This window comes from Neovison vison, chromosome 8, assembly GCF_020171115.1.
Source record: "Neovison vison isolate M4711 chromosome 8, ASM_NN_V1, whole genome shotgun sequence".
Lineage (NCBI taxonomy): Eukaryota > Metazoa > Chordata > Mammalia > Carnivora > Mustelidae > Neogale > Neogale vison.
In genome coordinates this window covers 128926157-129214514 of record NC_058098.1, presented here as the reverse complement: position 1 = coordinate 129214514, position 288358 = coordinate 128926157, and the positions used below count along the sequence as shown (strand labels likewise).

The following is a 288358-nucleotide window of genomic DNA, read 5'->3' as shown; positions in this document are numbered from 1 at the left end:
AACCTATACATGGATTTTCAACTGCAGGTGGTGGGGGTCAGTGCCCCTAACCCCGGTGTTGTTCAAAGTCAACTGTACGATTATTTTATTATCTTTTTCCCAGTTCTGGGGACAGGCTGGGCTCAGCCTGGTGGTTCTCACTCAGGGCCCTTCTGGAAATTGCAGTCAGATGCTGGTTGGGTCAGTCATCTGGACAGTCTCCTCACTCACATGGCTGGTCTGGCTGATGCTGGTGGCAGCCAGGACCTAGCGGGAGCTGCTGGTCAGATCTCTCACATGTGGCCTCTCCAGGTGACCTGGGCTTCCACCCAGCATGACTGCTGGAATCCGAGAGCAAGAGCTCCAAGAAAAAAGGGAGGACGTGTATGGCATTTCTCTGACCTAGCTTCGGAATCACATAGTGATTTCTGCGGTGACTTCCGCTTGTCAAGGCAGTCACAAAATCCCACCCAAGTTCAATGAAAGGGGACACAGACGGCTACCTGTGGGGAGGAATGTCAAGAAGAGCGTGCAAGACAGGAGACGCCACAGGGGCCATCTTTATAAAATATAAAAGTCTCACGGCAGGCTTTTCTGGAAGAATTTTCTGTTTGAAGGAAAAAGGTTACATGAATTACGGCTCTGACAGGGACGCCTCCCTGTAGTCACGTCTGACGGTAGCTCCTTCGGGGAACCGGCCGCAAGAGACAGGATTGGCAGCAAGATTTACGGCGCTGCCAAAGCTGTCATTGAAATAAATAGGATTAGAGCTGCAGTGACTTCATCATCCGGACTGTTCTAATAACATGTAATTTGCAGCCATGCTGTGACCAGCAAAGCTGCCAGGGCGTGTGAGTGGGAATGCCTGGCCACCTCTGGGCTGGGCTCATTTGCTGAGAATCTTGCGGGCCCTTGACTTTGTCCACCAGGAGACAGATCTTAAATCCTCCCCTTACCAGCTTTTTTCATGCCGACAAAAGCTCTGCTTTCCTCAGCCCCCCTCTCTGAGGTCCCAGTCCTAAGCCAGGGAGCTCTGGAAATCAAGTCAAACCAGTTGAGAGCTTTCCTGCTGGAGAGCACAATTGTGCTGGGGCCTGGCTCTCAGGGGACCGATGTCCAGCCTCCAGGCAGACTTGGTAACCAGCCATGATCCAGTCCGACAGCCCTGTTACACGGTGGCCCCTGAGAGGCAGAGCACAAGTTACAGGTTTGGGACCCCACCTGGCACCATCGGTTTCCCCACGGCTCCCTGACCCGACCAGCTGCTGGCTTCCTTCTGGGTTCTCTCACTTCAACTCCCAAACCCTGTTGCATAAAGCACAGCCTCTTCCTGACCCTAGCATCCGAGGCCCTCCTGGGCACCTCCTCTCTCCCAGACTTGGTGTTGCTCTGGGCCCTGCCCCCTCTGGTCTGAGCAATGAGAGGCAGGGATGGCCTTCCACAAAGACCACAGAGCAGAGAGTGCCTTCATCCCATCCTCGAAGCTCAGGATCCTGTGGGACCATCCTGCTTACTGGAACCGTGGAGTGAGGCTGCAGGTGAACAGAGGAACTGAGGAGGGGGCAGGGCTCAGGCCCCCGGAGGAGTTGGTCTGCTGCCCTTGACTTTGATCTCACTGCCTCTTTTAACCCCAGCAGAGGCTCGTCCCACCATGGGCTCTTCTGATCCCACAGGAGGTTCCCCTGTCTAGTGAATTGCCCTCCATCTCAGCTCGCCACCTGTGAACTCTCAGTAGAGAGCAGCAGGGAAATCCAGAAGTTTCCTAAAGTGCTGGGTGGCTTGACTTCACCCAGAATACCCAGATCCAGAGGAAGGTTAGTAATGACTATGGCCATTTATTGAGCATTTATTATATGACAAGCACAATGCCCAATGCCTTCTTCTTTCCTCACAATAACCCATCTTACAGGTGGGAAAACTGAGGCTCACAGAAGCAAAATACACTTCTCACTGTGTCATGCTGATAAGTGTGGGAGCTGCTCTATGAGTCCAGATCTGTCTGCAATTCTCCATGAAGTGTTTCTGACATATCCTGGGCCTTAGGAGGCAGCTCCTGAGCTCATAAAATGACCTGACGTGGGAGCTTCCCATCCCATCTTCAGTCCCCTTTGCACGGGGCAGAACCAGGCTGCTGGAGTGAGAGGGGACGGGCAGAGTGGCAGGCAGGCTGGCGGGATTTGGCGGGTGAGAGGAGGGGCTCCCCACCATGGGAAGTTGGAGAGAATTCTGCCTCAGACACTAAAGGCGCAAAGTTGAGGGGACCCCTGAAGATGAATCTCCAGAGGTACTGCTGTCAATTTTGGACAACTGAGCTAGACCCCAGGGGAAAAGCCCCACCCCATGACTGCCCCTGAGAAAGCTCCTCGCTCTTGCCTTCCCCTGCCAGGAAGCACTCCCTGCAGTGGGAAGTGCATGGACTTTAGGGTCAAGTCTGTGATTGGTCCTTCCTAGATGTGTGACCTCGGGAAAGTCACTTAACCTCTCTGAGCCCCAGTTTCCACCTCTGCAAATGAGGACAATATCACTCATCTGACTGTTGTTGGGAGGACTGGCGATCCCGAGCGTGAAGCCCCCAGAGTCCAGCAGGTGGGAGGCATGACCACGTCGGCATGATGGTCCCGGCCCCCTCAGAGGGCAGGATGCTGCAGCGGGGTTGATCAAAGCCAGTTCAGAGTGTGGAGGGCTCCTCCACGAAGACTCAGAGTGGTCAGCAAATTTTCCAGTGCAGGCGTGGATGGGGCTCTCTGATAAGTCTCAGGGGCTGGCTGGTGCACAGGACAGACATCCCGCAGCCAGCAGGGAGCAGTCGCTGTCTCAGGGGGTGCCCTGATGCCACTCATTCAGCCAGGGGCAGGAGGGGGCCTGCAGAAGCAAGAAGGAAGGGCCAGCGGAGGGGCAGGGGGCTGGGCAGCAGGGTCCACGCCTGCACGAAGCTGGCAGGTGGGACTTAGCCCATCGGATTCCGAGGATTTCTCAGGAGCCACTGGCTGGGAGCTCAAGGGGACAAGAGCAAGAGCTTCCAGAACATGGCCTGACTCTGGGGGCGCTGAGCAGCCAGCAGGGACCGGCCAGGGGCGCGGGCAAACTAAGGGATCAGGAGTCTGAGGGGAAGAACTACCAACCAGGAACAGCCCCCAGTGTGCCTGGCCTTTTTGTCTCTATCTTCTCAAATTATCCTCATGACCACCACTTGGTTTTTACAGGCGAAAACATCAGGCGCAGAGAAAGTTAATAGGCTTTGCGTCAGGTCCCAGTTGGGAAGAACCCGAGCCAGACTGTGAACCCAGGTCTGTCGATCACTTTCTTTTGAACCAGACGGAGAAGAAGGAAAAAGCAAGTGGGCCCCAGAGGGTGAGATCTTGTTTGTTGGGAACCCAACCCCAGAGAGCTTTGTGGGAGAGCTGGTGCGAGGGCCCTGCCCTCACCAGGGAGCCTGAAAGGGCCTGAGAGGGCTGGACAGGAAAGGCAGGTTTCCTGCGGCCTTGGCCTCGGGCTCTGGGGCAGCTGGGCCAGACCAAGAAGATCTGGCAGAACAGGCCCATTGGCGGCCACCACTGCCCACCAGGCCAGCCGCTCACAACCCCTAGACGCAAGCACCCCCTTACCCCAGCCCCGGTCCCCCGTGATAGCCTCTGGAGTGGCAAAACTTAGGAAACTACCTTTACGGATGGTATGGAGGAAAGGGAGCACAGGGTTGGCGCAGTGAGGGTCCCCTGGGCACCCTTACCCCTCCTCGCAGTGGGCCAGGTGCCATCCTTGTGAGGGGCAGCAGAAGGACATGATGGTCAACCCTGCGGCCACAGCCACGTCCTCTCATGGGGAGGGGGGAGCTCCTGTGAGCCCCTTCAGCCCAGGAAAGGCAGTCCTGGGAACCCACGCAGGACAGACGGCCTGGAGAAGCAGCTGCCGCGGGGCCCTTGGAAGCCTGGTTCGCACAGCAGCGCCCATCAGAGGTCGCCCTGCTACTGGGCCCTGGATGGATTCCACCCCCACGGCCAACTTCCCCTACAGGCAGCCCAGGGGGGGGCTGAAGGCCACGTTCCCACGCCGCTCCTGCTGGAGTCCGGCCAGGCCCCAGGCAGCGCCTCTCACCGCCCTGCCAGCTCACAGCCCTGAGCACCTCAGGGCTTGGTCTGAGGGGAATCAGGCAGTCTCAATTACCTGCCAAGAGGTCCCACACAATCAATGCCTCTTTATTTCCTGAACCGCCCCATGCTCCACCAACGGCTCTGGTCAGACCCGCAGTCTCTTCCCGCGTAGGCAACCCCCTGTGGGGTCCTGGTGAAAATGGAGACGTCCCTGGCACCTGCACCAATGGGCGAGCCGGATCTCGAGTCCTCGTCCATGCCCCCTGCTGGGAGGGGCCCGCAGAAGGGGACTTGAACTACATGGGGACCTGAATCCGCTTATTCCCTCAACAGCTACAAGGATGCTTGAATGTCCACCACCTTCCAGGCGCTGGGGTCATACAGCACGATTAAGGCAGAGCGAGTGGCAGCCCACGGACCTGACCCGAGCAAGTGGGTTCTCTGGCCCCTTGTCCGCGCTGTCACTGAGAGGGTCTTTAGGGGACCACCCAGCCGGCAGCGGTTGGTAACTGTGTGCAGGCCTTGGCGAGGCTATGCCTTAATGCTGGGGCAGATGAGAAGAAAAGATCCTAAGTGGCCCAAGCCAGCTAGGGGTTGTGGACGCCCTCACAGATCCCCGTGGTCAGGCAGGGAGGCCCCAGCAGCCACGGATAAACCCGAAGTTGCAGATGGGACCCTCTGGGTCCCTTCAGTGCTCGCTTGGCTAGAAGACACTGACAGTCTATGAGCAGATCTCCAGGTCACGGTGGTCCTCCCAGGGACCCCCTCACTGACCACAGCCAGGTCAGGGAAGGACCTGCCCTCTGGCTTTTCATCTGCCATGGCCACAGAGGAAGGCACCCGAGAGCTTGAGCTCCCTGGAAGTTTCTAGATGAAGCTTTCCAGTAGGAAACCAGAGTAGAGGCCTCAGCCTGTGAGCAAGACTTCCCTACTCGATGGGACCAGGCAGAACTAATTCAAAGAAATGCCTCTTATGGCTTCCATGACAAACTGGCTAGTGTCCTGGAGACCGGGCATTCTGGCATCCCGGCTGCCTTTTACACCCGACCTTGCCTGTCACAGCCCTCATCCTTCCACGGAAGACGACTGGTGAGCTGAGCCCCTTCACACCCACATGGAGAGACCAGGGTGAGACCTGGGGGTACAGGGTTCTCGGCTATGGGAAGGATAGACGCCCCCAAAGAGCAGGAGCAGAGGCTGTTGGGGAGCACTGTAGCAGGAGAGCCCACCCCAGAGGGATGCACGCAGGGGAGGTCTCCAGAAGCCAGCACAGGGCCTCGGGGGGCCTGGAAACAAGCCCTGCCCTCTGGGTGCCAGGACCTGTCTGACCCTGGGCAAATCATGAGCTTGTCAGAGCCTGAAAACGAAGTGAGTCAAGGAGATAAGGCAGTGCATCAGCCAGGAATCTTACGGGCCTCCCGAATCCCTTCACCTCCAGGAAGCATTCTGTCGCTGCCGTTCCTCCTACGTCGCACAGGTAGAGAACGTGCCGATGACAGCGGGGGGCTCCTCCAGCACGTGGCGTGAGACCTTCACAAGTGACCTCGCTGGGGAGTGTGAGGCAGTGGACCAGGAGCACCTGGGACACCAAGGCTGCCACTCGTCTGCCGTGTGACGCGGGCAACTTCCTTCAGCTCATCTATAAAATGGGCCAGTAATGGTGTCCTCCAATGCTCTGGGACCAATCGGTTGAGCCAAAGGAAGTGGGCCTGTTGGGTAAACAGCAGGCGCTGTGCCTGTGTGCGTACACACACTCACACAAGGAACTCCTGCTCTTGTCGGTGTTGGTGTTGTGTGGGCCCAGCAGTCAATTGTTCTATGACACGCACAGTCACAATGAGGATAAGCTTCCCATAGTCGCCATGTCCCCCAGAAAGTGACTGCATGTGGAGAGCGGGCCTTCAGGGAGGTGATCAAGGCTAAGCCGGGTCCTAATCCAATCTGGCTGGTGGTCTTATAGGAAGACAGAGACACCAGGAAAGGCCACGTGAGGACACAGGGAAAAGGTGACCATCTGCAAGCCCAGGAGAGAGGCCTCAGGAGAAAACCACCTGCCGACACCTTGACCTTGGACTTCCAGCCTACCTGTGAGGCTGGAAGCTGTGAGAAAATAAATTTCTGTTGTTTAAGCCCCCAACCTGTGGTGCCTCGCTCTGGAGGCCCCAGGACACGAATACAGTAACAGAAGGGATCCCCCTAGGGGCCTCCTTGCTTGTCCCGAAAGCTCCTCTAAGGCCTTCTCACAGGCCGTATTTCCCTGGACCTGGGCGCTGCTGGGCAGGACAGGCTCCTCTCTCAGCCGTCGCCGTTTCTCACCAGCCACGGCCAGACCATCAGGCTCTCAAGCGTCCCTGGCACTCAGGGCCTGTCTCCGGCTCGCAGCCTCGTGGCTGAGGTGAGGCCTGCTTCCACCCAATAGGGCACGGTTAGCCCCTCCACGGGCGTCTGGGGCTAGGTGTGGGCACCTCTCCCCTGTGCCACTTCTGGGCCTTCAACCCACTTATTCTCTCACCTGGCTCCCAGCCAGCTTGAGAACCCCTCCAGGAGGGCTCAGCAAGTATTTCCTGAGGCTGAGGGCTCAGAGCTCCTCCGGAATGCCAGCTGGGGTTTCCTGTTCTCCCCTAGCTGGCCAGGGTACTCAGGACAATCCTGGAGCCAAAGGAGAGGCGGGAACAGATATGACATGACAGCTGCTTCTTGCTGTGATCCCCGACTGGATGACCTCTTGGCCCTGCAGGCTCCGAGGCGGCCATTCTCTTCAAGGGCCCTCAGCCTGAGGTCAGGAGCCTCACCACAGCACGTGAGCAGCCGGGGCCTGTGGACCTGATGACCAGGAGGCCACGAGAGAAGACAGTCAAGCTGAGGCCCAGCACGGTGTCCGGAGCTGAACTGACACCCGGCCCTTTTGTACCGGCCTCAAGGCAGAGAAAGACTCTTTCTCTCCTCAGCCCTTAAGAACTGTCGCTGCCCTCCCCGTCTCCAGGGGAGCTTCCTCTGAACCTGGAGACCTTCCTGCTCTGCCTGAGCTGGTCTCCTTTATCCCGGCTGCACTGCAGGGACGAGATGAGGGAGGGTGACAGGCAAGGGTTTCCCCGCCTTGGGAGGATGGTTGCTTCGATGTGTCCACTCATTCATTTGTTCAATAAGAATTTATGAAGCATCTTTCTGTGGCAGCTACTGTGCTCGGCCCTGGCCCACGGTGGGTGAGAAAGCTGTGGAAAGGGCCCGTTGTTTGTGCAGGAGTGGATGACTAACCCCAGGGATGAAGGAGCCCTTTCTCCAGAGGCAAGTGGGTGCCTGACAGTGAAGGAGAGAGACACACACACGCACCCCAATAAAACTCCTCTGAGAAGCTCTTTGTGGCTGGGCTGGCTCCCGGGACAGCCTGTTTGTCAGGGGCCGGGACCCAGCCCCACACTGTGCTATCTTTGTGTGCCTGGGTCCACCATAGGGGAGAGATCGCTGTGCGTCGCGCTGGAGCGGGGGCGAGGAGGACTGGGCGAGCAGGAGCGGGCGTTCCACTCGGTGATCTCATCCTCCATCCCGCCCCCAGGTAGCTCCCCCCGCCGCTGAAAGGGCTGGTGTTGTTTTGACGTCGGAACATAGTGGGGGCTGGCAGGGGTGGGACAGGACTCTCCGCTGGTGCGGCCGAGGTCCGCAGGAATATTTGAGACGCTTCTCAAATGAGACCATCCTCTAGATCAGGCCCGAACTCTGGGCTGTCCAAAGGCCCATGTCGGGGAATGTGGCTGGAGAGAAACAGGTCGCACTTATCTGCCAGAATTCTCACATGGGCACCCAACGTGGCGTTCTCCCTACACATCGCTGGCATTTCCACTCTACCGTCTCTGTCCCCAAAGGCCACGTGTTCCTCACTTTTTCCTATAGACACTGGGAAAATAGAAATGCTTCATTCTCCCCCCACTACAACTCTAAGCTTACTCGGATCTGTAGCCGTCAACTCAACCCAATTCCTATCTAAAGCCTGCTGAGTCTTGAGCTCTGGATTCCATCTTTCTTGCTCTGCCAAGATGCTTGCTCATGACATTCTCTTATTATCTTCCCTTCTCCATCATGATTTTCCCTCTCCACGGGATCTTTCCCGCCAACATACATAAATGCTCTAGGAGCTCCCGTCTCTTTAAAAGCAAAAATCCAGGGCGCCCGGGTGGCTCAGTGGGTTAAAGCCTCTGCCTTCAGCTCAGGTCATGATCCCAGGGTCCTGGGATCGAGCCCCGCATCGGGCTCTCTGCTCTGCAAGATGCCTGCTTCTCCCTCTCTCTCTGCCTGCCTCTCTACCTACTTGGGATCTCTGTCTGTCAAATAAATAAATAATATCTTTTTAAAAAATAATAAAATAAAAGCAAAAATCCAAACAAAAACAAAAGAAATTTTAAAATCTCTGGATGCCCCATCTCCTCCAGCAGTGTCTGCCCTGATGGCTTGTTCTCCATCACAGTGAAACTCCTGTAGGAAGATCTCCGTCCCCGGAACTCTCACTTCTTCACCCCCATTCTCTCCATGGACCCACCCCCACTGGCCTCCATCACCAGCAGTCTGCTAACACTCCTGTGTCAAGGTCTCTAGCAACCTTCACATTGCTGAATGCCGTGTCGCTTCTCTGCCGGCATGGGGGATCCCTCAGCAGCGTCAGAACGGTTGCCTGGGTCTCCTCCTTGAAATTTCTCTTCTCTTGGTTTCAGGGAAAACTACCTCCCTACTTTTCTTCTCTCTCTGTCTCTCTCTCTCTCTCTGACCATCTCAGGCCCCTCTGTGGGTTTCAGTCAACCTCTAAATGTGGGCATGTGTCAGGGCCTGGTCACTGTTCTAGTAGTCTCTAAACGTGCGCTACCTAGATGATCTCATCAAGGCTTTCAAACCATCTGTAAGTTGATGCCTCCTACACTTGCATCTTCAACCCTGACCTCTCCGCTCTGCTACAGGCTTGTATCTCCTTGTCATCTCTTCTGGATATCTACCAGGCGTTTCAAAACTGACACAGGCAAAACAAAACTTTTGCTTTCTGTCCCCACCCCAAACTGATCTGCCCCGTCTTCATAATTGGTACCAGCACGCTCTCAGTGTCCCAAGACTAGCAGGCCTCCTGGGTCCCCCCTTTTCTCTTTCAAGCCATGTGAGATTCATCAATAAGTCGTGTAAATTCAACTCAGTGTATCCTGGTTTGTCCTTTCTTCTCCATGCCCGTGACGGCCTGTCTCCCCCATGGGACTGCTAGCCTCCTCTTGTTCCCTACAATCCATCCTACCACAACAGCCAGAATGATCTTGGAAGATTTCAGATAGGAGCATGGCCCTTCCCTATTGTAATTTGAATAAAACCCGGATTCCTTACCATGGCCTGCAATTATATAAAAATAGAGCCGCTGCCTGCCTCTCCGACCTCGACTCTTCCCCATCCTTCTCTGCCTCAGCCTTCATCCTGCTGTGCGAACTCGGGGGGCCGGGCCTCGTGTCCTTCTTGGGGAGTTCTTCCCTCTGCTTGGAATATTCTCCACCAGACTGCTGCCTGTCTCCACACCAACACTGGCTCCTTAAAAAGGCATCCTCTGACCCCTCCCGGCTCTCCAGGCTCTCAGCGGTGTAGCCACGATTTCTGTCCTCTACAGCACTTAGCCTCTTTGAAATGATCTGTTTGTTTCTGGTTCAACTATCAGTCTGCTTGTTGGTTGTCTCCCCCTGGCCCACCCGCACTGAGGGGGAAACTCCACGAGAGCAGGGAGCTTCTCCATCATGTTCATTTCCACATCGCCTGCGTCTAGAACGGTGCCTGGTACACTAGCAGGTGTTCAGTCAAGAACTGTCCCTCAAATGAACACACGGAGACCAGGCAGGGGAAGGGAGACAGGAGCAGAATGTGTCATGATCCCCGCCCCCAAGCACTCAAACGTGGAGGCCCAACGGAGACAACTGGCATTTATAATGCGATGTGATAAGGGCTTCCATAAATTCCAGGACCCGTGCTGGGGGGCCCCTCAAAAAAACACCTACCCAGAGTGTGTGGGAGTCTGTGCAGGGTGGCTTCCTGGGGAAGCTGTGTCCGAGCTGAGACCTACAGGATGGCAGGTTGTGCAGGGGAGAGGGAGGGAGAGGAGTGTTTCAGGCAGGGACTCCTGACCATGCAAAGCCAGAGGAGAGGAGAGTACAGTGAGGGGGTCAGAGGATTGCCCCCCGCAGACCATCTGACCTGCTCGACTGAAGAAGGGGTGCTACTTCCTCCCTGGGCTGCTTGAAGCGGGGGAGGCCATCATTTGACGCAGGGCACGCCTCCTTCATCGGTCCCTTCCACATGACCCACTGGGCTCTGACAACATGCCAGGACCTGCGCTAGCTGCTGGGGAGTCAGAAAGGAGAGGGCTGAGGCCTCTGTGGTTGGAGAACCTGAGCGGAGCTGTGAAGTCTCAGCCAAAGGCCACACCATGACCCCGCAGCCACTCTGCGGAGGGCACTTCTGGTTTCCTCTGCCACACATGTGCCTGGGCTTCAAGGCTGAACCAGGGACACTCCTGCCAGCCCTGCAGGGACTTGTCCCAGAACCAGCCTCACTGCCTCTCTTTCTGTTTCCATGATCACACATGCAGGTGTGCACATCACCTTTGCTCTGGTCACACGCACACACCCACACAGGTGCCTATGCCCTCACACACTCACCCACCCCGCCCCAAGCAGGGAACCCAGTGTGCAGAAATCCACAGCTCACATAACCCGCTTGAGCGAGCCCTCCAGAAACTCCCAGGCTTCTTAGAAGGACCACGTGGGTTCCAGAAACACTCACTTCCCAAAACATTTATAATATTATAGACAAAGTAGTACAAGGTATTGAAATCGGAACCACATGTATACTGCATGACGGGGTTACTGAAGCAGGCCTCTTGGAAAAAGAGAATTCGAGTCAGGTCTTGAAGTCAGTCATGGAAACACGAAAATGAACAGAAAAGAGGGTTTGGGGCTGATTTTGGTTTTAGACACACTGAATCAGGCTACAAAAAAGGATTATGTATTGATTGATGCGTGGAACTGAAAAGTCAGGGTTGTTCTGGCTTCGGGCAGTGTTGGATCCAGAGGCCAGAAGGATGTCTTTCTGTATTTCCCAACTGGATTCTCCCCTTATGGGATGCCAGGCTGATTTTAGCAACTTAAGTGACTAGAAACTATCTTTGCCAAGAACTCCCGCAGAAAAAGCGTGGAGGACTCTGACTGGTCTTGTCTGAGGCCCCATGCCCACTTGCGAACCAATCCTGAAGGCCAGCGATCTGGAGTTCTCTGACTGGCTCAGCCTGAGGCACAGATCGACTTCTCAAGCAGCCCTGCCTCATCCAAACCACGTGGAGTAGGTTTCTTAAGGGGAGGAGGGGCCCTGTTTTCAGAAGCAAGGAATGGCCACTAGACAGGTAAGCGGACAGAAATCCAATACCCCTTCCTTAAATATCAGTCCCTCCCTCTGCTATAGCATTTTACATTTTTAAACTTTTCCACATAACTTGTCCAGTGTGCGCATCAGGAGACAATTGTGAACCGGGCATGGGTATCCCCCCCACACACACTTTACCCTAGATCAAGAGCAGTTGCAGATTTGATTGAACCTGATTTTTCTTTTCTACTATGATAGAGAATCAACTTGGAGTCCCTTGAGTCATCTCCTCTGTAAGGACTAGTGACCTTGGAGTGCCTGGTAAGCTTCTCTCAGAAGCGGGGGGTGGGGGGTTAGCTCTTGACACTGAGCTTGAGGTGCCGTTGGAACTTCTGGATGGAACAGCCCAGGAGGCAGTTGAGTGTATGAACCTGGGACTTCCCCCATGATGGCCAGACGCTCACCGCCAAGCTCAAGGCTGCTTTCAGCCTGTGCATTAAAGTGGCCAGTCAGTGGGCGCCCAGTCAGAGGACAGCAAGGTCAAGGCCATGAGCATAGGCAGGATGTGTGGCTGGAGTGGGGAGGGGGTTGTATAAAGGAGATTGGGCTGGTGTCGGCTCTTCCGTGTCAGAGAGTGGAGATCGGTACGGGGTGGAGTGGACAGGATCATCACGAACCTCACAGGCCACCCCTCATGTCCTTCCTCAATGCCTCAGCTCTTACCTGTCACTTTGCAGGGCTGCGTAAGCTGGTTTCCAACAATGGTCCCCAGTGAGGCACACTCAGGCCATGAGAGAGTCCCCCTTCTGCACCGAATCCAGGTTGGCTGGGAACGCACACTGTTCAAGAGAAAGTGGCAGAGGTCTTCAGTGTCAATGCCAGCCTTAGCCTTTAGGAGAAACAGCAACGTCTACATCCTATCTCTTGGAAGGTTTGCTTTTGAGATCCTGGAGTCGCCACATAAGACATCTGGCTACCCTGTTGAAGGGACCATGTGGAGAGCCCAAACAGAGAGGAAGAGAGTTCCAGCTGTCCAGCCTGAGGATGACTCCAGCCCCAGCCTCGATTTGAGTGCCCCTGCTGGAGACACCCCGAAGTAAGGCCTGCAGAACCAGCCAGGTGAACCCAGGAATCCACAGAACCATGAGAGAGAATTAAATAGTGGTTGTTGTAAAGCACTGAGTTTTGGAGTGGCCTGTTAAACAGTGACAGATTAACAAGAACATTCTCCCTTTGAGGAGACTGACTGGTATTCCTGAATCTTGTGCCCCCTTCTTCCCTGCCCCCCAAAACCCAAGATGGTTAAGTCAGGTCTTGGTTAATAACCAAGTGAATTATCATATTGATAACCATTCCAAGCAAGCCGGCCAGTTTTTAGGACAAGTCTAGAAATGGACACATACGTGCTATCAGACTCTAGGCTGAACTTCTAAAAATCACAGTTCCCACAGGGCCAGAGACCAAGACGAGGGGACTTGATGGCCACCCAGCTCCATCTCTGGGCGGTGGCCCAGAGAAGCAGATGGCAGAGCTCAGGTACCCCTCAGATGCCCTTGCATGGCTTGAGGTGGAAGGCCCTAGGGGAGGGGTAGGATGGTTGAGCCACCTCCCAGCCTGGGTAACAGAGAAGTGGGCCACCTGAGCAGAGCCCCACACTGGCTTGCTCAGGACCAGGTCCCTCCACTCTTGTCCCCACCCCAGACCCCGTGCTTCTGCTGCAACCCCCATGCTTCATTGGCCCCGGACCGGCTCTTTGCTGACTCCCGTCTTTGCAGCCCTGAACACCACCCGCAACCTTGAACACTTCCCTGTGCTTGGGACACTTTCCTTCTCTTTCCTCCAGATCTCCAGGTTCACAGCGTCATTGTCATATGACCTTGAACGTGTCGTGTACGACTCTTATCCCACCGCTAGGCCTTGAGCTTCTAGAAGGCAGGGCCTGTGGCTCCATTTTGCCCTCTAATACATTCCTTCACTCAACAATCTACTATCTGCCAGTGTCTCTGTTTGGTACAGAAGGTGAAAAAGTATTGTGCTTGACCGGGAGGCGGGTTTGGTCCAGCTGGATGGACAAACATGAATATGCACAATTATTACACACCAATATAATCCTAGAACAAAGGTGTGTGCACAACACAGCGGGGACCCTGAGAAGTACCCAGGTCAGCCTTGGGGAAAGCGGGCTAACAGATAAAATTCCCTGTGGTTATTGCATGCCAGGCTCTGTTCAAAGCACGTCACTTGTTTTTATTTATGTTTTCATTATTTTGAAGTGCTTAAAAGAGTAAGCTCTTCTTATAGGCGGATGTAGATACAACAGGTAAATATAAACAAATTGTACAAAATTCAAAAGGCGCTAATGTCACCCAAAGAGGCTTCCCAGAGGAGCATACCCCTGCCCGTGTTTTGTGCCTTCCAGACATCCTGTACTTTATGAATCTAAGTCTGCATGTACACGTGTTCACATGCACACTCACCACACACACGCAGTCTTTGTGTAGATGATTGCACAATACTCTGCATTGGGTTTTTTTAAAAATGTATTTAGCATATCCTAGAGCTCCTTTCATACTGCCGTAGGGATACCTCATTCTTGGCTAAGGACAACACATTGCCGTACTCTTCCGGTATATGACTACACTGTAATCTGTTAAGCCAATCATCTAGTAATGGCACTGAATGCTTTTTTCAAACTGTTCACTATTTCAAATAATGCTACGCTGGATAACCCTGTGAATATGTTATTTTAAACAAGGGTCATGTATATACAGTAGACATTCAGAGAAGTAGAATTGTTGGGTCAAGGGTAAGTACCACTAAAATTCTAACAGCCCTCCATCTGACATTTTGTTCTTAGAGACACACCACTAAGCTTTACAAAGCTTTTCCTCTAATCTCCTACTACAACTCCCTTCTGCCATGGCCCAGAGACCCAGCAGAGGCCAGCAGAGGAGAAAGAGGGGGAAAGGGAACATCATTTCCTTTAAAATTCTCTCCTTTTTCCTCCTTTATCTTATAAATATAAATTTCATATACAAATGTTCTATATAAATTTCATATTGCATATGAAATTCATATTCAAGGTATAAATGAAAATCACATTTAATAATGCAAATAGTGGGGGTGCCTGGGTGGCTCAGTGGGTTAAAGCCTCTGCCTTCAGCTCACGTCATGATCCCAGGGTCCTGGGATCAAGCCCCGCATTGGGCTCTCTGCTCTGCGGGCAGCCTGCTTCCTCTGTCTCTCTGCCTGCCTCTCTGCCTACTTGTGATCTCTGTCAAGTAAATGAATAAAATCTTTAAAAAAAAATAATGCAAATAGTGTATTTATGTAATGTAAACATACAGAGACAATTTGACAGGGGAACGTGTGAACGTGTGCTCTGGAACAACTTGTCGCTGCCTTGGGACACAGACCTGGGCCATCTGAGAAGGGCGGGCAGTTCCCTGGGGGCGAGCCCCGGGCGAAGTCTTGCCTGCCGCAAGTCCAGCCGTGGGTTGTCGAGGCTCACAGGCCAGCATGCGGCATTTTTGCTCCCATCAGTTTGGGCTGAGTTTGCCCCGGTCCCCAGGAGAGACCGCGTGAGGCTGCAGGTGGAGGGGCCTCCTGGGGGTGTGGATGTTCAGGGGTGCCCGCCGGGAGCTCAGGAGGGGTGAAGCAGGCAGATCAGGAGTGGGGAAGGTGCTCAGACAGAGAGAGCCAGAGAGCAGAGGTGATGCAGGAGGCATTCCCAGCACTGACGCGGCTCCGAGCGGCTGGGGCATCCCGGGTGGGGTTTTTGTGATTAATCTGATTCATCCCAATCTTTCAGATGAAGCGACCAGACTTTCACCCAAGCAGTGATCACAGATGTCAACGAAAAATTGGTTTCAGTTTCCCCGCAACCCCTGAGCATCCCCGCCCAGGGTTCAGATCTGTGAGACACACCCCTGGCTCCGTGACCCAGTTGCCCCGAAGGGCAGTCACCTTTGGAGACCAGGCATCAGATAGGCCCCGCGGGGCTGCACCTAGGGCACCTGTCACCGCGGACGGCGCGCTGCCTCTCCCCGGCTCTGTGCAGGAGGCGGCTGCCAAGGAGACGGGCCGCGGGCGTGCCACAGCCCCTCCCCGAGTGTATGTGCGTACGGGTGTGCGCACGCTGGGCATACACAGGGGCCAACACCCGCTTCCCCGCTGGACCCTCAGGAACATTCTCCAGTATTTGCTTTTCCTCCAAAGTCAATACCTTATCTCAAGCGGCCTTTTGGAGCTTCGCCCCCACAGCTGGGCGAGGCAAGGAATGAGAGCCCAAGGCTGGCAGGAGAGGACTCTGCCCTGTGTGGTGTCTCTCTCTTCTGGGACTGAGGAGGCCCTTGGCAATCCCGGAGTACCTCCCCCGTCCCCCTTCTCGGCCTCCCTGGGCTCCAGACACAGTGCTCTCTGAAAGCACCATGGCTCAAGCCTGAGCTCCTCCGGCACAAACCCCTGCAGGCTCCGTGGCTCAAAACAGCAGGATGGATTACCTTCCAGTTCCAGAAGACGCAAGTCCAAAAATGGGCTTTAAGGGGCGAAAATCAGGATGTTGCTTCTGGAGGCTCTGGGAAGGAATCGATTTCTTTACTTTTTCCAGCTGCGGAATGCCACCTCCTCTCTTGGCTCCGAGCCCCTTCCTCCACCGGCAAGGCTAACAGGGTGCCCTCTTCCAGACTCTCCCTTCTCACACCTTCTCTCTCGGAGGCTGACACTCCTGCTTCCTTCTTGTAAGGACCTTTGTGATTGCCTTGAGGGCTGGCCCAGATCATTGAGGATCATCTCCTTAATTTAATTCCAAATATGCAGTCCCCTTTACCACAGGAAGCAGCTGATTCCCAGGCTGCGGGGATTGGGACAAGGAGGTGTTCGGGGGTCACTGTGCCCGCCGGAGATCGCCCTGAGCCGTGGTCCCTACAAGCTGCTCATTACAGTGATACGCAGAATTATGGCTGATGGCCAGCTCCCTCTGGGGCTCAGGTAGAGGCCACCCCATGCGCACAAGCGTGGGGCTGCATCCGCCTGGAGGGGACAGTTTTCTCTAATTCCCACAAAGTTACCGTATGGACCGGCAGAGGCCCTTCCTGAAACGCCCACCCTCTTCCATCCCTTCCTCCGCCTGACCAAGAACTACGCATTCTTCACAACTCAGCTCAGCCCCGAACATTTCCCTACCTTTACCCTGTGATGTCCCCACACTCTCAGCTGGGCTGGTCACACCTTCCCTGCGCTTCCACTCAGACTTTCCATATCCTGGCACTGACCACAGGGCACGGGGAGTGTCTCTCTGTAATTCTGCCTGGACAAGATCAACCTGGGGCCCAGAAGCTTCTCCTGGTGCCTCGCTATTCCCCAGGCCCTGTCATCCTTATTTCCAGGGCAGATGCCCTTTTCAGGGTCTTCCAGCTCCTGCCTTCTTCATCTTCCGTGGTACAGGCCTCCGATGGGACTATCGAGTCCCCATGAGGAAAGTGGAAAGAAAGCGGAGGCAGTCCTTGTCTCAGAAGTGATCCCAGCCCCAGGGGAGCCCACCTCCTATACTGAGGCCTCTACCTGGACTGTGAGCAGGCTGAGGTCCTGCTCCCCCAGGAGCCCAGGCTGTGGCTGAAGGGACATTAGCCAGAGAGGTGAGAAAAATCAGGGAGGCTGCATGGAGGAGGCAATCTCCAGGAAGAGGAGAGGAAGGAACAGAGAAGGACGGACAGGGATACAGACTAAATGAAAGAGGAGCTTTCCCAGCCCCTTCCTTCCACAGAGGCACAGAGAAGGGAGCCCAGTAAGCCTCCAGCAGAGCAGGGCTGGAGCCCTGATGTTCTAGCTCCCAGCCCCACACTGTGCCAGAGACCACCCTTGCTCCTTCCTCCTCTGACCCTCCTCAGCGCCTGCCAGCACAGCTTGACTCCCCCTCCTTGGGAACCCTCCTCCGCTTCCACACAGAGCATGGTACCTCACTCTTCTCCCAAGGGCTCCACTCGAGCCCTTTTCCCGGGCTCCAAACCTTCCCTGTTCCTCTCCCCTCCCCTTATCCCACTTCCCATGTCCCCCTGTCTTTCCATTTTTGTCTTTGCCTTGTCAGTCTGTTTCTCTTCTTGACCATCCATCACTGACCGTCCATCTTTGCTAGAGGCAAAGTTCCAGATGAATTTGAGTAGATTCACTGGACAGGTCTCAAAACCCACAAACCCCTCCTAGAGCTTGGATTTGTGCCAGAACCAGGGGGAGGGGTGCAGAGGGAGGGCAGCTGTCCCTGACAGAGATGGGGGTGGGGAGGGAACTGAGACCCCAGGACTAGAAACAGAAATAACTCCTTCTTCGTGGCCACGCCCCATCTCCTTGAAGCCCACACCCAAGAGCTGTTAGCACTCCAAGCCAAGCCCACTCCCTGCCTGGACCGTGGGAAGGGTTTGGAGGCAGAGAGACCTTTGCATTATAAAACTCCAGGGCTGTTTTCTACTGCCACGAACCTCCCCAAATCTGGAGAGTTTCACAGAGCCACTTGACCCATTTGGGGCAGAGATGCTGAAGGGGACCAGTCAGCAGGATGTGGCTGTCATTCTCAAGAGAGATGAGGAGGCAGGCCCAGCCTCAGGGGGCGGGGCTGGCAGGAGGGAGCTGGCTGAGCTTGGCCCCTGAAGGGACACCTGGTGAAGGCAAAGCATAAGGCAGGGGGGTAGGGGGGGCAGGATGCAGATTGGGGAGCTAGGGGAAGGTTCCCAGGAAGAACATGAACATAAAGGTCTACCCGCCATGTCCCCATTCACAGCTGTCTTAGTTTGGGATACCCCATTAGCAGAACCTAGGACAGGACTTGGGCTCGACTGCTTTATTGGGACTGGGACCCCAGGAAGAAGTAGGGGTGGCTCAGGAGGGCTGGTTCCTGCCACAGGCACCTGGGAATTGGCTCCAGGGGGAATGTATGGAGGAAAAAAGTCTGGGCATCTCTCCTAACCTCCTCAGCCCCCTGCCCCGTGTGGAGGGTGGCCCCTGGGCACATTAGCCACCCTTCACTTGTGGGGGATGCCCAGCTTTTGCAGCTACACAGGAAACCCTCCAGGAAAAAAGAGAGCAGAGAGCTGCTGAGGCCAATGCCGAGGTGGGACCCGAACACACGCCTGGCAGGGTCCACGGTGGCTGTGCCAGACTCAGGCTGACGGAGAGCCGCTGGCCCCGAACCCCAGAACTGTCAGCCCACAGCCACTGCTCCTCTGAAGGAGCCACCTGGCCAGGGGCTCCCCACTGCCTTCGCCATGGGCCTGCCTGGTGTGTGGGGGGCTCTGTGGTCTGGGACAGTGGAGCCCACGGATGGCCACTTTCAGCAGATGACAGCGATCCGGTCTGGATGAAGGGGGGTGGAAAGCAGGAGGGCTGGACGGCTTGGAGTAGGACATTGAGAAGAATCTGGGGTGTGGCCTGGACCTCATGGTGGGGTGAGGGCCTTGGAGGGGGGTGCGGGGAGGGCATCCAAGCAGCACTGGGGAAGCTGAGGAGTGGGAGGGAGAGGGCTGCGAGTTCTCGCTCTCAGGATGTGCCCGGGGCTCATGGAAGGCGAATACTTGAGGGTTTCAGGTTAAAGTATCAGCTTAAACATACCCATCTAGTGCCCCTTTTCCTCCAGATCTCACGAAAACAACAAGTGAGGGGAAGCATGAGGAAAACCAAAGAGGGAATAACCACAGCCCAACCTGGAAAGCTGGCAGATGAGCAGGAACCAACAGAGAAAGGCATCCCAAAGCCAGCAGGGGGCGAGGGGGGGGAGGGGTGGCACCAACCCCAAGGGCAAGCAGGATGCTCAAAAGGCTTAGAAACTGGGGTAGCAGGAATCTCTGCAGGGGGGAGAAGGAGCGGGGGAAGAGGGAGTTACAAGGGGGGATTGGTCGGAGGGTGTTCAAGGACCAGTCGGATGGCTGGACCGCTTTCCCCTTCCCCATCCTGCTGTGGGGGTGCTGAAGAGAAGGCAGGGATACTGGGGGACCCCATCCCCAGCACTCCCTCTGCCCCAAGAACCCAAAGCGCTGGTTGATACAGCTTCCCCCTCTGGGCAGGAGGTTGGAAGAGTCTTCTTGGAAAAGCCTGGTCTGCTCAAGAGAAAAACCTTAGTACTTGTGCCGTTGGGCTATCCTGACAGATGCCACACCCAGATGTCTCTCCTGCAAAGTCGGCCAGCCCCACCCTAGAGTGACTTAAAAAAATGAATACTCTGAGAACAAAAACAAAACACTGTTGGACATTGAGAACATGATAGCAGCAGTAGGAGGTTTGGAAGATAAAGTTGGAAGGAAAAGTAGAGGAATTCTAGAAATCAGAAGGAAAAAAAAAAAAAAGACACAGAAATGGAAAGTAGGAGAGAAAAGATCTCAGCAATTGGAGAATTGGCCCGGGAGATCTGATATTCACAGGGACAGAAATCACAGAGAGAAGAGCCTGGAGGAAGGGTGAAAACAGACCCATGCTAGGCACATCTGTGCAACGTTGCACACACCAAAGACCATAGACGGACTTCTCTGAGCATTAAGGGGTGACAGAAAACAAGTCACCTGCCAAGGAATCAGAATGGCAGCAGTACTGAGACACAAGAAGACAATGAAGGAATATCTGAGATGGTAGAGAAAATGCTCTCCAATCTAGAATCCTCCATCAGGCCAAATGACCAATCATGTATGAGGATGAAGATGACTCACAATCTCTCCTGGGCAATAATTTTCAGGAAACCGCTGGACAATGTGTTCCCCAAACTTAGAGTAAACCGAGGGAAAAAGAAAGGACACAGCAGGGCCCACCCAGAGAGGAAGCAGAGAGCCCGCCCCAGGAAGGCTGACCCACCACCAGCAAGCCCACTGGCACAGGGCTGTCTCGCCATCCTGAGGACAGAGGCCTGGGTGAGCCTGGCGCAGATCTGCTCTGCCCTGGGCTTGCCTTGACCATGTGCTGGCGAAGCGCATGTCTTCCTGTCCTGGCCTGTGGCCACCGGACAGGACTTTCTGGTTTACCTGCTCCCAAAACAGGACTAGGCTGTAGGGAGCTTATAATGAATGGAAAGTGTAAAGCAGCTCACTCTCCTACCAGGTGTCCTCCGTGTGGCCCATACCCCAGCCCTCCCAGATGCCCTTGGCTCACTCGTGGCCTTGTCTGGCAATGTCCCCAGACAGGGTTTTTTGGTAAATTCTTGGTGATTCAGAAGCCGCACAGTGGCCCAGGGAGTCATTCAGCTCATCTTCTCTATCTTCAACCAACACCAGCAGACTTTCCCTTAGATCCCAGGTTTGTGTTTGCCATTCTGGTTCTCAGTTCTGGCTCTCTCTGCCCCTCTCTCCCACACCTAATCGAGATCCATTCCTCACCCTTCTCCACCCCACTCCAAACCCAGGAGCTGACCTTTACAGTCACCTGGATGGGCTCCCTTATGGGCCAGGCTCACTGGTATCCAGTTGGGTCTGACCAGTGGAAGTAGTAGCAGGACATGGAAGAAATAGGAGAGCAAGGCCAAGCAAGTTTGCCCTGGCCCCTTCTGGTCCCATCGCAGAAGGTGGCTCTGCCATCTTTTTAAGGCTCCAGTGTGGGGTCCTGTCCCAGGACCGTGGCTCTCTCTCTGGGTTCTGGGAACTGCTTCCTCCTCTTGATTCCTCAGGTCTAAGAGTTGCAAAGGTTCCCCACTGTTACCAGCTCTGGCTTCCCTTAACTCTGCTCACACCTTGTAGACAGTCTCTTCATTGATCTTTTCCGAAGCTGCCCTGGTTGTGTGCTGTTTCCTGCCAGGGTGCTGATGGACACACCCACTGGACACTCCACTCTCTGGGACATAGACACACAGAAAGGATTGGGGTTGGGGGGTAATTCAATAGGGGTGTGGTGCACAAAAGTATTCTAAGGTACTAGCAACACTACATGTAACACGCACACGGGTGCTCGGCTTATGTCCTTCAGATCACATCTACCCATTCCACACACTCTTTGGGATGTGAGAAATACTTCACAGTATGGATTATTTACCAGGGGCACATGCGGGGCTTCCGGAGGCAATGTCTTATGTCTTGACTTGGGTGATGGTTATGTAAGTGTTCACTATAAAATAACTTGTTAAAATATATATTGATGTTTTATGTGCTTTTATTTGTGTGTGATAGAGTTCACGATAAAAAATTTTTAAGAAAGGGGCACCTGGGTGGCTCAGTGCGTTGGGCCTCTGTCTTCGGCTCGGGTCATAATCTCAGGGTCCTGGGATCCAGCCCCGCATCAGGCTCTCTGCTCAGCAGGGAGCCTGCTTCCTCCTCTCTCTCAGCCTGCCTCTCTGCCTACTTGTGATCTCTGTCAAATAAATAAATAAAATCTTTTTAAAAAAATTTTTTAAGAAAAAAAAAGATTGTCTACCATGCTGTTATGTGATATCATCTCCCCTTTATTATTCCTAAATTTCATTAAATTCTACTCCACAGCCCGTGTTGGTGATCACAGCCTTATTGTGGGGGTCCTCTGAGAAACAGAGGGAGCCTGGAGGGAATGGGGAGTCTAGGCAGGGGTGGCCCGATGCAGAAAAGGAGGAGAGGACTTCAAGCAGAAGCAGAACACTAGAGACCGACTGGAGTAAACCTCATTGTCCCCAAGACTTCCCCAAGATACTCGGGGTGGGGGGCTGTATCTTGGGGTCTTTGCCCTATCTGTGATAGAGACTCAAGCCAATGCATTTATATATTACAGAAAAGGGTAATCCCATAATCTTGGAGAATTTGGAGCTGCGCTAACCACTCAGAGATGGGTCACACAGGAGCAAGTAAGATGGCGGATGTAGACATGCTTTATGAACACCAGCTAGTTTAAAGGGCGAATAACTGTTAGTATTGGCTAGGATTCCTTCTCCGTCCCCTTCTGGGGTGAGTTTTCTAAGAGGAATAGGCTCTTCGGGGGAGAAAAGATAAGCCAGTCAAGGATCCGAGTTGCAAACAACACAATCTACTCTAGCTGGATTTTTTGCAAAAAGTAGGTCATCAAAAGATATTATAAGGCTCATGGAAACCCCAGGAGGTCAAAGAGCCAGACTTGGATGCCATGAAGCCAAGAACAATAGAGCAGAGCCTCACGGAGGGAACTGCCCAGAGAAGACAAAAGGTCGCCACCACCCACACGTAAACCCTGCTCTAGGTGTGGGTCCAGGAATTGCCACTGCTGCCCAGAAGGGCCAGATGCCCCCACCACCATGCTTGCCCACAGAGGACCCCTACAAGTCCCATGTAGGGATGTGGAAACAGCAGAGCCTCGTCGTAGTAACTGCCCCTCCGCAGGCAGAGGAACAAGTTCTGACTTCTGCCTTAACTGGGGAGACTCATAACATGGAAAATTCTCCAGACGTAGGACGTAAATTCAAAAGATATGGGAAAGCCACAGACACGACAAAGGCTACTGGACGGGTAGAGCCATGCTGCTGGGTGGAGGAGGTTATTTTCGAGCCCAAGGCAAAGCAGGAAAGCAAAAATGAAGGGAGCTGGACCGCCCACAGACTCTGGGCTCCCCATCCTCAGGTCCTGCCTGGATTCAAGCTCCTATCCTGGGACCACACCTCCGAGACCGCCCTCTCTGCTCCGTGTGCCTGCTGCCCTGTCGGCCCTCCATTCCACTGGCTCCCCTGTACCCCGGGAACCAGGACCACGGCCTTGGTCCCACCATCCCAACTCACCTTGCTGCCCACACCCCACTACCTATGTCCTTGGGCCCAGAAAGCCCCTGCTAACACTTGACCAAGGGACCAGAGGCTGAGGGCAGCCACGGAGCAGCTGACAGAGGTCATGGTGCAGATCAGGAGAATGGTTTTCTGTTGGTCACAGAGCATTTGGGGTCTGAGGGCAAGTCTCTGAGACATCTGGCAGAGCTGGTCCCCAAGAGGGAGCCTGGAGGCAAGGCAGCCAGAGCTTCGGGAACATCTGTAGCCTGATCAGGCAGGGGACTACCCTAAATGACAACCGAAGGGCCTTTTGCTGGGCCAGGACGTGCACAAAGCTTTCAGGAAGTGGACTCCTTCCCTAAAGTCTGCCTGTTCGGTGGCGTCACCGTCCTTCAGTCTGGGGCCTTTGGTGTAACCACAGGGAGTCGGGGCCGAGAGCAGAAGAGAGAGGCTCGGTAATGAGCGGGTGGGGGAGGGGAGGCTACCTTCCAGGATGCACAAGCATTCGAAGACTTCCAGAGAAACATCCCAGAATCTGGAGAGGTAAGAGTCATCTGGGCTGTGTCTAACTCCAGCGCCTCTGCATGTCGCTAGGTCTGAGACAGGTGCTGGGGGACATGGAAGGGGGGGAGCCAGGCTGTCCTGTGCGTCCCTACTGCCGCAGGCATCTGCAGCCCACTCTAGAACCCTAGGACGGGACGGGATGCTGGCAGCCTCCTCCCACATTCCACAGACGGGGCGCCTGGGGCCAGGCTGCGGAGGCCGAGGGCCCCGCGTGGGCCACACAGAGCCAGCCCTTCAGAGAGGCGGAGGCAGCGGGAATGAACTCATTTTTTCCAGGGCTCAGGCACCCTGATCATAAAACCGGGACGCTGAGCAAATGGCCCCAGGTGTGCGCTTTCCCAGTTTCGCTGGGATAATAGTCAGGAGCTTCGAGAGGCTGACCTGGTTTCGACGGAACGGCTCTTGCTCTGGTACAGCATTGTTCTGCGGCTGCTTCTCTCCGCCCCCTACCTCTCCCCCTCTCCACCTGCTTTCTGCAGCGGGTCTTCACTGCAGCCCCAGGGAGCCCTGGCAGGAGAGCAAAGGGGATGTTCTCCAAGGGGCCCTGGAAAAGCCCCTTCCTTAGAGAGGCTCCACCAGGAGAGGCCCAGAGTGTGCAGAGAGGGAGGGACAGCACCTTGCACCTCCCTCGAGGGGCCTCTTGCTTTCAGTCTCTCTGACTCACTGATGACTCCACAAAGATCTAGAATCAGATGCAGCAGGTCTCACTGCTTCCTTTTATAGTTGGGGAAACTGAGGCCCAAAAAGGGGGAAGGAACAGTCGCAGTAAGTAGTGGCCGAGCTGAGACTGTGCAGATTTCCGAACTTCCAGCCCCATTCCTGTCCCTCCCGCCCCCATGGAGCTGCACGAAAAGAATCACAAGCTGACAGGACACCTGGGTGGCTCAGCTGGTTGAGTGTCTGCCTTCAGCTAAGGTCATGAGTCCAGCGTCCTGAGATCGAGTCCCACATCAGGCTCCCTGCCCAGCGGGGAACCTGCTTCTCCCTCTACCTGCTGCTCCCCCAGCTTGTGCTCGCTCTCTGACAAATAAATACAGAAAGTCTTTTAAAAAAAATAAATAAATAACCTGAGCAGAGACTTTAGGAGGTGCTCCCAGGCCGCTGAGACTGAACAGAAGGGATTCTGCTTGTGGGAAGCCTTAGATGAGGCTCCCAGACCCCCATGAAAAGGCCTTGTTCCTAAGACTGCCCAGGAACGGCAGGAACCTGGTGGCAAAGCGGGAAGGCCCACGTCTCCCCTGGTCTGGGGTAACAGGGACCGTCCCTTCCCAGTCTTTGCTGCTCAGTTCCTCCAAAGCTGCCCCCCACCCCACTTCAGAGCTCACCTCAGACACCCCAGGGCAGTGGGAGAACATTCCCCTCGCCCTCGGGAGACAGGAGAGCTTCCTGTCCTCCTCTGCAGGCCCTGGAGGCAGACAGCCTACCTACCACCAGTTACGGGGGACTCTGAGAAGGGTCCTTACCAACCTCAGAAGACCTCTACCTGCCTCCCCGACCCGGCTGGTCTCATGGCCTTTTACCTCCCAAACTCCCAGGATAATCCCACATCCTTCGGGAAAACAGCGAGGGGTAGAAGGGGCTTTGGAGGCCCACAGACTGAGGAGGCCTGGATCTTAACCAGCCGCCGATAGCTCTACGACTCCAACCTGCCTGGCCTTTATCAGTGAGCGTGCTCAAGCCGTCAAGTGGGACATAGCCCCCCACCCCCAACTGGCCTGGCATGGCTTCACTGAGGACTGGAGAGGCTCACAGAGAGTGGGGTCTTCGACCACAGTGGTTGTTATCATTAGGAAGTCCCTTCAACACCTCGGCCCTCGAGTTCCCGGGCCCTGCCCTTCCCAGGGTTCCCGTGGTGCCATGGGGTCAGGCTCTGGCCTCCCTCCCGCCCACCCCGCTTGGGCAAAGTGACAGAGAGTGAAGAGGGCCCCTCGGTGCGACAGACAGTCACCCTGCCTTTCGGGCCGCCTCAGCCAGCATATCCAAAAACGGGAAAAGTAAACATTCATCAGCTGGGGAAGGGACAGTGCCTGTCAGTCACAACCAGGAACAAAGCAGTAACATACCCCCAAACCCACAGGTGCTTTGCCAGAGTTTTAGCCAAAAGTTTCGCAGCTAAATGGAAGGAGACGAACGCCAACGACTACACGTGTGGTTCCGTGTACGTGAAGTGTGGACGACGCAAAGCTGGATGGAAAGCTCTTTAGGGCAAGCCTGAGGTGGGAAGGGGAAGTTGGGGACTGGCTGGAACAGGGCATGAGGGGGCTTTCGGGGGGTGGGTAAAAATACTCAGTATCTTTTTCGGTGGTAGGTATGTGGTGATTTCCATCTGGGGGAACTTACCAAACTATATGCTTAGAAGGGGTGAGTTTTACTACATGTGAGCTACACTTCAGGGAGGCTGGTGGGGATGAGCTCTTCCAGCGTGGAAAACGCGGTCCAGGACGTATATATGAGGAATGGTTTCTCCGCCTAGACAACCCTGAGGAAGTATCTAGCACTTCCCAGAAATACGCAGCTGAGTGACCAGTACCAGAGCATCCCAGAACAATTGGCCTTGCAGAGGCCCTAGGGATAGAAGGATTCTGGCCTTGGTGCACGTAGGCCCTGCTTTTCTGCCTGAATCTGAACCTTGAGCCCGTATCTGATGCCCTCGTTCCTCCCTGTTCTGCCTGAGGGACCCTCATGCAACCTGCACGAGTGAGAAAAAGCCGTCTTTCAGGGAGTGAGGAACTCTTCTGTCTCCCCAAAGCCAGCGGGTCTCGCCTGGGTCACCATCCCGGGACGCAAGAGCCTCTCCCTCCTCAGCCTGCTCCCGAGGCGTCTCCAGGCCAACAGGGAAACGCGGGCTCTGGTCTCTTCTCTCTGCCTTTCTGGCCCAGAACGACAGCATCTTGCGGCAACTTTCACTTGGGAAGGGTTGGCTTCTCAAAACCAAGGTCGACTCGGGTGCGGGACCCTCCCCGTAGCGGCTGCCCTCCCGTGAGGGCCCAGCGTGGGACAGGAGTGGGACGCCCTACCCAGGCTTGAGAAAGAACGTCCACGTTCACCAACACTGTCGTTCCTTCCTTCATTCGCTACTCCCCTTGTTCAGGAGAGAAGACCAGCTCCGTCTAACTTACGCCCAAAGAGAATTCAGGGGGGCAAAGATGTGAAAAGATTTGGCCTTTCAAGCTAAGTTTCGGAATAGCTGGAGTCCCTCCCCACGCTTCCTTCTGCCCCTCCTCTCCCTAGAGTCTGTCTCCATACTTCCCTCCTCCTCCTTCAGCCGGAAAACAAACAGCACATCATAAAACCTTCATGCAAATGGACACCCTGGACTGAGGGAGTCTGGGACTTCAAAGCACGGCCTATTATTTCGTGCTAGTTCCAGCTGGACGTGCACCTCGCCTGTCTGCTGGACAGGCCTCGTAGCCGCCCGGTGCCCGGCCCTGGGCTAGGTGCAGGGTGACCCCTCGAGGACGGACCAACACTTTCCGGGTCAGGGTGGGCTCAGAGCGGGGAGGGAAAGAGGTCAGGGTCAGGATGGGTCAAGGCTGGGGCTGCTATAGGAAAAGGATCCTTTGGAGCTGTTAGTTCTCACTCTTGAGAACTAACTTTCTGCACTTGTGGCCCCAGGGCAGGACCGAACCCCTGTCATCCTCCCAGACCTCATCCGGGCCCATCAGCGTCCGCCATAGCAGCTGGGGCTGGAACGGAGTCCTGGTCAGCGTCAGCCGGGCTGATGCCAATTACGACCCAGGCGTCCCCTGCCCCTAACCCTGAGCTCAGATCAAAAGACCTCGGCCCTCAGATGAGGGGCTCCAGACCATAAATCTGAAGGAGCTAGGCCTCCAGCTAACAAGCTGCCCTGGCTCAGACCAGAGCAGGATCCCGGATCCTGTTTCATTCTGGGAGAAGCCAGCCTAGAGTGGGGGCGGGGAGGAGCACAGGAAGGGGGGACACAGAGGGCCCCTGACCCCCAGCCCAAGGCACCTATCCCGCCCCCAGCACCAGCTTGCTCCGTCAGACCTGGGGTGAGTGTCCTGGAGGGCTCTTGAGAACCGAATTCATCCCTGGGCAGCGTTGCCCCACGGGGCCTCAGGAGCCCGCTCAGCGCCCATTGTCTGCCCCCACAAGAATTTTAACTGCAAACATCTGGGTGCAGGAGACTCCGGAAGAGCAAATGTCTTTACCTCCTTTGATTCCCTTCATACAGAGGGCTTTTTAAATTTTAATTTGAGGTGACCTTTGACCTGAGTTCCCATTCCCATAGATTCCAGATTTTTCCTGTGCCCTCAGATAACCTCCCAAGCCAGCACCCACCTGACCAGAAGCCCTTCCTAAGGGGGCACTGTCTCCCCCCCCTCCCGCCCCCACCTTGGGTTCCCTCCCAGGACCTTTTTTCTCAAGGGCCCAAGATGCCTGCGCACCCCCAAACATCTCCGAGGGCTCTGGGCCCAGCACCGGAGCACTGGCGTAGCGCCCACCCTGCGACGGGAAACCCGGTCACTCAGGAGTAACGGCTCCGAACTTACAGAGGAGGAAACCGATGCCAGAAAGGAAAAGGGACCTCAGGAGCACACGTGTGTGGCAGAGCTGGAGCCACGAACAAGGTTGGGGAGGCCACAGGGCGGGAAGCACGAGCCACAGGCCCCGGGGCTGCCTGGTCTTGGAGCGGCGGGAGCCTGGGTGCGTCTCCACCCGGTCCGTGGGCCTGAGAGGCCAAGGTGCTTTCACCTGGGTGTGGTCCGCCCCCTCCACAAGGCGGCCAGCGCAGCAAAGCGCCAGGGGTCTCGCAAAAGCCACAAAGGGCAGAGAAGGGACAAGGGACAAGGGCAAGAGGGATGGAAGCGAGAAAGGCCCGTCAGAGCCTCGGGCTGCAGCCCTCTCCTGGTTGCCTTTGGACCGGAGAGCTGCTTTGCTGTCGGTCCCCAGAGTGTGTCCTGCGTTGTGCTAAGCTAAGCTGGCAGGACCCTGTAAAAGGGGGGGGGGGGGCCTCCTGGTTTCTGCCTTTGAGGCACTAAGGGACCGGCAGAGGGGCAGGAACCGGTGTGAGGTGACCCCAGGACTAGAGTTTCGAGAAAGAATGGGGCAGGCCCCTTGCCGGTGAGACTTGGCAGCAGGGCCTGGGTCCACAGAGGCCTCCCACACGTTGCCCACACAGTCCCAGGTCAGGGCTTCAGCAGCCATCACTGTCTTAAAGACCCAGCTCCTTGCGCCAGAGGCTAAATGGCCCAGATGCCCGGCCCTGATGCCCAGCCCCCGTGCCAGTCCCAGCCTTCTCACCAGTGGTTTGACCACATGATTCCTCCCAAAAGCCTTCCCTGGCTCCGCAGCCCCTCCTTGTCATGCCCAGTGACTCACGCTGCCTGCCCAGGCCCAGCTCACCACGGCTGACATCACCTTCACCCCACCCCTTGCCAGCAAACCCTCTCTTTCCTCTGATCCATCTTCTCCTCGGAGTCAAGAAATGCTAGAACCGGGATGGGTCTGCAGGAGTATCTGGGGCAGCTTCCCTTTAGAGCTGGGGCCCTGGGGCCCCGGCAGGGCCGGGAGCTTTTTCCAGCTCACAGGCTGTGAGGTGATTCGAACCTGGCTCTTCCACTGAATGGGACAGATTTAGGGCTGCATCAGGATGTCAGGGGAAAGAGTCACTGCTCGGCCAGTAACTAAGCTCTTAGCCCTTACACCTGCCAGGAGGGCTCAGAATTGGGGTCCAGACTCCCTGGAGTCTGTGGCTTTACCTTGGGCACAGAGGTGCCCGGAGCAGGAGGCAATCAAAGGATTCCCCCCAGCCCTGACCACTGCCTCAAGCAAGGAGAGGCCAATCCTTCCTCAGAGAGATCACCTGTTGCAGAGGAGAGAACAGGTGTTAAGATCCTCCCAGGCAGAAGAGACTAAGTAGGCCTCACAGAGGCCTGGAGGGATGGTGTAGAGGGGACCCTCCGGGGACCCAGAGCTGACAAGGAGAAGCAGACAGGAGCCAGGTGTCTGCCCCTTCCTAGGGAATGCCTGGTGCGTCAGGAGGTAAGAACAACTCACGGAGCAGGGCTCTTCAGAGTGTGGTCGCTGGTCCGACAACATCAGCAACATGTGGGAACTTGTTAGAAATACAAAATGCAAATCCTCTGGCTCTACCCCAAACCTAGGCATGGGCCCAGCAAGCCTTCCAGATGATTCGGGCACATGGTCAAGTGTGGTTCTTCTTCCTGCCATAAAGAATAATAAAAGGCATTAGTAGGTCTGGTTCCTGGTCCGTACCTGCCAGTCCTGGTCCCCGGTGGGGCTCACCGATACTCCCACAAGCCCACTTTGCTGGGCCTTGCTGGGATTCCCTCCCTCTAAATCAGGCAGGACTTCTGCAGGCGGGTCTCATGGTCAGAGAGATGCCCTGAAGACATGGATAGGCACCCTCCAGGCACACCCTCCAGGCATTTGCCTGCATCTTTGCCACTGTCCATACAAAAAGGATGCTGCCTCAGTTTCCCTGATTCAAACTCCGGCTCACGACTGGCTTTACAACTGGGCTCGCTACCATGCCGTACATGGGGTAGCTCTCCTTATGGGTACCATATCCTACTCCTGTTTCGCCAGTGCTGGCTGAGGTCATTTGTGGACAGGCAGCCACCCAGTACTGTCCTGTGACTGTCCAGGGCCTCCATATACAAATGCACAGGCTGTTTACTGAACAAGGGCAGCTGTCTGAAGGAGCCAACAGAGAGATAAAATCCATCCCACGTTCCACTCACCCATGTCCCCTAGTGTAAGGAGGTATCTGCCCAGTTGGGACACCATTTCCTCATTTGCACAAATGCACAATATGGGCTAGTGTTTGAGCTTCACACCTCCCTTCCCCAAGGTACCTTTGTTCTGAGCTGGACCTTCCCTTGCCTCTACCAGCTGGACCTGCACTGTCTCCATATGTCCACATCAGCGAGAACCCAGCCTTCCCAAGCTGGCCATGACTGTCCTACCTTTTCTTTCCTCAGTGCCCATCCTCACTGACTCTCCTGTCATGTTTAAGATGATGTAATCAGATCCAGACAAAACATCTTTGTAGTTGGGAGTTTGAAGTCATTTCATTACAGCATTTCCTAAGACATCCCATTCATAGTTGGACTGGAAAGGTTTCCGTATATGGCCTGCCTGACGTGTCATCCCTCATAAGTCCCACGAGGTAGGGCCCCTGGCTCCCAGTCTCCATAGCAGTCCTCAGTCCTCCGAGACTTGGAAATCATGCCCCACACCTGGCCCCATCTGCATCTTCTGTCTTCCATCCCTTTAACTAGCCCCCCTCCCCACTGTGGCTTGGTCTCCCTCATCGCTGTGGGTCAAGCTCTGCTCTGTTGAGTCTGGTAATTGATTTTCTCCAGACAACTGAACACACACAAATAGGCACCTAACTTCTCTATTTTAGCCATTTGTGATTAAGAAAAATATTTCCACTGTATATACATATACCATCTCTTCTTTTTTTTTTTAAGATTTTATTTATTTATTTGACAGAGAGAGATCACAAGTAGATGGAGAGGCAGGCAGAGAGAGAGAGAGAGAGAGGGAAGCAGGCCCCCTGCTGAGCAGAGAGCCCGATGCGGGACTCGATCCCAGGACCCTGAGATCATGACCTGAGCTGAAGGCAGCAGCTTAACCCACTGAGCCACTTTCCTCACTGCCCCTATACCATCTCTTCTTTATCCATTCTCTGTCGGTGGACATCCGGGCTCTTTCCATAGTTTGGCTATTGTGGACATTGCTGCTCTAAACATTGAGGAGCAGGTGCCCCTTTGGATCACTATATTTGTATCTTTGGGGTAAAATATGATTTCACTCATATGTGGAATTTGAGAAACAAAACAGAGAACCATGGGGAAGGGCGGGAAAAACAAAACAAGACGAAATCAAAGAGGGAGACAAACCGTAAGAAACTTTTTTTTTTTTTTTTCCGTAAGAAACTCTTAATCATAGTAAACAAAGGGAGGGTTGCTGGAGGGGAGGTGGAGGGGGGATGGGTCACTGGGTGAGGGCATTAAGGAGGGCGTGTGATGCAATGAGCACTGGGTGTTATAGAAGACTGATGAATCAATGAACTCTAGCTCTGAAACTAACAATACAGTACATCTTAATTAATTGCATTTAAATAAAATTTTTTTTAAAGATTTTATCTATTTATTTGACAGAAAAATCACAGGTAGGCAGAAAGGCAGGCAGAGAGAAAGGGGGAGGCCTCCTCGCTGAGCAGAGAGCCCGACGCGGGGCTCGATCCCAGGACCCTCGGGGCTCCATCCCAGGACCCTGGAATCATGACCTGAGCTGAAGGCAGAGGCTTTAACCCACTGAGCCACCCAGATGCCCCGCATTTAAACAAATTTTTAAAAAGAAAGAAAAATCTTTCCAGGAGCACTTGGGTGGCTCAATGGTTAAGCATCAGCTCAGGTCATGATCGCGGGGTCCTGAGATGAAGCCCCTCATCACTGGGCTCCCTGCTCAGTGCGAAGTCTGCTTCTCCCTCTCCCTCTGCCCCTTCCTGCTGCCCACCCCATGCACACACGCTCTCAAAAAAATAAATATTTTTTAAAAAAGGAAAAAGAAAAAATATCTTTCCAAAACAGAGTATTCTCCACCTCCTGGAGCAGGTAGATGAGAGCAGACATAATGTAGCCTTCCCAGTGGGGACGGCTAGATAATAATAATTCTTTTTGAGCCACTATAAAGATGTTTTTTAATAACTCAAGTAATTACATGAGTTTGTGCTGGAGGGAAAAAAGGTGGAAAATACAGATAAATGAAAAGAAAAAAAGACTAGTATCACCTGCTACCTGACCAGCGAGTGGCAATGACTAATGACTTTTTGTTGTATAACTTTCTGGACTTTTTCCTAAGCAAACACACTTCACTAGTTTGGGGCTTAAATTCAGTCACTTCTACTTATTCAACAATCACTTGAGCTCCCATATGAACAGGAAACCTCATCCCACACCCAGTCTTCCACACCCACTCCCCCACAGAAGCTGGGGGCCTACTCAGTCCTGAGAGTAATTCTGACTGCAAATGGTGATCAGAGAGGCGAGGGAAAATCAAGAGGTCCTGATTCCCGATGCTTCTGGAAGAGCACCGTGGCGTCTCTATGGAGAACAGTTTTGCAGTCTGCTGTGGCCTGGAAAACTACCCGGAACCCGCGAACTTGCAATATGCCCATTGTCCAGATAAGGACATGGAGACTATCCCACTTACTCAAGAATTAAGTATCCACTTACTTCTTGATCCTCCAACACTGAAGACTGGATCACAGAGCAGGGCCCTCACACTGACACATTGGGAATTGCTCTCCTGAGGGCAGGAGCCGAGCTGCCCTCTGGCCCCAGCCCCCAGGCCACAGAACCCAGGGCTGAACTACCAGCCAAGCTTCCTGGCTTCCAGGAGCAGGAAGGTCTGTGGTCACCCTTCCAGTCCAAGGGCAGGGAGAATTTGGTTTCCAGGCTAGAGGCAGCCACACTTTGTCCCCTGCTGTCTTGGCTGAGGAGGCATCTTGTTGTCAGCTCCCAGACATGCTAGAAGCCGGCCTGGGACTGTCCCCGCTGCTGGCACCGTCCTTGACCACCACAAGGACAAGAGCAAGGGAGGAACAGTTTGGTATGCATTTTATGTGCTGATGTTCTGAGATTATTTGAGATGATCCAACATATTTCCCCAAGAATGGAAAGGAGAAATGGAAGAGGTGGAGTGCTCGGGAGCCCATAGCTCTCCCTTTCCCAACATCAGACTCCCGCTGTGGACCATGTGTTCAGCATCCCTCTGTGCCCCACCGGATTCCGCTAGGGAGCACAGCCCTGTGGTGGGGAGGTACGGGGGTTCTGCGTCTTCCTTCCCCTACTCCAGCCCATGGGGTACCACAATCTACTTTGGGGATCAGGGGACATGGAGGGCAAAGGCCTGATTTGGTGCCATTCGATGGTGCACCAGCCTCTGAGAAGGGGAGCACTCAGGCATAGAGGCTGGCCCAAACTCTCAAGTTCACAAACACACCCAGATTTGGGGCCTCCAGCTGGGTGGGACAGGTGTATATCTCACCTAACAAGCTCTACAAGACAGGAGACAAAGGAAGAGAGATGGATTGATCCAGAAGCTGGAGAAAAGAGGGACTGGGGTCTACCCAAGGGGTAGAAACTCTCCAGGGAGTGGCCTGGACATAGCAGGCCTGGGCCAGGGCACCAAGGCAGGTTTCCTGGGCTTCTCACAGGTCACAAATGAGCAGGGCCACTGCGCAAACAGCCCTCAGAGGACCTCGCTACGAGAGGCTGCCTTGGGCACTGGGGGAGCCTGACTGGCCCCTCACTTCTTACCTTTGTGTAGAAGAAAGAGGCAATGACTCGGGGCATGGACCCGTGTTGAAGTGAAGACTGCAGCAAGTGCGCCATTTTTATTTGAATGGCAAGTGTATGTGGAGTGGTCTTGGGGTGCGCCTCTCATCCCAGCACGTCATCTCCCTTCTCGTGGTCCCAAGTCAATCCTGCCCAGATTCCTCTGCCTTCCTGCCTCCAGCTTCTCTCTTCCAATCTGCCCAAGCCTGCTGTTTCCTTAATCTTCTTAAAGCACCAGCTTCAGTAGGTATCGATATTCTGCTCCAGAACCTCCAATGGCTCCCACTTGGGATGAGGTGAAGCGCAAATCCCACAGCCCACGTTCAGGGTCTTCCACGGTTAAGGTGACCTTGAGGTCCAGTTGGTCTGGGGCGGTCTGGTTCATGCCGGCTGCCCTGACATGATGACTAACCGCACCTCCTCTCAGGGACAGGAGGTGCTGTGACCAACCTGTCTCCAGTCCACTCAACCTAGTGTTCCAGGTTAATGTCCAACAGTCTCTCCTCGGACCCTCCAAGTCAGCGGTTCCTGACTCTGGCTCCTCATTAGAATCACTTGGGGAGCTGCCTGGGGTCACCCTCAAGCAATCCCATTAAAACAAAATCTCGAGGGGCAGGACTTTGGGGGTTTTTTAGTCCCCAGGCAACTCTGATATGCAGCCAGCATTCACGACAACAGACCTAAGTAAGACAGGTGTCCCAGAACTCTGTCCCTGAGCTCATGTCAGACATTTCTGTGCCTGACTTCTTGGTAACTTGCTCTCACTGTCAGTCACCCATTTAAGTCCTACCCAAGCTGCCAAGCTCACGTCTAAGGCTGCTTCTCCCTTCATGTTTTCCAGTCCCTGAGCTGGAAGGGGTTTCCCCCTCTACCCCCTCTGCCCTACCCTCCATGGCTACCCTGTATTGTACTAATTTGGGCCCATGTTTTGCCTCCCTCGTAGTCTGTAAGCTCCATGGGGTAGATCCCATCTGATTCCTCTCTGAGACTTCAGGGACAAGACACAACCTCCAGTAAAAGCCACGTGGGTCCTGAATGGGTCCCCTTCACTGTGGGTCCTGAACATGGGCAGTGTCACCCACCGACCTGGCTTCGCACCATGTTGCCTCTCCAGCTAACTTCCTTTTCTGATGTGTGTGGCCTCTGGTTCGTTCATTCTTTGGTTCATTCATTCTTTCTTTCTTTCTGCTTCATGCCAGATGCTATTCCCTCCTCTTTTTGATTCCCTGCACTATTGGAGCAAATCCATTTCCATCCTCTGGGGAGCCCCGCAGACCATCTTGCATATAAATGGCACACGGCAAATAGTGATTAACAATCAACTGATGAATGAATAAAGAAAACGTAAATCATCCATGTGAGGGAATATTACTCAGCAACAGAAAGGAATAAATTCTAACATGCTACAATATGGATAAACCTTGAAAACATTATGCTCAGTGAAAGAAGCCAGACACAAAAGCCATAAGTTATATCATTTATATGAAATATCTAGGATTAAAAAAAAAAAAAGAAAAGAAATATCCAGGATAGGCAAATCCATAGAAACAGAAAAGAGATTAGTGGTTGCCAGAGGCTGGAGGAGGGGGAAATTGGGACTAGCTGCTAAAACTCACAAGGTTTCTTTGGGGGAAGGGAATGGTTAGAACTGCTTAGAAATCGGATAGTGATGGTCACACAATCTTGTGAATATACTAAAAACCACTGACTTGTACATTTTAAATTGATGAATTTTATGGCATTTGGATTATATCACAATTAAAAAGAAATATTGCTTAAAAAAGAGAGAGAAATACTGCTGATGGGTTTTTCTTCCTTCACTCTGTTCTCAAACATTAATGTGTGCTAGAATCACCTGGAATATTTGTAGAAGTGCAGTTTCCTGGGCCTCCCCTTGAAGCTTTAGATTCGGTGGATAGGGACAGAGCCCAGGAATCTGCATTTGATGGTGGTATTCTATGTGCCATCACTCTGTTCCCCAAAGGACTTGGGTCAGAGCATTTCTGAGCCAAACTCAGAACTTCAGAAGACAAAAAAAAAAAAATTCTTTAACCTATTATTTCAGAAAAAGAGCTGAAGATTTCAAACACAACCAAAACTTTGTTTTTAGTCTGCTTCTTATTAAAAACAGACTGGGACCCAAAGAAACCCCATCAGGGGTAGGTAATGAAGTAATCATGATCATAATAAAAGAACAGAATGGAAAAACTGCCTGGCCTCTAGCAAACCACAAAAAAATTGTCTTCTGCCTCCAGTGCTCAACTGAGCCACTCAAATGAAAATATCCCCCTAGCCACATGGAGAGCTTAATTTGGGGAAGGAGAACTAAGCATTAGTCAATCTCCGCTTGCTGCCCCTACACAAACACAGCCTTACAGACTCCCCCTCCCACCCTACCCCAATTCGCATTTCGGGTATGCGCTCCATGATTAGGGCTTTCTTTGGGGTTACGAGGAAGCAGAGTTGTAAATCGGTATTAGGATGTGATCAAAAGGAATGTCTGCATGCAATTACTCTGGAGACCAGCGTTCAGAGGCACTGGCTCCACGGCGCGGACGTGGTCACGTGGCTCGCTCTCACACGCGAACCCGTGCAACCCGCGAACCCCGGGACGCTGGTCCCCGCGGAAGAGGGAAGACAAAGGCCCGGGTTTGATCCTCGCTCCGGCTTTGTTAGGGGATGAAGTCTCACCCCGGGAGCGCCAGGGTCCCCTCCCCGGCGTCTCCGCCGGCAGGTCCTGCACCATCGCCAGAGGAAGCCGCGCTGATCACCGCTGGCCCGGAAGGTGGCAGTTAGCTGTAATCGGAGACCTGGCAGCGCTTGGCCGCGGAGCCGCGGAGCAAACCCGAGCGGCCTCGGGGCAATGAGCGGGACTCGTGCGTCTCCCGAGCGCCGCATTCGGGCACCGGGCCGCGCGGTTCCGCACGCGTGTTCGCATTTCCCCGCGTCACCCGAGGAGCCGTCGTGGCGCAACGCTGCCGTGGAGGTGCTAGAACCTTCCACAGGACCGCAGACAGTCTGAGGCCCGGAGGGGCCTGGGCAATCCTCTCGCGGTCACAGGTTAGTAAGTGACTCGTAAATGCAAGTAAAAGATCTCCTCAAAGGAACCGCCCCCCCGACACACACACACACACACACACACACACACACACACACTTCTAGGGGCTGTGAGTGTCCCGTGAGTCCACCCTGTCCTGGGGTGGCCGGCTTGCTGAGGCTGCTGTCATCTGCTCTACACAAACGTGGGGAAGCTGGTCAGGTAGCGTCTGAAGGTCCGGCGGGCCCCGTCATCAGTGGCTGTGAAGCCAGTGGGTCGAGCTTGGGAATGGAGCACATCTAGCGGCTGCGTTACTGGCACCCGAAGTCCCTACGCTCTGGTCTGGGCCCCTCTCTACCCGTCCAGCCTCTTTTGTAGCTACCTCTCCCTTTCTGGGGCCCAGCCAAACAGCACATGGCTGTCCCTTGAGAGCGTCATATTCCTGTCTGCCCCAGGCCCTTGGTTCCTGCTCTCCCTCTCACTGCCCTTCTCATGACCCCAAGGTCATTCGTGAACTGTGACCAGAGGCAAGCTCCGTGAAGACAGGGACTCCGGCTGGCTTATCACTACATCCCCATAGCTTAGAATGGTGCCTGGAACACAGTCAACATTCAATAAATATCTAGAGAGAGAATTAATTAAGTAAGTAAGTAATAATCTATCAGATCTCAGTTCACACCTTACTTCCTCAGTTTAATTTTCTCTGGGTTATAACCCTCTTATTAAGTGCTCTGATTTCTGACCTTTTTCTTCATTATATGTGCATATATGTACATATGTCTGTGTGTATACACACACACACACATATCTGTATATATATGTATATATTTTTTTGTCTAATGCCTGACTGTCCCACAAGGCTATAAGCTCTATGAGGACAAGAATACCATGATATTATTAGTGACAGTTGTATTAAGGTATTTAATAAATCTGGGATGGATGTGTAAATAGCCAAGCAAGGCTTAGAGAGGTCAAGTCTTTCTGAGCTGCTAATTTTTATAATATAGTACTCAGAGGAACTGACAAAAAATGTATCAGAAATCAACAGATAAAAAAGACAATAATCTGATTTTAAAATGGGCAAACATGGGACACCTGGGTGGCTCAGTTGGTTAAAGCTTCTGCTTTCAGCTCAGGTCATGATCCCAGGGTCCTGGGATCTAGCCCCACAACTGGCTCTCTGCTCAGCGGGGAGCCTTCTTCCCTTCCTCTCTCTCTGCCTGCCTCTCTGCCTACTTGTATCTCTGTCAAATAAATAAAATCTTTAAAAAAATAAAAATGGGCAAACAACTTGAATATATATTTTTTCAAGAAGATATGCAAATGGCCAATAGGTGTATGCAAAGGTGCCCAGCATCACTAATCATCGGGGAAATGCAAACCAAAACTACAAGGAGATCTCATTTCACATCTATTAGGATGGCTATTGTTTAAAAAAAAAAAAAATGAATGTTCGTAAAGATATGGGAAAAAGGAACCCTGGGGATGTAAACTGGTATAGCTATTACGGAAAACAGTACAGAAGTTCCTCAAAAAATTAAAAATAGAATGACCATATGATCCAGCAATTCCACTTCTGGTCTATACCCAAAGGAAATGAAATCAGTGTCTCAGAGAGGTATCTGTACCCCCAGCATTATACATGCAATCAACAAATGTACTTTTATTTTTATTATATGTATAATGGAATATTATTCAGCTCCTAAAAAGAAGAACTGTTCACTGAAGCAATGATCAGAAGAATGAAGCTACGGAAACAACCCTGGTGTCTGTTGACCGAGGAGTAAGTAAAGAAAATGTGATAAATAGGAAACCCTGTCATTTGCAACAACAGGGATAAACCCAGAATACATTTTGCTAAGTGAAATAAGTCAGACACAGAAAGACAAATACTATCTACTTTATATGTGGAATCTAAAGAAAAAGCCAAAAAAAAAAAAAAACCAGAACTCACAAACTCAGAGAATAGAGTAGTGGTAGTCAGGGCTGGGGGTGTCAGGGGGAAATGGAGACATTTGGGTCCAAGGCCACAACCTTTCAGTTATAAGATGAAGAAGTTCTGGGGACCTAGTGTACAGCTTGGGGAATATAGTTAATGATACTGTGGTATAGACTTAAAACTTGTTAAGAATAGATCTTAACACACACACACACACAAAAGTAACCATGAGATGATGAATGTGTTCATTAACTTGATTGTGGGAATCATTTCATAATGTATATTTATATCAAATCATCGTGTTGGACGCTTTAAATATATACAATTTCATGTGTTAATTATACCTCAATAAAGCTGAAAAACTAAATGACCAATTATTTTGCTCCAGAAGAGCATATTCCTGATTTCAGAATGAGAATCAGTGGGAAAATGAGGTTCACTTAAAAGTCCATCGCCTTGTGGCTACTTTGACGGAGTCCGTGTGCTCCATGAAGCAAGGGACCTTCCCGGGATTAATCTGATTTATTGCTCCTGCGTTTCCTGAAGCACATGGTGGCGGGCAGAAGCTGTGGGCTGTGGGAGTCTGGAAGGATGTATAAAATCTGAGGAGCCAAAGGCCATTTCGTTTGCCTGGTTTCGTTTGCAGGCTCTGCTTGGCAGATTCTGATGCAAACCTCAGCTGCACGGAGCAGGCTCAAAACCTGGACCTGTGGAGGCCAGAGACTGAGCTGGAACAAGCCATCAATTTATGAACAAGCTCCCCTCAGACCCTCCTATTTTTTTAATTATTTGCCACTTCCCATTTGCTGGCAAAAGTTTGGTCAGTGGTGCCCCCCCAGGGACTGTCTTGGTTGGCGGGTTGCAGACGGGCAGAGACCCCGGTCCTCCGTGACTCCCAAAACTTGCAGAGCTCCGGGGAATGGGCAGGACTCGTTAGAGCAGCGAGCAGCCGTACCCTGGGAGCAGGGGCTAGTGGCTGGTGCTGCCAGGACCCGGACGTCAGCTATCCAACCCAGATGCCTTCTTTTTCACCTCCGTATTGGTGCCCATGGGAGCTGGGAATAGCTTTGAAAACAAGATAGATTTTTTTTTAACCTTCTCTACTAGTCTGTAGTCTGGTGGGTCTGGCTGCCAGGAAGAAAAATGAATAATAAATCCCTTCCCTCTCTTTGCAGGTCTGAGGGGATAAAATATATACAAAATGTAGCATTTACCGTTTTAACCTTTTTTAGTTTTCCAGTTCAGTGGGATTAAATGCATGCATGGTGTTTGACGTCCTTGACCACCATCCATTTCCAGAACTTTTTAATCATTCCAAACAGAACCTCTGTCCCCATTAAACGAGAACTTCCCATTCTTCCCTCTCCTCAGTCCCCAGTAAGCTCTATTCTACTCTCTACGTTAAGTACCTCAGGTAAGTGAGATCACACACGATCGGCCCTTTTGTGTCTGGCTTATTTCACCTGGCAGCACGCTTTCAAATTTCCTTCAGCCACATTGGAGCATGTGTCATAATTTCCTTCCTTTTTAAGGCTGAATAGTATGTCATGATATGCATATGCCACTTTTCTCTTACACATTCATCTGCTGGTGCACAGTTAGGTTGTTCCCACCTTTGGGCTGCTGTCAGTCATGCTGCTCTGGGGGCGCCTGGGTGGCTCAGTGGGTTAAAGCCTCTGCCTTTGGCTCAGGTCATGATCTCAGGGTCCTGGGATCAAGCCCCCCGTCGGGCTCTCTGCTCTGCAGGGAGCCTGCTCCCGCCCCCCTGCCTGCCTCTCTGCCTACTTGTGATCTCTGTCTGTCAAATAAATAAATAAAATCTTTAAAAATAATAATAATAATGCCACTATGAACATGGACATGCTAATAACCTTTGAAGATCCTACTGTCTGTTCTTTTGGACATCTACCCAGAAGTGGGGTTTCTGAATCATATGGTAATTCTATTTTTAAATTTTTTTTCAGTTGAAGTGTTAACCAAGGTCACCAGCTGGATGTAAAGTGGGTAAGGGTTGTGGGAGAGGTGAGGAGGGAGAAGATACAAAATAATGATTTTAGAAAGAAAAAATAAACTCAGGAGGGAAACATTTTAGGATTACCAGGCTGTGTGGCATGATCATTTGAGGTTTGTGGTCATGAACTTAAAATGAAAATTACGTCCAGGAACCGTGTGTGTTTACGTGAATCGTTATCTCTCATTCTCTGTGATTCGGCAGCTTTGCTTTCACTACTTCTGATGGACTATGTGTACAGTATTTCATATTACTGAGGCGCCAGACCTTGTGTAATCATTCCCCCAGGGATGGACCCTGAGGCCATTTCCAGTTTCCACAGGAAAGCCCTTTACCTGCTGCCTTGGGTACACAGGACTGTTGCCCTAAGAATGTACCAGGAAGCAGATTTACTGGATTACAAGGTAAGTGCCTCTCAAAGTTTAACAGATTCTTTCAATTGCCCTCCAAAGTAATTCTCCTAATTTATATTCCCACCAACAGAATATGAGAACAGCCCACATCTTCGTCAGCCCTACACCAATAAAACTTTGTTTTGCTTATCTGTTAAATAAAAAGTGGTCTCTCATTCTTTTTCTTTCCGTTTCCTTCATTATTGAGATATTACACCCTTCCCTATGTTTCTTCACCGTTTGGATTTCTCCTTCTGTGACTTTGTCTTTTCGTATCCCTTGCACTGTTTCCTTGTGCACTTTGCTTTTTCATACTGATTTATGATATACGTATATTTTTGAATATTAATTGTGTACACATTGTAACGTTGCAACTATTTCCCCCCCCCACCCCCCACCCCCGTTGGTTGCTGGTTTTCAGTCTCGGTGATGGTGTTTTCCGATGTGGTTGAGTTTACGGATATCCCTTCCTCAATGGCTTCTGTGTGGAGTATCTTGTCTCACAAGCTTTCCCTGTCACAAATCCATAAAAATAATATCTTGTGTTTTTCTCTAATTCTTTTGTAACCGTTGTTGTTTTTAAATATTTTCTTTTTTTCTTAAGTAGTCTCTACACCCAGCACCGGGCTTGAACTCACAGCCCCGAAATCAAGAGTTGTACCCTCCGCTGACTGAGCCAGCCAAGCGTTCCTCTTTTGTAGTTGTTTTAATTCAACTTTTGGTCTTGAGGTAATTGTAGATTCACATGTAGTTGAAAGAAATAATACGGAAGGATCTTGTGCCTCCCTTACCCACTCTCCCGCAGTGGTAGCCGCTTGCGAAACTGTAGTGTAGTATCACAGCCTAGACATTGGCACTGGGGCAGTCAAGATCCAGAACAAGTCCCTCCATGCAAGGAGCCCCCTTGTTCTCCCTTTAGAGCCACATGGAATTCTCACTCTCCTACCCCCACCCCTTAACCCCCACCCCCGACCCCGCTGCCCTATTTTGAACTCTGGAAGCCACTAATCTGTTCTCCATTTCTCCAATTTTGTCATTTCAAGAATGTTCTAGAAAAGGAATCACCCAATATTCCAATTCCCCTCTGGGAATTGGCTTTCTTCACTCAGCATAATTCCCCGGAGAATCATTCCAGTTGTCTTGGGTAGCAATAGTCTGCTCCTTGTTATTGCTGAGACACAGTCATTCCAGGGTGGAAGGCACCTGCTTTGCTTACCCTTCATCTGTGGAAGAACATCTGGGTCATCTCCAGTTTGGGGCTATTCCACATAAAATTATTAGGGACGTTTGTGTACAGATCATTCAGAAATACAAAATTGTTCGGTTGAATGACAGTTCCATGTTTAGTTTTTTAAGAAACCACCAAACTGTCTCCCAGTGGCTGGACCATGTTACATCCCCACTGCAAAGTAGAGGCGATCCAAGTTCTTCTCATCCCTGTCGGAAGTTGAGGTCGTCACTGTATTTCCTTAAAGCTATTTTGATAGGTGTGTGATGCTATCTCCTGGGGTTTTAACTGGCATTTCGGTATGGCTCAGAATGTTGAAGATTTTCTTCATATGCTCATTTGCCACAAGAATATTCTCTTCAGTAAAATATCAGTTCATGTCTTATGCCCACGTACTAATTTAATGGGTTGGGTTTTTTTAGTGCTCAGTTTTGAAAGGGCTTTATGTATTCTAGGTGATAGTCCTTTTAAAAAAAAAAAAGATTTTGCTTATTTATTGGGCAGAGATCAGAAGCAGGCAGAGAGACAGGCAGGGGGGTGGGGGGAGCAGGCTCTCTGCTCAGCAGATATGGGTCTCAACCCCAGGACCCTGAGATCATAACCTGAGCTGAAGGCAGAGCTTTTAATCCACTGAGCCACCCCAGGTGATACTCCTTTATGAGATAAGTGTTTTGCAAATACTCTCCCCACCACCACAATCTGCAAGATTGGTCTTTTTTTTTTTCAAGATTTTATTTATTTATGGAGAGAGCATGAGCGACGGGGGAGGGGAAGAGGGAGAAGGAGATGCAGACTCCCTGCTGAGCAGGGAGCCTGACCCGGGGCTCAAATCCAGGACCCCCGAGATCATGACCTGAGATGAAGGCAGCTGGCTTAACCCACTGAGCTACCCGAGCCCCCCTACAGTTTATTTTTTTATCCTCTTTCCTAGGCCTTTCACAAAGCAAAAGTTTTAGATTTTGATGAAGTCCAATTTATCAATGTTTCCTCTTACGGAGAGTGCTTTTGGTGTCAAGGCCAAGAACTCTGCTGAGCCCCAAATTCCAAAGATTCTTCTCCCATGTTCGTTTGTTTTTCTAAAAGTTTTATAGTTTTATGTCTCACATTTAAGTTTATGATCCATTTTGAGTTAATTTTTATACAGGCTATGGGGTCTAGATCGAGGGTCACTTTTTTTTGCGTTTGGATTGTCTGAATGTTCCACACCTTTTGTTTCAAGGGTTGTCCTTCCTCTAGTGGGTTACTTTTGCTTCTTTATCGAAATGGAGTTGGGCATATTTGTGTGTCTTCTTCCGGGTTCTCTGTTCTGTCCCACCAATCTGTGTCCTTCACACCAACAACCCACAGTGTTCATTACTGTGGCTATAGAACACCTGCAAAGTTGGGTAGACTAATGCTTACTTCATCTTTTCTTTTGCAAAACTCTTTTAGCTCCAGTTCCTTTGCATTTCCGTATAAATTTTAGAATAATTCGTCTCCATCTACAAAAAAATCATAGTTGTTTCACAAGCTTTCCTGACCACAGAACCATAAAAAAATCTGTATTTTTTTCTGTTCTTTTGTAGTTCTCAAAAAATGTTTCATTCCTTAAGTACTCTAGAGTTGTTTTTGTTTTTGTTTTTTTTTAATGTTGAATGGTGTGGAGTAGGATACATACTTGATTTCCATTTTTTTTTACTCATTTCTCTCAACGTTTTTAATTGAGTATTTTTTCACTCATTTAAAATACCAACTTTATCATATACTAAGTTCCTATGTTCATGGGTCTGTTTCTGCATTCACTGTTCTATTCCACTGGTCTATTTGTCTATTTATTGTTATGCTGTTTTTAATTCTATAACTATAGGATGTTTTGATACCTGGCAGGATACATTTCCCTTCCCTATTCTTCCTTTTCTTCTGCATCTTTTCTTCCATGTGAATAAAAATAAAACTGTCCATTTTAACTAGAAATCCCAGTGAGATGGCTATTGGAATTGTACTGAATTTATAGATAGTTTCTACAGTGGATATTTTCATAAAATAGAGATTTCCGTTTATAGTATATATCTCCCTTTATTTGAATCTTCTTTTTGTCTGTTATTTTTATGGATTTCTCCACATAAGTCTCTCATTGTTTTTCTTTTCCTTTTTTTTTTTTTTAAGATTTATTTATTTAACAGATGGAAATCATAAGTAGACAGAGAGGCAGGCAGAGAGAGAGGGAAGCAGGCTCCCTGCAGAGCAGAGAGACAGATGCAGGGCTTGATCCCAGGACCCTAAGATCATGACCTGAGCTGAAGGCAGAGGCTTAATCCACTGAGCCACCCAGGCACCTATCCTCAGTTTTTTTAGGACTAATCCTAAATATGTCGTGAGTTTTCATTGTGTTGTGAAGAGGATCTTTTCTCAGGTAATATTTTCAAATTGGTCATAATCATATAGGCACAAAATCTTTCCATGTGAATGTTCCCATAGGATACATGTAGGAACATTTTTGTGAAGGACTAGAGTTCAGAGAGTGAAGCCCAGGGCCACATGCAGGTCCTCTGTCCCCTCAAGTGCCTGGAAAGCCTGGAAGGCTCTGGAATGGGGGGCAGGAAGGGCAGCAAAGCTGAGGGGTCTCTCACTTGATGAGTGGAGACCCAGCTGATGGCTTTATTTAACTTGGCCTCCCTCAGTGAGGCTCTAAGAAGACTTAACTACAGCACCCCATACCCTCCTTCCTTCCCTTCCTCTCCCCCGCCCCGCTGTGTTCCATTTGCTTTACAGCTTGTTTCTCCCAGGCCAGGCCTGCACGTCTACCCATCTCTGTGACCAAGACCTACTATCTGTAGGCCCTAGGGTCCAACCTGCTAAGTGGATGCCATGATCACTCAAAGGTTAAAGGATGATTACACCATGGCATTGATGGTGGGGACCGGACCACTGACTGACCACTCTGGAAGACGAGGTGAGAGGTGAGTGTGGGAAAGCCTGATTTGAATCAAATCCCTAGGTTAGGCAGCAAAAGGGTCCAGGGATGAAGGAGACCAGCCCTCAAGCCCGAGGATGTGGAGCGACACCCTCTCTGGGAAGGCAGGCCTACAGCAGGAATTGAGAGACCTGGCCAATGACTCCTAAAGCAGCCGCCATATAAGGCAGCATGTGGGGAGGGACAGCCCGGGAAGCAAGAATGCTGTGAGTCTACTTCTCGGAATCAGAAGTGTGCTGGAGGGGCTTGATGGTGTGTGCGACACTCACCTGCATTGTTCCTGTGTTTGTCTCATTCAGGATTCATCATGCTGTTGGGAAGAGCCCCAGCCCATCTTGGCTGAGTCAGGAGCCTGAGGGAAGGAGCATCTAAGAGAGTAGAGAATGACTATCCCGGAGGCCAGTGTGGAGGTGTCAGAGGGAAATAGGCAGAGAGCCCCTAGAGGGAACGAAGCCCTGGGCTAGAAACTGCCCGGCTCTTCCTCACCTGAAATACTAGTTTCAACTGTACCATACAAATTCAGGTTTCTTTAGTAAATGAAGGTTATTCAGCAATTTAACTTTGTGATCATTGTTATTTTTCTCATCCCAAAAATAGAGATAATAATTCTACAGAGTGCCCCAAGTTGTAGAATGCCTATTTTATGGGAGATATTGGGTGGTATAATAGGTTATTTTACATAGTATGTGGATATGCCCTTAAATAATGATGAATTACCTGCTGATAAATGTATTCCTTTTTCATTTTTTTCTCCTTCAGTTCTGATTACGTAAAAAGAAAGTCTCTAGTACTTGTTTAAGTTGGGATGCTTTTGTTGCAATAATCAAACAGTAAATAAACAATGAGGAAAATGCATTACCTCATGTAACCTTACAGGAAAACGCAATTCCAGAGAAGTTCAACAGCGCAGTGAAGTCATCGAAGGCCCACGTTCTTCTCATCTTTCCTCATCTTCTCATTGGCTTGGTTCTTTGGCATGTTCCTTTGCAGCTACAAAATGGCTGCCCCTGCGCCAGGATTAGTATGTATCTATAAAGATGTGTACGTTAGGTCTTTATACTTTAAGACATATAATTCAATGTTATTTAAAGACATTAAGAGTAGCTTAAGTTGCCATTTATTTGTTTTTGTTTTTTTAATTCAATTTCTTTTCAGTGTTTCAAAATTCATTGTTTATGCACCACACCCAGTGCTCCATGCCCTCCTTAATACGCACCACCAGGCTCACCCAACCCCCCACCCCCCTCCCCTGCAAAACCCTCAGTTTGTGTGATATATTTATTTTTAAAGATTTACTTATTTATTTGAGAGAGAGAAAGAGCAGGAGCAAGTGGAGGGCAGAGGGAGAGGAAGAGAGAGAAACTCAAGCAGACTCGGGCTGAGCACGGAGCCTGATGCAGGGCTTGATCCCGCAATCCTGGGAACATAACCTGAACCAAAACCAAGAGTCAGATACTTAAACAACGGCACCACCCAGGTGCCCTTTGTTTGTTTATTTTGAGGCATACACACACACACACACACACACACAATGTTTTATTGAAGTGAAATTCCCATAAAATAACCATTTCAAGACAAACTATTCAGTGGGTCACAAGGTCATACAACCATCACCACCATCTAATTCGAATTTTTTTTTATTATGGTAAAAAATATCTATAACAAAATTTATCATCTTAACCCTTCTTAGGTGTATAGTACACTAGTGAATGCATTGTTGTTCAACAACTCTCAGAGCTTTATCATCTTGCAGAACTGAAACACTATACTGAATTAATGACTCCCAGCCACCGTTCCATTTTCTGTTTCTAAGAATTTGACTACTTTAGCTATTTCATAAAAATATAACTGGAATCTCACAGTATTTGTCTTTTGGTGCCTGGCTTATCTCACTTATCATAATGCCCTAAAGGTTCAACCACGTTATAGCCAATGACAGGAGTCCCTTCCTTTTTTAAGGCTGTGTAATATTCCGTTGTAGATTGTACGTATAGACTGCATTTCTTTATCCATTCATTCTTCGATGGGCATTAAGCTTATTTCCAGGGTTTGTTTATTTTTTAAACAGAGAAATAAATCTCTCCAAGAAGCTCCCGGGAGATTTCACTCAGATTTCAGGGACCACAGCTGGGCCATAATTCCACACTGGCTGAAGGGAGGCTGGGAAAAGTATAGCATGTTTATCCCCCTCGGAGGAGGAGGGTTCTTCCAGCAAGAAAGAAGGTGTGAGAAGGCTGTAGATCACCAGGGTCAGTCACAGTGAGCCTGGAACCTCTCAGACAGTGGTTAAAATACATTGAAATACCCCTGCCTTCAGTCTCCCCTTACACGATGGTATCCAGCAGACAACATAACAGCAACATTGCACTTAATTGTGCAGCTATTTATAACAAGTGCTACTGGATATAATTTGCTTTAAAAGTAAGTGGATTTATGGCGATTCACAGACCTGTACCCCTAGGGATAAAAATATATGTATATAAAAAATTAAAAATTAAAACAAAGTAAGTGGATTTAAGTAAAAGTTTAAAAATTTAAAAGCAAGTGGCTTTTTTTTTTTTTTAAGGAAGTTGGAGATGCCTGGGTGTGTCAGTCAGGTAAGTATCTGCCTTCAGCTCAGGTCATGATCCCAGGGTCCTGGGATCGAGTCCCATGCTCAGGCACCCTGCTCAGTGGGGATCCTTCCTCTCTGCTGTTCCCATGCTTGTGCTCGCTCTCTATGTCAAGTAAATAAATAAAATTTTTAAAAATAAATAAAATTTTAAAAAGAAATTGATCTAAATAAAGAAGTAAAGAATAGTATAAGTACTATATATTGGCTAGCTGACATAATAAGATTTAAAAAAAAAGAATACAAGTGGTATGCAAAAGATACGGCAAACATCATCCAAATTTGGGTTGTGGGATAATGGAGAGGTTTAAAGGAAATAATGTATGCAAAGTCTCACCTGTTGCTGAGAAGGGGCGCTCTCAACAACTTGGGACAGAAACTGTGGTTCCCTTCAAGTTCAAGTTCAAGTTCCCAGATTCCACAAATAAAATCAGAGGACACTGAATTAAATTTGAATTCCTGATAAACAAAGAATTACTTTTTTAGTATAAGCACATCCCATGCAGTGTTTGGGACATACTTGTGCTAAAAAAAAAATTACCTGTTGTTCACCTAAAATTCAAATCTAACTGAGCCATCTTTGCTTTGTCTGGCAACCCCCTTTCACCTGCCTTCCCTGGAATGAGGAGGAGCTGGATGTCAGCAGCCTGCCCTCCACCAGGTAGTTGGGCAGAAGATGAGGGAACGTGGAGGCTCCTTGCAAGGCTGGAGAACCCTCACCGGCCAGAAGCAGCTTTCAGCCCGGACACTGCACCCCTGGCCTCCACTTCCCCCCAACCCTGGGATGGACTCTCCAGTCCCCTGCTTCCCCACCTCCCAGCGGCCGTGACGTGGGAGGGGACCAGGTGGCCTGGGTGGGAGGTGTTGCTGGAGCAGCATGTTATAGACCACGAGGATCTTATGAACACACAGGAGTCTCCTGTGCGACTTTAAAGGCTTACCGCGGGGACTTGGGCCCATAAACACTCAGACAAAGAGGTTTTATGAGTGTTGGGCTGGACGCATCCTTCCCTCACCTCCTCCCCCTCCCTGTCTACACCGAGCCAAGCCAGGGAAGCTCTTCTGTCCATAGAAGGGCATAAGCCTGGCCCGGGTGCTCCCAAAGCCCCAGGATCTCCGGATATGAAACTTGTATGTTCACCACCCTCCCTGGCCATGCAGAGCAAGATCTGATCCCCCCAGTACACGTGCGTGTGTGCGGGTGCACACACACACACACACACACACAGTGCCAACCACAGCAAAACATGCCTCATCACTTCCATTTGCTGCCTCAGCTCTTTGAGGGCATGGGGGACACGTCAAGCCAAGAGTTTCAGGCAGGCAGTCTCCGGGACGACAGGCCAGCTCGTTGGTCGTTCCCACAACTACCCCCAGCAGCCGGACCGGAGGACGGCGCTGTGAGTACCCGGGCCTGGACTCCCGGCTCCCCTCTCCTTCAGCACCTCTGTACTCTACGGCAGACCCCCCGACTTCAACCCTCCAGAGCTCCTGGGCACTGAGGCTGCCTGCCACTTAGACTGTAGGAAAGATGGATTTCCATGGGTTTCCCTCCAGCGACAGGAGAATCACAGTCTCTAGGGAGAATGACCTCGAAATTCTGTGCATCCTCTTATCTGGAAAATGGTGGCCGTGATTCATGCCAGGCCAAGAAGAGAGAGATTCCTGAGCCCAGAGTGCCTTCTGTGGGTCCCACGGCGTTGCTCGGCCCCATTACTCACACCACAGACGAGGGTGACACAGCTCCCGCCCGGGCTTACTCATGCACTGCTGCTCCCCTGGGTGTCTGGCCTGTGGGTGGGGGGGTGGGGGGGTGTCCTCCCCAGACTGAAGCCCCCCATGGCAGAAGCCTCCTCTTCTTCCTTGGTGGCTCCACGGAGACACAGTCAGTACGCAACGATGACTGCCCGCTCTGCTCAGGGCTTCTGCCTACAGCGTAGGTCACCCCAGCAGGGTGTGTGTGTGTGTGTGTGTGTGTGTGTGTGTGTGTGTGTGAGTGACGTGCACACCAACTCCCCAGTCCAGCCCCCCCATCAGCTGTTAATGATCTTAATCGTTATCGTGTCCATCGGGCCCTTCCAGGGAGCCCTCAAGCAAATGTAGACCCCTATGTCTGCGTGAGGTCTACCAGCCCCTAAGGAGGCCTGGTTGGAAAAGGGGATTCGCTGTGGCTCCTTTCCACTCACCCCTTTCTTCTCAAGCACCCCCTCTTGCAGATTGCAGCCCCCACCCCCTTGGACCTCTCTCTTCTGTTCCCTGGCGTGGCCCTCATGCTCTTTGCCCTTCTCCCTTCTGGCAGGACACTGGCCCCTTGTCCCCTGACCGCTGGCTTGTGTGGCCAGCTCTTGCACTCCATCTGGTCTCACTTTAAAGATGCCCCGAGGGCGGGAGTCTGGCTTCGGATCCCACCACTACGGTTCTCCCGGGTCAGTAGTTCCTGCGTGTTCCCACGACAGGCCACCTACCACAGGGAGTCGGTGTGAAATTACGCCCAGAGCCTCTGTCTTCACCGTGAGTTCAATGACCCATTTACTACCTCAGCCTTGGTGTATGCCAGGGATAAGGTGTTTGCTGAGCCCCAGCAAGGGGAGTGTGGTTAACGTGGGAAGAAAGAAAAAAATCCAGCCCACAACCTGGGGACACAGGAACACAGGGGGCCCCACCGGCCTGCCCAGCTCATGTTCCTGGTCTCCTGAGTCGGGGCATGAGTTCCCTTTCCAACTAAGGGCAGTAGGCTCTGAGAGCCTCTGTCCCCAGCACAGCAGAGCAAGCGTGCAGACAGGAGCCCTGGGACTTGTGACCAGCAAACCCTGCCCAGCTTATCAGGTACCCCCCAACTCTGCGCCCCCCCCCCCTGGAAACTGTGTGGTAGCTCCAGGCAGGAGGTGGGCCAGGAGTGGAAGAACCAGAGGACCCAGGAGAGCCCCCCACCCGCCCAGCAGCTGTTCTCCAGAGGCGAGGGACCTCGCCCACCGTCCCCACTGTCAAGTCTGTGCTCCTGAGAGCCAGGGCCTGGTCCTCACAATCTCTGGGCACACCACGGCCAGAGGAACGTTGTCCTCCTGCTCCTTGCTTCCCACTCATTTCAGACCATCAACTTGCACTCCTGCTGCTCCAGCTCCAGCCCGCACCGGCGCTCAGAAAGATGCCACCCCTGCCTCTGGAACGTGCGGCTTCCGGGCCCTCCTGGCCTGGGAGCAACGCTGAGGCACGGCAGGTCACACGGCACAAGGGTGGCCTGTTTCTCTGTCAGAGTAGCTCCGTGATCTCAGGCCAGGACATCTCGTGTCGGGGGCTCTGGGGGGATGGAGAGAGCTGTGCGCATGGGAGAGCCCCCGCCTCGGCTTGGAGACCTCCCCAGCCGCAGGGTGCTCGGCCAACAGCCCAGTCCTGGGCCAGAGGGGCTGCTTTTCTGTTGATGGTTAATGTTCACAGCTATTTCTCCGGCAGCAGGTTAAGTCACATCTGCTCGGGGCAGATATCCAGGCACAGGGCGGGCAGGCAGAGGGAGCAGCCAGGGCCCAGGGTCCAGAGGCCTGGTGGGCAGGCCTTCCTGCTGTAAAGCTTTGGGTCTACTAGGAAGTGCAGGCTGGCGGAGGGGCAGGGGGCAGCCAGGCCACTTCCTTTAAGGTTCAGTGCCCCCAGACGATTCCGCCTGTTCTTGGGGAGCTTTTGACCTGGATTCTGAGTTCTGGGTCTGGGAAAAACCCTTTCCGGGGAAACAGCAGTCAGAACTGATATCAGACTGTGGCGTGTGGGATGAGACGGGCGGGGAGACAGTTGTGACTGAGCGAGGGATCCAGAAGACCGGCCCATCAGTGCGTGAGGAGCCGGTGGGGAGCCCAGCCACGGGATCCCCATCCTACAGGACTCGTGGTGCTGGGCAGGTTACTGCCAACGGATCGGATCATGGAATGCAGGGCTCAGAGTGGTCAGAGACCTCAAAACTGGCCTGAGGTCAAATGCTGCCCTCAGGGTCTCCTCTCCCCACTGGGAAGGTGGGGGACGGGGACAGCTTGAGGATTCCCAGTCTGGACCTTCTGCCACCAGCCCGGTGAGCCTTCTTCGTGGGGCCTGCAGGTTGTGGTGATTAGAAGCAGCAAACAGATCTGCAGGGGGGCAAGGCTAACGGAATGCAGAGCCGGTCTAAGAGGCACAGAGGGGAGGCCCTGGCCTCAGGGGCTGGGGACAGACCCCAAAGGGCCAAAGGGCAGACTGTGGATTCTGAGGGGACGCCCATCACCCAACCCCGCCTCAGCCCACTGCTCCCAGGCCCACCTCGCGCTCCCCACCCTTTCCTGGGCAGCCTGTCGTGAGTCAGGCCAACAGGACAGAGAACACCCTCCCTCTCCACACTTATCCCACGGCCCTAATTCTGTCCTGGGGATGCATGCCCCCCCCCACCCTTCAACGAACCAGCTGACTGGCTGGGGCCGGGGCGATGGACACTTTGCGCCTCCAGAAAACCCAGCGCAATTTAGCTAAACAGAACTCCCAGCAGGAGGAAGCAGATCCTCCGGTCACGTGACCAACAACGGCTCACACCCACCCAGTTTCCAGATCACCCGTATTTAGCTTCATTGAGTGCCTACCACGTGGAAGGGATTGTGCTAAGCGGTGTTTACAACGTCCCTCGGAGATAGGCAGGGTGTTGGTTATCATCTAATTCTGCCTGCTTATCTGTGCTCCACTTGGCATCAGCTGGAAGACTGCGTCCACTCATCGCCTGAGGCCACTCACACGCCTGGTTCTGGCCTGGGAAGAGCCGGCAGCTGGGCGCGGGAACAGCTGGGACTCCTCACACACACCTCTCTCCACAGCAGCTGCTGGGCAGCCGGACTCCACACGGGCTCAGGGCTCCCGGGCAAGAGAAAGCTAGGCACACACCATATCCCCTTTTCTAAACTAGAATCTGGGGCTACACAGTATCATTTCTGCCTCTCTGCATTGCAAGCACGTCATCAAATCCCCCCCAGTAACGAAGGGAGGACAATTAGATTCCGCCTTCGGATGGGAAGCATGTCAAAAAAATGTGTGACCATGACTGTGAACATGTGTTTTAACTCACCACACAAGACAGGGGCTATGGTCCTGTTTTAGAGAGGGGCTTTGAGTAAAGTGGCTTTTCCAGTTCACAGAGTAATTTGGAATCAGGTGAGAACTCTCAGCCATGGCTCCCAAACCAAGCCTTCCTTCTATCCACCACCTGGCCTGATGACACAGGACTCAGAGTTATTGGCGCATCCGATGAAACCTACAGACAATTTTCTCAGGGGGGAAATGTACATATATGAAAATGTGTGTCTATAAACTTGTGAGGGCATTTCCTCTTTCCCGTCCAACATGTACAAAGCTACAAGTCGCCACTCCTAACAGCAAGTCAAAAACTGGGCAAACTGAGAACACAACACCTCTTCTTAGACCGTTCAGCAAGGTGGGGCACTGAGCAAACCGCTGCCCCCAGAGCCAGCGGAGTGATGGGTGAATGCGTTGCAGGTGGCAGGGGGCAGAGACCTCCACTGGAGCCAATGCTGGGCAAGGAAACCGGAATGGGGGTGGGCAGATGGCTGGAGGCTCAGTGAAGACAAGGTCAAGAGGGGAGAACAACAGGGGACCCAGTCCCCGGTGGGGGGGGGCACTTTTGTTTCATCTCCAAGGGCTCCTGGGTTCCCACAGTGAAAAGCAGAGAGAAATCCCCTTGCTTCCCACAGAGAGAGGGGAAAGGAACCATTTTGAAAGTTCTCCATAACAAGTCCTACCCTGGGGGAAACTAGTTAAGTAGAGCTTAACCTGCTGGGGTTTTGTCAGAGCCTAACTGACCTAGAGGAAGCGAAATACCCAGCTTAACCCAGTCTAGTCATCTTGTCCCACCTAAGCGGGGAGGAAAAATGGAGAAACACTTGTGAAGCTCACAGCCCAGAAGCACAGGCTCACCGAAAGACCGAGACTTAATCCCAGGACCATAGAACATTCCCGTCACTCCATACCTCACAACCACATCACTAGAGACCTACTTAAAGCCATTTCTTTTATCTAATACATCATGTACAGCTAGCAGGAAAAAGTTACAAGGCATACTAAAAGGCAACAAAACAAAACACACTTTGAAGAGACAGAGCAAACATCAGAACAGACGTGGCTAGAATGTTGGAATTCTCCGAGCAGCAATTTAAAACAACTATAATTAAGATGTTGATGACGCTAATGAATAAAGTAGACACCAGGCAAAAACAGATGGGCAATGTACAGAGATATGGAAATTCTAAGAACCAAAAGAAATGCTGAAGATCAAAAACACAAGCAGAAATGAGGAATGCCTTTGATGGGTTTGTTAGTAGACTAGACATCGCTGAGGAAACTCTCTGTGCAGCACAGGGACTGTAGCCGGTGGTATTACTGTAGCACGGCGTGGTGACGGACGGAAGCTACCCTAGTGGTGAGCACTGCTTACCACACAGACGTGTCAGATCACTATGTTGTACACCTGAAACTAATGTCACATTGTGCAAAACAACTCTATTTCAATTTAAAACATGAAAAAAGGGACACCTGGTTAGCTCAGTCGTTAGACATCTGCCTTCGGCTTGGGCCATGATCCCAGGGTCCTGGGATCGAGCCCTGCATTGGGCTCCCTGCTTGGTGGGATCCCAAATATACAGGATGGAATGGGAAGGGCCCCCCCTAAACAGACTCTCTGGGCAAGTCTGACAGTGAGTTTCTTTGGCAGTCCTATGGGTATCCTTTTCAGTGAGTAGGTTTGCCCAAAGGTCTTCTTTTCCCCTTTTATTTATTTGGGGAGGTGATATTGTGAAAAAAAGGGAAGCCTCCGGGGCCTGGGGGTTTTGGCTAAGGGGCGGGGAGAACACAGTGCCATGGGGGATGTGACCTCGTCGGTCCCTGGGGCTGTGTGACATTTAAAGCTGTGTGGACATAAGGGTTAGAGACACAAACTGAAAAGAGTTTTGTTTCATTTATTTTCCGGAAATAAAGAACTTTATGAGAGCCCAGTTATAGTTAGCCCAGCAGTTAACTACCTTAAGGCCCAGGTGACAAAGCATGAAGCAGACTGAAGGAGAGAGGACATACGTGGGCGGCCCAGCCCTGAGGTGATGCCACAAGGGTCCTGCTGCTTTGGGATGCATAGGTGCCTGTGTGGAAGGAGCAGGTGACAAAGGTGGCGGCAGGTGGGACAGATGCCCCTGGGCCTGCAGGGAGAGAAGTCAGCAGGGCCCAGCAGGGGCAGCTCATTCTTGAGCACACCTCACCCCGTGGGGGCAGGGTGACTGTGCTGCCCAGTAGTCCTGCCACGGTGTGCAGGGGTGGTGGAAGGCCTGGTCTGTGCCCCCACGGTGGCGGGAGCCGAGAAATTCCATCCCACCGGGGACACCGACAGAAGTTTTAAGAAAGGGATATGCAGCGGGTGAGTGAAGTTGCAAAGAGCAAGAGAGTAAAACCTCACAATCAGTTGAGAAAGTGACCTTGAACTTGGCCTTGAATGACCACTACAAGGGCTAAGACACACAGACAGAAGCCAGCTCGTTCCAGGTGGAGTATCCAGGGATACACGAAAATGCTCCATTCCGAGTGGGGTCCTTGCTAAGCTCCTACAGAAATGTTGCAGGTCTCTGACAGGGGATTTTACAGGGCTTCTGTGGGGTCCCTGTGGACTCACAGTGGGGTGGAGATGCTGGATTCCTGCTGGCCTTCTGCTGAGGGTAGGAAATCTCCCCAAAGGCTGGCATGGACTTTATTGCTGGTGTCAGAGATGGGGTAGTTGGTCCTCGGGCCCAACAGTAGCCCAGAGACGCTTAGGAGGGCAGAATGGGAGTCAGCCTTGGCCCTGTTGAGGGGCTATCACAGACCCATGGGGGACATTATGAGAAGGAGAACGTCAACGGACCCAAGAAGGCACGGCCCACTAGCTGCACTGTCTGTGTGGGGGGCTCCCGGGGGGCTCAGTTCACTGGGCGTGGGACTCTTGGTTTTGGCTCAGGTCATGATCTCACGAGTCATAGGATGGAGCCCCTCTGGGACTCTAGGATTGGCAGGGAGTCAAAGATCAAAAGGGATTCTGAGGATTCTCTCCTTCTGCCCCTCCCCCCACTGACGCACGCATAGGTGCTCTCTCTTGCTCAAATAAATAAATCTTTAAAAAAAAAGAGTCACACTGTCCATTCAATTGCCCACTAGCCACATTGGACAATTTCTATTTACACTAATTAAAATTAAGCAAAACATAAAATTCCATTCCATTCCATACTAGCCACATTGCCAGTCCTCAACAAGCCACCTTTGGCTGGGGCTGATGGGCTGGGTCGTGCGGGCTGAGAACACTTCCATCATCACAGAAAACCCTGCTCCAGCAGTGGCCCTGGAAGGAACAAAGTCAGATGAAAGGAAAAGCAGCGCTCAGCCCGCTGGAACTGAGCCACAGGCGGAGGAGTGGGTCTCGGAGGAGGCCTTGAAGGAAGAGCGAAGCAGAGCGGGGCCCACCCCCAGGCCCAGGCCCTTCCTCCTGCCCCTCCTGCCCAGCATCAGCCCCTGCCCCAGCACCGGGGCTGACCTGGCCTGAGGCCTGTCTGCAGCTGTCCCCATCCCCTGGGGTGAACAATGGGCCTTGCAGGAGACAGGGACCTGCAAGGAGCGGCCGCTGGGGACTGTGGCCCAGCTGGGGTGGGGCCAGCTAGAGGACCGCCCACCTTCTTTCCTCATCCTAGAGAGTTTTGAGGAAAGGGAGCCGGCAGGCGTTGCAGGCGATTGGGTTCTGTCTGCCATCCAGAAGCCGCTGGCCTTCGGTACCCCCCAGGAGGGAGGCGGTGGGTGGGGGTGGGGAGAGCACTGTGTGTTTGCTTCACAGCCTCTTCAATGGCCTCAGAGCCTTTGATGTCAGAAGATGTCCTTGGCTAAGCTCCCCATGTGCTGTTTGCTCTGGGGTTTTCCTTTTATTCGTTTTTAAATTCATCTCGTTAAATTGGTTATGTAAAGAGCAAAAGAAGGAACCCAGCGGAAAAGAAAAATGCTGCAGTTTATAGGGGAAGGGGAGGTGAAAGCCCATCTGTGTGTGGCAAGTGGGGCACAGCTGAGAGCAAAGGACGGCTCAGCAGCCTCACCCTGCAGGGCGAAGGCACTTGACACGTTAAAGTCTCTCAGAGTCTTTCTGGAAGCCGTGTCTACTTCTCGTGGATGAACATAAAATCCTTACGAGATCTTAATGAAATCCATGTTGAAGCTTCAGAGAACCCTTTCAGAAGCCATATAAAATCCTCATAGAATTCACCAGACTGCTCCTGGAAGCCTAAATCCCCACTGCCACACACACACACACACACACACACACAATCCCGTTCCCACCAATAGAAAGAGTGAGTCACCTTGAACGGGCCTCTTTTCCTCAGAGAAAAGCCATGGGGCAGGTTTCTCTCCTGTATCATCATAGGGGCTGGAGACACCCACCCTCCAGGGTAAGAGGATAACACAACTTTCTGTAGCTCGACTAGGGCAGACATCTATTTTCGGGTCCTTTGGTCTGTAAACCTGGTCCCTTGGGAAGAGAGGAATTGTGTTCATTAGAATCCCAGGGCTTTTGAGAAGAGAAGGAGTCCCAAAAACCTGTGTGAAAAGTCATCTCAGTGGCTGAATGTGAGCCCACGGGGCCAGGGGTGGGTTGGTGTACGCTGCTTACCCGTGTCCCAGCACCTGCTCCTGGGCCTGGCACATAGCGATTCCTCAATAAATCTTTGTGCAGTGAATAAATGAGCAAAGACATGTTTGCAGGAAAGGACTGCAGGAAAGGAAGGGCACCCACCAGGAGGACAAGGCAAACATGACCTGGGCCACAGGTCAACACAAGGCCTGGGCCAGGCACTAGGCTGGGGATTGAGACAGAGAGGTAGACAGAGAGAGACTCAACTAATTGGGGTAAAGCCAAGGAATGGGAAGCACCAGGGTCAGGCCAATCTTGAAGGCATCTTGGTGACGAGTGGCCGGGACCTGCAGGGTGGGCCTCTGGCCTCTCCTGGGCAGGTGGGGTGAGCCAGAACTGAGGATCAAGACTTTGCAGGATCTGGAATCTTTTCTGGTCATGCTTTCGTTTCCTCTCAAGGAGGATGGCTTGCTGTCATTCTTCGGAGTTGCATTCTTCCAGAAACCCCCAAATTCCACCTTCGGGAGATTGGTAGAGGCACACGGAGATGGGCAGGGGGGTCACACCCGGCCAGTCTGGCTCAGGAGCTCGGGTTGCCAGAGAGGAAAGAGATTCTGCTTCTTCTAGCCAGAGAGGGCAAGACTCCTTCCCTGGGAGCCCCTCCCAGAAAGCAGCAGGGCTGACTCCGGTCAAGCAAGCTGAACTCTGCTTTTCTGTCTGTCCGTCTGCACTGTGGGGGGGGGATGGCACCACGTGTCTCAGCAGCTCCCTCTGCCCGCCCGGCCGAGCCACAGCTCCTTCCCTGGGCATGGCTGAGCACAGACAGGGGCCCTGGCATCTGGAGGGAGTCATTTTGGTCCCACAAGAGCAAAAAGACCCTGGATATTGTGTTTTTAAAAAGAAAGAAGGGGGAAAGAGACAAAAAAAAAGCAATTTGGGCACCTCTAACCTCTAGCCCAGCACTTTTTTTTAACAGAAAACATCAAACATCCTACCTCCGCCAACATTCAAATCCAGGTGCCTGGAAGGGACAGCTAAGAACACACCCTGATCAGTCCCAGGCCCTCCCTGCATGCACAGCCCCCCGTCCCATGCGCCAGCAAGGCGTCTGGGCAGCAGGGAGCAGGGGTTGGCGTTCCCAGGAGCATTGGTCAGCAGACACAACCTCGGCAGCAGCCGCAGAAGGACTATGGGAGGATAAGGCAGAGCACGTGGGCACCTGTCACGGGGCCCTGGGGGTCTGCTTGAGTCAGCACTTTGTGCTTCAGCACCGGGGAGCCTTTGGAGGCTATCGAGCAGGAGAATGACTTTTTAGACATGTGCATTAGAAGTGCTCTATTTAGGGAAACCGAATGTTCTCGTGTGCCTGGCTCCGTCCTGGTTTTCTGGGACAGTCCCGATTTATGCCTGCTATCTCCATTAACTCCATTACCCTCTCAAAAGAATCTTGGTTTTGTTTACTGGATATTTTACGATTTTATGGAATTGTTTTTTCAATTGTTGAGGTATGATAGGAACACTGCAGGTAGGTTTAAAAAAGAGATCTTATCACGTAGAGATATATATTTCAATAGTCATAGCTGAATGTTGTCTGAGATTTGCTTCCACATGAGCTGAGGGGTGGGGCGGCAGCAGGGAGTAGGCAGGAGTGGAGAAGACACAAGACTGGCAGACTTCATAATTGTCGGGGTTTGCTGTGGATACCTGGGGCTTCATTATCCCACTGTATTATACCACTCTATTACAGCGGTTCGTTTGAAATCGTCTACTATAAAAAATCTAAAGGGGCACCTGCTTGGCTCAGTGGGTTAAAGTCTCTGCCCTCTGCTCAGGTCATGATCCCAGGGTCCTGGGATCGAGCCCCACATCTGGCTCTCTGCTCCGCAGGGAGCCTGCTTCCTCCTCTCTCTCTCTCTCTCTCTGCCTACCTGCGATCTCTCTCTGTCAAATAAATAAATAAAATCTTAAAAAAATATAAATATATATATATATATATAAATGGAGCACCTGGGTGGCTCAGTTGGTTAAGCATCTGCCTTTTTGCACAGGTTGTGGTCTCTGGGTCCTGAGTTCGAGCCCCACATCGGGCTCCCTGCTTAGCAGGGGATCTGCTTCTCCCTTTCCCTCTGCTGCTCCCACCCAACCCACTCATGCTGTTTCTCTCTCTCTCTCTCGAACAAATAAAACTCTAAAAAAAAAAAAAAGTTTAAAAAGAAAGCATCCCAGACTGGACAATAAATATGGTCACTCTAGTTCCATCACCAGAAGGGATTTTGCCCCAACAGTTGGCAGCATGTAGCAACATCTTGAGTTGCAACGTGGGGGTGCGTGTTCCTGCATCTCGTGGCGACAGGCCAAGGACTCTGTGCTACTCTGCACAGCACAGCTCTCCAACAAAGCATTATTCAGCCCGAAGTGTCAGTGGTCCTGACTGTGGCTGGGGGACCTGGGCTAGTGGCATTGTCTATAATTTACTTTAAAGCACCAATCCACGAACAGGAGGAATGGTATGTTTGTGTAGGAGTCGTTGTAATTTATGCTCTAGGGATGATTCGTTAACACTGAAAGGAATTCACACCATAGGAGCAGCTAGCAAGAGCTTCAAACACAGTTATCTGAATCTGATCCCCAAAATTCACTAGTTAGCATGAGCGGTGTTCTAGATAATGTGTCATAGGTGAAATGATATTCAAGAAACATGTTTGGCTAGAAAGATGGTGCAGGCACCCATGCCTTTACTTGAACAACACCCATGGACGGGAGCTCTAGGCCTGTTCCCATTTGGTTTTGGGTCTCTCTCTGAGCCCCAACCACCGCTCCCCCAACTCCAACAGAAGCTTCTGCCTCCTGATCCGACTGAAAGGTGGGCTGGTCCGGCCGACAGGACATAGGCTTATCTTTGCGGCACTGAACTTTTCATGCAATGCTTGCTGACACACATAAGGACAAAGAAGGGGGAAGCCCTAGGCTTAGTGGAGAGGCTCAAATGCTGGTTTTTATGCCTACTAGCTATTAAAAATAGGACATGGTAGCAGAGTCTGGTCTGAAATTTGCTTTCATTATAACATCGCATCACCTGAAATCTCAGAGCTCCCACTTAGTCCCTGGGGACACCAATGTTTACTTAAAAACCTGAGAATCGTGGAAGGGCCATGATGACTGAGGTCAGGAGGATAACGTTGGTGGGGGGGGTGGGCGGCAGGGGGTACAGATGGCAGAGGAGACAGGACCTTTTCCTTCCTTCTGCATCTTCTCGCTCTTTCTAGTATAGCTTCCCTTCCTGGCACCAGTGCTATGTCCCACACCTTTTCCCATCTGCCAGGGTCTCAGCCATGTCTCCCAACACCCACATCCGTGGCCTCAGCCATGGCCAGAAATGGTGTCTTTGTGCCCAGGGCCTCCAAGGCAGGGCAGTAAACACTCAGGACAGCTCTGGGGCCTGAGATTGGCCTCTGGGGCTGGACTTCGTCACGGTGGCCAAGATGGGCTTTCAGCTTCCTTTCATCTGCCTCCAGCAGCAGGAAGGCAGGAACAGGCTGCCTCCGTGTCCTAGAAAGCCAGGGGGGCCTGGGCGCTCAGCGCTGGGCTTCCTGCCCCCGACATAAGAGGGGACCATGCATCTAGGGGCAGGGCGATGGGCAGTGAAGAGTGAGACCGCTGGGAGGGCCACAGAGGAAACCTTTTCAGCCCTCAGCAGCTCAGAGCAAGTGCGCTTATCAGAGCACATTCTGAAAGCCTTTTTGTCTGGAGAGAAGTAGAGAGGGCAGGGAGTGTGGAGTGTTTGGGTGGGGAAGGGGGTGGGCATCTCAGGGAAAGTACACCGAGGGAGGCGGGACGATCCAGAGAACTTTCTAGAGCTGTCACGAGAAGAACTCCACTAAAGCCACCATTCTGAGGAGAAGCACGGCTGCCCTAGCCAGTCCCCAACACACGTGCACACACACACACACACACACACACACACACACACACACACACACACCCAGAGGTCCCTGGGCTGTGTTAGTTAGCCTCATGGCCATTTCTTTCCCAAGATCTCAGATTACATGTCTGACATGGAGTTTTTCTAGCCACTAATCCCATACTGTGCCAGCTCCCACAGGACCCCCAAATGTTCCTGCTGGCCCAAAGGCAAACTCCCTCAAGGGGCACCTCTGAAATAGACAGAAGAGTCCTTGCAGGAGGCCAAGAGCCTCCCTGGAGAGGTGTGTTCTTCTGTTTAGTGGGGATCTCTGGCACAAGGCCATTATGGCCAAGAGTTACACCATGGGGAAGCTTCCAGTGGGAGGGAGAAAGGGTTCTGGGCCTCCTGACATCCCCATAGCTCCCCTTCCCCAACCATGACAAATAAACATATACTGTAACAACAACAACAACAACAACAAACCCAAACCAGTATGCTGCTTCCAGGCCCTTTTCCCACCAGCTCCCACCCACGCCCTGGCTGTCCGGGGGTTCCAAGCTCCCCCAGATCCCAGCCAACAGCAGCACTGGGATTCTACAGGGATTGTGCATGGCGCTGGCTCTGGCCTCATCCATCGGAGGTTCTCTGAGCGCAGACAGAGGGCCGGGGCTGGCTGTTGTTGATCTCTATCTTTCCCACAAGACAACTCAGTCCTGAACCCCCTCGCCCCGTCCCCACCCCTGCCCCCACGCGCAGAGGATGTCAATGAGTGTGGGCAGAAGTTAATTGCCTGGCAAGTTTGGATTCGCATCTTTGATCTGCAAACCTGGCAGTGTGGGTAGGGGAGAGAACTCAGGATCTGGGGGCAGACGGACCTGGGCTTGCGTCCCGGCTTTGTCATTTACACCGTGTGACCTGGGGCGGTCGCTTCACTCCCCTAAGCCTGGCTGTCCTCCTCCGGGAAATGGGGACAGTTGTACCTAACTCACAAGGGCCCGCATTGAGGGACGATGACACAGTGTGCACAAACAGTCCAGCCCAGCGCCTGGTGACCTCTTGGCGGATTAGCCATGCCCAGTGATGAGTGTTTTAGTCTCGGTTTGGGGTCCTGGGCTTTCTGTGTTACTGGCATAGAAAGCACCTGATATAGATCCTAAGCCTCACAACAGTCCTTTGAGGAAAGCAGCATCATCAACACCACCACCAACTTTTCAGAGCCCAAGAGATGGTGATGCTTGGCCCAAGTCCCAGAGCTGGGAAGTGGCATCACTGTGGTTCGAACCTAGGCATTTGGTGTTGGTACCTGCCCTCCGCACTTGCCAACCGCACTGCTCTGAGGCCGCTCTGACGAAAAGAGGAGATCCACAAAGGGACGTTCTTTGCTGCGATCAGACACAACTGCTCAGGTCCTACTGGAGAATTAGGGAGGTGGTCTCAGGCCAGCCTTTGGCTTTCACCGTGGGGTCCTGGGGAACGGCTCCAGCCCAGGCCTGCGGGAGGAGCTTTGCTGAGACCTGGCAGGGGTGGCCCTGCCCATCACGTCTTCCTCCGCGGCCTGTTCGCCTGCCAGGACCTTTGAACAATGATTAACTGCAGCGAGCAGGCCGGCGCAGGCCGGGACGGGCTCCGCGGCTGAGCTCAGCCCTTGCACAACGGCTGCCGCACCCGCCTGCCGGGCTCAGGGGTGACCCAGGGAGGGCAGGGCCAGGCAGGCTCCAAGAAGCTGGGGAGACAACCCTGGAAGGACAAGGGACAGCCTGGCTGCCAGTGATCACCACCATATTCTGCGCCCCTGGTCCCCAGCTTGTGGGGCCACTTCTGGGGGCTCTCGTGGGTCCCAGGAGCAGACTCGGGCCTCAGGGCTCGGGGGGATTGGCCTTGCTGGAGGTGTTTGTCAAATCCTGAGCCTGTCCCTCTCATCCAGCCACAGACCAGCATACGCAGATCGGACTGGAGGAGGCAGGAGCTCACCACGAGGACCCCCGCGCCCCCGCTCCAGGCCCTCGGCTAGTGGAGTCACACAGATCCCGCCTCTGCACCTCCACCCCCGTCCCGGCTGCACCGGGACGCACAGGCACACGCATGTTCCCGGCCTGGTGCGCCCACCCACGCGCCACTCCTGGGGCCCCTTCCACAGGGGCACCCTGGTTCCTGGAGTGGTGGTGGCAGTGAACCTCCGTTTAGACGGGGCCAAATCTGCCTCCAGACGCGCTGCTGGGCCCACACCCTGGCGCCCGCCTCCCTGGAGGCTGGGCCTCTCCCTTAGCTGAATGAACTGCGCATGTCCTTTGTCCTGCGTAAGTCCTGCGCCCACTTCAGCTTTCAGAAGTTTCAGAAGTCCAGGGAGGGCTGAGCAGTGTGGGTAGGAGATGGGGTGAGGGAGGAAAAGATAATTTCTCTGAAGCTCGGAGCGGGAGCGGGTGCCGCAGACGGGGCTGACCCTCTTCCCAGCCCCTCTCCCCTTCTTCAATATTCCAGGAAGGCCGGGTCTGCTGGGCCAATGAGGTGTCTTGGCTGACCTGCGCGTGCCCCTCAGAGGACTGTCCCCCACCTCCCCACAGTCCCCAGTGGCGGGGGGCACTAAGGAAGGCCTGGGCCCACCGGGGCTGTCCGGTCTCTCCTCATAATCTGGGGAGACCGTGACCCTAGCCTTTCTGCAAACTTTTCAGCCATAAACAAAGGTGGGCTTCTCCTGACTCTTTGGGGCCCAGATTCACCTGCCCAGCCTCTGGGAACTCAAGTTCTGAGGCATCCTGTTTATTCTCCCACAGCGCCATCCCACGCCCGAGCCTGGGTCTCATCCTCTCCGGGCCCTGTGAGACCCCTGCCTGGACCCCTCCCGCCGGCCTCCTTACAGTAAATCTGTTTCTTTACTCGGCACCCACTCCTGTCATGAAGAGAACAGAAGCTGCTCACTGCCCCCAAGAGCACAGGACCTCGTGGGGGAGACAGGCACGTGAGCAGGTGGCAGAGAACGGGCCAGAATTTCCACGAAGGAGGCCATGCCTGCCTTCTACACAGCACCTTCTGGATACCAGGCCCTGTTCTGAGCGGGTCCCACGTAGGTACTGGGTTTTATCCCATGAGGTTCACAGCAAGGTATGGCCCCCACTGTAGCTCATGAGAGAAGAGCAGGGAAATTGAGTAAGTCGCCCAAGGAGGTAAGTGGCAGGGCCAGGATTCCAACCGGGCACCTGTGCTCTTCGCCGCCAGGTAGGCTGCCTCTGAAGCAACGTAGAAAAGAAAAGGATGGCCCGGTGGTTCCTAAACCAGGTGGCGGCCGAGCTGGGCCCGAGGTATGAATGGGAGTCTGTCAGAGAAGCCTGGGGCAACCAGGACGGAAGAAATAGTACCAGCAACCCCTGGCAGGGGATGGGGACAGGGCTCCACAGCCCCCTAACCCCCTGTCTGGTCTGAGTCTCCTATAATGAGCACCAATTTTCAAGTTGGAGGTAAAACTGAAACGCACTGGAGCACAATAGAGACTGAGAGCGTGTCAAAAAGCAGCCCCCTGAGGCAGACACTGGGAAACTTCTCTTGTAAAGGGCCAGAGGGCAAGTATTTGAGACTTCGTAGGCCCTATTTTTTCTGTCACAATGACTCCGTTCTGCCATGGGAGCCCCAAGGCAGCCACGGACGGGATGTGAACAAACGAGCACGGCCATGTGTCAATAAAACTTTATTTATGGACATGGAAATGTCGCATGATTTTCACGTCTCAAAATGGGATCCTTTTAAATGTTTTGATTGCTTACAAGGTAAAAAGTGTTTTTAGCTCCCAGGCTGTGCAAAGACAGGCCGGTGGGGAGCCATGAGCCCACCGTCGGCCAGCCTCTGCCCTAAACGCTCACAGAGGTGAGAGCAAATGGAGGCCTCAGAGAGCTAGTTACACAGATCAACTAGAGCCCAGGAGCCTCGGGAGTGGGGAAGGAGTCTGGGCCAAGACTGGGGAGAGCCGGAGCTACCCGGGGGGGCGCCTCCTGACAGGAGGGATTGTCACAGCAGTGTAGGCCCCAGCTCAGGTTCTCACGTCTCCAGGCCCTGGCTATGGAGACCCAAGTGTTTGCTTCTCTGAGCTTCAATCACTTCCACCGTGAAATGGAACATGCCATTGACCTTGAAAGTCCTATGAACGGGGCCAGCTGGTGGGGGCAGGGGGGCATTGGTGGACTAGCCCTTATTAATTCATACCATTACTTTGTTTATTCTCGAGATTTTAGGCAGGAACTTCATTCAGATACAGGTTTTGGACACATCTCCCTGGTGGCCACGTGAAGAATGGGTCAGCCTATGCGTGAACTCCTTCCATTTCCCCTCCAGATCCCTGCTCCACCTGCTGCCCTGGGCTGGGGAGACCAGCCTGTGAGGACAGCGTCAGCCCGCTCCTCCACGCTCCCACCGCTAGACAGACTCAGCCAACAGGGAGCCCCAGCAGGTGGTGGGGGAAAGACAGAGACCCAGCTCCTGGCATTAACTCTCTGCAGGGTGTCTGCAAGCAGGCGAGGGAAAGCCAAAACGCTAGGCGTGGCTGACCTCACTAGTTCTCAATGTCTTCCTGCCCCTTGCTCACTTGTTCGCAAATTTTTCTGTTTATCTGAACTTGAGGGCAACCGGGCTGATTGACTCAAAGAGACTGAGACTGGAAAGAGCTACCAGTTAGGAAACCACTGTCATTTTGATGAAGGAAGGTGAAGCAATGGAACGGTGAGGGAGAGGAAGAGTTGGGACTGGGAAGACGGAGATGCTCAGGACACCCAGGAGGTACCCAGGAGGCGAGGATACCCAGGGAGAGAGGCAGGTATTTGCAATGGAAATGATGAGTTTGAAGTAGTGCCTGCAGGACGCCCAGGTAGCTGGATGACAGGTGTACCCTGCCCTCCTACAGTCCCGATTTTCTACCCAACCATTAACCACCACCATGTAGGGAATAGCCTGGGAGCCTTGGAGAGGGATCCATGCGTAAATGGTTGCCGGCCCTTTAGATGTAGGGAGAAGGTCTTGGATCCATGAACTTAGCAGGGAGGAGTGACAGGGCATGCTGGGGTTCTCAGGAGAGGCCCAGGAGAACTGCATCCCCAAGGGGCCATGGGTGAATTAAAGCCGGAGCCACCCAGCCCGTGATATTGACAAGAGATGCTTCCGCCCATCAGCCAAGGATGCTGAACACGATGAGGCACCTCAATTTGAGATATATTGGGTTTGTTTGTTTGTTTTTTAAGATTTTATTTATTTATTTGACAGAGAGAGACACAGCAAGAGAAGGAACACAAGCAGGGGAAGTGGGAGAGGGAAAAATGGGCTTCCTGCTGAGCAGGGAGCCCAATGCAGGGCTCGTTCCCAGGACCCTGATCTGGCCGAAGGCAGACACTTAATGACTGAGCCACCTAGGCACCCCAGATATATTTGGTTTTAAATCTTCCTTTTAACCCCCATTCATTGTGACTTATTGGGGGCAGGAGGTCTGATCCAGGCTTTCCTCCAGAGGGGGTCCTGGTGTTGGTGCACGTGAGGAGCAAGGGGCAAGGCACTGCCTTCAGACCTCTCCATGGCTCCATGTCCTTCATCACCGCACTGCCTTCTGATTACGCTGTCCTTCCGCAAACACTTGATTGAATATTTCTCAGCTGAGTCACTGTTCAGTTTTCCTTCTCCCAGGAAATCAAACATACTCTGGCTTTGCCTCTTCATCATTCTGACCACAGCCATGCCTGACCTTCTCCTGGGATGGGGATTCAGGCTTCTCTGCTCTCTCTCACCCACAGAATGCTGGGCAGTTGGAGTCTAATCTCAGATTCCCTGCCTTTGAGAGCGCAGTAGTTTGCCCAATGCTTCTCTCCATGTGCCCATGACGAATTACCCCATCTCCTTCTCCTGCGAGGCTGGCCTGCCTCCAAGCTCCCCACCCCCACAACCTAAGCCCCAGTCCCCAGGTCTGGCATTCATTAGTGTCTAGTTGAGGTCTGATTCAGACCCATCGCTCCCCAGGCAGCCCTAGCAGGCAGACAGCTCATGCTTTAGGCAACCCAGATCTGGCCAAGGGGTTGGTCAAGTTGGATTGTCCTAGAGCGCACGGGAACAGCTCTGTGGACCTCAGCCGGAGGAGACTGAGACAGGGCCCGTAGAACAGCCCTTTCTTCTGACTTACCAGGTGATACTGAAACCTCGAAACACCTAGGAAGGCCTTTTTGCCCAGAGAGGCTTCCTGGCTCTGCCATCAGGCCCGGGACCCCTCCTTAGGATGGGCACCCAGCAGATGCTCCTGCCTGGTCTGCGCAGACCACAGGGTGTTAATTGGCTGAGCACTGTTTTCTGGATCGTTCTATGACATGCTAGAGACAGCAGAGGACTTGAGTTCCCCAGAAGCTCCACTAGGCTTAGCTCCATTTAGCTACTGAACCTACACCTTAGTGGGCATGAGGCAATTAACCTATAGTTCAGTCCAGCGGGTCAGGGGGGAGGACAGAATGAAAAGATGTTATGCAGGGGCACCTGGGTGGCTCAGTGGGTTAAGCCTTTGTCTTCAGCTCAGGCCATGATCTCAGGGTCCTGGGAGCCTGCTTCCTCCTCTCTCTGCCTGCCTCTCTGTCTACTTGTGATCTCTCTCTCTCTCTCTGTGTCAAATAAATTAAAAAAAAAAAAAAAAGACGTTATACAAGTTCGTGCATCTTTGTTTTGGCCAAACCATTTTTGGCTCAGACTTCATGCAAGAAGCAGGTTTCCCACCACAAAATTCCCCAGAAACACCAAGAGGTGCCCCACAGACTGCAGTCCCGGGGCTCAGATTAAAACGAGGGCCTCCAGATCCCATCGCAGAACAGCCCGAGCGTCACAGAATTGGAGGGACTAAAATCTCTGTAGAAATCAGTGGATAGAGACTTTTTCTTAACACACATCCCAGCTCGCACAAGACGGTGTTGAACAAGGACATTTCTGATGAGAATCAGCCACCTGGATTAAGGCTTCTCGAGGACTCCTCGGTATGAAGGTAAACATCCCTCCCAGTCCCTTCCGTGTAAGCAGTGGTGCCACAGGAGTCCCTGTGGAGTGAGGGCTTCATCAGGCATTCTCAGGAAACCCACGGGCAATCAGGAAATCCGAGGAGCCCCGAGGAGCAGCCTGGGTCGCTTTCACACTTGGGAGCCTTGAAGGCCCGGGGTTCGGTACCAACTCCCAAGGCTCAGTTCAGGATCCATTTTCCTAAGTGCTCTGGGGAGGGGGTGGGTGTGGGAAACACCTTCACATGGGAAGATCTGCTTCCTGTTGGGATTCCCCGGTTGGTTTCCTGAGCCTCAAGGTCACCAAGCAGCTTCTGTGGCAAAAAGTCAGATGAGCCTACAGAGCAGAGGACTCTGGATTCTGGGGCCCAGGGCAAGTGGGGCCTGCCAACAGCTCTGTTTAGGAAACTGTGACACCGCCCCCCCCCCCACCAGGCCTCATTCTGACTTTCTGACTGCACGGACACGTTCAGAGGTCAGGAGCCCCAGGGGTCACTTGAACAGGAAGTTCTCAGGTCACATCAAATGTTCCATGTCACAAATCCCCCATTGAACCCCTTTTCAGGAAGTCATCAGTCTGGGTGGCAGGGTGGGGGAGGGGCGGGGCAGCATAACTGTCACGGGTAGGTAGTATCTAGCTGTCCCTCCTGTCTGTGCACCTGGCTGCGGGGCCGGCTCTCCACACAGCATCCATGATAGCACAGCACAGCCCAGGGACAAGGCCCCTGAACTAAGACTGCCAGGGGCTGCAGCAAGAAGCTGAAAACAGGGAGTCTGGCAAAGACGCCCCAAGACACTGGTGTCAGAGCGTCGGACACTCCTGCGTTCAGGAGGGTGGAGACACTGAGGAGAGATGGTCTCACCCCCTTCTCTCTCTCTGTGCCCATTCCTGCTCTCTCCCTCCCTCTAGGTTCTAAATCCTCCCGTTCTGTCCCCAGTCAGCTGCCCCAGCTCTGCACATCCCACAAGGCAGAAAAAATTCTTTGTCCCATGGACTGAGAACGCCTCAAACCTGCACGCCACTGCCACTGGGCTTGAGGAGAATCTGTGGGTCAGTGTAAGGGTGGGTAATGGAAGACAGAGCTGCTTCGACTCACAGCCTCAGCCTTGTCCTGGAAGGCTCCTAGAAACTGCTGGAAGTTTCTAGAGTTACAGAAGGATCCTCCTAGCACTCCAGGATCCAGCTCAGTGACACCTCCTCCTGGAAGCCTGCCCTGTGAATGTGGGCAGTCTTAGAATCAGTGGGCAGCTGCTGAGAACGTAATGGAGGGAAGCAGAGACCAGAAAAGTATGTGGGACGAGGAGGAAGGAGAGGGAGGAGAAGCCACAAGGTCCATCCCGGGGCTCTTGGTCTCCAGGAGGCTGGCTCCAGGGGCGTGTGGCCCCAGCTCCTGAGGATCTTTCTCCCAGGTGGCTGCCCGTGGCACAGGTGGCACCGTGAGGACAGCATGTAAGAGGGAAGACTTTCCTGGACAGGGAAAAAAAAGCATCCAGAAGGCCACAGAGAGAAACTGCCTCCCCATAGGGGGTGGTGTTGAGTGGGTAGGGGTGACCCTAACGCTGGTGTCTGAGCTCCCCATCTGGGGGAACCCACAGAGCTGACCCCTTCATCCTGAACCCTACAGGAAGTCTTCCCCCAAACAAGGAGGGCATGCTGGCAATCAGGGGCCACTCCTGAACCCGGACTCACAGGAGCTCATGTCATCACCATCCCTGCACCGTCATGTCTGGGGGGCCAGGTGGGGGGTGGCCTGCTTTGGCCACTGTGGCGCCTGCTACAGGGAAACCATTCTTGGAGAACCAGCACCCACTTCAGCAACACCCGAAAGACTGGAGTGCCCCACTGCCCCTGCCGGACATGGTTTCTTAGCTCCTTATTTTTTCTTATCTCTAGACCTCTCCCAGTCAGAAATCCTGCCCATCCTTCTAGACCAGCCTGAGAGCCACCCCACCCCGCCCCTGGCACCCACAGCCCTCAGCAGGCTTCTCCCTCCTCCCCTTGCTCCTACCAGGCCTGGAGACAGCTCATGGTGCCAAGTGCTCAAGTCTGGTGGGTGTCTTCCCAGCAGGACCTTGGGGTCCCTAATGGCCTATTCCACTGGGGAGCCTAGGGCTGGGTTTCCTGTAGGTGCCCGTGGGAACTCAGCGATGGACTGAATTCTCAGCGGTAGCCCCTTGGCCCCCTCCCTCTCCCCGGTCCCCGCACCTGCCGGCCTCAGGAATTCCTGCCTGTGGGGGCAGCCCTGCCCCAGGCTCTGCAGGCAGGAGCCTGGCTCCTTCCAGGCTGCGCAAACTCGGGGCCTGGTCTTAGCAAACGACCTGCCCAGGGAACTCTCAGCAACTTCGCACTGGTCACCAGCCACGGCTCCTTTCTCTTCAAGGAACTGACTGCTATTCTGTGAGTCAGTAACTGGGGACAAAGGGAAAGGGTGGCCTCATGTGACAGCTACAGTCATGCGGGAAGGCGCATCTGCTTCTGCTTCTCCAGAGAGACTGTCTCCTCCGGCGGGAAGGAGGCCCCAGTCACAATCCAGGTGCCACATGCACGCAGTGTCCCCGGCCGGGGACCAAGACGACCACCTGAACAGTGGAGAGACACTGTACTGGGAGCAACTGGCTCCCCCTTTGATGAGCCAGTCTCTCTGAACCTCTGAGCCTCAGTTTCAAGACTATGGCCTCAATAACCCTAAGAATCCTCCATGTTGTGATTTCCAGAAATTCCTCTGTGTGGAGAAGCGCCGAGGGGTGGCCACTTCCTAAAGGGTCCACGAGGGGTGTCCCACTCAGCACGGCCTGTCCCTCTGGCCGCAAGGAAGCTTGCAGCTGTGGCTGTGGGGTTCCAACCCTAGCTCTGCCTGTCACTGGCCCACGACCCAACTCTCTTGACCATGTTTCACAGATGAGGAGACCTGAGGCCCCAGGAGGGAAGGAATGTCCCCAAGATCGTGAGCCTGTCCCTGAGCCTGCTGGCCCACAGCTCTGGGCTCCTTCCCCATCTTCCCCAGAGGACAGACTCACCCTGAAGGGTCAGCGTCCTAAAGAGGGCCAGGATGTGGAGGGGTGTTCGGCGTTCAAGGGCTGGGATGATAGCGCCTCTCACAGCCCGGCTGGCAAGGCAAAGCCAGTTCCTCTACCCAAGAGCGTTTATGGCTGCACTGCTGACTCCATGGGTCTGGACGTAGGGTGGGCGCTGGATGGGACCACATGGCTCCAGAGGGAAACCCTGCAGCCGGCCCTGTGCCTTTCATCTCCAAATGCCGGGGCCTCCTTCCCCACATGGTGCCCAGAAGGAGCGTGGAGCTTCCCCTCCTGGAGGCGGCCCAGCGGCAGGGCTGTCAGCAGGGGGTGGGCGGTTAGCCGTGGGGTATCGAGTGGGCTACACCTCCCCCAGCCCTTGAAGTGTGTGAGGACCTCTGCCTTCAAGGCCCTCCTCCCCGCCCTGCAGCTCCCTCCCCGCCTTTTCAGGGTCATTCTTAGGGAGGGCTGGGGTGGTCCACGGGTGGGGGAAGGGCAGAGAAGGCAGAGCTGCGTGTGTGTAAGGGAAGTCCACTCCTCTGGGACACTGGTCACGGCTTGAAGCGAGTGTCTTCCTTTCTAAGGACAATCAAGGCCATGTCCACTCACCAAAGCCCCCGTCCCACAGAGCTGGACCTGTCCAGAGGGGGCGCTGTTTCTAATGTGCGCAGAGATACTCTGTTTGCCCCTGAACCCGGGCTGGGAGTCACGGGTCCCTGGGTGGGAATTTGAGGGAGGAGCAGGGTGTGGAAGGCACATAACAGGTGGGAGCGCAGTTAACAAAGTGCCCTCCTCTCGGGGCCAGAACATCTTTCCCCGCATTTCAGTCTTTTCCTCCCTGCACTCTCTCCAGCGGAGCCCCCCCCCCGCCCCCGCCCCGCCCCGCCCCCCAGGCCTCTGTGGGGAAGCCAGGGGAGAGCCAGGACCTAGGCTGGTTGTGGCTCTGACACACAGAACCTTCGCTAGAAGCCTCCATAGAACAGACACCCACGCAACCAGCCCTTTGGCTCAAGGGATCACTAGGGGCCGTGCCCATGACCCCTGCCGCACCTCCTTCCGCACCTCACCAAGCTCGCCAGCCAGCGCAGGCCCAGGGGGTCCCGTCCAGCGCAAGCGAGGGCTGGAGCACAAGCGAAGGAAGGGGTGGGGAGCCAGTCCTCCAGGCTCAGCCTCCATCCCTCACCCCCCCACCCCCCACACACCCCCCCTCACCCCGTCCCCTGCTCTCAGCAGGGCAGGCAGAGCCCAGGTGTTTCCCATTAAGGCTTTTATTCCGGGTTCTCAGGCTCTGGCTGAAGAAGGCTGAAGGAGCTCCCCACTCCGCCGCGCCCCCCACCCCAGGCTGCGCGGACACAGCAGGGCCCGTCGTCTCCCGCCACCTAGCCCTTTGTGGGTGAGCCTCTCACCCTCCCCGGGTCACCCAGGGCCCAGCTCCAGGCTCCGAGCCCATTCCTCCCACCCATCCTTCACATCGCAGAGCTAAGTATCCCCTGCCTCCACCAAAGGCTGCCGTGTGTGTGTGTTTTAACAACTGGCTCTGGTCTGTAGCACTGACCAGGTCCCCTGGTGTAAATATTCCCACCCCAGCTGATTTGAAAGTAACAGCAGAAGGTCGCTGAGCTCGTGCCCCATCCGTGCCCCATCCGCGCTCACAAGCCAGGAGTTCCTTAACCTCCGTACACCGTCAGCTCTACCCCTTTCCCCTTGACCCAGGGTGCAAAGTCCTCCTCTCCCGGCCCCTGTTGTCCCTCCGGCTCATCTCTCACTGCTTTCCCGCCCCCCACGCAGACACTGAACTCGGGAGGGCACCTGTAGGTCCCTGAGTGCGCCCTGCACTCACCAGAAACACCATCTCCCGTGTGGCCTGGCCAGCTCCTTTGTTAATACCCAAAGCAGATGTTCCCTCCTCTGGGCTATCTTCTCTAACTCCCCAAGCCCGATTAGTGTCCTTCCTCTGGGACCCCAGAACAACTGCCCTTGGACATCTACAGTATTTAATAAAGCATGCCCGTCCTTGTCACAGAACTGACGGCTCTGCAGAGGCCAGTGCCATGTTCTGGGGTCTCTGGGTCTCAGCCCCTGATCCAGAGGAGGCCTCAAGACCGAGCTGAGACAGTGAGAGGCACGGAGTAGCAAGCTTGGGGCCCAGGGTTCCATGGGAGGTACCCGGGGACCCAAGGCCCTCCCTGGGATCCTTCCTAGCTGAGCCCATTGCCGCCTTCTTGGCCAGCTTTCTAGGAGATCCTCCGGAGAGGGACAGGGGACACGGCCCATATTGGAGGAAGGGGCGCCCTCCCCACTCCTGGGTCTGAGAGTCACCGGGTGCCAGCCCCAGCCTGCCCTCCTCCGGCACAGAGGGGCACAGAGCTGGCGGGTGCTGGGGCCCAAGTGACCTGCCGTCCCTCCCAGTTGTTTGTATCGTGGTGACCATGGTTTCCTGCAGGGCGGGCTATCATTATTGACTTTGGCACCAGCATCCAGGCATTTTGGGGAGGCCACCCTTTCCCGTGCCTGGGAATAGCCTCGGGGGTGGCTGGGGCAGCCTGGGGCCCGGAAGAGCCCCGCCTACCCAGTGCTGCCCAGGTGGTCCTTTGTGAGCAGAACGGGAGAGATTGGAAGCAGCCGTGGCACGGGGAGGGCTCTGGGCTTCCAAGGGAAAAAGACCTGAATTTGCAGGTCAGCGTGGATGCTCAGTAGCTCTACAAAGCCCCGGTGTGGAGCCTTGATTTCCTCATCTGTGAAATGTAGTTATGCCTGCCTTTCAGGGCTTTTGTGAACGTCAGAGTAACATCCACTGTGTATAGAGTCCTTGCAAAGTGTCCACAGCAAAACCCACTCACGTTACTCACATTCTCTGTGTGATCCCCCCGAGCCCTACAGCAGCAGACCTGCTAGCCCCATTTCACAGACGAGAAAACAGGTTCCGAGGAGTTTATAGTCCTATAGCAAGTGAGGTATAACACCAAAGCTTCTGCTCCCACCGCTATGCTAACCTGTGTCCCTAACACATTTGAGGGCCTGTGGGTGTGGGGCCTGGCACCTTCTAGGCCCATGATAGGTGGTAGCTCTTATTAAGAAGTACCCAAAATCCTACTGTCCAGAGATGGAATTTCTTAAAAATCTCAAAGTTTTACCTGAACCTGCAGGTAAGCACTTGTGCTCCTGGGCTTCAGATGAGGAAAACAGAGACCCAAGGCTGTGTGGGCTTCTCCGCAGTCCCATGGCTAGTTCTCAAAGACCTGGGCTGAGCACCAGGTCCAAGGCTCTGGGCCTGTGCTCTGCAGGGGGAGGGCTGGCGAGCGGCTCCTGGGAGAAGCTTGGTGTGTCTGCAGGTGCTGGCTGGGAGGAAGGCTGGAAAGACAGGGCTGTAGAGGGCTGGCTATTGGGCCGGGACGGAGAGCGGGCAGACAGGCCGGCTCCCCACCTCCTCCACCACCCTCTCTTCTGCCCCTAACTTGGGCCACATAACTGGGTTGGGATGGGGACAGGGAGGCATGGGGCACCTGAAACTCCAGCCCTGGGACCTTGTGCGTGTCTCTCTTTCCAGACCTGCGTCCCCACCTAGGTAATGGGAATGATGATAACACCAGCACCAGCGCCCAGTCCCAGGACATCAGGAGAACGTGAGAGGCTGATGGTCATGCCTGGCCTGGCCCCGTGGGTGGGAGCCCAGCTCGGGGAAGGGGCTGGGGCGAGGCTGAGAGCCAGCACTGAGCCGCAGGGGCAGGGCGCATCTCCGGGATGGCTCAGCCCACCTTGCCCACAGCAACACACCTGCTCTGGAGCCTGACGGCGGCTTGTCTGTCCCACCAGGAGAGACTTCCCTAATGGGTTCCAGCGGTAGCACATTGGGTACGTATGGCAAAACATCCTAATTTAAAAGGAGAAAAAGGGGGCACCTGTGTGGCTCAGTGTGTTTAAGTGTCTGCCTTCGGCTCAGGTCATGATCCTGGGGTCCTGTGATCGAGCCCCACATTGGGCTCCCTGCTCAGCAGGAAGCCTGCTTCTCCCTCCCCAGCTACCCCTGCTTGGGTTCCCTCTCTTGCTGTGGCTCTCTCTGTCAAATAAACAAATAAAATATTTTTTAAAAAGGAGAGAGAGAAAAGTATATAAACATTTCATATAGCCTTGAGGACCCATTGTACAGAGAAAAGCAGCGGATAAAATTCTTCCTCCTTCTGCAGACTATAGACAGCCGGCCAGTAGTGGGCCTGGAGCAAAGCCTCAGCTTCTGCTCTGGTTTGGCAATAGCCAGGCTGGACCCACCCCAGGGGCGCGGCAGCTTCTGCACTGGGGACCCCTGGGGCCTGGTGTAGACCTTCTGCCCCTGACCCTTAGGCCGCAGGGACACCCCCCTCCTAGGAAGGTAACTCCCAGGGTCTGCCTCATCAAAACCCCTGGGCCTGGTCAGCACCAGGTCTGGTCACCCTGCTCTGCAAGGGTTCTGGAAGGTGTGAGGGGTGATCTCACCCTGTCTGTGTCCTAGGAGATGGGGAGATGGTGTCCAGAGGGAGAGAACATTGGCTGGGGATGTCCACGCTGGGGCCCCGGATGCCCTGCTAGTCTGTGGTGCTGCCCGGGTTTAACCACAGCATCTGTTACTTACCACAAGGCAGCAGCAGACCAAATGCCGTTTACCTAGTACCTCATGGAGCCCTCAGGATGCCCCATAGAGGAGATCATGTGACTGGCAGACGGAACCACCAGGATTCTAAGGCCAAGCCTCTGGTTCCAGTCTTCCCCTCAACCACCAGCTCTTCTGCCTTCTCCCTGAGCTGTGGAGGGGTGACCACCTCTCCTGTGCCCCCACAGCACCTTCACTTCGGGGGTTAACAGGAGCCCTGGGAGTCCCCATCCTGAGAAGCCCTCACACCTGGGGCTGGTGCGGCAGGCGTGCCAGCCGGTGTGGGTCCTGGCCGGTCTGGCCTAGCAAGGGCTCTACAGACCCAGGATTGAAGATGTTCCCCTGCCAAGGACTCTGGGGTCCAGACCTCCCATTCCGGGTGAGGGGGAGGCTCTGAGGCAGCCCAAGGACACCATGCAGGCTTCCTCTTGAGGCTTACACAGGCCCTCATGCTTGCTTGCCTCCCGGATCTGCAGAATTTAGCATTTTGCTGTTTATAAGGGTGAGAGCCCCCAATCTGGCTTGCCCCTGTGGTTGTGCAGCATTAGCCTGGGTCAACGGACCAGCAGGGGCCAATATCCTGGTTTCCAGGTTCAAGGTTCATGAGCCTGCAGGAAAAGGTTCTTGCTCTTATAATCTGCTGAGCCAAGCCCCAAATGGGGAGTCTTTTTTAATTCACCAGAGGTGCTGCATGGGCTCAGCGTGGGCCTGCCTCAAAGGAGGGGGGACAGTCCCTCCAAGAGCCCTGGAGCAGGCCTCCTGTCTTGCCCTCTGGCCCGGGTCTTTCTCCTCCCCAGGGACCTGCAAGTTTCCGCAGGCTCTCACTGATCTCTCCTTCAGGCAACAGGGACCATGCCTTCTGGTCTGAAATCAGGATTTGAACTCGGACAAAGGCAGTATTGATGTATGAATCTAGAAATAAGGAAATCCTCACGGTTGGAGAGCATGTGGTTCATTCTAGTTTGGGGCGATTATGAGTAAAGTCACCATATCCGTACCATGGAATACAACTCAGCAATAAAAAGCAGCGCACTCCTGATACACCAGAAGCTTGGCTGGGGCTCAAAGGCAGTCTCCGAAATGAAAGAAGCTGGCTCAAAAAGCTTCCTCTATATGATTCCGTTCATAAGACATCTGAGAAAGGCAAAATTCCCAGGACAGAAAACAGATCAGTGGTCGCCAAGGGGCCAGGCGCCGAGGAGGGTCTGGGCGACAGAGGGGTACTGGGGATTTTTCAGGGTGCTGAAGCTGTTCTGTGCTGTACTGGGGAGGGCAGTACACGGCAGTCCGCGTTTGTCAAAGAATTGTAGGACAGTAAGAACAGGTTTTCCTGTATGTAAAATAGATCTCAATTTAAAAAACAAAACAAAACAGGAAGAAAATTACATTTCCTTTTCTGTCCCTTTCCATTCATTTTGACCTCCACATAAATTTGAGTAACAATGAATTTGAATTAGTGGATATTTCCAATGTGCCTCCTGCGGGTCAGGCCCTCTGCTCTGCCCACAGAAGGGAGCCGCACCCAGAAGCCTGCGCTCACTTGCGGACCTCCCCACCCCTGCTCCTCCTCAGCTCGCATCCTCAGCTCATGTCCTCAGCCCATGTCTCCTCCCACACCTCCCAACATGCGTGTTGAGGCCCAGTGCACCCCTATTTCCCTCTTAGGGGACTCTGGATGGCTTCAGCCTCATGCTGGCAGATGGGTCAGTCGGTAACTGTGCTGAAATACTGGAATTTCCGAGACGTTTCCATGGTTTATGGGACCATAATATTTGAAGCGGGAACCTGGGAACCATCCTTGACACGTCCCTCCTCCTTGTCACCCCACCCCTCCCATGGCCCACACAGTCAGGGAAGGAAGGGGCACAAACTAGTGGGCAGGGGGCTCAGGCCTACATGGTGGCTTATCGGTATGAACCTTTTCACAACTTTGGAGGAGGGCAGTTGGCAATGTTGGGGTTTTTTTTACTGACCCCAAAGTGCCCTGAATTGTTGTGCAAAAAAAAAAAAAAAAGAAAAAATCAATCCACTGGCTCGTCCTGTTGATCTTCCTGTCTGAATATCTTCACACCTCCCCTCCCCAAGAGCACCGCTCACTCCAGGCCGTGTACCTCTCACAGGGACCCCTGCGCCGGCCTCCCAGCTGACCACACCCTCATCCCCCTTTTCCTGCAGCCAGAGGGACCCCAGAACCTGACAGGCTGCTCCCTTGAAATCACCAGTACACCAGGAGCCCACATCAATCCACTAGGAAAAGACAAAAGGCCCATTAGAAAAACAGGCCAAAACACATGAAGAAGCAGTTGCCCTATGAAAAAAGAAAGGCGAACAGCAAAAACCTATTCAAAGAATTAAAGAAATGAAATCAAAACCACCTTGCGACACTGTCTACATCCCTCACCTCCTGGGGAAAGGAAGATGGAACCCATGGCTGGTATGCGTGGTGACCCGTGAGGGGGTGTCCGGCATCTCTCACATTCCGTATGGGTGTGGCGACAGCCATGGCCCAGTGGTGACATTTTGGAGGGTCACCGTGAGGGACACCTCCTTCCATCCAGAACCTAGTGCTCTAAAGGGGCCCATGGTGTGTACTTGAGACGGTGTCCTCTGTCCATGTCCCCTGCCGTGTGTGGGAGCGGCCTGCCGGGGCGGCCTCCCCCTCCGTCTGCCAGAGCAGAGCCGGCAAATAAGATGCCCACCAAGAGGGGAGAGTCGAGTCGGTCATGTTCTGTCGACAACAAAATGCTCCCCAGACGTTAACAAGAAAAAAGTAGGGCCCATCTCCCCAGTGAGAGCCTTTCCCTCGCGTGCAACTCTTGAAAGTGTGGGCTTATCCTCACAAGGCTATGCATGGAAAAACGTCTGGAGGCATGCACCAAAAACCCTCTGAAATGAAATTGCCTTTGGCGAGGGAGACAGGTGGGGAGAAAGAGGCTTTCCCTTTTCCTAGTGTGCTTTGCTGTTCTGCCTGGATTTCTAATCGTGGGCACAGAGCACTTTGATTTTTTAAAAATGTCATCGGGAAATATCTGGGATGTAAGGCCAATTGGTTTTCTTCTTTGTACTTTTCTATATCAAAAAGAATCAAAATCAATGTGTTTAAATGTTGCAAAACAAACAAAAACTTTTGCTGCCCTGGGGATAAAGTCCATGCTCCTGAGCTCGCCCTGGGAGGTCCTTCGGCGTCAGCGGCTGCTTCCTCTCCAGTCTCCCGACTCCTGGGTCCCTGCCACGGCCAACCCCAACTGCTCTCCACACCACAGAGCCCCTTGCTCTCTCTTAACTCCGGGCTTTGGCCATGCTGTTCCCTCTACCTGCAACGCCCGGCCCCTCTGATTGCCTCTTCCTCTCGCCTTCCTCCTCCTCCAGCCTGGCGCCAGGCGCCTGCCCACCCTCCCCCCACTGGTAGCGTGGCCCTGCCTGGCCTGGCCTGGCCCGCTCCCCAGCACCCTGGCCTCAGCGCTGTCAACCCAACGCTCCCATCAGGCGGGGAAGGCCTTTCTGCCGGCCGCATTTCCTCACCCTGACCTGGAAGGTGGGGACAGGACCCGTGTCACCAACAGCGACCAGGGCCCAGCACTGTGCCTCGCACCCAGGACACTTCAGGAACTGTTGCGGGCGGATCGGACAGGTGACCGCCGGAGGGGAAGGAACACACAACACTGACGGCCCCCAGGCTCATCCACCCCCACCCCCGGCCGGCCTGGCTGCGGGGTGGGGTCCCGGGGCCTCGGGGTCCCCTGATGCAGTCTGCAGGGGCAGACGGAGCCACCCGCCGCAGCGCCGCCCGCCCGCTCCACGCTGGCTTCTATTTCCTCTCCGGCGGGTGCCAAGGCCCTGAACAAATATTTTCCTGGAGTGGAGGAGCGGCTTAGCTCCCAGCCCTGAGTGCTGGAAACCCCGCTGGGTCGGGCAGCTTCCAGGAACCCAAGGAGGAGTGGGGTCTGGCCGCAGCTAGGGGAGGGGAGGGTCCTCGGGGCGGCCCTCTGTGCCCGGTGCCCGCCCTCCAGGCCGGCGTCAGACAGGTCACTCCACCAGCCCGTCGCGCCCCCCCCCCCGCTCCCCCCTCCGCGTCCCTCTTCACCCCCGGGTAGCAGCCTACTTGCTCTGTGCCGCTCAAGACGGGGGAAGGCTTTTGCCCTGGGCCTCTCTGCCCATAAATTAGAATCCTCTGGGATCCTGAAGAAAACGTAGGCCATGTGGGCCTCCCTCGTTTTTGCTGAAAAAGCTACAGTGGGGTTTAAAGGAACTAATTAGAATCTCAGAAGCCCTTTTAAAAAGCTGCCCCCTCCCCCCGCCACCCGCTTTAACTCTCTTATTGCAGAATAACATACAGAGTGCACTGGTCTGGTGTAGAGCCTGATGGTTTCCTCGCAGACGCAGACACCCTTGTAATCACCACCTACCTCAAGCCAAAGAAACTGCCAGAGAAGGTTCCTTCATGTCCCCGCCTTGCCAACCGCACAGCCCCAGCAGGGGCACCCCTGGCTTCTGTCAACATCAATCAGCTCTGGGGCGCCTGGGTGGCTCAGTGGGTAAAGCCTCTGCCCTCCACTGGGGTCATGGTCTCAGGGTCCTGGGATCCAGCCGGCATCAGGCTCTCTGCTCAGCAGGGAACCTGCTTCCCGCCACCGCACTCTCTGCCTACTTGTAATCTCTCTCTCAAATAAATAAATAAAATCTTTTTTTTTAAAAATCGATCAGCTTTGCCTGTTCCTGAGCTTTCTCCCAATGGAGTCATGTGGTAGGTGCTCTTTGATGTCTGGTTCCTGGAGCTTTATACGTTGCCTGGGATATTCATCTCTGTTGTATGTGAAACTGTAGTGTATCCTTTTTGAATGCTGAGTAGCACTCCGTGGTATGAATGAATCTGTTGCTTCCCCCGTTGTCCTGTCTGGGGGTTGTTTCCAGGCTTGGGCTGTGCTGAATGAAGCACACACACACTCTCATTCCGCTTGGATTGTATGGAAAGCATTATGTGTATCTTCAATAGATATGGCTCCAGCGTGCTCGCATCCACCGACACACGCCTCCCCACGCCCCCTGCAAACTATCGTCCATCTCTAATGCCAGCCTTTGTGGGGGGTGTGGTGGTGCCCAGCTTTCAGAGCAAGACAGCAGCACCAGGCGGCTACAGTGAGCATCCCAAAGGCCAAGACTCGCGATGTGCGCTGAGCCCATGCGTCACGCTGGGTCTTAGCAAAGCGCCTGCCCTCGAGAGCCACTGTGGAAGCAAACACCTCAGGGACAAGGGGAGAGGTGCCAGAAGTGAAGGGCCATAGAGGACACAGGGCCCCTCCCTTGAGCTGTGAGCCCAGCCTTGAAGTGAAGCGGGTGTGTGATAGCCCAGCCAAGGGCCCCGTTTGAGGGTGTGTTCACACTTATGCACACATTCTGCGAGTGGGTGTAGAGCTGGCAAGGCTCAAAGACAGCACTGGGTGACAGGACAGGGTGCAATGGTGTTCGGGAGTGGGAGGAAGCGAGAAAGCCAGGTAAGTGCTGTGCCCATGGGCAGGCAGAGCCAGCAGGATCCCAAGTCCCTTTAGGGTCCCTTGGCTCAGGGCCCTCTCCTCCAGCTCCTGCAACTCCAGGAACCAGCACTTGCCTCTTCCAGGGCAGCCCACCTGCCTTGCTCCTCTGTCTTGCTCTCCAGGCTGGAGAGATGGGGGATGGGGTAGGATTGATGGGGAGAGAGGACAGGGATCCCTCAGAGGTGGGAGCACAGCCCCACACTCCTCTCTGCATGGGAGCCCTCTGCAGACTCATTTAAAAGAAAGCTTTTCCCCCAGATGCTGCTTGGGGTCCCCCTACCAACAAGCCTAGCCTGGGAGGGGGCATGAGACCAGTGGGACTACTGTCCCTTCTGCTGCCCGTTACCCTGCCCCCATCCCATGATGGGCCAGCCCAGAGGACAACCTCAGGCTCCACTGGAGAAGTGCACCCGGGGCGGGGGGGAGGGCAAGGCGAGGCCCAGTGAAGTGGGGACAGGCCTCACAGGTTCTGCTAGTTCTACTCCAAACCAGGTTTCAAAGTCAGCCCCTCCTCCCCATCTCTCTACTGGCCCGGGGCCTCAGCCCCACATCCCTGTGCAATTCCCAGAGCTGCTCCTCAGAGATGCTCAGAGAAGCTGCAGGTGACTCTCCCCACACCGAGTCTCCCGAGTCCCTACTTCTGCCAAAGCCTTGCCTTCCGCCTGGAATGCCTCCCCTCATCCCACTGTCCTTCAAGACCCAGTTCCAGGGCACCTCCCCTGACCCTGACGCCATGCTGGGTTGAGTGACCCCCCCCCCCAGCAGCCCACACCGCGCCCCTGGACCGTGACACCCCTGAGAGCAATGGTGTGCATCTTTGTTCTGGAAATGAAAGCACAGGATGAGCCTGGGAGCCGGAACAAAACCTGAGAGGCAAACAAGGCAGAAAGTGCCATTTAAAGCAGAAACTGGCTTAAACGAAGAAGGCAACACCACCAATATAAGAGAAGACAGCTCATTAGTTTAGAAAAAGCTCGAAAGCGCTCTTGGCAAAAAACTCCACGAGTGCCCCACCCCCACACAATGCAGGGACACGTGACCAGGTGCACACGGGCACATGATGAAAAGGTGAGGAGAAAAGGAAATAGTGCTCCATTGCTCCATTCCCAGGAGTGGGGAGGGAGAGTCACGGGAAAGCAGAAGATAGGAGAGAAGCAGGTCAAGGTCGTGGGGCAGCAAGCTGAGGCCTGAGAAGGGAGAGGCAGAGAAATTCCTTGAAGTTTGGGTGCCTGAGGCACGTGGAGATGCTGTGTAACCCCTCACACTGCAGCTTTCTCCCTGCTAGGCTCCTCAGTGAAGCCAGTTTTATGGCCCCTTCCTGTAGGGGTAGTGTCCTCCGTTGGGGGGGGTGCCGAACTCCAGCGAGGGCTCAGATCTGGAGGGGCACTTAGCAGAGCAAGAGAAGCTGTGGGTAGTGGCACAGCTTCACCCTTTGGAGAGGAAGGGAGCCGGTGGCCTGGACACTGGGTCTTGGAACCTTGCAGGTCCCATGTGGAAGGGCCATCAACCCTCCTGGGTCCTAGTGCCGCCCTCTGGGGGTACACAGCCAGGGTGGGCTCTGGGGCCAAGTGGCCTGCTTCCAAAGCCCAGCTCCCCTGCCCATGGGCACACGACTGTGGGCAAGCGGCTTCCTCTCTGGGCCAGTTTTTGTCTGTGAAGTGGTTATAGCAACAGTGGCGCCGTCTCCGAGACGGGTTAGAAGTCCGTAGTGGAGGAAATAGGAGATAATGGTGGGGTGGGGGCGGTGTCCAGCAGCGTCTGGCCCACAGTGCGCTCAGTCAGAGTAGGAAGTTGCCTGATCTCAACCGAGTCCTCAACATCCAGATCAAAGGGCGTTCAGGGTTTCGATGCTGAACCAGTGAGTGAGCTAAGGGTTTTGTCTCCTTCAGGGAAAGTCCGATTCACTCTGCAAAGCAGCCGGGAGCCTGCTCTCCCCATCCCACCCACCGATGGCAGGGCCCTGGAGGGAATGCTCCTTCCTGCCCTGCGCTCCGAGAACACACGTGGGGTGCCCGCCAGCACCCAGGACCAGAGAGGCAGATGACAAGGGCCAAAGGCAGAGAGATCTGCCACAGAGGGACAGCTGGGGGGCATCAGCCTGGATGGGACCGAGTAAGGGGAGGGCAGCCAGATGTCCTTACAACACTAGGGCTCCCACAATGCACTGCACATTTTTAAACTTCAGGTCAGTAGAGAGCCCTCAGATCCACAAGGTAGGGAATGATCTAGAAGAAGAGCAAGAAGGCGGGTTGGGCAGGAGACAGTAAGACCAAGAGCCCTGGAAGGAGGTGAGATGACAAAGGCGAGATCCGGGGCAGCAGGGGACCCAGCCCTCCCTTACTGCAGAGGGCCCGGCACTGGTCCCGTGTTCCTCACCAACCAACAGCACGGCCCAGAGCCGGGATCCCTCCAAGAAGAGGACAGGTGAGGGCACGGCCAGGCCAAGAAGAGACTCAACCACCACCACAGCCCAAAATGACAAGTGCTGTTTATTATAGTTACACAAACGGGCCCAGCCACAGGCTCGGCCTCAACCCAAGGATGAGCAGAGATGAGCAGTAACAGACCCTTCCCCACCCTTCTCCCCACACCCCTCCCCCCCAGTCGTGTCCGGTCACACACTCCGGACAGAAAGTCCCAGTACGGAGCACAGGTTCCCTTCTCCTGGCGGCGCACCTCTCTGGGTCACAGACGGCCCCCCTCCTGGAACAGCCAACAGAGCAGCTGGAACGGTGTCAAATTAAATAGGCAAGCACAGGGGCTCCCAGGAGGGTTGCGCCGGGGACCTCGTGTCCTGGCGAAGGTGTGAGAGGAGGTCCGTCCAAGGTGTCTGAGAGGCAGGCCTCGGCTCCGGGGCGCTGTGGAGCCAGTGGCCTCCGCCGAAGGCTGGGCTGGAGGCGCCACAGCTTCTCCAGCCGCTGAAGTGACAATGCTTCGAGCTTGGCAACAGAAATTTACATCAGGCCTTCTATAACCTTGGCTGGACTTACTGACCTCCAGAAGAACTTGAGCAAAGACAAAAAAATGAGAAGCAAAGCAACCAGAGGGACTCTGGTCCCAGAATCCCTCCTCACGGGAAAGACAAAGGCACAGAGTTTTTGGCCAAGTTTCTCAGTATCATCTGTGTTTAGAGAAAAGGCTGGTCACGTCCACACGACCAACACAGAGAGAAGCAGCAAAGGTAGGAGAGTTCACGTGACTACTTTATATTAAAGTTTATTACATTTGGAAAATCTACTGTACAGGGAAAAAACCCATTGGATTAAGTAGAGTTTTGCCAAAAGCAAAAGACTATCACTCTTTGGAACATTCCTGATTCCAGCCCAGGGCAGGGCCACAGAAGCACATTGAAGGGGAACCTGGTCCTGCGTGGAACAGCTCTGTACCAGGTGTGCCCAGGCCCCTCACATCACCTTCCAGAAGCAGATGTCCCCCAGAGACATTTTCTGGGGCACCCAAGGCAGGGCTCAGTCTGCGGGAGACTCTCTGGGCCCCCTGCCCCGTCCCCCGGCCCACAGTCCTCTCTCCTCGGTCCCCAGCCAGAGGTGCCAGGATGCCACTCTCCCCTGGCTCCTCTGCTTCACAGCAGCCTGGCCACGGCAGCGGCCCCACGGCCTCGGGCACGGCTGCTCCAGTGGCGTCTGCCCATGGGCCACCGGGCAGACATTCCATACCCTGTTGCACACATGAGTGACAACTCAGAGATAACCCTCAAACTAGGCCTATTATGTTGTTTTCCCAATTTGGTTCTCCTAGTTAAAAAAAAAAAAAAAAAGTGACAAACAAAACAGAAAAGTCTGAACCCTGATGCTGTCTCCTTGCCATAGATGAGGGGAAGCAAGACGGGGGTAACCGAATGAACTTACTTAACTTACCTCAGGAGTAACAAAGTCTACTGGGCTATGAACAGAGAAACTAGAGGAAACGTGCAAAAACAAAGTTGTATCTAAAGGAGACCCCCCCTAACAAAACAATGGGAATCTGCCGGGGCTCCGAACTCCTCTCCCCACCCCTCGCCCCGTGGGGGAGGAAACGCCCCCAGATCGGGGGTCTCCGCCGGCAAGTGCTACAGATGTACCTGCCGCCGGCCAGCAGACCCATCCAGGGCCAAAGCGGCAGGGTCCCCTTTCCCTCCAGAGTTGGACCTGGGGAGGGGCTGCTCCAGGTTGGAGAAACTGAGTCAGGAGGAGGCGATGCCAGGTGCTGGCTGTGGTGGAAAGGTCATGTGCGAGAAAGCCCCAGCGCCCAAGTCTCCAGGCAGAAGTCAGAGAAGCAGAGTCGAGAGCCCCCAGCGGACCCCGGGAGTCCGCGGCCAGGGCGCTGGGAGGGGGGCGTGGTGGCGGGGCCTGTAGTTCTTCACGGAAGAGGCAAGTGGGGGCCTAGCGAGTGGTAGGGGGAGGAGGGGCACGGTCCCCGTCAGGCGTAGAACTCCTCCTGCTTGCTGGGCTTCTGGTAGGCTCCGCCGTTGGCTTGTTTGGGCTCCTCCAAGGAGTAGCTGCCCTCGTCCTTCTTCTTCATCCGGTAGAGCATGAAACCCACCAGGCACACGGCCAAGATGAGCCCCACGAGGCCTCCAGCGATGACCCCTGTGAGGGCATGGAGGCCGGCTCAGCGTGGGTTAAGCAGCAGTCCCCCCCACACCGGGAGGGGCCCCCAAGGTGGCCTTGGTCAGCCCCGCTCCAGGGACAAATACAGCCCACCCCCCACCTGAGAGAAACGCACCTCCCAGCACTTCCTTCCTGTCCAGGAGGCCCTGTGAGGCCTCACGGTCCACAGGGGGTTGATTCCGCTCTTCGGGCTCCACCGCCGTCCCAGCCACGTTCTCCCCAGACAGGTCAAAGGTGAAGTCCTACGGGAGGCAGGGACAGCCTCAGGCTGGGGTGGGCCCCCTCTGGCAGCAGCATCCAGTTTTCCTTCCCAACCCAGAAGCAGCTCAGGCCTCCCTGGTCACCACTGCCACCAGCTCAGATGCATCCAACCCAGACCTCCTGGACCCCCAAAGCCTCTCATCCTACCACACCAGAGCCGGCTGGACTGTGGCAGAGACATCACAGCAAGTGAGACAAGGCACATGTATTTATATGAAAATAGACAGGGCGACCCCTGGGTGGTTCAGTCAGTTAAGTGTCCGCCTTTGGCTCAGGTCACGACCTCGGGGTCCTTGGATGGAGCCCCGCATCGGGCTTTCTGCTCTGCGCTGGGTCTGCTTCTCCCTCTCTCTGCCCCTGCCCCCCACTTGTGTGCACATGCACGTGCGTGCCCTCTCTCTCTGTCCCTCTCTCTAATAAACAAATAAAAATCTTTAAAAAGAAAAGAAATACCGTCATTTTAATGTAAAGTGTAAAGTCACCATGACTGCAAGACAGACAGTCAGATCGAGTAGAATTTTTATACTCTCTTGCTTAAGTTTGGGAAGACTTCTCACATGCAATCTTTTTTTTTTTTTTTTTTTTAAGATTTTATTTATTTATTTGACAGAGAGAGATCACAAGTAGGCAGAGAGGCAGGCAGAGAGAGAGAGGAGGAAGCAGGCTCCCTGCCGAGCAGAGAGCCTGATGCGGGACTCGATCCCAGGACCCTGAGATCATGACCTGAGCCGAAGGCAGCGGTTTAACCCACTGAGCCACCCAGGCGCCCCTCTCACAGGCAATCTTGAAGGACTCCTTTGCTCTGGTCTCCTATTTAGTCTGCCCTGCCCTGGGCCTGGCCCTGGAGGCAAGGGCAAAGTAGGACCTTGTGACCCTCTCTCTGTTCATGGCGGGGGATGGGACATGCTTACAGGACACAGCGTGCTGGGGGTGCCCGATGACTGAGCCGGAGTCCGTCGGCACCATGCACCATGGAAACACAGAGGACGACAGCGGGGGGCACTCACCTGTTCCCCAGAGCCCTCGCCGACTGGGAGCTGAGTGGACACTCCATCCTCCGCGGCCCTCTCGGTGGCAGAAGGACCTCTGTCCTCCACATGGGGAGTGTGAGGGTCGAGCTGTCTGGGTCCCGCCGAGGGCTCATGGTGCTCAGGCTGCATGTCCCTGTGGGGATGGGAGGTGGCAGGCCCCGCGGCCGTGGTGGCTCTCACTGTCGAGGCCCGGTGAGTGGTTGGGTGCGGCGTGCTCTCCCCGGGTGGGTGCGGGGTCTCCTTCTCCCGGCCGGTGAAGCCAGGCTCCACCTTGGCCAGGAGCACGGCCTCCCTGTCCTCGGGCGCCTCTCCCGTAGGCAGGACAGAGGTGGAGACGGTGGGGTTATCTGCGCCAGTGGGCTCTGGAGCCGTGGGCATGGCTGTCAGGAGCCCCACGTCCTTCCACGTGGACGGGCTCTGCGGCGACAAGGTGGCATCTGGCAGAGCACCTGGAGGCCCAGAAGCAGCTTGTTGGAGCAGACCGGCCAAGCTTCTGCAGGGAGGAAGGCCCGCCCAAAGACTCCCCGGCCGCCAGAGCAAACCCCTCCGTGAGAAGCGGTTTCCCCAGGGGAGAAACTCTGCTTTGGAAAATGCAAGAGGAAAGCTGCCCTTTTCTGCTGCACGTGCCTGGGGACAGCGTGGTGTCTCGAGGCACGACACACCAGGCCATCTGGGAAGGAAGCTTTCCTGCAGCTGTGGAAGCCTGCTACCTGGGTGGGGGCATTCTCGGGAGCCTGACTGCCTTGTCCCCTGCACACACACCTCCCTGGCCCCCTCCCTGTTCACCTGCCCTCTCCCCAGAAAGGCCTAGCACATCCCCACCAAGAACAGAGGCCTGTGTCCCACTTCCAGCTCTTAGGCCCTTACTTCGGCCACTTTCCCCACAGATGGCCTCAACCCTCTTCCAAAATCCTGCTCAAGAGCACCTCCTCTAGGAGGCTTCCCTGGTCACCTCCCACTCAAGGACTTCACTCTCCCAGGGAAAGGGTAAATAGGAGAAGATAAGGGAACATTTCTGGAGGATCTATACCCTACCAGGCTCTGTGTTACCTTACAGCCCCCAATAATCTTATGAAGTCAAGATATATTGCCATTTTACAGATGAAGAAAGAGAGGCCTGGAGAAGTCCCCCATTCCAAAGGTTGCCCAGAGAGTTAGGACACTATGAGCCCAAGTCTGTCTGCAGCGGACAGGCCCCGGGGCTTTCTAGAACCCCAATACTCACTCCCCGCCAACCCACACATGCCTTCTCCTTGCAGCATGGACCTCATTCTCTTCCCTAACATCATCCCCCAGACCCTGCTGCCTAATGGCCATCCTGGGGGTCCCTTGTGTCAGCTCACCTGCACCAGAGCCAGAGAAGTTGTCAGAGTCATCCCCAGAGCCGTCCTGATCTTCAGGAGGCACGTTTATGGCCACAGTTTGCTGGAAAAGGATATAAAAGGGTATGAGTGGAAGCTTGGCCAAGGCCCTGCTGCTCTGAGGTCCCTGTCCTAGACAGCTGAACTCCTGTACCACACACACACACACACATATACACACACACAGCACAGGGAAGAAGCCTTCGTGTGTGGTACCAGGACCCTCAGCTCGGGGCAGTCCTCTTGTCCCCCACACACCCCCGAATGCTATGATGACCCAGCCCTGCACCAGGCGCTGGGGGTACAAAAACACACCAGAGGGGACAGGCCTTGCCCCAAGAAACTCAGCCTGGTAAGGGGGCCCTGGACCTCTTAGAAAAGCCGCAGAAGATATCATTGCTGGGAAGAGAGACTGTGGCCCCAATGGACCCCATCAGCTCAGCCTACACTGAAAACGGGGCCACTGGCCAGGGAGCTTCAGGGTCCAAGACTGGGGTTTTCTAGAGCCCCAGGAATAATCCCCCAGTAACCTGATTCCAGAGAGGCATGCTGGGCACCAGGGTATGCACATCAAGGGTCTCACAGGGGAAAAGATCAGGGATGGGTATGGGACATACCCACACAGGACAGCCCCAGGCCTGGCCGTGCTCCCTCCCACACAGCCTGTCTTTTCACCAACGGGAAGGACTGGGTCCACGCCCCCTTGGGGAAGCAAAGACAAGGTGCCCATTAGGCTAGGGACAGATGAGACTGATCTAGAAGAGGCCCGGCACTCAGGAGGCACCGACACACGGGCTATGGGCCTGGTAGGGACCCTGTATGCAAACAGCAGTCCTAGGACACTGCCTGCCCAGGGCACCTCCAAGCGGCTGCGGGGGCCAGAGGGTGACTCCCGAGGCAGGGGCTGCCGCGGCCAGAGGGTGACTCCCGAGGCAGGGGCTGCCGCTGCAGGACTAGTGAGCAGGCCAGGAGGAGGCAAGACACACCACAGACAGCCCAGCAGGCTGCAGAGAAGCCTGGAACCCGGCGATGTGGGGGTGTAGAGGGCTCCCCGACACTAGTTCCAGAACGTCAGTCGGAGAAGGGGAGACCCAACGGCCAGGTGGCAGGAAGGACAGCTATGAGTGTCCTGTTCAGCAACAAGCCTTTGACCCAGAGGAGTTCGGGACATCTCCGTCTCTAGAGGGCCCCGATGTCAGGGGCCCCACCGAAACGTGAATAAAGAGGCAAAGCAGTACAGTTCAGAGCACATGGGGTAGGATACTCCCTGACCTTAGTCACTTAGTAGATGAGTGGCCCTGGGGACATCCCTAAACCTCTTAGGGCCTCAGTTTCTCCATTTGTAAAATGGGGACAGTAGTAATATCTACATTCCCGGACTGCTACAGAAACTCACTGAGGTTATGCACCGACAGCAGCCGCTGCTCTAACTCGGGGAGTGGATAAGAGCATTCTGGTGCCTTCTGGGGGAGAGCTGGGATGGAGGTGGTGGGGTGTCAGAAGAGAGGCAGGACAGAGCCAGGTCACAGGAGCCCCAAGGCTGGGCTCCAGGGAATGAGGCCTCCTCAGCCCCAGAGGCCTCCCTGGGTCCCCGCCACAGGCCATGGGGTTTCGCTCTTGAGTGGAGCAGAGCAAGGAAGAGACAGAGAAGACCTCTGGCCTCCCTGAGGCCGCCTGGGGCACAGCTGGGCCAGGTGGAGGCTCCCCATCAGACCCTCGGGTCAGAGGGACACTTCAGACACGTGTAGAAACCACCAGGCTAGAAATATCACTGAGCTTCCTCTGAAAGTACAAAACCCAAATTCTACGTCTCCTCCCACCCCCCAGGAAAAGGTTCTGGCCCGAGAAGAGCCCGTCTGGGCCCTCGTGGCCCACCTACACCAACTGGCTTGGTCCCTGTCCTCTACCCGCCCCTCAGGCCACTTCCTGCCTAGGCTGTCCTCAGGTGGTGCTTCCGACACGGGGCCTGTCTCTTTGGAGCTCACCTCCGCCAGGCCTGGACCTGCACCCAAAGGGAGCGAAGAATACTGCTCCCCAGGCAGGCATCGAGCAGGTTCCCCTACCCCAGTGCGCCCCCACCCCAGGCCCACAGGAGACCGCCTCCCACAGGGCAGCTGGCGTGGGTGCAGGGGGGAGACACAGCGTTCGGGGGTGGGTCAGGGCGTCAGCCAGAGCAGCCGCGCGCCGCACTGAAACGAAGGCCAAATCTTCTAGCAGAAGCCGGAGTCTCGGGCCCAGGTGAGGGCAGGCAGACGCTGAGGAGGCCCAACCTCTCACCTACCCAGAGAAGCCCCAACAGGTTAGCCCGTTTCCCAAGCACAAGGCCTCTTTCACCACCAGATAAGACTGTGAATCTGCCCAGTCCCTAAAAACAATTTGTTCCCTCAACTCGGCTCAGCTTATCCCTGTGCGGATCTTGTTTACACAACAAGCTCTTAAGCAAACGCTTTCTCTGCTGAAACCAGCTCCCTGACCTCGGGGCAGCCCCTCCCCTCTCAGGGCCTGGTCTCCAGCAGGGGAAGGGCTGCAGTGACCTCCTGATCCCCTCCGGTGTGAACCTTAGTGAGGGCCTCCACTCCCTGGGGAGGAAATGAGCGGAAACTGTGCTGAGTTTGAACTTGGATCACTAGGTGCCAGATGACTGGCATTTTTGGGTGAGACTTCCAGTTTCACTTAGGCAGCTGTGCTAAGAGTCTGTGGCCAGCTGCCCCCAAGGCCTCCTGGGAGGCTCTCCGCAACCTTATCTCTGCTTAGGGCCCCTCAGAGACCACCACGTGGCCACAGGTCAGGGCTGCTGGGGGACAGGTGAGTAGCCCAGCTTGGAACCCACCTCAAGTAGCCTGGGAAGGTTAAAGGCAGGCCAGCTCACACCTTGAATGGGGCTCTTTAACCTCTGCAGAATCCTAAGAAGCTCAGCTTTTCCCTCTAACACACCAAAATCCTTGTAGGAAGATCTAAACATCTGCACATTCAGTTTGCCCAGAGGAAGGGCCAATCTGCTCCAGACCTTTAAGCCCACCGGCCCAAGAGACCAAAGCCACTTTTGGCTGCAGTGGAGGGCACAGGTCCTGGGGCAGACACACGGCGGCTGGGGGACAGGGAGCAGGAAAGGAGCTTAGCCCATCTCCATCTCAGAGCTGCTGGCCACACCGAGCTGCGTGGAAGGACTGACAGGCGACCCAGGGTCAGGGCTCCAGCAGAGCAGAAAAGAGATGGCATGAGAAACAGGCCTTCTCGCACACTAGAAACACTTTCTCTCCCTGTCCACCTTTACCTTCTATTGGAGGCAGGCAGGCCCGAGATTAGCATCTTGCACAGATAAGGAACTGAAACAGACAAGGGCAGGGACTTGCCCAAGGCCATGGGCTGCGGCTGCACGTGCTCCCCTCACCTACCCAGCTCTGTCCCTCCCCCCCCAGCCCCCAAAAGACCCCCCGGCAGGCCCATCCGGTTTAAGGGGCCCATCTACACTTCTGCAACACATACATGAAGATGTCAATCCCGTCAACACAGCCGCCGCCCCACCCCCGCTCCGGAGCTACAGGATGAGAGCGTCACAGAGTAAGAATGCCTGACCCCTACCCCAGCAGCCGAGGGGACCAAGGTGCCAGCCCACACGTCACAGCTGCCAAGGGCTGGGAGTCTGCATCGGGCTGCTGCCTGCCATTCCCGAGAACAGATCGAAGGGTCTGTGGGCGGAGGCCAGCAGAAGAGCCTCAAGCCAAGCCCAGCCCGCTCTCACCCCCGCACTGGCCATAGACGGCGCCACCCTCCTGTGCAACCTCCATCCTGGCAGGCCGAGAGGAGGGCGGCCGTGGGGCAGCAGCCCCCCAAGACATCTTGGGGCCCAGAGCTCCATGGTAGCTCACAAGTCAAGACAGCAAGTGGACATCTCAGAGAGGTTCGAGGGAGGATGGCGGACCCCAGTGCTTCCAAGTCCGGACTCATGGAAGAGGCTGCCTGTCCCCCTGCTCCCCGGACTCCCGCCGCCCCGTAAGCTACAGCCAACAGGTCCAAAGACTTGTGGTTTCCAAACTACAGGTTAGTGACCCTGAGTCACTAACCATGTGCCATCGGCTGCCTGACTTAGTGATGGAGAAAGCACGAAGCCTTTAGAAAGCATCACCGAGCTGCTGCTCTTCCACCAACACGTGGCTAAAAGTACAGTGTAAGGAGGTCACAGACGGATATTCAACAGGGCCCGTGACACCAACACTCAGGGGATCACCATCCAGGGGCTTTGGAGAGAAAAGACATGGTCTGGTCCTGGCAAGCTCCCAAGGTACACAGCCAGGAGCTCCACTTTGAGCTTCCAAACAGGTGGCTGGGGCACAGAGGGTGACCCTCCAGGGGACACTGAAGCTAGGCCTTGAAACCCCCCCAGGCAGACCTGGAGACAACACTCGGCCCAAGTCACTGAGCTCGGCGACACGGGAACCTCAGGAGTGTGGCAGGCATACACGGCCGCGGGGAAGGAGGCTCAGGTATCCGCTAACCGTTATTTGTCCCAGTGGGACAATGAAGCCCGGGCTGCTGTGGTAGGACCAAGTCACGGAGTCCACAGCCCTCCAGATCTCCTTCAGAGCTAAAGGGGCTCGCGGCAGCGCTTCCTAGGCAGCCAGCCTTGGTGCTGGCTCTGGGGTTATTGATCGGAGGGGCCCCCAACTTGCTCCAGGAGCCCAGCTGTGGGGCCAAACGCAACACGGGCCCCGCTGTGGGGCCAAACGCAACACGGGCCCCACAGACCTGCCAGGACAAACACCCACTGTTCCCACCCACTGAGATCCCATGGGGCAGCAGACACTCTTGGGAGGATTAAGAGATTCATATTTTCTTTTTTTTTTTTTTTTTTAAAGATTTTATTTATTTATTTGAGAGAGAGACAGTGAGAGAGAGCATGAGCGAGGAGGTCAGAGAGCGAAGCAGACTCCCCATGGAGCTGGGAGCCTGATGTGGGACTTGATCCCGGGACTCCGGGATCATGACCCGAGCTAAAGGCAGTCGTCCAGAGGAATTGTTACTCCCTCAGTTTCCTGGTCAGATCGCCCCCCCCAACACACACACCCCTACAGTTCCTAACTCTTGGGTCCTGAGATCTCAGAGCTAAAGAACCCCAGCCTTCAACCCCCACGTAGGCATCAAGATGCCGAACTGACCCAAGGGGACATCCAAACCATCGCCTTTGGCCGGGCCCGGGGCTCTCTTTCTCAGGATCCCGAGAATCACCAGATGAAGTCCTCTGAGCGCTATCCCTGAAGCTGACTCAGTGGGTCTAGGGCAAAGGCCCAGGACTCTGACCGCGAACAAAGTCCCCACTCCAGTAGGGATGCAGTCTATTCTTGGAGAACACTAATTTGAACAGGAAAACTTCTAGCCTGGAGTTGCCCAGGGCCTGGGTGCCAGGGAAGTCAAACCCCTAGAAGGTCCCAAGACCCTCGCTCTGGTCATGTTCAAGAAGGAGGTCCCAAACGGCAACAGGGCCCCATAAACAAGCCCTAGCGGCAAAGGTATCCAAGATGACTCTGGAACATTCTCTGTATTTCTGATGCAGCCACTCTCTACAAACAGCGCACCGTAGTGCCGGCCTGGTCTGTGAAAGAGCCTCACCGTGGAGCTGAGGAAACCCTGAGCTTCGGAGGCCTGGGCCCTCTGGCTGCTCACAGCAGGAGCTGCAGGGGACACAGCGGAGCCTCCCTCCAGCCCGCCCTGCCGGCCCGGGGCTGCCGGCTCTCCGTGGGATCTCAGGCCTCGGGCACTGACCTGGCAGGAGGAGCGGGGTCTCTCGGGGCGTGCCCACCGGGGCGGGGAGCAGGGGCCGCTGAGCCCCCCTGCAATCTTTCAGGGGCACCTGCTTTCCCGGGGTTCGGGGGGAGGATGGGGCGAGAGACGGGGAGCGGGGGGAGGGAAGAGAATGTTGTGGAACACGCAGCCCCACTCCTATGCCTCACCCAACACCCTGGGGCCTACTTTCCTCGTCCGGGACACCATCTGTACCCCTCCTTTAGCACCTGGGCAACATGGCCTGAGCACGGACCCAAAGGGCCAGGCAGGTCAAACCCAAAGCACCTTGGATCCGGGGTCGCAGGGAAATCACCAGAGCCAGGGTTGCGGGGAGTAGGGAGCCTGACCAGGGTGGCTGCCCGGTGGCTGCCCCGGGGCGCATCTAGTCCTACTGCTCCCCTGCTGGGTGACCTGGGCAGCTCTCTACCTCTCTCCAGACAACAGAAGGGGCCAGGCTAGAGTCCCCCAAGCTCCCTTAGTGCTCTGACAGGCGAGGCTGGGACATGGGAGCAGGAGCCCCAGCTCCTTGTCAGCGGGTGACACAGTGGCCCCAGATTGCCACACCAGGGTTTGTAGGAGGGGCAGGACAACAGGCCAGGGCCCAGGGAAGACACCGGGCTCCCTCCTACCCCTGGCTATCCCAGTGGTGGCACATAAATCACTTTCTCTCCAGAGGCTTCTTTCCTACCTCGGGAGCTGCCGGGGAGACGTGCTTAGGACAGTGAGAGGCACCAGTCTCCCAGCTTTAGCCTCAAGACCCTGAAACCTGCCGCCACTGAAGACACTCCCAGGAGGTGGGGGCCCCCCCCAGAGCCTCAGAGCCACCCCAGCATTTCCGGCCTGACAGGCACTGTGATTTATCAGCTCAGTGTCTCTCTACCAGAACCAGGTCAAGCCGGGGCTTGCAGAGGGCATGACGGGCTTGGCCTAGGGTGGCAGGGGCCCAGGCAGCAGCAGCTGGGTGACAGGGGACTCACTCTGCCCTCAGCCTGAGCAGCCACAAGGGCACCCAGGCCCCAGCCCCCATCGGCACTTCTACCAGGAGGAGCGCCTTTCAGGGGACCTCCCACGCGTGTACCCTTCCCCCCACTCACACACACAACCCACCTGACCTGTCCCCAGCCTGCCACTCAGACACAGGCCTCACCACGTGGGGGGTTCCGAGGCAGGGCATGTCCATACCGGCCTTGGAAACACCCCCCTCCTCCCTGGCCAGCCCTGTGGTAGCATTTCCCACAACACTAATGCTGGGCTTTCCAGATGGAAACCTGAGGTCAAGGTCGCAGAGCCCTTTGCCCTGGCGCATGCTGCCTATATCAGGTACCCAGAGAAAACAAGGCTGCATTGAGGGAGGGAGGATCCTGGCAGCCAGCCCCAGGCCGGATGCCCAAGCCAGGTGAGAGCTGCCACCGGCACCCCCAGACCCACCCCTCCCCAGAGCTGGAGCCCGCCTCACAGCCCACGTGCTGGGACTCGTCTCGGAACAGGCCCAGCTGAGGGCTGGGTGTGGGGCCGCAGAGCTGGAAGACCAGTTCCTCAGCTTCCTGCCCCCCCAACCCCGCCCGCGAGCGCCCCAGGCTGGGCGTTGAGCAAGGCTGCCCAGCCTGGCCCTGCCAGCCTTTGTGGCCAGGGCTGCCCTGGGAGCCAGACAAGGGACGGCCAGGGGAAAGTGACCAAACCCAACACCAGGAAAACCTGGTTAGAGCCTGGGCTCTGTTCCCAACTTACTGGATGACCTTGGAAAACACACTGTTTCCAGTTCCCCATCTGTCCAACGAGTGACGGCAAGGGGGCTCCGAGTTCCCAGTCTACGGCTGGGAGGTGGAGACCCGCCCTCAAGGGGCAGGCAGGTGCAGCAGCCGCAGCAGACTGCCCACCGAGGGGTGTACCGCAAACACGGTGCTTAGTGGGCAGAGGACCCACCGCGGCTAGTGGGGATAAGGGCGCTTGGTCACAGGGACTCGGGGTCATTGCTCTCAGCTTCCTGAGGAGGGTTATGGACCAGGCAGGATGTCCCAAATCAAGGGGACTCTGAGATGGCAACTGGCAATCCATGAGGACAGAGGGAACAGCTTAGGCCTCCAGAGCCTTGTCCCTCCCCAGCCCTGGCTATCCAAACAAGACAGCTAAAACCAAAAGCTCGGTGTAGAGTTCCCCACCAGCCCTCACAGGGGCCCCTTGCACTCCTCTCTAGCTGATTAACCCCCAGATTCCACCAGGCTTGGGGGCCTGACACCTCTGGCACACCGGCCTCTAGAGACACCCCCCCCCCACTGCTCTAAATAAAGTATCCTCAAGTTTCACAGAGGCAGAAACTTGTAGCTTTGGACACACCTGCAACCAGTCAGGGCTCCAGCTGTGTATGCAGGGAAGGGGAGCTCTTCTTCACCCATTTACCCCATTGGTGTCCCTGCTGTTGCAGAGTATCCCCATTAAAATGCCTCTGGGAAGGCTAGCCCGTGCTAGTCATTCACACTAGAGTATAAAGCAGCTCTATAAGAGGGATGTGCTCCTTCTGGAAGTGAGGCACTGTGGGTGGGTAGGAGCTATGGAGGATGGGAAAGGTTACAAAAGAGAGGCTGGGAGATGCCAAGAACAAATTTTTTAACCTGTGTCAGAATATGGTTGCCAGCCAACCCCACACCTAAGAAAGACTAAATTCTCTTTGTTCCCACTTTGAGCTACAGACATGGCTTCTCCTCCCACAAGCAGAAGAATGGGCTAGCCTGGAAACCTGCCTCTGGAATAAAGTACAATCCAGACTGATTAGGCACTGAGGCTGCTAGAAGCCCAGACAAAGACACAGGAAGGGCAGAGCGTCCTCAGAGGAGTCCCACGGGCGGGGATACCACAGCAGAGTGGAACTGGGAGTTTGGGGCATAAGCAAGATGTGGCGGAATCTTCCATGAAGACCAGGTCTGAATAGGTTGCGCTTGCTCCCCAGGTGACTGGTGGGCTCCCGCCTCCACAGAAGCAGAGTAGCCTGGGTCCCTTGACATCAGCATACCATCCGCCAGGGGCTTCTTGATGGCTGGAAGGCCCATCGAACCTCAAACGCCCAGCCCTGCCCTCCCAGGCACCAGCAGCACCGGCGCACAGTAGGTCCTAAGGCATCTGAAGGGAGACTGGACGCAGCCCCAGTCTTAGGAGCTCGGAGGCACCTAGGAGGCACCCAGGAGGCACCCAGGAGGGGGAGTAGCCCTAACACCATCCCCAGAGCTCAAGGACAGTCAGGGGTGGCAGTAAGAATCTTGGGCTTTAACCTGGGCTGGGGGTTACTCGACAAACAGAAATACCTGAATTAGGCCTTAGGGGGAAAGAACAGTTATAACAGCTAATATTTATTGTGTACCCTGTGCCTGGCACTGATCTAAGCACTTTAGCTGAATTAATTAATCTTATAATAACCTTAGATTCTAGTACCATAGTCACCCTCCAGATAAAGAAACGGAGGCAAAGGGGACAAGCCGTTTAGTCCCAGGGCACACAGCCAGCAAAGGGCCAGGGGGCGGGTTTGCGGGCAGGCGGGCCGGCACGCATGCTGTGAGCCACCCTTCGGTGAGGACCACGTGGCTCCCCCGCCCTCAGGAAGAAGGAGCCATCATTTCCATGGGAGCTGGCAAAGGGGAAAGTGCAGAAGGCAGGACCGTAGGACTGGGGCCCTCTTCCCCCCAAATCCTGTGGCCCAGCCTAGCCCAGCTCCCTCTCCTGGGCGACCTTAAGTCTGTAGATCTAGGGACAAGCCACTGTCCCCCCACAGTCTGGGGGTCCCTGCTCAGCTGGCCTGCGCCCCTACCCCGGTGCCCTGGTGTCCGGCCTCCTCACACTACCCACCGGCCCAGCCCACACCTCCTTGGGGTCAGGGGCCTGCCCTTGGCAGAGACTTGGGCACAGGTGAGCAGAGTCTGGCCTGCCAGGGAAGGATCCAGTTTCCAAGAAGGGGCAAAAGCCCTGTTTTCAGACCCTACAGTATCAGCACAGGGAGTAAAACCTCTAGACAGCCACTGACATGAAGGGACAGCACGCTGGGATAGGTCAGACAGCCAGCAGGGGGTCTCCACAGGGCACGGCACCCCCAAACCCTGCTAGACTTGCTCCTCTGAGCCCAGGCAAGGAAGGGGCTCTCACTCATGCCACATATATTACTTCCTGGGACCCTTCCCAAGCCCTCTGAGGCAGATGAAAACCCCCAATTTACAGAAGTGTTAACTGAGGCTTAAGGGCAGGTGAAGAAACAGGCCGGAGGTACCCAGGGAGCCTGGTAATGACGGAGCCTGGTAACTCCATGTCCAGTGCTCGTCCCAGCCTCCACAGGTCGCCTCTCCCTGGTCCAGTCCCCAGGGATGCTCACCTGTGCCCACTAGCCCACTAGACCCCACCTGGCCTGCCCAGCCTTCAGAGCATCAGGACTCCAGAACCCACCCCAAAGGCAGACAGACCCAAACAATCAGGCTCAGGCTGCTGCTGTCATACTGGGGGAAAGGTGGACCAGGATGTCCCTTGGACGCCCAGCCCCTAGGTCGAAGGATGGCCCTGTTCAGCAGGGGGTGGGTGTTAAGGTCACAGGTTCTCTGCTCCTCACACAATTCCCAGGATGAGGACCCAGACCTCAGGGCCTTCCCAGGACCTTACAACATCCAGGATGACCCCAGGAAAACACAGCAACTATGCTCCTCCCCCAGACCTCCCCCTGGAGGGGAGGCAGTGAGACCTCCAGGCTGGCCAGATGCCTGCCGGGGGTGGGGGGGGCAGAGTCTGAGGAGCTCCCCTTGCATAGGTGGCCCATTCTCCTAGCCCAGCCCACAGCCCGCAGGCCCTGGCCAGCCTGGAGGTCTCACTGCCCCCACGGTCCCCACAAGGCACTCTGGAGAGGTGCGGTCCCCACAGAACCGCACCCCTGCGGTTCTCTCTGGGAGAAGGTGGACTGACGTCAGCCTCTGCCAGTCTCAGAGGCCTCCCAAAACACCTGTAGCCTGGGGCCCTGCGAGCCCAAACCTGATCACACATCCGTCGAGGACACTCGCCAGAGATGGGACTCCAAGGCCCGGGACAGTCCCCTGGGCAGCAGGGATGCTGACAAGCCACGGAGAGAAGAGCCGGTGCTGCCGACCCAGTCCAGGCCCCAAGCAGGCTGGCGAGGCCCCGAACATCAGTGGCCACTGTAGGGCAAGGGGCACGGAAACAGCAGTCCTCGAGTCCCCCAGGACCGCCCACGGTCATTACTTGTGGGGTCTGGAGCGGATGAGCACACCTCGGCTTGCAGAAGGCCCCTCCTTACTTCCACACCTTGCACCCACCCAGGGCCAGAGGGCCACCGAGGAGGGCGGGTGTGGCCACAGAAAGTGCTGGGCAGCCCTAAGTGAGAAAGACGAATTCAACGTGGTTGCAATGGGACAGGACTCTTAACACCGCTGGAGATCACGGTGCCCGTGAATGGTCCCGGAGCAGGACTGGCAGCCTCGGCCACCCCAACTGCCCTCAGCAGGGCACGGCCTCCACTCTTACTTCGCATGGCCAGAAAATGACCTGCGAGCTGCCGTCTGAGCTCCTGACTAGGTACCGCTGAGAGCTTCTGGGAGGAACCCTGTCCCAGTGAAGGACCTTCACTCTGGCCCATCTGCACAGATCAAGCCTCCCGTCTGGTCCGTCATGGCCACCCTCTCTTGCGTGGGCCCCCCGATCGGCTGTAGAGTGCTCCCCACCTACATAGGGCTGTGTACACAGCAGGTGCCCAGACTCTGGGCTTTAGATCTGATCAAGCCAGGAAGGGCTCAGGACCCTCAGGGACCGAGGCAGCGGGAACAGAGGTAGGCCCCGCCCCCAGTCCCGTGACCCAGCAGGACATCAGAAACACCCCAATGCGTGATGGTCACCAGCTTCTTTGCCCCCTCCTTCCATTTCACAGATGGGCTCACTGAGGCCAAGACAGGCCCATGCACAAAGTCACTCCACAGCAAAGAGGAGGGCCAGGGTTGGAAGCCAGGCAAGCAGAGCCTTAGTCAGCCATGCTGGGCTGTTCCCCATCCCATCTGGCACATCGTGGGCTCATGGTCAAGACTGGTTGGGTGAGTGTCAGGGGAGGATCTGTGGGCCTGGCACCATGACTCAGCTGACAAGTGGAGTGATAAACACGCCTGCCTGCCCCACTGCCCCAACCTGCCCGACGGGGCTTCCGTTCTTGCCGATGAACGGACCTGGGGCACGGGGCCAGGATGCCTGGGTGTGTGCACAGAACATCACCAAGTCTGACCTTGCCCAGGGTGCCCCGTCCACCTCTGGTTCCCATCTGAGCTCTAAGGTAGACTTAGAGCAAGCAGCCTGCCCGGCCCTCCACAGAGGACCTCTCAGGCGTGAGTGTCCCTTCAAGGGCCCAAAAGAGTAAGAGCAGAGGACCTTAAACCCCTGCCATGTTCCCCACTGCGACCTTCACCGTCCCCAGGACAAGGTCTCTCTGCAACCACGTGACCAGCAGAGCTAAAGACGGGGAAGGAAACCCCTTGAGCAGATGGGAGAACTGAGGCACAGAGACAGAAAGACCTGCGCGGGCCAGTAGAGGCTAAACCAGGACTAGGAAGGACAAGTGCCCTGGCTGCACTTTTCTCTAGGAAGAACTTCCAAAGACTTCTAACGCCAGTGACAGAGGAGCGTCAAGAGCTGTAGCTAAAGAGGGAAAAGCTCACCAGAAAAGGGGAGAGAGAGGAAGACCACTTGCTAGCTTCTGGAGAGGAAGCTGTAGACAGGTGGGAACCAGGTTCCCCCCGAAACAGACTGCGGCCTACCCAGTACAAAGGCCCACTGGGGAAACAGAGTCAGGATGCCCCAAGCAAAGCTTGGGTTTGGCTTCAACCCACGCTGCGTGTCCAGTACCCCACCCCCGTGTGTACACGTACACACGCACGTGCGCGCGCAGCCTCTGGTGTGGGGGGGGGGGCGAGTCACGGAGTTTTCCCAGCACCGAAGGTCAGAGGAGAAGCAGCCTCCGTATAGGACCAAGCAGCCCTTAGAGCCATAAACAGAGGCCAGGAGGAGAGAGACCCCCAAAGAGACCAGAAGGGGGTGCATCGGGAAGCTTCCAACTTTACGAGTCAAGGAAACACCCATGGGCAGACGACTGCGTCGGGGAGCAGGTCCAGCCACCAGCCTTCCCTGGCCTGTGGTCCCAAGCCCCAAGGCTGCCCACTGCACTCCCCTCCCCCATAAGCCTGCCTCCCCGAGCTTGCACCCCTCCAGACACCCTGGGTCCCCAGACCTGCACAGCAGGTCAGGAAGCAGGACACTTTCCAGAGGAAGCTTAGCCCACCTTCCCTCAGGTCACCCCCCATCACCGGCTCACTCCTCTGGGCCCCAGAGCACTGAGCTGACCAGATGCCCCCGTCTCAGGCCCAGAAATACCGGAGACCTTCTAGAGCCTACTCCCCACCCAGCGCAAGCTTCGTGAGGACAGGACAAAGCCGTGCCGTCACGCAGACAGAACTCGCCGTCGCGGCGGCTGTGTGGGAGGCTGCCCGTGTCTTGAAGTCACAGTTGCTGAGGTGACCGTGGGGCACACGGTCTTGCCTTTGTGGCCTCAAATGGGCCTCCTTGTGTTGAGGGATACTGCCTGCCCTCCCTCGGCACTCCCCAGCCCGCTCAGAGGGAGGTTCCAGAAGGCACACTCCCATCTAAAGCCCCACGTCTGCTGGAACAGCTGAGAGGGAAATGACACCGCGCTGAGTCTGTTCCAGGGCGCAGGGACCTGGCGCCAAAAGCCTTCTTTCCACAGACTCCCTTAATCCCATTCCTTCTCTCTAGACACACTCAGGCAGGCCCTTAGGGTGGGGGGTGGGGGGTAGCTTTCAACCCGCGACTCCAAGACTGGTTGTTGAAAAGAAGGAAGAAATCAGGAAATCGTTTGTTCCCTAAAACTAGCAAGGTTCCAGGACTAGAAAGCACTGAATGACCATTTCTTCACAGGGCTGCTCCTGCAGCGAGAGCAGGAGCTGGAGGGGGCCAGCAGGGGAGCCCTGCCCAGGAGCCAGGAGTCCTGGGTATCTGGTCACCTGGCTGGTACCATGGTGCCTGCCTCCCAAGATTAAAAATGGGTCCACTAATTCCAAAAACATTTCCCCGGTGCCTAAGATAAAAGTCCGTGGAGACCGGCTGGTGCCCTGGGGACAAACACACGGGCGCCATCCAAACATGGGGACAGTCGCCCCATCCAGGCCACTCTGCACCAAGCCAAGGACATATGGTCCCTCCATGGGCATCAGACCTGGGAGCACGTCCTACCCTGCTCTCCCGGGTCCCACTGTTTCCTGACTGAGGCTCCTGGGAGCAACTCTTGCCTGTCCCTAAGCCGTGGGCTGAACCCAACCCAAGCCCAGGACATTGCCAATGGTCAGGGTTCACCTAAAGGCACTGTTCAGGCCAGTTCTGCCCAGCCCAATGCCCTCTCCATCCAAAGCATGTCCACGCACAGTTCTCTGGGACAGAAGAGCAATCACGCATAGGGCCTTGCAAGTGTCAGGCAGCCCCCTGTACTGGGCTTTACTGGGGAGACATCAGAGTCCAGCAACTCATTCGTGCCATACACATATGGCCCCACATCTGTACAAATCCTGCTTCTTCCACACCAGTCCCTTGGAGGGGCTCACTTCTAGAGGCCTCACCCACAAAACGAGGACAATGACATATCTCGTAAAGGTTTGGGGAAAAAATGAAATAAGAATATAAGGTGACAAACCATAAGTGATTCTTAATCTCACAAAACCAACTGAGGGTTGCTGGGGGGAGGGGGGTTGGGAGAAGGGGGGGTGGGGTTATGGACATTGGGGAGGGTATGTGCTATGGGGAGTGCTGTGAATTGTGTAAACCTGGCGATTCACAGACCTGTACCCCTGGGGATAAAAATATATTATATGGCTATAAAAAATGTTTAAAAAATTTAAAAATTAAAACAAACAAACACACACACACACACACACATACACAAGAATGTAAGGGAAGCAGTGAGCGCTTGACAGCAGGCATTCAATCAAAGGGCCCCGTAATTCTATCCACAGCTCCTTCTCCTCTGGCACTTTCACTTCCAAACACTTTCAAGTGCTCATTATGAAATGAACACGCAAATGACAGAAAGGGGACAGGGAGAACAGGTATGATGTCCGCTTTTCAGAAGACACCAAGACTTGGAAGTGAAGTGCCTCACCCAAGATTACACGGTGAATCAGTGGCAGGGTTGAGACTCGGTCCTGGGGCTCTACGTAATCCAAAGCTGTTTGTGGCCTGCCTGGCAGTACCGGCACTAAAAAAAATGTCCTTCGGTCCAATTAAAACATGGTGAAGAGACAGGACCCATGCTGAGAACAAGGGCCCTTCCGATTACGAGTTACAAGGAGTTAGCCTCGCCTGGTCCAGGCTACCTCTGCGACTAGAGAGTCGCTTACAAGTCAAGCCAGATGGGGGAACTCACAACATGGGGGTCACCAGGGGCCTCCTTCCAGTGGTCATCCACACCTGTTCACCCTTGACAGCCTTTGTTATTCTAGGTACCGTCAGGGGTACTGCAGAGGTCCCAGCTGGGCCCGTGAAGGCACAAAGTGCACGTGTCACGGATCACGAACGTGGCTCACAATCGAAACTCTCAGCACGGAAATCTGGTCTTCTGAGAAATGGTTCTCCCAACTCTGATTAGTGTCTTAGCACTGCTGGAGAAAAGTGCAAGTTAGAAGCCAACAGAAAAGCTGCTGGCCGCACTTACACGACCATGACTGTCATCTCGGGCTGCTATCAGAGATGGAGGAAGAGGAAGAACAAGCCAGAATTCAAAAGGCACCAACCGGGGGTACCCAGCACAGGAGGAAATGTAGTCTTGGGAGCTCAACAACCCAGGAGATTAAATGCCTCACATAACACGGTGACAAGTGAGGACCCCTGACTCCCTGGATTAGATTATGCTTTGTGTCCTTCTGTTACTAAAGGAAGGAAAATACACTGCAGACAGTCCTGCCCAAAGTAAGAATACTTCTGAGGCTAATGTGAATTCTTAGCTCACTAAGGAAACCTGGATACCAAGGATACCTCATTCCCAAGGGATTTCAGGATCCAAAATTTGGCAATAGGAAACAGTCCTCTATTAAAAATAAATAAATAAATAAAAATAAAAATAAAAATAAAAATACTACAAAATTCAAGCTTTTCACTTCTTTCTAATTCTTTCCAGGCCTCTCTCCTCTCTCATCCGTCTCCCACCAGCCTCGGTTAATGAGGTTTTATTGGAACCCACCATGAGCCACAGGTAGAGATGAAAACCAGCTCCACCCTCCTGGAAGAGCTGAAGCCAGGAGTGACATCACCTCTAGAAGGCTCCGAGCCCAGGAGGAGGCAGTTAAGGCCTCCCCCACCCCCCACCCACTCTGTCAGGCCTTTGGGAAATGTCTCTACTGGCCCCCATAATTAGGGCAAAAAGGGATTTTATGCCTTTCAAGAAAGAGAAAAGGGAAGGAGAGAAAAACAACAAGTAACTATTCCAGAACAAGCAACTTTCCTGGCATGGAAGAAACAAAAGACCACGGGAATCACACACTCAGAAGCCTTTTTAGGCAAACCTGTTCTTGTCTCTTGGGAGTGGTTTCAAGCAACCTTCTGCCCTAGCAGCCTTCCTTTGCCCATTCAAAGTCAGGTGCCCAGGATCATACCCTACCTCACTGGTCCCCAGGGGGGCTCTGACCTGCTTTCCCAGTGGGACCAAAGTGAACCCTGGGAGTAGACCAGATGTCTGCAACTGTTGACCCCGCCTCCTATTTTAGGCAAACCCCACTGCCTTACTTCTTTTAGGAAGGGGGTAGGGGTGGATACTTTATGCCACTTTATGTGCCCACTTTTAACTCATCACGGACATCCATTATAAAAGGAAAAAGCAGGGCTGGGCAAGAGAAAACACGCTACACTTTATAAAAGAAAAAAGAAAACCTAAACTCCAAGCCAAGGTCTGACTCCAAAGCTTAGTGCTTTCAGGCTCCACTCAGCCACCGGCTCCAGGACCACCGGCTCCAGGACCACCGGCTCCAGGAAGCCCTCCCACCACCACATTCTAGGGAGACTCCCTCCTTTCATCCTTTCCCCCTTGAGACACAACTGCCTCCCAGTCCTGTGTCTCCCTCTGTATTGGGTCAAAGTTTCTAGGCAAGACATAGTGCCTCCTACTGCAGCATCTGCCCTTACCCAATCCACAGGAGACTGGGAAACACGCTCCACAGGGAACCTCAGATCCCATGCCTTCCCCCATGTCAACAGACACCCTGGGATCCCAGCTCAGGAGAATGCCAGCCCCAATCAAGGGGGGCAAAAGAACCACCACCCACACTCCCCCCGATTCTGCTGGAAATAGGTGGAGAACCCCACCTCAGCAATCTTTGCTGAGGCCCCATCTTGGACCTGGAGAGAGTGCAGCAGCCAGGTAAGGCGAGAGGGGCCACGGGAATAAGCCACACACCTCCACTCTCTACTCCCAAATATTAACTATGATTCAAGGCACCAACTGAATCCCACAGAAACTGCAGCCCTGAAGAGAGAAGAAGCCAGATGCCAACTTCCTGGACCAGAATGCCAGGAATGCACCGGAGACGGAGTTCAGAAATCCCATGAGTCCCCCATGGCTCCCTCAGATTTGGCACCCTCGGCCCCCCACCTCCAACTCATCAGCAATTCAAGAAGCATCGGGGACCCTACTCTTCCAAAATACTTCCAGAAACAACAATCGCCTGGAAAGCAGATGAGCCTTCCCAGATGAGCCTGGGAAACACCTCACCTGAGCCAGACCCTGTAAAATACCCGCCAGCTCTCAGGAGCTGGTAGTTTCTATCATTGTAGAGGGACCCGCTTCCAGACGGTCGGCGTTGCCGAGACTTGCGCGGATGCCACATTACCAGGGGAAGACCCGGCACCTCCCCCCACCCGGCCGCGATCCTTCTCTGCCCACGTGCCTCCCTAACCAAGAGCTAGGGAAGTCGAGCGGTCCAGATGTGGCGAGAGACCGCCACTTCCGGAAGGGGAAGAGCCCCCCGCTCCGTCCGCACCTCCCCTCTCCATCCCGGGGGATGGCCGAGCCGGCCCGCGGGGAGGGCCCCGGGACCCCTGCAGCGGGCGTGGGGGCGGGGAGTGGACGTGGACACCCGGCGGCCAGCGCTGACACCTGGCGGCCGCCCGCGTCCTGGCCCACGGCAGGGCCGGCGCGGCGGGGCGGTTCCCAGGAAAGGGTTACAGGGGCCGAGAACAAAGCGCCCCCATTGGGGAAGGCGGGCTAGCGGACGGCGGCGGGGGCGGGAGATCACTTTCTGGGGGCCCTCGGGATGCTCTAGGTCGGCCAGGTCCCTCTTTAAAGGGGGACCCACCCCCTCGCCAAAGGTGGACGCTGGAGTCCTACCCGAAGGCCTCCTCCCTCAGCCACGGGCTCCACATTTGTCCCTCTTTCCCCTCGGCTCCACTGGGCGGGCCAAGGGACCCGCCTTCCCTCCGCGCGGCTCCAGCACAAAGCCAGGCCGGGGGAGGGGAAGAGCCATTCCGGGGTCCACTCGCGTGGAAGCCGCAGCCCGCGCCGGCCGTGCCCGGCCCCGCTCGCGCCCCTCCGCCGGCAGCACAACTTCAGCAGCCCCGAAGTTGGGTTCCTGCGGGGCTCTGGTGTTCGGGGGCCAACTTCCCGGAACCTTCCGGGGCCAGCTCGGCCCCGCTCCCTCAGGGCAGCCGACTGGAAGTCGAGGGCCCCACCTCCGCAGCCACCGAGACCCCCGCGCAGCCCTGGCCCCGGCTCCTCGGCCAGCGCGCCGGCCCCGCTGCGCCCAAACTCGTCTCCGCCGAAGGGGCTGGGCGCCCGGGCTCGGCGAGTCTGCTTTAAATTAGGCTCTGCGGGCGGGGCGTCGTGGCCGCGGTCACTGCATCTTCTCAGGTCTCGGGCGGAGCGGAGGGGAGCCTGCGACCCCGGCGCCGCCGCAGGCTGGCGGGCTCCGACGCATGTGGAGCGGGGTCGCATAATTGAGCGCGGGCCATCGGCGCAGGCTCCTCTCCGCGGGACGCCCGAGCCCCCGGCTCTTGGCGGCGGAACCCGCGCGGCGCCCACCGACGGCGGAGGCAATTGAGGCAGAAGCCCCGGTTTCGCGGTCACGGTCCCCGGCCCGCCGGGCTAGCGCGGGAAGGAAAGTCCCCGCTTCCCCTCCCCCTCCACGTGCCGCCGGCGGCATCGGCGGGTCTGCAAGCACCGGCTTCCCGCCGCTCCCCGCCCGGGCCCGGGCCGCACTCACCGGGAGAGCTGGCTGCAGGCGCAGCGCCAGCGCGCACAGCCAGAGCCAGAGCGCCGCGCGCCTCATGCTGCCCGGACCGGCGGCGGGAACGCGGCAGGCTGCGGGGATCGGGGCGGCGCCGCGCGGCACGGACTGCTCGGGGCTCCTGGCCGGCTCCGCCGGGTCGTTGCGCTCTGCACCCTCGGGCGCTGCCCCGCGCACAGCTGTCTACGGCGAGGGCTGCGGGACCCGCCGGCTACAGTCCGCTCTCTGCCGCTGGATTCCTCTTCGCACGACTCCGCTCGCCTCCCGCCCGCACCTCTCCCGCCGAGCTCCGCCTTATAATAAACCCACAGGCCCTTAGCCGTTGCAAAAACTAGCCCCCCACCCCCAGCTCGCCAGGTCTCCCGGCCAGCCCCAGTCCCCACCCCCTAGGACCCCGCCCCCTGAGCCACACGGCCCGGCCTCCTCGCAACGCCCCACCCCCGGCGCCCTGGCCCCGCCCCTGCCCCGCCCCATCTCGCTGCGCGAAACAGGAGAACCTCGCCTTCCTGCGGAGCTGTGGTCCCCCACAGGCTGTTGTGCCCGGCGTTTCAGCTGTGCTGCTCCTGGGTGGCGGGGCCCGGGGCGCACCCCTTTCCGCCCCAGCCCAGCGTAGTGGGGCGCTGTCCGGGAGATGGGCGGGAGAGGCGGGCGTCGGTCTCCGACCGTGAGCGCCAGTCTGCAGCGCCCTCTGGGCGTGGGCACCGAGCGTCCTACAGGTGCGTTAGACTCCCCAGATCCCGGCGGCGGGAACATTTTCGGGCAGTGCGGCGCCTCGGGGTGAAGGGGCCTTAAACCGATGGAGCCCTCCCCCATCCTCTGGTCCGGCTTCGGAAGGGGTCTCAGCGTCCCCAATTCCCCAAGGACAGGTTCCCACATGCCCTCGCCTTCTGCCAGCACTCCAGAAAGTGCTGAAAACTTGGGGCCTTACTTTGAACAGCAGGATATGCTCAGGACTGGCTGTAAAAGGGGGGGGGGAGGGAAGGGAAAGAAAAAAAAAAAACGTTTTCTGTGTCTTTCTGTAGAAGACTACCTTCTCTCTTTAGGCTCTGAGTCTAAATGGAAAACTGAAGGGCTTTCTTCCCAGGTCGGCCCTCCTCTGGCCTGCAGATCTGAGGAGAACCACTTGAGTTCTGATCCTTTGTGATTCCGGGAGAGGCCCTGCCCCTCAGTGTGTCCAACACCCTTCAGGAACCTCTGTGCAAAAAGGTTAGGGAAGGCCTGTGGGAGTAGTGCCAGGGGCCTTGAGAGAAAAGGGGAAGAACCTGCCGGCCCTGCATGGCACCTAGTAGGCGGTGGACATGGTGCCAAGTGACCTTCGTACCTGGACCAGGAGATCAAAGATGGCGTGTCCTCACCCATCTTCTCCCCGCCGCTGGCAGGGCTGGCCTCCGTTGGCCTGAACTGGGAACCAACAAGGTCTTCTGAAGTGTCTTGGCCTCTCAGCAGTCCCCCGCAGTTCCCTTTAAACCGTTGAAACATTCCTGAGTCTTGGTTATACAGGTAGGCTGGGACAATGTGCTGTGGGCCCCTGGGTTCTCCTCCTTCCCAGCAGGCCGGTCCAGACCCATGCAGCCGCACTTCCCAACCAGAGCACTAAAAGATGATGCCCTCCAAACAGCACTCAGCCCTATTTTTGTCCCTGCTCTGGAGGGACAGACCTTGGGTGATCCTGGCAACTCCCCATTTTGGGGTCTGATTCCCCAGGTCTGCCATGGGGATGATAGATGTTCATCAGGGTTTGGGGGACCTAATGTGTGGTCCCTGAGTGCCTTGGTATCATGGGTCACCCAATAGCATGACACCAGGCAGGGTCTCTGTAGGAGCTCCGGGAGTCCCAGTGGGTTAAAAAGTCCTTCCAGTAGAAAGACTGTGTGTCTCCTGGGAGCTGGCTCCATGGTCTGAAGTTACTTCTCTAGTCCTTTTAACCCAATGTAGAGGAAAAAATAGGTCAGTTTGGAATCTCCCTTTTCCCTACTGCATAAAATAGAGAAGGAGGGGTGGGAGGTTGATGAAGTCTTTTCAAAAACCACCAGTTTAGTGTTTCTTTCTGACAGTACATTTGCCCCAGATCAATGTGGATTTCTCTGGGCAGACTGAGGGACCCCAAAAGAGAAGCCACAAGGGGGCATGGACGGAAAGAAGGGAAGTAGAGGGTCAGGAGCAGGGTCATGATCTCAGGGTCCTGGGATCAAGCCCCACATTAGGCTCTCTGCTCAGCAGGGAGCCTGCTTCCTCCTCTCTCTCTGGCTGCCTCTGCCTACTTGTGATCTCTGCCTGTCAAATAAATAAATAAAATCTGAAAGAAAAGAAAGAAAGAAAGAAAGAAAGGTGATATAAATGTGAGTATTCCCACCCTGTGGAAAACTATACAACACTTTTTATTTTTTAAAAAAATATTTTATTTATTTATTTGAGAGAGAGAGAGAGAGAGAGCGCACACGCAGGAGGAGGGGCAGAGGGAGAAGCAGACTCCGGGATCAGGACCTGAGCCCAGTGCACAGGCTGATGGGACTGAGCCACCCAGGCATCCCTGTACAACAGTCTTGAAAATAAAGCAGGTGTTTAAGTCCTGACATGCAAATTTTTTCAAAGCTTATTTTTAGGTGAAAAATGTAAGTAAAGGAGTGATCTTTATATGGTAGGCCCACAATTTTTTTTTAAAACAAAAAACATGTGTAATGTACATTGACTATGTATGTATGGAAAAATGTTTCTTCTAGGGGAGGAAAATGGGATGGCGACAGGGTAGGAGAATTTTTAAGTCTATAGTATTATTCAGTTTTTAAATTTCAGATATATCAATCTATAGAGAGAGAGAGCTGGGTGGTTCAGTCCATTAAGTGTGTGCCTTCAGCTAGGGTCATGATCCCAGGGTCCTGGGGTGGAGTCCTGCGTCAGGCTCCCTGCTCAGCAAGAAGTTTGGACACCAGATTTCTGGAAACCAGATTTCTGGTTTTCTAGCAGAAAATCTCATATGTATATATATACACACACACACAAACACACACACACACACATTTGTGTGTGTATATATATATATATATACGTATCTCCTTCTGCCTGCCACTCCCCCAACTGTGCTGTTGCCCCTTGCCCCCGTCTCTGTCAAATAAATAAAATCTTTTTTTGAATGGTAAATTTTACATTACATATATTTTACAATAAAAAGAATGCAAAAAAACCACCTCGATTGCAATACCTACCTCCCAAAATAATAATATAATAAAAACTTATGCAATGACTACTCAGTTTATCAAATCTTAACATGGTCTTTTTTTCTTTTCTTTTTATTATTTTCGTGTGAAATGAAACATTATCGATTCCACTGAGTCATCCCAATTTACCTTTTGAGATTACCCGTGTTAATCCCTGCGCCTCTGGGTTGCTAGCCTTCCTTGCTGTGTTAGTGTTTATCGGATACATATATCACAGTTTGTTTACCCAAGGACATCTGGTTGTTTCCAGCTAGTCAGTATTATATACAATGTTGCCGTCAGTTCTTGTACCTTTCTCCAGAAGTGCATGGGAGACTTTCTCTAAAGGTAGATACAGCTGGGTTTTAGATACAACTGTATTCAGCTTTTTAGGAATTGCTCTAATTTGCCCAAATTGTTCTCCAAAAGGGTCCATAGCAATTTAAACTCAGCAGCAGTTATGAGAGCTCCCGTTTTTCCACATCCTCTATATAACTTGGCATTTATTGGACATTCTATATTTTGTCAGTCTGATGCAAGTAAAATATCTCATTGTCATTTGATTTTGACCGACCCTTATTATTATGAAATGTTTTACTGAAGCCTTTTATTGATGGCTGCTTGGGCAGACACTCCTGGTTGCTCCCCGTATTTGTTTTTTTCTCCCTTTTTTTCAGTAAAAGCACCCCTACATTTTAAAAAAATATTTTATTTATTTAACAGAGATCACAAGTTGGCAGAGAGGCAGGCAGGGGGCAGGGTCCCCGCTGAGCAAAGAACTGATGAGGGTCTCGATTCCAGGACCCTCAGATCATGACCTGAGCTGAAGGCAGAGGCTTAACCCACTGAGCCACGCAGGCGCCCCAGCACCCCTACATTTTAACAGGCCTCTTGGCCATTAGAAATAAAGACTATCTTTGGCACCATGAGGATTTTGCCAGTGGGACAGGAGCAGAGATGGTGTCCATACACTGAGGGAAGTGTCAAAGGGAGGAACAGGTTCTTCTCCTTCCCTGTGTTTCCTTCCTCCTGGCTGGGATGCAGGTATGATGGATGCAGCTGGAGCAGTCATCTTGGACATGAAGTAAACTTGAGAACAGAGACCGCGCATGGCGGAGGACCAGGTAAAAGGAGCATGGGTCCCCAGGCAACGAAGCAGCACACCAGCCTGGGACTGCCCGCGCAGCTGTGTGCATGACGGAGGGATCGACTTCTGCGTTTCTTCAGACATGGTTATCCGGATTTTCTACCCTGGCCAGGGAATGTAACCCTGACAATACGTGGGTCAACCTGGCCTTCTGCACCTGCCCCAGAAGAGTGTGGGGAGGACAGTTGCGCGTGGGGAGGTGGGAGATGGATGTTTCTGAAGGTGCTGCTGCTAAGTCCCCAGGGTGGTGGTGGGGTGACCCCACTAGCTCCCCAGTCCTGGATTTTATTAAATTCTGGATTTGATTCACATCCCCTAACAACCTCTGTCCCCAAAAGAAATCTTGACGAGAAGGAAGTTGGAGGGATGGGGTGTTTCCATGCAGTCCCTCTGCTCTGCTCCCGTGGCTGGGGCCACTCTCACAGGGTGGCACACATGCTACGGGGGCTCCACAGGAGGCCTTCATCCTGGTCTGCAGGCGGCTCTGCTGGAGTCCAGGGGGATCCATGAAGAATGAAAGGCGGGGGATGGGGGGGCATTTGTTGCAGGTTTGTTTTCGTGGAGAGCCAGAGCTGTGTAACTTACGTGGGTCCGTTTGCACTCCTGGGCTCAGGGATGTTGGAAGCCGCCACTGCAAGTGCACTGGACTGCACCGGCTGCTTCTCTGTTGCCATCCGCACATCCAAACCAGAGTTACTTCCCTGAAGCCTTCCCCTGGTGGGGGGATTGTGTTTATCCCCTGATGCTGCCTATCCCGCCACCCTAAGGAGACCTGAGGACTCTTTGAGCATTTTTTGGTTCTGTTTTTTGTTTTTGGAGGAAGATGAACTGTTGTTCTTTCATTTGATAAAACGTGTCCAGAGCTGCAGGGCTGCCCAGCTCCACCTCGGGAGCAGCCTTTGTGGGAGGCTTGGACAGGAAGCTCTCCGGCAGGCAGGCGAGCCAGCGCCAGCCTCGCCCTGCCAGGTGCCGTCAGACTGATTCATGGGAGCCACTTCCTGGGGTGGGGCTGCTTGTCGCTGGCCCATGGCAGCCTGTCCCTACTTCCCAGGGACCGGGCATCTGAGACGCCGCCGGGTTTTCCCTGACTCAGACCACTGTTGGCAAGAGGCTCAGGGGCTGATGTTCTCAGAGCGGGGAAGTGGCACACCGTGTCTGTCTCATGCACCCCTGCCCTCCCAGCTAGCAGCGAGATGCAGTTTCCTCCAGCACGTTCTTAGCTTGGGCCTCAGCTGTGTTACCTCGAGCCAGTAAGTTAGCCTCTCTGTGCTTTGATTTGCTCCTCTATGAACTGGGGAACTACCAGTACCTACGCAGAGGAGTAGGACTAAATGAGATCAGCACCGTGAAGGGCTTAGCCTGGGCACACCAGGCCTGCATGTCAGTGATGCTGAGGACAGGACGGGGGTCTGGGAGAGGTAGGTAGAGCCTCAGCTTCGCAGCCCTCTCCCCTGTGATCTGGACCAATGTGCTGAAGCCTCCCGAACTCGGACTGTTGTGACAATTACAGGAGAGATCGCGCACACAACACTTAGCCCTTGGCCGCAGGCCTGGTAAACCGAGCTAGCAGAGAAGTGAGGTATTCTAAGGCCCCCGGGGAGACTCTCAGGTGGGCTCTGAAGGGGAAGGAGCTCACAGCAGGCGGGCTGCGGAAGGCGTGCTGGCTTGTGGCTGGGGGTACAAGTGTGGAGCCCGGGCGTGTGGCGCACTCACCGCACAGACAGAAGGTGTCTCTGCCTCCCAGTACTGGGGCTGTATTAGGCAGAGGTGACCAACAGCCCCCAGAGCGGCATTTGGTTTGGAGAAATGTTTTGCCCTCACAGTGTTTTTTTTAAAAAGGAGAGATTTCCGAAAGGAAATTGTATATAGGAATCCAGATTTCTGGTTTTCTAGCAGAATCAGAATCAGAAGAGCTAGTAAGCCAGGACCCCCAACCCGTCAGGGCCGCAACCAGCTAAAGCCACGACTCATGGGGTGCATGTGTTTCCCCACATCAGCTGCCCCTGGGCCCTGCGGGAGGCTGCCTCTGCACAGCCTCCAAGTGGGTTGGCTCTGGCCCTGTCTCCCTGGACAAGTCATCCAAGCCCTCTAAGCCTCAGCTTTGCCATCTGTAAAAGGTGTATAAGACTAGTCCCTTCCTGGGGCACCTGCGGGGTTCAGTCTGCTGAGTGTCTGCCTTTGGCTCAGGTCATGATCCCAGAGACCTGGGATCAGGCTCCCGGCTCAGCAGGGAGTCTGGTTGTCTCTCTCCCTCTCCCCCACCACCCCCCCCCGCTGGTGCGCCCCAGCTCTCTTTCTCAAATAAAAAGAAGGAACGCTTGGATGGCTCAGTGGGTTAAGCGTCTGCCTTCAGTTCAGGTCATGATCCCAGAGTGCTGGCTTCTCCCTCTGCCTCCCTCCCCTCCAAGCTTGTGCTCTGTCTCTTGCTCACTCTCTTTCTCTCAAATAAATAAAATCTCATATGTATATATATACACACACACACAAACACACACACACACACATTTGTGTGTGTATATATATATATATACACACACACACACACATATATATATATATATAGAGAGAGAGAGAGAGAGAGAGACCAGTCCCATCCTAACATAGTTGTCCTGGGGGGAAATGGGAGAATATATGCAAATCACTTAACACCTGGCACTTAGTAAGTGTCCTGTACTTTCCAGCTATTGCTGTTACTGCTTCTGGTACCAGCTCATGATTTGAGGATCAAAACTGACCTCTGTGGAGACTGGAAAGGGCCTTCCTTGATTTGGACAGTTTGTTTTCTCCCCAGGTCACATAACCACAGTGTGGTAAAACTTTCAGAAATCCCGACTGCCCCTCTGATCCCTTCCTACCTCCTCCCAACTCTTGGCAACGCCTGATCTTTTCACGGTCTAGTTTTGCCTTTTCCAGAATGTCATGTAGTTGGAATCATATGGTATGTAGCCTTTTCAGATTGGTTTCTTTTGCTGAGCTAATATGCATTTAAGCTTCTTCCATGTCCTACGGTTTGATGGGTCATTTCATCTCTGAATAATATTCCGTCGTCTGGATGTGTCAGTTCGCTTAACCACTCACCTACTGAAGGACATCTTGTTTGCTTTGAAGTGGGCAATTATGATTAAAGCTGCTATAAAAGTCTGTGTGCAGTGTTTTGTGTAGACCTAAGCTTCCAGCTCATTTGGGTAAATATGTAGGAATGTAATGATTCGGTAATATGTTAAGACTGCCTTTTAATTTCATAATACAGGAATGCAATCGCATTGGACTGATTTACATATTAAAAGTCTTGCATCTATGATATATGAAATGCCCACTTTTATGGTTTGTGTGCACTTTAGTTCCGTTTTGTTTTCAAGGTTGTTAGAGTTTTGTAGAATAACCTGGGAAATTTTGTTTTCCATGCTCCGTAAAATCTACATAAACTAGGTAGGCACTGTATGTTCCTTAAAGATCTACAGACCTTGAGGTACCTGAGTGGGTCAGATGGTTACGCACTGGCCTCCAGCTCAGGCATGGTCTCCGGGTCCTGGAATTGAACCTGCATTGGGCTCCCAGCTCAGCAGGGAGTCTGCTTCTCCCTCTCCCTCTGCCCTTGCCCTGGTTCATGCTCTTTCTCTCTGTATCTGTCTCAAATGAATACATAAAAAATCCTAAAAAAAAAAAAAAAAAGATTTACACAACCTATCCCTTAAACAGTTTGGGCTCATGACCTTATACATCTTTGACTACCTTTTTTTTCTTTTCTTTCCTTCTTTTTCTTTTTATCCCTCCCTCCCTTCCTTTTCCTTTTTTACTATCTTAGCCATCTTTAGGTGTATGGTTCAGTAGTAATTCGCATTGTTACACAGCAGATATCCAGAACTTTTTCATCTTGCAAAACTAAAACTCTATACCCATTAAACACGAAACCACTCTTGTTTCTATAATTTTAACTACTTTAAATAACCTCATATAAAGGGACTCAGATAGTATGCCTTGTTGTGGTTTCACATATTATAATGTCAAGTTTATTCACATTACAGCATGTGTCAAAAAACTTCCTTTCTTTTTAAGGCTGAACAATATTCCAGTATATGTATGGATCACATTTTGTTTATTCATTCATCTATTGATGGGCACTTGGATTGTTTCTTTTAGCTATTGTGAACAATGCTGCTTCAAACATGTGCTAGTACCACACTTTTTTTTAAAATAAAAAAATGAGGTATAATTGAAATATAACACTGTATTAGTTTCAGATGTATAACATGCATGATTCAGTATTTGTATATATTGTAAAATGATCACAATGTGTCATTAACATCCAAATACTGTTTTGTTTTGTTTTTTTTTAAGATTTTATTTATTTATTTGACAGAGAGAGAGAGAGAGATCACAGGCAAAGGCAGGCAGAGAGAGAGCGGGAAGCAGGCTCAGCGCTGAGCAGAGAGCCCGATGCAGGACTCAATCCCAGGACCCTGAGATCATGACCTAAGCCGATGGCAGAGGCTTAACCCACTGAGCCACCCAGGCGCCCCCCAAACAGTTTTACTGTAGGTTACTACAGTATTATTACTATTAGTATTACTACAGTATTATTACTGTAGGTTTGTAGTAAGTTTTGACATCAAGCAATGCGAGACCTTCAGCTTGATTCTTTTGACTAGCTTTTTACTTTTATAGTTATTAGTCTATTTATGTTTTCTATTATTCCTTAATTCTGGAACTTGATATTTCCCTAGAAAACTTGATTTTTAATCTATAGTTAGACTTGTTTTTTAAAATATTTATTTGATGGGTGCCTGGGTGGCTCAGTGGGTCAAAGCCTCTGTCTTTGGCTTGGGTCATGATCCCGGGGTCCTGGGATTGAATCCTGCATCGGACTCTCTGCTCCGCAGGGAGCCTGCTTCCCCCTCTCTCTGCGCTTGCCTCTACTTGAGATCTGTGAAATAAATAAATCTTAAAAAAAAAAAAAGATTTATTTGAGAGGGAGATTGAGTAGGGGGAGGGGCGGAGCAAGGGACCCAATCTTAAGCAGGCTCCCTGCTGGACACAGAGCTCAGCGCGGGGCTCAGTCTCCCCACCCCGAGAACATGACTTGAGCCAAAATCGAGTGAGACACTTGACTGAGCCACCCAGGCGCCCTTATAGGGAGACTTTTTATATAATGTTCTATAATTTAAAAAACTTGTAATTTCATAAATCCCATTTGTGTCTTTCACCTATTTTTAAAAATTCTGATTTGCCAAGAGTATGTCTCATTTTTCTTTTTAACCAATCAAGCCTATTCCTTTTTTGTGGAGTTTATTATTAATCCTTTCTATTTTTTTTGTAATTTTGTTATTTTACTACCTTTTAAAAAAAGATTTGTATTAGGGAGGGGGAGGGGCAGAAGATGAGGGAGAGAATCTGAAGGGGACTCTGTGCTGAGCATGCGGGCCCGAGCCTCGTGTGTTGTTCGCTCTTCAAACCTTGAGATCGTGACCCAAGCAGAAACCAGGAGTCAGCCACTCATCTGACTGTGCCGTCCAGGCACCCCTTACTAGCTTCTTCATTTTTTTTTTTAAGATTTTGTTTATTTATTTGAGAGAGAGAGCATGAGCGAGGAGAAGGTCAGAGGGAGAAGCAGACTCCCCCGTGGAGCTGGGAGCCCGATGTGGGACTTGATCCGGGGGACTCCGGGATCATGACCTGAGCCGAAAGCAGTCGTCCAACCCACTGAGCCACCCAGGCGTCCCCCCCCTTACTAACTTCTTAAGTTATCTTCAGACTTTCTTGCAGAGATCTTTTTCTCTGAGTAGCCTTTGATACCCCAAGCTTTGATACACAGCACGGCTACTCATTTTGAAGTTGGCCCAAATGGTTTATTCCAGATGAGATTATCTCTAACCTAGGAGTTATCAGGAAATGTATTTCAAACATTTCTAAGATATATTTCTAGTAGTATTTCTACTACCAGAAAGGTGTATTTTTGGCCTTCTTTTCTAATTCTCTTCGGTGAAACCTACTGCATTCTACTCAATAGAATGTGTCCTGGGTGATGTCTGAACTTTCAAAGTGGGGGCAGGGAAGGCTCCCCAACATCCCTCCTCTCCTCCAGGGTGATCCCCCATGCTTCCCCCCTGACCCTTGGTGTAAGACGGACCCACCAGGAGCTGAAACCCAACTTCTCAGGGCTTCCTCCCATGAAAGACCTGGGATGGGACTGAGGGGAGACCAGCTTGGACGTCGCGATGCGGACGTCTGTGATCTGCAGGGCCAACCTCACCCTCCCTCCAGGTTCTTGCTACTTCTAGGCTTTGCCCATCACGCAGACAGGTCACTCCACTGTTCCCGGACATAGGGCAACTCCCTATTCACATCCTGGCAGCCATCAGGGCAAAGCTATTACTTGTATTAGTACCCCCCCCAAAGATTAAATGTACCAATAGCTAAAATGCTGTTAAATTCCTTAATCATATCTTTGTTTTCCTACTGACTTGAGATTTATCGGCTCATATGCAGAAACATGAATGAGCTCCCATCTCCCTGTTTTGAGGCTGCATGTAGGCAAATTAAAACCCCTCTCCCAACCTTTTAACTCACTGTAACAGAAGCCACTCACCACATATCTCATTTAATCCTTGCAATTTGCAATTCTAGTAGGTAGGTCTCATTTCCCTTGCCTACACACGGAGAGAGGAAGGCTTAAAAGTTGAAACCATTTACCTAATGACGCAAAGCTAAAGGTTCGGAATTTCGGCTGATCCCAGAGTCCTGATTCTGAACCGTAAGACTCTGATGTCCAAGAAAACTTGAATTAAGCTCAACCTAGCCATTTTTTCTTCAAACTACAGGCCTATTTCATTTGATTTAAATTCCTGGTGAATATTTAGAAAAAACAAAAAAAGTTCTGTGACTGAAACACTGAAGAAATGAGAAACTGTCTACAGGATATGCAGGTAATGAAGTTAAATAAAAATGTTACCTAACTGTGAGCCTCCTGTAGAAGGTCTGTAGGTCTCTTAGGTTCTTAGTACCAAACACTCAGATCCAAGGTTCTGTGTGCAGCTGAGTATTCCAACTTATTAATATATTTTGAGAGAGAGAAAGCATGAGTGAGCGAGCAGGGGGAGGGGCAGAGGAAGCAGACCCCCCCACTGAGCAGGGAGCCCAACATAGGACTTGATGTGGGACTCATCCAAGGGCTCTGGGATCATGACATGAGCCGAAGGCAGAGGCTTAATCGGCGGAGTCACTCCAGTAGCCGACAGTGTTCCAACTTTACAGATGGGTAACCCTGAGGCCTAGCAGGCCGGGATCACACAACGGAGCTGGGCGCTCTTGCGCACGGCAGCCTCCTGGAGGCGAGCACCCAGTGCCGTCACAACGCTCCCTGCTTCTCACCTGTGTTCAGTCGTTTCCTTTCTGGAACATGCAAATCCCATCAGATGTTAAATCAGACCTGGAAAGCCAGCCAGTAAGGTAGACAGTGAACACTGCTCCCCTGGGGTTCCTTCGCCCTCCCCCTGGCCCACCGCCAACCACAACCTTCCTGGGAAATCAGTCAGGAGGGCGCTTGAAACTACTACTATCCAGGTAACCTTAGGAAACTTGACTTTCTTAGGTTAGTAATCTAGGATGGGACGATGTAATATTTACTTTTTCTAGGGTCCCTTAATTTCATCTCTAAGATGTGGGATAGGTCAACAATTCCAGAAGGGCTGCTTTCAGCTTAGAACAGAAACAAAACAAGATGAAATTAAAACTGGCAGAAAATTAAAAATGTGTATGACGAAAATGCACGTACTGGTTTTTTTTTTAAGATTTTTATTTATTTATTTGATAGACAGCGAGAGATCACAAGTAGGCGGAGAGGCAGGTGGGGGGGGGAGGAGCAGGCTCCCCGCTGAGTAGAGAGCCCGATGCGGGGCTCGATCCCAGGACCCCGAGATCACGACCCGAGCCAAAGGCAGAGGCCTAAACCACTGAGCCACCCAGGCGCCCCAAATGCTCGTAGTTTTATGTCGATCTCTACTTTGGATTATATCAAATTATCTGTATGGTTTAAAACAAAACGAAGAGCAGGGCACCTGGGTGGCTCAGTGGGTTAAGCCTCTGCCTTTGGCTCAGGTCATGATCTCACTCACGGTCCTGGGATCGAGCCCCGCATGGGGGGGGGGGAGGGTGTCTCTGCTCAGCAGGGAGTCTGCTTCCCCTGCTCTCTCTGCCTACTTGATCTCTGTCAAATAAATGAAATCTTAAAAAAACCTAAAACTGAATAGCTATAGAAGGGAGAGGAAAACAGAAATAGTGTTAGCATTCTATATATTATGTATTAGCATTCTATGTTCTACGTATCTTTTTAAGATACTCTCAACTCTTAAAATCAATGACCTAAATAGTACTCATCCATGGTACCCGGGGTGACACCGAGGCTGAGTTAACACACCCAAGGTCACAAGGTTTGTAAGTCGCACAGTAAACTTCAAATCCAAGCCTGAACCCAAAATGTTTTCTCCTTTAGACAACAGTCTCTGGAAGTTCGTGTGGAAAGGAAACAAACACCTATAGGTAAAGGTAAGTGATTTAATTTAATCCTCAGAACAACCTTGAGTATCATTTTATCAAGGAAACAGGCTAAAAGTTTCATCCTGTGAAGTATGTAATCACTCTATGTAATCAGACAAGAGATCCTAAATACTAATCAAAGATAGAAATACCATCAGAGTAATCAGTAGCCCCAGATTTGCATCCATGTGATAAAAATACTTGCCTTTCCTTAAATCAGAGTAAACTTGAATGGGCAATCTGAATTATAACTGAGGTACAGAAGGATGTTTATCTAGAGAAAAACACAAGACCAGGTTTATTTCATACAATGTTATTCACACATTTTTCATTTTCTAATTTATACATAATATACAAAGTGAAGATAACATTATTTCATATGAACCAAGAAGAGCCAGGACTTAGACACACTGGTCCAGAAACAATCCATATCAAAAGGAGACACTCAAGAGTAAAGTCTAAGTGGTTCTGCCCAATTAAAGTTTCTTTATTCTGAAATGTGATGTTCTGATTTTAGCCAACTCCAAGCCAACTTACGATGGAATCAGAGAGGTGGGCACCAAAATGGCAGACCATAAAATTTCTACAGTAATAGACACTCTTCTAGAATAGGCCCCAAAGCATTGGGAAGTTTGGGGTGTCAACACTGGGATACATGGAAACATCAAAACCCTAAGAAGGTTCCATCTCCCAGCCATCCCCTAGGGCTTTCTAAATTTGCAGCGGTAACTGCCCGTGCCAATAGAGGGTAGGAAAAAGGAAAACCAGGAATTCAACTATGCAAATCCAGGAAAGTCACTTACCAACCTCCAGCAAGAACAACTTGGGTATCAGCTCACAATCATGAGTTGATACTGGGAACAAATTTCAACACGGGGCCAAGACACTCTGAGGCTAGCAAAACAAAGTAGGATGGGGTGGGAGAGAGCAGCTTTACACGTGGGGAGAAAGCATTGCCACTGTGACTGGGACACGCTATGAACCAGTATGACTAGGAGAGGGGACAGTGACAAGTGGCTGGATTTAATGGACTCAACATGGAATGTTGGGTTAGAAAATTAGAATAACTCAACATCAAACATGAAAAAGTATGCCTGGCATCCCAAACTTTATGCCATTAGTTTTAGGCTCATGATATGAACAGCTAAGTGATAAAACCTTTTTATTCAATATTGTGCTCAGAAGAATGCTTTTCTTCTGCAGACTTCTAATAAAAAAATCCCTTACATGTTCAATCGAAGGAGATAGCATGGTTCATTAGTTTTCAGCACTAAACAGAAGTGGGTCAACATAAATGGTTTTATACAAAATACTGACTTCAACAAAATACAAAGCACTTTCTTTTATCTTTCAGAAACTGAATATACAAAGCAAGTTTTTTTTTCCAAAATATTTTCATAGGCAAAGGATTAAAAACGATTTTAATTATACACATATGGTCACAATTTTGCCTTAAAAAGATTGTTGGGAAATGTACATAAGGCCGCTTGTAAATGTACATCATGTTACTGTTATGTCTTATGTCCAGAGAAAAAAATGTTATCATACAGATTTGCTCTTACTTGGGAATAGGCTATTCAAAAATACAGTACTCTTCTGTACAAAGAAAAAAAATCACATCACATTTAATAAGATGGAAAAAGCATTGGCCTCCATGGTAACCAAATATCTCAGTCCAATACTTTCTATTATGCACAATACCCTGACTTCTTGAAAGTGATCCAAATCCTAGTATGTCCATATTAACAGAGTCAACAACTATGTTATAAAAGAAAATGTTTCCCACAATAATAAAAAGAAAGCTGGTTCATATTTCTGAAACCATATAAAGATAAAAAATTTTTAAAAAATCACTCTCAATTTGGAGAAATAAATTTACATTATACAACACTATATGCCAGGTCAAAGAGGGCAGGGACATAAATGTACACTAAAATGCAAAGGTTTCCCAAAGAGATAAAACGAATTCCATTTACAGCATGAAGGTTTACAAATGTACACCTGTACAACCAAGGAAAGCATCACTACTAAATTAGCAAGGCTTTTATAATAAACATTGAAACAAGATTTGCTTTCAAAGTGTAAACTTACATCTATTACTGCACACACAATGCATATATTTATAGGAAGCAAAAAAAGCTATCTGAATATGTAGTCATGCTTAAATGTTGAGCTATCGAATTCACTTTTCAGTGGCCCCTTTCACCTCGATCTGGTTCCTACCTTCTCAAAATCTACTATGAAAAAGCAAAATAAAGCTCAACACTTCTTCAACATGTCCTTGTATTCTATAAGAAAAACAATATACAAATTTCCACTCTTTCTCAGATTGCAAACCAAACTGAAAAGTTAAAAAGGGACTTAACTTTTCAATTAGTGCATTTAACTGAATGGAAGTGTCACCATGATTTTGTTTTTTGCCTACCTCTTACAACAATTACATATGTGAGTATATACAATACATCTGTACATTGCCAGAGACGTTTTAGGGCAGTATTTGTATTAAAATCACATCCTGTAAATAATATAAGTTCTTTTCATCTCAAATCATTTAATTCTTATCTTACTTGCCGAGTTTTTATTTGCATGATAGTTTGTGAATTACCAAAATACAACTTAACTTTTTTTAAAATATTAATAATATTTATGCAGTTGATTGTTAATCGGTTATAAAAGGCTTCACACGAAGGACAAAAAAAAATTAAGGACTATATTTCTATATACATCTCTATAAACCTGTTGTGCTATGGGGTCCACAGACCTACCAGACTGCAAGCCAGTTTATTAAAAGAATACTGTACTTTTTCCTTTAAAAACTATTTTTGTGACTTTACAAGGTAAAAATTTACAAAATATGTGACAGCTTTTTTTTTGATAGTTACATCATATACAGGCATTCTGTGCTTTGCCAGCAATCCAATCTGATAGGTCTCCACTCAGGGCTGAATATAATTTATAATTCACCACCCCCACCCCCCAAATATACACAAGAACCTTAAAAAATTTACAAATGGATGAATAAAGTCAATAAATAGTTTTGCTTTAAAAAAAATTTTGAAGATTCATAGTTGAGTTGTGTTTTGATAATTCACAAAAGAAACGTTCTTTTCACATGGTTAAATCATCTTCTTTCTCTTCTCCCTTCACAGCATTCCATTTGGTGGTCCTCCAATAGGCCCTAGATCTGGGCTATTTTTCAAATAATATTTTTCCAACTTGGCCAGTATATGCTTCCCATATGTGTATTTGCGCAAAGTAGTAATGTGAGGTCGAATCTGAAAAACAAATAATCTCCTTAGTAAATCTTATTTTCTGGTACCTTAAAAAAGCACTAAATCTCAGTGATTTAGAAGAATAATCGGATTTTAATGTTCAAATCCTTTAAACAAAAGTTGTTTGCAAAGGCAGTTCATTCTAGTCAATCTCTCCAAACTTCTACTCTCACAATTGTTCAAAGAATAAATAAACCACTACTTCTACACTATTACAAATGCAAACAGCAGAGGGGCTCCAAACACAGCAGGAAAGCATCGCTAGTGAAGTATTAAGCTCTTAAAGTTGATGAAGACAGAATTTTCTAGCTCAAGTCTCTTGGATAAAAATTCAATAAAAATGGAGCAAAAGACATGAATAAGCAATCAGATATGTGATGGCTAATACATTTAAATTGTTCAAAATCTCACTAATAGTTTTTAAAATGCAAATGAAAAGAAATCATATCATTATCTTTCTACACAGACTGGCAAAAAAATTTTTTTTCTTAAGTATTTTACACATTTTATTTGAGAGAGAGAGAGAGGGAGAGAAAGAGCACAAGTCAGGGTAGGGACAGAGGGAAAGGAGAGACAAGTTTCCCGCTAAGTAGGGAGCCTGACATGGGGCTCGATCCCTGGACCCTGGGATCATGGCCTGAGCTGAAGACAGATGCTTAACCGACTGAGCCACCCAGGTGCCCAGACTGGCAAAAATTTTCTAAGGAACAGTAACCGGTACTGATGAGATCATGACAACACAAGCATTCTTATACACTGGTAGACGTGCAAACGTGTACAGATTCTTTGAGAGCAACCTGGCAGTATCTATCAACATGTAACATGCTCATATACTTTGCATCAGCAATTCCACACCTAAGAATTCATCCCACAAAAACAGATGGTTATGCAAAGACATTTATATACAGCACTGCTTATGATAGTTATAAAACTAGAAACAATCCAAATGTCATAAATATGGTATTGGTTAAATAATGTAGTTAGTTCTTAAAAATAAGACTGAACAAGTACATATTTTTAAGCAGAAGTATTACTTTTTTAAAAAGGTAAAAAACTTATGATCTTATATTTCTCTTTATATGACAAGAGGTCCTAAGAAGTTATATGTCCTGTTTTTTTTTTTTTTTTTTGAAGATGTTATTAATGTATCTGAAAGAGAGAGAGAAAGCCAGGGCATAAGCAGGGAGCCTGATGTGGGACTCATCCCAGATCATGACCTGGGCTGAAGGCAGACATTTATTTGAACCAAGCCAACAGGTACTTGTTTCTCTTCTTTTCTTTTTTTTAAAGATTTATTTATTTATTTGACAGAGAGAGAGATATCACATGTAGGCAGAGAGAAAGGGAGAGGGGGAAGCAGACTCCCTGCCGAACAGAGAGCCCGATGCGAGGCTCAATCCCAGGACCCCCAAGATCATGACCTGAGCCGAAGGCAGGGGCTTTAACCCACTGAGCCACCCAGGCGACCCTAGGCACCTGTTTCTTAAATGAATTGATTTAGAAAAAGATTTCAGTATGTAGCATTTCGTCCACATTCTTTTTAGCACTTTTCCCATGGAAATCAATGCATTATAAAAGAATCATTAAAAAAAAAAAAAAAAAGAATCATTAGATTCTAGGGAGAAAATAGCTTGTTTAAAAAAAAAAATCCAATCAAAATAAATTCTCTCTTTAGGAGAATGTATTAGGTTAGTGAGAAAACCTAATTAGATTTTAAAATTAATGTTCAATCCATGTATTATGGCAAACCAAATATATTTAAATAAAACAGGGATGGGCAATGCTAAAGACAGGTAAAAAGATAAGAATGAATGCAATTTTATTGAGACCCTTTTAGGAATTTAATGAAATGGTACACCATACCTACATTTTTCAAAGGTTATCCACTGATTTTTTTTTCCCCCCTCCAGTTATAACAGAAGAGGAAATAAGCTAAAATTGTAGTCTTGAGTCACACAAACGAATCATCTATTTTAAGTGCTATAAACTGCATTACCTTATGCATGATTATCTTTCTCTGAGCAGGTTCAGCCATATCAATCATCTTCTGAACCACATAATTGGCATACTGGTCCTTCATCATGGTGTATAAGGCACTGTGAGGACCATCATTCTGGCAGCAAACTTCGTCAATCAGTAAAGCTCTCTCGGCACGGGAGGCATGAGTAACACACTTTTCTACTACATTGCTAAAAATTAAGTAGATACACAGAAAGTTATTTAAAAGATTTATGTATTTGAGAGGAAGCGAGGGGCGGTGGAGCAGAGTGGGGAGGAGAGGCAGGAGGAGAGGGAGAAGCAGACTCCCCACTGAGCAGAGGGCCTGACACAGAGCTGGATCCCAGGACCCCAGGATCATGATCTGAGCTAAAGGAAGATGCCTAGACTGAGCCACCCGTCTTACTTCTTTCTTTGAAGAGTTATTTATTTGAGAGCCAGAAGGTGCATATGCCAGGAGGGGCAGAAAGAGAGGAAGAAAGAAGCCCAACTGGATTCCTGGCTAAACACAGAAACTAACTCCACGCTCAATCTTGACCCTGAGATCACAACCTTAGCCAAAACCAAGAGTTGGATGCTTAACTAACTGCACCACTTTTTGTTACTTTTTTCTTTACAGCTAAATATCCTTGCTTTTGAAAGAATTTGCTCAACACATCAGAAGACGTTAAGTCAAGATAGTATTCCCTTGTAATTCTCTTACCCTTTACTTTTAAAACAGAAATTAGTATCATAGAAGAACCCATTCTGGATACCCACAAGTTTAATTATATGCCTCTTAAAATAATGATTATAATTCAAAAAAGAGGAAACCAGGTCATCAGTTAAGGTCTGAGATTTTCATTAACATGCACTAAGCAATTTGCACTTATAGGATTGGGGAGACAAATCATTTTCTGAATACAGACTTTAAAAATGGAATTATTTGTGGGCAAACAAATTTGTCATGTGAGAATAAAAGCAACATTCGGTATGTGCTTTTCCCCCTCTCCTAAAATAAAGATTATGTTTTTTAAAGTTTTTAATTTTATTTTTATTTTTAAAATTTTATTTAAAGATTTATTTGTCAGACAGAGAGCACAAGCAGGGGGAGCAGCAGGCAGAGGGAGAAGCAGGCCTGCTGCTGAACAAGGAACCTGATTTAAGACTCCATCCCAGGACACCCAAGGCAAAGGCAGACGCTTAACCCAATGAGCCGCCCAGGTATCCCAAGAAAGATATGTTCTAAGGCTGGTCTACATGTATTACTTTGTTTAGTAATGAAAGCCAAAGAATTAGAAGAACTGACCCTTGGAATCAGAAAATATTGCAATACCTGGCAAATTTGTGTTGACTCAGGGCTAACACTTTTCCTCTGATTTCAGAAACAATTTTGCTTTTGTCTTCAGGTCGCCCGTGTTCGAGTACATGCTGAATAACATAATTGCCATATTGATCCTAAGTACAAATATTTAAAAATTACTTTCCTTAAGTCATTCCTTAAGAATAATGATTATTCTTTAAAAAGATGTTAATTTTTTCTAAAAATTCAGCAATATACATGCAGGAGAATATACCAGGTTTTTTGTCTCACTATGTGTTTCTACATTTAGCAATACATTATACTTGCCTATGTTTTGAACCATTTTCAAAAACACAAACATTTAAGACTATTAGGGAGCTGATACCTGCACCAACTGCTCTGTGTGTTGGTGGAGTTCTTCTAAGATAGGTAAGGTCTGCTCTGCAGTACAGTGCTCCAGGATGCGCTGGATCACTCTGCAGCCGTAAGGATGAGTTGAAAGTACAAACACCTTAAAACAATCAGAAGAAATGCATTTTCATTATCTGACATTGTTGGAAAGTTTTATGAGATAGACAGGTTCCTGAGGACATGCAGAATTCATTTAAACTAGAAGGGTGGGGAGTCTCCTTCAGTATGACCATCAACCTGTTAGTAAAGACTGGAAAGTGGGGTGCTCAGTTTAGGAGCTAACAGATACTCTCTTTTCTCTCTTTTTAAAAAGATTTTATTTATTTGTTGGAGAGACAGAAAGCGAGCACAAGCAGAGGAAGCAGCAGACAGAGGGAGGAGCAGGCTCCGTGCCGAGCAAGGTGCCTGATGCTGCTCGATCCCAAGATCCTGGGATCATGACCCCAGCTGAAGGCAGACCCTTAACCGACTGAGCCACCCAGCCCTCCCCTTTTTCTTAAAGATTTTATTTCTTTATTTGAGAGAGAGAGAGAGAGAGAGAGAATAAGAGGGACAGGGAAAAAAAATCTGAAGTAGACTCCACACTGAGCATAGGCCAACGTGGGGCTCAATCCCACAACAAGATCATGACCTGAGCTGAAACTAAGAGTAGGATGCTTAACTGACAGCCACCCAGGCACCTCAGGAGCTAACGGACATTTTGAACAAAAGGTACTAAACCAGAAGATGAAGGGCATGTAATAACGAAAATAGACTGCAAGGTGAGGGTAGTCATGATATAATAAGCTGCTATTTATTACTATGTATTAGTTACTTATTGGTATTTATTTTCTGTGTCTTACTAAAGGTTCTGAAGTCTTCCTTCCTTTCCTTCTCCCTAAAAATTTGGAAAACACTGTTGGGTTTATAATTTGAAGAGCTGGAATCCTAAAGTAATATTATTAAACTATTTCTATAGTTTAAAGCTTCAAGAAAAATGAAGCTAACTGATCCACTCTATGAAAGAGGCAGAAATCACTGTACATTTACTGTTTCGTCTTGTATGTTTGTAATCTTGTGACTTACGAGAAATATGTTAACATTCAAATTCTAAAAGAATGCCCTAATTAGTAAGCAAAAATCAATCTTACTTGTCCTTTGAAAGCATCGATGACGAACTGTAGTGACTGTGGCTGAACACATTCAATACATTTTTGCACAACATGGTTTCCATTCTGATCTTTCACACATTTGAGAACATGACCATCTAGCTCCTTTACCATTTCACTCTGCAAAAAGATGATGACATTTACAAAATTACCTCATCAGGAAAGATATCAGGATTAACTATTATAGAGTACAAAAGTATACTCAAAATTTCTTTGCAATTTCTTAGGTATCAAAGTTTAAAATCTGCCCCTGTCCAAGTCATTGATGGTGTGAGATCAAAACATTTTATAGGACTGTAATGTAAATGACACTTCCTGAAAAATAAGCTAGTGATGCTAAATCTGCCATATTTAAACAATTCTCTTCACTGTATATACCTTCTATATCATCCTTCTCAGCTAACAATATATATAATTCAGAATTCTATACTTTTTCTCTACTAAGCAACCCCCTTCTCTCAAAAATAATTTTTTAATTAAAAAAAATTACTTAGAATACATGCAAGCGGAGGGAGGGGCAGATAGCGAGGGAGCGGATGTGGAGCTTGATCTCACAACCCTGAGATCATGACCTCAGTGAAATCAAGAGTTGGACACATTTAACTGACTGAGCCACCTAGGTCTCTCTCTGGAAATTAATTCTAGGGAAATTTTAGATTTTTTAAATTTAACTGGCAAAAATAACTTCCTTCATTTGTTTCTTTGCTTACCAGTAAGGTTAAGATTATTTACAGTAAGGTTTATTTACTAACTGCATTTTCTTCCAGCTAGTGATCCTCATTTTTTAAGATAAAATTATAAGCGTTTATTAAATAAACATCTTAATCCTTAGAGAAAAACATAGGCAGCCACATGATAATCAGTATCCCTTACTAGTGCCAACAGGAAACAGTGCTATAAAGAAATGGAGTACAAACAGTGTATGAAGTTATCACTTTAAAGTCTCACCCAAAGAACTCTCAACTACATACTGATGTAACTCTACAGGAATTCTTTTTTTTTTTTTTTAAAGATTTCATTTATTTATTTGACAGAGAGAGATCACAAGTAGGCAGAGAGGCAGGCAGAGAGAGAGGAGGAAGCACGCTCCCTGCTGAGCAGAGAGCCTGATGTGGGACTCGATCCCAGGACCCTGAGATCATGACCTGAGCCGAAGGCAGCGGCTTAACTCACTGAGCCATCCAGGCACCCACTCTACAGGAATTCTGTTAAGCTATGACATAACACAGATGTTTAGCTATAAACTAAGTAACAAAATAAAATATTCTAAAGTCTCCAAAGAATACCATTATTAACAGGTGCACATAAGGCTTATTCTCACTGATTTATATTTTCAAATATTAAAGACATTAAAGATATCTTTATTACTGAAGTATAATCGACATACAATGTTATATTAGTTTCAGGTGTGCAACACCTGATTCAACAATTATACACCCTACACACTGCTTACCACAAAAGATACAGTCACCATGAAACACCATTACATTACTGATTATATTCCCTACACTGTACTTTTCATTTCCATGACTTTTTTTTATTTTTTAACTGAAAGTTTATACTTCTTACTCCCCCATTCACCTATTGCCTCCCCCCCCTTGCCACCTACCACCACTCTGGGAACCAAGAGTCTGTCCCCTGTATTTAAGAGTTTGTTGTTAGTTCTGTTTACCAGATTCCATATTGTAAGTGAAATCAAAGGTATCTGTCCTTCCTCTGACTTATTTCACTTAGTATGATGCCTTCTAGACCCATTCATGTTATTTCTAGTGGCAAGATCTCACTCTTTTTTAAGATTTGATTTATCCATTTGAAAGAGAGAAAGAGAGAGAGAGACACAGAGATCATGAGCATAGAGGATAAAGGGAAGGATAGAGGGAAAAGCAGATTTCCCAGAGTAGGGAGCCAGATTCAGGACTCAATCTCGGAACCCTGAGATCATGATCCAAGTCAAAGGCAGACGCTTAACCAACTGAGCCACGCAGATGCCCAAGATCTCATTCTTTAAAGTATCTAAATGAGCTTGAGACTTATGGTAGAGCAGTTATGTAAGCATCTACAATAATTAAAATTTGTTGATCTTTTCCATTGTGACGTATCTTCAATTACTCTAGAACTCAGGATTTCCTCCATGGAAGTAATACTATTTTCTCACAAATTTTTACACATACACACACATATCCATGTATGCGTTATTACTGTTTTTAATTCTGGAATTTATTATGTAATAATATATGTGGGTGGAGAATCAAATGTAATCTCTTCCCAAATTTACTAATTACCAATGCCCTTTAAGAAATAATTATTTCCTTTACTCTAAGTTTACTGTATTACACAAACTAGTTTTATACACACACACACATTTTATATAATGGCATCTATTTGGGGTTATGAATTCCATTTCTAAAGTTTGCCTAATCTCCTACAAGAACCACAGTAGTGATAATGCTTCACAATTTAAAAATCTAGCAGATCAGCATTTATCCTCATCCTATTAATATATTCCTGTCTGTTCTGATCAGTTATAATTCCCATGAGCACATGATGGGAATTAGCATTAATCTTTTTAAAATTTAAAATAAAATCTTAATAGACTTTTTTATCAAGAATACAGTATATTCCCATTTAATTTATATGTGTTCTCTTCCCTCTTTACCTTAAAAACTGTGACTCTTGTTAATAAAATTCTTAGGTTACTTTTCCTACTGAATTTTTAAAGAACTTTTTAAATGAAAATTTTAAGAACTTTATTAAATTTTTAAGAACTTAATTTATGTAATTTTTAAGTGGCATATAAGACTGCAATTGGTTTTAAATTTTTTTTTTTTTTTTTATTCTTGTGCTCATTTCCAAAGCATATATACTAAAACGGGAACAGTACAAAGATTAGCAGGTGCCTGCATACAGATGACAAACAATCTGGGAAGTGCTCCACAGTATACAGATGACACACAATCTGGGAAGTGCTCCACAGCTGTATGTTAACTGGAATTAAAAGAAAACTTAAGAAAACATTTTTTTATTCTTATGGTAGAACTAAGTACAATCCAAGTACACTTTGGAAATAGTGAACAGTATTCCTGGTACTACAGAAAATCAAATAAGCAAGTATAGCAAAAATACCCATCATGCAGTATTCTGCTTACCACACAGGAGGCACTGAAGTATCTTCACTTAAAGATGAAAAGATGAAGCAAATGAAGGACAGATCAAAGATCTACTGGCTAACAATAATGTACTGTTTGAGACAGATTTTTTTAAAGTATTTTATTCTAATTGTGGAAATATTTAATTTTCACTCCAAGATTATAAAGTAAGAATTTAAAAACTAAATAAAATACAAAAATTTTGTTTTAACTTACAATTACCTGCTGGTCAGATGAAATAGACTCTAATGCTTTCTGAATAACACGACAGCCATACATCTGCAAGGCTAAAGGCAGAACATGACCCCGGATACGAGTAGCGAGGGCTAATTTTTGATCCAAACTCCCAAACTGATGGAAAAGAAATTAATGTTAAAATAAACCATAATATCATTTCATTAAACCTGAAAAACCCACTGTTTGCAGCCTATTCATTCTATTTTAAAAATATCACATTTGGTAATCATGTAGGAAGGAGGATTTGAGTAAAAGAAATTAATGGCGCCTGGGTGGCTCAGTGGGTTAAGCCTCTGCCTTTCGCTCAGGTCGGGGTCCTGGGATCAAGTCCCACATTGGGCTTTCTGCTCAGCAGGGAGCCTCCTCCCCACCCACCCCCGGCCTGCCTCTGCCTACTTGTGATTTCTCTCTCTGAAATAAATAAAATCTTTAAAAAAAGAAAAGAAAAATTAAGGTAAATCCATAGCTGCCTGAAATAACTGTATTACTTTTTTGGGGGGTTAAGTCTCACTATCTATAATTTTCTTGTTACTACTACATTAACCACCCGTTATTCTTTTAAACATCTTCCGTCTTGACTTTAAACAAACAAAATCTCCTTTAATTTCTGAGTCATACATTCAAACCAGATAATTCTCAACTATATTCTGATGTTAACTGTGCAAGCTTCTTTTCATGTGCTGCTCACTGGCTATTTGTGTATCTTCTATAGAGAAATGTCTATTCAAGTCCTCTTAAAGATTTTTTAAGTAATCTCTACACCCAACATAGGACTGGAACCCACAACCCTGAGATGAAGAATTGCATGCTCTACTGACTGAGCCAGCCAGGCAGCCCCTCCTGTACATTTTTTTAAATTGGGTTGTCTTTCTGTTGAGTTTTAGGAGTTCTTTATATATTCTGGATATAAAATCTTTTATCAGATAGAGCATTTGCAAATACTTTCTACCAAGATCATATATGAATGAGTTTTATATACGTGTGTGTGTGTGTGTGTGTGTGTGTGTATGCACGCGTAATGAGCTTTATATATAAAGCTTTATATATATAAAATATGTTATTTTGGAAGATTTTATCTATTTCAGAAAGAGAGTGAGCGCATGAGCGGGCAGAGGGGCAGAGGGAGAAGCATACTTTCTACTGAACAGGGAGCCCAATGTGGGCTTGATTCCAGGACTCTGAGACCATGACCCAAGCCAAAAAAGGACCCTCAACCAAATGAGCCACCCAGGATGCCCCCCAAGTACACATATTTTTATATGACTCTTACCCAACTTCCTGGACCTTTCTAAGCATTAAAAACATATAGTTGGATAGATATACGAACACGTATGTGTGCTTACCTCAAAAAATTTCTGTATAACATAGTTTCCAAAAACATCTGTCATTAATTGATAGGCTGCTTGTAGAATTTCATTAAATACCATCTGTCGCTCAGCCGGAGTAGCTCTCTCTAGTTTTTGTTGAATGAATCTATGTAGAAAAAATTTTACAAGCCATGACAACACACTGGAAACAGCTTCTGTAAAAATCTGACTTGAGTATTATTACACACCCCCACATATATACACATAAATTTATTTCCAGAAATAGTACTAACGCATTTAGTACTGTGAACAGTCAATTTAAAGCAAGAAAAGACAAAAGTTATGAAACATTTCTTTATACCACCTTGATTATTTTTTTTCCCTTTGTAACAGCTTAATTTGAAATAACTACTAGTTAGGTAAAAAATCTGGACATAAAGAAGTTTAACACTTAAGTTAGTCCTGGCTACATTATAATCAATGAAGAAAAAAGATAGTTTATTGGATATTCACATATTTTCTCATAATATTTACTAAATAATATCTAGGCTTAGAGCATAATAAAAGCAGCTCTTTTTTCTTTTTTTAAAAGATTTTACTTATTTGATAAAGAGAGAGAGAGAGAAGGAGCACAAGCAGGGGGAGTGGGAGAGGGAGAAGCAGGCTTCCCACTGTGCAAGGAGCCCAGTGCAGGGCTGGATCCCATGACCCTGGGATTATGACGTGAGCCGAAGGCAGACACTCAATGACAGCCACCCAGGCGCCCCAATAAAAGAAGCTCTTACAAATAAAATCTACCCACTATGAATGATACAAGGTTGATGTGCTACTCTTAAGGAATTTTCAACCATAGGGAGGTAAAATAAAACTATAAAAGGAAAACACAATTCAAATTTAATAAATGTGTTACAAGTGAAATGTCTCAACCCACATCACATCAAATACAAATCTATAAAGGAGCACAAACACTTAACTTTCTTTTTAATTTTTTTTTTTAAGACAAAGTCTATATCAGGGACAAATACTTAAGTCCAGAGATGTACTTCAGAGCATTATTTTAAAAGGAAAATTAAAGTGAGTCAAAGTAATAAAAATAATCCAATAAAAAGGCACTGCTATATATTCACTATAAAAATATTCTCATTACAGAAAACTGGGAAACCATAAATAATTTTTAAAAACCTTGATATTTATCATTTGTATTAATACCAAAGAAAAAAAATTATCAGGTATTTATTTTTTTAAAAACTTCCAACTTTCATGCAGATGAAATGACCCCAGTCAAGAAAAATATGCTCTTACAAGGCAGTAATTTTCAAAGCAAAACTACAGAGCAGAGTATCATAAATGATCATCACCTACCTAGAACCATGCTGGTCTTGAGAAAACTCAACTATGTGTCCGATCAAGTCTCTAAGTTGAAGGTTTGGAAAACGGTTGTTCCTGAAATCTTCCAATAATCTACTTCGGCCAGAAGGCATAATATCAGACCTATTATACCGAAGTCGAGAAGGAGGAAAGAGCTGGCTGCTGGAGCTGAACAGACTGGAAGTGCTTGAAGCACTTCGGTATTTTGCTTCTGCTCCAGGTGCTGCAGAGATATATCGACCACTACCGTTTGTCAGGCCTCCTACAACAAAGCAGCTGGGGTCAGCAAATATTTTTGACAAGGCCATTCCTCAAGTTAAGAGTTACTTAACTAAAAATCCATTAAAAAAAAAAATTCATTCCACTAACAATTAATTCCTATATGTTATAACAGGAAATTAAAATGGAAAGAGAAATCTCACACATTTTAATTTAATGTTGTGTGTGGCTATAGGATCTGGGGGGAAAAGACTAGAAAACACAAGAAAAATAAACCTGTATTTGTTTTTGACAGTTTAATAATTTTAACATCTAATGTCATACAGAAAACTTTTATTTGTTCTTAGAAGCTTAGTTTAAAACACAATTATAATTATAGCACCTAATATCATACATTCTAGTATCAATACCAGAACACTGAAACCACCAATAAAATTTCCAGTATTAACAAGGTTACAATAGCTAGCAAACTCAGATTTTAAGTCACTAAGAGTTGGGCTGAAATTTATCTGCAGTGTTAATGAAACACTGAGGGCTAAACTCGTAATTTTTTTGGACTAGTATATAAAAAGATGCATTAAATCATATATACCTCTATGTGAAGAAAATCTTTCTTTCTTTCTTTCTTTCTTTCTTTTTTTTTAAAGTAAACTCTATGCATAAGGTGGGGCTTGAACTCACAACCCTGAGATCAAGAGCTGCATGCTCTACTGACTGAGCCAGCCAGGAGCCCCCGAAAAACCGTTTCTTAAAGAAGTTAACACACTGACTACTTTTTGAAGTTAAAAAAAAACACACACACACAAAAAAACCCCACAGTATTAAATAATAATAAATCCAAATTACATCTTATTCTAAAATACTTTTAAAATTTTAAAGGAATATTCTCCATAAAATACTATTATTTTACAATAAGAAATAGAAATAAACATTTATTTTTCCTAGAACTTTAATCTTGATCATTTGAGACAAATTAAAAAACCTCCTTAACTAATATTCCATTCCAAACAAGAAAATTAAAGGAAGGGCAGTCAATAGAAACAACAAAAAATACGAGAAGAAAATTGTTATTACAAATAACCATTTAAAAGTACTTGACAGTGTCCTTTTAAAAAAGAAAAATGTACAGAAAACCATGAAGTGCAGATTTAGTAGCTCAAACAAAATTTACCATTAGCTTTATGCTACTGTATACCATCTCAGTGCAGATTAGTGCTAAGTATACAATCCAGACAAGCCAGAGATGATACCAAGGACACACTGTCAGTGCAAAGTTGCAAAGGTAGAGAGGCATTTAAAGGCAAAAAGAGTTATAGGGACAAGGAGTAGTAAGAGAGTTACAATCCTGGAGAGTGAATTGTGTTAGCACATTTCCTGTTTTACTTTTTCTAGCTTTTTTTGGTTGAATTTCCCACCATCCAAATTATACATATTCTAATTTACATGACTTTCCAGTCCCCTTTCCGAAGTGCGTGCTACAAAGTTACATTCACCTACCTACATGCTAGATACCCGGCACCTAAAACAATGTCTGACACATTGAATCTTAAGAATCTTAAGTGGGGCTTCAGGTCCAGTGCAGAGACCAACAAAGGGCTTGATCCTACCACCCCGAGATTGTGACCTCAGCTGACTGATTTCCTCAGTACTCTTAACCCTCTAGCTCCTATTATTTCTATTTATAAAGTTCCATGAATATACAGTGCCATGAACTGTTCACTAGCCCATTCGAATTTCTAACAGTTCTTTTTGTAGGACAGGGGTCCTCTGCTTCTCATTCTAATCTGTTTTTACAAAGAACAACTACAATGTCTCAGCCAAAGCTACTTTGATGATGTCACTTTACATTAAAACATCCTGCTAGAGTACATTCTCTAAAATCTTCAGCTTAATTTTCAAGTCATTATTCTGAACCGATTTCCCACACACATTTCCTAGTAGAATCCTAATTTAATTGTTCACTTCTCCTCCTATTACCATTGCTTATCATTACCTCAAACATAAGGCCCAATCCTACATCTCTCTGACCTTAATGAACTGAAGATTTTCAACACCAAATTCAAAATACATACCTATCCTCTATGATAACCCCACGATACATTACCACAGGAATAATGACTGCCAATTTTATCTGGTATGTCTAATATCTAACAGAAATTTCTCCCATGTCTAGATATTCTTTGATTATATTCTCTCAGCTCCCTAACACCAAACACCTAATACACTCTTTGCCAACTTAAAGGTCTAACAATGCTAAATTGCCTTGAATTTTAAAAACCTCTGAATTTCAGTCCTGAAAGTCTTAATTAGTATTTCCTTTGCAAAATTGAAAAAAATTCTCTCAGGACAGGACACTTTTCTTTCTTTACAAATGGAATAAGCATTTACAACCCAATTGATAATATACATTAAACACATTAAATCTAGTTGTCTAAACAATGAAAGCGTGCCATCCAAAACCGATTATGGGATTGAAGGACATTTTACAAAACTGGCCTATATTCTTCAAAAATGCCTAAGTCATAAAAGACTAACAGTGCAAGACTGAAGAAGAATAAAGAGCCATAACAAGTGAGTGCTGCTGTATGTGAGCCCCCTAATCAATCTCCTTCCCAATCCTTACTCTTTCCCCTCCCCAGAGCAAAGTTTGAATAAGTTGGTTGATCTGATTGTGGTATTGTATCATTGTTAATTTCCTGACTTTGATAATTGTGGTTACATAAAAGAATGTCCTTATTTTTAGAAAACATATACTGAACTATTTATGGGTAAAGGACAATATATCTGCAACATTCTTTCCAAAGTATCAAGGAAAAAACTGGATGTGAGGGGAAAGGATTATGCAGAGAGAGAGGAAAAGAATGATAAAGTTAATGTGGTAAAATAACATTTGGAAAATCTGGGTGAAGGTTAGAATTGGAATGTTTTTGTATCAGTGTTAAACTTTCCTGAAGGTCTAAAATTATTCCAGAATTAAGACAAGCACACAAACAGGCTATCTCTATTCATACCATTGCTAGTGCCGGTCTATGAGCAGGTATGCTCCTGCATCAAATGTGTTAAAGGGATAACAGTCCTTCAATTCATCTCTGACATCCCCCCTTATTTACCACTTCTTAATCACTACTTGGATAAGAATGTTATTAGACATGGAGATTTGTACTAGAATCTTTATTATTATATTATTATAATAATCTTTATTATTTAAAGTCACTAGGGTGACATGCAGCTAGTCAGCCAGGACTCCTGGCTTGAGGTTATGAAACAACAGTGTGCTGCCCCTTACACGCTATTTACATAAGAATTTTTCAAGTTCATTCGTTACAACTAAGTAAGCCAAACACCATACAATTATCCTAGTAGAAATAATATGATTTTATAAATTTTCATTAACTTCCTTGAGAAGTCTGTTGTTTAAGAATCCTTCCTATTATTAATAAAAAATGTAAGATTATAAAATACTAAGAAAAACAAAGAAGAAAAACAGTGTTAACAACTGAAACCACCACAAAGTAAATAAACCTGACTACTCTTTTCATGATTTTCTACCTCCTGAGGACCTGGAATGGCAGTTCCTCACCCTATCAGCTCTGTGTATTCTTTTAAAAATACAGACTTATGAGCCTTACTCAAGACCTACTAAATTATTCTCCGTGGGTAATTTTTATTAAAAAAATCAAATCTGGGTGGCTCAGTGGGTTAAGCGTCTGCCTTCGGCTCAGGTCATGATCTCAGGGTCCTGAAATCGAGCCCTGCATCAGGCTCTCTGCTCAGCAGGGAGCCTGCTCCCCCCGCCCACCTGCCTTTCTGCCTACTTGTGATCTCTGTCAAATAAAAAAATAAAATCTTAGAAAATAGAACAAAATTTTGAAAAAATCAAATCTGAAGATTATTCTGATAGAACAGTTTGGAGGCTAATGAATTATAATTTGAGATAATCCAAGGTTTCATTTTATACCAGGTTGTCAACCCCTATTTCAAATAAAAATGGTAATTCTAGTAGATCTGGGGCCCTAAAAAGGGTACAACTATATATAAGCTACTAGACAGTGCCTGTTTCAGAACACAAGGCTCTAGAAAGCTCAAGAAATCATAAGCTGATAACCAAAGATGACCAATTAATTGGAGCAGGCAACAATCAATGATACAGAGTGGGAGTCTAAAATGAGGACAGTCTATTTTACTTTATGACATTAACTTTAGTTACTTCAACCCCATGAACAGGTCAGCTTAGTACTTTCAGTTCATCGCTTCTCGCCCTTCTGGCTAAGATCAAGTGTAGTACTTTCAGTTCAGTATGTTTTCTATGATCACTTTTTAAAAGAAGTACATGGAACATTTGGAGCAGATGAATAATTTGACTTGTTATGCTTATATGCATATACTATATTTTGGTAGGAAAAATGACTTCGGAGCAGTGCTTCTCAATATGCACATGAATTACTTTAGGATGTTGGTTACATATTCCTAACTTTAAATACTTCGTGAAGGACGCACTGGTCAGAACTCTGTCCTAAGCTGTGCCATCATTTTAAATAGGGTTTATTACGTGTTTAACATAATCAGTTTCTTTATCTACTTTAGAAAGTCCACTTAATAGCTTAATATTCCTAACTGATACTATGCGCTAGGCCCTGGCGGTCCATGAGGGTCCTTTTAAAAAGGCAGAAACCATTAATTGAGCACTCTTTCTTGGACAGAGAATGTGAACTTTGCATAAAATGCTACATGGTCTTGAAATTGTGCCTCCCTGAGTTTGTTGTTTCGTTTTAAGACACTCAGCTGGGGTCATCTGCCCTACCAGCCCTGGGAAACACAACCTGATTTTGGTACTCAGAGTAAAGTGCTACTACAAAAAGCGCTAAAAATGAAGTGATTCTGGGATTGGGAAGAATTTGGGGGTGCTTAACAAAAAGGCTAAGCTGCCTTGAAAGGTATGAGAGAAATGTGGATATTAAAGACAATTCTGGTGAGGACTCAAATAGATGTGATGAGTATCTATCAAAAGCTGCTACCGTCTTCGAGAACACGTATGTTTGTCATGAACGTTGGTAGAAGTATGAATGCTAAAGACGCTGCAAAGGAGGTCTCGCGAAAATGAAAAACATGTCACAGGAAACAGGGCAACACACTGAAACGTGTTGTTGGGTAGAAAACAGAACTGGCATGGATACTTAGCTAAGATTTCCAAGCAACATGTTAAAGGTGTGCTCTGGTTTCTCCTAATTGCCTATGGTAAAACAAGAGAAAGAGGTAATTCAAAGGAACCGTTAAGCAAAAGAAAACCAGCATTTGATGATACGGAAAAAACCTTAGGTTATTGAGATAGAATGCTGACAGCACAGAGCCAATGGGTGTGGCTGGACAATCTCTTGACATTAATGGCAAACTAGCAATGTTTTTAAGAATTTTCTAACAACAAAAATACTGCCAGCCTGGCCTGATAGGATCAGAGATTGGACAAAATGAAGAATGACTCTTGAGCACAGAGCCCCAGATGCAGAGGCTAGAGAGGTGGGGCAGCAGGAGATCTAGAGGACAGAGCATCTAAGCCACAGACTATTCTTCTCTGGCCTTGTAACAAATAGGATTTGTCCTGCTGGCATTCACACTTGCTTGCTTCACTCCTTCCAATTTCTCCCTTTTGCAACAGGACTGTCTATCCTATGCCTGAGCTACCATAGTATTTTATTTTATTTATTTATTTATAAAAAGATTTTTATTTATTTATTTGACAGAGAGAAATCACAAGTAGGCAGAGAGGCAGGCAGAGAGAGAGGAGGAAGGAGGCTCCCTGCCGAGCAGAGAGCCCGATGCGGGACTTGATCCCAGGACCCTGAGATCATGACCTGAGCCGAAGGCAGTGGCTTAACCCACTGAGCCACCCAGGCACCCCGCTACCATAGTATTTTAGAAGCAGGTAACTCGTTTTGTAGGTTTCATAGGTCCACAGATAGAGAAGAATTTTCTTCTCTATCCAGGATGGACTATATTCAGTGTCTCACCTGACAGAGAAGATGAAATTTGGATTTAGTTCTGAGTTATTTAGATGAGATTTTAGACTCTGAGTTGATGGGAGGATGGGTTCCGACTACTGGGGTTGCTGGTTTTGGGTGAATTATGTTCTGCACGTGGGCAAAACATGAACCGGGGAAGCCAGAGGACAGCCTATATAGGGTTGAACTGAGTCTCCCAAAAGTACGTTTAATTCTTAACTCCTGGTTTCTGTGAATTTGATTTTATTTGGAAATAGGGTCTTTATAACCAAGTTAAAGTGAGGTCATACTGCATTAGGCTGAGCCTCTACCCAATGACTAGTATCCTCTTAAGAGGAGGAACATTTAGGACAGAGACACACAGGGAGATGTCACACGATGAGGCAGGTGGAGAGGAGAGTGATGTAGCTAATAAGCCACAGGATGCCAAGGTTTGCCAGCAACTACACGAAGCTAGGAAAAGGCAAGGACTGCCCTCTCTGGTCTTCAAAAAGACATGGCCCTCCCTTGATTTGATTTCTACCCTTCAGCAGTATGAGACAATAAATTTGTGTTTTAAGCCACCCAGTTGCAGTTTGTTACAGCAGCCCTAGAAAACTAATACATATGCTATCTTCTTACCAACCCTATGGGACAAGAAAATAATCTCCATTTTACTTGTGACACAATAGGCTTTGGAGACACTAAATACCTTACTCAAGGATGCATAAATAGTAATTAGACTGAGGGTTTTTTTTTTTAACCATTATGTCTTAGCAATTCACTTAAAGCATTCTGCTATACCTCATGAAGAACACTAAATGCTGTATGATGTTCTTAAAATCTGGGATATGCTTCAAGTTCAAGTTACATGGGGAATAAATCACATAAAATTTCTCTAATCATTATTAATTACATATCTGCCATATAAAGACACAAAAATTTACTGGAGAAAGACTGAGGCTTCAGTGAGTTTAAAAACCAATGTAGTTTTTAAAAAGATTTTATTTACTTGTTTTTTTAGAGAGCAAGCAAGAAAGCAGGGAGGAGGGGCAGTGGGAGAGGGAGAGAATTTCCAGGAGACTCCTTGCTGAATGCAGAGCCTGACTCTAGGCTCGTTCCCTCAGCTGAGATCATGACCTGACACGAAAGAGTCAGATGCTCAACCAAATGATCCACCCAGGTGCCCCCAAAACCAATACAATTCTAGTTAAAAGCAGTTTTGGGTGCCTGGATGACTCAGTCAGGAAGCGTCTGCCTTTGGCTCAGGTCATGATCCTGGGGTCTTGGGATCAAGCCCATCCTGGGCTGGGCTCCCTGCTCAGCAGGAAGCGTGCTTCTCCCACTCCCCCAGCTTGCAGTCCCTCTCTCGCTGTCTGTCTCTGTCAAATAAATAAATAAGATCTTTAAAAAAAAGGCAGTCTTCCACATCATTTTTAATTGATTAATATATAAAGCAAAAAGCATGAACATGGCTGGTATGCAACATTAAAGTTGTACATCTTATGACAATATGTAAAGCAAACATTAGATGCAAACTACAAACCAAAATAACAATCTGTTGTTTCCATTTCTACTGCTTGTAATTGTTTTCTAGAAGCAATTAAAAGTAACCTTACCTTTTAGCCTCTAATTAGGTGTAAAATTTCTAAAAATATAAAGAGGGAGACCATCATGACAAGATATTTGATAACTTTCCCTCCTTTAAAAAAGAGCATTTAAACAGACTTGGCATTTTAACATATGAACTATAGTCTTCAGACTAGTATTACATAATTTCTATCACTAACTCACTCGCTGATACCCATTTTTCCAACAAAAAGGCTACTTTTTGTTTGGTTTCAAAAACTGCCTGCACCTTAATCTTTAGGAAAAGCTGCCTCTCTGTTGAAAATGAGGACACTTTAAAAACTGTCTATGAGGGGCGCCTGGGTGGCTCAGTGGGTCCTGGGATCAAGCCCCAAGTCGGGCTCTCTGCTCAGAGGGGAGCCTGCTTCCTCCTCTCTCTCTGCCTGCCTCTCTGCCTACTTGTGATCTCTGTCTGTCAAATAAATAAATAAATAAAGACATCTTTTAAAAATAAATTAATTAAATAAAATAAAAACTGCCTATGAGCCCCAAATCCTAAGTAGTGGGGTGAACTTCACTGACTGCCTGATCCAAACCACCCTTTCAGAACTGACTTCAATTCCTCTCTTTGGCTAATACTTTTGGTGACAGTTAACAAACCATCAGGCTGCATACAACATCTATACTTCTTTTAAAAGATTCCTGTTGTGATTTCATGGTCAGCTGCCCTGACTTACTGGGGAAAACAAAAACTTTTGATCCTAGACAAACACAGGCACACTAATTTTCTCTCATGATGGGGTTGTTACACTGGCGGGAAGAGGGCCGAACTGGGAAGGTAATGTGAAAGATACATTTAACCCAGAAAAACCTAGACCTAAACTCATTTCCAAAGAAACCAAAACCAAAACAACAAAAAACCCCACAGAACACACATACACACAAATAAAAATTCCTGTCAGGAAGCTTTTCAAAGAGCAGTATTCTGAAGAGATGATCCTAACACACTTATCAGAAAACGCACTGAATGAACAACCAAATGATGCTTTAGTGTAGAAATCCAAGTAGAATGTAAAATAATTTCTGAAACAAGAAAGCAGCCAATGTCCAAGAACAGTTTCATCAATAAAATAACAAAGAAACAAAATCCCTCAAATTCAGTTACCCAAATTTCTGTTAAGATCTTACTACTTTTAAAGCTGTGGAGAAAGGCCTGGGCTTTCTTGCTTCTTATTTAAAATAAACACAGAATTCTAATATAATTCTAATAGAAGTATAGTCTGTGGTAAATTTATATGAAGGAAAGATGGTAATTCTAATGGAGAGACTCATGTTTTTATAAAATGGAATTAAAGTGCAATAAGGAAAGAGCACTACAATCATGATATTTTCAGTGCTGGTATACACGTCTACTACATTCAACACAACACTATGACTACGAACACTACGAACTCCATGATGGTGGGTGAGGATGAGGTCTTTTTCCTTAAAGAAGCATCTCTAGTCAAGCAGAGTGTAGCACGTAGGTGTTCTTTATTGGTTGAATGAACTAATATGTAAAGTTTCTGATCAGACACAAAAATTCTAAAATGGAGGTCAATAAAACTACCCACGAAAGATTAACATAAAATGTGGATTAATCTCAGTATAAATTAAGCTAATTCCTGTTCTATATAAAATATCACATAAAGAAGACCCTATATCATCAGTTTTAATTTAAAAATTAGTTATAAATGTTTTTAAGAGACTGAGGTAAAAATTACTAATTCAGATTAAAGGTCAATTGTTAACAAGCGAAAAGCCATAAAGCTGCCAATATACTAATATTTAAACTCACTTTTCCCACCAACTCACCACTATTTTATTAAAAGTTCTGAACTTTTAAAAAAGTTCTGAACTTAGGGAATATTTATTTAGATAGATTCTAGACAGAAATAAAAGCATTCTTTGAGAAGCAGTGTGACATCCTGGAATAAACCAGATAGACTTGGGTTCAAGATTTCTGTTCTTTACTAAGTCTGTGACTGTAAGCAAGTTATTTAATTTCTCTGAGAATAAAGTGTGTCTGTCTGTGTGTAGTGTGTAAGAGGAGTCCAAGTTCATTTTTCTCTATTTGGATATTCAATTGCTCTAGTCCAATTTACTAAAAAGACCGTCCTTCCCATATATGCCACGGTGGCACAGTGGGCCCAAATCAGGTAACTAAATGAGGTTTATTTCTGGATCCGCTATTCTATTCCACTTATCCTTGTGCCAATGTCACAAGTTTAGTTACTGTAAATTTACAGTAATTATTTTGATATTAACTTGGTCCTTCAAGATTGTCTTGACTGTTCTTGGCTGTCTTTCCATTTACATTATTTAAATCAGCTTGTCAATTTCTTTAAAAAGCCTGAAAAATTCTTGAGACTGGGATAAATCTATACATCAACCTAAGAAAGGTGTTGTCTTTATAATAATGAATTCTTCAACCCCCAAACATTCTAAGTTCATCCATTTATTTGCCTTCTTTAACTTCTTTCCTTTTTAAAAAGATTTTAAAGATTTTATTTATTTATTTGAGACAGTAAACGCACAAGCCGTGGGGTAAAGGCAGAGGGAGAAAAAGACTCCTCGCTGAGCAAAGAGTCTGATGTGAGGCTTGATTCTAGGACCCTGAGATCATGACCCGAGCTGAAGGCAGATGCTTAACCAACTGAGAGAGCCAGGTGCCCCGTCTTCTTCACCCTTCCTCCCCTGGATCTATTCCTGGATACATTATAAGGAAACAAACACACATGGAAATATTCTCAATGTATGTGTCAATTTTCAATGTCACCCCATGAACATGCTGTTTTCATTTTCAAAGAGTATTTGGCTAAAGCTACAGATCTCTCCTGAAGTACATGCACATACATTTTAAGAGCTGTATTTCTGGGGCGCCTGGGTGGCTCAGTGGGTTAAGCCGCTGCCTTCGGCTCAGGTCATGATCCCAGGGTCCTGGGATCGAGTCCCACATCGGGCTCTCCGCTAGGCGGAGAGCCTGCTTTCCTCTCTCTCTCTGCCTACTTCTCTGCTTACTTGTGATCTCTCTCTGTCAAATAAATAAATAAAATCTTTAAAAAAAAAAAAAATTAAAAAAAAAAGAGCTGTATTTCTGATCCTGTTTGCTTAATGTACATTGGTTAGTGTATGAACAACAAAATGATGTAAATTCTAGGTGAAGTCTTGGTAGATTAAAAGAATTTTTAAGGCACTTGAGGACTTATTTGTTACATCAGTAAAAAGAAAAAGGTAAATAACTGAACTGGGAGCTGAAATGCAAATGTGAAGGGAGGGCCAACAAATAAAAAGGAAAATAGTAAGATGACAGCAAATAATGACATATAATCAGCAAAATTTTAAAGAAGCTCCAATTTGTAAAATTCCTATCAAGGGCAAGGGGAGAATTTAAAAACACAGAAACAAAAAAATTAAAAAAAAAATAAGAACACATACAAAAAGAAAAGACTTTTTAATTTTCTCTCATCTATAAACTTTTACCCCTCAAAACTATTTTTTTAAAGGTTTTTTTTTTGTTTGTTTGTTTTGACAGAGAGAGAGAGATCACAAGTAGGTAGAGGCGCAGGCAGAGAAAGAGAGGGGGAAGCCGGCTCCCCACGGAGCAGAGATGCGGGTCTCAATCCCTGGACCCTGAGATCATGACCTGAGTTGAAGGCAGAGGCTTAAACCACTGAGCCACCCAGGCTCCCCTAAAGGTTTTATTTTTTTAATCTGTCAGAGAGAGAGAAAGCACAGGCGGGGGGTGGGGACAACAATGACAAGGACAGCAGACAGCAAGGGAGAAGCAGGCTCCGGCTGAGCAGGGAGCCCAACATGGGGCTCAATCTCAGGACCCTGGGGTCATGACCTGAGCCAAAGGCAGATGCTTAATGACTGAGCCTCCCAGGTGCCCTGACCTGTATTTTTCTTATCTTTAATGGCCGTACTGCTCAGCCAGTCTACATTAAGAATTAGGATGAAAATGAAATAATAAATATGAAGGTGCTTTAGAAAACTATTCAAATGCTATTCAATTATAAGTAAACTATTACTTAAAGGGTAATAGTACCTTTTTTTTTTTTTAAGATTTTATTTATTTGACAGAAAGCACAAGCAGGCAGAGTGGTAGCAGAGGGAGAGGGAGAAACAGACTCCCCACTGAGCAAGGAGCCCAATGTGGGGCTCAGTTGACCCAAGCCTAAGGCAGACACTTAATCAACTGAGCCACCCAGGCATCCCAGGATAACAGTGCTTTTAATGAAAGCTTCAAACTAATTTATTATTTCCTGCTTTAAGGACCACATATGACGCTTAGAAAAACTGCACACTGCCATACAACCAACTTGGTCATACTTGTTTTAATTTTTAAACATTTCATTCTAAGGAGCTGACAAAATCCGTCAGTCTGGAATTTTAATAGTCATTAACTTCTACTTAATAGGAAAAATGATCCCAACAGTTAATTTTTTAATATGAAATTTTCTGTAATTGGAGGACAAAATAGGTGGGATGCCTGGTTGGCTCAGTTGTTTAAGCATCTGCCTTCGGCTCAGATCATGATCTCAGGGTCTGGGATCAAGCCCCACTTCAGGTTCCCTGCTCAGCTCTGCTTCTCCGTTTCTCTCTCCTCCTACCTCTCCCCGTACTTGCTCTCTCTCTCTCGAATAAAATCTTAAGAGAGAATAGGTTATAAAATCTCCTAATCCATAAAAGTGCTGAATTTAATTACTGACTCTAAGACAATGAATTGTCAGAACCGATTGCTACCTTTTAATAAACTAATTTCACTGACTGACCTCAAAGCTTCAATTACACTTTTTAGTACCTTTTTCTTAAGAAAAACAAGCCAGTTCAAAAATGAAGAGGTACTCAGGATGCCTGGGTGGCTCAGTTGGTTAAGCTGCTGCCTTTGGCTCAAGTCATGATCCCAGGGTCCTGGGAATGAGTCCCACATCGGGCTCCTTGCTCAGCAGGGATCCTGCTTCTCTCTCTGCCTCTGCCTGCTTGTGTTCTCCCTCTCTCTTTCTCTCTCTCTCTCTGACAAATAAATAAATATATAAAATCTTAAAAAAAAAAAAAAAGAAGAGGTACAAGGAATAAACCATCAGTTCGTTAAGTCCTAAGTTAAATAAAAATACAGAATGTTGTTTTATACCCAGGAAATTGCGTATCAATCTGATTACTATGAGCACAAAGGTAAGAATAAATCATAAATCACTAACGCATTTTAAAAGCTTATTAAAAAAAAAAAAAAAAAGGAACAGAGAAGCAAAGAATTTGTTAGCTAGCTCCAAGAAGAACAAAACAATACTGGGAATACTTAATGTTTTTTCCGAGATGAAGTACCTCAAAATAAGATACTGACTTCTAACAGAGAGAATGATTAAAGAAACAACTGCAGGTAGATTTTCGCCCCCCCCAGCTCTACAGATTAAGATAGCATGAAAAAATAATTCATTTAATGTTTAACACTTAACCTAAAACACAGAATATGACACTGCTCTTTGCATTTTAAGATAAAAGCCATTAATTTTAAATTTCTTCTCTTTCCTTGTTCCTTTCCCACTTGTTTTTGATTCCCAGTATATAAACGCTGCTTTTAAAAACCTGTAGTCAAATAGGGGTCCATCCTAAGAGCTCCAAACGGCCAAAGATGGTACATCTTTTAAAAAAGATCTTATTTGAGAAATATCTGGGTGGCTCAGTCAGTTAGGAGTCTGCCTTCAGCTCATGTCATGATCCCAGGGTCCTCGGATCGAGCCCCACATCGGGCTCCCTGCTCGGCAGGAAGCCTGCTTCTCCCTCTCCTGCTCCTGCTGCTTGTGCTCACCGGCTCTATCTCTGACAAATAAATAAGTAAAATCTTTAATTAAAAAAAAAATCTTATTTGAGAGAGAGACAGAACAGACAGGTGGGGGGAGGGTTGGGGGAGGGTTGGGGGAGAGGGGAAAACCAGACTCTCCACCGAACAGGGAGCCTGACAGAGGACCCAATCCCAGGACCCTGGGATCATGACCTGAGCTAAAGGCAGACGCTTAACCAACTGAGCCACGCAGGCACCCCAGATGTTAAAATTTCAAGATAAAAAAAAAAATGCTATGAAATTGGTACCTCTCAGACTGCAGTGGACTAAAAGCTATCCACTACCTTAAGTCATCAATTTACAGGTAACAATGATGATTAAAAGAACAGGGGTTACATTCAGAAAATGCTAGGGCATCAACTCATTCTCAAAAGTTATTCTCTTAAGTTAGAAAATAAGCATTATCCTAACGGTTTTTTTCATAAAGAACTTCCAGCTAATAAATGCTGAAGGTATGACAGAATTAGAGTATTACCACTTTGCAACCTCTGAAAAAACAGACAATGATCCAAGGCTGCTACGCCGTTAGGTGGATCAGGCTGACAAGCTCCCAAATGGAGACAACCAGAGATGGGTCTTCTGATACGGTGCCAGCCGAGAAAATACAGAACCCATTTTGCCAAAAACAGCAAACAACAAACAATAAAACCATGCCTCTAGATGTAATTTCATTTTACAAGAAATACAGGGAATAGAGGAACACATTAAATACTACTATGGGGGAGCAATCAACAAAGTTAGGAATGTGAGAAATTCAACAGGACAAAGTTTCTTCAACAAATAAATGGAAAGAAAAAACAGAGGAAGGGGAAATAGCTTCAGACTGAAGGGCACATCAAAAAGACATTTAAGTCAATTAGGGAAAACAGAATAATGAGATATTATTAATTTTAAAAAATGTGATAGGGGAACCAGGGTGGCTCATTAGGTTAAACGTCTGCCTTCAGCTTGGGGCATGATCCCAGGGTCTCCCTCTCCTCCTCTGCCTACTGCTCCCCCTACTTGTGCTCTGTCAAAAAATTTTTAAAAATCTTAAAAAAAAAAAAAAAAAAGGGATATGGTGATAGTATAGTTTTGTTTTTAAAAAAGGTATTTTGGGGAACCTGGGTGGCTCAGTGGGATAAGCCTCTACCTTCAGGTCAGGTCCTGATCTCAGGGTCCTGAGATCAAGCCCAGCATCAGGCTCTCTGCTCAGCAGGGAGCCTGCTTTCCCCACTGTCTCTGCCTACTGGCGATCTCTCTCTCTGCCAAATAAATAAGTAAAATCTTTAAAAAAGAAAAAAAAAAAGGAATTTTATCTTTTGTACTAGGAAATGGAAGAATAACATTTTTTCATGCTTCTGACTTCAGTATCTTAAAAAATAAGGTTGCAAATCAGAAGTATTTTAGTTCATAAAAAATGAACCCAAACCTTTCAAATGAAATATCTGTTCTTTTTTTTTTTTTTTAAAGATTTTATTTGTTGGACAGATCACAAGTAGGCAGGCAGAGAGAGAGGAAGGGAAGCAGGCTCCCTGCTGAGCAGAGAACCAGATGCAGGGCTCGATCCCAAGACCCCGAGATCATGACCCAAACTGAAAGCAGAGGCTTTAACCCACTGAGCCATCCAGGCGCCCCTGAAATATTTGTTCTTTAATGAAAAAGTGAATAGTAGTCATAAACTGAAAATACTTATGTGGATCAAATGACAACTACTTTAAAAAAGGAAACATCTTTTTTGGAAAGAAGCACACAACAATGTTGCTATTAGGCCCTTTCTGTGAATCAAATAACTAGCAAAGGGAGAGCTGGTTTGAAGAAAATTTAAAAAAAGGGTGTCATTCAAGACTTTTAGAATGTAGGTATCAGGAAGGCCTATCAGTAACTATAATGGTTACCTGTCTGAAAATCTCTCAAGACAATAACATGGACCCAATTAATTCCAACCAATTATAATGAAATTGAGAACTCCTACCCCATGATACTCTATTCTTAATATGTGATCTGAGGAAGATTATTTCTAAAAATAGATATGCAAATTCATTTCCATAGGTATTTTCTAAATTATCTGCTTTGATGACTTGATTCATGATGAAATCCACTAAAGGACATACAACTTAAAATTATGTTCTTAGACCAGAGAGCATGTAAGTCTTGTACTGTGATTCAATCAGATGAAAGCAAATAGATCATATGAACACTAAAGAGCAAATTTATGAAATCTATTAAATTATTCCACCCTGCCAGGGTCCATATGGTCCTTGTTAACACTGTCAGTCATACAACAACTAAAACTAAAGGAAACTGGGAGAATACAAAAGAAAATAATCTACAGATAATTCCAATCAGAGGTGTATTAAAATAACAGATTTCCAGCTAATGCGTTTAAACTAAGGCGTTTAACTTTGCGTACAGAAGTATCAGGCTATAATGTAGAAATGCTGGCCCAAGTGATGACTATTTCTCTTAAGTAACAAGAATTTCTTTCCTAAGCACCTACACAGCTGCATTCTTTAGTCTGAAGAAAAATACCTTGGTTGCTGTTTAATTATAGATACATCTAAAAAGTCATTTATATTTCTAATTTCTAAATAAGCTATGTAGAATAATTAATGCCATTTTTACAGGCCCTAAAGCACAACATAAGCTGTAACAATTGACAGGAATCTGATCTGGAACTTACCTATGTAAGGACAGGACATGACAAATATAATTTTTAACAAATAAAACACAAAACTATTATGAAAGACCTATCCTTAGGCTTGCTATGTTCCAAATTTTTGTGTACATTTCAAAGTTTCAAAAGCATGTCTTACATGGGAGTGGTGGGAATGAATAGGTCTGAGTAGAGTATTAATATAGATCAGGAACTAAGCAGCTCCCATGATCAAGAAAAGATGGTAAATGAACAAAGGTGTCAGGCTAAAAATTGATTAAGTTTACACAAATAGTGCTGTATAGGAGATCTTAGGGCCCCACCCAAATAAATAGTTGTATATATTTAATATCTACAAAAGAGCAAGGACCCAGAATTTGGGGCACAGGACCGGCCTTTAAAAATCTAGGCCACTTCACCCTGAGATGTATCTAAATGATGCAAAAGATCCCTTTGTTACATGGACACTTACGTTAACGAACTTTAGGAAAAAACCGCTATACCCTTATGACTGGGGACAAGGGTCAAATACAATCACTAACTTATCTTTGCTAACAACAGCAACATTTCTTTTTAAATCACAAGCTGATTTAATCTTTCCAAGCACAAATCTGTTTTAACTAAAATACTTTCTTTAAAGAGACACAGATTCATACATAGCCTCTGATATCCAAAATCTCTTAAAAATATTCTGTTAACTACATGAGTAAGTATTTCCTGGAGAGGGAAAAGGGTAACCACCATCTCAATAATCTTGGGGTAGGGGGCAATTTTAACATACAGAAAGAAAGTTCTAAATGCTCCAAATTCAAGGATATAACAAGCCTAAAACATTGTTTTTGTTAAAAGACATAGTCAAAAGTAAGAGCATATGGACCAAACCCTTAAGACTCTAACTCACAAACGTATTAAGTCATATACCCTGATACAACCTTTGGTAAAATCGCCAGGCATTCAAAGGCCAAAGCAGAAACCATTGTACTAAATTAAATTATTTGAATTTCAGTAACTATGTGACTAATGTTTTCCTTTAGGTGTGCAAAAACTTGCAACAGTGAAATTTCTTTTACTATCATGTTTAAACAGTTGACTTTTCAGATGATCTAAAACACACACAAATCAAAAGCACAGACAAGAAAAAACACACCACTGTATTTCATAAAAGAAACATAAGATACACAGGGGTCTTTACCTTACTGTACATTAGACCCTCACTTTGAATTTTCACAAAAGCAGAACTTTTTCAAAAGGCTAATATCTAAAAGCAAAAGCAATTTGGCATGTTTTATCCAACATTAAATATTTTACATATATTATAAACACACACACAAACACACTTACATGTATACATACAAATAAAAAGGGTTTTGGTTTTTTTTTTTTACCTAAATGCAAACTGGATGAGGATCCATGTGATGAAAGTGATGGCGGTGGCGTAAGTGAATGTCCTGGAGTTTGGCTTGGCAGAGGCATGCCTATTGGACTTGGAGAGGAGGAAAATCCCAGACTATTGTAAAATGGTTGCCCTATGGGTGCTAGGCTGCTACTAGATCTTTTGTACAAGTCAGAGCTAGTAGATAGAGACTCTCTCCTTGTGGCACTACTACTTGCAGAACTGCCAACTGAAGAAGAAATAAAAAAAACCCTAATTACATACATGTGTTAACTGAATAAAACCTATCCCCAACTCTTGCTGGGAAATAACAGAAGTGATCACAATAATTATTTTTAGAAACATTATGGAGAAGATAATTACTGTGATAACTATATAAACTAACTTATTAATCATAAAAGGGTATAAATGCACCCCAATAAAGTAACCAAATACTTAACAGAGCACTCATATGTTTATTATTTCACACATATTTACCATTGACACATATGATTACTGTGCTTTAATACCCTGGTATGATTTATAAACCCTGAAATTGTAAGGTGTCTGCTTTAGGAGATGCTGGAGATTAAATTCCAGTAAGGTTAAATTTTGGTAGTGTCCTAATCTCGGGAATCAAGTTCTTAGACTTCCAACTCAACGCCAAGAAAGGATTACACTGATAAACAGATTATTAATACATTTCCCTCACCATTCACATTTAATTTGGCTTCTAGCCTGTGTTCAAACCATAGTCCTGAAGTCCATATTGGCCCGAATATCAATCAAAATACAGATGACAACTAACTTTTCGGTACTTTTCACATTACACATAGTTCCTATCCTTCAACAAGTTACAAAATAGATATGAAAAACTAAACTTCCTTTTAGAAAACTAATAGCTCTCATTACTGTTATCACACCAAAGACATGCTTTCACTTACCCCTTGGGATCTTCCATTCCTAAATATCTACTACCAGTTTTATGAGCCCCTTACTCAAGTGAAGACTGATAAACCTTTTTTTCCCCTTAGCTAATATACAATTCTCTCATAATACATCTCTCACTGAACTACATACTAAATTCTTTTTACTTAATTCCAAATTCAACCTTCTAGTCCTTTTTTCCTTTTGTACTCCACAAAATCATAAAACGATGGTAGAATCTCATTACCATATAGTGATGAATGCTCAAAAAAATAACCCAAGATCTGTTAATCAACACATCTGGATAATCAAATTTCTTTACCAAGTGTTCAAAAGGGTTGTCCAAAACTCCCAATTCTGAAGTCTCACTTAGAGGCCACATTTTCAAGTGCTTTTTTCCTATTTCTGAACACTGGCCTTTTTTTTGGTTTGTTTTTTAACTAAATGCATTTTACAGCTGAGAGAATTTGAGATTACGTTTCTTGTCAAGTTTCTGAAGAATAAGCTCTATATTCGGACCAATATGGTTAACATTTTTCAAGAGAATTTTAAAGTTTCTATTAGGTCTTGGTTTCCTAATCACAAGTCAATTATAAGTAGGTCATTAGGGTATAAATGAAAAAATTAAGAGAAAAATTAAGCAGAGCACATGATGGGTAGACCAAGTTAAGCTAATAATACAGATAGAAAACAATTACATTGGTTTTGCCAAATTGAGGATTCTTATAAAAGAAAAATACCAGGCTCACAAAACTGTATGAGGCAAAATATTAAAACAAAAAGTCAACCTTTTATACCAGACAGTATGGTTTCTGAAAGACTTATCATGTTTTATTGAAAACTGTACATTTTAAGATACTGTACCAGGGATACTATTTAACTTTATGCATTCTAACAGCAAAACCAAATATAAACACTAATGGAATAAATACTTCTGCTTGAGTTGCTTTTGGCAAAATTGTCAAACATATGCTACATTAACTATGCTAATTTAAAAGGACACTGTCAAAGTGATTGTTCCAGAACATGCTAAATTTAAAATGCCTATTTATTTCAGAAAACAATTTAAATGACAAGGAAAAGACAACAGCTCTCTAATGAGAGCAGTAGCTCTGTCAGTCCCCTGGCAAAAAAACAAAAAACAAAAAACAAAAACAAAAAACCCCGCATAGTTTTGACACATGCAGTATTATTTTCCTCCAAAAAGGAAAAGCCAAGCCAAACATTTAAAAGTAATTCAGAAATAGCTTTATTTTAAACCTAAACAATCTGGCTCCTTAACTTTTACTATATGCCTAAATTTTCTGCAACACTTCGACTATGAAATACGAAACGAAGTATACCTAAAATATCTAAAAGGTTAGACCAACAGTGGAGTCACTAATCACTTGTCAACTGTGCATAAAATGTTAAATTACAAACTTCCAGTACTTTCTAAATAATGGGTCACAGAAAGGATGACTTAATTACTATATTATAATGGCTAAGCTTCCTAGGCGACTGTGTTATAAGCTAGGGTATTTAATACTGTAAGGATTGTTAATTTCCTCATATAGGTAGGAGAATGTGTGTCTGATTGTGTGTGTGTATGTGCACATAACCGTACTATCATTTTAGATTTCACAGAGATATGGAATTGCCATAAGGTGAAACCGCCGTGGGTAGACCTGTTTTAAGAGTACACATGTGCAGCACGTCAATGAACTCTCAGAAAATGTCCAAGAGAAAGGGGAAGATGACAGACTATGTACTGGCATCCAGGAGCGGCAGCTGCTCATGCTCTCTGAAGCAAGGTAAACAGAGGCACCCAGACTAGCAGTCAGAATTGTGTAAGCAATGATTATAAATAAGGGAGGCATGAAGAAGATCAGTTTTGGGACAGAGGCATCTGCAGGAGTATCTGTAGGGAACAAATGTTCATGCCAACTGTTCCTGAATGCTGGGGGCAACTAAGAGACAAATGGGAATTTAAAAGTACTGGATTAATGGGGTCTACAAATCTATCCCAGACCATCAGTGACATTATTTTATAAGAAAAGGGAACAGGAGATTTATCAAAGCTCTTCTCTGTTCTCTATAATCTCTAGAAACTAGTTATTTCTACAAAGTTAAGTTATACGTTCTTTCGGTTTTCTTTAGCATGTTGGATACTTGAGGAAAATGCTTGTCAAGTGTATTAGAAACAAAAAATGAGTCCTATGGGAGTGCTTGGGAAGAAGTACTATATTGAACTCCAAAAGGAATGAAAAATTCAAGTAGGAAAATTAAAAGATTAAAGAGTCTCCAAGTTCATTTGATTTTCCCTTAGATGTTCTTGTGCCCATTCTTTAGGTAACTTTTTGTTCTGCAACTGTAATTATTTCCCTATTATACTTTATTGTAACAAAAAAGCATCCTCCATCTAAAAGTTTCTACTTGTTTTAGATCATTCCTCTTGTAAGTATGAATGCTGAAAGTTCAGAAGATCCTTTCTTAGAAAATAGGCAAACATACTTAATAAAAACTGGCCCATGTTAGTTTTGCCATTTTCCTCACCAGAAAACCATACAGTTTAAGGTGGTGGGAAAACAGATGAGAAGCAGGTATTATAGATTCTAGAACTTAACAAAAATAGAAAATCTCCTGAGGTCTGAATAAACTGCCCTGTCCCTCATGAAGAAAAGGCTGTGAATTCACTGTACCAACAGACCTGGGGTACACTGTTTTTCCTCTAATATTTCCTGACTACTCTGGAAACCTCAGAGAATGCTAACACAAGGTATGTCACTGGGGAGTCAATGCAGGCCTCTTCTGACTTCAGGTAGTCATTCCTCAGTTACAAAATCACTTTGTTGTGGGTAAATTATTTTGTGATGATACTTCAAATTTAAATTTTTAAGTAGTATATATAAAACTAGGATATGGGAAGAAACATCCTTTTAGATGAAATTTTAGGGATAAAGGCCCAATTATTTAGTCTAAAAGATAAGCACATTGGTAGTTTCCTAGGGGCTTCTGTTTAGAATATTTCATTTTATTTTTATATATCATACCAACTAAAGAAAATCATAATGAACCACTAGCATTTAGTAAGAATAAACTACCTGATAAGCACACAAAGACAATTATTTTAAAATACCAGAAATTTAAGATGGCAAAATATTTACTTCCTCTATCATTATATAGAGAATAAGGAAGAGCTAGTCATTAGTATAATATATATTGCTCCAAACAAACCTTCCTAAAACAAAAGTTTCAGTAATACAATTCTTAAAGCCAGGGAAAAATGACTATAGCTTAGTAAAAGATGGGTTGCCTGAAATGAGCTAAACACTCATAAATACTTAAAAGATTTGCAGGAGGCAGTTTTTTTGCTACAAAATTAAACGAATAAACCAGTGTTATATTCCTGTCCTTTCTATGCTACAAGCTATTAATTAATATTTATTATTCAACACACATGTATACCTCATGTCCACTTAGCAGAGTACACTCATCTTAAAAGGCAACTTACCTGATGAACCAAATCCACTGAGGGCTGAGCCTATAGCAGCACCCAAAGAGTTACTGCTTCCAAAGCCAAGAGATGTACTTCCAGGCTGGCCAGGTCCGTGAGAAAACAAAGAACTGCTCTGGGAGCTGCTAGTCAAAGACGTGCTCCCGTAAAATGAATTCGACTGCAGATTCGTGCTTGGCGGCGGCTGCTGCTGCTGCTGCTGTGGTGGCTGAGTGCCAATGGGCCGGAAGAGACCGTTTGTGCTGCCTGTAAGACTATTTGCAGTCCCTCCAGCTGCTGCGGCCGCTGCTGGAAAATAAATTTCAGATACTTCTTGAAACTGCTCAAAAGACTATTCTCTATTTTTAAATGATTTCAAAAGAACACCAGAAAAAGATTATCCCTGAAAACATCAGTTACACTTACCAGCTTGTGCTGCTGCTGAACTAATTAAAACAGGTGTTGGAGCCATTAAACGAACTGGAGCTCCAAGGCCAGTTCTTGCTCCAGGGCCAACCACTAAGGCACCAGTCTGATCATAATAGGCAGTTGGAGCTAGTACTTGATAGCCTAGAGAATATTAAAATAAATGTTTACTAATGAAAACATTATAGAAACATGCATGTTTGTTTACCCCTGCTTTTGTGTTTATCAACCAGAAAATATAATTACATACCGTTAATATAAAATCATTGAGTAGTTATATGAAAAGCAAACACATCCGGGAAGACATTTAAAATATATGGAAACATGATACAGTGAAAGTAAAATTGTTTTCTCAAAATTTTAAGAGCTGCCTTCCATTTATGGACCACAGAATTTTGAGGTACCTTCGATACAGAAACTACCAGCTATCAAGCACGGATACTTGAAAAATATTACCTAATAGTTCTGAGAGGAGGAGGAAAAACTAAGGCATGCAAGGCAGAACACTGTAACAATTGTTTATTATGCAATTTTAATGAAGTTCTAAACCAAGTGCTTCATTACCAGCATTGAATTAGATTTTCATTTGTAAGCATCCATTTAAAAACTTAAGTCATGATATAACAGATACTTTAAAATTGTACGGTAACTCTTTTTGTAAAGGTTCTCAAGCTAATGTTGCTAAAAATCATGGAGGCATTAGTTCTAGGATAGCCTTAAGCACAAGGCAGATGACAGTTTGCGCTATTCAGAACTACAGAAGAGTGAGGTTCTACATCTTAGCAGCCTTTCTAAGTAGGGATTCCTTATCTTTACTACAGAGCAGAAAGGAACTATTGTGAACAGAAAAGTGACTACTCTGCCAATTCTCCCAAAAATAGTATATAATAAGTACCTCTCTAGAGGCACAGGAGAGAAGTTAACTACATACAGAAGATACTGTAAGCAGGAAAGCTTCTCCCCTCCCAGAAGTCAGGTTGAAAAAGGCTGTCTTATACTGCAACAAGGATTCAGGCTCAGCAGTCTGACAACCATTTGCAAAAAGGCACTGGCAACCTCTGATAGTTTTAAGTTCAAACAACCCTTTCACATGCAAAGGTTGTTTTTAATTAAGTAAGTAATTCTGACTGTTTTTGCAATGTTTCATTATAAATGAATAGACATATAGGGCAAATCTAGGAGGGAATGCAGAGCTTTCAAGTCCTCTCCTCACAGAATAAAGGTGATAATCTGAGAAATTATTCGATATCCAACGGGAGATGTCAAAGAGAAGTCATGACTTTAGGGGCGCCTAATGGCTCAGTTACTGGGTGTCTGCCTTCGGCTCAGGTCATGATCGTGGGTCTTGGGATCGAGTCCCCCATCAGGTTCCTTGCTCACTAAGGAATTTGCTTCTCCCTCTGCCTCCACCCCCCTCCACCCTGTCTCTCATGAATGAATCAGTAAAATCTTAAAAATAAATAAATAAAAGTCCCGACTTTAGAAGAGAAGACCAGGCTGGAGCTATAAACGATGAAATCACCAAGAAAATTAAAAAGGGATCTATGGACAGAGAACTTCACATTAGGAGGTTGGAGAGAGAAGGAATCAGGAAAGAAACCATGAAGTGATAGCCAGTAAGGATGAAAGAATTTGAGATGTGGCCTCTTGTAAGCCAAAGGATAAAGAGTTTCAGTGAAGGCTCAATTATCAAATATGTCAAATGCTGCTAAAAGCTATATTAAGAGTTCAGAACTGACCAATGGGATTAGCGACATGGATGTCATTACAGTAAGGGATGAAAGCCAAACTGTGGTAAATTGAGTCAAGAATGGAAGAACCACAAACAAGGAGAGACAATGCTTCTGAGGAGTTCTGCTGTAAAAAGAGCCATAGGGGAGAAAGCAGATGCTGAGTTAATTTTCTTTCAAGTACAGAAAATGTACTCTACTAACAAAGCACAATACTTCGTGTTTAAGAATTTACTGTTATTTTGAAATAAAACACATAAAGAGTACAAAACCGAAAAGTACAATGACAACAAAATAACTGTAACCACCATCCAAGTTAAGAAATAGAAAACTGCCCAGAACTCTTTCTCTCATGTCACTGCTCTACCATAATCTCTTCATGTTACACACTACTCTAATACCCATAAATGCCTCCCTCCTTAACCATCATTTGTTTTGGTTTATTTAAAAATTTGCATGTATGTATAGACACATACACTTCCATTATTGTATAGCACCTCACTGGATCGATACCACAATGCCTTCATCTGTTCTACATTTACACCATTCTCTATTTGGAGACACTGCCAATAGTACTGCTATAAACACTGTGGTACATGTATCCTGGTACATAAAGTATGCAGATTTTTTCCTACTCCAAGGTATGTCATCTAAGGAGTTGACACAATGATTGTGCAAATTTACACTCTTACTACTTTGGTATTTCAACTGCTCTGTGACATTAACACCACTTGATATTCTTAGACTTTCAAATGTGGCTAATCTGGAAGATAAACAGAAGTAATCTGTTGTGGTTTTGATTTCTTCCTAGAAGGAGGTTGAGCAACTTTTATTTTCTTTTTTTTTTCTTTTCTTTTTTTTTAATTTGACAGAGAGAGCACAAGCAGACGGAGAGGCAGGCAGAGAGAGAGGTAGAAGGAAGCAGGCTCCCTGCTGAGCAAAGAGCCCGACGCAGAACTCGATCCCAGGACCCTGAGATCACGACCCGAGCCGAAGGCAACGGCTTAACCCACTGAGCCACCCAGGCGCCCCTGAGCAACTTTTCAAATGCCAACTGGACATCTGTATTTTCTCTTGGAAGGGGCTAGTTCAAGTCTTTTACCCATTTTCCTATTGGGCTGCCTTATCTTAGTAGTTTAGAATTCTTTATGTTGTATCGAAGTCTTTCACTATTTTAATATGTAGCAAATATCTTTTTCCATTCCTAGCCTGACCTCCTATTCTCTTTACAGCGACGTCTGCGGTAATGGTGTCAAATTTATTATTTCCTTTATTTTTATAATAGTTCCCTATATTCTAATTGCTTTAAAATTCCACTTTTCATATATAGGTCTAAAAATCCAAATGGAGTTGGTTATTTAACACAAAGTAGGGCTGAGGTTCAGTTTCATCTTACTTCCCAATCAACTGTATTTCACCTTTCTTGTAAAACAAGTTATTCCCCTCCTTAAAGCTTTGTAGAGTTTCTTTGCTCTTAGGTGTCATTTCTCTGGGGAGCTCACCTTTGGGGTCTCTACTCTGTTCCACTGGTCTGTTTCTCTCTCCATGCAGTAATTTAACTGCAGCTTTAGAGTAAGTCAGAACAGAGCCAGTCCTTTTACTTATTTCTGTTAAACCTGTGTGGCTTTATCTTGATTGACCCCTTGCATTTTCATTAAATTTTCCTACCAGCTGTCAAAATACCACAGGAAGAACTGTTAGCAATTCTGTTTGGAAATGACTGAAACTACAAGTTATCAGGGGGAGACGTGACTTTTTTAAAGTATCGACCTATTCAGATGTATCTCTGTTTAGGCATCCTTTAATGTCTAAGCAAACCTGCTTCTCACAGAAATCACACTTCCATAAAATTTTTAAAAATTTTTTAAAATTTATGGGTGCCTGGGTGGCTCGGGTGGTTAAGCAACTGCCTTCGGCTCAGGTCATGATCCCGGAATCCTGGGATCCAGTCCCACATCTGGCTCCCAGCTCCACGGGGAGTCCGCTTCTCCCTCTTGATCTTCTCTCCTAAATAAGTAAAATCTTTAATTTTTTTTTTTTTTAATTTAGCCGGAAGTACTTGCTACTGCTCTAAGTAACCAGCTTTAAATTTTTTCATTTTCAGGGGCACCTGGGTGACTCAGATGATTAAGCATTTGCCTTTGGCTCAGGTCATAATCTCTGGATCCTGAAAATCCCATGGGGCTTCCTGCTCAGCAGGGAGTCAGCTTCAGCCTCTACCCCTGGTCCTCACCCCAACACCCCCACTCATGCTGTTACTCACTCCCCCCAAATTTTTTTTAAATTTTCAAACAATATACTAGTAAAAGATTTTTAAACTGATTTTCATATCCAAAAATCTTAACACTTTAATCCTTATACTTTATCTGTAAGATTCATTTAATAGACAATTGTATTTTCTCATAGTGAGTTTTAGTTCTTCCTTTACAGAATTTTCTCATTTCTCTCTCATATTATAGCAATTGCTAGGGTCTCTAACATGTTGAAACCGGTCTTGTTCCCAGCCTTAAAGAAAACTTTTTAAAATTATTTTTTAAATTTAATTTTATTTTTTCAGTGCTTCAAGACTGTTTATGTTAAAGAAAACTTTTCAAAATATTTCCCATAAAGTAGTAGTTAATCAGGGCGCCTGGGTGGCTCAGTGGGTTAGGCCTCTGCCTTCGGCTCAGGTCATGATCTCAGGGTCCTGGGATTGAGTCCCGCATCGGGCTCTCCGCTCGGCAGGGAGCCTGCTTTCCTCTCTCTCTCTGTCTCTCTCTCTCTCTCTGCCTGCCTCTCTGTCTGTCAAATAAACAAACAAACAAACAAAAAAGGAAGTAGTTAACCATGGAGGGGGGAGTCAATTCCCCCCTTAGCATATTAAGTAAGTTATCTTCTAATCCTAACTTGCCAGAGGCTTTTTGTTTTTAATCAATGTATGACTTTGTTATGCCTTTCCTGCATCTTTAGAGAATTCCTTGAGACTGCTTTCTTTTTCATCTTTTAATGTGGCAAATCCTAGGATGCCTGGGTGGCTCAGTTGGTTAAGCAGTTGCCTTCAGCACAGGTCATGATCCCAGCATCCTGGGATCGAGTCCCACATCGGGCTCCTTGCTCAGGGGTCCACCTGCTTCTCCCTCTGCCTCTGCCTGCCTCTCTGCCTGCCTGTGCTCAAGCTCTCTGACAAATAAATAAAATCTTAAAAAAAAAAAAAAAGATTTCTAAATCCTATTTCTAAGTGTGATTGGCCTGTAATTTTTTTCTATATGGTCCTTGACAGATTTTACTTTTTTTTTTTTGGAGATTTATTTGACAGAGAGATACAATGAGAGGGAACACAAGCAAGAGAAGTGGGAGAGGGAGAGGGAGAAGCAGGCTTCCCTCTGAGCAGGGAGCTTGACTTGGGGCGAGATCCCAGGACCCTGGCATCAAGACCTGAGCCGAAGGGAGACTCTTAACTGACTGAAACACCCAAGTGCCCCCCAAAATATTTGGCTATATTTAAGGATTTGTAATTTTAAAGCAGATTTTATGAAGAGACGAAGACTAAGAAGTATTAAGGTAGAATGATTTTTACTTTCCAATCAATATAAATTTACATGTTTTTATTTCTACTTAATACTGAACATACGTTTTATGTTTCAAGTTTTTATGTAAATTCTAATTAACGTATAGTGTAATATTGGTTTCAGTAGAATTTAGTGACTCACCACTTACATACAATACCCAGTACTCAGCCTGCCTTTTTTTTTTTTTTGAAGATTTATTTATTTATTTGACAGAAAGAGATCATTAAGTAGGCAGAGAGAGGGGAAAGCAGGCTCCCCACTGAACAGAGAGCCAGATGTGGGGCTCGATCCCAGGACCCCAGGATCATGACCTGAGCCAAAGGCAGAGGTTTTAACCCACTGAGCCACCCAGGCATCCCTACAAGTGCTGTCTTTAATACCCATCCCTCCACCCACCCTCAGTGTGCTCTCTATTAACAAGAGTCTGTCTTATTTATGGTTTGCTTCCCTTTTTTTTCCCCCTTACCTCACGTTCATCTGTTTTGTTTCTTAAATTCCACATATGACTGAATCATATGGTATTTATCTTTCTCTGGTTGACTTATTTCACTTAGTATAATACACTCTAGCTCCAACCACATCATTGCAAATGGCAAGATTTCATTCTTTCTAATGGCTGAGTAATACTGCATCGTGTGTGTGTATATACACACATCTTCTTTAATTCATCATTCAATGGACATCTGGGCTCTTTCCACAGTTTGGCTATTGTTGATAATGCCACTTTAAACATTGGGGTGCATGTACCCTTCGAATCAGTATTGTTGCATCCTTTGAGCAAATATCTAGTTAGTGCAATTGCTGCACCACAGGGTAGCTCTATTTTTTTTGTTTGTTTGTTTAGGGTAGCTCTATTTTTTAACTGTAAGGAACCTCCTTACTGTTTTCCACATTGGCTGCACCCGTCTACAGTCCCACCAGCAGTGTATTGGAGTTCCCCTTTCTCTACATCCTCACCAACATGTTTCTTGTATTGTTAAACTTAGCCATTCTGACAGGTATGAGGTGGTATCTCTTTGTAGTTCTGACTTGTATTTCCCTGATGCCAAGTGATGTTGAGTAGCTTTCCATGTGTCTAGTATAATCAACTGTGTGTCTATGGAAAAATGTCTATTCAAGTCTTCTCCCCATTTCTCGACTGGATTGTTTTTTGGGTGTTGAGTTTGATTAAGTTCTTCATAGATTTTTAGATACCAACCCCTTACCAGATGTCATTTGCATACATCTTCTCCCATTCTGAAGGTTGCCTTTTAGTTTTGCTGTTTCCTTTGCTGTGCAGAACTTTATCTTGATGGAAGTCCCAGTAGTTCATTTTTGCTTTTGTTTCCCCTTACCTCAGGAGCTTTGTCTGGTAAAAAGTTGCTATGGCTGATGTCAGAGGCTGCTGCTGTGTTCTTCTCCAGGATTTTGATGGTTTGTCTCACATACAGGTCTTTCATCCATTTTAAATTTATTAGTGTGTGTGGTATAAGAAATTGGTCCAGTTTCATTCTTCTGCATGTAGCTGTCCAATCTTCCCAAAACCATTTATTGAAGAGACTTTTTTCCACCAGATATTCTTACCTGCTTTGTTGAAAATGAGCTGATCATACAGTTGCGGGTCCACTTCTGCGTTGTTTTGTTCTATTTATGTATGCATCTATTTTTGCGCCAGTACCATACTGTCTTGACGATTACAACTTTGTAATATAGTCTGAGGTCCAGAACTATGATGCCTCCAGCTATGCTTTTCTTTTTCAAGATTCCTTTTTGCCATTTGGGGTCTTTTGTGGTTCTATACAAATTTTAGGACTGTTTGTTCTAGTTTTATGAAAAATGCCAGTAGTATTTTGACAGAGTATACACTTATTATTTATTTAGTGTTTAGATTATGCTAGTACCGTAAAATGACTTGGGAAGCAAACCCTCTTTTTCAATTCCCTAGAATTTTAAAAATTGAAATTAGGGGTGCCTAGGTGGCTCAGTCGTTAAGTGTCTGCCTTGGGCTCAGGTCGTGAACCCAGGATCCTGGGATCGAGCCCTGCACCAGGCTCCCTGCTCAGTGGAAGCCTGCTTCTCCCTCTCCCATTTCACTGCTTGTGTTCCCTCTATCGCTGTCTCTCTCTCTCTCTCTGTCAAATAAATAAAATCCTAAAAAAAAATAAATAAAATAAATAGAAATGATTTCCTCCTCAAATACCTAGTATTCAGCACTTAATGTTTGCCTTAAGATTTTGTGAGGGAAAATTTTGGTTACTCCACTGATTTTCTTAATGGTTATGGACTTCAGATTTTCTATATAGCCTCCAGTCTGGTAAGTTACATTTTTCTAGTTATTTGTCCATTTGGTCTAAATTTTCCATGTGTTAATATGAGATTGTTCCTAATACCTTCCAATGATTATTAGATTTTTCTGATAATGGCTATTTATGTCTGTTCTAAATTTTTTGGTAAGTCAGAGTTTTAACAATTTTATTAAGTCTTCTCAAAGAAAGTAACTTTTGGTATAACCTGACTCTTTACTGTAGATTTGCCATTGATTTCATTCACATCAGCTCTCACCTTTATCATTTGGTTTCCTTCTTTCAAATCTTTGGGTTTATTCTTTTCCTTTTATAGTTCCTATGTAGAAACTTACTTTCTACTGTACGCATTTGAGCCTCTTATAGCCCCCACTTCTATGCTGTTTTAGGTGTAGTTCATAAGCTTAAATTTTTAGCATTTTCATGATCATTCAGTTCAAAAGCTTCTAATTTCTATTTATCTTTCTACTACTGAGCAAGTGTAAAAAGACACAGGAGCTAAAAAACAAAAACAAACAAACAAAAAAACCAGTCATGGTCTCCACATTCAAAAACTGTATAGTAGAGGAGGTAATGTACCATTTCCTTAATTCTAAGATGCCATTTTAAGACATGACACTGATCTACTAAACTACCTTTCAGGGAGAAACAGAAAAAGCTGTTCCACTCTAAGACATTTTCTACCTTTAAACATGGTAGTAAGTGCAGACTAAAGAAAATAAATCACAAATATAGCTAATGAAATGCAAGGCAGACAGCAGTACTAAAGAAAGGTGCAAGTTATGTGCTACAGAAGGGAAAAGGAAGAGTAATTAATGAAAAAGCACTGGTAAAGAGATTAAGAAGATATCATAGAAAGGATTTTAAAGAATGACAGCAAAGCTAATTACAAAATGTTTATTAACCTATGTTAAAAATAGGAAAATGTTAAACTCTACATCTCAATTCTGCTTAAAATGTATAAAAGGGTATTTAAGTGAAAAGCCATTAGTTAGTAGGGCTAGAGGCATAAAAGTACAAGTATTTTTGAGGGGCAGAATATGATCTAGTGTGTTAAAGCACAGGACTATAGAAGGAAACTACCAATCGGTCTGGGACTAGATCACTAAAACTGTTAAGAACCAGAATGGTATAAACCTGTATTTTTGAATGGTAAGTGAAAGGAGAATAAAAAGATGAAGAGAAAAGCCTGGAGGCAGAGTTAGTGGGAGGATAAGGAAAAGGCTGAACAAGAATAGCAGAGATAAAAGAAATGAACAGGAGACAGAACGAATAAGGACAGACAAGTTACTTAATGTGAAGCACAGAAGATAATCAAGAGCTGAAGATGATACTGCGGCTGAAACCAAAAGTTTCTAGTTCCAGAGGATAGTGGACAGCCTTGAAGGTGTGGAACCAAGTGCACCTGCCTCACTGAGGTGTGCAGATAGGGTTGTCCATGGCCTTGGTTTTCTGGCCCATTGGCCTGGGGCCAGGGTGCAGCAGAGATTGCTTGCTAGCTTCTCTCTCCTTCCCTCAACCCCTCCACACTACTCCTAGGTAAAGATGGCCAAGCCGAGGCTTCAAGAGCAGTGGTCTGAGCTCCCACTCCAAGTGTGAATTCATCTTAATAGTTGTGGAATAGGCCTACCTTCTACTTTGTACTTCAACACTATAGCCAGATGGACAGCATAATTTTCAGGAGTCAAGAATCAACACTGGGTTATTTTCTTAAGATTAAACCTTCAAAGTCCACTTCCATGCAGCACAACCATGTGCAAACTTGAGTGTGAATATGATCTTCCATCAAGGAGACCTTTCTCTTGAGCTCAATCAACATTAATGGTTTGAAGAAAAGACACGCCCCCCCAATCTGACCAAACTCAGCCAGACAAATTAAATCAGTCTTTCTGAACAAGAGTAAAGCTGTACAAAGGTGGCCTGATCACTCCTTTCTGCTTGCACCACCACTGAGCAGCCCCCCAGGATAGCCACCTACATGGAGATCGTGACCATGACTGCTGAAATCCTGTTAAGCTCCACTCACCAGGCTGAGTTTATGGGTGGTCTATGGCTGTGTCTACTGAGACAATGTGGCTCATTTTCTAAGTTGTACCAAGGTACCCTGTATGGGCTAGGGGCAGTTCTGACCATCCCAGTTTTATCCAGGATTATACTCCTTACCCCATACCAAATGAAGAGTCTCATGAATAGATTAGGTTTATTGTAAAAGAGGAAATATTTGACCCGACTTGAAATTAATTGTATAGATAAAACTCCAAAGTATTACTATGGATAGGAATTATGTTTGTATGTATTTATATGTGTGTATATCTAATTAAATGAATATACATTTGTACGTATCAGAAATTGGGACAAGTTAAACTTAGTTAATGTTGAAAATAAAACTAGTTTGGGTACTGGGGAAAAAAGAGGATAGTGGAATTAATAGTGAAACAGAGTACACAGAAAGGTAAGTAAATCTGGGAGAGAGTTCATTTTTTGACACTGTCAGTTTGAGGAGTGGCTGAAACGCACACATAGTAATGTCCTATACGAAAGCAGAAATGTGTTAAGTGCCCAGCAAAGAATCCAAGATGTAGACATAAACTCATTTAGTATACTGGTGTCAGGATGATGGCTGAAAAGGTCAAAGTAGATAAACTTTTCCTGACAAAAAAGTAAAGTATCTACTGTCCCAATATTGGAAGTTCAGTTCAAAGAGGAAAGTAACTTGACCAAGATCACACAACTAAGGGATACAACAATTTGGCAGACCTGATTCCAGAAAGTCTAATCACTAAGCCAGACTATCTTCCATTTTTAAGGAAGATACTTTCCATTATACACAGAGGAAAGTGAGACTGATAAAAAGCATGAGTAAGGTAGCAAAGTCAGGAGAATAAAATATCACAGGAGGTAGTATAATGGCAAAGGAGTTGTAGAGAGTTGGACATCGTCAATATGATCAAATACAACAAAGAACTGAGAAAATTAAGAATGGAGGAAAGGAGGTCACAATTTCCAATTGTTACTGAGTTAATATCAGGATTACTGCAAAGGAATCATGGAAGCAGGGCTTAAAAGTTAAATGAGGGGTAGAGAGAGGAGCCCAGGGGCGCCTGGGTGGCTCGGTGGGTTAAGCCTCTGCCTTTGGCTCACGTCATGATCTCAGGTCCTGGGATGAAGCCCTGCATCAGGATCTCTGCTCAGCGGGGAGCCTGCTTCCCCGCCCCCCCCTGCCTGCCTCTCTGCCTACTTGTGATCTGTCAAATAAATAAATAAAATCTTTAAAAAAAAAAAAAAAAAGAAAGAAAGAAAGAGGAGCCCAGAGTAGTCTTAGCAGTGTCTTCAATAAACTCTCAGCTCAGTTCCCTTTAGCCTCGTTTCCATGTCTCTCCTCATCTACAACTTCAGCTTCACAGTACATTCTCAAAGGTCTCTAATCCACAATGGCTCCAGGAAAGTAGCTTCCCTGAAGCAAGTACATGGCTGGGGTAAAAAAAAAAAAAAAAAGAAAGAAAGAAAATGAGAACCACATCCATTCTATTATTTGTACTTCAGGGACTACAGTACTAACATCTTCTCTTTATCCAGAGGGCTAGACAAGATGATAAAATGAGAAAATAGAATGAATGCTATGAATTGAGAAATCCTTAAAAGTAACATACAGAAGTATTCAGCAGCACAGAACACATAAAAGAAACCCTTAACGACATATATGTTCCCATACTTTAAACACACTTCCTAAGTGATATGAATAGAAAATGTAACTACATTACGATTAAATGGAAACCAGAACTCACATTTCATTAATAAGTAATCTATATAACTACTCATATACTAAGACTGAAAAAATAGCATACTTAAAAGAGAAAGTGAGTCTTCAGGAGTGAAGAGAAGGTAGAATAGGAAGTGACCTATTACCTACTGATATTCAAATGCAGCTTTAAATTTCACTTTGAAAACATAACAAGTGCTGCTTGTTTCGGATTAAAAAATACCTTCTTTCCATTATTACTAAAGTAGTAACTTTGTATCTATAATTTTGTATTAAAAAAATCTACTTCACAAAAACATGTATTTTCCTGGCCCTTTCTGAGAGTTGTAGTCTGTTAATGGGAAGAAATTTTTGTAACTTTCTTTGTATTAGGCTTTCACAGGCATATTTTCAAAGACACTGTCCAGGTTTTAAGTAACAACAGTTTATGGGCGCCTGGGTGGCTCAGTTGGTTAGGCAGCTGCCTTCAGCTCAGGTCATGGTCCTGGCGTCCTGGGATCCAGTCTGCACCGGGCTCCCAGCTCCACAGGGAGTCTGCTTCTCTCTCTGACCTTCTCTCTCTCTGTCACTGTCTCTCTCTCAAATGAATAAATAAAATATTTTTAAAAATAGTTTAAAATACTATAAAATGAACTGAACACAATGGAACAATGTTCAAAGTGGAAAATTTTAGCTGCAAACTTCTTAGTATTAACAAAATGACTTTCTTTGGCTGCAATGGCAAACAGAAACAAGATTTATCTTACATGCCAACTCTAAACTGATTTTATTTCTTGAAGGACTGCTTCAAGAATTCTGGGCTGTGGTGAGCTGGAAGAATGCTATAGCTTATGCCATAAACAGAAGAACCCTAGTACATGTATGCCAACCCTGCGAAGTCTCACAATAGTACTGATTTCAACTACTGGCATCTGAGCTCTAAAATACTAACTACAATGTAAGCAAGACTCTAAAGACATTTGATTTTCTTCACTCTTCAATGTGAGTGTCTACATTTAACATTTCAAACCTACGCAAACTTCTACGATTAACTAACTATATACCTGGCATGCCGGTAGCAAGACCCTGACCAAAGGCCAAAGTTGGATTTGCTGCTGCGAGTGATTCTGCCTGCTGCCCTTGTTGGCCCTGATTGGGAGTAAGAGGGCGCTGACCTGCTCCAGCTCGGAGAACCTACAAAGGACAAATGATTTCCTTAAAAATGAAATTATCAAATAACAGATACATAAATTTATCCCAGGCAACTCTGTACATATGATAAAGGATCTTTGGATAGTCTTTGAACATATTATGTGCAATGAAATGCTGATTTAGCATGAAAAAATATAAAATATTTAAATTCAAAAACACAATCACTGGCTCTTGACAACTAGAACAATCTATTAAGTAATATGGAGATTTTAGAAGGCCTTTGGGAAAAATTATTTCTAGTATTTGTGCTCTTTAACTTACCAATATAGTATTAAAATAAGAAATTTATTTGGAGGGAGGAATGGCAAAATCTTAGATCATATTAACTTCACAAAGACAGATACCATTCAGGACAAGGGGGATTCACTGTTAACACCACCTGTGTAAGCCTCACACATAGGTCTGTATATTGTTCAGGTAGCGTATTTTCATGTTTGCCCAAAGAATTTATTAAATCACGCTGTAGTATAATCTACAAGAACTGAGCCAAAGGACAGCTTCAATACAACATCAATATAGTATTCAAATATATAAAGGAAATTTAGACAAAATTTAGCTGTCAAGTAAACCCTGTACTTGGCATTAAACTGCTTCTTCGGTATAATTATGAAGACTCTGACAACCAGAATTCTGAAATCAATAGTGTTTCCACATTTATTAAAATAGTTCCAGGAAAGCGGGGGGTTGGGGGGGATAGGGACACCTGTGCAATAAACATTTTCTATTTTAAGAAGTTAAATCTAATGTTTAGTGAAAAAATTTTCCTCTTGCTTAAAAATATAAAGTATGCAGGAATCCTTTCCTGATCAGATATATAGTAAAATTCAAAATAGTAATTTAAGTACCAAGAAGAAAATAAAGTGATAATTACTTGGATAGGGAAATTAGCACACCTGGAGAGGGGATGAAAAGAAAATTAAAAATTGCTAGAAATTTCAAGGCAGTTTCATAACAGAAACATAGAAATAGAATACAGCCAGAAAAAAATATAGTCAATATACTTGTATACCAACTAGATACTAGGTACTATATTATATACTGAAGAAGATGAAAAGACACAGATCTTGAAAACAAAGAACGCCTGGAATTTCAAGATTCTCCAGGTATTAATTTAATGAAGGCAGGCCTATACCTGTTGCTGTCCAGGCTGAGCTTGTGATGCTGCTTGCTGATTTGCTGTGTTGTTTGCCGCAGCTGCAGCTTGTTGCTGAAATAAATTGGCTGGATACACCCCCCACGGAACACCATAATACTGAGGTGGAACCACTGCTGGACCTAAACCCCACAACCCACCCCACCCCCCCAAAAAAAAAGTTACTTACATTTTATAGTTAAATGAAGTCAGTTACCATTAGATCATAAAAAGGAACAGTATATTAAGACTTAGAGCAAATGTCCTTGTAATTCTCTACTCACTTAACACCTGCTACATACTTTCTATTTTTTTTCTGATTCAATTAGGGGGACAGTCTCATTTAGATATGACTATTAGAAGACAAAGTATTCAGAAGTGACAGCAATGGCCTTAATGGAGATGATAAAGCTAAAGTCAAGAGAGCCAATGAATTCACAGGACACTTAGCAATCTATGCAACATTTACTGAATGCCAGCTGATGGGTTTGATATTAGAAAACACAGAGTATTTTTAGGAAACATTAGATTTCTTAAAATTGTAGGGTTTACTATGTTCAATTCAAATTCTCTTTATTAAAAAGGTCATTTTCTGACTACTGAAAAGAATTAAAACAATAAACACTTTATCTTTTTATCTGCAACCTACAACATAAAAATAGGAAACATTCTGGTACCAAGCTCGCTACAACTGCTACTTGAAGTGTAAATCTTCCATTTAAAAATATTCTTTTTTAAATTAAGTTTTTATTAAACATATTTTTCACATCTGAAACAGAATTAGTCACAATTCTCCTAAAACAACTGAAAATCACATGAAAACAAATGAAACTTCAGTGTTTATATGATTAGGAAAATGGACTAGTGAGTCAAGACAAGAAAGAACTGGGGCGCCTGGGTGGCTCAGTGGGTTAAGCCTCTGCCTTCGGTTCGGGTCATGATCTCAGGGTCCTGGGATGGAGCCCTAAATCGGGCTCTCTGCTCAGCAGAGAGCTCGCTTCCTCCCCTCTCTCTGCCTGCCTCTCTGCCTACTTGTGATCGCTCATTCTGTCAAATGAATAAATTAAAAAAACTTAAAAAAAAAAAAAAAAGACAAGAAAGAACTACAAAGCAGAGACACAGACATGTGAAAGCAAAGTAGGAAAAATAGAATTAATTGTTATTGTTCTATTCTACTTTAAGGTAATATTTGCTTCTAGGAGAGGAAAAGACCATGTACACAACATGGCCCACCATTAGTAAGCTGATGAGTAAGATATCATGATTACTGACTGATATAATAAAGAGGGCCTAAAATTCCACAGATATGATTTTAATATTTTAACACTTTGTAAAGTTAAACTCTTGGTTTTACTTTGTTTTGGAGGAAAATAAACCTCAGTACAATTGACTGAATCAACTAAAGTAAAAAGCATTAAAAAAATTTAGATAAAATATATTTCTGAAGATAGTTTAAACAAATCTATAATGAGAACTATTAACAGGATTTATGAAGGAAGAATACATTATCAAAACAAAAGTCAAGACACCTACCTAGAACCTCTCTGTCTAAAACAGAAGCCAGAGGCCATCTGTGGCTACATAAGAATTAAAAAACTGGATAGCCCAAACTGAGATGTGCTGGAAGTATGATACATATGCAAGATTTTGAGGACTCCACCCAGAGTGGTTTTGTGTGTGTATGTGTAAAAGATCTATTAGTAACTTAAATTAAAATGATATTTTAGATATTTTGGCTAAATCAAATATTGAAATTAATTCTATGTTTTTTTACTTACTTTATAACGTAGCCACTAGAAAAACCTAAATTACATTATTTGGCTCACATTAGATTTCTACTGGGTAGCACTGGTCTTTTGCCTAAGTCCAGAATGCCTAGAATGCTTACTCTCAAAACAATTTCTTAAAGGAGTTTCTTTCGATTCCATAGATTGTATGATAAACCAGAACTTTATAGACTAACATCCAGTTAACCAGCACCAAGACCGTTCATCCCTTCTTTATGGAACCACATGCAGATCTATACCAGAAACTACTGAGTGTGACAGATGAGTTCCAGTCTGCTAAGCAAGCTATCAAACAAAAATTTGAAATTAACGTTTATTTTCTGACTTCTTAATATTTTAAGTCTTGAGTATAAATAAAGAGTACTGAAGTCTCAAGAAAAGAGTAAATGTTCTTTGGTCATGATAGTAACTACCAGCAGTGGTATTTAAAACGGTCTTATTCATCAGTGACAATTTGTATCAGTGAACAAAGTAAAAAAAAAACAACACACGGTAGTCTAGAGTTATGAAATTCAACTGGCAGGCTTACTCCAGTGAACATACATCTCTGTAGCTGATATTACCTTGTTTCTGCCTGTGACCAACATAATAACCCATACCTTAGACTCATTAATTTGTCTCTATACCCAACTTAGTCTAAAATAACCTCCTCATAATCCTACAGAAAATCAACAAATTGCTTTGCTCAACAGGATGGTACCTGACCAGCACATAACTCTTGCAATAAATATAGTTTTGGGTTTAAAAATATTTGCCCCCCAGCTTTATGGCTATACCACTAACACATAACATTGTCTAGTTTTGGCTTTCATTTTAGATTTTTAGTGGAGTTTCGGTTTTGGCAGTTAGTTTTTTTCCAACTCCAATTCTCCATTCTGCCCCTCAGTCGGCTTGCACATTTTAATATAGCTAAATAAACTAACTACTTTCTAAATACTCATTCTCTCAAGATTGCTGAAGCTCCTTTACCTCATACTCTCCCTGACATGGGTATTTATAGCACCTAGCCCCAGTTTATTTTATGAGAAGTGACTTGACTTTGCAATGTCTCTGTGGTTAATAGCACTGGTCACAAAAGGGAAGATCTGCGGTTGACAATGTAAGATTTCTAAAACTACAAAATTAAAATGTAAATCAACTATGCATGAGGAAAGAGTTACCAGGCTTAGGATTTTTCCTAGCACTACAATAGGAAAAATAGTAAACTAACTCTCTGGAAACTTCAGGTCATTTCAGATAAATGTTTCATTTCCTAGGTACTTCAAATTGACCAAACAGACAAAAATAAAGTTTATACCAGAATTAAAACTAAATCCATAATAAGCAACAAGGTTGGACAGTGAGGTACCTGCTAATGTTGCTGCGGCAGCCAATCCTGCTGCAGTGTATGGGTCAGTCCCTGGAGGAGCAGCACTGATAATATATGGATTTGGCACAAATGCAGCTGGAGCAAGGCCTGCTGAGAATACACCAGCTGCGTATAAAAAGGGAGAAATAATGAGTGAAAATGAAAAGCATGATTTTCTTCATTGGTAAAATCATTTCTATACTTCATCTGGAGTGGGGGAGGAGAGAGTATGTAATGGTTCAAATTCTGATTAACTGAATGAGCTTGGGCATGTAACTAACACAACCTGATTCAGATTCCTCATTTATGAACAGCTGTATCACCGCATCTTAAGAGGATTTTTTGTGAGAATTTAAATGATACTAAATATGAAATGACTACACAGAACTAGCACAACAGGCACACAATGAATGTTGAGAGCTAGAACTACTATTGTTCAACAGTAGTTTTTCATTAAATCTTTATTAAGCTGTACAATATGCTAGGGATTCAACAGTGAAGTCAGATATGATCTGCCCTCAGAAATCAATCCATCAGTGAGAAAAAGCAGCAAGCAAATCGGCAATTAGTATAAAAATACAGTAAGTGCTATGGGCACAGAGAGAAGGGGTACTTAAGCTTCAGAAGCAGTAGGTAGGATGAAGCGTGGCTCTAGGGCAAGAGAAGACAAAACAAGTTATAATCAGAAGGAAGACCCATGAAGATCTTCCTGGGTTATGGTAAGTAGTTTGGACTTTACCCCAAAAGCAACAGAAGAAAAATGAAGGGCTTTCAGCAGTATAGTGACTTTAAGGCAACTTCTGCATCTAATGTATGCCAATGTAAACTTCGTAAAGACTAGGAAAAATTTTAAAATATTCATTTGCAATACCTATTAGACAAGAGAACTGCTGGTATCAAGGAATCACTGTGTGTAATATTTACCATAAGGTACTAACTACCAGAGGCGTGTCTTTTGGAAAATAATAGAGACGAGTTGAAGGTAAGGAGAAAATAAAAGGGGTGTGTTAAAAGTAATCAAAAAGGTTCAATTTTAAAATATGATTAATGGGGTACCTGACTCAGCTGGTAAAGCATATGACTCCTGATCTTGGGGTTACTGAGTTGGAGCCCCACGTTGAGGATATTACTTAAAAAAAAAAACACTATTTTTATTTTTTTCAAGATTTTATTTATTTATTTGTTAGAGGGAGAGTGACAGCAAGCACAAGCAGGGGGAGTGGCAGGCAGAGGGAGAAGCAGGCTTCCTGCTGAGCAAAGAGCCAGATAATAGGACTCAATGCCAGGACCCTGGGATCACTACCTGAGCCTAAAGCAGACACTTAACCAACTGAGCCACCCAGGTGTCCCAAAAAGAACATCTTTAAAAATAAATAAATAGGGGCACCTGGGTGGCTCAGGGGGTTAAGCCTCTGCCTTCTGCTCAGATCAGGGTCCTGGGATCGAACCCTCAGAGCCCCCACATCAGGCTCTCTGCACAGCAGGGAGCCTGCTGCCCCCCCCCACCCCGCGCCTGCTTCAGATTTCCCTGTCAAATAAATAAATAAAATCTTTAATAAGTAAGTAAGTATGATTAAGAAGGGGGCATAGGAATATAAAAACATGCGGACATAAGTAACTTGAAGTATTCAAAAGAAACACTGATCTTAAAATCTATACCTTAAAATCAAGATTCAGAAACTTCATTCAAAATTACAGCAGTTTTTAAATGTTTTGACTGTGACCCACAGTATGAAATATATTTCACATCGACCTAGTGGCCATATATACACATACATGCCACAAAAATCTCAAAAACATTTCCTTATAAAGTTCTACCATAACCTATTTTCTATTTTTTACTTAATTTTCCTTTTCATTAATTTCTATAAATCTATTTCATTTCTAGAAATAGTGGCCATAGCCCATCGCACTGATTTCATGCACAGCCACAAAAAGCCATTTGAAAAATCTGCTTTTAACAGAGGAAGAATCAAAGGGTCCAATAAAAATCCCTGCACTATTTAAAAAATCATTTCCTCAGAATTAGATCCTTAAGTACACCTGAGGGCAAAGGTTTCAAGATCTCCTTCTGGTTCCTCTACCATAAATTATCTTTACCACAGTAGAAAACAATGGATGCAATGATATTCAAGTCATCTCATACCACTACAAAACCTCAAAGCCAAGATGTAATTTTTTTGTATTTCATATTTTGTGATTTTTATTTATTTTTTAAATTTATCTGACGGACAGAGATCACAAGCAGGCAGAGAGGCAGGCAGAGAGAGAGGAAGGAAAGCAGGCTCCCCGCTGAGCAGAGAGCCCCCATGCGGAGCTCGATCCCAGGACCCTGGGATCATGACCTGAGCCAAAAGCAGAGGCCTTAACCCACGGAGCCACCCAGGTACCCCTATTTCATGATTTTTATATATTTTTTAAATATTTTATTTATTTATTTGACAGACAGAGATCACAAGTAGGCAGAGAGGCAGGCAGAGAGAGAAAGAGGGAAGCAGGCTCCCTGCTAAGCAGAGAGCCCGATGTGGGACTGATCCCAGGACCCTGAGATCATGACCAGAGCCAAAGGCAGCAGCTTAACCCACTGAGCCACCCAGGCGCCCTATTTCATGATTTTAAAAGACTGCTTTTAAAATCTCAAACACTACTGGAGCATACAAAATGTAAAGCCAAAGTCCTCGTGTAGTCTTTACTGACCACTGGTTTATAGTCTTCCAAATCTTTCAATTTTAGAAATAATTTTTTAAAAATATTTTATTTATTTATTTGACAGAGATCACAAGTAGGCAGAGAGGCAGGCAGAGAGAGAGGAGGAAGCAGGCTCCCCACTGAGCAGAGAGCCCGATGTGGGGCTCGATCCCAAGACCCTGGGATCATGACCTGAGCCGAAAGCAGAGGGTTTAACCCACTGAGCCACCCAGGCGCCCCTAGAAATAATTTTAACATAGCTTTCTCTACATTTATGTTAGATGTGAAATTTCAGATAGCTGAAAAACAAGGAATTGGTTCTACCTAATGGATACATATTGAACCTTCCACTGAAAGAAGTTTCTTGTTTTAAGCTCAAGATTCATTTAAGAAATATTTACAACATACTAGACATCAAGTATGCTTGTGTATTACATAAATACATACTTATTTATGTATTTATGTGTTTGTATCTGCGTGTTTATACATGCACACAAATAAAAATATACATCCTTCTACATTTTTAAATGCACACACAGACACATTTTATACTGTAGACTATAATGATACTTTAATATGTTTTCACTTGCCAATTAACCACAGATCCCTTTCTATGTCAACAGATAATCTAGGCCACCTGGGTGGCTCAGATGGTTAAACGTTTGCATTCTGCTCAGTTCATGATCCTGGGGTCCTGGGCTGGGGCCCGACATTGGGCTCCCTGCTCAGAGGAGAGCCTGTTTCTCCTGGTCCTTCTGCTGTTTCCCACCCGCTTGTGCTCTCTGGCTTGCTGTCAAATAAATAAATGAAAATCTTTAAAAAACATTTTTTTTTGGGGGGGGCTGGGTGGCTCGGTCAGTTGAGTGTCTGGCTTCGGCTCAGGGCATAATCTTGGAGTCCTGGGATTGAGCCCTGCACTGGACTCTGGGCTCAGAGGCAGGTTTGCTTCTCCCTCTCCCTCTGTGATCTCTTTGGCTCTTTCTAATAAATAAATAAAATGTTTTAAAAATTTTAAGATAAAGTTCTCTCTCTCTAATAGACAAAGAACTAGAGTCTAAAATAAAAAACTTTTTAAAATAAAGATTTTATTCATTTATTTGAGAGAGAGTGGCGTGTGGAGGGGCAGAGGGAGAGGGACAAGAAGACTCCCAACTGAGCAGGAAGCCCAATGTGGGGCTCAATCCCAGGACCCTGAGATCATGACCTGAGCCAAAGGCAGATACTTAACCAGCTAAGCCACCGAGGCTCAATCTCATTTAAATTTTAAAGCTATCAGGAAGAGGACCCAATTATCTCCAAGCTATTTTCCAAATACATTCTTTTATTAATTTGAAAAATGTCAATTAAAATTAAAATCTACCAGGATGCCTGCGTGGCTCAGTGGGTTAAGCCTCTGCCTTTGGCTCAGGTCATGATCTTGGGGTCTTGGGATCAAGCCCCGCATCGGGCGCTCTGCTCAGTGGGGAGCCTGCTTCCCTCTCTCTCTGTGTCAAATAAATAAAATTTTAAAAAATTAAAAAAAAAATTACAATCTACCCTGCACACTAAACAGACACACTTGCACGTGTCTACTGTGAAGTGTTCTTGTCTGTTATCTACTTGTATATACCTAGGTCAGTACCACACTGTTTCAATCACTGAAAACAGTAACCTCTGACATATGGTTGAGTAGGTCCCCCTTATTTCACTTTAGTTTTCCATTAATTTTCTTGTTTTACTTTTCTAAGACAAACATCAAAAACAAATTTTAAAGTTCCAAAAAAATCCTACTGGGATTCCAACCAAGAATACATTAAATCTACAAATTAATTTAGATGAAGGGACATCAAACTATAAAGTTTTGAGTTTTCTTCAAAGGTCTTTGTCCACGTTTATTCGAGACTTCAGGAAAAGCTATAGTCAGCTATGCTTTGCACATCTTTAGTTACTACTGACTCCAATCCTTAGCTTCTAGTTTCTCTGTCTCTGCCAAGTACTGATCATTCTGATCATTTTGGGTTTAGTGTTCTTGGAGATTTCCTAAGTTTGTTTTTTTTTTTTTTTTCTCCAGTACATTTCATCCTAGGTGACAGCTACTCAATAATGAAGCCCACCTACGTCTTTTTACTTACAAGACTCTGAAATGGCTGATTTTCACACCATTTTGTTGTTTCAAGACTGCTGATTTTTGATGGCTTTAAGTTCTTTATCTCCTAAGATTATGAATCAACTTTGAAAGTTCTTTCTGAAACTTTAAGGTTCCCTTACTTCTACATTTTGGGTGTAAATTCTACTGTTTGTTACACAACTGGCTGATTTCTGGCTCATCTTTCTTGTTTGCACTGTGAATTTTGTTTGCAACACGACTGGAAAGATTCTCTTATAATCACCTGTGCATCAGGTGGTATCAAGATTGCCAACTACACATCATGAAGTCTCCAAACCAAGTCTTATTTATATTTGTGACCTGGGTGCTCTTACTATACCCTGGTTAGCATGACTCAAACTCCAATCCTGGTGTGTGTAGACCCTCTATTTATTTGCCCCCTACAGCCCTCTGCAGGCTATACAGTTTATTTCTATCTCACAATTTCCTATACTACAAAATTTCCAAACCACCTCAACAATCCCTTTTCTTTTCTCTTTCTCTCCCTTCTCAGTGTAGATAGCTATTTATAAAAAATAAAAATATACTATATTTATTATCTCTTTCTGGCCCAGTCCAGGATGCTACCGATTTTTATATAAACTAAGAACAATTTTAACATTTTTAGTAGCTGAAAATAATTAATAGTTTGCAACACATGAAAATTATATAAAATTCAAATTACAGTGTCCACGGTAGAATTTTATAGGAATACGGCTATACTCATTTCTATGTCATTTAAGGTTGTTTTTGTGCTCTAACACAAGAGTTGATTAGTTGTGACTGAAACCATATAGTTTCCAAAATTATAATATTTACTATCTGCGCCTTTATAAAAAAATTTGTCAATCCCCACTCTAGAAGAATCTTCTAGAGCCACACTGTCTATTACATTAAAACCACATATAGCTACAGAGTATTTGAAATGTGATTAGTCTATTGAGATCGGCTTAAAGTGGAAAAATCCATACCTAATTTGGAAAGCTTCATATGAAGAATTTAAATTTCTCAATACTAAGTTATATACTGGTCACATTTAAAATGACATTTTTTGATATAATGGGTTAAATAGTCTATTCAAATTAATTTCACCTATTTCCTTTTAGTTTTTAAAAATGTGGCTACAAAAGAATTTAAAATTCTATGTGGCACACATTATTATTTCTATTGTACAATGCTGTCCTAAAACGGGCTTTCAGCCAGACAAGAGATGACTAGGCAAACTTGGATACTAAGACTGATAGTCAACAATTAATATATTTAACTATGGAACAAAGATTAAAAGGTGGAGTCAATTTTGGTAAAGTATGCTTAAAAATAGTTCCATTTTTATTCAGGTTTTCAAATTTATGTGCATGGTTTCCCAGATGGCGTCACAAAGTTCTGCCAAGACTTAAAGATAACAGGAGTCCAATGTTACTTGAAATACTCTAAGGTATTCAAAGGGGAAATAGTTCTAAATTCTTTTCATGCAGTGATCATATTCCAGAATCTGAGAAAAATACAAAATACGCAAACTTAAGGATTAATTTCATGTACACATTACTGATGCAAACATCCTAAATAAAACATGAGCAAACTAAAAGAGCTCATTAAGAGATTATATGCATTTTTTATTCCATGAACACAAGAATGATTCAATTAGAAAATACTTATAAACTTTAATATCTGCTATAACCAAGAGCTTCCATAGATACCAATTTAAAGATTTAATAAAAGACAGAAGGCCATTTACAAGGTCAGCAGAAGACAAAATACCTAAAAACATACTTATCAAGAAATATGCAAACGTAGGTGATAAAAACTTTAAAGTACTGATAAACAACACAAAAGCAGATTTAACAAAAGTAAAGATGCACCATGTCCTGGTTTATTACTTAATGTAATAACGAAGTAGATTTTCCAGAAGTTAATTTAAAATTTAAACCCAATCTCTGGAAGTAAATAAATAAGCAAATTACTAAAATGCATATAAGAAGGCAATTAACAAAAGAAAATGTAAAACTTCAAAAAGGCAGAGCAATGGGTATACTAGCCTGTCACATATTAAAACATACCATAAAGCCTCAAGAAATAAAAAAGGGTTATACCAGTCTGTATAGAAGACAAGAATCACTACTTTTTTTTTTTTTTAAAGATTTTTTAAATTTATTTGACAGAGATAGAGATCACAAGTAGACAGAGAGGTGGAAGCAGACTCCCTGCTGAACAGAGCGCCCCACAACGCAGGGCTGGATCCCAGGACCTTGAGACCATGACCTGAGCTGAAGGTAGAGGCTTTAAACCACTGAGCCACCCAGGTGCCCCACTACTCTTTTTTCTTAAATTTTATTTACTTATTTCAAAGAGAGAGAGAGCACCCACACATGCATGCACAAGCAGGGTGAGAGAACCCTAAACTGACTTAGTGCTGAGCCCTCTAAGGGGCTCAATCTCATCACCTTCAGAGCATGACCTAAGCCTAAATCAAGAGTCAGATGCTTAAGCGACTGAACCACCCAGATGCCGCCTGAATCACAACCTTTTTTTTTTTTTTTTTTTTTTTAGATTTTATTTATTTATGTATCAGAGAGAGAGTGCGAGAGAGCAAGCACAGGCAGACAGAGTGGCAGGCAGAGGCAGAGGGAGAAGCAGGCTCCCTGCAGCGCAAGGAGCCCGATGCGGGACTCGATCCCAGGACGCCGGGATCATGACCTGAGCTCAAGGCAGCTGCTTAACCAACTGAGCCACCCAGGCGTCCCGAATCACGACATTTCTAATGAGGAGGACTTAAGTATAGGAATAAAGGAAGCTGGGGGCAAAGAATGTATGCTGCTATTAGAAACCATCCAGAAGGGGTGCCTAGGTGGCTCAGTGGGTTAAAGCCTCTGCCTTCAGCTCTGGTCATGATCCCAGGGTCCTGGGATAGAGCCCTGCACTGGGCTCTCTGCTCAGCCAGGGAACCCGCTTCCTCCTCTCTCTATGCCTGCCTCTCTGCCTACTTGTGATCTCTATCTGTCAAATAAATTAATAAAATCTTAAAAAGAAAAAGAAAAAATAAAAAAGAAAGAAACCATCTAGAAACATGTAGTCACCTTTGATTAAAACCAAAAATAAAACAGGGACCTAGGAGACCTTCTTGGATTGACATAGAACAATACAAAGGTAAGGGAAGAGAATCAACTTAGTTTCTATCACCTCCCCTCACCCTGCCCCGAGTCTGCTTCAATAGATTATGTGGAATATAGTCACACCTCCTCCAATAAGAAAATAAATTAAGATAAGCTAAAATCAGGCATAAAAACAGTTATGTAAATCTACATGTGATAAAATAACACTATATATATATATATATACATTTACCAATGTCATATTCCTGGTTTTGGTACTATACTATAATTATGTAAGATGTAGCCATATAGGGAAAGCTGGTGGGGAACCTCTCTGTACTCTCCTTGCAACTCCATGTGAATCTATAATTATTTCAAAAAAAAAAAAAAAAAAAAAAAAAAAAGGTGAAAACACAAACATAAAACCCCAACATGGACAACATGTACCAATGCTTCAGCAGTAACAAATGCATAATTATAGTAATTTACATTGAAAGCTAAAGGTCAAAGACCCAAATAAGTTAATGAAGAAAACATTTTAAGGAAATTTCCTGGGAATATAATTCTTTAAAATAAACATTTTGGGGGCACCTGGGTGGCTCAGGTGTTAGGAGTCTGCCTTAGGCTGGGGTCCTGATCCCAGGGTCCTGGGATCAAGCCCCGCATTGGGCTCCCTTCTCAGTGGGAAGCCTGCTTCTCCCTCTCCCATTCCCCCTGCTTGTGTTCCCTCTCTCGATGTGTCTCTGTCAAATAAATAAACAAATCTTAAAAAAATAAATAAACATTCTGATTGATAATAGACAGACCTACATTTGAACTTTCAAGTGTCTGACTCAACTTCACACTGAGAAAAAAACTTATGTGCTGACAGCTTTCATCAAGTTATAAAGATTTTCATTTCATCAAGGATACAATAATCAGAAACGGTTCTTTCCTAGTTAATCTTTATTTTTGCCATGTAATTAATTACTCTTTGATCTCAATGAGATGTTTTGAAACACCACAACGTAACACCATTCAATAAAAGAAAAATGAAGTGTTCTAATTAACACTAACACAAGACTTTCTAACAGTCTCATCAAAGTGGTTGGACTCACCTATATGCGGCTGCTGCGCTGCAGCTAACGCGTACTGCTGCTGCTGAGCTGCAGTTAACTGCTGAACTGTTAACGCATTAGTCCTCTGGAAGAGCTATTAGAGAAAATATTTAATACCAAGATTAGTCTCAAAGCATTTCATTTCTATTTAGAAAACTGTGAACAGTGCATTTTAACACTGATCTCAATCACTTTCTCAACCATAAAAACATTTTATTTCTAAAACATCAAGTATTTAAGAATACTCCTGTTATTCAGGTCAATGCACTTCAGGCTACACCAACACACAGTTAAGAGGAGCTTCTTTAAAGGAGGGTCACACTTTACCTGCTGCTGGGAATTGTAGTCAAAAAGGCCTACAGTAGCTCCTGAAGAGTCCATGGGTACCTGATTACCAGGATAGTCAAACTGTAAGGAATCCAGACCAACTTGTTCCATGGCATCCAGATTCTGAGTTTCAGGATTTGAAAATTCTTCAACAAGTGGTTTATTAGCTGTAGGATTAGGAAGAGGCCCCAATCCTTCTGGGGGATTAGTACTGGGGCCCAGGCGCTCAACTACTTCAGTTGGAGAGGCTTGACGACTTCCAGGAGTACGACTATATAAAGAAAACAGAAAGGCTTTCTGAGTAAAAGTAGTCAGTCAGTCACAGTTGGAATGGAAAAGTAAGAAAATCATGAAAACCAAATGGTGGTAAAATACAGAGGGCAAATCAGGCACACCAGGTCACTAACGTATTCCACTTCAGCATTTTTTTCTAATTTAAGTTCCTTTTAAGAACAGACATGGTTTTGCTTTGTTCACACTACTAACGATCACTCTCCCTAATTTGAATAGCATAAAGATGTAACTCAATTTTACACTTAAGAAAATTGGCCAATATCAAAATTTAGGCTTAGACTACCTGAAACTTTTTTCAAATCAGACAAAATGAATGGTAAGTTTGAATAGCAGACTATCAAGTGACAAATATGGGAAGACGCAAAACCAAAACCCACCTACCACACTTCCAGTCTTCTCCACCAGCATAAAATTATGCCATGATATCCTGCTTAATAATGGTTCAGGAAAAAAACAAAACTGGCCATAAAAGATGGCTTTCATGACTTTAGAGTGTAAAATGAGCTACAATGCAGAAGGACATGAACTAAGATAAAGGCTGACTCCAGTCTGTCTTTAAATATGATTTTGAGCATATCATTTCATCTTCCAGGCCTTAGTTTCTTAAATGAGACTAAAGACATAACCTTCTTGTGCTTATTGTTTCAAGTAAGGGCAAAAAAAGGAGTGTGAAAAGCCTCTATGACAACTTTCCAAAAACCATCTTTATCCACAAAAATGTTACAGTTTAAATCATCAGGAAGAGGGGCGCCTGGGGGGCTCAGTCGTTAGACATCTGCCTTTGGCTCAGGTCATGATCCCGGGGTCCTGGGATAGGGCCCCGAGTTGAGCTCCATGCTCAGTGGGGAGCCTGCTTCTCCTCTCCCCCTCCCCCAGCTTGTGTTCCTGTTCTGAATCAACTAAGTTAATAAAATCTTTACAAAACAAACAAACAAACAGACCCACAAAAACAAAAAAACACCAGAAATAGAAATTTATAACATATTTACCAAGAATTAAGTATGTACAACAATAGAAAAAAGTATACTTCATATTAAAACAGCAATTTCCCCTACTAACAAGCCTTTTCAATTTTCTCAAAAAATTTATTGAGCATCGGCTTTTCCCTTTTTATCAACATCTTTCATGGTCTAAAACTTATTTTTACTTTATGCCTAGACATAATCTATCCTCATTTACAGTGTATTTTCTTCTGCAGAAATATTTTAGGCAAGATCTTCTCCCTCACAAGAAGTAAGTTTGTTCTGAGAACATGAGCTCACAGTATATGCAAACATTAAGTACATTAAGTAAGTAACAGTAACTATTTTACCTGGCTTTCAGGGACAGTTGTTAACACTTATGTAACTCTTCCCCCATGTTCAGAAGCTTCACATCGTGATAAATTTCCTAACATGCAAGGAGCATTTTACAAAGTAATTACTTAACGAAATTACTTAATTTTAAGAATTGGTTTCCAGGTATTTAGGTGAACTTACATTTTATCTAAAAATCAACCACTATCCTTGCAATATTTAGAAGAAATTTCTAATTCCTTTCCCATTTTAACCATACCTAATTTTTCATGTGAATATTCGAAGGTTTTTCTTTCAGAATATATATATGGGAAGGAAAAAAAGACCTAAAAGGTTCTTCTTTAATTTTAAAATAAAGCTTGCTATAGTTCTTCACGTCCTTTCAGTTCTACACTCCAGTGATTATATACTGATGCTGTATCAATTAATGTACATATTAGTGATACGTTAGCATAGTGACCATATGGCCACAGCTATTAGCCCAAAACATTTTTACCCTATCAAGCACAATACTACATCTAGAATATTTCACAAACAACTTTCAACGCATATCCCAAACTTAGTGGAGTAAAACTGGAATGTTAATAAATGTAGTAAGGTTCGTATTATGGAGAAGCATAGCCTTTCAAACAAACAACTCTAATACAGCAATAAATAGAGGATATAATAGAAAAAAGGCATTGCGCTACTAAGTGGTGCTATTTTCTTGCTATAGTTAATGGTGTATTAACACTTCAATTATAAATGCATACTGTGAAGGGCTCATAACCAACTCAGTTTTAAATATATGCCCTTGACTAAAACTTACATTAGGTAATTGCAGAAAAGTAAAATCAGGATAAGGTTCTAAAACAAATTGAAAAACATTAAAATTTATTTCTTATCAAAGAGGTTTACTGGTTTTGGATGCTTTTTTGCACTTACAACAGACACAAATGGCACTGTTTTAAGTGGCATTGTTACTCTGCTTTTGATAATTAAAGACAATAAATGTAAAAGCATACCATCCACATATATGCTTATACTCAGTTAACTGAGATTCCATGGTTCACAGGATCTCAATGAAAACACCTCATTTTTCAGGTATAAGCCCCAAAGCATCTGACTACTGAAGTGTAAAGTGTAGGAATTCAGTATGAAGAAAACAACTCCCTATTATCTAGGTAAATGTATACTGCCTAATCTGAGATCAAAGCTAGAAGAAAATACTTATTTAACTGCCATAAAGAAACAACAGAAACGTTACAACTTAAAGAATTCTAGGCGCAAAGCTAACTTTTTAAAAAGTCTCTAATATGTTCCTTACCTCCTAAATTCAGGAATATTAACTATTACCATAAATTCTAATAATGGAACACTAATAAGGAAGGTCACAGCTCCTAAAATAGTATTTCCTCATTTCTGAGATTAGGAGTTAGATTGGGGGGGGGGGGTTGGGGATACAATACAGGGATAGAAGGAAGAGGAAACTCCACAGAAAGCTGCTCAAGAGCAACCCCAAAGGAGTCTGCCAAGAAAAGACAGATTAAGCCTAAAATTCACTAAATTTTAGCAGGGAGGAAAAAGTTAAAATTTAGACTATCATATTAGCAGAAAGGTAACAGCAACTTCTAACATTACTCCTTTAATGAAATGCACTGTTTGAGACTATTTTGAGGAATTTTTTTTTAATGGTGCATAATCAACTAATACTCCTTATGAAAAAAATTAAATCTACTAGATTAATACAAGATACAAAGGGAAATAAAATAAACCAAAATTGGAAAATGTCTAAATCAATCACATCAACTACTAGTACCATCCCTGAAGATATGCTTTTCTTCTTGAGAAAGTTAAAGTCTTACTTAAAATCTTTGCAATCGGCATCCATTCCATTTGGCAAACCTCTGCCATTTATTTTAGAATCATCATCATCTCCTTGTTTAAGATCTCTGTTTTGGTCCTCCTCAAATGGAGAAGCCTTGCCTTTTTGATCTCCTTTCTCAGGTCCATCTGTTTCAGCATCTCTAGTGCCCTGAGGAAAAAGAATCTGTTTGATTCTGAATATTTAATAGAACACAAAAAAAGGCACCATAAGGTGACCTAAAACTACACTATAGTGCATGTAAACAATAAAAGCATTGTATCTTATTTTAATGTTGTCATCAACTAATTCATCAAAGGCCAAAAAACTGAGCACGAAACAGTGATTTATAACAGAAGGGCTAAGGCAACCTTAACTATAGCGGTGCTAGAAAAGCAGTAACACCACAGACAAGATTAAAATTCTACTTAAGGCATATGATTTTGTTTAGTTACTTCCACATCAAGCACTGCCATGAATAAACAACTGTAATCTTGCAAATTATGTTTCTTAACTAATATGGTTGATATTTGTAACATGGCTAAAAGATTATATTCCCATTGGTTCTCTATTTCATGTATTTCAAGAAGTGGCCAAGAGAAGAAAACCAGAGCTCCAACAGCACCAAGATTTCCTTTAGCTCTGGGAAGAGCCAAAAAAAAAAAAAATGGACTTAAAGATAACCAAATAACCACTGAATAATTATTAAATATTTCTTAATTCAAAATACTTACAAAAGTTCCCTTCCTAAATCGAGAATCCAATTTATCAGCAGGAGAAGAACTTAATACATATTCTACCATGCTCACACCAAGGCCTCCACTTTCTGATCGCGGAGACAGTATTGCATTTACTTCACTGTTTCCATGAAAACCCTGTCCAGATCTTCTCTGTACCATAATAGGCTGGGACATTGAATGGTCTGTTTGGAAGGAAGAACACAATTATCCATTTGTACTTTTAAATTAATCAAAATATATCTACAGAAATTAACATATTAAGGTAAAAAATCAGCATCTTGTTTTATTTTGAATGTTATTATGATCCTGAAAAAAAGCTTTCATTCATACTGCTGAGACTCGCTGGCCTGGGCACACTTCTTGGCAACACAGAAAGCAAGTCATTTAAAAAAAAAAAAAAAAAAGTAAAAAGCTGATATAAGAACTGTCAAACCAGAAAGGTCAATGGAGACAGAAACGTTAACCTGAAGGCTCAGCTGCCAATAAGCATCTTGTTAAATGTTAAAGCTTTCTTAATGATTTATAATAATTCAAACCAAAAATCTTTAGAAGTGAAACCTAGAAGAATAAAAGTAACTCCTAAACTGGCAGGGGCACACCTCAAGCTCATAGTTACATATACTGGATGGATTCAGAACACATGGCTGTACGACTATAAACACAAACAAGTTTGGGAAAAAATCAGTTAATATCAGATAATTTTCTATTCTTGGTGTAAAAACTGTCACCTAAACATTATTTTTAGAAGTCCCTTCTAGGGGCTCCTGGGTGGCTCAGTTGGTTAAGCATCGGGTCTTCAGCTCAAGTCATGATCCCAGAGTCCTGGGATCAAGCACCTCATTGGGCTCCCTGCTTGACAGGAAGCCTACTTCTCCTTTCCCTTTGCCTGTAGTTCCCCCAGCTTGTGTGCTCTCTCAAATAAATAAAATCTTTTAAAATAAACAAACAAATAAAAGTCCCTCCCAGTTTAAAGGTTTTCATTTTTAACAAAAAAACTATTCCTCTGGTATGAATACCTTTCTACACATTTTGTATGCTTTTTTCAAAATTTAACATATAATGTATTATTAGCCCCAGGGGTGCAAGTCTATGAATTGTCAGGCTTATATACTTCCTAGCACTCACCATAACACATACCTTCCCCAATGTCCATAACCCAATTACCTTCTTCCTACCTACCCCCACCAACCCTCAGTTTGTTCTGTGAGATTAAGAGTCTCTTATGGAGGGCCACCTGGGTGGCTCAGTTGGTTAAGCACTGGCCTTCGGCTCAGGTCATGATCCCAGGGTCTTGGGATTGCAGCCGGCATCAGGCTTTCTGCTCGGCAGGGAGACTGCTTCTCCCTCTCTCTCTGCCAGCCTCTCTGCCTACTTGTGATTTCTCTCTCTCTCAAATAAATAAATAAAAATCTTTAAAACAAAAATAAAAACAAAGTCTCTTATGGTTTGTCTCCCTCCTAATCCAATCTTGTTTCATTTTTTCCCTTCCCTACCCTCCTAAGCCCCCCACTTTGCCTCCCTTTTCTACACATTTTTATAACAAGAAGAAAAAAAACAATGTTTAAGATTAGAGAACAAATGGAATACAAATATAATAAAACATTTGAGGCAACATTCAAATAGATTTACCAAAAAAAAAATTTTTTTTTTTAAAGATTTTATTTATTTATTTGACAGAGAGAAATCACAAGTAGATGGAGAGGCAGGCAGAGAGAGAGAGGAAGGGAAGCAGGCTCCCTGCTGAGCAGAGAGCCCGATGCGGGGCTCGATCCCAGGACCCTGAGATCATGACCTGAGCCGAAGGCAGCGGCTTAACCCACTGAGCCACCCAGGCGCCCCCAAAAAAAATTTTTTTAAGGCACCAATAAGCTAACTCTGGTTCATTTGTTATCACATGTAATACTCAATATTAAGTCTAGTCCTTAAGAGGCTGAACTATCAGTGGTACTCAGTCATCATTTCATTAATCCTATGTTTTTAAGGGACTACTACTTTTTTAAGGCATATTAAAACATTTCCATTATAGTACCTTTATCCACAAGGGATTAGTCATTATTATATTTCATTCAATCATTCACCCATTCATTAATATACTTCAAATGTTGGTTTACAGTCTCTTATATGCTGGGCATTGTACTATGTATGGGGAATCCAAGAACAAGACAGTTCCTGCCCTCAAAGAGATCACGGGTTTAATATAAAGCAATCATAAAAGAGTAAAAGTGCATCATTAAAAATGATCCAGGATACTATGGAAACAGAAAGAAGGGGCATTAATCCTTCCCAGTGTTAGAGTGAATTCCAAAGGAAGTGATATGAAGGGTAAAGAGTTAAAGTGAAGGGAGCCTGGGTGGCTCAGTGGGTTAGGCCGCTGCCTTCAGCTCAGGTCATGATCTCAGGGTCCTGGGATCGAGTCCGGCATCGGGCTCTCTGCTCAGCAGGGAGCCTGCTTCCCTCTCTCTCTCTCTCTGCCTGCCTCTCCATCTGCTTGTGATTTCTCTCTGTCAAGTAAATAAATAAAATCTTTAAAAAAAAAAAAAGAGTTTAAGTGAGCAAAAAAACAGATGAACATGAGGGTGAAAAGGTAACTTCAGCTAGAGAAACTAACTATATGATAAAGTCTCTTGCAGTCATGGAAAGACTCTTCTTTAGAACAATTCCTCCAGAAGAAGGAATATCTTACTCGTATCTGTACATATTTGGCATTCAATAAATGTCTGTTCTATAAACAAAATAACTTATTTTTTATTCATTCCTAATTTCCTCATATCTCTGGGTAAAGACTAATATTTATCTTTAAAATTTTATCCCTACAACTAAAAAAAGTTAAGTTACAAAAGGAAGTGGCACAAGAAATTCAAAATACAAACTTGACACTAAAAGAAGTATTTAAGTATGTTGCTTAAATGTTTTATTGCTTGTCCTCCAAATATAACATACCAAAAATACTTCCCAACCATTCATCTTAGAAATAATCTCTCATTACCATATTGTACTCAAGATGTTTTGCTTCAGATGCTTTAAAAAATAGTTGGTTCTAGTAAATAAAGTAATTAAGCACTCAACCTTCAAAATAAAAATCAAAACATTTCTGCCAGTCAAGTTTTCAAGCACACGTTATTTTATTTTAAAGACTGTATTTGGGACGCCTGGGTGGCTCAGTCAGTGAAGTGTATGCCTTCAGCCCAGGTCATGATCTCAGGATCCTGGGACTGAGTCCCACATCAGGCTCCTTGCTCAGTGGGGAGCCTGTTTTCTCTCTGGCTGCAGCTCTCCCTGCTTGTTCTCTCTGACAAATTAAAAAAAAAAAAAAAAAAAAAATCTTAAAAAAAAATTAATTAAAAAAAAAAAGATTTTTATTTATTTTTGAAAGCGAAAGAGAAAGCACAAGGGTGGGGGGGGAGGGCAGAGGGCGAATAAAGAAACACCCAGGTAACTTACACTCAAAATTTAAGGTTAGTTTATCATCCAGTAGTATTTTACTGTGACAAACGCTTCTAATTATCAAGCAGACCATTAGACAAGGGTTAATTTATATTAAAAATATACATTATAATGATTTACAAAATTTTCAACAAAGACATCACAAATTTGCTCTAAATACTGTCTTGGGATAGGCAGGGTTTCAAAAAATTCAAGTCAAGTCGTAATTCTCACACATAACAGCAATAACTTACGAGAAGTTCCCCAGGCAGTCTCTCTCCACTCATCATCCCCAAGAAATATGCCTTTTTGTCCATCTTTTGTTGAATCATCAGGTTCCCAAAACTTTTTGGTGGGCAAAAGCTATTCGGGAGGGAAAAAATATTAATTTAAGTTTCATTCTAATTGCAAATTTATTCTAATTCTACGTGGTTTGTGAAAGCAAACTTACCACCAATATGAAATTAGTTTTCAATACTAAGGAAAATTCAGAGAGAACTATTTTCTATTTTGTTTTGTTAAAAAGAAAATAATCCCAACTTAATGTTTGGGGACTGGCTCTAATAATTTAAAAACCTGAACCCTAGTCAAAGTCCCCTTCTGACTTGTCTATATATTTGAAATGGTTTTACCACCGTGTGACTTTCTTTGTAAATTTTTTCAAAAAACTTACTAAATTTTGTACTCAATATAAATAAAAACATCTATACAAAAGATAAAAACCTCTCCTTCACTTCCCAAGGACTGCCCTTGGATCACCTCCTATGCCACAGCTTCCATGATAGAAAATTCATCTTCACTTTTACTTCACTTATTCAATGGAAGTTAACTTCATGACTTTTCCTAGGTCTGGAATGCTAGCAATCTATCAATTCTAAATCAGGAACCTATGGATGGTGGAAGACACACAGAAAGGAACCTCAAATACTTCTGAAATAATCTAAAAGCCCCATGCTCTATCTACCATATATATGACACACACAGCACATTAAAACTGTGCTGATACAATGATTCACTGATTATTCAAAATGTACATCTGGCTAATTCCTAATGATACTTATCCAAGCCTCTCCTCTCAACCTTCCCTGACACTCGGAGAAGATGGACTGGGGGATATGTCTGTTTGAAAACAAGAGACTGGTTTTCTGAGACATGCATTGGGCATTTTAAATAAGCATTCTTAAGACCTCCTCCCTCTCAGCCCTTAATTAGGTACCCTGTCTTTTAGTGCTCATAATTAAACCCGTATACTTTTTACACTACACTTATCACACTAAATTACCTGTGTTTGCCTCCTTAGGGGCTTGGTAACCTTATCTTCAGAGAGCTCACAAACATACTAAATGTAATAAAACCAACTCAGTTAAACCTGAACTGGATCTGAGAAATAAAACCGGGGGTGGCGGGTGGTGAAAGTGTGAGTGGAAGGCGAGGAAGATAAAGTATATCATGAACAAAGGCCCAACCTAATAAATTGCACTGTGTGTACAACAAGGTATGAGATGGATGAACAGATGAGAGCATGTCAAAGATGATGCTAGTACAGTTTTCTTGATCAGATCCTGAGGAGACTTAAAGACAAGCTTAAGAAAGTACACATTACTTTGAAATAAAGGGAATCCTGAGAGGTTGTTAAGAGTGACATTACATTTCAGAAAATAACTCAAGTTGTAAGCTATAAGAATAATGGATATTCTAGACTACAGACAAGGAAATCAGTTTAACAGAACTATGACAGGACCAAGATGGTAAGAACTGAAATAGGGTAGTAACAGAAAGAACTAGAAAAATAAAATGGTTTGAGAGTTATCTGTATTTAGTAGCAGTCAATAGAATCTGATTACAAATGGGGAGGAGACTGATAAAATTTTAAATTTGGGCAATAAGGTAAATGGTAGTACTATAGAAGCAGCTTTGAAGGCAGGGGGGAAAGTTCAATTTGTGCATGTTCCTAATCTACAGATTTTTTGCTAAACTAAATAGATTTGATCTTAAGGAAAGCAACTTCTGCTATTTTAAAAAGAATAATTTTTCCACGTTAGGAACATCCTGGGCTGCAAATGATTTTTATTTAAAGCACAGACATTCTAAACAATAATCTGCAACCTCTTCCTTTGGGGTTTTTTTTTTGTTGCTGTTGTTTTAAATCTCACTATAAAAGGTTCATGTAAATACTCAAACAAAATGCAAAGCTGATTAATATAATACTAAAACACTATACTTGATATAAATAACTGAACATTCCTTCATAGTAAAACCCAACTTAATCCTTAAAATTATGGTTCCTGAGAAAATAAACTTATCTCATACATCATGAAAAGACTCAATATTAAATAACAGTAACAAATAAGGATTCAGAATAAAATTTGACTTAATAAAAGCAGTCATCATAGACACAGAAGTCTTCTAAGACTTAAAACTAATCTTCTAAGGTAGCAGAAATAATAGAAACTCTCTGAGACCATTCCAAAGCCTTTGTGATCAAGTGCTATGCAGTGCTTTAACAGAGAAGTTCATATATCCCTGCTTTAAAATACAAAATTATACAACTAGGAAAAAAAAAGTTAAGCACTTATCCAATATGCCTACTTTCTGCCAAGCACTATACTAAGAATACCTTTTCATTTTGCAAATATGTGTAAGTTATCATGCACAGGAAAACAATTTGGTAGTTAATAAAATTAACACTTCTTCTGACTGAGGCCTGTGCTTTCTAGAAACAACTTTTGTGACAGTTTAGACAGGATTCCAAATACTTTCAGAAACTACTAGTTGTGATCAAGAATAAAATTAAAATGAGCTAAACATAGGGGAAGGCAATAATTCAGGATAGAACAGTTAAAAAAAAAAAAAAAGATTTAGGCAGTATGCTGGTTAGAATAGCAATAGAGATTTGCCCCTGGAGACTCTTTTACTACGCAGAAATGGGGAAGAATATTACAGAAAACAAGGGCTAAGAGATCTTAAAGATCTGTACAATACATGATCCACTACCACTTCGTATTAGTTCCATAATTCACAGAAGCTTTAAACCAAGGTCAATCAATTCAGTATTTGTCAACCTGCAACTCTGTCCTCCCAAGTCAGAAACGACTGGGTGAACATACAAATTCATCCCCCAACTGTCCACCATTTTATTAGTTCTTTCTTTCAAGAAGCATTTATGGCTTGCCCTCTCCATCTTCAAAGAAATCAGTCAAAACCTAGCATGCTGCCTCAAAATATGTAATAAATTCCTCTAGAATTTTATAGAGGTATACTTGATTTTTTAAATGCAAATTGTTACATAAAAAATCACATAACCAACCAAATTAACATAATCCTAAGAATCAAAAGAATTTGAAAGGCTTTATGTCTGCAATATGGTGTTTTAAATTAAGGCGTTCATAAAAATCCAAAGTGGGACACTTTTGAGGAAGGGGGTGCTATTAATAATTATACCACGACAAGGGCACCTGGGATCAAGCCCCACATCAGGCTCCCTGCTCAGCACGGAGTTTGCTTCTCCCTCTCCCATTCCCCCTGCTGGTATTCCCTCTCTCTCTCTTGCTGTCAAATAAATAAAACTTAAAAAACAGTAATAATAATAATTATGCCATGACAACAAATATGGACTGTCTGGGCAAATCAGGATATAAGATGACTCTCTTTATAAATGGAAATTCAGAAAAGAGGGGCGCAAATGTTAATAACTAAATCTGTAGACAACAAAAAACCACAAGGTAATTCTTTAGAACCCCAGAAGAGTGCTCTTGCAGACTTTAATCTCTTCGGTTAATAAAAGAAAGCAATACTTTTTCATTTTTTCAATTCTTACAACTTCATCAAATCTTCTCCATTCCTAATATGCTTTAACAGAAAACAGTAGATGTCATCACTTCCAATAGGAAGCATTATTGTAAATAGTCAAGGCATCCATTCCATCACTACTATACATGATCTTGGGCCAGTTAATTAACCATTCTGAGTCTCAGTTTCCTCATCTGTAAGTATAACAAAGCAACTGTCATGAGTTTCTTGAGGCTAGAATGAAATAGCTTATGTAAACTGCTTAGAACAGTATCTAGCACACAGATACTACTAAAAATTAGTAATCTTCTAATACTGTAAAATGTAAGTTACATACTAACCAGCAACATTTAATTGGCTGATTTAAGAACTGTCATTATTCATTATATTTTCAAGTCCATCTGAGTATTGTAGGTGGATCATGAAATAAACAACAGATGCCTAATACAGTCCCATTCTGCATGAGGAAACAGAACCGACGTTATACATGTGGCTAGTAAGTGGCAGCATCAGGATGTGAATCCATCAATCTGCATAATTACACAGCTCATTCTCTTTACACGTAACTACCACAGAAGATGGCTCTTTTCAATCAGTCTAAATCATCAGCATTTCTGAAAATTCTCAGTAGAATACCACTAGATATAATAAACTTTAATGGTATTAGCAAGCTATTCAGCCTATATAATGTGGGTATTCATTATACTGGATAAAGTTTAAGGTAAAATTGTTAAGATAAAGATTTATGTAGACAAAACTATGATCAGTCTTCAAGTAGCTGGTTTCCATTCCAGTCACCCCTAAGAGCTCAGGTCAGAGCTGTAACATTTGAGATACATATAATTCATACAAAAGGTAATTCTTACTACTGTCTTCAAAGAAGCCGTCTTACTTGAGGTCATAGCACTAGTGGTAGATCAGGGAAAACAGAAGTCTCCTTACTCCCCTATCCAGTATTCTACTTCACCACACCACCTGGGATCTTGGCACATAATTTTCTTTAAATATTACTGTGTACTGGGGTGCCTGGGTAGCTCAGTGGGTTAAGCCTCTGCCTTCAGCTCAGTTAATGGTCCTGGGGTCCTGGGATGGAGCCCCACATCGGACACTCTGCTCAGCAGGGAGCCTGCTCCTTCCCGCCCCCTGCCTGCCTCTCTGCCTCCTTGTGACTTCTCTCTCTCTCTCTCTGCCAAATAAATAAATAAAACCTTAATAAATAAATAAATACACACACACATACTGTGTAAGAAAGGAGGGAGCATTATTTATCATACTAAGCTATGAATATTCCCCAAATAAAACACATTAACTCAGTGACTTAAAGTTAAATTCTGGGTTTCCTAAAAAATTTCAGGTAGAGGCCTCTTTCCCCCTATTTAAAAAAAATAAACAGGAACATAGAGCATGCATATAAAATAACAGATATGCGTCCCTGCAGTGTAGTTTTAATATACTATACTAATGAAGCTGAGTCCAACCTCCTATGAATTACCTTTGCTCTTTTTAAGCAATATGATGTAATACAAATCAGTGTTTTTTGACAAGAACATGCTATGAAAAATATGGAAAGAATGAGTTTATGAATGGATGAATACAGATCTGTTCCCATTTCTGGATGACCAAATAGAAAAGACTGCCCTTCTGATGATGGGCCAGCAAAGGTATCAAAATCTATAAAACCCAGTACATTTGAAAATAGTCCTATACATAATGCAGTGCTTCCTACATTAAAGATCTAAACAATTTAAGATATAATAAAGAAAACTTTATTTTTGAAGAAAAAGTCAAGAATAGGGCAATGCTTTAAAAAAAGATGTCACATTAAAAAAATAAACAAGCAATTTTAGAAAACTGAAGAGCCAGAAACTCAGGGCTCTTTTTTAATTTATTAAAATGAATGAATTCTGGGATAAAACAAAACACAAAAAAACCTCACCTGTCAGGAAAGGAGGAGAAGACTGGTGAGAGAGAGACAGGCAAAGAAGGAAATCCCAGAAGGTTCCCTGCTGCCTGTGAGATGAGGAAAGATAGAAAGGCTTGTGGGAGAGAGAACCCAGAGACAGAAACCTGAGGTTTCTTAGCTATCTCTTAGAGGTAACAGAATTAGCTGGTAAACTGTTAAGAAAAAATAATTAGTGATAACAGCTTATTTAAAAATACATTTCTACTGAATGAAGTTCACAGAAGTACTGATGTACTGCTATCTGCCCAAAAAAGCAGGCAGTCTTAACCCTAGCCACTTTTATCCTAGCCATTTTTACTCGGCATATCTGAAATTTCCATTAAGAAAGCCTAGCTTTAAGTTTAGATTAACATACTATTCCAACCCAGCTTCTTTTCCCCAAAAACCTCAAGTATACTTCCTCCACCCCCAAATAACCAACCAAACTCTTCCAACTGTTTCTGATAACTTTTTTTTTTTTACCTGCAAAGATGTCTTTACCTTTATCAACTATTTGGAAAGGGAGGGGGGGAAATAAGCCAATCGGTAAATATACATACAATGTAGATGTAGGAAGTAAAGTGCTTGGAGGGGAGGGTCGGTCTAAGAGAATTAAGTTAATGGTGTGACTTCACTTGCTCTTTCAAGTTCGAGGGGTGCCTGGGTGGCTCAGTGGGTTAAAGCCTCTGCCTTTGGCTCAGGTCATGATCCCAGAGTCCTAGGACAGAGCCCCCGCATAGGGCTTTCTGCTCAGCGGGGAGCCTGCCCCACCCCCTGCCTGCCTCTCTGCCCGTGATCTCTGTCTGTCAAATAAATAAAATCTTAAAAAAGAAAAATCAAGTTCAAGTTTGTCACAGACTTGGCTGAAACACCGCTCAAACCTGCTTTTAAGACTGGTCTTTAGAAAGCAGAATAACCTAAGAAAACAAGTAGCAGGGAAGGAAACAAAAAGCCCTTTTCAACTGCTTCTTTTTATTCGCCCATAGCGTAAATAAAGCCTAAGTAGCCACTGTACTGCAGTGAAGCTCTAGTTTGTTGTTGTTTGACTAAAAAATTATTCCCTCTTTCAAATCTTTCTTAGGGACCATAATTTTACCTTATGCACTAGACTAACAAGTTTACTTTGGCAATACTTATGCTTAAGCACCTTAACTCACCCTTAAATCAGTCCTCTGAAAATGACAAACTCTTTGGAAAACGCTGTTCTGGAGAAGGGAAGGGTTAGCTAGCTGCAGGGTGCCCTCTTGTGGCCCAGAGGAGTGACTGGACTCTTTTTCTGCATCTGAAGAGCACAGCATTGGATGGAGTGAGTCTCAGGAAGGTCTCTAATCTACCAAAGTAAAATAATCTCCAGGAGCAAGCAGTTATTACACATCTTATGTCTGTTCACGGTTATGTTCTATTAGCAAAGTCCAACTATGTTAGTACTATAGAACACGACAAAATAAAGATGTGACCACAAGGGTTTTTATAAGCAATTAAAGTTTTCTAATTCTTTAGGTTTATGGAAAACTAAGCATTTTTTATGCCTTAAATTATGTAATGGTGCAGTTAAATGGAATGGTACCCAATGAAAATCATATATTAACAGGACTGATAAAATCTGTTAAAAAATTCAGAATGCTCACTATGTGTCAGTCATTCAAAGCTAACAATCTATATGAGACTAATATAAAAACTGTAACAAAGTAATATAATAAAAATATGTACAAAGATCTATGAGAAGTCAGAAGAGGAAGTAATTCTACTACAGATAGCAATGGGACAATAGATAAGACTCATTTCTCAGTACAGTCTTGTAGAGGATTAGAAGTTTATTAAGCAAACACTGAACAAGGAGAGTTTTTTTTTTTTTGGAAGAGAGAATAGTGAACGATTAAGTGTGGCAAAAGCAAACAGCATACATATATACAACAGCAGGACAAGGATCAAGAAAGGCTCTTTTCAGAGCAAAGTAATTATTGTTCATTACCAAAATATAAAACATGATCTAAACCAAGTCAATCAAATCAACTAGACACAATCTCACTAAAAATTACCACTAGGGGTTAAAAAGCAAAAACTGAAATCACCACAACTATAAAGCTGTATAATCCAAGATTTTAAAAAACCCACATGTGGAAGACATAACCACTATTTTCAAGAATACTTATGGTTTTCAAGAATAAGTCTCAATGGCTCAAATAATCAACGTGAGGTACACATTCTCAGTATTAATAAATATTTACCTCTCCCATTCCCCGAGATTCTAATGCAAGAGCTTGAAAATCATGATTCATTTCATCCACAGATCAAACCTGTTGAATAACAAAAACAAAAATTAGTAAAAAAAAAAATCTAAATAGACTGCATCAAATATTTTTATATTACATTGCTGCTATTACTGCTATTAGCATGAGCGGAGACAGGCAAAAACTGATTTCTCTATGAAGACAGATTTTCCTAAAGAGAGCACATAACAGCAATCTATATTAAAGTTAAAATTAAAACCCTGGAGTCAAAAGTTCTTGGGCTAGTCTGTGTATCAAGAGAAACCCCTACTAGTTCAACAAAATAGACGGAAAGTAAAGAAGAAAAGAAGCAAGCTCAAATACTAAAATAGTCTATTTTTGTTATAGTTCCAATTACAAAATTACTTTTTAACTTCAGTTAACATTTTTCTAAACTTCCAGCACTTCATTATTTGTAGATCTGATACCAATGATAAAAAAAAAAATTTCACTGAACGTATTGAAATTTCCTTAAGAGGAGCTCCTTTCCTTTCTCCTTACACTAAAACGAAAGTGTATTTTGTCTTTCCTTTTCCAATTGTTTAGTTTATCATTCACATGACAATGTGTTCTAGAGTCAGAGGCCCTTACCTCCTACCGTTAAGCACTGTGGCGGAAAAATCACTCAACACTTAGCTTTCTGAGCTTTTGGGTCTTACAATATAATCCTATTATTTCCCCCAATCAGTCTCTCTCTTTTTAAAAATCCATAGCATGCAACATTACAAAGCACTCCGTCCTTCCTGTAAGGGAGGAGTTCTTTGTTCCCACTTTGTCTCTTAAAATTCTTCTACTCACACCACCCCCCACCCCCAGCTGCTTTTTCTCAGGCTTCTTCCCAGACTTCCATTTGTCTCTTCAACTCATTTTAAATGTTAGCGTTTCCTAGTACTCTATCCATGGTAGTCTCCTCTCGACCCTTTATCCTGTGCAATCTAATCCACTCTCACTGTTATATATATGCTTAGGACCCTGGTTCTAACATTTCTATTTATGAACAAAAATCTCTCTCCTCATAAAAATTTCCAATTATCTCCTTCCTCCCATTCCCTGGGCAAAATTTCAACTTTACTCTTCTTTCTTCCCCACTTATAACTTAATTCTTTCCTTTCTTACACCAATATCCTATCACTAATATCAACCTCACTTATATCTAACTATTTTCCATCTGTCTGGTTATTATTGTGAGATTTTTTTTTTTTTTAAGTTTTTTTTTTTTTGGTGGGGGCGGGGTGGAGCAGAGGGAAAGGCAGAGAGAGAGAATCTGAAGCAAGTTCCCTGCCCTGGGTTCAGCTCCAGCACAAGGCTTGATCTCACCACCCGGAAATCATGACCTGAGTCAAAATCAAGAGTTGGACGCTTAACCAACTGTGCCATCCAGGTGCCCCACCAGCTGTCTGACTGTTTAGACCTCCACCATCTCTCACCTAAAATATTGTGATCCTCTCCCATCTTCCCATCATATAATCTAATCTCCAAAGTGTAATCACTTATCTTTCTGAATTATACTTTGTTCATGTAACTCATATCTTTTAATCCTTGACTTATAAAGGTCAAACTCCTAAGCTTACAAGGGGACAGAACTGGATTCAAATTATAGTTCTCACAGCTTACTAGCTGTACAACTCTGGACAAGTAACCTAAACTTTTTTCCCAGTTTCTTCATGGGAGGGTAACAGTAGCACCTGCCACATGGCTTACTGTAAAGCTGAAAAAGGTAACAAAGAACACTTAAATTGGTGCTGGGTACATAAGCGTTCATAACTGAGCTATTAAAGTGCCTGACTGCTCAGTCCATAGAACATGCAACTCTTGATCGTGGGGTTGTAAGCTCAAGTCCCACGTTAGGTGTAGACCTTACATAAAAATAAGATCTTTTTTTAAAAAGTTAGCTATTGGGGTGCCTGGGTGGCTCAGTGGGTTAAGCCTCTGCCTTCGGTCATGATTTCAGGGTCCTGGGATCGAGCATCGTATCAGGCTCTCTGCTTGGAGGGGAACCTGCTTCCCCCTCTCTCTCTCTGCCTACTTATGATCTCTTTGTCTGTGAAATAAATAAATAAAAATAAAAATCTTTTTTAAGACAACTATTAAAAAAGCTCTTCAGGGGCGCCTGGGTGGCTCAGTGGGTTAAGCCGCTGCCTTCAGCTCGGGTCATGATCTCAGGGTCCTGGGATCGAGTCCCACATCGGGTTCTCTGCTCAGCGGGGAGCCTGCTTCCCTTCCTCTCTCTCTGCCTGCCTCTCTGTCTACTGTGATCTCTCTGTCAAATAAATAAATAAAATCTTTAAAATAAATAAATAAGCTCTTCAATCTTTTCATCAAACGATACTTGAACAATGATATATCCATATGCAAAAAATGAACCTCAAGACATACCTTACATCTTAATGTAAAGATTAACTAATAGAGGGGCACCTGGGTGGCTCAGTGGGTTAAAGCCTCTGCTTTCGGCTCAGGTCATGATCCCAAGGTCCTGGGATCGAGCCCCACATCGGGCTCTCTGCTCAGCAGGGAGCCTGCTTCCTCCTCTCTCTCTGCCTGCCTCTCCATCTACTTGTGAGTTCTCTCTGTCAAATAAATAAATAAAATCTTTTTAAAAAATTAAAATTTAAAAAAAAACCCTAAAAAACTAAAAAAAAAAAAAAAAAAAAAAAAATCTCAAAAAATAATAACCCAGGGCGCCTGGGTGGCTCAGGGGGTTAAGCCTTCGCCTTCAGCTCAGGTCATGATCTCAGGGTCCTGTGATGGAGCCCCACAACGGGCTCTCTGCTCAACGGGGAGCCTGCTTCCCTCCCCAACTGCCTCCCTCTCTGCCTAATTGTGATCTGCCAAATAAATAAATTAAATCTTTAAAAATAATAACCCAATTTAAAAATGGGCAAAAGATCTAAACAGATACTATATCAAAAAAGTTATATGGATGGCACAGAAGCTATTTTGTTAGAAAAGCTGGATTCGTTAATGGTTTTCAGAAAATGAGTATTTTATTCACCCTTTCATTTACTCAGTAAGCTTTTACTGGACATCTTCAATGTGTTAGATTTTATAGAAAAAAAAAAAGTTAAAATATGGTCACTGTTCTTTAAAAAGAATTAAAATGAATCGCACAGGTTTCCTGGTAATTGGAGGTGTAGCTACTTTAACCTAAATCCTCTGCAGATACCTATATACTCTGGACAAACAGAAACCTGAAGGTAATAGAAAACAACAAAAAAACAAACTGGAAGAGAATCTACACTTAAAAGAAAGGACTGGCATAGAGTGAGGTTTTTTTTTTTTTAAAGATTTTATTTATTTATTTGACAGATCACAAGTAGGCAGAGAGGCAGGCAGAGAGAGAGAGAGAGAGAGAGAGAGAGGAGGAAGCAGGCTCCCTGCCAAGCAGAGAACCCGTTAAGGGGCTCGATCCCAGGACCCTGGGATCATGACCTGAGCCGAAGGCAGAGGCTTTAACCCACTGAGCCACCCAGGCGCCCCACAGAGTGAGTTTTTTAATGGCCTTTTTTTTTTTTTAAGATTTTTATTTATTTATTTTGAGAGAGAGAGAGAGAGACAAAGTGAGAGAGAGCACGGGGGGGGGGGTCAGAGGGTGAAGCAGACTCCCCATGGAGCTGGGAGCCCAATGTGGGACACAATTCCAGGACTCTGGGACCATGACCTGAGCCGAAGGCAGCTGCTTAACCAACTGAGCCAGCCAGGTGCCCCTGGCCTTTTTTTTTTTTTGCCTGAGGACAGGCCTGGGTTTGGAGGTAGGGTGCCAAAACTCCTATAAAGAATCCAGTCTTAAAGGCTTGAAGAACCAAAGGACAGACTTTGGGGCAACCAGAGATGCTGGAAACTGAGAAGTCTCCAAAAGGAAACAACTTGTAAAGACAAATATATAAATATATATAAAGCTTTATTACAAGCATGCTTGCAGTAGTGGTGCTTGTAGATTACAGAAATTCTGAAATTATAAACCACATAACCGCCACATAACACATTTATAAAATGGAGTATCATGTAACTACTAAAAATATTTGAATTTGAAATTAAGAAAATGCTTAGATGGTAACGTTAAGAAAGACTGAAAGGAGAGGAGGCTGGGTTGCTCAGTCGATGAAGCATCTGATTTTGGCTCAGGTCATGATCTGGAGGTCCTGGGATGGAGTCCTTCGAGCTGGGATCCGAGCTCAGAGGGGAGTCTGCTTCTCCCTCTCCCTCTGCACTTCCTCCCACTCACACTCACTGGTGTGCTCTTCCAAGTAAGTATTTGAAAACACAAAAAAGACTGAAAGTAAATAACCCAAAATTCATACAGTCCTTAAGTGATCAGAGTACACCATTTTTTTCATCTATTTATCTGTATTGTATTACCTTTCTACAAGTCCATGAGAGAAAGAAGAGGAATCTTTTTTTAAGATTTTATTTATTTATTAAAGTGAAAGAGAAAGAAAACCCTGCCAGGGAGAACGGCAGGCAGAGGGAGAAGCAAGGTCCCTGATGAGCAAGGAGCCCAACACAGGACCTGATCCCAGGACTCTGGGATCATGACCAGAGTCAAAGGCAGACAGACGCTCAACTGACTGGGTGGCTCAGCAGCCAGGGGTCCCAGAGGGAGATTTTTATTAAGAAAAATGAAAACAGGGGCGCCTGGGTGGCTCAGTGGGTTAAAGCCTCTGCCTTCAACTCAGGTCATGATCTTAGGGTCCTGGGATCGAGCCCCGCATCAGTTTCTCTGCTCCGCAGGAAAGCCTGCTTCCCCCTCTCTCTCTGCCTGCCTCTCTGCCTCTTGTGATCTGTCAAATAAATAAATAAAATATTTTAAAAAAAAGAAAAGAAAAATGAAAACACCAGAGTAGAAGACAAGAAATTTTCTCAAGAGTAAAGGACCAGAGCTTTACTGAAGCCTTTCTTTGGTTACTTCCAGGTTTTAATCTATGGTCGAAATAAATGAGGTTGTAAGTTAAAGAACCTCCAGATAAATGTACGTAGTCTCAAGGATCCATTCTTTCTTTTGTGGTGAATCATGCCCCAGGGCAGGGGTCAACAAACTTTCAGTGAAGAGCCAGATGGTAAACATTTTAGCTTTGGCAGGTCATAGGATCTCTGTTCTCAAGGACACCTCAGTAGCACAAAAGCTACCACAGATATCAAAATAAATGAGCATGAATGTGTCCTAATAAAACTTTATTTATGAATAGTGAAATCTGGATTTCGTGTATTTTTTATGTGTAACAAAATGTTGCTCTTTTTCCACCCAACCACTTAAAAATCTAAAAACCAATTCTAGAAAGTGAGCCAAAAAAACACAGGTTGTGGGCTGGATCTGGACTATAGTTTGCTGATCTTTGCTCTAGTGGATTCGGTTTCACTGCTTCACACACACAAAAAATCAAAGGCAGATAATCCACTTTCAAATATGAGCAAGCCAAAAGTTAAACATTAGGGCTTTGCTTCCAGCTTTTTCATTTATACTATCCCCAGGAATATTTTCTTCTTCTAATGAATGGTATTATAGGTCACATTTAAATGGAGGTGACTCAGTAGGTTATGAGGAAAAGACTTTAAAATACAAAAGAAAACAAAATCTGTAAACACTCGAACTCAGATTTGCAGGTTACGGTGCTATCATTTTTTTCAATTATGAAAAGACTGTAGGAGAAAGTGGGCAAAACAACAGGACAGAAAGTAAACACAAACTCTCAGGCCAATAATCTCCGTATCAGTAACAGAATAAAGTTTAGGGGGTGGAGGGTGACATATACCATTAAGTGGGACTCTCAAAATTCCTGAAAAATGCCAATCTTGTACGTCCTATGCAGTTACAAATCTCGGTATCATTTGGTGGTAAGAGAAAAAAAATTTAGACATGAATTTAACAACTTTATCTGGAATGGTTAGATCTTAGGATGAAAGAGCACTTTTTTCTTCTAACAAGCAACAAGAGTATCTAGCATCCAGACACGCATACTGAAAAGACTATGTTAATCTGAAGAAAATGTATCCAAGAGTTATGGTATACAGTACTGCTTGGGGTGTAAAGTCTGTCTTCACTTTTTTTGTTTGTTTGTTTGCGACATTAAGCCATGAAACTACCCCAATATTATTTCTTTAACAAATAACTGGATCTGGTTCCTACAAAAGATACATAACAGAAACTTTTCTACGGCCGAGACACTGTGTAATCCTAGGTAAATCTGAATTAAAAAGTTAAGTTTTGAGGTTGATTCTTTGTTTCCTTAAAATAACAACAGTGTCCCATGAAATTCCAAAATTTAACAACAAAAAAGCCAACTTTTTGTAGGCAGCATCATTGCTAATTACTGAGAAAAACAGATAAAGCACCTCAAACAACAACTTAGTTAAGTTCTGAGTTTTTATATTTACTAACACATAATTCAAAAGGCTTTCAAGTAAGTTTGTGTAAAAAAAACCAAGAATATGCCTAATTAAGTACATTTATATGATTAAGAGTACTAATTTTTCTCAGACATCTGATCCAGTTCCTCGCCACATGCCTACTATAAAAAATAAGTTGGGGGAAAACCACTCAGAGTTACAATAAATGGTATTAAAGCACTTTCTACTACCACAGGAAACTAATCACATTTTCATAGTATTATAATTTAGTTCTACTTTAAGGCGATAGTAGAAATTAAGCTCTGGGGTCAAAGGGGCTAGGAACTGTGTCTTAGCTATCTATAAATGCTCAATATATCTTGAATAAAAAGAAGTATTTTTTATGGTACGAAATGCAAATTCAGATCACAAAACTAAGTATCTGGATAGTAACTGCTTAAAAATCCTTAATATATATTAATACACAATGCTCATTCTAATGGGATAGTTAACAAGGCTCTTCTTCAGACTTTCTGCAACAAGGAAGACATTTATCAACATAAAATGTCTGATAACAACTTCCCAATGGCACTACTTTTCCATATTAGTCCTATAACACCTGAAGGCTACTTGTACATCGATTACAAAAAACACAAAATTACATGAAAACTTAATTAACTATAAGCCAATGTGAATAGTTATTTAAGAGGCTTATAAAATATTCTTAGTAATCATCCTTCCTGGTTTTGTTTTGTTTTTTTAAAGATTTTATTTTGAGAGAGAGAGAGGGCATGAGCAGAGGGGAAGGTCAGAGGGAGAAGGAGAAGCGGACTCCCCACTGAGCAGGGAGCCCGATGCGGGGCTCGATCCTAGGACCCTGTGTTCATGACCTGAGCCAAAGACAGGCGCTTAACTGACTGAGCCACCCAGGCACCCCTGGATAGTTTTTAATAAACATAATCATTGAGCAATAATGGTATCCACTGCAAACAAACAGGAGCTAAAGTCCTTAAGAGTATTTCCATTTCTTCGGCATATTAAACCACTTTGGCAAATTTACCAACAAAATTATTTAGTAATACCTTTTCTTATCCATGAGAAAGGTAAACCTATCCAGGCTTAAGTATCTGTAGTAGACCATTAACATTCAAAGATTTTACATTGTAAGTTTCTTTCTTTCTTTTTTTTAAAAAATATTTTATTTATTTAACATATTAAAAAATATATTTATTTAACAGAGAGATACACAGCTAAGAAATAACACAAGCAGAGGGAGTGGGAGAGGGAGAGGCAGGCTTCCCGCTGAGCAGGGAGCCCAATGCGGGGGCTCAATTTCAGGACCCTGGGATCATGACCTGAGCCGAAGGCAGGTGCTTAACAACGGAGCCACCCAGGCACCCCAACACTGCAAGTTTCTGCTAATCACCATCAACACCTCGTAATTTACTTTTTCTGGAGGCATGAACTGAATCATAACACTTTTCTTTTGTGTGTGTGTGTATACGTTTTATTAAGTGTTAACTTTAAATGCTGAGGCTTTGAAAATTTTTTATTTAAATTCTAGTTAACAGAGACGCCTGGGTGGCTCAGTGGGTTAAAGCCTCTGCCTTCGGCTCAGGTCATGATCCCAGGGTCCTGGGATCGAGCCCTGCATGGGGCTCTCTGCTCAGCAGGGAGCCTGCCTCCTCCTCTCTCTCCGCCTGCCTCTCTGCCTCCTTGTGATCTCTGTCTGTCAAATAAATAAATAAATAAAATCTTAAAAAAAAAAAAAAAAAGAATTCTAGTTAACATACAGTGCAATATTGGTTTCAAGGAATAGAATTCAGTGATCATCACTTACGTACAAAAACCAGTGCTGCTTGTAACAAGTGCCCCCCTTAATAGCTATCACCCATCTAGCCCATTCCCCACCCACCTCCCTCCACCAACCCTTAAGTTTGTTCTCTGTCATTAAGAGTCTCTTAGGGTTTGTTTCCCTCTCTCTTTTTTCCCCCTCCCATATGCTCATCTGTTTCCTTTCTTAACTTCCACACATGAGTGAAACCATATGGTATTTGTCTTTCTTTGGCTGACTTATTCTGCTTAGCATCAATATACTCTAACTCCATCCATGTCATTGCAAATGGCAAGATTTCATTCTTTCTGATGGCTGAGTAATATTCCATTGCATATATATACCTCTTCTTTATCCATTAATCAGTTGATGGACATCTGGGCTCTTTTCATAGTCTGGCTATTGTTGATAATGTTGCTATGAACACTGGGGGGCACATACCCTTCGAATCAGTATTTTTGTATCCTCTGGGTAAATACCTAGTGGTACAATTGCTGGATCACAGGGTAGTTCTTTTTTTAACTTTCTGAGGAACCTCCATACTGTTTTCCACAGTGGCTGCACAAGTTTGCATTCCCACCAACAGTGCAAGAGGGTTCCCCTTTCTCTGCATCCTGGCCAGTATCTCTTGTTTCTTGTGTTGTTAACTGTAACCATTTTGACAGGTGTGAGGTGGCATCTCATCTTGGTTTTAATTTGTGTTTTCCTGATGATGAATGATGTTGAGCACCGTTTCATGTGGCTGTTAGTCATCTGGAAGCCTTCTTTGGAAAACTGTCTATTCATGTCTTCTGCCCATTTCTTAACTGCATTAACTGTTTTTTGGGTGCTGAATTTGATAAGTTCTTTATAGACTGTGGATACTAACCTTTCGTTTGCAAATATCTTCTCCAAGGGTCCCTTTCAGTTTTGTCGACTGTTTCCTTTCTGTGTTTAAGTTTTTTTATCTTGAAGTCTCAGTAAGTTCATTTTTGCTTTTGTTTGCCTTGAATCATACACTTTTCTAATGGTGTTGAACAAGTCACTTAGCTCGTCTAGTAGTTGAGCCAAGAACCACACTAACATTTTTTTTTTTAAAGATTTTATTTATTTATTTGAGAGAGAGACAGTGAGAGAGAGCATGAGCGAGGAGAAGATCAGAGAGCGAAGCAGACTCCCCATGGAGCCGGGAGCCCGATGCGGGACTCGATCCCGGGACTCCGGGATCATGACCCGAGCCGAAGGCAGCCGTCCAACCAACTGAGCCACCCAGGCGTCCCCACACTAACATTTTTTAATATTTGCTACCTGTTTGTCCACATACTTAATGGGGTAATTATATAGGCTTGTCTTCCCAGTCAGTTATTACTGACTCAACTATACCAAGAAAAAGTCAAGTTTTACATTTTGAATAAAATTTGGCATGCATGTATGTGCACACACACACTTGAGTATTAATATAGATTCCAGAAACCAGAATTCTTCAAAGAACCTACCGCAAATCTTCTAGCAAGATCAAAAATTAGATTATTCCAACATCAGCATTTAGACAGTAAATACAAATTTATCAAGTATTTCCATGCAAGCCTGTGTTAGCTCTCTGAGGATAAATCTCACAGAGAACATATTTTCAAAGAGGCAAAATAGAATAAATATTTAACTTACATATATGCAAATATGAAGCAATATTTTTTTTTCCTTAAAATTCTCTCAAAGGAAAATTACCATGTATCTGCGACCTTATGAAGTCTCTTGTTTTACAAGGCGTTCTTACAATTGCTTTTTTTGGAGAAATAAAATACTGCTTAAGGAAATTCCTTTATTTTGAAATATGAAATACTGCTTAGGAGAAGATCTCCAAAATAAATTGACCTCAATCAGTCCTGGTTTTTGACACTTTTAGGTAACACCTGAGAGAAGCAGGTAAAATTAACATGAAGTAAAGAAGATATGCTAGAAAAAACTGTTAGATAACACAAAGTCATCCTAAGGAGTCAAAGATCCAAGTGAAATATCAAAGATATATTATGAAATGAGCTCCCCCAAAGGGAGTATTTCTAAATTAACATTTTATGTGATTTAATATGCTATCATCTTAAAAGCAAAATAAGCAAATAAATGCCCCATGATAAAATATGAAACAGCATCACCACCTACGAAAAATTGTCTCAAAAAAGTAACCCACTAAACCTTAATCTAATAAAGTCACCAGATCTAAATACTGTTTATCAGAAACATGAGCAATATAAAAGCACAAAGTCAACAGATAACACAAGTAATCATCTAATCCAGAGGAAAGGGAGAGGACAGAAAAGAGTATTATTCAGATTAAGAGGTTCAAAGGCAAATATATTATGGAAACCTTGTCTGAATCATGATTTTAGTAAATCAACTATAAAAAAAAACTTTTGAGAAAATCAGGGAAATATAAATACAGAATGAGTATATACAATATTCATGAATTTTGTTAATGATAATAATCACAAGAGAATTACTTTTTTTTTTTTTTCTTAGATTTTATTTATGGGGCACCTGGGTGGCTCAGTGGGTTAAGTCTCTGCCTTCAGCTCAGGTCATAATTTCAGGATCCTGGGATCAAGCTCCACATTGGGCCCTCTGCTCAGTGTGGAGCCTGCTTCCCCCTCCCTCTCTGCTTGCCTCTCTGCCTACTTGGGATCTCTCTCAGTCAAATCAATAAATAAAATCTTAAAAAAAAAATCTTTTAAAAAGATTTTTTAAATATTTAAGATTTTTTTTAAAAATCTTAAAAAAAAAAAGATTTTATTTATTTGAGAGAGAGCATGAGAGGGGAGTGAGCGACAGAGGGAGAAGCAGACTCCCCACTGAGCAGAGCGGGCGATGCAGGACTCAACCCCAGGACTCCAGGATCAGGACCTGAGCAGAAGGCAGCCACTCAACAGACTAAGCCACCCAGCCCCTATGAGCTGTATATTTTAGTGAGTCCTTATCAGTAAGAGAGTTTATGCAAATATATATATATAACATAATATAATCTTTTTCTTCATCCCCACTGTGGAGCCCAATGAGGGGCTTGAACTCACAACCCTGAGATCAAGACCTAAGCTGCCTGAGAGCAAGAGTCAGAAGTTTAACTGACTGAGCCACTCAGCGCCCTGGAGAATTTAAGGTTAAACTGGCCTGGTGTCCGGGAGTTGCTTTGAAACAGTCTTCTATAAAAAGTAAAACATTAGATTTCACATAAGGTTGAATATCAGTGATAGATACCTGAAGATGCAATGCATTCTTCTTCTTCTATGTTTAACAGTTCCATAATAAAGCTTAATAAAATTTATATATAACAACACAACGGAAGGCCATGAAGCAGGTGGTATTCAAGCAGGGCCCTGAGGGATAAGTACAATCTGAAACCAGTCCTCCTTTTTTGAACAAAACATTTATAAACTGCAGCTTACAAAGGTAGTTACTCTCCACAAGGTTTACTGACTTAGGGTCTAAGTTACTGTATAAACTTAGTATCACTGATTACTTTCTCAACCATATTTTTTGACAAGGGGCCAATGAAACCCCCCCAATTTCCAAATGAACACAAACAGCTTTGGACTAATTTTTAGCAAATACCATCCCCCAAAATGAACAATTTTTTTTTTAAGATTTTATTTATTTGATAGACGGAGGTCACAAGTAGGCAGAGAAGCAGGCAGAGAGAGGAGGAGAGAGAGGAGGAAGCAGACTCCCAGCTGAGCAGAGAGCCCCATGCAGGCCTCGATCCCAATCCTGGGATCATGACCTGAGCCGAAGGCAGAGGCTTTAACCCACTGAGCCACCCAGGTGCCCAAAACGAACAATTTTTTTCTTTAATTTTATTTAAAAATCTTGAGTGAGCATGCACACGTGGGGAAAGGGAGAGAATCTCAAGCAGACTCCCTGTTAAGTGTGGAACCCAACATGGGGCTTGACCTCACAAACCCTAATATCATGACATGAGCTAAAATCAAGAGTCAGCAGCTCAACCAAGCCACCCAGGTGCCCCCAGGGAACAAAATTTATTTAACACTCCATGTGATGCCAGAGATTGTACTAGACACATTATAACTGATTCTTACCACTATCCAGCAAAGTAGATACTGTATTATTACTTTGCAAGTAAGGTAACCTGGCCAATTTCCATATCCTAATAGACAAAACTACTAAAATGGCAGATTTTACACTGTCAAGACTCGAAGGGTTCCACGTTCTTTTCCATATCAACCAAGCATAAACTGAAAGTCAGTTTATCTGTTAATTATACAACTCTCTAAAGCCCCCCACCACAATCTCCTTTAGCTTACTATTCAAGTGCCCTGAACAGGTCTTTACCATTTATCTGTTCATATGCAAATACTGCAAACTCAAAGTTTGGCTCAAATGCCACTTTCTCCATCAAACCTACTCCCAAACAATCTTTTTCTTAACTTCCATGGGATGTAATTTGTTTTTTCAATGTACTAATATCTTATTACCTGTTAAGACTTTTTTTTATCCATTTGACAGAGAGCGAGCAAGCAAGTGCACAAACAGGGGAAGCAGCAGGGTGAAGGAGAAGCAGGATCCCCACATGAGCTATCTGGATGCAGGACTCAATACCAAAGACCCTGGGATCATGACCTGAGCCACAGGCACACGCTTAACCAACTGAGTCACCCAGGTGCCCACCTGTTAAGACTTTAAAACTTCTCTATTATCAGAATTAGGATAGAAAAAACATGTAGCACAATTATGCAAACTATTCTGGTCACGCCAGTGTTCCATGAAATGAGGGAGAGGAATCAAAGGAAGAATACTAAGGATAGTGTGTAACAAGAAGGGAAACTGATAACATTATCAACTATGAGTCCATTTAAAAACATGAGATAAATTTAGGCATATATGGGGGAAAAAAATCCAGGACATAAGTGAAAAGGCAAGGTGACAAGCCGTCTACCATTCAACTTTTGTAAAAACAGGATAAAAACATACGTATGTATATGTACAGAGGAAACGATCAGAAACTGTGACACAACTGTTATTAGCAACACATCTGGGAAAAAGGAATGTATAATTTTTATTGTATATTTAGGAGTTACTTACTCCTTCAATACGCCCCACTCACTACTTATCTCTTTGAAGATACTTAAATATATACATGCTGGAAATCACTTAAAAACACATTAGTTCTTATTGTCAAGTGAGCTTGGAAATCAATGGCCTTATACATGGTAGAAGTCAATCAAGTTCTTTTGTTTGTTTTTAAATATGTCATTCATTTATTTGACAGACAGAGATCACAAGTAGGCAGAGAGGCAGGCAGAGAGAGAGAGGAGGAACCAGGCTCCTTGCTGAGCAGAGAGCTCGATATGGGGCTTGATCCCAGGACACCGGGATCATGACCAGAGTCGAAGGCAGAGGCTTTAACCCACTGAGCCACCCAGGTGCCCCTCAATCAACTATTTTTTAAGTACACCTATACATGGGGCACCTGAGTGGCTCAGCTGGTGAAGTGACTGTCCTGGGCTTGGGTCCTAACCCCTGGGTCCTGGGATCGAGCCCCACAATGGGGGGGGGGGGGTAATCCTTGCTCAGCAGGGAGCCTGCTTCTCCTCCTGCTTGTGTTGCCCCCTTCACTGTGTCAAATAAATATACATAAGCTATATATGACTTACAAAGAAACATACCAGAAAAACATCTTTCCCATAAACTAGGCCATCACTCAAAAGAAAAATATTCTGGAAAAAAAAAATTCTGGTCTTATTCGTAAACTTTTAAGGGTTTTTAAGGAAGTATAAAGGACTTTACATGCACACCCAATACCTACTATAGTTAATATCTCTAGCCACACCTTCATGACACGTTGGGTTTTAAAAAAGCAGAAATCTAGGGATCCCTGGGTGGCTCAGTTTGTTGGCTGCCTTCAGCTCAGCTCAGCTCCGAGATCCTAGGATGAAGTCCTGCATGGGTGCCTGCTTCTCCCCTTCTCTCTCTCTGCCTGCTGCTCCCTCTGCTTGTACACCCCCCCACCCTCCACAACCCCCACCCCCGGCTCAGTGAAATGAATAAACAAAATCTTTAAAAATAAAAAAGCAGAATATGTGTAGATCTAAATATTGTCTCATCACCTGATTTAAAAGCACTGCACTTATGTAGCTAGTACTTCGTTTCCAACCACTTATCTCAGTTAGTCCTACCCTACACTTTCGATATATTCCTCAAAGTGTTAAAAAAAAAAAGGAACCAACTAAATCATACCTTTTAAACCCCTCAATGTATTTGACTTTCATACTTCTAGTTTGTTTTTTTTTTTAAAGATTATTTATTTGAGAGAGTGTAAGTGAGAGAGATCACAGAGGGAGAGGCAGAAGCAGACTCGCTGCTGAGCAGAGAGCCCAATGCAGGGCTCTGTTCCAGGACCCTGAGATCACCAACCTGAGCAGAAGACAGATACCTAACCAACTGAGCCACCCAGACACCCCCATATTAGTTGCTTTCAAAAAAGTAAATCTCCTAGTGTTGTTTCTGCTGAGTAAGTACTGGCAAAGTTTAGAAAAAACATGAACTGTTTTTAAGGCTTTTTATTTTGTTTTTCAAAGATTTATTTGGGAATGCCTGGATGCCTCAGTTGGTTAAGCACCTGACTTGATTTTGGCTCAGGTTATGACCTCAGGGCCTTGGGACTGAGTCCCATGTTTGGCTCCATGCTCAATGCAGAGGCTACTTGAAATTCTCTCTCCCTCTACCCCTCCCTCCACTTGCCCTCGCTCTGCCTCAAATAAATCTTAAAAATAAAAAAGATCTTTGAGAAAGTGCATGTGTGAGCAGGGCAGGAGGAGAGGAGCTTAAGCAGACTTCCTGCTGAGCATGGAGGCTCTGTTCCATCATGACCCTAGGATCATAACCTGAGCTGAAACCAAGAGCTGGACACTCAACCAACTGAGCCACCCAGACACCCCATAGTGAGCTGTTTTGTTTTTAATTTTCTATTACTCCTACTACCCAAGACTATCACTGATCTCAATCCCAAAGCCAAAATACTCCATCCAGTTCTATGTTTTCATTCCTAACAACAATGTGAACGAATTATGACTGAATGAGATTAACCACTAAAAGAAGCTAACTTTTTAAGTTTTGTGCCCTGAAGGCTTAACCATCAGTAAAACATACCACATTAAGATTTGACATGAAGCACCCCAACTTTAAGGCCACTGGTTCTCAAACCCTCAGTGCATCAGAATCTAGGCAGAAGATTTAAAACTGCACACTCAGTTCCCACTTACATAAAACTTATTTGAGTTAGTCTGGGCAGAGAAACAGGTGCAGATTTTTACTGTTTTGTTTTTTATTTTATTTTTTTTTAAAGATTTTATTTATTTATTTGAGAGAGAGAGACAGTGAGAGAGAGCATGAGCGAGGAGAAGGTCAGAGAGCGAAGCAGACTCCCCATGGAGCTGGGAGCCCGATGTGGGACTCGATCCCGGGACTCCAGGATCACGCCCCGAGCCGGAGGCAGTCGTCCAACCAACTGAGCCACCCAGGCTCTCCAGATGATGCTCCCTGTACAGCCAGGACTGAGACCCTTACACATTATAGAGCTAAGAAATGTATCCACAAACACCCTATTGCTTTTCTAAATAAAAATTCTGAATCATTCATCATGGTGTAACAGAAGACTCTCAATCAAAAGATCAGAATATAGGTCTTTCTTTGTCCTAAACGAGGTGAATGAACTCAGAACACTTGAACACTGGTCCTGTTTCCCCACTTGCATATGAGTATATGCCTCCCTCATAGGATTATCATGAAAAATAAATGAAATAATATATGAAATTAAAATATAAGTGCTTTCTAGAGTATTAATGATCTACCATGATGAATGACTATTTTCTTGTTTAAAAAATCAACATAAAATCTTCTAACTAAGGAATTAACTTTACATAAACACCACCAACATGAAAAGAATAAACTACAGAACATTTACTGCAGCACTGCCTGCAGTGGTTAGAAAATAAGAACTGAACAAGATACCTCTGAAACTAGTAATACACTATATGTTAATCAACTGAATTTAAATGAAAAATAAAAATAGGGCGCCTGGGTGGCTCAGGTCATGATCTCAGGGTCCTGGGATCGAGTCCCACATCGGGCTCTGTGTTCAGCAGGGGGCCTGCTTCTCTCTCTCTCTCTCTGTCAAATAAATAAATAAATAAAATCTTTTAAAAAAAAAAGAAAAGAAAAAGAAAAACATAAACTCAACAGAAAAATGGTTTAGCAAAATAAAAAACTATGTACTGAATGTTTTAAGATACACGTACAAATAGAGTAAAATGTCTACGAAGGTAAATAAAAATACCTAGTCACCTAAGTTGTATCATATGAAGCCATTTTTGTTTAAAAGAAAGGAGTAATACAATTATGTATCTGTGTGGAGTATGACAAAATAAGCACTGAATTGAACTCTGATAGGAGAGGAGGTACTACTGGCTTTATCTTTACATTTTTTCTGTGTTGTAATGCTCACTAAAGTTAGCAAAACCAAGTTGTTTTTGTTTTTAAAGGTCCTGTATTAATACTATTTAAATGTATTACAGTTCAGAGACTTTATCATAGAATAAAGTACAAGTAAGTGATCCTGTGTTATTTTCAATTCACTTTAGTACTAGGTTGAATGCCCAACAAGTGAAGACTTGTCTCAAATGCTCAAATAGTTATCTAGTAATTTTCAACTGTTACACATAATCAATCAGAACCAATGTAGCACCAAGGAGAAATATCCTAAAGAAAAGGCTGTAACAGAACTAAAGGGAGTCATTTCAGTGCATGGTCTGAGACAACTGAGAAAAAATAAAAACCATTCTAAGCAGCAGACTTGAATGCAGTTTTAAGATTTTTTTTTTCCTAAATGTTTTTATTTTTCTTATGAGAGAGAGAGAACACAAAAGCAGTGGGAGCAGCAGGCTCCCCACTGATCAGAGAGCCTGATAAGGGACTCAGTCCCAGACTTCAAGACCTGAGCTTAAGAACACTTAGTAGAGAGGGGCGCCTGGGTGGCTCAGTGGGTTAAGCCGCTGCCTTTGGCTCAGGTCATGATCTCAGGGTCCTGGGATCGAGTCCCGCATCAGGCTGTCTGCTCAGCAGGGAGCCTGCTTCCTCCTCTCTCTCTCTGCCTGCCTCTCTGCCTACTTGTGATCTCTCTGTCAAATAAATAAATAAAATCTTAAAAAAAAAAAAAAAAACACTTAGTAGAGGGATGCCTGGGCGGCTCGGGCGGTTGAGCGGCTGCCTTCGGCTCGGGTCATGATCCCACCCTCCTGGGCTAGAGTCCTACATCGGGCTCCTTACTCCACAGGGAGCCTGCTTCTCCCTATGCCTGCTACTCTGTCTGCCTGTGCTCCCGTGTGCAAGCTCTCCCTCTGACAAGTAAATAAATAAATCTTTTTTAAAAATTAAAAAAAAAAAAAAAAAAGGAATACAGTTAGTAGATAGACTGAGTCACCCTGGAGTCCGGTACTTTTTTTCTTTAGACCACAATTTTCCAAAGTGTTTCCCCTAATCACCAATTCACAATGTTCTTTAAAATAAGGTTCCCTGTCCAATACACTGAAGATACGCTGCTCCCTGGTATCCATTTGTTCTATTGCAAGCAGAACACATGGTCATTCCAGAATTCATTCTCACACAGTAAGTCCTACAGTTAAAACTGCTTAACTTTAATCCAGTATTATCATAACTTTCTTCTGTAAATATGTTAAGGAAAAAGAAGTTATTTTGAGCAGTATTTCTAGTCATTTCTAAGAAAAAGAAAAAAAAATGTAACATTTCAACTCCCTTAACTTTTGTCTAGGAAAAGCCAAAACTTAAAACAGTTAAGTTTTAGAATATGTTCAGTCTGTGATGCCTACTATGGGTAGTCTATGAAAAAAATATATGAGCTGTACAAACTTTTCAATTAAATAAGAGTAATCTTTTAGGTCGTAAGTATGAGTTGTGACTCTTAAATCCTTCAAATATTCATGAACAAGTCTTGAACTGGTGATTACTTTTTCCCCAATAACTTGAAGCGAGATGACCTAACCAGTTTCTTTCTTTCTTTCCTTCTTTTTTAACCTAATCAGTTTCTTAAAGATGTTGGAGGTCTAAAAAACTTTTCCTAGTGCCTGTGTGGCTCAGTTGGTTAAGAGTCTGCCTTCCGCTCAAGTCCTGATCTTAGGGTCCTGGGACTGAGTCCTGCATCAAGCTCCCTGTTCAGCAGGGAGTCTGTTTCTCCCTCTGCCTGGTTTCCCCTGCTTGTGCGCACTCTATCTCTGACAAAAAAATAAATAAGCCTTAACAATAAGCAACTTAAAAAAACAAATGCCTAGAAATTCAGACATTTGATGTCTGAAAAGAGAAACCAAATCTGTTAAGTTTCGAGGACTACCTAAATTATATACCAAAAAAGGACCTCTGAAGAAATATTCCTAAGCAGAATTTAAATGAAACTTATATGCATTTAAGTCTAAAAAATTTTTTTAAGTAGGCTCCAAGCTCAGTATGGAGCCCAACTCAAGGCCTGAACTCACAACAACCCTGAGATCAAGACTAGATGCTTAACCTACTGAGCCACTCAGGTGCCCCTTAAATAAAAATCTTTTTGAAGATTTTATTTATTTGAGACAGATTTTATTTATTTATTTATTTGAGAAAGCACGAGGGGTGGGGAAGCGGAGAGGGAGAGGGAGAAGCAGACTCCCCCACTGAGCGTGGAGCCCAACATGGGGCTGATCCCACACCCCTAAGATCATGACCTGAGCCTGAGGGAGATGCTTAACCAAAGGAGCCACCCAGGCACCCCTAAACTGAAATTTTTGAGGGAGGGGAGAATGCGTGCATGCACACAAGCAGGGGGAATGCACAAGCAGAGGGATAAGCAGGCTCCCACTGGGCAGGGTACCCTACATGGGGCTTAATCCCAGGGTCCCGAGATCACAACCAGAGCAGAAGGCAGATGCCTAACCTACTAAGCCAAAGAGGCGCCCTGTCCAGTCATATCTTCTCAATTTTCCCTACTTCCACGTCAAGTTCTGCCATTCTCCCCTATCAGGGTCATTACCCACACTAATCCCTCTCGGTGAAGCCATTTCACCTATCCCTTGACTAAGTTCATTTCTCCAAGTCTTTTTTTTTTTTTTTTTTTTTTTAAATTTTACACTCAATAACAAGGACCTGGTACCACCGATATCTAAACAAAGTCTGGGGGTGCCTGGGTGGCTCTGTGGGTTAAGCCTCTGCCTTCGGCTCAGGTCATGATCTCAGGGTTCTGGGATCAAGCTGGGCATCGGGCTCTCTGCTCAGCAGGGAGCCTGTTTACTCCTCTTCCTCAGCCTGCCTCTCTGCCTACTTGTGATCTATGTCTGACAAATAAATAAATAAAATCTTAAAAAAAAAAAAAAAAAGGAAAAGAAAAAGAAAAAGGTCAACATGGGGCGCCTGGGTGGCTCAGTGGGTTGAAGCCTCTGCCTTCAGCTCGGGTCATGGTCTCAGGGTCCTGGGACACAGGACCTGAGACCCTATGTCCCTGGCTCTCTACTCGGTGGGGAGCCTGCTTCCCCTTCTCTCTCTGCCTGCCTTTCTGCCTACTTGTGATCTCTCTCTATCAAAATAATAAATGAAAATTTTTTTAAAAAAAGGTCAACAAGGGCATCTGGGTGGCTCAGTCAGTTAAGCATCTGCCTTTGCTGCCTTTGGCTGGGATCCAGTCCCGCATTGGGCTCCCTGCTCGTTGGGGAGCCTGCATCTCCCTCTCCCTCTGCCTTCTTGAGCTCTCTCTATCCCTCTGTCAAATCAATCAATCAATAAAATCTCCCCCCCCTAAAATGTCAAGGGAAGACAAAAATGTCCACCATTTCATTAAGAATTAAATGACTTGGGATGCATGAGTGGCTCAGTCAGTTCAGCATTTGCCTTCAGCTCAGGTTGTCATCCCAAAGTCCTGAGACTGAGTCCAGCATCAGGCTCCTTTCTCAATGGGGAGTCTGCTACTCTTCTGTCTGCCACTTCCCCTGCTTGTGCTTGCTCACTCTCTCTGACAAATAAATAAAATGACTCTCTAGTAGGTGACACTGTTTAATTAGTCAAGTTTTAGCTTTCATTTATAAAGAAGCTGAGTTGGACAAAAAAGTCACTAAGGAAAAAAATACACTAACTTTTTGTCTGGTAACATACCGCTACCTGAAACTCTAAGAATAAAAAAGCATTTACCATGAACCTACCTATGTACTACTTCTATACTGTTTCATTGGAAGGCTTCAAAAGTAATCTGTAAAAATTCCCTTTCCCACTACAGAAACAATACATTTTAAGTGAAAAAGGTCTATCTATATTCCTAAATATAAATATCATTATTAAAATATTAGCTTCTAGGGCACCTGGGCGGCTCAGTGGGTTGGTCTTAAGCATCTGCCTTAGCTCAGGTCATGATCTTAGGGTCCTAGGATCAAGTCTGGCATCCAGCTCCCTGCTCAGTGTAGAGTCTGCTTCTCCCTCTGTCTTCTTCCCTCTGCTCATGTTCTGTCTCCCTCTCAAATAAATAAAAAAAAAAATCTTAAAAAAATATTAGCTCCTAAATAATGAGGTCTGAAGGGAAACTTTTCCACCACATAATTCAGAAGTGAGAGACACAGAACTAGACTGATAGCAAGCAATTTAAGTTTCTCCTTTTACTGACCAAGCTACAATCGAATGACTAATTTAGACCTAGGCCAGAGGGGTTCCTACCATCACGCCCCTTAATTATACTAAACTGGTTACAGATAGCACTGGACAACTGATGGTCCTCCAAAAAGGGGCAGTCTATCATGGTGGCTGGCCTCTAGAAGCAGAACAAAGCACTTTCTGCAGGGGGCAGACTTCCAAAGAGAAAGAGAGGAAAGAGGTTAAGCCATAGTCTTACCAGTTCCTTCTTACAAATTCATCAGGCCAGAGTGAAAAAAGCCGGACAAGAGGGCCAAGCCGGACTATTTTAAATACCTTCTCAAAAACAGCAAGAAATCTACCTAATACATCACAAACCAATGTATTAGTTATTAGTGCAATTTTTATATTAATCATACACCTACCAGTAGAACAGCCACAAACTATGAATTCAAGCCAGGTATTTAAATTCAGGTATTTAAAATAATCCTAAATCTTAAGAACATGAAAAAAAAAAAAAAAACAGAATATTTTGCTCTGTTAGAAATCCAACAAACTGAAAGAACCTGAGTCCAGGAGACAGGAACCAACATCCACTTGAAATTATGAAAATCTTATGAATATCCATAAAAAGCAAGACTATCTGGTCACTGACCAGATTGGCTTTGATGTCACACCTGGCCCAAATCCCTGATCATAGTTGCTTCTGCTAAGTACATACACAGGAAGACAAATTATTATTTCAACACCAGGAGGACTTATAAACAAGTATGGAAGGTTTAAGGGACACAAAATCCTAGTATTATCTTTGTTGAGACTGCATAGTTTGGCTTATATGTGTGTAGTGCCAAAGAAAAGTTGGTCTATTAAAGTGGACAACCTTGTAAGACCAATTTAAACATGGCAGTAATTTATACTTTTTTTTAATTATTTTTTTTTATTTTTTTTTAAGATTTTTTTTAAGATTTTTTTTTAATTTTATTTGTTTGTCATAGAGAGTGAAGGGAGAGCAAGCACAGGCAGACAGAGTGGCAGGCAGAGGCAGAGGGAGAAGCAGGCTCCCTGCCAAGCAAGGAGCCCGATGTGGGACTCGATCCCAGGATGCTGGGATCATGACCTGAGCCGAAGGCAGCTGCTTAACCAACTGAGCCACAAGCTGAAACCTTACTAAATATTAAAACATCTAAGGGAACTTTACACTCAAATTAAGAAAACTACGTATAAAAATTAAACAGTTTCAATTTTCTTGAAGATGTTCAAGTTTGTTAATAGCAAATTTAACTCGAAGATTAACAGCCAGACTTGTACAAATAAGAAAAAAGAACTTAAAAAGCTTAAAAACCAGGATTCTGAAATACAACTAATTTTTTAAATCAGTTTAAGTCTTTGATGGGTACAAAAACCGCCCTTCCGGACACCAAAAGACAATTCTAAATAAATAAAGTTCACCAAAAATTGAACTTTAAAAGACATTCATGCAAAGGGAAATATTAACAACTATTCACTATGCCTGTGCAAATGAAGCAAATCCTCTATTAAAAAAAAAGTATTAAAAGAATAAGAACAGAAACGTAAGCCCATTAAAAATATTTGTAATTGTATTCTAAATAGGATTTCTAACCAGAATTCCTTAAATTGTCCTCTGATACTCCAGGTCACATGGTGAGTCACCTATTAAACACGAAATCTAAGCAGTAAACAAGCTTTTAAAATCCTTAGGTAACTCCCTTTATTAAAACTGTTTTCTTGATATACCTTTACAAATATTACAGTTCTCTTAAGCGTTTAAAAGCATTTGTCTAATAAAGCTTTCTCTAAAAAACTTTACCGAAAAAAAACCATCACCACTTTTCTTAAGATCTCACAATACCCGAAATCCTGATTTTAACTGACATTACTGTCTTATTACACCTTATATGCTCGTAATATTAACCCTCATGATGTCTAAATATGTGTTAGAATGAAAACCTAAGTAAAGAAATATGGGTTTTCCCTAGCTGTGTTCTCAGAAGCAGCCTAACTTTTACAAGCGTTTGGGATAAAACTTGGAACAATTATCCGCAAATCTGGCACAAACTAACTACTGCTGAAATGTCTGAAGCCTCTAATCTTTTCTTTCATTTTAATTTCTATATCTGAGTGTCAAAGCCTGTTCCAGTAACGAACATAACATTCCTTAATAATAGCACCTAAGAGTCTGTCTAACCCAAGTCGCTGCTCCTTTCATATCCACACCTGTCTGCCGAAAGCTTATCCTGGACACACTCGAGCCCCCAAGAATTCCCATATTTGTTTTCATAAACCCACTCCTTCCTCTTCGCCCACTTCCAACTCGCACACTTCTCTGGATCTACCGGCCTCTCCCCTCTTAACGACCATGGGCTGAACGGACAGCTCGGTCCCTAACCCCAAGCACCGAGAAACCCAGGACTAGTGGGGTGGGCCCCCCAGCGCCGCAAGGCAGTGGCGTGGGGGAGGAAAGGAAGCGGGAGAGCCGAGCACCCCCCTCCGCGCCGGGCGCACACCCCCTTCCGGCACCCCTCCCCCCGCATTGTGCGAGCGGGCCCCGGGCCCCAGGCCTCAGCTGCCCTGGGTTTCCCCAGGCCCGTCCGCCCTCCCGCCCTGCGGGCTGCTCCCGCCGAGACGGCCACACAAAGCCCGGGAAGCCAGCTTCTGTGGCGCCAGAGCACGGGGAGAGGGAGCAAACGCGGACTGACTTACGGGGCTGCTGCGGCCGCGCTGCCTCAGCCGGAGACACCGACCGTTGGGCACACGGCGGCGTCGCTCTTGGCCGTCCTTCCCTCCTCCGCCTTCGGTGGCGGCAATATCTTCTTTCTCCACCTACCTCCCTCCCCCCCACCCCACCTCCTCCTTCTCCTCCCCCCTCCTCCTCCGAACCACCGAAGTACCGAGGGTGAGACACAGAGACTCACAACAACATGGCTGCCACCGCCGCCTCCCCTCCCCTCCCCCCCCCGCCCACCGGCCGCGCGCAAGGCACTCCGGGAGAAAGGGGAGGGGGGAGCACTCACCGACGTGCGGCTCTTCTCAGTGGCTTTCGTCGCTTCTCCCGCGCTTCTGGCGCCGGCCGGCGGGAGCTCTGCGCGTGCGCACGCTCTCTGCGCTCGCGCGTTTCGGCCGCCCTTAGGCGTGCGCTCCCCCGCCCTCACCTTGCGGGCTCGCAGCTGGTGCTAGGCTCGGCGGGTGCGCGAGGCGGGGACGCGCGCGGGAGCTCGGCTGGCGCAGGCGTGGTGTCGCCGAGCTCGGCGTTCGCCTCTGTCTTCCCGCGTGCAGCCTCGACTTCCGAATTCGCTTACCCTCCGCTTCCTCCCTGGTAGCTCATTGTTCGCCGCTGCCTGTGCGGATGTCAGTTGCCTGTGACCGCGCAGTACTCCTCGAACTTCGCCTCTGGGGTGCTGGCACCCACAGGAGCGGGACTGTAATCCAGGCTCTTAGGGTTCATCCTCCCCCTCTCCCCGCAACAAGATGATGGAGACGCATTTTGGGTGGGAAAGTGAACCCCTTAAAGTGGACTGTCACTCTAGTTGCCTCCTGGGCAAGTGGACCCAGCTCAGCACATTGCGGGCCCGCCGTGCTTGGCCGGGGTAAACACAAAGGAGACCCAGGTCCTTCTGCTGGGCTAGTGATTCTCACTCGCCGCCCGATTTTTCATCACCCGCGCTCGCCAAGTGCACCGTCAGGTCCGCACCCCGATCCCCACAGCAGCAGTTAGGGACCGAACCCGCGCTGTCGTCCTGTCCCCGTGGCTTTGGTAGTGATGATTCCAGGCTTGAGACCCTACCGTAGTCTGCCCCTGTCACACAGCCGACATGTGGTAGGGGCACAGGCACTGTGTTGTTCTCCATGGTTGGGACAACTCTCTGACATTGTGTAGTTCTGAAAAGGAGTGCTGTGTAATTTTTCTTCCTAGGCGACTGTAAGCTCCATGATGGGCTTGCAGGAGGATGAGTGTTTTATCCACGTGTGTGTGTGTGTCCAGGGCCTGGACCATAGTAGTGTTCAAAGATTATATGTTGAATGCCTGAACTTCTCGGTTTTTAATTATTACTGAAAGCATGTGATATCTGAATCTGCCTCAAGACTTTTACCTGTGGCCAACATTTCAGGCTTCTAGATATTTCCAGCTGAATATTCTTCCTGGCACCAAACAAAAACAACTTAGACCCATCGCCCAATTCTTGTTTTAGCTCAACAGTTGGTATACCACAACCGATTGAGTACCCCAAGTTAGCCCTTTGATACATCCTTGTCTGTTTCTCTTATACCTTTCTCCCCATATCGAATTTTCACTTCCCAAATATTTCTGGAGACGGTTTTTCCTCGTATATCCTCATTAATACTAGCCTTGCTTCCCAGGTCTGGATCTCTAGAGCGAGCTCTTAATTTGCTTTCTTGTGTTCAGTCTTGTTTGGTCTAGTCAGTTCTGCTCCCTGCCATCTAAAATGAACATCTGATTCCTGGCTCTTTCGCCTCTCTTTTAGCCATTCCATTGCTTCCTATCACCCACGACAGCATTTCCCCAATATGTTCTATTCGATACTAATAGATGTTCCTTCAAGAAATGTCTCATGATCAGGTAAGTATGGGAGACACTGAGATGCACATATGTTGCCTTCTTCCCCTTCCACTGGGCTGATAATAGCTGAAGAGTCTTTATGTACAGTTGCCAAATCCAGGTGAAAATTGATGGAGCCATCAGAGCCCTCCCTCAGCATGTGGAATTAGGACTAAGAGACCCCAGTATTCCTCCAGGAAGTCTCTTGAACCTGGCACCTCTGGGCTGATTTTTCCCACAGTGTGGACAAGGAACCCATAAAGAAAACTGGAGTTGAGAGAGAAGAGGAGAGCCCTTTCTTCCTGTACCTTGCTAGCAGCTTCTACCCTTCGATTCTGAAACACATTCCTGGATCATTTAACAAATTCTGCTTTTTTTGGCCTAAGCTAAATGAAGTCAGTTTCTATTACAAGCAAGAGTCCTAACTAAAAGCTGTGTGAAAACCATCCTTACTATTTATTTAGTGCTTACAGGGTGTAAGCTTTGGTAGCCGCTTTGGTAGTGGTGATTGCAGGCTTGACACCCAACTGTTGCTTTGGTAGTGGTGCTAACAGTAGGTAAGCACTAAAGCACGTTTTTTCTTTTTTTTTTTTTTTTTTAAAGATTTTACTTATTTATTTGACAGAGATCACAAGGAGGCAGAGAGACAGGCAGAGAGAGAGGAGGAAGCAGGCTCCCTGCTGAGCAGAGAGCCCGACGTGGGGCTTGATCCCAGGACCCTGGGATCACGACCCGAGCCAAAGGCAGAGGCTTTAACCCACTGAGCCACCCAGGCGCCCCAAAGCACTTTTTTATCCCCCCAAAGATTTTATTTATTTATATGAAACAGAGAGAGATCACAAGTAGGCAGAGAGGCAGTCAGAGAGAGAGAGAGAAGCAGGCTACCCACAGAGCAGGGAGCCTGATGCCATGTGGGGCTTGATCCCAGGACCCTGAGATCATGACCTGAGCTGAAGGCAGACACTTAACCCACTGAGCCACCCAGCTGCCCCTAAAGCACTTTTCATACGTTATTTCATTTAATGCTCCCAATATCCCCAGGAACAGGGCAGCTTCACCGGCATGTGACCAGTGCAGTCCTACAAGGCCTGAAGCTTTAGAAGCTTTAGGAGAGTTCCACAATTGGTTTAATGCTCTGTCATCGCCTTCCAGAAAGTCTTAATAGGAAAGGATAAATTTTCATTTTGCACTGGGCTCCATAAATTAAATAACCTGTACTGTTTATGAGGTATTATCTTTATTTGACAAAAGCCTTCTTAGTATCTTTAAAAACAAATTATGCTTTGTAAATATGTAAGTGAGGGACATAGTGTGTACAGCACTTCCCAAACATATTTAACAATGGAAGACTTTTCTTTCCGGTAAATCTCTTTTCCAGGCTTTGTGCTCTGCAGAATTCGGATCAAAGTCCAACTCTTCAGCCACCTGACCCCGCCTACCTCCAGCTCCTGATTCACCTGGCATGTGAGCAGTTTTTTGCTTCCGAGCCTTCACACACGCTTTGCAATCTGGCTTTGCTCATTAGGCACCTTCTGATTATAATTGGCTTCTCTCGTATATTCACCTACAAGGAAAAAAATGCATTCCTCAGCTACTGTAAATATCAGGTGTGCCTGATAGTTAAGGTGGACATTGTAATTGATGCCTGACAGCCATTCTAATCACCCGGGGAACTTGTTTGAAATGCAGAATCTTGGCCCCATTCCAGAACTACTGAATCAAATTCTGCATTTTAACAAGACTCCTGGGCAATTTCTTTACTTAATAAAGTATAAGAAGCACTGGTAAATCAATCACAAAAATTCCCTCTCACTTGATAGGAACTGGTTCTGTCGTGGGTGTGTTTTTCATTTAGAGCCTGTGGGACACAAAAACGTGCCAACTCAAAGCAGGGGGGTGTGGGGGGGAGCCTGGCTCTCTCTACTTCTGTACATAAACAAGAAAGCATCTTGTCCCCAGTTCAAGCTGAAAGGAATTCTATCTGCTAGTAGCTCACCCAGAGTATTCATTCTCCTTGTCTTCTTTAGTAACAGATCCTCTGGATGTCCCTGTGGGCTAGAAAAGGCACAGGGTGGAAGGAGTAGCCTGATTTCCAAGCAACACATGTTGCGTCTTAGGAATGTTTCTATATGGCCTGTTAAGACAAATGGTTCTCAGCCAGAGTTACACATCAGAATCTCCGGGGGGAACATCTGAATTGTATCATTCTCAGGCCCCTTCCCAGCGATTTTGATTGAATGGTTCTGGTCTGGCTGAAGCCAGGATATGGATATTTTTTTAAATGTTCCCTGGTGATTATAACATGTAGCCACTGCATACCTCTAGTTTAGACAGACCAATTTTGGAGCATAATGCCATTTTAATATTCTCTATGAAAATACTGCTTTCCATTGGGACTGCTAATGAAACTTCTTGTAAACTCTTTTTACAACTTCGCTATTTTTTTTTAAGATTTTATTTATTTGACAGACAGAGATCACAAGTAGGCAGAGAGGCAGGCAGAGAGAGAGAGAGGAGGAAGCAGGCTCCCCGTGAGCAGAGAGCCCAATGTGGGGCTCCATCCCAGGACCCTGGGATCATGACCTGGGCTGAAGGCAGAGGCTTAACCCACTGAGCCACCCAGGTGCACCCAACTTTGTGGTCTTTATAAAAGTAAGTAAGCAGGTTGGGGCGCCTGGGTGGCACAGTGGATTAAGCCGCTGCCTTCGGCTTGGGTCATGATCTCAGTGTCCTGGGATCCAGCCCCGCATGGGGCCCTCTGCTCAGCAGGGAGCCTGCTTCCCCCTCTGTCTCTACCTGCCTCTCTGCCTACTTGTGATCTCTCTCTCTGTCAAATAAAATAAATAAAATCTTTAAAAAAAAAAAAAGTAAGTAAGCAGGGTGGCTCAGTCAATTGAGCATCTGCCTTCAGCTCAGGTCATGATCCCAAAGTCCTAGGATGGAGCCCCACATTGGACTCCCTACTCAGTGGGGAGCCTGCTTCCCCCTCTCCCTCTGCCTGCCTCTCTGCCTACTTGTGCTCTTTGTCCCTCTGTCAAATAAATAAATAAAATCTCTTTTTAAAAAAAGTAAATACGCCCTTTATAAAAATTTCAAGAAATAGGGGCGCCTGGGTGGCACAATGGGTTAAAGCCTCTGCCTTTGGCTCAGGCTCAGCGGGAAGCCTGCTTCCTCCACTCTCTCTCTGCCTGCCTCTCTGCCTACTTGTGATTTCTCTCTGTCAAATAAATAAATCTAAAATAAAATAAAATACAGTGTTGAACTTAGTCTTACTTGAATTTAACAAAAGAAGTAAAGGAACTGCTCAGATGCATATTTTTTCATTTTCAGAGAGACTGATTCATAAAAGTTTTCTCAAAGGTTAACATGATTTAAAAAAAAAAAAATCATACTAGGACAGAGGGACTTTTTCAACTGTGTGCTCCAACATTGCCCGGTAGTGAGTTCCCTGCTATGAAAGAGAAATTAACACTCTTTTGCTTCCTTCTACCTCTTCCCCGTACTTCCTAATTTTTGACTCGTATTATTTTTCATCATGTCAGGGATTATACCATTTACATTCTATTGTTATCCATTTTTCTTTTGCTTTTTCTTAATTTCAGTATTTAAATATATTTATCATGTATAGCTTCTTCATTTCTGACTTGATTTTGATTCAGTTACATGGATTTAATCATTTATCAGTTAGCCTTTACATGGGTTACAAACCACCCCCCACTATCATTTCCTCGCTCCCAGTTCTGTGGGTTGGTCAGTTGGGCTGGGTTCAACTGGGAAGTTCAGTTGATCTCTTCTGGAACTACCTGTGCAGCTGGCCAGCTGGTATCGAGGCTGGCTGGAGCTATGAGGCTCAGGTCTGGTGGTCAACCAAGACACCCCCAGCCCCTCCTGGAGACTTGCTTAGGCTTGGTTGCACGGTGGCAGAGAGTGAGAATGGAAACTGCCAGCTTGGAATTCATGTCATGTCCCTTCTGCTGCATCACTGGCCAAAGCAAATCACAAGGCCAGCCCAGATTTAAAAAAGATGAAGAAACAGACTTTATCTTTTGATGAGAGAAGCTACAAAGAATTTGTGTGTATTTGCAATCTTTTGAAAGCCTGATATTCCTGAAGTTTTGAATATGCCTTCCTAGACATAGCTCCAAAGGCAAGGGAAACAAAGGCAAAAATGAACTATTGGAACTTCATCAAGAGGAAAAGCTTTTGCACAGCAAAGGAAATAGTGGACAAAACCAAAAGACAATTGACAGAATGGGAGAGGCATTTACCAATGTCCTATCAGATAAAGGGCTAATATCCAAAAGCTACAAAGAACTTATCAAACTCAACACCCAAAGAACAAATAATCCAATCAAGAAATCCGCAGAAAGGAGCACCTAGGTGGCTCAGTCATTAAGCTTCTGCCTTCAGGTCAAATCATGATCCCAGAGTGCTAGAATTGAGACCCACATCAGGCTCCCTTCTCGGTGGGGCGATTACTTCTCCCTCTCCCTCTGCCTGCCACTCTGCCTGCTTGTGTGCTCGCTCTCTCTGTGTCAAATGAATAAATGAGATACCACCTCATACCAGTCAGAATGGCTAAAATTAACAAGCCAGGAGAAGACAGATATTGGCAAGGATATGGAGAAAGGGGAGATCTTACACTGTTGGTGGGAATGTAAGCTGGTGCAGCCACTCTGGTAAAAAGTATGGAGATTCTTCAAAAAGTTGAAAATAGGGTCGCCTGGGTGGCTCAGTGGGTTAAGGCCTCTGCCTTCGGCTCAGGTCATGATCCCAGGGTCCTGGGATCGAGCCCTACATCGGGCTCTCTGCTCAGCAGGAGCCTGCTTCCCCCTCTCTCTTTGCTTCCCTGTCTGCCTACTTGTGATTTCTGTCTGTCAAATAAATAAATAAAATCTTTAAAAAAAAAAGTTGAAAATAGAGCTACCCTATGACCCAACGGTTGAACTAGTAGGGATTAACCCCAAGGATACAAATTAGTGATCCGGATGGGCACCTGCACCCCAATGTTTATAGCTGACCTGTCTACAATAGCCAAACTATGGAAAGAGCCCAGATGTCCAACGACGGATGAACAGTTAAAGCAGCTGTGGTGTATATATACAATGAAATAATATACAGCCATCAAAAAAGGAAATCTTACCATTGGCAAGGATGTGGATGGAACTAGAGGGTATTATGTTCAGTGAAATAAGTCAATCAGAGAAAGACAATTATATGATCTCATTCATACGTGGAATTTAAGAAACAAAACAGAGGATCATAGGGGAAGGGAGGGAAAGATAAAACAGAATGAAATCAAAGAAGGAAACAAACCATAAGAGACTCTTAAAAATAGGAAACAAAATACTGAGGGTTGTGAAGGGAAATGGGGGTGGGGGATGGGGTCACTGAATGAGGGACATTAGGGAGGGCATGTGATGTAATGAGCACTGGGTGTTGTATAAGACTGACGTATCACTGGGGGCGCCTGGGTGGCTCAGTGAGTTAAGCCTCTGCCCTCGGCTCAGGTCATGATTCCAGGGTCCTGAGATCGAGCCCCACATCAGACTCTCTGCTTGGCGGGGAGCCTGCTTCCTCCTCTCTCTCTGACTGCCTCTCTGTCTACTTGTGATTTCTCTCTCTGTCAAATAAATAAATAAAATCTTTAAAAAAAAAAAAAAGACTGATGTATCACTGAACTCTACCTCTGAAATTATACACTGTATGTTAATATTGAATTTAAATAAAAGAAGATTAAAAAATGCCTTCCTGTTTTATTTAAACTTAAACAACTATTCTTGAGTCTTGCTGTCTCCCCGCACCCTCTAATGCCCTCACACCCCAGAACTTTGTGGACACTGTGCTTATGGAAGACTCTTACTTCTACAAATCAAGTCTTCAGCTGATTTGATTTTAACCTACTTAAGAGTTTTTTTCTCTACTTTTGAAGTTTGATGTCTTAACCACAACGTATCTTGCTGTAAATCAGTTCCTAACAGATTTTCTTGTTATTACAGTATAACCCTGATATTTGAAATTAAGTTCTTTAATCATTTCAGGGAAATATTTCTGCATAACAACCCTGAATATTTTTTTTCTGACCTTTGATTTTCCTACTTCATGGATAACAATTATTCTTATTTGGAACATCTTGTACAACTTAAAGCCAATGAGAAGACACTCTTAAAAAGAATTTGGGGGTTGGGGCGCCTGGTTTGGCTCAGTGGGTTAAGCCGCTGCCTTTGGCTCAGGTCATGATCTCAGAGTCCTGGGATCGAGCCCGCATCGGGCTCTCTGCTTAGCAGGTAGCCTGCTTCCTCCTCTCTTTCTGCCTGCCTCTCTGCCTGCTTGTGATCTCTGTCTGTCAAATAAATAAATAAAATCTTTAAAAAAAAAAAAAAGAATTTGGGGGTTCCTGGGTGGCTCAGTCATTAAGCGTCTGTCTTCAGCTCCTGCATCGGGCTCCCTGCTCTGTGGGAAGCCCGCTTCTCCCTCTCCCACTCCCTGTGCTTGTGTTCCCTCTCTCACGGTCTCTTTCTCTCTCTCCGTCAAATAAATAAATAAATTCAGAAAAAAAAAAAAGAAATTGGAAGACAAAAAAAGAAACGTCTTGTCCCTCACATGTATCATCTCCTTGCTAATTGCTTTACTATCTTTGTCTTTTTCTTCTGAATTCTCTATGATTACATCAAGCATTTTCTCCATGTTATAAATTCAGTTTTCAGCCAAAATGTCAATGGTGCAATGTCACCGTTGGTCTTGATGTTTCCTTAGCTCTCCAGTCATCCCTTTCATCTCATTTTGACATTTCCTCATCATCTGTGCTATTAATCTACTGTCTCCCAGCTCCAAACTTTGCGGTGCTGAGACTGGGATTCTGCAAACACTTCTTCACCAGTGGGCAACCTGGTAAACACTGTCAATAGTGGGCACATGGAAAGAGATGAGAAGATGGGAAAGAGAAGCCTCTTGCTCTTTCCACTTGTTATTCCTGTCAGCAGAATCCCAAGGCAGCACCTCCGCCCAAGTGCAGGAGTTGGTTCCAGTTTCTGACTTGTTTGCCTGCTTCCAGAACCAGGCTGCTGATCCTCCCTGGGAAAGCTGAGTAGTGGCTGAACAGTGCCCCCCTCCTCAGAGGACTGAGACCCTGCTCCCCTGAGGACTCCTCTCCAAATCCCGAGGTAGTAGAAACAACCAGGGTGCCCCCTCCCCAGAGGTCCAAGTCCCAACTCCCTAGGCCACCTCCTTTGTTTCTAAGTTCAGCTAATGTCCCCCTCTTTTCTTGGTTTCCCCAGGGATGGCAGCTGTATGACTAACTCTACTCCCTCCTCATGCTTCTCCTCACACCTTTTGTTTTATCAGCCTGACCAATTCCCCATATTCCCTCTGTTAAATTAACCAATGTGGTCTCTGTTTTCCTGACAGGTCCTAAACTGATGCATCACCTTCTAGGACTTCTTAAAGTTTTATGATGAAATAGTACAGCATAAGCTTTTGTAGAAAATGTGACTTTTTTAGAAAAATCTTTTCCCATGCCTTTATTGCATTTTTTCTGCAGCTATTTGGAGGCGGGGGTTGATTTAAATGAGTCTCTTTGACAACATTACTAGCTCTTATTTATTTTTTTAAGAAAAAATTTTTTTAAAGATTTTATTTATTTATTTGACAGAGAGAAATCACAAGTAGACAGAGAGAAATCACAAGTAGATGGAGAGGCAGGCAGAGAGAGAGAGGGAAGCAGGCTCCCTGCTGAGCAGAAAGCCTGATGCGGGACTCGATCCCAGGACCCTGAGATCATGACCTGAGCCGAAGGCAGCGGCTTAACCCACTGAGCCACCCAGGCACCCCTATTTTTTTAAGAAAATTTTTAAAAAAGATTTTATTTATTTGACAGAGAGAGAGAGGCAACAGAGAGGGAACAGAAATGGGGGAATGGGAGGTGGGAGTAGGAGAAGCAGACTTCCCACCAAGCAGGGAGCCTGATGTGGGGCTTGATCTCAGGACCCTGGGATCATGCCCTTAGCTGAAGGCAGACGCTTAATGACTGAGCCACGCAGGCACCCCTCTAGCTCTTATTTTATTAAACAGATTTCTTGAGCTATAATTCACATGCCACAAAACTTAACCTATTTAATGTAGACAATTCAGTGGGTTTTAGGGTATCCACAAATGTGTGCCACCACCAGCACAATTTTAGAATATTTTCATCACTTCAGAATGAAACCACGTACCCTTTGGATCGTACTCTGCTATCTTCCCACCCCTCGTCCTAAAGAGTCACTAATCAATCCACTTTTTGTCTATATAGTTTGCCTCTTCTGGATATTTTGTGTAGGTGGAATGATATAAATGTTATCTTTTGTGACTGGCTTCTTTCACTTACCACAGTGCTTTCTTTTTAAGAGATTTTACTCATTTATTTGACAGAGAGAGTGAGAACATAAGCAGGGGGAGCGGCAAGCAAGGGAGAGGGAGAAGCAGAGAGCCCAACGGGCTCGATCCCAGCATCCTGGGATCTAAGTCAAAGGCAGATGCTTAACCAACTGAGCCACCCAGGCGCCGCTAGCACAATGCTTTCAAGTTTCACCTACGCTGGAGCACGCATCAGTACCTCGTTGCTTTTTTTTTTTTAAAGATTTTATTTATTTACTTGACAGAGAGAAATCACAAGTAGATGGAGAGGCAGGCAGAGAGAGAGAGAGGGAAGCAGGCTCCCCGCTGAGCAGAGAGCCCGACGCGGGACTCGATCCCAGGACCCTGAGATCATGACCCGAGCCGAAGGCAGCGGCTTAACCCACTGAGCCACCCAGGCGCCCTACCTCGTTGCTTTTTATGGCCAAATAATATTCCATTGCATGGATATACCAGATTTTGTTTATCCGTTCAGCAAATAATGGAAATTTGGGTTGTTCTCACCTTTTAGCTATTATGAATAATGGCGCTGTGAATGTTCCTGAACAAGTTTTTGGTAGAGTGTCTTTGTACTTCGATTGTAGTTTCTCTCAGACTGGGTTTTCTGCCTTTTGTATGAGGTGTCCTTCCCCTCACCCCCCTTGTCATGTGTTGGCCTAACTCCCTAGGGGAAAGGCCACTTATTTTTCTTGCTGCTCAAGGTCACCGCAGGCAGACCTGGCACACTTTCTTTTGCGTTGAGCAAGTGTGAGCTTTCTCACTCATCTGGGATCCATGAGTAGGGGGTTTAGTTTTATGCCACTTTTCTGTAGCCGAAGGAAACCATGGTGGAGGAGGGAACAAGCTTATTCAGCACGAAGTTGTATTCTTGCTGGAGGACCTAGATTCTGGTCACTCAGTAGAGATCCTCCTGAACAATCTTTGCCAAAGCCCATGGTACCCATTCAAGGATTTCATTCTACCCTTGTGCTGTTCAGCTTGATCTGTCCACTAAGAGCGTCCAGGGAAATGGCAGACCATGGCAACATCAACTAAGCTTCCTATCTTCTTCTATCCTAGCAGTCTGGTGAGAGCCCTCTCTCAGTAGGAAAGCCACGCCAGAGTCCCGACCACAGTAAGCTTTCTTTTCCTTCCTTTTCCCCTTCCAGGACCAATTTCTTAAGAACTGTGTATTTGTGGAAGATTGGCCTATATCACTTTTTCATTTTCAAAACTGTGAGGAAAGTTGTCTTAGTCTCAGCGGGTGACCTCGCATAACATGGAGTCATCTCTTGTTCTCCAGTCTCAAGGAGAGCATTTCTCCAAAGCTTCCATTTCCCGTCTCAAAGTCATTTCCAAATTTACCTTCTGTCATTCTGTGGTATTGTCAGGAACAACACGGCCAGTGCAGGCTTGAATCCCCACCTTGGCTCTAAAGCCTACACAAAATAAAGACCCCACTGTCAGCTAAATCTTAACTACCCATTATGCTTCCATGACAGGCAGTAAAACAATGGAGATCTGAATCACAGTATGTTTGGCGTTCTAGGAACAGTTGTTCTAGTTGGAGGAAGTTGTGGCAGCTGTGGGCTGGTTTGTTTATCTTCTCTGAATGTTTGTGCATGAGGCCGGTGTTGTCATAGCCTTGTATGTGCCATGCCCCAAAGGAGAAGCCAACTGAGTATTAGAGGGAAGGCCAGAGGCATTTCCCTGAATAGGAGCGTTCTTGGGTAGAGTGAGGTCTTCTCAGCTTGTTATAGTTTCTCAGGGGGAGACCTGGTTGGTTCTCCCATTTGGACATACTAGGGAGTAGGGCTTCCTTGCCTTAAAATAAGACAAGGATGCCTGGGGGTGCATCCTGGGGTGCACCTGGGGGTGCCTGGGTGGCTCAGTGGGTTAAGCCTCTCTACCTTCTGCTCAGGTCATGATCTCAGGGTCCTAGGATTGAGCCCCACATCGGGCTCTCTGCTCAGCAAGGAGCCAGCTTCCCCCTCTTTCTCTCTGCCTGCCTCTCTGCCTACTTGTGATTTTTCTTTCTGTCAAATAAATAAAATCTTTAAAAAAAAAAAGAATAGATCCTGGACACAGGGAGCTCTAGGACTTTTGTCCAATGTCTCTGACTCAGGCAAGGGCAAAACTGGACCAGGAGACTCCATAGTGTCTCAGACATGCCACACCTCCATAATTCCCAGAGTATGACTCGCATGCCATTGGGGTGATTCTTAGGCTGTGTGGTGAGTCAGGGAGTCCAAAAAATGCTCATAAATTAAAAGATAAATTACCACCAGTCCATAGCGTCAAGGAAAATCTACTGAAATCTTCTACTTTATAGATGGCCGGAAATAGAGATTTTGAAAGTTGATTTTCCCATTTGTCATTAAACTAGAGATGGATTCCCACAGGAAAAATATATACAAAATATTATTGAAAACCTCCTGGTAGGGGGGCCTGGGTGGCTCAGTCGGTGAAGCATCTGCCTTTAGCTCAGGTCATGATCCCAGGGTCCTGAGACGGAATCCCTGCATCAGGCTCCCTGCTCAAGGCGGGAGTCTGCTTCTCCCTCTCCCTCTGCTACTTCCTCTGCTTATGATCTCTCTCTCTCTAATAAATAAATGAAATCTTAAAAAAAAAAAAAAGAAACAAAGAAACAAAGAAAACCTCCTAGAAGTATACCAGGCTTAGTGCAATACTGTGAATTATAATGAAAAATATATTTTTGGTTTTCATCCCCATTCCTGGCACAGAGCTTTTAAAATCCTTGGAATTTCATGATTTGAGAGAGATAAAAGTGTCTTTTTTTTTTTTTTAAGATTTTACTTTATTTATTTGACAGAGATCACAAGTAGGCAGAGAGGCAGGCAGAGAGAGAGAGGAGGAAGCAGGCTCTCCACCAAGCAGAGAGCCCGACGTGGGGCTCGATCCCAGAATCCTGGGATCATGACCTGAGCTGAAGGCAGAGGCCTTCACCCACTGAGCCACTCAGGCGCCCCGTAAAGTGTCTTTTGTTATTCATAAGAAGTCCCATTCAATCATATCTAACTTTATGTTAATGAGATGACTTCTGGAAAACCTCTAACCTGGGAGCTGGTTGCCAGGGGAACCATCCAGGTAATTAGAAGTTTGGAACTTTCAGCTCCATCCCCATATCTCTGGGGGAGGTAAGAGGTTGAATTAACCACCAATGGACAGTGATATAATCAATCATGCTTATATAACGAAGCCTCCATAAGAACCTTAAACAATGGGGTTCAGAGAGCTTCTGGGCTGGTGAACATGTGGGGAGCTGGAGAGAGCAAAGAGACTCCACCCCTCTTCCCCCATATCTTGCCCTATGCGCCTCTTCTATTTGGCTGTTCTGAATTTTATCCTTTAATAATAAACCAGTAATCTAGTAAGTAAACTATTTTCGTAAATTCTGTGAGCTTCTGTAGCCAATTATCAAACCCAAGGTGGGTGTGACTTATATCCAGTACATGTGACAAGCAACTGGTGGACTTGTAATTGGTAACTGGAGTGGGGGAGGGGCTGAAGTCTTCTGGGACTGGCCCTTAACCAGCTGGGTATGCTCTAACTCCAGGTAGGGCATGTCAGAATTGAACTGAATTGTAGGACACCCAGCTGTTACCTACAGAGAATTGCTTGGTGTGGGGAACCCCTCTCCCCCATATTTGGTGACCAGAATGAAGTATTAAGGGTGGCAGATGAAGAAACAGTTTTCCCTCCAGCTGTTGTAGCAGAGGAAATGAGTCTTTTCAACTCACTCACCCTCAGTGTTCACGGTCTCCGGTGTGCTGTGTGTGTCAAAGGGCTTTAAAATACCCCTCCCACTGCAGAAGTTCACAGAGAAAGTTTCTCCTAGAGAGAAAACACAGCATAGCCAGGAAAACAACTGCCCCATCGTGTAGTCTTCTTGGGTTGACGAGTACAGCCAGCGTTCAGCATTTCATAAAGCATATTAGAGAGAAGCAAATCCTCTTTTGAAATACAAACTGTGTATCCTAGACCCTAGACCAGAATGGTTAACAGATGTGTGAAACAATTGAGTAAAGGACAGGTCGGGCTAGGGAGGGAGAGATAGGGGGCTCTGTGATCAGGCTCACAGAAATCCCAAAAATGTGGAGGTGTTGGGAAACCAGAGATAAGGGAACAAACAGAACCACACTGCCCCAGGCGTGCATGGTGGGCGGCTTTTTTATGATAATCACCTGTGACCAACAAAGAATAACCAGACCCTAAAAAGGAAGTAGGCCTTTGAAGGTGTTATCCCTAGTCTTCCCTCAATGGTGGTATCAATAGAGATGTTAAGGATTTAAGTTCCATGGTGAGCTCTCTATAAAAGACCAACCGTGTAGTGTACTGTCTAAGAATTGAAGTTGGTTGCGTCTTTCCTACTCTCAGAACCCTGTAATGAATTTCCAGGTCACTTGGAATAAATCTAAAATCTTTACCATGACATCTGTGTTTTGGCTCTCCCTGCTACCTCTGAACTCTACCGCTCTGGCCCTCCCCGAAGCCACACCGGATGCTCGGCTGTTCCTCAAACCTCCCAGACACTCTTGCCTCAGGGTCTTTGTGTTTTGAATTGCTTTCTGGACAGACACACTCTTCCCAAATACACGGCTTCCTTTCTCCCTTTCTCCAGGTCTCTGTTCAAATTCACCTCATCAGGAAGACCTTCTCTGGAGACATTCCCTCAGACCACACACACACACACACACACACACACACACGTGCCAGCGTATGAAGGAATGAACTCACAGGAGGGTTCTGCTCATACTTGCCTAAGCATTTTGGGCGGGGGGTGGGGTGGGGAAGGAGTTTATAAGGATTTCCTCCAGAGCTCGAGGAGATGGGGTCAAGGAGGGCGCAGGCCCTCACACGGTGCCCTGCTTCTGCCCTCAGCACAGCGGCCGTGGTCCCGGGAAAGTGAGACTAGTTCTACTGGGCGAGAGAGAGAAGTCGCTGTGAGGTGTTCGTGACCCTGTTCTTGGGAGCACAGGCCCGGTGACATGGAGCTATCCAAACCAGTCCGACAGGAGTGGGGGCAGGATTCTGCCCAGACTAGTAGAAAAGAGAGAATCATGGGGGCCTCCCAAGCCCTGACTCTGTCCACGCCGAGTGACGGGTGAAAGGGACACGCTCGCTGAGGAGCAGGGGCTGAGACGGTGAGGGCACAGGGGGACATCCTGACAAAGGATATGGACGCTACGAGAGACCTCTGAAGGCGAGCAGGCCGCACCTTCAGACTCATCCCTTCACTTGGCAGGTGTTCCCTGAGCCTGTGCTGTGGGCCAAGCAGGATTTTAGTCCTCAGAGGACAGTTCCAGGAGCTGAGGAGGCCACAGGGAGGGGCCCAGGTTGCTCAGGAGAGCGCGACGTCTCCCACTTCAGTTCAGGTCTTCCTTTTTTCTCCCTGGATGCTGACGCTGGGCTGCCTCACCTCGTCCACTAGGGACCAGTGTGGCCTGTGTCACCGAGGGCTGGTGACTCTGGAGGCACCCGGCAGCCCCTGGAGGTTCCCACCACAGCTCCTCATTGTGAGAATTCCTCAGGTCCCGGTCCTAACTGCTGCAAACTCCCCAGGGGACAGAGGGTCATTTCCACCGCCTGCTGCTCTGTGCTCTAGAACCAGAGCCTGGTCTTCCCATGGATTCCCCCTCCGCAGCTGCCCTAGGGCCTGCTGCTGGCTCAGGCTGTGTGGCTTGTTGGGGGCAAGGAAGCCGGCTGGGCCCAGTGAAGCAGCAGGAAATGGAGCAAGATAGGTTTTTTCAGGGCATATCTTCAGGGGCGTTTCTTTAAGGATGTTGGCGGATGAAGAGGTCTCTGGTAGAGATAAGAGAAGGCCAGACTCTAAGCCAGCGGGTCATGTTGGGAATTCAGAATGGACCTCAGTCCCTGACACTCAAGGCCAGTTCTCACCCTGTCGAGGCCTGGAGGGCAATGGAACATCCACTGAATGCTAGTGGGACATGCTAACCCCAAAGTCTCACAGGCTGGCCTAATCCATTCCTGCCTAGGCCTGGGCCCACAGGGTTCCTGTAGGACTCTGGGAGTGGCAACTGCTGATGGCTGTCTTCTCCCTGGCAGCTGGAGGGGGTGAAGTCACCTGGTACCTCTGAAGCAGCTGGGTGAGGTGAAGAACACGCAAAGGCTGACGTGACCTGGTTTCCAGAACTTGGCACTCCCTACCTGGCCTGCGCAGGGAACTCTCGTCACGATCAGCCCGGTGGGACCAGAGCTATCCTCACAAGCACGATGACTTGGGGTCATCTCCAGGGGTGATTCCTGCACTGCTGTTGTCGGAGTCAGAGAAGAGATGCATCTTATGGGGGCACCTGGGTGGCTCAGTGGGTTAAGCCTCTGCCTTCGACTCAGGTCATGATCTCAGGGTCCTGGGATGGAGCCCCACATCAGGCTCTCTGCTCAGCAGGGAGCCTGCTTCCCCCTCTCTCTCTGCCTGCCTCTCTGCCTACTTGTGGTCTCTGTCTGTCAAATAAATAAATAAATAAAATCTTTAAAAAAAAAAAAGAAAAAAAGAGATGCATCTTATGGATTTGTAAATTTTCCAGTTTTTATGTAAGAACATTCCGAGCTCTGAGTGCAGTGGTTCCTATTTTTCAGGGTTTATTTGTACGAGATACTTCTGAGAGAACCCAGACCTGCTGCAGGGCTGGCCAGAACATTCAGAGGGTCTGGACAGTGGGCTGTGACTGAACAGCAGTTCCCCAGGCAAGGGAAACAGCAAGAGGCAGCAACATTAGTGCAATCAAGGATGGTGTAAGCATCCCGAGGCCTCAGAATCCCCGTAGTGAGGAGCTGCTGAACCGGGCTTCCACCTCAGAAAGAGGCAGCTGGGAGGCAGAAGGGGAGCTCATTATTATTATTCAAAATTAAGGTTTTGTTTTCTTAAATGACCTCCTCCGGCAGCCACAGGTTCCTGAGGTCTGGTCATTTGGGTGCAACGAGCAGGGTGGTAAAACATTTCACAAAATCAGAGAAATTTCTGCCTAGAGCCTGGCACCTCCATCAAAGCACTGGACGCAGGGGAGAGCATTCGTGGGACAGACACTGCATTTTCACAAGCGGCCATTATGCTGAGGCCGAGATGACGTGCCCCTGCTGCAGGCTTGTAAATGGGGGCCGCTGGCAGAGAGAAGCAGGACAGGGGAGAGGACAGGGCGAAAGCGCTTGACGCTGCCGGTAGCCCACAGATGGGCTTCTGAGCACACGGGACACACCTCCTGAGAACTGCCCAAAGTACTTGAGGGAAATGTGGCAGGCCCTGAGCCCAGAGTGAGCTAGTGGGAACACGAGCTCCTGATGCAAACATCATTTTGTTTGTATCCACAGGCTGACAGATATGGGGACTTTTGGGTTATGCTTGGAAGAGTCCTGAGAGACACTCAGGACAGTAGAGGGAGGGAAGCAGCCATAGAGCAAACGTTTCCTGGCCCTGAGCGTCTGAGGGCCAGGAAACGTTTGCTCTATGGCTGCTTCCCTCCCTCTACTGTCCTGAGTCATATCTGTTCTGAGCAGACGGGCTACAGGCAGGGTCTGTTGCCTCACACAAGATGGTAACCAGCAATGGCCTCCCAGGGGTCCCCACTGCAGCTGAGGGGCACTTAGGTATGGCAGGTGGGAGATAGCTGGGGGAGAGGCCTCAGCCTTCCTAGGGCCTTGAGACCAAGGAAAACCTGAGCTGGCTCTGTCCCCTTCCCCATTATTTTCTTGGTGGTTCTAAGCTCTAACCTTTCTTTCTCCCTGTCTCCTCAGGGCATAGGCCCCACTGACCTAGGGGTTCAGCCCACCTCACAACCCCATCTTCCTGCAGGTTTACTGGCCCCAGAAGACTTCTGAGTCTTTGGTGTTGAAAGAGGAACATCTTGTTTACACATTAATAAATCCTCACCATTGGGTCTTAGAAATTGCTCATTTTTTTTTTACCTCAGACAGAAGATGGCTTTCCTTTCCTGTTGATCCCATTCTACCCCCTCATTTCCCATCTGTTTTCTTCTTTCCCCATCTGTTACCCTCCCTGTGTTACTTCTCATGCATAAGAAACCACATGGGTGTTGGTCTGAAGAAAACCATGGTACTTCTTCTGATGTGTGTCTAACAGGCTTTTTTTTTTTTTTTAAAGATTTTATTTATTTATTTGACAGAGAGAGAGAGAGCCAGAGTGCACAAGCAGAGTGAATGGCAGAGGGAGAGGGAGAAGCAGGCTCCCTACTGAGCTGGGAGCCCGATGTGGGGCTCAATCCATGACCTGAGCCAAAGGCAAACACCGAATGACTGAACCACCCAGGCACCTTCTCCCCCAAATCCTTTTTGATTATTTGAGACACTTGAAAACTGCCAGAATTCTTCACCCAGTTCACCGCAGTCAATTACAGAACGACCACAAATTCTGTAGAGCTGTGCTGGTCACTATGGGAGCCACTAGCCACATGTGCCTATTTCAGTTATTTTAATTAATGACCATTAGGTAAAATTAAAAATCCAGGTCTCCAGTTGCACTAGCCATATTCCCAGTGGCCAGTAGCCACAAGTCACTAGTGCTGCTGTATTAGCACAGGGAAAGAACGTTTCCAGCATCCTCGACGGTTTTACCTCAGCGGTGTTCTAGTGTCATTCTGGCATTAATTCTTGTATCTTCTTCACCCTTGATTTGGAGGCTTGCTGACCTGTGTCCCTCGCCCCATGCCATCTGACCTGGGAGGAGCGCCTCTCGGTATCTTGATCGAACCCCCATAACAACAAATGGGGTCTTCCCGTCTGCAACCGCTTGGAGATTACATTTTATTTTTTATTTTTTTTATTTTTTAAATTTTATTTATTTATTTGACAGAGAGAGATTGCAAGTAGGCAGAGAGGCAGGCAGAGAGAGGAGAGGAGGAAGCAGGCTCCCTCCTGAGCAGAGAGCCCGATGTGGGGCTCGATCCCAAGACTCTGAGATTGTGACCTGAGCAGAAGGCAGAGGCTTAACCTACTGAGCCACCCAGGCACCCCTGGAGATTACATTTTATTTTATTTTTTAATTTTTTTAAAAGATTTTATTTATTTATTTGACAGTGATCACAAGTTGGCAGAGAAGCAGGCAGAGAGAGAGGAGGAAGCAGGCTCCCTCTGAGCAGAGAGCCCGATGCGGGGCTCGATCCCAGGACTCTGGGATCATGACCTGAGCCGAAGGCAGACGCTTTAACCCACTGAGCCACCCAGGCGCCCGAGATTACATTTTAAATACAGAAGTTTCTTTGACTAGCTCTGCGCTGTCTAGGGAGAGTGAGTGCCAGGAGTTCGCACTGTGAGCTCTCCTTACTGGACCAGGGCTGAGTTGTTCTGGGAGCTGGTGGCTCTGTATTTCCCTAAGCCTGGGTCAGTGAGGTACCAGACCCAGGGCCGAGGACCTGAACCAAGGTCTTTAGAGGGGCCTGCTCATCCTTTGGTTCAGATGTTCTTGGGCTGTTGTCATCATTAACTCTTGCAGGAAGTTCTCTGTCATCTGCCTCCGGTCAACTAGAGGTCGCTTCCATTGAGGTCCCGAGATGGGAGAAGGAAGGAAAGAAATGGAAGTCAGAGAGGGGCAGGCAAGAGCCTGGTGGTGGGGCACCAGGGACGGATGGAAACATCCTGCAGAGCACTGCGTCGGTCCCGGATCAACGGTCATGTGTTGGATCCCCACACAGAGCCCCGAGATCAGCCTCACAGTCTGGGGGGGCTGGTCATGCTGGCCCTGTGTGCCATGCTGACCTGATCACTGGCTCCCGAGTCCGGGACCTACCCTCCAGCCGGGACATTCTGCACCCCACTTGGGTTTGACACCCTGTGCCAGCCTGCTCTTCCCCATGGGGTACCTGCCTTACCCCACGGAAGCTGCGACATCCTAGGACGGGTAACTCTTGTCTTAGTCACTTCAGGAGGCTCTAACGAATACCACAGGCGAGGTGGTGTATGAACAACGCAAATGATTTCCCCCAGTTCTGGAGACCAGATGTCTGAGATGAGGGTGCCGGCAGGGTCGAGGTGGGCTGAGACCCTCTCTCGGGTTTCTTCCTTGTGTCCCCATGTGGTGGAAAGCCAGGGAGGGGGCTCTGCATGAAGCTTCCCCACCCCCCAACCCAATCACCTCCAAAAAACCCCACCTTCTAATACCATAACACTGGGGGCTAGAATTTCAATGTATGAATTGGAGGGGGACTCGAACATTCCATCCATTGTACTTTTGTCCCCAGATGTGCTCTTTCCTCTGCTTAGGCTCCAACAACTGTTACTTCTAGGGTTGCTTCCGCCCTTCCTCTCCCTCCTGACATGCATGCCAATTCTGCCTGGTGCCACCAAATGACTTTTGTCTGAATTGATTAGAGGGGACAGGACAAAGAAAGAGGAAGTGAAAGAGGAAGAGGGACTTTCCTTTATTTTTAACATCTCCTATGTCTTTGCAGTGACCATGTGCTGTCCATCTCCGGGGTACCCAGTATGTCAAGTTGCCTTTATTGCAGGAACATCGTATCATATTACTTGCTGGGTTCTGTTGGGTTTTTTCTTCCTTTGTGGACTCCACTTATGCGTTTATTGCCTCTCCACTGCCTATCAGAGATCTCTGTGTATCAGCGTCTTTAAGACTTATTTTAAAACTCTATTTCCATTTCATTTTCTACACCTGTTTCATGTCTATGCTCTGCTTCTTCTCCTGTGTTTTCCACTGAGTTTATACCCCCTGGTGCTCCCAGGCTTTTGCTTGATTTTTGTGATGTTTCTTTTTTCCCCTTGCACATCTGCTCTGAATTCTGCAAATGTGTAAGATTAAGTTTTATCCTCTCTTGTTTTCTCAAGCCATCTTCTCTGGGACGAGAGATGTCTATTCTGTATTTTTTCTTCACTAAGTCTATTTTCTCATTAAGTCTTTTTTTTTAAATTAATTAATTATTTATTTATTTTTATTTGACAGAGAGAGATCACAAGTAGGCAGAGAGGCAAGCAGAGAGGCAAGCAGAGAGAGAGAGGAGGAAGCAGGCTCCCCGCTGAGCAGATAGCCCGATGTGGGACTCGATCCCAGGACCCTGAGATCATGACCTGAGCCGAAGGCAGCGGCTTAACCCACTGAGCCACCCAGGCGCCCCTCATTAAGTCTTTTTAAGTCATGGCCAAATATTTGGTCGGGATTTTCATTGATTTCATGGCAGCTTTTTGGGGTGATTCTTTGAACCTGGGAAATTTTTTTGGTTGTAATTTCTGGCCTTCTTTTTTATTTTGTATGAATGCTGGCTGCCTTTGAATGCCCCTGATTTACCTACTTGTTAGAGTTTGATTCACAGGCTGGATTTTTGCTAATGTTTCTTCCATTTGTTGTTTTACTTCTGCCAATGAGCTATATTTGCTGGTCTTCCTAATGGACATGGCCCTTACTGTATGCAAAAGGGTACTGGTTAATCCTCTCAGGCTGAGCGTCATACCTAAAGCAAGTATTCATGCTGGGGATTTCTTAGTTTTACAGTCTTTGGGCTGTTTTGCATTTTATTTCCCTATTCTACCCCAAGGGGCTTCCACATTGTACCTTCATAAAAATTATGAAGGGACTCCACAGCTTTTGGTAGCCTATATGCATACTTGGAGTCTATGGATCTTCTGTCTCCTAATTGGACTGAAAACATAAATCCCCTCAACCCCCATGATTTATACTAAAAGAAAACTCGTTTCCTCTGCTAACACACATACGACATCTCATACCATACGTGGGATTTTCTATACCAAATAATTCTCCAATTTTTGGAGGATAGCAACTAGGTGTCCTACAATTTAACGTTAATTCTGACACTAACTGACTGGAGTTGGCAAAGGCCATACAGGTCAAGGGCTCAGTCCTACAAAGCTGTCCCCATTTCAGAAGCCAATTCCAGAAGTCCCAGCCTCTCACCTGTACTTCTGAGTAACTGGTCATAAAATGGGGTTTTCCAAGATCCTCTCCCTGTGTTTGGTAATTTGTTAGAATGGTTCACGGAAGAGAGGGAAACACTTTGTGTTTCCTGGTTTTAAGTAAAAGATATAATAAAGAATACAATTGGATAGCTAGGCGGAGAGGTACATAGGGTGAGGTCCAGCAGGGGTCTGGGCGCAGGAACTTCCATATGCGCGACATTGGAAGTGTTCTACTCTCCTGGTATGTTGGTGTGTTCACCAGTCCAGAAGCTCCTTGAATCCTGTACTTTCACGATTTTTATGGAGGCTTCCTCACAGAGCATGTTCAATTATTAACTCAATCTCTAGCCCCTGACCTCTCCTGGGAAGATGGGTGTTGGCGCTGAAAGTTCCAAGCTTCTATCCCGTTTAGTGCTCCCAACCACCCCAGATTCATCCCCATTAGAACAAAAGATGCGGATTTAAAACTCCTTGTGAAGACTCCGATTATCCTGTCCCCTAGGAAATTACTAGAATTTTAGTAGCTCTCTGTGGGGAGCCAGGGTTCAATGACCAAATATCAGCAGGAACCAGAGGAAAAGACTGATACAGATATTTTGATATTTCCCATTATTTCAAACAGATCATTCTTCTTTTGCCATTTCAATGCTTTTATGCAGTTGACAATTCTTTGTTTGTTTGTTTGTTTTTATTTTTCAATGTTTTTGAGAGAGAGGAAGCCTGCGTGCATGAATGGGGGGGGGGAAGGGGCAGGAGGAGAGGGAGAGAATCTCAAGCAGGCTCCATGCCCAACAAGGAGCCCAACAAAGAGCCGAATGAGGGGCTCCAACTCACAACCCTGAGATCAGGACCTGAGCTGCAACTCATCGAACCACCCACGCAGGCCCCGTAGTTGATAATTTTTGTATTAACTTCCTCCTGTTAATAAAACTGCTGTGTGGTTTTTGTCACCTGACTGGGCTTAGGCAAATATATGGCTTTTCTTCTTCTTTTTTTTTTTTTAAAGATTTATTTGAGAGAGAGACAGCAGAGAGAGCGAGCACAAGCAGGGGGGAGGGGGAGGGGAAGAGGGAGAAGCAGACTCCCTGCTGAGCAGGGAGCCCCATCTGGGGCTCTATTCCAGGATCCTGGGATCATAACCTGAGCTGAAGGCAGACGCTCAATTGGCCACTTAGCCGCCCAGCTTTTGGCTTGATATAATATTTTAAAACTTAGTTTTTTGTATTTAGTGCTCTTTACTTTTTAACATGGTTAAGCTTGCAGGGACAAGGCTGCCCCTCCCCTCCCTAAAAGGAAACCACCCTTAAAAGGGTTTCATGGCACTCTGGAAGGAGCCCTCCACGCTTCCCTAAGTGGTAGATAGACAAAAACCTGATTGGATGACAGGCATGGGGGGAGGTTAGGTAGATTGAAACAGCCTTCCAACCAGCCCCTAAAAACCCCTTAGACTTAGGAACTATGGTGGGTACCCTCTCCGGTCCCCTCCCTCTTTGGGGGCTTTGAATTATTTGTTTACCGTTGCTCAATAAATTTTGCTTTGCTGCTGGCCATTCTAGCTCTGGTCCAGCTCTTTCATTCTTCCAAGGGGCATGACACAGAGCCACAGGCAGTAAAGAAAGATCATCACCTAATTTCTATCCGCATGTTGGTCTCTTTCTGGATTTTTAATTTTCTTCCATGGTTCTTCCTGTCTGTGCCTCTGCCAGGATTATACTAAGTTATTTTAATTTTGTATTTTCATCTCCTGTAGGACTAATCTTCTCTCCTACTCTTTTATTTCTGAATTTCCCTGGCCATTCTTACATAATTGATTTTATTTTATTTTTTTAAAGATTTTATTTATTTATTTATTTGACAGACAGAGATCACGGGTAGGCAGAGAGGCAGGCAGAGAGAGAGGGGGAAGCAGGCTCCCCGCTGAGCAGAGAGCCCGATGCGGGGCTCCATCCCAGAACCCTGAAATCATGACCTGAGCCGAAGGCAGAGGCTTTAACCCACTGAGCCACCCAGGCGCCCCACATAATTGATTTTAATAAGAACTTTAGAATCAGCATATCTAACTAGTTAATGAAAAATCATTCTCCAAACCTAGATCTTGGTTTGACTTTCCATTTGTTCTAGGGTTTTTTCTTCGTCTCCATTAAGAGAGTTTAAAAACTTTTTATTTATTATTATTATTATTACAGGTTTTATTTATTTGGGAGAGAGAGAGCATGGGGAGGGGGAAGAGAGGGGAGAAACAGACTCCACTGAGCAAGGAGCCTGACATGGACTCCATCCCAGGACCCTGGGATCATGACCTGAGTCAAAGGCAGCCACTTAACTGACTGAGCCACCCAGGCGCCCTAAGTTTAAAAACTTTTTAAATGAATCTTGTTTATTAAAGCTTATTTTGCATTCTTATTATCATTGTTAATGGAGAGAATTCTTTTGTATTTTAACTGGCCATTTATTTTTTTCTCCCTGATTTTGCGAACTGTCTATCCTGTGTAATTAGAATTTACTACCAACGTCTTATAGGGGCTATTTTTCTTTTTTTTACTCATTTATAAATGTTGATTTAAAGATGTTACTTATCTGGATACCAGTTTGTTCCCTGTTACATGAAATCTCTCAGTCTGTCGCTTATTTTCAGTAGTGCCATTTGATTTAGGGGTGCCTGGGTGGCTCAGTCGTTTAAGCATCTGCCATCGGCTCAGGTCATGATCCCAGGGTCCTGGGATGGAGCCCGTGTCAGGCTCCCTGCTCAGCGGGGAACCTGCTTCTCCCTCTGCCTGCTGCTCTCATTGCTTGTGTCTCTCAGTCTCTCTCTCTCTCTTAAGTAAATAAAATCTTTTTTTAAAAAAAGATTTTATTTTTTTATTTGACAGAGATCACAAGTAGGTAGAGAGGCAAGCAGAGGGGGAGGGGGAAGCAGACTCTCTGTTGAGCAGGGAGCCTGATGCAGGTCTGGATCCCAGGACCCTGAGATGATGACCTAAGCCCAAGGCAGAGGCTTAAACCCACTGAGCCACCCAGGACCCCCACAAATAAAATCATTCAAATTAAAAAAAAAAAACTTTAGTTTTTAAATATAATAACATTTATCCGTCTATCCTTTCCTGGTTAATGCTTTCGGGGTCCTGTTTTAAAAAATTTGGGGGGGCACCTGGCCAGCTCAGTCAGTGGAACGTGTGGCTCATGATCTTGGGGTTGTGAGTTCAAGCCGCACACTGGATGTGGAGCCTCCTTAAAATTTAAAAAAAAAAAAAAGGAAAAGAAAAAGAAGAAAAAATTTTCTAACCTAGGGCTGGAAAGATTTTTCTTCTATGCATTTTCCCTTAATGTTTTAAAATTTAGTTTTTCATATTTAGTGCTTTCTATGTAGAATTGATGTTTACATATGGTATGAAGTATGATTACATTTTATTTTTTAACATGGTTATTAAGCTTTTGACCAGCACCAATAAGCTGAAAATGTACTGCTGACAGATTAAGTTTGTGCAGGTACATATGCACCTCTTGGCTCACTGTCTTTATTCTTGGGCTAACCAGTACCCCGTTGCTTTAATGACTGTAAGTACTGCTTCAGGCTGCGACTCCTCAGCTTATGGTCTCCCCAAATTTTCTTGGCTTGAAATTGCATAGATTAATTTGGGGGAAAATTGACATTTTTATAACCTTTGAGCTTTTCTCGTCATAACATGATTTATTTTTTCATTTATGTAGATTCTAAAATACTTTAAATAAATCTGTGTACATATCTCTGTAAAGGCCATGAAAATATCTTTTATTAGAGTAATTCCTGGATATCTTTTTAAAAATTACTGCTATAAAATGCTATGGTACTCTGTGATGGATGCTAGGTGGTCAGACCAGTAAGACACAGAACATGTCCAACATCATTTAAATTCAGATAGTTGGCCTGGTTGGTGACGGTTTTAATAATGCGTCCATGCATCCAGGCAAAACCCAAAGTGCAGTGGCCTATCCAGCCTGGGGGAAGCCAGGGCTGTAAGTTAGAGTCGCAGAGCCATTGGGCCTCAGCCAGGAGACAGTTATAGAACACTGGGCCCTTCCTCAAGAGCAGTCAGGATTTCAGGGGCTCATCAGTTTTGGAGGGCCAGCTTTTGAATTTACATAATAATTTCAGGCCCATATTTGACTTGGGAGTTATAGCTTGATAATAACCCCCTTTTCTTTAAATTGCTCCATGGGCATACAGAACCAGGAATGCGTATCTGGAGTCAGTATAAGTGGCTCAGTGGGTTGAGCCGCTGCCTTCGGCTCGGGTCATGATCTCAGGGTCCTGGGATCGAGTCCCGCATCGGGCTCCCTGCTCTGCAGGGAGCCTGCTTCCTCCTCTCTCTCTCTCTGCCTGCCTCTCTGCCTACTTGTGGTCTCTCTCTGTCAAATAAATAAATAAAAAATCTTTTAAAAAAATATCAATTTTTAAGGCTTTTGCCAATTGCAAAGGATAGGTGGGCAATGTTAATTCTGCTTTGGGGACAGACATGTTCACTGACAGGGCTTTGGCCTCAAAGTCTGAGTTAGACTGACTATAGCATACCCAGTGTTTTTGTTTTGTTTTTTAAACTACCTTTTCCATGAGACAGTTACTGCCATTGGTAAACCAGCTGTCACCTGTAATTTTAATAGGGGCGTCTTAAATCTGGTCAACTCAATAACCTCTAACAGTGATGCTCTGTAGAAGTACAATGGTCAGGTATTGGCATAAGGGTTTGAGGTTTGACAGGTTTCAAGTATAATTTCAGGCTTATTTGTAAGCATAACCTGGTATTTAATAAGCTGGCTTCCTACCATCTATTGGTGGCCTTTGGTCTCTAAGGCATTCTGGACTCGATGTGAAGTCATTACAGTTAGGACAGTCCCATAGTGAGCTTTGAGGCTCCTTTTACCAGGAGGGCTGTTGGATGCCTACCTACAGCCTTCATTTGCTACTGTACCCCAATAGAGGTGGCTTGTAGAATAAATAGCACAATGAGGGACAAAGCCATTAAGAAGCTTTTTTTGTTTGAGGTCCAGCCATAACCATATCCTAATTACAAGGAATCACTGGAAAGTGAGAGATAAGGGCATTCCCAAGTGTATTATCCAATCCAATCATAAAGAAAGTGGGGTCATCCATTATCTCTGTCCACTGTTATTTCTATGGAGTGGGGTATGCTCTGGCTTTTAGGGGAGAATCTGTCATCCTAGCCACTTCGAACTGGTCAGGGTGATAGTTAAGTCATGCAATCATTGGGGAATCAATCCTGTTTTCCAGCTATTTAAATAATCATGTGCCCATAGGGTCCTGTTATTATCCCCAAAGAATAAAAAGCATGAAGATTGTCCACATGAGCTATTGTGGTAATTTCTTTGTTTACCTCAGGTTGTCTAGCTTAGGTAAATAAACATTCAAGGACAATCAGATCTAGAATTTAGCATCTACCAAGTTGGGTTATTTAAACATAATTTTTCTTTCTAAAATAACCGTCATTTCCAGAAATAGCCAAATCAGGAGTAATTTATTTGAAAAACAAGTCCCGTTTTAACAAACTTGGCCTAATTATTTACGTAAGTTTATCAAGAATAGTGATTCATCATATAGCTCTTTTTTTTTTTTCTTTAAAGATTTTATTTATTTATTTGGCAGAGAGAGAGATCAAGTAGGCAGAGAGAGAAGGGGAAGGAAAGCAGGCTCCCCGCTGAGCAGAGAGCCCAATGCCGGGCTTGATCCCAGGACCCTGGGATCATGACTTGAGCTGAAGGCAGAGGCTTGTTAACCCACTGAGCCACCCAGGTGCCCCGATCATATCATTCTTTTAGAATCTGCTTTGCTGGAACTGTTGTAAGGAATCTCTAGGCTGAACTTTTAGTAGCCTCTTGAAGCCAGAGCCAGGCCAAGTACTTGCCATCAGACATGCCTGCAGCACCTGTAGATCTGGGCCGGTTCCTCCCCCTGAGGCTCCCATGTATCCTGAGGTTCCCACACCTCCCAGAAAGAGACATTCATTACCCATCTGGTGAGGCTGCTGGGACCTCTGTAAGCGAGGTATCAGGCCAAGAGTTCCAAGAGGCTTTATGGTTCTAGGTTTCATAAAGCCAACCTCAATTCCTTAAAGCTGTTTGGGCATATCTGATTCTGCACACGTCTCTCTCAAATATGACATTCCAGTCATAGCCTTAGTAAAATAACCCATGTTTCCAGTGGGTCCTGTTACAAGGAGAACAGAGTCTTATTGAACCTATGCAAATGACTAGGACTGTCTTGGAAGAAAGAATACTTACTGAGACCTTTTGAATTAGGGGGTTCAGGTGTAGAGAAAAGTTAAGTGCTTTAATTTGCTTACAAATGATATTTTCACATTTCTGCAAGTCATGATATCTTTAAAAATTTCCTTAATCTGGAACAGTAAACATTAGAGAACCAACAATGTTTCTTAAGGATCACAAACTATAATCGTCTTTTCAGTTCGTTTAGTCTCATGTTACTAGTTCTTGCTCAGTTTGAATGCGGCTTTGGTTAGCTAATCCTCAGCCATTTATTTCAGTTTTAGGATTTTAAAGATATCGAACACCTGTATTTGTCATTAGAGTTCTTTTTATGAACTTCCTTGAAGATGAATCTCCTTTTATAAGAGAATTAGAACAATTATAAATAGCAAACTAAGAACGGCCATGGTTGAAGGGTTGATGAAAGTTTATGCTACAGCTGGCAAGGAAATTCCTGTGACATACAACATGTCAATAGCCAAAACAGCAAGTGGGGATGACCTTATATTAACACGCTGAAAACTTTAGGAGTTGCATTTTTTTTTTAAAGATATTATTTATTTGACAGACAGAGATCACACGTAGGCAGAGAGTCAGGCAGAGAGAAAGGAAGGGAAGCAGACTCCCTGCTGAGCAGAGGGCCCAATGCGGAGCTCGATCCCAGGACTCTGGGATCATGACCTGAGCCAAAGGCAGAGGCTTTAAGCCACTGAACCACCCAGGTGCCCCTAGAAATTGCATTATTACCTCTAGAAAAGTTAATAGCCAGGTACCTAAACGTAACCTAAGGCTTATTATTTGCTTAACTACTTCTGGAATAACTTAGCATACCAAAGAAAAAGACCTAATGAGTTAAAGAGAATTCATTTACAATTTAAAGCTTAGGAGGTTTGTTAAAACCTTAGTAAAAGGCGAAAGATTTATGCGATCTGAAGAGAAACCAGAGTTATAGCACATGCTTGAATAGTATTACAGATTCCCAAAATTTTTAATTAACCAAGGTGACAATAAGAGATTTGAAAGGCAAATATTTAATACTGCAAATTTTTAAAAGATTTTTTAAATCCTTATTTTAAGTTTGACCGAGAGAGACACAGCCAAAGAGGGAACACGAGCAGTGGGAGATGGAGAGGGAGAAGCAGGCCTCCGATGAGCAGTGAGCCCGATGCCCGGCCTGATCCCAGGACTCTGGGATCATGACTGGAGCTGAAGGCAGACACTCCACCGACGGAGCCACCGAGGTGCCCCAATATGGAGAAGTTTTAACCAAGTAATGGAAGACTGGATAAAAGACAAAACATAGAAACTGGTTTTCTGGGCAGACAAAAGAGAAACAAAGCCTTTGTTTACCATTTTCTTATCCAGATCTGATGAACAATCCAAGAGAACTTTTTTGAAGATTTTATTTATTTGACAGAGAGAGAGAAAATCACAAGTAGGCAGAGAGGCAGGCAAAGAGAGAGGAGGAAGCAGGCTCCCCGCCGAGCAAAGAGGCCAATGGGGGGCTTGATCCCAGGACCCCGAGATGGTGACCCAAGCCAAAGGCAGAGGCCCAACCCACTGAGCCACCCAGCACCGCAAGAAAACCTGTCTTTTGAGAGGAGAGGATGTCAATCTTATACCAGTGTACCTTTAAAATCTATTCATTTCAATCTTAGTCTGTCCTGACCACATCTGAAATTCCTTTTTGAAGATTTCCCGTCACAAACCTCTACAACTTCCCTTTGCATTCAGATTTCGTCCCGTGCCATCTTTCCAAACCACCATCTTATTTAGGACAAAATTACCTTCTTTTACCTTCAAAAATGCATTCCCGTTATTAGTATCTTTCTTACGTATCTCCTACTTTTCTACATACAGAATTGCTGCCCTTATTCCCATCAGTCTTTTTTTTTTTTTTAAGATTTTATTTATTTATTTGACAGAGAGAAATCACAAGTAGATGGAGAGGCAGATAGAGAGAGAGAGAGAGAGAGGGAAGCAGGCTCCCTGCTGAGCAGAGAGCCCGATGCGGGACTCGATCCCAGGACCCTGAGATCATGACCTGAGCCGAAGGCAGCAGCTTAACCCACTGAGCCACCCAGGCGCCCCCCATCAGTCTTAATTACATTTTTGCATTTTTTAGAAACCTTCAGTGAAGACTAAGTAGTAACCAATTGTAAACTTTACAATTTAGACAGCAAATCTGTGAATCACTTAAGCACAAGGTGTGTTTACCAACAGGTTTAAATATCCTTAGTTTATTTGCGAGAAGACCAAAGCACAAACCTACATCCAGTCATCAATGACTTAGCACTATATCCTGTTTTGAAAAGACCTAGATGTCCAATGAATTTAATCCCATATATTATCCTATAAGAAGTTTAAAGTTTCAGGTTACCAAAGACTTTGAAAGCTATTTTAACAACTACCCATGAAAACTTTGATGAGACAATTAACCATCATTTTAGTCATCATTTTACTAACAACTTGCAACAGAGATAATACAAGTTTGATCTTTAGTAAACCTCGATAGAATAAAAATGTGGCTGATAACTTTAAAGACACATCTATCTTAATTAAACCAACAAACTGAACTTGGTTTAAGCACTAAACTAGGTTCTACCTGGAATCTCCCCACGGTCAGTTTTCACCTGAGACACTGGCGGGGAAATCTGGGGTGGGAGGTGTTAGGGGCAATGGGTTCTTCTTGCCGCCTGCCAGTGAAGGGAGAAGGAGCCATGGTGCCCGAGGCATTGAGGACGGTCTAGAAGGCAGTTATGTAAACTGCACCCAAGATGGTGCAGAAATGGGAGGAGGGGGATGGGGAGGCAGGAGAGACAAAGCACTGCCAGAGGGCAGAGAAAGGGTTCCTGGCTCTAGAGCTCATCAGCTCCAAGAGAGGAGCAGATGCCATATTTTCCAGCCAACAACGGGGGGATAGGCAGTCCATGTCAGGCCAGAGAAGACAGGGAATTTCCCCAAAACAAAGGGAGTTTCGGCATCTGCTTGGGAATAGTCCTTCAAGTCCCTGGCCCTAGGGAGACTACCGCAGTTGGCACCAATTATAGCCATTCACCTGGGAAATGAGTGAGGGAGAAGCCCCCACATCTATTAGGAGGAACAGTGAGAGTCTGAGTCCCGTTTGCTAGGAATGGCCTGTGTTTCCTCCAGCAACCTGAGTTCAGTCAGAGGAGGCCTAAATAGAGAATTATCATGCAATGTACTAGCCAGTATGTTCTGCAAGAGGCCATCGGAGTGTAGCATAGAGCAACGAAGGCCTAGGTTTGAGCAGTGAAGTTACCCAGGTCCATCTGCCCTGTTGCTGCAGAAGAGATCTGACTTGATAGAGCCTACTGAGGCCGTGCAGTCTTACAGGAGGTCCGTACGCTCCTAGATTTTGCAATCCAAATTGTTTCCAATGGGTTAAAAGGCATCCCAAGGGAGAATTCCTGGGGACTATAGCATCTTTAAGAACCCGCCTTAAACCCTTGGAAAATACTAGAAAAGTTTACAAGGGGGAAATTACCAAATTTTGTAGTTTAAATTGTTCATAGAGGACACTGATGTAAAACAGTGAAGATAGAAATCCATCACGGTCTAAGGGATATTCCAGCATATGTGGTCTTTATAGCCAAATTCCTGGGAAATGGTCCCTGATTGGGCTTTAATTCAATCAGGTATTGGTTTCGGCCGGCTCCAAGTGGAGGTCCCATGGCCTGAAGTGGCTACACCAGAGATGGGGAGGGGATCCCATTAGATCAATCAGAGGAAACCTCACACGGGTGTCTTAAGATTGGCAGGAGTTCAGCTGACTTAGGTGTCTGTGTTGTGCCTGAGACAGATGACTTTGTGTAAGGACAGCAGTAAAAAGAGAGCATCAGGTTTTTCGGTCTTATTACCATCCCGGCTAGGGTACTAACTTCAGGCAAAATGCAGACTTTCTCCTCCGCACAGCATAGCCATGGGCTAGAGGACTGCAGCAGGACCAATTGACATGAAGGTGTTGCAATAAGATCGTAATTCCCTGGAGAGCCCCAGAAATGAGAGTAAAGGAAGAGGAGAGAAAGCACTCACCAATTTTTAATCAAAGCTCAGAGTCCAGATGAAAAGACTCAAAGACCGCTGTTCAGGGGCCACATGATGTGCTTAGGAAGACAGGTGAGGTTCGGTGGGGTAGAGTCTGTAGCTGATGACCAGGAAGGAATTCTTGAGATGTCTTTGGTGCAGGGCACCTGGGTGGCTCAGTGGGTTAAGCCGCTGCCTTCGGTTCAGGTCATGATCTCAGGGTCCTGGAATCGAGTCCCGCATCGGGCTCTCTGCTCAGCAGGGAGCCTGCTTCTCTCTCTCTCTCTCTCTGCCTGCCTTTCCATCTACTTGTGATTTCTCTCTGTCAAATAAATAAATAAAATTAAAAAAAAAAAAAGATGTCTTTGGTGCAAAACGGTGGTTTATTAAAGCTCAGAGACAGGACCTGTTGGCTGAAAGAGCTTCTGCCGTGGGGTTGTGAAGGGCAGCCAAGTATATACTGTGAGGTAGGGGAGGTACGGAAAAAGGGAAGTTTCAAAAGGATTTTCATATGTTAAAGAAGACTCAAAGGATACCAGAGGGCTTGCCATTGTCCAGTTAAGGTTGCTTTCCCTCTAGCAAGGCATCACCATGAAGGTAGTTGAGGACTTCCCGGAGGAACATGATACTCTACTGGCTTCAAGTATCTGGCAATGGCCTGCAGATTATAAGGACATTTAATTGTACCTATATTTCCTTCTGGGAGCTATTGCTAAAGCTTCTGTATGTAATCTGAGGGGGACTGGGGTCTTGCAGGATTGTGGTCTCTACAAGTTAACTATTTTTTTTCCCTGTAGGGCAGCCAGGAGTGCCTGAGGAATGTCACATATATCCCATGGAGGGAGGCTTTTGAGGTATCAGCGTCTGCTTTGTCCTCAACTTTCCTGTTCCCTCATCATAGCCATAGAGTTAATTTTTAAAAAAGATTTTATTTATTTATTTGACACAGAGAGAGAGAGATCACAAGTAGGCAGAGAGGCAGGCAGAGGTAGAGGGGGCGGAGTGGGGGGGAAGGACCCTGAGATCATGACCTGAGGGAAGGCAGAGGCTTAACCCACCAGGCCACCCAGGTACCCCCCCCCCACCCCCTGCTGGAGTTAATTTATGGTGATGACTTAGGGCTGATGTGGAGAGGCCAATGCCATTGAAAGAAGAATGCTTTATATTTCCAGGAGAAGTGGGCCTGCCATGCCACTTAGGGCCACAGGAGAAAGGACCATGTAAGGTTTTATAGGCCAGATAAACATGACACCAGGCGAGGGAGGCACTAGGCAAGATTTATTAAAGGCACTCTCCAGTGAAGTTTCAGGGCTCAGGAGAAGGGAAGCCAGGAAATTCGCGTAGGGAGGAGGTGGGCACCCTCGGGCGAGGTTCTGGGACTCTGGAAAGCTGAGTTGGGGAAGTCACACTGGGAGGGAGCTGGCGGGGGGTCTTTTATCTGGCCAACACAGGGCATGGGCTTACATCCATATATGGTAGGGTATTTGGTGATCAGAGGGTATGGGGTGGGGGGATCCTGATACTTTTGTTTCCTGCATAGGTATCGGATTACCTATGGAGAAGTGACCTGGGCATACATCCTTTTGGCAGGAGAGTCAAGGGTTAAGGAAAGGCCCAGTGGTCATTTCTATTGTTCCTCCCGCACTCCCTGAGCTGCCACCCAACAGACCAGTTTTGGTCAGGAGGCAGAAAAGAGTGAGGGAAAGGCACAGACCACAGCTTTTCTTGGGATTTTCCTGGGAAAGGCAAGGCAGGTCAGGGTAAACAGTTTAAGATTGGCTAGGTGGAATAATCCTGGCCGGCTTTGGGCTATGGGGGTGGTGTCTCGTTGTCTGGGGTCTGGCTCCTGGGTGATTTAGATAAAGGTGCTGGTCACCTTGGTTATGAGGCCTGTTTCTAGTTAAGTTGTTTACTGTCTTTAGGAATTAGCTCCTGGAATAGCAGTCTCTTCCCCAAGTCTGGAAGGCCCTCAAACGCCAGAGCATCAACAATAAAGAAGATACAGTGAATATAGAGACCAGGCCTTAGGGTGAACTGTGAGTTCCTGCTTGTCCTCGTGTGCTTCCTCTTAGGCATGTTCTCAGATCGCAGGGGTATCCCCCTGGTCTCTGAAGAGCGAGAGGCAGAAGGGGCAGAGCTGTCCCGGCCAATCAAAACCTGAAACAGAGCCAAGCCAGGGGCAGAGCTGCTCAACACCAAGTACCTTTAGGTGTGCAAACAAGAATACACAATCCTGGTTTTAAAACTCTCCTGAGTTTGAGATGATTTGTTACACAGCATTACTGTGGCAATCACTTACTGATACTATTAGTGCATTTTATACAAGGACACTTTCTCTTTTTTTTTAACTTTTTTTTTTTTAGATTTTATTATTTATTTGACAGAGATCACAAAGTAGGCAGAGAAGCAGGCAGAGAGAGAGGAAGAAGCAGGCTCCCTCTGAGCAGAGAGCCGGATACGGGGCTCGATCCCAGGACCCTGGGATCATGACCTGAGCCGAAGGCAGAGGCTTTAACCCACTGAGCCCCCCAGGTGCCCCAATACAAGGACACTTTCTAACCTGGTCATTAGTGTACTAGAATGTGATTTGTTTCTTTTCTTTTTTTTTTTTTTAAGATTTTATTTTATTTATTTGAGAGAGAGAGACAGTGAGAGAGAGCATGAGCGAGGAGAAGGTCAGAGGGAGAAGCAGACTCCCCATGGAGCTGGGAGCCTGATGTGGGACTCGATCCCGGGACTCCAGGATCACGCCCTGAGCCGGAGGCAGTCGTTTAACCAACTGCGCCACCCAGGCGTCCCTAGAATGTGATTTGTTTCTAAGTTGAACCCTCTTCATTCTAATAATTGTTGATTCTATATACATAATCATATTGCCTGTGAATGGTGACTGCTTTGTGTTTCTACTTTCAATTATCATTATTTTCATTTTTGCTTGGCTGCAGTGGTTAGACTTCCAGCACAATGTTTAACAGAAGCAGTGATTGTAGTCATTCTTGTCTCATTCCTGATTTTGAAAGAATTCAGTTATTAAGTACATTAGTTTTTTTTAAGTACATTAGTTTTTAAGTACATTGTTTACTGTAGTTTTTTGTAGATGGACATGAAATTACAGCAGATCTCTTCTACTTTCAGTTTTTTTCTGAAATATTTTTTCTGCAGCTGTTGAGATGTTTTTCTCCATTCATTTGTTAATATCGTAAATAATTTATATTAGTAGTTTTTCTAAAAGTTAGGCATCTTTGCATTGGTGAGATAAACCAACTTTGCCATGATAAACTAAAAAAAAAAAATCACATTATTGGATTCGGTTTTTTAAGACTGTTCAGAAATTCTGCATCCATATTCGTAAATAGGATTGACTTTTAACTTTTCTCTCTTGTCCTATTGTCTGGTGGTAGTAAGACTATCCTAACTTCATAAAATGATTTGGCCAGTGTTTCCATTTTTCTTTTGAGAGATTTGCACTATATTAGAGTATCTGTTTCTTGTCATTTGGCAGAATGTTCCCATAAAGCCACTTGGTCCTGTTTTTTTTCCCTTGTAAGATTTTTAACTTCCGATTTAATTTATTTAATGGTTATAACAGCGTACAAGTTGTCTACTTTTCCCCTAAGTTTTAGATTTGCAGGAAAAGGAGTACATAGTGTTCTCTTACTCTCCTTTTTTGATTTATCTTTATTTGTATTTAATTGTTTAAAATAGATTCCAGGGGTGCCTGGGTGGCTCAGTGGGTTAAAGCCTCGGCCTGCGGCTCAGGTCATGATCCCAGGGTTCTGGGATCGAGCCCCACATCGGGCTCTCTGCTCAGCAGGGAGCCTGCTTCTTCTCTCTCTCTCTCTCTCTGCCTGCCTCTCTGCCTACCTGTGATCTCTGTCTGTCAAATAAATAAATAAATCTTAAAATAAAATAAAATAAAATAGATTCCAGTTCTACTCCTTCTCACTTCTTTATTCTATCCCAGAGGTTACCACTTTCTCTTCTTTCTTCTGACATTTAGACTTCTTTTTGAGTTTTCTTTTGTTTTGTTTTTAAAGACTTATTTAGTTTGAGAGAGAGAGAGAGAGAGAGAGAAAGCTAATGTGGGTGTGTGGAGGTAGGGGCAGAGGAAGAGAATTCTGAACAGACCTCCTCCCCAACCCCCCCACCAGCAGGAAGCCCCAGGCAGGGGTCTCAGGGATCTGAGACCATGACCTTGAGATCATGACCTGAGCTGAAACCGAGAATCAGATGCTTAACCAAGCTGTGACCCAGGCTCGCCAGCGTTTAGACTTCTTCTTTCTACATGAGTACAATTCTGTCTTTTGGTTCATTCCTATTTTCTTTACATTCTTTTATAATTTTTTTAATATGATCTCTCATGTAAAAACATCATTTCACTGACATAAGGTAAGGACACTTGTTTTTTCTTCATCGTGTATAGCTAAGTGTACCAATATCACGTACTGAATAGCCCTTTCATCCTCTGAAATCTATCTCTGCATTTCCTCCAAGCCCATGTCACTCCCAGCTGCTCCCAGCCAGTCACTGAGTGTGACAGGGACACCATTCCTGGGACACCTGGGACTCCTTTGAAGGCGACTTTGGCCTGAGGAGTCCTCAACGTCCTCAGTCCACTTGTCTTCTTGCTTCCTTGGCTTTCTCCTCCACTCAAGGCCAGACTTGTGGCATGGGCTGACATATCTTCCAGTCTTTCGTGACTCCTTCCCCCTTTTTCTTCCCTGGAGTTCCCCCTAATACATTTCTTGCACATTTAATCTTATCTCGGTGTATGCTCCTTGTAGGGCCCACAGTAACATGCATGTAGTGAGAGGTGTACACGTGTTAGGACAAGAGTCACACAGATGCCAGAGAACCTCCAGACAGGGTTGGGGATCTTTCAAGGAGAAGACCCAAGAAAGCATGTCAGGTCCTAGAGTTCCCCATGGTGCAGGACAGAAACTTGCCACCATGCAAGGCAGCACAGTCTAGCATAAAAACGTGGAAATGTTGGTGTGGTGGCCTCTTCAGACACTGCGCCTCAAGACATCCTCTCTGGCCTCTTGTGGCTCAGATTATCAACACATCCCCCATGCTCCTGCATCTATCCCCAAAGCAAATTGGTTGTTAAGGTGGTATAGACCTCAGCAAGGGCCGTGGAGGACCAATGCATCCCCATGGTCGATGGACTCTTCAGTAACCAAAGTGGCTCCTTTGAAATTTCATGATTACATTTGCCTTATAATTCCTACTGAGCAGTACTACCCTCTGGATTGGTAACTAATTGTATCTGGCAGCAATCCTAGTTGCAAGCATCAGGGACTGATTTACACAGAAAAAGGAACATATTCATATGATCATAAGTAGTAACAACAATAGTTAACATTTATTAAACATTTACACTTTGCCAAGCATTCTTTGAAATTCTTTGTGTATGGAACTCACACAGTCCTTTTCACAAACTTCAGGACAACAGAATAGGCCCTCTGAGATTGAGTCGGTGATTAACTGCACATTTTGGGTGGGGAGATGGCTCAGAGAAGTTAAGGAACTTCCCCCAGTCGCACAGCTCGTGGCTGATAAAGCCAGGGTTTAAACCCCTGCCGGTGAGCGCCAGAAATTCTCTGCTGCCCATTCTGTGGAACTGGGGGTAGAAGCATTGTGCGTGCTAGGGAGGGGGAAGGACTGAAAGACAAGGATTGAAGGATATTAAATCAGGAACAATATTCCAGATCAGAACATACAAACGATGTGTTCAAGACACTGGGAGAAGCCATGAGATTTGCCCTGATTATAGCCCTGATGCTGATGTCAGCCCCTGCCCCTAGAACGGCCACCACTCACTCAACAAACGGGCTTTCTGCTTCTTCACATTGCAGTTTTGTGATTCGAATGTAAATGCATCTGATCAGCAGCACCGAGTCCATGTGCCCCTACCAAGCTGGAAGGGAGTCTGAGAAATATTCTGGAACTTCAGTAGCAGGATAGAGACTGCTTCATAAGGTGAGGACTTCCTTGTGTGTAAAGAGGAGTTCAAAGGCTGGGGAGCCAAAACTCATGGCAATGTTATTAGATAGAGGGTTCATTTTTCTTGCTCCCTTATCCGAAAGGGACTTTTTGCCTTGTTCTTACTCCATCATCATTTACCAGGTGTTTTGGAGGTGACTCAATTTCTCCCTCTATGGGTTGGTGCATGATGAACCACATCTTAAACTTCCAGGGAAAAACAGAGATCACTAAGAGATCTGGAACTCACTGGAGTGTAGTGACTGGACATAGTCCTTGGCTGCTTCCCTGTGGAGAAGAGGGTAAGTGTATCAGGTCACTTTTGCATCATAACAAATTACCTTCACATGCCGTGGCGGGTCACAGTCATCACTGATTAGCCAGTGATTCTGTAGGTTAGCAACTTGGGCTGGATCCCAGGGAGAGTTCCTATGGTCTTGGCTGTGCTCACTCAAGTTTCCTTGGCCTTCCTCCAGCTTGGGAGCCTTGTGGTCCATGGTGCCTCACATTTCTAGCCACTGGCTGGGGTCAATGGGGCAAAGTGGTTGTGTGTCTCTCCCCATCTGGCTCATTTACATGGAGTATGAGAGGGTAAGCTTCAGTATGCAAGCACCTCTACACACACACACACACACACACACACACACACACGAATATTACTCAGCCATAAAAAATGAAAATTTGCCATTTGCAATGACATGGATAGAACTAGAGTGTATGATGCTAAGTGATATGTCAGTTAGAGAAAGATAATTATCATATGATTTCACTCATATGTGGAATTTAAGAAATAAAACAGGAGAGCATAGGGGAAGGGAGGGAAAATAAAATAAGATGAAAACAGAGAGGGAGGGAAACCATAAGAGACTCTTAACCATAGAGAACAAACTGAGGGTTTCTGGAGGGGAGGTAGGTGGGGGATGGGTTAAATGGGAGGGAGGATGGGCATTAAGGAGGGCACTTGAAGTAATGCGCACTGGGTATTGTATGCAACTGATGAGTCACTAAATTCTACCTCTAAAACTAATAATACACTAATGGTAATTAATTGAATTTACATTAAAAATACAACAAATAAAAAAATAAAAATGCAAGCACCTTTAAAGTTTCTGCTTGCTCACAGGAAGTGACACGAGGCCACACCCCACACTAGTCTAGGAGGGGACAGTGGTATGACAGCTTGAAAGTTAATTGTTAAATTTCCAGGAACTTTGCAAGCCACTCGTTAAACCGCACCTAGCTTGAAATTGGCCCCACCGTGCGAATGATTTACACCATAGAAATTGGTAAATGTTATAAGCCGGGATTTGTTCCTTTCTTTTCAGAGAGGTAGTTTACCAGTATGTCACTAGCACTGTCTGAGGACACGGCCACACAGAGGAATGACAGCAGCTGGTTTTGAAAAAACTACTGTAGTGAATTTTTAAAAATTTATTTGAGAGTCACAGTTGTTGTTGTTGTTGTTGTTTTAGATTTTATTTTTTTATTTGACAGAGATCACAAGTAGGCAGAGAGAGGCAGGCAGGAAGAGGGAAAGGGAAGCAGACTCCCTGCTGAGCAGAGAGCCCAGTCTGGGCTTGATCCCAGGACCCTGAGATCATGACCTGAGCCAAAGGCAGAGGCTCTAACCCACTGAGCCACCCAGGCGCCCCGAGAATCAGTTTTAAGCACAACCATTATTTGAATTGTGTATGTATCTACTTATACACACGCGTGTGTTGTGTAGGTGTTGAGTGTAGATGGTTCACATTGGGGTGGTTAAGTCTTTTCTAGTAACAGACCCTGCTCGAATCAAGCTAAGCCACTGTCATGACGTGGTGGTTTATCTAAAGGACAAATACATGAACCAAACTAATTTAGTCCGAATTATTCCCCAGGGTTTTTTCACACTGAAGTAAGGGGGAGGAAAGTCCCTCTTTTTTCTCTAACAAATTGTGAAGAGCCAAGAGCTGCCAGTCGTCATAATCACACTCTTGTGGCGGCAGCTAGTCTAAGAGGGAAAACCTAACATACAGAAATTTGCATGAAAGAGACAGAGAGAGGGGCACTGGGGTGGCTCAGTGGGTTAAGCGGCTGACTTTGGCTCTGGTCATGCTCTCAGAGTCCTGGGATCAAGCCCCACATCGGGCTCTCTGCTCAGTGGGGAGTCTGCATCTCCTGCTCCTCCCCACTCATGCTTTCTCAGTCTCTCTTTCAAATATGTAAATAAAATCTTTAAAAAAAAAAAAAAGAGTTGAGAGAGAGAGAGAGAGGAGAAGACAAATTCATCCCAGACCCTTTTACTCTTTGGTTGTGTCTAATTGTCTAATTTTATATTATATTATTTATATCAACCTTCCTAAAGAAGATTGAATGAACAGTTTTTGTCACTCGCAACCAAATAGTTCTAAGACAGGAACACAGAGAGCTTGTTGAAGAGGCAGAGAAACCAGGACCAAAAAAGGGTGAGTATTGCTGTGCAGAGACAGGATCTGTGTCAGGGGATCGTGTTCCTCCCCAGCTGGTGAAATAGACCATGGGGGACATTGGAAATATGACATGAAGAGCTCCTCCGAGATTTGTAATTCTCCCCATCCCTCTACCCCCTTGCCCTGTGTCACTTCAAAGTGTGGTTGCAGATCGTGGAAATGACTCCAGACAACTGAAGTAGAAACAGTCTTAATACAGGGAGTTAGGTGATTACAAAACTGTTGGAAGGCCAGGAGGGGCGGCCTGGAGGCTCAACGTCCAGGAATGGTTCCCCTCTAACAGTACCACGCAGCTGGCCTGCCAAGGAAATCATTATCCCAGCTGCTGGTTTGAGGATAAACCACCCAGCTGTGATTCACATGCAACGACTGGATGCCCCACATTTAGTCTCTTTGAAACCACGAAGCTAGCACCAGCCACGGAGATTTCTGTTTGTGCAACCACAGGAAGACCGAGTATCTCCCTGACTTTGCTTGCTAGCAGAAAGGTCGGCCCCCATAGAAGCATGTAAGCACTTCCCAATCTCATGCTTTAAAATAAACAATGATTACTATTTTCTTCTGTATCCTTCCAGAAAATTTCCAAGCATACACAAATATAGGTGCTCGTGTGTGTGTGTATGTGTGTGCGCACGTGAGTGTAAAACAAAGAGGATCACACCAAATGTTGGTCTAGTTGCTACTTGATATAAACGCTCTCTCTTTGGATGCCTTTCCTAAGAATGAAAGAATGCAACTGGGTTTCTTAAGCAAATTGCTCTGGTCCCTAATTTTAACATGGAACCAGGATCCTTAGGAATAAATGTGAAATATTTAGGAGCAACAGTAAGAATTAAATGAATATAATTGAAGGGGCACTCAATTCTTTGAAAATCACTTCAAAATGAAGTGTTCTTTTGAAAGTAAAGTTTTGATTTGTATATACACATATATTTCAAAACAAAATCTATAATTTGTGAAGGTGAAAACATATATTCATTAATTTTTTAGAGGGCAGAATTTCAGAGGCACCTGGGTGGATCAGTTGGTTAAACCTCTCTGCCTTTGGCTCAGGTCATGATCCTGGGGTCCTGGGATTGAGCCCCGTGTCGGGTTCCCTGCTCAGCAGGAGTCTGCTTCTTCCCACTCTGCCTGCTTGTGTTCTCTCTCTCTCTCTCTGTCAAATAAATAAATAAAGTATTTTAAAAAATAGCAGGCAGAATTTTAGAATTTTGTCTAAATGCTATTTTAAAACTGACAGAGCCAAGAGCAAATACACATTCTTTTAAAAATGCAGTGTGGGGTGCCTGGGTGGCTCAGTGGGTTAAGCCTCTGCCTTTAGCTCAGGTCATGATGTCAGGGTCCTGAGAGGGAGCCCTGCATTGGTCTCTCTGCTTGGCAGGGAGCGCAACCCCCCCCCCCCACTTGTGATCTCTGTCAAATAAATAAATAAGTAAAATCTTAAAATTTTTTTTTTTTAATTCAGTGTGAAGAGCAAAACTAAAAACAAAATTTTAAAAACGCCCCAAAGCTAGAAACTTAGAAAAAAATCTAAAAAATATGAAGAGGAAGAAAAGCCTCTGAATCTAGGAGTCAATGGCCCTCCTGGGCCAGCTTTCACAGGGAGGCTAATGAGATTAATGTCCACGTCACGGAGTCAGACTGTCGTTCAGTGATTCAAAACAAAGAAGTCTAGAGGGTGAGACAGGAACCAGCAGAAAGGTAGCCACTTGGTGGGGAACCAGCCTTGTTCTCATTGTCCTGGGCCCTCCCTTGGGTCCTGGCGGCTGTGAGAGGGACCCAGGAGCCTGGGGGACCCTGAGTTCTTGCGGTCACACGGCGACCCTGCTGCAGGGGCCCAGCTCTGCCTGGAATTCATAGATCCTGGCGCTGCTCAGGACTTTTCTGTTGTTACCCCCAGGGAGTGGCCCTGGGAGTGCCGCCTCAGAGCGGGGGGGGGGGGGGGGGGGGATGCGGGGGGGGGGATGCGGGGGGGGGTGGGATTCCAGCCCCTCTCTTAGGCCGCTGGTTGGTGCTGAAGTCTGGGTCCCTGGCCTCAAGCTCCAACAGGCAGGAGGCCCTGAGGCTGGCTGCTCCAGGAATATGGGAATATGGCTCGGCCTAACGGGAGGCCCGGGGAGGGAAAGGCGGCAGGGCCTCCGGCTCAGGTAAGGGGGCCCGAGCCAGGCAATCGGCCCGAGATCAACCGCAGCTTTGGGCTCGGGACATGCATGGGGCTCCTGGTGCTGAAAGGGTGTGAGGATGAGGGCGGCTCTGCAGGGGCGGGGTGGGGTGGGGTGGGGGTGTGGGAGGATGGGGGTGTGGGGGGGAAGCATCAGGTGTGGGGGGTGCGGCTGGGGCGCGCAGCAGGGCAAGATGGACCTGGTCTCCCGGGCTGTGGGTCAGGGAAAGGAGATGCTGGCCGTGACCCTCAGGGTTTGTCCTGGAGCCCCCCGGGTGTCGCAGTCTGCATTCCCAGCCGGAAGTCTCTGAGGCAGAGATTGATTCCGGAGATTGACGAGGCTGCTGGTTCTTGTGGAATCAATGCCGGAGGCGGGGAAGATGGAAGGATCAGGAAGATGGGACCGTTGAGTCGCAAGGCAGCCTCCGTGGAGAGCTCAGCTGGTCCTACATGGGGACCTTGCAGAGTTGGGCCAATGTAGGCAACGGGGTTGGGCTTTGTATCCCACGCTGATGGGTCTTTGGGTGAGGACCTCCCTGGGAGAGGAGTGCCCTTACATGAGTCCGGAGGTGCTCCCTGCAGCTGGAGACTGACAGCACCCGCACTCCTAGCAGTGGGGGCAGTAATGCCGTCACTCCCGAGGGGGTTCTGGACGGGCCTCACCGGGTCTATCACAGTTAGGAGATGTGCTAGGCTTCAGGAAGAGCAGGTCTGGGGAAGGTGATGAGCTCCATTTTGGACATGTTGTGTTTTTGGTGTTCAAGGGATAGGCAGGTGGGGTGTCCAGTGGACTGCTGGGTGTGCAGGGTCCGAAGCTTCGGAGGAAGGTCAAGGACAGAAATACAGATTCAGTGAAGCCATAAAAAAGGAGTAGAGATCAGAAGAATCTTTGGGGCCGCTGGAGTCAGGGAAGGATGAAACCTGAGCTCATTGTCTGGCAGCGGGTCCTCACAGGGGCCTCCCAAGAGGAGACATCTGGATAAGATCTGCAAAACCCAGAGAATTCAAGAATCCCAACTCGGTGAGAGTTCTTGGAGTTGAGAGCCCCGCTCCCACTCCCCCCCAGGGAGCTCCCTGCGCTGATGTGCAAATCAGGTGGGAGCGGTGACTGTGTGGGGAACCGCCGTGGGACAGGATGCTCACCCGGGGTCACTCTCCCCTCAGCTCACCCCCTCTCCCATGCCCTCCCTCCTCCATCTCCCTCTGCCTGTCCTCAGCTTTGAGGCTTTTCTCTCTTCCTCTCTCCTCCTCCTCTGTGGGGTTCTCTCCTTCCTTCCCCCCGGGACCACTAGAGGGCGGCAGCTCACAGTCCAGGCAAGGCTTTGCCGGTGCTCTGCAAGCTGGAGATGGTGGGCGGAGCCAGCACCAAGATTACACCCGGGGCTCCCCGGGGCTCCTGTCTGGGTCAGGCTTGTACTCACAGGGCTGTCATGTGGGAAGCGCCATGTTCAGCAGGAAGGGCAGGAATTGCTTCTTCCTTGCCCTGCTCTGCTGATGTATAGAGACACGGTGCTAACTGGACTGCTTTGGGCGGACGGGGACCTCCAGGCCCAGAGGATGGCCAGGACCTACTGGAGATCTCTGAAATAACAATCACATCCTCCTCCTCTGTCATGGGGCTGTGGGTCCACAGAGCCTTCAGAAATTGTGGCCACGCCTTAGTCCTACTGTTTGTGTCCTAGGGTGCTCTTGAAAGGATTTTTCCTGAAAATAACAGGCTCTGATACTGTCCAGGGTGTTGGAAGCCCAGTGCTGGTCCCTGGGCCCTTGCGGTTCCACCGCACCCGGAAGCCTCATCTGGGGTCTCATTGCCTGGGTCTGTGAGTCCCACGGATTCCTGCAAGGATCCTTGAGACCACAGCTCCGAGAGACTGTGTCTGAGCACTGGGCCCCCGCCTGTGTTTCTGAAGGCATAGGTAGGCCAAGAAAAGCTGTTCTCCAGCTTGAGGAGAAGAAAAATGGGATGACGTGGGAGGGAACCCCTACAATAGTAGGCTGGGGACCAGAGCGCTTGCCCAGAGTCAGGCCCCAGCTCAATCCCTGCCTCCTCCCATCAACCCCTCCTATAGATGGTCCACAGGCCAGCTGCATAGCTGGCCATGCTCTTAAGTGGAAGATGTCGGATGGCTTTAGCATCTTTCTTACCTGTTTTCTTATGCTCCTTCTGGGAAGGTCCAGAGCACTAGCCGGAGCCAGGCTAAAGTGTTAGGTTAAGTTGGGGCTGGAATGGAAGAACAGGGGCCTGGGCAGGCAGAGGCGTGAGGACTGACGGGTTCCCTCAACTAGGTCAACCTATGGGCTCTGTGTAGCTGCGGTCACCTATGGAAGAGAAGAGGGGTGGGGCCATCTGGAGGCTGAGAGGAGCAGAGATCAGGACCCCTGACAGTCAGGGAGGAAGAGAGGTCTGTGCTTGTGTGCAAGAACCTACCAAGAGCCTTGTTCAAGCTTCCAGTGGGTATGGACACTTCTGGAGCTCATGGATGGGCAGACTAGGTCAGCCATGCTGCATAGAGCAGGTATAACACAGGTGAGCCTCTGAGGAGATCCCAGCGTTCCCATTCTCTGATCAGAATGACCAGCTGAGCCTCTTCTAGACTTTTCCGGGCAGCATCCTTGGGAGTTCTGCCTGGGGGCTCATTCTACTGTCTCCTTACTCTGAATTTCTCATGGTTTGTGTAGTGCTAAAAGTTCTTTCCGAGGCACATCCCACCGTGCCCAGAGGACCCTCATTGTAAAATCCCAGCCAGACTGTGGGCGCCAATTACTTGGTGGGAGTTTGTTCATTCACACCTTCTCTTATTCATGCTTCTACTCATTTGTTGGCTTGTGTCTAACCTATTTGCTCACTCATTTATTTACTCTCTCATCCCTCCAGAAAACAATTCCTGATCCCTCTTGCTCCTCTCAACTGTAAAATATGAAGAAGCAAAGGAAACCTGTTTCTAACTTCCAGAAGCTCACGTGTTGAGAGGTGAGCAAGTAAATAATCAGAAAACAAAAGAGAAGTTGACAAATGTCCTAGAGGGTACAGAGGCTACTGAAGCTCAGAAGCGAGAGAAATTTCTGGAAGGGCTACTGGGATGGCTTTGGTCTTGACCTGCTTTCCTGGGAGCAAGGTTCCCTATGGTGCGTGGAGGCTGCGGTCATCGCTCAGCCTGGCTGGAGTCTCTAGCTGACCCTGTACGGCCCTGCTTTGCCCTTCTGTGTCCTCAGCAGTAAGCAGGGTGGTATTGGAGCCATTCGTCTCTAGGGCCTGTTTCTTCAGTGGCTCAGTCCATTTGTACCTCTTTCGTGATAGGTTAATATTTAGCTAGTTTCAGAGAAAATGTTTGCATTTATAAACAGTGTCTGTGTCTCCACAGCATGCGATTTTCTGGGCACTCTGAACATTCTGTAATGAAGGAAGCCAAGGCCAGCAGATGGGGCTCTCTAGAAGCTAGGAATCACTGGGTCTGGCCTTGAGGGGCGTATCTGCACTTTGCTCCTAGAGGAGCCACTGATTAGCAGGAAGACCTCGGTTACAGAGCAGTGTAAGCAGCCCCCAGAAGCCTTGGGGATCCTGGGGAAGCAGAAGCACGGGGAAAGACTGGCCTTCTTGCTCCCTTGTGTGTGTTGGGGGGGACAGAGTCAGAGTCCCCTTACAGGCCACAGAACGTAGACTTTGAGACTGACCCCCCCCCCCCACCTGCACTCAATTCTTCCCAAGCCCTGCAGCTAATTGTTTTTTTACGTAAAAAATCGAGATGAGGGCGCCTGGGTGGCTCAGTGGGTTGAGCCTCTGCCTTCCGCTCGGGTCACCTCGGGTCCTGGGGTTGAGTCCCTTATCCGGTTCTCTGCTCAGCAGGGAGCCTGCTTCCTCCTCCTCTCTCTCTCTCTCTCTGCCTGCCTCTCTGCTTACTTGTAATATCTGCCAAATAAATAAATAAAATCTTTAAAAAAAAATCGAGATGAAATTAACATAACATAAAATTTGCCATTTTAACCATTTGAAAGGTACAATTCAGTGTTTTTTTTTTTTAAGATTTTATTTATTTATTTGACAGAGAGAGATCACAAGTAGACAGAGAGGGAAGCAGGCTCCCCGCTGAGCAGAGAGCCCGATGTGGGACTCGATCCCAGGACCCCGAGATCACGACCCGAGCCGAAGGCAGCGGCTTAACCCACTGAGCCACCAAGGTGTCCCAATTCAGTGGTTTTTAATATATATCCATAATATTGGACAATCATCGGTACTATATAATTCCAGGATATTTTCATTGTCCCGGAAAGAAACTCCATTCCCTTGAAGCGGCCCCTCGAAACCACTAATCCACTTTCTGTCCCTCGGATTGACCTGTTCCGGACATTTTATTGAAATACAGTCACAGAATAATATGTGACTTTCTGGGTCTGGCTTCTGTCATTTGACATCATGCTTTTAAGGCTCATCCATGTATTAGCATATATCAATGCTTCATTCTTTTTATGGTGGAATAATATTCCATTGTATGGATATACCATATTTTATTTAGCCACTCAGCAACTGACAGACGTGGGGTTGCTTCCACCATTTGACTATGAAGAATAATGCTCCTGTACCAATCTGTGTGCAGGTGTTTGTGTGAGTATGTCTTTAGTTCTTATGGGTATGTATCTGAAAATGGAATTATTGTTTTTTTTTTTTAAGATTTTATTTATTTATTTGACAGAGAGAAATCACAAGTAGATGGAGAGGCAGGCAGAGAGAGAGAGAGGGAAGCAGGCTCCTGGCTGAGCAGAGAGCCCGATGCGGGACTCGATCCCAGGACCCTGAGATCATGACCTGAGCCAAAGGCAGCGGCTTAACCCACTGAGCCACCCAGGCGCCCCTGGAATTATTGGGTTTTATGGTAAGTTTATGTTTAAATTTTTGAGAAACTGCAAATTGTTCTATAGTGGTGACACCATTTGATATTTCTTTTCCCTTTTCTTTTTTTTTTTTAATCAAATGTTCTTTTAGCAAATGCCCTGCAAATTAGAATGCTCTGAATCTTTTTTTTTTTTTTAAGATTTTATTTGTTTATTTGACAGACAGAGATCACAAGTAGGCAGAGAAGCAGGCAGAGAGAGAGAGGAGGAAGCAGGCTCCCCGCTGAGCAGAGAGCCTGATGCTGGATCCCAGGACCCTGGGATCATGACCTGAGCTGAAGGCAGAGGCTTTAAGCCACTGAGCCACCCAGGCACCCCACTGTTTTATATTTCTAATGGCAATGTATGAGGTTTCACATTTCTCCACATCCTCATTAAAATGTCACATTTTCTGTTTTTCAGCTATAGCCTTCATAGGGGGCATGAAGAGGTATCTCATTGTGGTTTTGATTTGCATTTCCCTAATGACGAATGATAGTGAACATCTTTTCGTGTGCTTGGTGGCCATTTGACTGTCTTCTTTGGCGAAATGTCTTTTAAGTCATTTGCCCATTTTTAAATTGGGTTGTTTCAGGTTTTGTTATTGTTGAGTTGTAAGAGTTCTTTATATCTTCTGAATACTAAACTCTTGCCAGGTCCAAGTTTTGCAAAAGTTTCCCCCCCCCCTTTTGTGGGTTTTCTTTACACTTTTTTGGACACCATCTGATGCACAAAAGTTTTAAATTTTGATGAAACCCTGTTTGTATTTCTTTTCTAGTTTATGCTCTTGGTGGTATATTTAAGAAACCATTGTTCAACCCAAGGTCATGAAGATTTGCAACTATGTTTCCTGCTAAGAATTTTGTAGTTTTAAAGCTTTCATTTAGGTCTTTGATCCATTCTGAATTAATTTTTTTAAAAGATTTTATTTATTTATTTGACAGACAGAGATCACAAGTAGGCAGAGAGGCAGGCAAAGAGAGAGGAGGAAGTAGGCTCCCCGCGGAGCAGAGAGCCGGATACAGAATTCGATCCCAGGACCCTGGGATCATGACCTGAGCCGAAGGCAGAGGCTTTAACCCACTGAGCCATCCAGGTGCCCCCTGAATTAATTTTTATATATAATGTGAGACAGAGGTGTAAATGAACTCGTGCCTCAGCAGCATTTCTGGATTTCCTTTAAATTAGATAGGAAAGGGGCACCTGGGTGGCATAGTCTATTAAGTGTCCAGCTGTAGGTTTCAACCCAGGTCATGATCTCGGTGTCATGAGACGGGGACCCAAGTTGGGCTCCCTGCTCAGCATGGCGTCCGCTTGAAACTCTCTTTCCCTCTCCCGCTACTCCTCCTGGATACGTGCGTGTGTGTGCATGCACTCTCTCTCTCAAATAAATAAATAACATCTTTAAAAAATAAATAAATTAGTTAGGAAAAATGAGGAGGTAAAAAAGATATTAATACTCTCTTTATATTTGTCTATGTTGATACTTTTATCAGTGTTCTTGATTTCTTTGTGTGAATTTGAGTTACTGTGTAGGCTCCATTCATTTCAGCAGGAAGGACTCCCTCTAGCAATTCTTAGAGGGCAGGTCTGCTAGAAATGAACCATCTCAACTTTTGGTTATCTGGGAATTTCTTCCTTCCTTTCTTTCTTTCTTTTTTTTTTAAGATTTTACTTATTTATTTGACAGAGAGAGAGATCACAACTAGGCAGAGAGGCAGGCAGAGAGAAGGGGGGAAGCAGGCTCCCTGCAGAGCAGAGAGCCCGATGCGGGGCTTGATTCCAGGACTGAGATCATGACCTGAGCTGAAGGCAGAGGCTTTAACCCACTGAGCCACCCAGGTTCCCCTCTTCCTTTCTTTTTTATCTTGAGGGAGAATTTTACTAGAAATAGGATCCTTGGCTGAGCTTTTGCTCCAGCACTTTGAAGATGCCATCTCACTGCCTTCTGGCCTCCATGGTTTCTGATGAGAAATTAGCTGTTAACCTTGTCTAGGAGTACTTGTACTAGATGATTTGCTTCCTTCTTGCTGCTTTAAAGATTCTCTCATGGTCTGACTTTTTTTTTTTTTTTTAAGATTTTTTTATTTATTTGACAGAGAGAGACATAGTGAGAGAGGGAACACAAGCAGGGGGAGTGGGAGAGGAAGAAGCAGGCTTCCCGCTGAGCAGCGATCCCGACACGGGGCTTGATCCCAAGACCCTCGGATCATGAGCTGAGCTGAAGGCAAATGCTCAACGACTGAGCCACCCAGGCGCCCCTCACGGTCTGACTTTTGATAGTTTGATTATGAGGTTTCTGTGTATTTCTTTATTCTATTTGGAGTTGTACTTCTTGGGTATGTAAATTAACGTTTACTCATCAAATATGGAAAGTTTTCAGCCATTATTTCTTTGAACAGAAGTTAGCATAACTCCATCCATCTCCATAGGATAATGGGACATGAAGGTGTTTGGTCTATTCTCATGACCCCTTTTGTGGGAGAATCATCAGCCCCATATTCCTGATGGGAAATGAAACTAATAAAGATTTCATCAAATGCACAGTGATGTTCTCTGGCTCTTGGGTGCGGGGTTTCTTCCCAAGACATCCATTGACTGAGCCTCAGACTGGGTCCATCAGCTACCCCTTCACCTGTGATGGCAGCAGAGGGATGACATATAGGTTCAGCTCTGCTTCAGAGGTCGCTTTTTCACAGGCAGGTCTGACCCTGGAGCTGAAGACCACACGTGTCAGATTCTGGAAGGGCAGCAGGAGTTGCTCATCGAAGCCCCTAGAACTTCAGAGTTTCTAGTTCCTTCCATTCAGAAATCCCTGAGGCTTCCACTCATTGTCCTCTTCCTTCTCTTCCTGGCTGGTTCTAGCTCCTTAGCCTGGCATGTAGGGTCCTCCTTTAGACACACTGCTCGGCAAGATGAGTTATTCAAAACAATCTTTATGTTCTCCTAATGTTCTTCAGGTCACAGGTGCCTTCACATCTTTATGGTAAAGAGTTTAACCTTGCCCCAAGAGAGGCCTGGCCCTTGCCTTCAGATTCTGGGAGGTAATCTCTAAGCCTTTGGAATGTCATGCCTGATTGCCCTGTCTTTATTTGCCTGGGGACCTTGGGCAAGCAAAGATCACCGGTTGCAAAGCTGATAGGGGCTTTGGGTCATGAAATACCAGCTTGATCTCCTGAGGGGCTGGAAACTGAAGTCAGCCACATGAACAGTCAACCAGATCTATGTGATAGGACCCCAATAAAGAGTGGACACTAAGGCTCGGGTGAGTTTCCCTGGTTGACAGTATGATGGGCTTATTGTCCCACATCAACGCCTGGAGAATAATGCTGTTCTGACTCCATAGGGAGAAGAAAACTAGAAGCTCTATGTTTGGAATTCTCTTGGATTCTGCCCTATGTCTTTCCTGCCTTGGCTGACATTAATCTGGATCCTTTAAGTGTAATAAAACACAACTTGAGTATGAAAGCGTTTTGTGAGTTCTGTGAAGCTTCTTAGCAAATTATTGAACAGAAGGATAGTGTTGGGAACCTCCAAATTTACCATTGATATCAGAGGTTAGGGTGGTCTTGTGGACTGTCCCCTGACTCTGCAGTTGGCACCCACTAGCAACAGCTCTGGAGAAGAGGAGGGGTGACATTTGAGGGTGTTACTTACTGCTTTGCTATGGCCAGGAAGGAAGCGGATTTTTCCTTCCTGAGCTTCCAGGGCTCTATTCTATCTTATCTTCTTTCCCTCCAATTCTTCTAGGTCCTTTTCTTCTTAATTACTTCTCTGCCTTTTTTTCCTACCTTCCTGCTGGGTAGGAATCTTGGAGGACCCTCGGAATCTTGGAGGGTTCCCTCCTCACAATTTTCTGAAAATGTCTCTACCTTTTCAGAGGACCTATGTCAAGCAGGCGTCCATGCAGCAAGGGGAGGATGGACACGCCAGGAACCAGTAACAGCAAAGCTCCTGCATCTGTCAAGAGCTTTATTAACTGCACATGCACATGAGATCGAAGTAGCCCATATGGCTGCCTTGACCTAGATCTGCCTGTTTGGGAAATTGCAGTTAGCTTTCTGCTCACTTTGGGTATCAGCATCTTTTTTCCAAATGCTAGTGAGTTTCACTGACCTTTCCATAACAACACTGGTAAAGGTTCTATAACCCAAGATTGAAATATATATGTAAATATGTATACATATATAATATTCATATATATACACATACAATGTTCATGTATAATTATATATATACATATATAATGTTCATATATATATATCTGAAACTAGGGAACTAATGAAACTCTTAGGTACATAGTAATAGCTAACATTTAAGGCAAGCCTGGGGATGCCTGGGTGACTCAGTTGATTAAGCATCTGCCTTTTCACTCAGGTCATGATCCCAGGGCCCTGGATTGAGTCCCACATAGGGCTCCTTGCTCAGTGGGGAGCCTAATGCTCCCCTGGCTTGTGCGTGTGCTCGCTCTCTCTGACAAATAAATAAAATCTTAAAAAAACAAAACACTATGCTACCCCTTTAAAAATAAAAAGGGCAAGGTTACTCCATTTTATCTACTATTCTAGCTATTTGAATGGACTATGCTATTTAATCCTTAGAATTACCCTATGTGGTGGGTACTGCAATTAATGGGCAGGTGAGTAGGGTGAAGTTCAGAGACCTCGTCTGAGTTCACACAACTGTGGGGGACTAGAGCTAGGATTTGAGTGCAGGATCCCATTCCTGACCCTGTACCTTACTTTTAACCACCTGCTCCCTTCCTGCTAGAGGTATAAGTTCTGTTCTGTACTGTTTGAATTCTTTTCTTTGATCATATTGGTTCTTCCTTTAAGGACTCGTGCAATTCTAATTGGAATCCCGATAAAATAGGGATTTTATTGCTTGACTGATAAAACTAGCGCAGTTTTTTTTTTTTTTAAGGTTCCTGATGTTCAGTTGCTCACCATTCTTACTGTTGGCATGGGGCACCCATCCAACTGTTAGCCCACACACAGTGTTGGGGGGTTGGGCAGCAGGGATTTCTGCTAAATCCCTCTTTTTTTTCCTTGATCTTTCCTGGGTTCCATTGGCAAAAAGCTCCTGCAGACTGCCTCTACCGGACTGGTAGATCCGTGAAGGCTCAGTCCTTTCTAAATGCCATACCCTGGCTGTCTGGTCTCTGGTTCAGACGTCCTCAGGCGCTGTAATCATTAACTCCTGCAGGAAGCTCCCAAGACAGATTATCTCTCAGAGCATCTGCTTCTGCTCAACTAGACATAGCAACTAGTGAAGTCCTGAGATGGAGAGAAGGCAGGAAAGAGATGGCGGTGAGGGGGTGGCAGAACGGGAACCTGGTGGCAGGGGGCTAAGGCTGAGGAGGGAGATTGGCTTGTGGAGTGCTGTGTCCCTGACTGCTGGCTGTATGGTCGGTTCTGGTATCTTCATGTCACCACAGGGGGTCTTGGTCTACATGGGCAGCCCCGGGGCCAGTCTTGTGGTCTGGGCAGTCTGTGGTCTCCTGGCCATGATGGGCGCCCTGTGCTATGCTGAGCTGGGTGCTCTGGTACCCAAATCTGGGGGGGAGTATGCCTACATCCTGCAAATCTTTGGCTCCTTGCCAGCCTTCCTGGTTATCTACACGTTTGTGCTGTTGGTCAGACCAGCCGCCATCGCGGCCATCTCTCTGAGCTTTGCTGAGTATGCAGTGGCTCCGTTCTACCCCGGCTGCTCCTCGCTGCCGCAGGCTGTGCTCAAGGCTGTGGCAGCCATCTGCATCCTGTCGCTGATGCTGGTCAACGGCAGGAGCTCGAGGCTGGCCACCATGCTGACGAACGTGTGCACGGTCGCCAAAGTGTTCTCGTTGTTGGTCATCGTGGGGGGTGGGGCTGTGGTGCTGGGCCAGGGCCGCGGCTACACGGACGCCTTTCTGTTCGCCTTCCACAATACCACGCAGCAGCCCGGGCGCATCGGTATGGCCTTCTACCAGGGACTGTGGTCCTTTGATGGCTGGAATAATGTCAACTACGTGATGGAAGAGCTCAAGAATCCGAAGGTGAGTCTGTGATACTTCTTCAGGGCGTGAGATCTCCAGACATCAGCAGTTCCAATTATTGTTATTTGAGCTGACAAGACCATGAGACATCAGCTGAAAGTGGGGGCTCCCTTTTTGCAGTCCTGAATGCCAGCCCACCGTCTCCCTTCATTTGTGTATGGAATTACATGAGTAATAACTTCCCAAGTGAGCACGGAACTTTATAGGATCACGCCTGAGGTCTCATTTGCCCTGTGAGGTAGGTACTCTTCCCCATTTTTCACATGGGAAAACTGAGGTTTAGAAAGAGGGAAGTGATTCTGAGGTCATGTGGCTAGCAAGAGGCTATGCGGGATGACTCAGCTTGTTCTCTATCTTGATAGTTGGAACTTGCGGACTCTTGAGTTATTATGGAAATTAACTCTTTGCTGTAAATATATCTGCTTAGGTTGCTACTTGTTTTCTTTTCCTTTTTTTTTTTATTTCCTGCAGGAATCTTTAATTCTCAGAGGATGAGAACTGAGTCTTTTCCTCTACCCCCTTGAGGCTGGCTAAGGAGTCTTTACATGTCTCAGCTCTTGATAAAAGCTCTCTGGAGGCGAGTGTTGGGAGAATCTGAGACAAGGAGCTTGGAGGCTGAAGTCCAAAAGCAGAGAGAGATTGGGGTGAGGGCTGGAGTTCTGGGACCCAGATTTTATTCTTGCATGTAAATCCTTGTGCTTCAGTCCCTGGCCTGTGAAACAAGATCTTCATAGCTGCCCTGTCTACCTCACGGGGCCTCAAGGTGTCAGATAGCATAACCACTTGTGCATGGAGACAACAGCTGTAATTTGAGGTGAATGGCTAGTGTGTGCTCAGGTTGGCTCTGGGTGGGGTGGGAGCTATAGGGAGCTCATGGGGAGTAGACTACTCTCTCTGAACCCAGGCCCTGAGCTCAGAGCTGGTTGAGGGAGAGAGCAAGGGGCCCAAAGATGAGGGAGACAAGCTCCCATGCCACAAAGCGTGGATTAGCCACCTTTTTCCTGTAAAACATCAGAGAGTTAATATTTTAGGTTTTGCAGGCCACGAGGTCTCTGTCAAGATTACTCAAGTCCGTTGTAGCATGAAAACAGTCATAGGTAAACAAATGAGTGTGGTGATGGCCTCCAAAAAGCTTATTTACAAAAACAAGCAGCAGGCTGGATTTGGTCCACAGGCTGTAGCTCGCTGACCCCGGGTGTTGTATGGAGCATTTTTGACAAATGTGGGTTACAAAGCCATGGCTCTGAATGCTGGACATTCGAAAGGCTGGTTCTCACTCCGCCCTCTGAAGCACATGTTAAGTGTATCTTCGTGTCACACTTTTTTTTCAAAAAAACTGCAGAACCTGTGCCAAACCTGGGCCAGTCTTATGAATCTGAGTGAAGAGTTAAGGTGTTCAGGAACAAAGCCAGGAAATCTCACTGTTCTTGTGGTACACCGTGGGGCTTTGCTGTCACAGCTCATCAGCTGGCAGGTGCGCTGTCCAAGATGAGTTAAGTTTAAAAGCACATGAGGTCCACTTCCCTGGGACTTAGCATGTGGCTGGGTCACGCATGGCGGGTCTTTGCCTGCTGAGGGTCCCCCACCATGAGGCCCATTGTAGGGGGCAACCCAGGACTCTGTTCCCCCCAGCCCATCTTTGCCACAAGTGGCATCTTCTGGACCAGACAGAACACACTTTCAGGACTGGAAAGATGAGGAATTTGCTGTCATGCCTATGTGGTGGTTGGGGCATCTTCCTTTGCTTTTAGGTCCCCAGTTTTGAGAGCTAGAGGGGATGTGGAAGGACCCATTTTATATGAGACTCCATTGCCATCCTCCTGGCTTCCCTTGCCCATATCTGTCACGTGACCTGCTAGTCAGCTGACCAGCCTTCCCGGTTGCCTGGGGCTGAAGCGTTCCCAGGAATGCTGGACTTCTGGGGCTAAAAGCATGAAAGTCTCAGGCAAACTGGGCTGAATCGGTCACCTATCTGGCCCCCACCCTTAGAGGACAGGACAGGATGGGACAGAGGCTTGGATATAAAAAAGCTTGCCTCTGCTTGCTGCTGCAACTCAGAAAAAAGAGATCCCCAGGAGGCAGAGCCGTCAAGCAGGCCTTCCATATGTGGCGGGTTAGAGTTGAACCTTGAAGCGCTGATGAGGTTTGTGGCAAAACAGCCATGCGGAAGCAGTGTGAACAGGAACCCAGAGACCCGAAAGAACGGGGCACGTTTGTGTCCCAAGGACATTTGAAGGAGGCATGAAGATAGTCCCTGAGATCACTACTCTGTCCTCAGTGCCCCCATGCATTTCCTCCCATGCTTCCCTCCAGAGTTTTCTGTGGGCCTGAAGAGAGCTCTGGAAACTGTTTTTTTATATCACGTTGAAGAACAGAAAATATGCTAACCAGGAGAGAGTCTTAAATGTGGGGAAGGTCTTACCTTACAGTGGGCAAGGAGGTCTGTGTGGGCCAGTGGTATAACTCTCCCCCGAACGGCGCTGTGCCGAGTCCGGAGGAGAACTCCCTGCCTCTTGGTACAGCATGACCACTTCTCTGTTTCATTTTGCGTTACATTGTAAGTGTCAGTAACAGCAATGCCAGGTTCTGGTGTTCCGTTTGGTATGGAGGGGAGAGGCCCTGGGCTCCTCAGTGCTTGCCTGCCCCTCACAAGGCAAGCCAAAGGACACCTAGAGAAAGCTTTTCCTTCCTCCTACTTTGGAGTCTAAAGATGTCTATCCAGGGTGGCCTACGCCTGGGGAAAGTTGAGCACTTCTGTGGGTCCCAAGGGAGACCCCTTCCTTCCATTTGCTCTTGGCTCCAGTATGATGGCCAGGGCTGGGGGGTGTGACGTGGGAGGGAGTACACTGATGTACCCAGTTTTCATGGATTCCTCCATTTTTACTGGAGGATTCCTCCAGTAATGGAGGATTCCTCCATTTTTACTGGATGCCTACTCAGTCCCTTTCCTTTATTATTTTTGAAAAATTTATTTATTTTAGAGAGACAGCAAGTGAGCAAGAGTGAGCATGAGCAGGAGGGGCAGAGGCAGAGGGAGACAGAGCCTCCAGCCGACTCTGCGCCGAGTGTGGAGTCTGATGCAGGGCTCGATCTCGCGACCCTGAGACCATGACCTGAACTGAAACCAAGAGTTGGACACTTAACCGAATGAGCCACCCAGCCCCTCAGTATCTTTCCTGGGAGACCATGGGTCAGATCGGCCCTTAGCTCCCAGTACAGCCTGCTGTGAGCTCCCACGGCCCCTCTGTCCAAGCCCTTCTTTCTGTTCCTCTTCGATGACCCTCACACCTCACAGAGGCAGAGCAGTAGGGAGTCCTACTTTACAGATTCCCCAGTGACCCCCAATTTCCAGTTGAGGAGATGGAGGGGCAGAGTGGGACCCTTGGGAGTCATGGCCTGTGGTCTGGGCCTGCATCCTGGAGACCCAGAGATTGGACAGGGTTAGCGTGGTGGGCTTGGAATATTCCAGCTGGAAAGATCAATGAACAACCAAGAAGGAAGATCTTTGACTTTCTTGTCCCTTCTCTGTGCCTCGGCTCTCACGGTTGCCCCTGCTTGGAATGCCCCCATCCCCACCAGCGGGAATCTCTCCTGTTCTTCCAGGAGAGCCCAGCACATGGTTCTGCTCATTCTGGAAGTTCTGGTGATAGCACCTCTCCCCGCCCCACTCCTGTCAGCCCCTCTGTACCTCCACTGCTCTGACTGGTTAGTGCCCCTCAGGGCCTCCTAGGACACCTGTTCTTTTTTTTTTTTTTTTAATAAAGGGTACATATATGGTTCCATTGATATAATACTCTATTTTTTAAAAAAAGATTATTTATTTATTTATTTGACAGACCGAGATCACAAGTAGTCAGAGAGGCAGGCAGAGAGAGAGAGAGGAGGAAGCAGGCTCCCTGCTGAGCAGAGAGCCCGATGCGGGACTCAATCCCAGGACCCTGAGATCATGACCTGAGCCGAAGGCAGCGGCTTAACCCACTGAGCCACCCAGGCGCCCAGGACACCTGTTCTTTGTGTGTCCACGCTGTGGGGCTGTGAGCACATGGACGAGGGGCACACCCAGGGTCCGGCATATTCCCTGTGGCCAGGATAGGCTCAGCACTGTCCGGACTGAGCGTGTTCTAGGGCCTGAGAAGGACCTCCCCCTGCTAACACGGGGCCTCTTCTCCCGGATCTTTACAGCAAAACCTGGTGTGGGCGCTGCTGATCGCCATCCCTCTGGTCACCAGCCTCTACCTCCTGGTCAACATCAGTTACCTGCTCGTGTTGTCATCCAATGAGATCCTCTCCTCTAATGCTGTGGCCGTGAGCTGGGGGTGAGTAAGTCAGGTGATGCGATCCTTGGCTGCCGGACAGACCATCCAGCCTGGGGAGGGATAGTGCCCCCCGTGCATTTCAGTTTGCCTCTAGATGTTTTGCTAGCTCTGTTTTCTGGTGGTTGGCCTCCAGTTTGCTGCTGGAGTTCCTTCCTTGGATTCCTCTGTTGTCCTAGGAACCAGGTGCTGGGAGCCTGGGCCTGGCTGGTACCCTTGGCTGTCACACTCTCCACGTTTGGCTCCGTCAATGGGATCTTCTTCGGTGGAAGCCGTGTGTGCTATGTGGCTGCAAGAGAGGGCCACATGGTGAGAGATGGGGTCCCAGCCGGGCGAGGTGGGGGTGCTGCAGGAGGGCACTGGAAGGACTGCAGAGGCTAAGCTTTCTCCTGCCTGCACTTAGCTCTGAGCCTAAGCCAGGCCTTCCCCTGTAAGACCGAGCCCTGTTCTTTCTAAGAATGGGATTCAAGCATCCCACGCCTCTCCATTTAAACTCCAATCCTTCGACTTCCAGGTTTTGGGAGATCATCATACAGGGTCACTGTGGAGCTTGTAGGTGGTGGGGATGTTTTTACACTCCGGGGGTGTGGGGGCAGTGGGTGAAGCTATAGGAGTAGAGCCAATGTGGATGCCTGGAGGCCTTTCCCCCAGGAACTGTCCCTCTGGTAGCCTTTGCAGCAATGATGCTGAGTAACAGGCAGCTCCCAGGTGTCTGGGGCTGACAACAGCAAACATTCCATATTGTTCATCAGTCTTTGGGTCCCCCGTGGCTCTGCTTCAGGCTGGGGTTTGTGTTCAGATTTCTTCTTTTGGGACTCTGAGTCTGTTCTTGTCTCAGGGACCCAGGCCAAAGTGTGTTTTTGCCTGGAGCAGGTGGCAGGGGTTGAAGAGACCAAGCCAAACCACACAAACGTATTTTGAGCCTCTGCTGTGTTACTCCTGCTCACAGTTCATTGGCCAAGCCCAGCGCCAATGGATGCGGAACCAGACAGTATTTGTCCCATAGGGGTGGGAGGGGGAGACTGACTATTTGCTGAGTAATAGAACAGTCTACCACAATAACCCACAGTCCTACTCCATGCTCCACCGGCAACTGCCCTACCCTTTCCTCCCCCTTTGTCTGTCTTTCCACCCTTGGTCCCTCTTCCTGTGTTGGGGATGAGCAATAGAAAGTTGAACGACCTGGCCAGGCACCTGCTTCAGCTCTCTACACTCTCTCCCAGCTGGGTCTTGGCTGGCCTGGAGGGATAGGTCCCCCCGTTCTGCATCCTGGGCCTGGTTTCACCCCAGGTGGGCCACAGAGATCTATACCCAGAAGCAGTGGAGACTGGGGACTATTAGATTGGGCCCACTGGTGTCCAGAGTGAATTTGGCCGGGGAAGAGGGCAGGAAGCTTCCCAGGGCATATAGCTGCTGTGGCTCCCCTGGGGGGCTGCCTGACACCTGGCTTTGCTCCCAGCCCCAACTTCTGTCCATGGTTCATGTGCATCGCCTCACACCAACTCCCGCCCTGATGTTTACCACCGCAGTGGCTCTGGTCCTGGTCATCCCAGGAAACTTCAGCACCATCGTGAACTTCTTGAGGCAAGTGAGACTCTCCTCCCGTGTGGGCATCTCATGGTGCCTTTGTGTGCACGCTCACATACACTCATTCACATATTTAAAAGTCCTCTGTGTGTGCACACTCATGCACGTGTATGTATATATACATAACAAGCTTCTGGAAGCCCCTATGTGTAACTATCACATACATGCATGTATGTATACATACATATGTGCACGCACACTTCTGGAAGCCTGAGCTCAGCCATTTCAGCCATTCCCTCCCCGTTGTATTTCCAGATTTTTTTTTTTAAAGATTTTATTTATTTATTTGAGAAAGAAACAGTGAGAGAGAGCATGAGAGAGGAGAAGATCAGAGGGAGAAGCAGACTCCCTGTGGAGCTGGGAGTCCAATGCAGGACTCCATCCCGGGTCTCTGGGATCATGACCTGAGCCAAAGGCAGTTGCTTAACCAACTGAGCCACCCAGGCTCCCTGTTTCCCAAATTCAAGCGTGTCTCCCTCCTGTCTTGCCCTTCCCAAAATTCAGTGAGACAAGTGTTTCACCAAGAGGCAGATGAGCAAAAGGCTTGTGCTGTCTTTGTTATTTTTTAATTCTTCCTTGTTCCTTTCCTCCATCGCCGAGATCATGTTGAGGCCATCGTCAGGCTTTACTCCCCACTACCTGCAGCTCTTGGCTGTGGCACGATTTTTCCCTTTGTCGTCTGATCTGTGCTCAGGACTCTGACCCAGCATATCTCTAGTGAACACAAGGCAGACTCACAGCCACACTGGGTATAGTCAGTGATTGGATCAAAGTGGGGAGATGTTCTGACCCCCTTTATTACCTTCTCTGGGGCAGAAATGACGGGCAGTTGTGCCGTCTAGCCGTCCAGCCATAACTTTATGACCTCATCTGAAGCAGGGCTGGTGGGTGTGTCCTCACACCCACAGGCGAGTGCGGCATCTGGGTGCACAGGGAGTTCTCTGAGGAATTTTTTCACGCATTGTGTGCTCTCTCTTTTGTTGTCATAAGTATAATTAATTTCCTGGAACAGTATCTACAGTGCTTGATGTGATTTTCTTCAGAACATTGAGTAACAGACCTGGTTTTTCTTTTTATCTTCTTCCCATGAGAAAGGCTAGATTCATGATATGCCAAGAATAAATCAAACCCATGGTGAGCCCAGGGTTTCTTTAGACTGAGATTTGGGGGATGTGACCGAGAATGTTCCAGCACAGAGTGAGAATGTTAGGATGACCCATCCCAATGAGGACACAATGTCTCCCCATCTTGACTGCCTCCAGGGACAGCCTGGTCTGGACCCGGTCTCCAAGGGCAGGTGAGGTTTTCATTAGACCTTCATCAGGCACTCAGCTACCCACACTGGCAAAGACAGAGGCCAGGGGCTGGTCTCGGTGCTCCAAGGCCTACCCTGTCACCAACTCTAAGGTAGGAGGATCTGCTATGAGAGTGTGGTCCCTGAGGAGGGCACAGGCTCCTTGAGATTCCACCAAACTCTTTCTTTTGGACACACATATGCACTTCCCTCCCTTTGAAAACTGTCCTCTTCTGTCCAGCCAGGGGCAGTCAAGAAAGGTCCGATCTGAAGCCAGGTGGGGGCCTGGGCTTGTGTACTTGTTACTTGGTGACTGAAGATGAAAGAGGAGGGAATACCCCCCAATGCATTCTTGTCCTTGGTGCCCCAGCCTTGCCTTCTTTCCTTAGCCTCCATGGATAAGGGGCTGGGGGTGGCTGAAAGGCCTCTGATGAGCTTGCACTTGTGCCCTGGGTTTGCACCAACAAGGCCAGCCCCTCTTGCAGACCCAGCCAGGGCAGGGCCTGGTAGCGAGTGGCTTCTGCTTGCCTTTCAGCTTTCTTGGCTGGATCACCTATGGAACCACCATTGGCTGTCTCTTGTACTTGCGGATAAAGAACAAGAATCTTCCTCGACCTTACAAGGTAGACTTTGGAATAAACGTTGGGCTTTCTTCAACCTTAGTCTGTGCATGAGGCAGATCATTGGTCCACAGCCTCATCCAGGGTGGCCACTGTCATATTTGGTAGAAGATGTCTGTATGTATTTCCTGGGGGGCGGGGAGGAGATGAGGGACAGCTAGGTCCTAGGGCCTTGATTCTGCTTGCTGGGGACTCATTTCTCCTCTGGAGAACTCTGAGGGAGAATGATGAGAGAGGAGGCTCACACACAGTAGGACTCACAAAGCACAGAGAAGATCAAGCTGGGTCCCAAAGCCTCGGCTCCTTGGATGGCCCCCGTAACCCAGCAGGTGGCTTTTCTGGCTAGGCAAGGTATGATGGCAGGGACAGGAAGAGGGGAGCTGGTGGAAGGTGGAAGCAACAGGCAGACAGGCAGGTGGGAGGGACAGAGCCCAGGGGCCACACACCCTGTCCCGTGCCTCTCCATCATCCAGTCTCTGTGTCTCTGGCAGGTCCCCACCATCATCCCTGTCATCATGCTCCTTGCTTCTTTCTACCTGGTGCTGGCACCCATTATTGAGCACCCCCAGACCGAGTTCCTGTACATCTTCCTGTTCCTGCTCAGTGGCATCCCGGTCTATTTCCTGCTTGTCTATTTCCGATGCCAGCCCAAGTGGTTGCAGATGGCCACCCTGTATCTCCAGCTGCTCCTGGAAGTTGCTCCAACTGTTAAAAATGTGGACTAAAGGACTGGACAGGTGCGCACTGCCCTTCTTGCTGCAGACATGTCTGTCCCCACGCAGGTGGCCTTGCCAGATTTTCTGTAGGTTGTGCATAATTCCAATGAGTGAATGGAAAGCTAAATACAGCTACTGTGAAGCTTTGGGGGGTATCCAACCAGGACAGCATCCCCCTTTCTCTAAGAACTGTGCCTCCAGTGCAGGCAGATCTCACAGTCACATTGGTATTATGTGGCTGCCTGCCTGGAACTTGATGTTCCAGGTGGGCAGCATGAAATACATTCCCTTCTCTGGGGATCTTGGAGTTAGAATTCTGATGGTTGCCTCATCTGAGGAATGGTAAATTCTGGAGGCTATGTGGGACTGTCTTCTCTTATGGGGGCAGAGTAGAGAAAGCCCCCATGGAGAGAGGAATGAAGATACACAGTGAAATGGTGTTGAGAAATTCCTTGGTCCCTAAGAGCTGGGAGTATGACCTGAGCAGGCAGCAGCCTTGGTCCCTGGCTGCTTTTCAGTTCTGGTCTCTGTCCTTCTGTGGCCCAACTGCCATCTGACTGTCCTTCCTGCTTTTTTATTGTCTGGGACAACGTGATACCTTATAATAAATTTCCAATTTTGGCTCAGGTGGGTTTGAGTGAGTTCTTATTTCTCGCAAATGGAAAAGATCTGGGTCTGACAAACCTTCTTCAGGAAGACAAGAGACTTTAGTTCCTATTTAAAGCCTCCAACTGGCTTGAACAGAGAAAGAAGCAAGACACAGATCCCTGGGAGGGAGGGATTTTGTTGGCTTTGGGTGAAAGGGAGGACGGTCGAATTTCTAGAAGAAAGGGTGGAAAGTTAGAACAGACCTCAGAAGGCTAATGCGGTTATAGGACTAAAGAGAGGCAAGGGGGCAGAGACATCTGGCTGCCCAGGGAAAATGTGGGACAGGAAGGATGATGACAGTGCCTAGAAAGACTGGGGGTGCAGGTTCTGAGTCAATCGGGGGGGGGCGGTCAAAAAGAGGAGGGGCAGGGACACTGCTGAGCACCTCTCCTCCCGCAGCTGCACTGGGACACCCGTGTATGGCCTTCCTTTTATCGCCCAGATATGGAAAAGGCTCCCACAAGATCTTTCTGTTAAGTTTTCTTCTCACATCAACCAGTTCTCCATTTTTGCAACACCAAATGGGTGTCCAGTGATTCCGTTCAATTCTGATACTATCTTGAGTTGATGCAGACCTCTCAAAGCTAAAGGGCTCAGGCACCGGGGGAGACTTCAGTCTCAACTCTTGGCTCCGTGGATACCCATGCTTCTGCCCAACTTGGTTAAGCCCCTCCCTTCACAGTCGATCACTTGCTAGAATGACTCAGGTCTCTGGAAAACACTTGATTTACTATTATAAGCTCATCACAAAGGATACAACTCAGGAGGAGTCCGGTGGAAGAGATGCATAGGGAACTTCCAAGCTATGCTCTCTTTGGATATGTCGCATACCTGGACCCTGATGTGTACGCCAACCTGGAAACTCTCTGAAATCTGTCATTTGGAGGTCTTTATGGACATTCCATTTATGTAGGTGGATCAATCATTGGCCATCGTGATTGAATTTAATCTCCAGCTCCTGGGATCTCCCCAGAGGTTGGAGAGTTCCATCCCGCTCATCCATCTTGGACTTGTCCGGAAACCAGTCCCCATCCAGAAGCTATCTGGGGTTCCCATCCACCATTATCTTGTTAGCATACAAAAGACACTCATCACTTGGAGAATCCAATGCTTTGAGAGCTGTGGACAGGGAACTGGGGACAAAGACCTAATATTCATCTTTTGTTACACCATCCTTCTGAACTGTGAACTCTTTGTCAGTGCTGTTCCTGAGGACATGTTGCTTGTGAAATTCTAGGAGAAACTTCATATCCCTTACCCCAGCAGCACAGCCTACCTTAGAGAAAAGAAAATTATAAGAGGCTGGGTCTATCCAGTTCCTTGTCAAGGGAGACCATGGATCAGGCTGAAAGTTCCCAGAAAAAGCTCTGAATTAGTTCTTTCCTCTCTTTCCCACCAAACTGTGCCTTTGTCTCTCCTGAGCCTCACTGGGCCATGTACCCTAGTGTTTGGTTGCATTTCATGCTCCCTGCTGGGCTATGGGTCTGGTAAGGGTGGGCTATTCTTACACGTTTATACATCCCTCATTTCCTATCATGCTCCTGGGCTCCTTGCTGACCAATAACATTTGGTGAATAAAATAATGAAATACTTGTTGAACAATGAGGGGATGTATGAGATTTATATTTTTTTAGGATTTGTAAGCCTGGTTTGCTTCCTGATAGTGCCTGCTCTGCCCTGGGCTCCCAGGCCCTGTCTTGAGAATGTTCTCTAAGGAGGAGAGACATTGCCCAGATCTTGAGCAGTCACATCCAGCTGGCAGTGGGTGCAAGCCTAGAGGTGGAAAGCAGAAAGAGGAGCTGAAGTCCACAGCCTTGGCCTTGGATCATGCACTCCAGTTCGGCTGTGTCCCTGTGACTCAGTCTTCTCATCCTTTCTATAGCTGGCTTCCTTTTGGCTCATAGTCCTTTTGTGATGGTGCAAAGGGTCCTCCAGGTCAGGCTCTTGGAAGGCAGCATCTTGTTCCTTGCAGTTTCCCAGGACATCTTCCCTGATCTCCTGTTCTGTCCCAGACCCCTTAGTAGGCCCCAGAGTAGCAGTAGGGAGTGATCCTCGGTGGAAATCTGAGATTTCCTAAGAAATTAGTATATTGAACTTCCTTGTTCTGAGTCAAGAGCATGATTTCTATTGTTACTTATCTTCTATAATCAGAGATAACATAGTGTCATGATGCTGGCCTTCGGATTGGAGAAAGAATGTTCTGAGTCTTGGGGCCAGGGTCGAAGTCCTCTTTATTCCTTCTAGAGAAGCAATAAGTTCCAGGA

At 46.5% G+C, this 288358-nt stretch overlaps 3 protein-coding genes across 9 annotated transcripts; 1 reads left to right on the top strand and 2 right to left on the bottom strand.

Moving 5' to 3' along the window:
• Positions 1–84348: 84348 nt before the first annotated feature.
• On the bottom strand, positions 84349–108512 carry SDC1 (syndecan 1). Its single transcript, XM_044262021.1, has 5 exons — positions 108194–108512; positions 89121–89202; positions 87754–88226; positions 86601–86727; positions 84349–86464 (listed from the first exon to the last, which is right to left on the bottom strand). Exons 1-5 carry the CDS (start codon positions 108257–108259, stop codon positions 86295–86297), a joined length of 918 nt encoding a protein of 305 aa, XP_044117956.1. The 5' UTR covers positions 108260–108512; the 3' UTR covers positions 84349–86294.
• Positions 108513–121365: 12853 nt separating this feature from the next.
• Positions 121366–223285, bottom strand: PUM2 (pumilio RNA binding family member 2). Of its 7 annotated transcripts, none has more exons than XM_044262015.1 (21): positions 223268–223285; positions 199400–199468; positions 191695–191803; positions 188012–188199; positions 187279–187448; positions 183846–184116; positions 183519–183612; positions 174520–174645; positions 171385–171527; positions 170105–170234; positions 157742–157885; positions 157334–157624; positions 152927–153163; positions 135254–135521; positions 133928–134057; positions 132564–132698; positions 129184–129321; positions 128028–128153; positions 127676–127797; positions 126359–126551; positions 121366–124365 (listed from the first exon to the last, which is right to left on the bottom strand). In XM_044262015.1, the coding sequence occupies exons 2-21, from the start codon at positions 199448–199450 to the stop codon at positions 124234–124236; spliced, it is 3198 nt and encodes a 1065-aa protein (XP_044117950.1). In that variant the 5' UTR covers positions 199451–199468; positions 223268–223285; the 3' UTR covers positions 121366–124233. The 7 variants fall into 7 exon arrangements, with proteins under 7 accessions (XP_044117950.1, XP_044117949.1, XP_044117952.1 ...); XM_044262014.1 differs by lacking the exon at positions 223268–223285 and adding an exon at positions 222957–223089; XM_044262017.1 differs by lacking the exon at positions 223268–223285 and adding an exon at positions 222957–223089 and having other exon boundaries at positions 132570–132698.
• Positions 223286–276163: 52878 nt separating this feature from the next.
• Positions 276164–285667, top strand: LOC122915809 (b(0,+)-type amino acid transporter 1-like). Its single transcript, XM_044262552.1, has 6 exons — positions 276164–276916; positions 281099–281232; positions 281409–281538; positions 282689–282813; positions 284646–284733; positions 285222–285667. Exons 1-6 carry the CDS (start codon positions 276164–276166, stop codon positions 285453–285455), a joined length of 1464 nt encoding a protein of 487 aa, XP_044118487.1. The 3' UTR covers positions 285456–285667.
• The last annotated feature ends 2691 nt before the right edge of the window (positions 285668–288358 follow it).

Excerpts from the sequence above, each read along its gene's own strand:
- SDC1 (XM_044262021.1), bottom strand. The coding sequence starts at position 108,259 with ATGAGGCGCGCGGCGCTCTGGCTCTGGCTGTGCGCGCTGGCGCTGCGC. Across the intron at positions 88,227-89,120 it reads CTTCTCTGGCTCTGGTGCAG|GTGCTCTGCCAGATGCCACC; the intron begins GTGAGCTGACAC and ends CTGGGCCTCCAG. Across the intron at positions 86,728-87,753 it reads GCGAGGGCTCTGGGGAACAG|GACTTCACCTTTGACCTGTC; the intron begins GTGAGTGCCCCC and ends TGCCTCCCGTAG.
- PUM2 (XM_044262015.1), bottom strand. The coding sequence starts at position 199,450 with ATGAATCATGATTTTCAAGCTCTTGCATTAGAATCTCGGGGAATGGGA. Across the intron at positions 157,886-170,104 it reads TCTTGCTACCGGCATGCCAG|GCTATCAAGTACTAGCTCCA; the intron begins GTATATAGTTAG and ends AATATTCTCTAG. Across the intron at positions 128,154-129,183 it reads TCGATGCTTTCAAAGGACAA|GTGTTTGTACTTTCAACTCA; the intron begins GTAAGATTGATT and ends GATTGTTTTAAG.
- LOC122915809 (XM_044262552.1), top strand. The coding sequence starts at position 276,164 with ATGGAGAGAAGGCAGGAAAGAGATGGCGGTGAGGGGGTGGCAGAACGG. Across the intron at positions 281,539-282,688 it reads CTGCAAGAGAGGGCCACATG|CCCCAACTTCTGTCCATGGT; the intron begins GTGAGAGATGGG and ends CTTTGCTCCCAG. Across the intron at positions 282,814-284,645 it reads ACCATCGTGAACTTCTTGAG|CTTTCTTGGCTGGATCACCT; the intron begins GCAAGTGAGACT and ends CTTGCCTTTCAG.